This window comes from Antechinus flavipes, chromosome 2 (genome assembly GCF_016432865.1).
Source record: "Antechinus flavipes isolate AdamAnt ecotype Samford, QLD, Australia chromosome 2, AdamAnt_v2, whole genome shotgun sequence".
NCBI lineage: Eukaryota > Metazoa > Chordata > Mammalia > Dasyuromorphia > Dasyuridae > Antechinus > Antechinus flavipes.
Genome location: NC_067399.1, coordinates 121,729,572 through 122,017,929, shown reverse-complemented (window position 1 = coordinate 122,017,929; position 288,358 = coordinate 121,729,572). Strand labels below are relative to the sequence as shown.

General features: G+C 36.3%; 2 protein-coding genes across 3 annotated transcripts; both read right to left on the bottom strand.

Moving 5' to 3' along the window:
- Positions 1–19,594: 19,594 nt before the first annotated feature.
- Positions 19,595–94,529, bottom strand: RASSF2 (Ras association domain family member 2). The gene is made up of 11 exons (XM_051975459.1): positions 94,363–94,529; positions 58,616–58,708; positions 47,970–48,045; positions 43,544–43,695; positions 41,482–41,570; positions 36,397–36,557; positions 35,240–35,341; positions 33,970–34,021; positions 31,731–31,852; positions 28,436–28,533; positions 19,595–25,265 (listed from the first exon to the last, which is right to left on the bottom strand). The coding sequence occupies exons 2-11, from the start codon at positions 58,672–58,674 to the stop codon at positions 25,196–25,198; spliced, it is 981 nt and encodes a 326-aa protein (XP_051831419.1). The 5' UTR covers positions 58,675–58,708; positions 94,363–94,529; the 3' UTR covers positions 19,595–25,195.
- A 54,684-nt stretch (positions 94,530–149,213) lies between these two features.
- On the bottom strand, positions 149,214–257,759 carry SLC23A2 (solute carrier family 23 member 2). 2 transcript variants are annotated; one of them, XM_051975457.1, is made up of 17 exons: positions 257,653–257,755; positions 248,704–248,759; positions 205,743–206,010; positions 188,541–188,639; positions 186,057–186,173; positions 184,150–184,307; positions 181,585–181,673; positions 180,408–180,478; positions 179,172–179,353; positions 176,422–176,542; positions 175,704–175,860; positions 167,980–168,127; positions 166,809–166,914; positions 159,748–159,877; positions 158,288–158,425; positions 155,801–155,896; positions 149,214–154,484 (listed from the first exon to the last, which is right to left on the bottom strand). In XM_051975457.1, the coding sequence occupies exons 3-17, from the start codon at positions 205,845–205,847 to the stop codon at positions 154,252–154,254; spliced, it is 1,950 nt and encodes a 649-aa protein (XP_051831417.1). In that variant the 5' UTR covers positions 205,848–206,010; positions 248,704–248,759; positions 257,653–257,755; the 3' UTR covers positions 149,214–154,251. The 2 variants fall into 2 exon arrangements, with proteins under 2 accessions (XP_051831417.1, XP_051831418.1); XM_051975458.1 differs by lacking the exon at positions 248,704–248,759 and having other exon boundaries at positions 257,653–257,759.
- Between the last annotated feature and the right edge of the window lie 30,599 nt (positions 257,760–288,358).

Genomic DNA, 288,358 nt, shown 5'->3' with positions numbered 1-288,358 from the left:
TTTGTAACCATAATCATGCTGTTGCTTCATTCACAAATAATACTTTATTTATTTCCCCCAAATCTTTGAAAACCTCACAGTAGGCTTTAGAGAATAAGTGAGTTATTCTTTTCCAGAGTCTTTAAGGGAGTCAGTAGTAGAGCTCCACTGGATCCTTATTGCATTTAGAATAAAATATAAACTCCTTAGCCAGATATTCAATACTGCTCACAAACTGGCTCCTTCCAGCCTTATTTTGCCCCAGTTTTCCATTAGAGATATTTGACTTGTAATTGGAATTTCTGGTGATTTCCCAATCTCATCCCATCTTTTTCCAGTTTTATGCATTTATTCTGTTCTTTGATGTACCTCCTTTACATCTCCACCAGGCACTATCTTCTTCATGAAGCCTTTGCTGATCCTCCCCACCCCCCAGTTGACCTCTTCCTTCTTAAATAGATTTTGCATATTCTTTTTGTATCTTTGGATCTCATTTTTGCCTCATCACATACTACTTTGCCTCTTATTTGTATATTCATATCTTTGTAAAAATAAGCATAATGTGTTACTTGAAATGTTTTATTATTTTCTATATTTGTTAATGTGGATCTAAAAACCTATTGCATCTTATGCGGTTTATCTAGTAAGAAAAGTAATTATTTGTTCTATACTGGATACTCAGATTGTACCAGATTATACACTCTTTGATTGTACACTCATTTTACTATCCCCAATATAATGTTTAGCACACAGTGAGATGGTAAATAGATGTTTGTTGAGTTGGATTTCGGCTTTTTTAACAAGACAAAACAAAAAAAAAGAAAGTTCAGTTACTAATTGACACAGTAACCACTTAGGATTACGGAAAACTGACAAAGCAAGATATACATTTCTTGACAGAAAGGAGATGGACTAATTTGTTATTGAATCATTTCAATCATGTCCAACTCTTTATGACCCCATTGGGGTTTAATTATTTGGGAGGTTTTTTTTAAATAATATTTTATTTTTTCCAAATACATGCAAAGACAATGTATAACATTTTTTAAAATAAATTTTGAGTTCCAAATTTTCTCCCTTCTTTTCTTTCTCACTTCTTCCCTCCTGAAGATCATGAACAATTTGATATAAGTTATATATGTTCAATCATGTAAAAGATATTTCCAAATTATTCATATTGTGAAAGACAAAACAAATCAAAAGAAAAAAACATGAAAAAATAAAGTGAAAATAGTATCCTTTGATCTGCATTCAGATTCTTATCTGTGCTTTTTCTGAATGTGACCCTTTTGGAGTTTTCTTGACAAAGATACTGGAGTGATTTGCCAATTCCTACTCTGATTCATTTTATAGATGAGGAAAATGAGAGTTAGGTGACTTGTTCAGGATCACACAACTACTGAGTATCTAAAGACAGATTTGAACTAGTGAGTGTCTAAGGACAGATTTGAACCCATGAACTCATGACTTTGAACTTCATGGGTTCATGGTGCAGACAATTTTTTAATAAGTCTGATGAATCTGTTTTACGTGACTATTTATATTTGTTATAAGGGCTTCATTTTTCTTTAATGGGAAAAGGATACATGAAAGTAAAAATAAATTGTTGTTAGTTAAAAAAATTTAAACTAATTTTTTTAATAACTGAGAACTACATGTCTATATCAAGACAAAGTAATTCAATAATAATCCATAACAATAAGAGAAGAGTTGTTACAAGGCCATTTAAAAAAGGGGCAGGGAAAGTTTAATTAAAGCTGTGGTTTTCCCATCTCTGTTTTCCATTGAGTTGTGAAGAATTTAATGTCCTTTTTCAGGTAGTGTATTTTTTTTTTTTTAAGGATCCTGGGACTCTGTTGGAGCAGCATGGGTCTGGCAATGACGGGCAACTTGGCCATGAACTGGAGCATTACTGAATGGACTCCAATGCCAAGTACCACTGACCCAAGTATTGCAAGTTAATTTTCATATAAAAGGGGCTCTAGGTGAGTAGGCTTTTTTTTCTAAAAAGAAACATGAGGAAACCTGGAGTGGGAGTGGAGGGAACATAGTCTTCAAATAATTGCAGAGCTATCAAGTGAAAGAGTAGTAGAAACTCATTTTACTTTCCCTGAGGACAGAATTAGGAATGATGAGCAGTTAACTACTGACTCTGACCTAAGTCCAAGAGAATGACAGCTCTGAAAAAGGTTTGCTATAAAGCAGAGGGAAGCCTGGAACACAAAGTCCTACCCAAGGAAGGCAAGCCTGGGAAATGAAAGAGGGAGCAGGGTAAAGGAGCTATGGAGTGGGAGAATTCCAGGCATCCAGAGAGTGCTGAATGCCCTAGGGCTGAGGGAGAAAGATGTGGAGAGCCCTAAACATTCTTTTCCCCTCCTTTTGCAATTCTGAAAAAAAGAACATGCCAGGTATCAACCTAGAGAGATACCTGTGCTCCATCGGCACAGGCTAGATAGCTAGAAAACAAACCCTAAGGAAGCAGATCTGGTATAGGGTTTGAGTGAAAGACATGTAGAATCAGGAAATCTGTATTTGAATCCTCATTCTATTATTCTGACAAGTCACTTCATTTTTCTATATTTCAGTTTCCATGTATATAAAATAATAGCAAGGATTTACGTACATATTATTTCATTTAATCCTTACAACTATCCTGTGAGACAGATACTATAATTATCCCCATTTTTCAAATGAAAGAGCTGACGTTAAAAAGTTGACTTCCTCAGGATCCCATAACTAAAATGTTTCTGTGAGAGGATTTGACCTCAGGTCTTCTTGTCTACAACATGGCCAGTAAAACATAGAGATTTCACCATCTGGACTCTCTAGCTCACTGGTTTGTTGAAAGGAAAGAACTTGGTGTCCTCTCATACATTATAAAAATAGTTAGCATATATCATTGGTAGCAATATACCCCATTTCTCAGGGTACACTAATGAAGGCATCAAATTTCTATCTTTGATTCTGTCTTTATCCTATAATAAATCTCCAGGGAAATCTCTTAAGCAAAACTTAGATACTCATGCCTAAGGTCTCCTCAAAATGTGAGTATGAGGGTCCCCTCTGAAAAATGTTCTTGGTTTACAATATAGGCAATAGGGATAGGACAGCCACAGAAACTTCCTAAGATACAAAAGGCCCATGAGCAAGCATTAACAAATAGAGAAAACATAAAATATCTCAAGTAGCCCATTACACTCATTATACTTTTCCCAGAAAGGAAAGACAAGATTATTAATCCGATATTTCTCATTTACACCAATCCAAAGGAGAGAAAGTTCCAAATAAAGGGTGAAGGTTCAAAAGAGCGGGGCAAAGGCACTTCCACAGCTTTGATAAGCTGGGGAAAGGAATGGGTAACTCCTCTGAAGAAGAGCACATTTTCTTGACTCTCAGTCTCTCACTGAGACTTTACTTACCAGAGACCCATCAGGAGTTTCCTGTGTGACCTTAGCAAGGTGTGTATCTCTCAACTAGGAGTCGAAATATGTCCAGCTCCTACTCCATGAAAGTTTACCCAGTCTAGTATATCCAAGATTCCCCTATCACCTTTGCTAATATTGTATGTAAAGGCTCTAAAAAGAGAAATGCACATATATGGTGCAAGTTAGGTGCAAGACAGCTCTTAACTTAGGGATAAATAGAAGAGTGGAAGGAAGGAAGAAATGACCCTAAAGTTCTCATTCTTTTCCTCCTTTAGTGACCACTTTTCCTATACTCCCTCAGATACTCAGAGTCCTTAAGTTCTCTCCTTAAAATCTGTTCTCAAGAAAGTTTCTAATGCTGATTCAAAAAGACATTTAGAATCAGAAATGATAGATTTAGAGGCCTTAGAAGATATGTTTACAGATGAGGAAACCAAGTGACTTTCCCATGATCATAAATAGCAGAGCTGAGATTTGAACCTACAGCTTTTTGCCTCCAGATCAATATTAATGCCATTGCTCTGTCAGGAGACGTCTGGAGTCCTTGCTATTGAACTAAAGGATCTCTAATGTCCCAGTTAGGAGGTACAGTGGATGGAGTGAAGGGGCAGGAGTCAAGAATACTCATTTTCCTGAATTCAAATCCAATCTCAGACAATTACTAGTTGTGTTACCCTGGGCAAGTCACTTTACCCTATTTGCCTCAGTTTCTTCACCTGTAAAATGAAATGGTAAATCACTCCAATATCTTTGCCAAGAAAACCCCAAATGGAGCCACAAAAAATCAGACATGATTTAAATGACTGAATGCCAACAACAATGTCCCTTACAGGTCTTTCAACCCAAGTAATAGCTTTTTTCCCTTATAAATATAAGGACATTGCAGATTATCTACATTTCTACACCATCCAACCCATGATAAATGCTTTCTCTTTGAGAAACTACACTCTTAAGACTAGAACAGAGGTTGCTTCTTCTTAGAGAAATTTCCTCCCTTGTCCCCACTAGCCAGAGAGTGGGCATAGAGACTGGGCCCTTCCTAGCTGAGTCTGAGCAAATTTATCTTATTGTACTTGGGACAAGGTTAGACAGCAGACACTGTTCTCTTCAGTACATATGCACACACATACACAATCTAGATGAAGGCGGCAAAATTCTTGGAAAACAATGTCTAATCCCCCCATTAGAAAAAGGGGATTAGAATTTTTTATAATCACTTTAAGTCCCACATAATTGTATGATTCTGTATGGAACAAGATATATTAGAAGTCTTCTCAAGATCTGCTGGAATAGAAAGCTGCTAGAAATTTTCTGGTTAAGTGCTTTAAAAAAATAACACAAATTTCTTACTGAACCTATCAACACAGTGCACAAAAGCAAAATGGCAGGATGAGTCTTTTAAATAGCAAATTTCTTATATCCACACCTCTGCAGACAGTTTCCAAAAGGGGAAGTTAGTAATATTTACTTCTTTTTTTTATTAAAGTTTTTTTAATTTTAAAAGATATGCATGGATAACTTTTCAACATTAACCCTTGCAAAACCCTGTGTTCCAATTTTCCCCCCTTATCCCCACTCCTTCCCCTAGATAACAAGTAATCCAATATATATTAAACATGGTAAAAGTATATGTTAAGTCCAATACATGCATGCATATTTATTTATTTATTTATTTATTTATTTATTTTTTCTTGCCAGCAGTTTACATTCATTTCCCAGTGTTCTTTCTTTGAGTGTAGCTGCTTCTGTCCATCATTGATCAATTGAAACTGAGTTAGATCTTCCCTTTGTCAAAGAAATCCACTTCCATCAGAATTGATCCTCATATAGTATTGTTGTTGAAGTATATAATGATCTCTTGCTTCTGCTCATTTCACTCAGCATCAGGTCATGTAAGTCTCGCCAGTCCTCTCTGTATTCATCCTGCTGGTCATTCCTTACAGAAAAATAATATTCCATAACATTCACATACCACAATTTACCCAACCATTCTCCAATTGATGGGCATCCATTCATTTTCCAGTTTTTAGCCACTACAAACAGGGCTGCTACAAACATTTTGGCACATACAGGTCCCTTTCCCTTCTTTATTATTTCTTTGGGATATAAACCAGTAGTAGCACTGCTAGATCAAAGGGTATGCACAGTTTGATAACTTTTTGGGCATAATTCCAGATTGCTCTCCAGAATGGTTGGATCAGTTCACAGTTCCACCAACAATGCATCAGTGTCCCCGTTTTCCCGCATCCCCTCCAACATTCATCATTATTTTTTCCTGTCTCTGATCAATAGTGATTTCATATGACTACAAATGGTTTTAATTTCTTTATCTAAAAATTATCTGTTCATATCCTTTGACCATTTATCAACTGAGAGTGACTTGGTTACATTTACTTCTTATTGGTATCAGATGATAAGATATTTGGGTTTCTTTAGACAGTTAGGATGTAGCTGAAAGAATGCTGAATTTGAAGTCACAAAAGCTGAACACAGATCCCAGCTTTGTTACTGAACAGCCTGTGGATAAGTGATAATAAAGTAATAATTATTAATAGTAATTAGCATTTACATAGTACTCATAATGAAAGAGATACTGCTAAATACTTTGCAATTAGTGTTCTACTTGATCCTCACAATGACTTCCCTGGACCTCAATTTTCTCTCATCAATAAAATGAGGGTGACAGACCACAGGAATTCTAAGGCTCCTTGCAATACTAAAGCTGCGATCTGTTTTTATGCTGGTAATACTTCAGGCTAACTTGGATCTTCCATAGTATCTCTTTTTGAAATTGTCCCCATTTTATTCATTCAATTCATGTGAATTCAGTGAGAGACGGGACAATGTTGCTTCTCTGTTGCCAAGAACCTATGGATCCTAAAAGTCCCCAGCAACGACCAATGAAAGAGAAAATGGGACACTCCCTCCAAGTTCATAGAATCACTCACCAATTCTTCTTTAGAGGGTTTGCATGTTTGCCTGGTTGTCTTTTGGCTGAAACTGTGATTTCATTGGCACAGAGAATTCCTGAAGAGGAAACGGCTTCTACTTATGCAGTTCATTGGTTACTCACAGTCATAGAGAGTGGGTGGTGAATGGTTAAGCCCTTGCCCAGTGCCATCCAGTTTGCTCACTCTATCCATTACATCGCCAAATGCTCCAGGACATAAGGCACCTGACCTAGAGTCAGAATGACTTCTGTTTGGAGCAAGTCTTACCAGCTGGGTGACCTAGGCAAGTCCCTTAACCTTTGTTTCCTCTTCTTATGTAAAAAGGGGACAATAATAGCACCTACTTTCCAAAGTTGTTGTAAAAATAAATGATACCCATTTGGAAAGAACTTTGCAAACCTTAAATACTATGTGATTGGTAGCAATTGTTTGTTCTGTTACAGCAGCTTCTCATGTGTGAGGATTTTTTCCCTTTCCTTTGTTTCTTTTTCTTATTCCCTCCCTCCCTCCCTTTCTCCCTTCCTCCCTCCCTCCTTTCCTCCTTTCTTTTCTTCCTTCCTCTCTCCCTCTTTCCCTTCTTCCCTCTCTTCCTCCCTTCCTTCCTCCCTCCTTCCCTCCCTCCCTCCCTCCCTCCCTTCTTTCCTTTCTTCCTTCCTTCCTTCTTTCATTCCTCTCATTTTTTTACAAATTCAGAAGACTTTTAACCCCTTTAAAATATATGTTTTTTCTCTCTTTAAGCCAGATCTGATGTGAGTAGAATTCCATCTAAAAATCCCCCCCTTATCATCCCCCCTCTTTATCCACTCACCTTCTTATTTCTTTTTGAATTTAAAAACTTTCATATATACATACATAAATATACACATACACATATTTATGTATGTGTGTATATGTTGTTCTGTCTTTGAGCTATTCCTGGTGAGAATAAGGTTTCAGGATTACCAGCCCTCTTCCCCCATCTAATTCCTCTGATTCAGTTCTTCCTCTCACATTTCATTTGTATAAGATAATTACCTTTTATCATTTCCATACAGCTTTGCTTCTTAGAATTAGATTGTACTCAGTTCTACCCCAATCTTTTTTTTTTCAAACTGTCCAATTACTAATGGCAACCTTAGACTTATGATATACATTTCCATGTATAAAGCAGAAATAATTTATTTTTATTCAGTTCCTTATAATTAGACTTTGATATTTACCTTATATGTCAAATTTCCTATTAAGTCCAGATTTTTTTTTGCAACAAAATCCTGAAAGTCTGGCAATTCATTGAATGTCCATTTATTTTTTGTTCAGGATTATGATTTACTTTGCTAGGTGTGATATTTTTGACCACAACTCCAGTTCTTTTGTTCTTTGATTTACAGTGTTCCAACATCTATGGTCTTTTAATGTAGCCACTGATGGGTCTTATATGATTCTAGTTGTGGCTCCATGATTTTGAATTGTTTTTTCCTTGTTCCTTGTAATATTATGCGTGTATTCTTTCTCCTTAGCTTGCTCATTTTTGTTTGTTTGTTTGTTTTAATAGCAGCTTGTAAGTTTTAATAAGCAGTTTGTAATTATCTCTAGTCCAGGATTACAAGGTATGGTGTCTCTGACTGTAAGCCCTTTTTCTGTTATCCCCACTAACCTGGAACTGATACCCAAGAACTTCTACCTTTCTGTAAGTGCCCACAACCAGTAGTGTATATGGAGTATATTCTGGTTCCAACTCATCCATGGCCATGTCTCTGGCAACACAGCTAAGCTTGACATCCCTAATTAGCAGAGGTTCCCTCAATCCCTTCATCTTAGATCCATGGTTCTTCACACTGTCTGAAAACAGCAAAAATTTCTGTGCTGGGGCAACACAGCTAGTCCAGAGTTCACACTTGTTATTTCAGTGGAATTAGCCTGGAGATGTTTACACTTCACAGGGGCCAAATCTCCATCATGGTATCTTTCTTCAGCTTTTTTCTGGCTGTTCCAGGAAGACAAATAAGACAAAATAGCACCTCAAAAATTAGAGTTGAAGAGTGATCTTCCCGGGAACATACAATAGAGTAAAGATAATATTAACATGTGATTTCCTGAGTGAATATGTGGCCCACAGGCATTAAGAAAGTCACATCAAAGGTGAGATCTAAACTGAAATGAGGAAGGAGTGTATAGCAGGAAAAGGAGAAAGATTTCCAAATCTATGTATTCAATTCTTGTCTCTGTCCTGAACCATATCACCAATTGCCTACTGGATCTTTTGAACTGGGTAGTGCATTGTGCCTTGACACAGATCTCAGAAAATACCAGAAGCTGAGGCATGGGGCATTATTCCCCATACCTTGGGATTACAACTCAATTATACTACTAGCTGATTAAAAAAACAAAATAAAGCAAAAAATAAATAATCAAAAATGAGTAAGGAAAAGAAAAAAAAAAAAAAACAATGACAGGCAATCATTAAAAGGCTAGAGAAGATCTGGATTCAAATTCAGAAGAAGATAATGGAGCTTTAAAAAAAAGCCACTCGTTTTTCAGTGAGAAACATCAAATGGTCCCAAACACAAAAAGAGTTCTTGGAGGAACTTAAAAAGAGACTTTAAAAATCAAATAAGAGAAACCAAAGCAAAAAATAAGAGCAATCCAAGAAAATCAATAACATTGTGAAAAGAAAATCAATCAACTGAAAATAGAGAATCAAAAACTTGGAAGAAAATAATTCCTTGAAAACTAGAATTAATCAAGAAGAGCTAATGATTTTCTAACTCATTAAAAAATCACAAAAACAAAATCAAAAGAATTAAAAAATGGAATAGAAAGTGAAACATCTCATTAAAAACTGGAGAACTGATCAAGGAAAAATAATGTAAGAATAGTTAGACTACCTGAAAATTATTATTAAAACAAAGGAATCTTAATATATTATTACTTCAAATTATCAAGGGAAAATGCCCTTGAAGTTCTAGAATAAGAAGGGAAAATAGAAAGAGCAAAAATCCACTGCTCATCACTTGTAAGAGATCCCAGGAGGAGAAGTTATAGGAATATCATAGTCAAGAATCAAAGCTTCCAGGTTAAGGAGAAAATATTGGAAGCAACAAGAAAAAAGTAGTTTAAATACCATGAAGCCACAATGAGGATTACACAAGGCTATGTTGAAGGACCATAAGTCTAGGAATGCCACATTCCATAGAGCAAAAGAGTGGGGTTTACAATCAAGGATAACTTACCCAGAAAAGTTAAATATAATCCTGAATAGAAAAAAATGCATGTTTAACAAATTCAAAGACTTTCAGATTTTTGTAATAAAACCCCAAAACTTAAGGGAAAATTTGACATTTAATATATAGGAGAAATAAAAGGTAAACATTAAAGACCAATTATAAGGGACTCAATAAGGTTTAATTATTTACTTCATATATATGAAAATATTAGCAGTACTCTAAGGTTGTCATCATTATTTAGGTAGTTGGAAAGAAAGATATGAATTGAAGTGAGAACAATAGACTGTTTCTTAAAAAATAAAACTATATGGAGAAATAAAAAAGAAATTATCTCATACAAATCAGGCCTAAAAGGAAAAATTGATACAGAATAACCTAATGGGGGGAAGGTGGGTAGTGTAGAAACCTTGCCTCATCAGAAATAGATTAAAGAAGGAGCTAAATATAGGAATATGTCTTCTTCTAAATTCAGAAAGAAATAAGAAGGTAAGGGAATAGGGTTGGGGGGAAGAAGATAATGAAGAGATTATTAGAAGGATGGGTAAATTAAGGAATAAGAAGGCAAAGTAACAGGTAGAAATAAAGCAGAAGAATGAGAAGGGATAGGGTAAATAGGGTAAGAAGGATAGTAAGGAAAATTTGGAAGGAGCAAACTACACAACAAATAATTGTAGCTTAGAATGTGAAGGGGACGAATTTGCTCATAAAATGGAAATGGATAGAATAAAAATTTGAATTCAACAATAGGAAACATTATAAAAATGAAAGATACACACAAAAACTTAAATAAAGAGCAGGAATAGAATTTAGTATGTAAAAAAAAAGCAGGAATAATAATCATGATCTCTGAATAAGTTAAAATTAAAATAGATTTAACCAAAAGTGAAAAATAGAGAAACTATAAGCAATATTATTCAGTATTGTCTTAGACTATTTAAAATACCTAAACACTATAAAACACTTGAGTATATACTCATCAAAACCAACACAGGAACTATATGAACATAAACATGGAACACTTTTCATACAAATAAACTCAGATTTAAAGAATTGAAGTATTATTGTATATGGGTAGGTAAAGCCAATATAATTTTTAAATGAAAATTTTACTGTTATGCCACAGTTCTCTTTAACTGTCCTGACTCAGTTTCCCTGTATGAGTTTCCCTTGTCTCAGTTTCCTTAACTGTTCTGTCTCAATCTCTTTAGTTGTAAATCCCCCTCTGACCCAATAAGACTGGGGACTATTTGTTCTAAGGTTATAAATTAGCAAGATAAACAAGAGAGTAGGCCTCCTGACTCTTTTGGGTCCTCAAGGATTTACAATATCCCTCTAAAATATTCCAAGATACCTCACTGATATCTTTACTTCTTTGTATTCAGACATCCTGTCTCTGTTTCTAGGATTTATGGCCTCCCTATCCTGAGAAAGGTTTTCCCTCGCTTCTTATCCCTTCCTTTGTTTACAGAAAAGGTATTTAAGAAGTTGGGGTTCCTCCATTCATTGCTGGAGGATGGCAGCTGGCAGCTGTATTCTGGACGCTGGATTATTTAAGATGACAGTCTCCTCCAGCCCTGGGACCAACATGGATTCCTTGGTTCCAGTATACTTATCTCTGTCTAACTGGATAATTCCAAATGAGAGTCTTGTCCAGTCAATCTTACTCTCCCATTAATAAAATATTAAAACTCTCTAATCTCTCTCCTGCCTCAGTTTCTCTGGCATTACATTACCTAAATAACCCATTTATTCAATATCAGCACAATTAAGTTATTTTAAAAAATATTTTACTGAATTAGAAAAAACAATAAAGTTCATTTGGAAAAATAAAAGGTCAGGAACCTTGAAGAGATTAGGCGGGAAAGATGTAAGGGAAGTAGATTCAGCAGTTTCAAACTTTAAATTATATTATATAAGATGAGAGTATTGATGAAGTGTGAAAATAATATTTTTTGATTATTTTTTGAATTAAAATTTCCTCGTATAATAAAATCAATGTAGCCAAGAACAGAAAAAAGGCAGGAAAGAGATTAAAAGCTTTCAAAGACAATCTCTCACATAGGATGTAATTGGGTCGGAATATTGCTGTGGTGTAAAAATGATGAGAAACATGGAATAACTTGGCTTTATGAAGCCATATCTAGAGATATCTATGTATTTTGTATGTTTGTGTGTGTAAATGTATTGACAGTTAATTGCAGCTTTATTTTGGAGAGAGTTGGGGGAGAAAATAAAGAAAAATATGCGCAGTAGAAAACAAAAGAAGATCAAAAGGGAAGCAAAGAAAAGTTGAGCAGCTTTAAAAACAATGTGTAATATTTATGTGGGTTTTCTTGAAATGGAAATTTAAGATCTGCTGTGTACATTTTTTTTCTTTATCATTTTGCATTTGTCTAAAATTTTAAAAATTTAGCAAATAAAATTTTAAAAAGAATGCTTATCAGAAGCATCTGAATTTGTTTTGTCCTGAAAAAGAGAAAATGAATAATAGAGTGAGTAAAACTGTCAACAGAAGATTTACAAAATATTGCTAACTTGAAGAAAAGCAAATTCTGGCAGCATTTTCCCATATTTGAGATTAATGGATTAGCAGATGAAAGACAAGCTTAAAAAGCATCTTGTTCAAGCACCTCATTTTGCAGAGGAAGAAACTGAGGTCCAAAGATAAAGAAGTACCGTGTTCAGGGTCACACCTCAAATGAACTGCAGAGCCACGAGCTCAGATCTGACATTCATTGTGTTTTACGTTGAGTTATTGATAAGAATACCTACATTACAGATGTTCAATTTGTTGATTTTAATTAGAGATTTTCCTTGGAATTTAAAGTCGTCAAAGAGTTCTTGGCACTCAGTCTTTCCCATGAAGGGAAGAATGGGCACCCAGGACATTTTCTCCATGAGGGCATCACTCACCAATAAATACTGGCAGTCCCAGGACAAAATGGGGCCTGGACTGTTGATTGGCCATGTCACCACAGTGGTTGGCAAGAAAGATGCAATCACAGAAAGCTTTATAAAAAAAAAAACAAGTTAGAACAACTGATTCGCTGGAACCATTATTAATTTTCCACTACATATTATATAGAGGCAGGTGTGCCAAAAGCCTGCAGATGAATCACAGAACGGAAACTCATTAAAGTTGTCAGCTCCATTCATGAAAGGGGATTGAGCCATTCAGGTGAGGTCATTTGACTGTCAAAGGGAACTCAACACCAGTACAGAGAGTATGGGAGGAATGCCAGGTGGTAAGCTGTGGATTTGTCCTGAAGTCATGTTTGAACAGTAGAAGGAAATACAAAGTTTTAGTTTATTTATGATTTGGGAAAGCAACCAAAAAACATTAAGGAATTAAGTGACTGTCTATGGATAATTGAAAGAGTTTTTTTTCCCCCTTTTTCTGATGGCTATAACACAAGAAATGATCTTTTGGTATAATAGTGAATCTTGAGTTGGGTGTCTTGATTTCAAATCCCAACGCCTAAAAGCTGGGTAAACTCTAAGGAAGTCATTTTGGTTGCAATGGAAGATGTGTTGAATTTGAGTTTAGAGAACCTGGCTTCCTAAACTAAACGCTTTGAACTTCAGATTTCTACCTTTGGCTGGGGGCGGGGGGGAGATAGAGCAGATGAACTCTAAAGTCTTTTCCAGATTGAATCTTAGATTCTGTAACAAGACAGTACCTTTAGCACCATAAATAGCAATTTAGAATAGGAGGCGCACAGAACAAAAGCCATCTGGTAATAAGGAAGATATATAGATATAGATATAGATATAGATATAGATATAGATATAGATAGATAGATTTAACTAATTATTCTTATTACCTAGAGACTAAGCTGAATTTGTTGTTGTTGTTGTTATTTTTTTTTGGGGGGGGGTCATAGTAATTGGGGTTGTTACTTGACCAGCTAGTGAATAAGTATCTGAGGCCAAATTTGAACTCAGGTCCTCTTGATTCCAAGGCTGGTGCTCTGTCCACTGGGCCATCTAGCTGCCCCAACTGAATGTTTCTAGGTTGCTGGAGGACTGAAGGCACTATCAGTATACCCTTCAAATTCTGATATTCTAAGATAAACTATCCATTTTTTCCCACTCTGATCATTACTTTGGTTCCCCTCCCTGTAAAACCCACTTATTCTTCCCTTACTAAGAAAGCCCTTTGCAAAACTTAAAAACTAAAGAAATGAGAGTAGTCATTATTAACATTTGAATTGTCGAAATAAAAAAGCTAGAAGCAAAACAGTATATTCTGGGAAAGTTGCACCAAATTAAGGTTTAATGTTAAGTTTATATTAAAAATCTCATTATTTTGGTCTTTCTTGATACTTGGGAGAGGTTACTTGGCTTAATGGCTAGAGAGTTGGTCTTAGAACTCGGAAGACATGGTAGATTTAAGTTATACTTCTTAAACTCTGATTTTGGCTACGTGCAACTTAACCAAGTTACTTTACTTCTTAAAGCTTGAAGTTTCTCTTTAAGATGAAATCTTAGAAGAGGTGCTATTTTTATGGAAATGTTTTATATGACTGTGCCTTCTCAGTGGGAGGCAGGGGAAGATTGGAGGAGGAAAGGAGAAAATGTGAAATTCAAAGTTTTAAAAAGAACTGAAAAAAATAAAGAAGAGAAGATGATGAATGACAATGGTAGATAGCCTGGGAATTTCTTCCTCAAGTGAAATCACAGGTTTAGTGTCTTCCCTCAACATTTAATTCTTTCAACCCTTAAATTTCTAATTTGGCTAACTGGTTTGCTCAGGATCATACAGTTAGTAAGTGTATGAGGCCAAAGATGATAAGAAAATATTCTTGCTGTGTTATTTAATGAAAGATTTAAGAATTTGTACAGAGACAAGTCCTGGATTTTTGACATGCTTTCTTATGTTCTTTGAAATTTGATGTAGACCAAAGGACAGAACAATAGAGTGGTTAGCCAGCTTCAGAGTCAGGAGAAATGACCCATTTCTTATGTATACTGGCTATGTAATACTGAGCATGCACTCAATCTCGCTGTACCTCCTGGAAATTCTCTAAGACTGAAGTTACAGTTAAAGTACTGATTCCACAGAGAAAGATCCCCATAAAGATCTATAAAGTTCCAGTTTAATTTACAAAAATCTGATGTGAATTCAATCCTGAAAAGTATATAAATGGAGCTGATTACTTTTCAGTGTGATTTTATCCTCTAAAATATTCCAGAAAACCCAAATGCTAGATTTTGAGTCAGGTTTATCAAAGGATCAATATTTTGGGTCTTTGTCAATGAGAATGCTAGCCTTCTACCTGAGGCAATCCAAAGAAGTCTTCACAGATGACCTCATGCACCTAAAAAGAAAAGCATATTAAGGAATACTTAGAGGGGGCAAAGAAGAGAATGTTCACAAATTTCTCTCCAAGGATAATAAAACTTTCAGAATCCAAATGGTGTCACCTGCCTAGCCACCTATACTATTAAATGAGATTGATTTTTTAAAAAAATCTTTTTAGGACACTCATCCTTGTAAAAATTATGTACCATAATCATATTCTAATTAAATCTCTATTTTAAATCATTGATATGTTTTTCACACTTGAATCTATATAAAATATTTTCCAGTATCACTTAAGAAGAACTATTTAGAATTTTAAAATATGATTAGATATCATACCAAATGTTTTACAAATCCACCATTCATTCCCTCTCCTCCCACCCCCAATTTTATATGGTATCATAGGTCAAAGCAAATTGTACCAGATTTGGAGTCAGAAGAGTAAGCATCAAATCCAGACTCTAGTACGTACTACATATGAGACTTTGGGCAAGTTACAGTCTTCCTGGGCCTCAGTTTCCCCATTTGTAGCAAGAATGGGCTGGCCTCTATAGGAGACAGTTCTGATAATTGAAACTCTCCAGAAAGGCCTAATATAATCAGTGGGACTTGAATTATCCTTGAAAGAAAAATAGGAATTCTTCAAAGTAGACATGAAAAGGAAATGCATTTCAAACACAGGAAACCAACTATTCAAAGACATGGAGGTAGGAGATAAAATTGTATTTACAAGAAATAGTTCTTGGAAGTTTTTCCTCAGTTAACCATTTTCTTTCTTATTTGAGAAGCATTATCTTTGTGCAAAAGCTTCTCAATGTCATATACTTAAAATTATCTATTTTGTTTTATGTAATTTTCTCTATTTGGGGGTTAAGAATTCATCTCCAACTATGACTGTGAAAGCTATAATTTGCTTCTCTTCTAATTTCTTATGGTGTGAGCTTTAATATTTAGTTTATTTAAAATATGTTTTGAACTTATTGTGGAATATAATAGTCTAAGCTCTGTTTGTCTCGCCATTAGGAGTCCAATTTCATCTTATAAAGATACCCAAACAGGGACAAACCCAGGTTCTCCTTGCACCATTGGCAGCATCCCACTGGGCCTGGGGGGCTTGGGATGTCTTTTCTTATATCTTGCAAACAAGAAATGCCAGAGGTGGCTGGTGCATGTTGTGGCACATGGTGCTGAATGCCATCCTGCCTTGCTTTGTGGGCATGTCTGCCTGCTCCACCCATGCTCCCAACCCCATCATTGTAGCTGGTATTAATCACTGTCCACTCCTGCCCTCCCCTAATAATCCCCATGCAAAGGCTGGGTGAGAGTTCTGCAGGAGCTGATTTCACAATATGGCTGACAGCAACAACAAGAAAGCTTCACTCTCACACGCTACTCCCTCATTAGATATTTCCACATCCATGACCTGATTTGAACCTCATATTAACCCTCTGAAGTAGACAGAGGAGGACACAAATTTTGCAGTGAAAAAGCTGGAATCCAGTGATCTGTCAGTATCACACAGCTGGGCAATAGCATGGTTTCCCGCTCTTCATCCAGAACTCTCCCCCTTATTTTTATGTCTGCTGGGGATATTTAGGTGGAACATTGGACCTGGAGTCAGTGAGACCTGAGTTCTAATCCATCCTAAGATACTTATCAGCTTTAATAAGTCATTTTGTCTCTATTTGCCTCAGTTGCCTACTCTGTAAAATAGGAATAATAATAGCACAGATCTCTCAGGGTTCCTGTGAAGATCAAATAAGATAATAATGATATAGAGCTCAGCACAATGCCTGGAACACAGTAAATACAATAGATTATTGTTCAATTATTTCAGATGTGTCCTATTCCCCATGACCCCATTTGGGCTTTACATGGCAAAAGTACTGGAGTGGTTTGCCATTTCCTTCCTTAGGTCGTTTTACAGATGAGGAAACAGAGGCAAACAGGATTAAGTGATTTACTCAGGATCATATATATATTAAGTGTTTGAGGTTAGAATTTAACTCAGGGACATGAGTTTCCCGAGAGTATCCACCGTGCCCCGAAGCTGCCTGAAACACTATATAAATATTAGTTATTATTATTTTCATAGATCATTGAATGCTAATGGTCAAAAGAAGCTGAGGGATCTTTGGTCTAAGATGAGGAAACCCAGGGATGCTAAGGTACCTGTCTGAGGTCATATAGGTAGTAAGCATAGAAATAGGATTTGTTCAACATTTGGAAAGGCAGAAGTTGAACACAAAGGACAAAAAACATGACTGAATTCCAAGTCCTAAATTCAAATTCTAATCCCAATCTCTCCTGCTAATGAATCTCAGCCTCTGACCAAATCATTGCTTCTTTTTGGCCTCTGTTTCCTCAGCTAAACAATGAGATGGTAGGGCAAGATGGTCTCTAAGCTTCTTCAGGTTCTGGGATTCTCCTATTGTATAAGACCCTATGAATTGAGCCTTTTCCTTGTAAGACTCACCTGCCACTTCACAGGATGTTATGAAGAAGCTGCTATATAAAACACCAGAGAAATAATTCAATCCTTTCAAGAATCCACATATATGGCAGACTTGGCTAGTCCGTCCACTGATGCAGATCCCCACCCCTGTTCCCTAGCTGCCTATTGTTGAGGCCTTGGGGCTGAAAAAAAATCACCCAAATATCTGACAATATACCTCTTCACACTTTACCAGATAAGCCTTTGAAGGAGAGACATACAGCTTTTTCCCAGACCCATTCTTCCCCTCTCCTTTTTTGATTTGTCCAGGATTACACAGATAGTAAGTATCGAATGTTGGAGGTCAGATTAGAACTCAGATAGATCCTCCTGACTCCAGAACTGGAGCTTTATCCGCTAAGCCATCTACTGCCCCTTCCTAGGTTTATTCTTGAAGTTTTTCCAGGCAAGCTCTGTTGAGATTGCACTCACTAACACAAACTTTGAGAATACCAACTGAGAGTAACTGCTCGGGGTCATGATGCATAGAGCGGTGGTCCTGAAGTCAAGAAAATTTCCTAAATTCAAATCTAGCCTCAGACACTAACTGGCTGTGTGATCCTGAGCAAGTCATTTAACCCACTTTGCCTTAGTTTTCTAATCTACAAAATGAGCTGGAGAGGGAAATAGCAAACTACTCCAGTACTTTTTGCCAAGAAAATGCCAAATGGGGTCACAAAGAGTCAGACTCAACTGAAATACCAATATAATAAGAGCCAATGAAATAAGAGTTCTGGATAAAAATTGAGTTATGGGTTATTATCAATAATAACAGGCAGAATATAGCTAGAATTTCCACTGTGTTTTAAGGCTTAAAAAGTGACTTACATCTTCTCATTTATTCCTCAGGAATCCCTTGGGAAGTAGGCACAAGTATTATTACTATTTTGTTGTTGTTGTTTGTCCTTTGTTCTCTCAGAAGACCATGACATCAGGGAAGTGATGCTGTACCTTATGAATGAATTGGATTAAAGTGATGGAGAACTGGCAAAATCACCTGCCTTACTTTCCCCTCCAGAGCCATCTGGGTTCAGTGGTCAAATATAGATCAGGAGAGCTGGAGATGGTGCCGAAGACAATGGGATACTTTGGCCTTTTTAAGCTAAGGTCTTTAACAGGTCTCAATTTGACTGAGACTGCCCCATTCAGTGATTAAGGCTAAATAGAAATTGAGGCAAAAAATCTCCTTTCCCACCTTGTACAAAAAAAAAAAATCTAAATTAATGAATGAATGAATCTGGTAAGGTTTCTGGCCAAAGCAGAAATGACTGCTATTTACATTCAATCTGAATCAATCTGAATCAACCTGAATAGCGACCAAATTGGGCTTGGTCTAGGACCTATTGGTGACTAATTAGAATCAGATTGCTTTTGTTTAAGGTCTGATCGGTCCTTAAGAAAGAAATCTAGCCAGTAAACTCCAAGATATCTTGGAATTTAGAAGTTTAGAAGTGCAAAAGAGGAAAAAAAATACTTTTAAGAGCATCTTTAGGTAAATATATGATACCCTATGTGGAAAACTAAGGTATGGAGAGATTAGTTAAATGACTTGTCCAGATCACAGACTAAAGTGTCTCAGGATTTGAACTCAGGTTTATCAACTCCAAGTTCAGCACTGTATGCATTGTACCACATAGTGGCCCAAACGCAAAAGATATGGGGAACAGAGGGCTAGGCTCAGGGCCAAGAACACCTGCCTGAAATCCTTCAAATACTGCCTGAAAGATATATACTAGTTTGATTGTGAGCTCCTCAAAGGCAGGATCTGTCTTTAGTCTTTCTCTTTGTTTTGTATCTTTTGTGTTTGGCACAGAGCCTGGCATACAGTAGGGGGCTAATAAATACTTATTGACTGATCATGGGCAAATCACTTTAACTGGTCATTGTCTCCAATGACAATCTCAGTCTACATATAGCAGCTGAGTCACCTCTTTGCAGATCTGTATCAGTGAAGGGGTCCTCCATAGTGGGAAAACCTCCACAATAGTGACATCACAGATCCAGAACAACAACAAATCAAAGGCTTAATTAACTTCCTTAATTTGATTTAGTAACCATTGTTTGGATTTTAAAACCAGTTCCCACCAGTTTAATACCTCAGGGCCACAGGAAATCCATGGTTATGAACACACAAAAAAAATCATCCTTACTATTTTCTCCTGCCTAACCATCCACTCCCAAAGGTCCTATTCACCATCAAAGCAGGATCATGCTGGAGAACTAAGACGAGTGAACCATTCTCCACAAAGTGCTTTATTTAAAGAAGACTAAATCATGTGCTTCAGACTGTTTCAATGTGTTACATTAACATTCACTATTCATTTCCAACTGAGGCAGTGTCAAATCTTGTGCTTAAAATACAAAAAATGAAATAAAAGCAGTGTCACTTTATAAGTTCATGTACCATTTTTGAGGTGTAAATAACAGGTAAGTAAAAGATATTTTCAAAGCTAAAGCAGGGAAAGGAATGGAGAGAGACCAGGGAAAATATTATTAATGACATGAGAAACCACTTCTAAGTCAACTTTAGAAACAGAAATGCCTCCAGATTGGACAACTGTCCTATTGGAAATACTTTAAATTTGTGCTCATTTATCCTAATTTGCCATCTCTTCCTTGCTTGACTCTTCAGAGAAAGGAAGTCACTCTCAGTGTCCCCTCCACCATAGGGGGAACATCTGACCTAAAAATGCTGCATGGAAAACCTTATTTAAAATATTCACTTTCAATTAAGAGTCCAAAGCTCTTTTTTCTCCCTTAGAAACTTTAAAAAAGTGACAATCTCTCCCTTCCACTAACTATATCCACTTCCTATAATCAATATTTGGTCACCAGGAGTTCCTACTGTCCTCTGCCATCATTCCCAAATGGCCAAAGGCTTCAAGGCCCCAAGCTTTTTCCAGAAGGGGGTTTCTCTCCATCAACACCTACAACTCTCTAGACTGTCTTCACCCACCCCCTTCTACCCACTCCACTGAAACTAAGTCACAATCAGAAGATTAAGACAATCCTTAATCCTTTAGAAAATGATCACTGAGAACAGAATAGCATGTGTATGCCAAGGTTTTTGTTTGTACTTATAGGTCACAGTTTGAGTTACTAAAGCAAGAGTTTTGTTGTTGTTGTTGAGTTCTGGTTGAGGGGATAAAAGAGCTTACTCTTTGGCATCAATAGACCTTGAAGGAACAATTGCACTCTGGGGCTGATGGTCTTAAAATGGTTTAACAAAGTAGGGAGCAATCCCAACACCCAGCCAGGTAACCAAGCCACCAACCTCATCCTCTAATAGTGGTTAAAACTTCGTTGTCCAGTGTTATTAATGTGCAAAAAATCTCCCTACACAGTGTGCCCATGGACAATTAATTCTGTTTTGTGTTACCTGATCTTCTTAATACCAACCCTTCCACCACCCCATTAAAAACTTGGTCATTCAAGTCAAACCACAGGCCCTCCCCTGTGACGTGAGCACAGATTAACACCATCATGTGCTTCTTCCCTCAATACCTGTGGAAAGAGCCCCAGTCCCTTGTCTGCCACCTGAGCTCAAGACTTTTTCTTTTCATTAAACCAGCCTATAAGCAAGTTGAATCCTCTTTTAAGAAAGAAACATACAGGCACTGAGAAACAGAAAAAAAAGAGGGAGAAATGAAAGGAATGGATTTTTAAAAAAACAGGAGAAAAGAAAAAAAGGGGAGAAAAACCTTGCTTTTCATCTTAACCACATTTCAGGGCTCACAGCAAACAGCTGCAGAACCCTACAAATCAGTTTAGCATTTCAAAGCATCAAAATTCACATGATACTGGTGGGAAAAGCTTGGCTTTCTTTGCAGGACTCAAAACACCGCCCCCCTCACCTTGCCATCTGCCAACACTGATAGCCCAATTTCCTACAGCAAGAACAACATGGCTGAGACAGTTTCTAATTGGGCAATTTACAAATCAGGATGAGAGCAAATGGAGAAGTTTACTGTTCTGTGTTTATTCCTCTGCTCCTCCTTTCCATTTCTAAGAAAACATATTTTAGAACTTTGGGGAAGTGAAAATGGGAAAGTTATGGGACAAGGGGAGGTTTGGAATAATTTGTCAACCAAAGGTTTGTGATAATTAATGCTAATGGGATCCTAAGTTTAAATCACAAACAACTTTGGCATCCCAGATATGGTGTCCAAAAAAAAAAAAAAAAAAAGATAATGGTTAGTAATAGGTAAACCTAGGTTCTTCTGACTTCTATGGGAAAATTTACAGGGGCCAAGGAAGCCAGAGCACAGCTGATCTAAGAACACACAGTTATTAAATGGTAAGGTCAGGATTCAAAGTCCAACGTTAATGCTCTTTCCACCAGGCTAATTGTTCTTCCAAAAGATACTGGTTGCTCCTCAAAACAGAAAGATGCCAGATGGTCCTCAAACCAGTTCCAAAACCCAATAATAAGATCACAAGACTGAAATTTTTAAAAGGGAAAAGGAAAAAAGAAGAGTCTCATTAGACTTGGAAATTCTCATTCTGAACAATCATGCTGTACTGTAGGTACTTGGCTGGGAGTTAGGTAGTTCAATGATAGTATAGACTTGAGGTTATGGAAACTTGAGTTCAAAATCTGCCTCAGACTCTTATTAGCTGTCTAACCTTGAGAAATCACCTTACTTCTTTTTGACTTAGTTTCCTCATCTGTAAAACAAGACTAAAAACAGTACCTACCTCCTAAGATTGTTGTTGTGAGGATGAAATAAGAGACTTATATGTAAAACTTTTAGTAAACATGAAAGCATTACATAAATGCTGCTTATTAGGACTGCTTGCCATCTAGGGGAGGGGGTGGAGGGAGGGAGGGGAAAAAAAAATCGGAACAGAAATGAGTGTAAATATAATGTAATTATTAAATAAAAAAAATTTAAAAAAAAAAATAAATGCTGCTTATTATAATAATTCTCTTTCCTACAGTCAATTACAAATGAACTTTTGAAACACAGCCCATTTCTAAGCCTTCCTTATATTTTCTATTTTGCTTTAATTTGGATTATAGGTAAAAGTTTAAAATCTGGTAATTTTCTCTTTAGGAACGAAACACCACCAGTTTGTATATTCTAGGGATTTCTTAGCATTCCAATAATTCTGGTGGGAGCTGATTCTGTGAAGGGATCATGAAATGAGCTCCAAGTCCTTCCATCTTTTGAGTCAGTGATTCTTTGAGGAAGCGATGCTGTAGAATAAAGAATGGGAGATTTTTGGTACCCCCAAAGGATGGAATTGAAACCCCAGAAACTCCAGCTCTGTTACACTACTTGTCTGATCTTAGGCAATTAACCCTTTCTGAGCCCCATTTTCCTCCTGTATTAAATGAGAGGATTGGGCTCAATGCCCATTGGCAGACAAGGGACTGGGGCTCTTTCCACAGGTATTGATGGAAGAAGCACAGATGGCAAAGCTCCATGGCTTGATCCTATCCTAAGTCCCCACATAGCAACAAAAATTTTAAATACACAAGTGACATTTTAAAATGTTGTCTTAGCCACACACACATGATTTTATCTTTCTGTACAAAGGCTAGGGAAGGATTTCGTTTTTATCACTAGGGAAGGGGGGGTAAGTAAGTGCTGTCAATACTAATTAATGATTTTAAAAGAATGAAGCTTACACTTGAAACCTGTGGTTTCAGCTCAAAAACTCAAAGAGATCCCTGAGTGACAGGAGGCAAAGCCGTCTCCTGCTTCTTTCACCCAAAGCAAATAAGCACCTTCTATTTGGGGATCAAGGGGGAGGGCCCTGAAGGCCCTTCCTCATAGAAACACTCTGTCCATTTAGCACAGAGAAAGCCAAGGTCAAGAAACTGTGACATGGAGGATATTCTAAAAGGAAATAGGCTTTGCAAGGGTATCCACTCTTATCACTGAAGCCTAGTCTGTTCTCTAGCTTGCTAATGGAATAGAGAAGGGGAGGGGAGTCCCTGATTGGCTAAAAAGTGCCCCTTTTTCTTTCTTCTAAATTCCTGGAAGATTCAAGGTATCCCCTCATACTTCTTAGCATGATAAGTGGAAAGGGTTCTGAATCTGAGTTCAAATTCTAGTTTTGCCACTTACTACTCATGTGACTTTAAGCAAGTCCTAATCTCTTTGAATCTCAGTTTCCTCATCTATGAAATGAAGGAATTAGACTTGATGACCCTAATGAGCTTCTCACTCCAAGTCTATGATTTTATATTCAGCTGCAAGGACAGGCTCTCTAGGCTCAGTGACTTTGAGTCCTACCTTGGTGATGTAAGCACTGATAATGCTACCGCCGATTTCAAAGAAGGCTTCAGTTTAAGAAATCTCAAAGAGGAACAAGCAGGTCATATTTTGCTCCAAATTCTATTTGTTCACATGTACTCCTGAACTGTCTGCCCTATTTGTCTAGCTGTGAGATTCAAGGGCCTGCTAAAAAATGGGGGTTGGCATCTAAAAGTTACGAGTAAGGCCCTTCTTACTGAGGAGGCAGGAATCTTGCTAGTTCATTCCTTGATTTACACAAAGACCCAGTAAAAACTGTGGATTGATTGCAGGGAAAGAGAATTCCTTTCATATTTAGGATCACCACCATAATGCATTCCAGACATTTTTGTTTTCAGGAAAGACAAAATTGCCAAGCAACAAGCCCGAAGTGAAGGGCCACACCAGTGGTCAAATGGGCAGCCGCATTGTCCAGCTCTGTTAACCTCTGCCTGGTTCTTTCAGACATACCAGGAGTGTGGTCACTGACTCATTCTTTTCAAAAAGAATTTTGTAAAGAATGTTACAGGTGGTGAGTTCAGGGTACAAAATGAAATATTTTTCAGAACTTGTCAGTATGGGAATTGGTTTTCTTGATTATATATTTGTTACAAAGATTTTGTTTTTCTTTTCTTTTTAATGAAATGAGAGTAGGAGGTATAGGAAATATATTTTAATTGAAAACATTTAAATTTAAAGTTTTTTTTAAAAAAGGAAATCCTGCAAAGATTTGTCCATTAGCCAATTTTTGCATGTTTGTTAGATCTAGCTGGAGATCCCAACCTCAGCTACTCCTTTACTGGAGAGGCAATTGTGAAAAGTTATGAAAAGAACTATGGAGTTTTGAGCCATTCAACCTGGATTTGAATCCTGACACATGGCTACCTGTATGGCTTTCAACACTTCCTCCTGTTCTTTGTAAAGACACCAAAACATCTTTAAATGCTAAAATGTAATTCCCAAATGGTAGATCGTTTAAAAGGAGAGCAGTAGGAACCATGGCCTCTGAACAACTAGCCCCTCTAATCAAGAGCCCTAACTAATCCTGGGGCCCTGGCCCTTATTATCTATCAGAACACATCATCTTGGTCTGAAGCATTCATTTCTAACAGATTCATGGCCCAGTTGCTGGTTGTTTGGAATTTTTAAATTGCATGTGAAAATACTCTGAATATTCAAAAAGAGATCCTTTCCCACTTTCCCCACAAACATACACATACTTCTCTCTTCTTCCCTCTTCCTCCACCAATCCCAAGCACACACATACATGCCCTCTCATACAAGAGCACAAATGCACATATATACACACACCACAAACATACACATAATGAAGTCCTCTAGACACCATAAATCAAGATTCTCCCCCAGAGAAGGAAAAGAGGCAATGATTAAGAGTATCCAAGAGTTGTCTGCTGGTGTGTCTGCTTCCAGTTCCAAGATGAGGAGAGTAACTTGTATTCAAAAAGTTCCAAATTGGGGAAAGGAGTTTATAAGGTCCATCAGGAGGCCTCCATCCTTCTCCATCTTAGGATTTCTTCATATTAACAAAGGCTTAAGACTCATCTGTTTCCATAAGTGCCACAACCTGGCTGCTTAGATTGTTGCTGGGCTTTCCGCTATCTCTTCTAACCTCTGTTCAATCATTAATCTGAGCACTGTATATCTGTGAAAAGGAATAAAACATGAGGCATCAGTGATCTGCAAAATGCTAAATTCAATTAATCCCTAAATTTCCAAAGAGAGATGGTAGGTAACATGATTTGTGAATCTGTGCAGATGCCTTTATTAGAATTCAAACTAGGACGGGACCTTAAAGACAAATTAGAGTTTAATTTCTTTATGAAGTAGAAAGAGAATCAGATTTAAGGTCAAACGAGACCTGGTTCAAATCCCACCTTTGACAATGACTCTGGGAGACCACAAGCAAATAATTCCATCTTTCCTGAACCTTAGGGTTTTTAATCTGTAAAATAATAATAAGGAGCATTTCCATACCATTTAACAGTTTGAAAAACATTTTACAGATATTATCCCACTTTATCTTCAAAACACTGGGAAGTAGATGCAGTTATTACTGCCATTTTACAGGTGAGGAAACTGAGGCAAACAACAATTAAGTGATTTGCCCAGGATAAGGCAGTTAAGTAAGCCTCTTAGGTCATATTTGAATTCAGGTCCTTCTGATTCTAGGACTGCCCTATCCAAGATTTTGAAATAAATTAGATATTTTTAACTGTTTTTGTATCATGGATCCCTATGACCAATATGGGGAAGTCCACAGACTCAGGATCATATTATTAAATATATTAAACAAAACACACAGGGTCACCAAGGAAACCACTTATACTGGAATATACTTATTAACATATCCTTAAAAACAAGTTCACAAATGAACAGAACCAGGAGATTATTATACATGGCAACAACAAGATTATACGATGATCAATTCTGATAGACATGACTCTTCAACAATGAGATGATTCAAACCAGTTCCAACTGTTCAGTGATGAAGAGAGCCACCTACACCCAGAGATAGGACTGTGGGAATAGTGTGACTCACAACATAGCATTTTCATTCTTCTTCTTGTTTGGTTGCATTTTATTTTGCTTCTCTTTTTTTCTTGTGCAGCATGATAATTGTATAAATATGTATACATACATTGAATTTAACATATATTTCTACCATGTTTAACATATATTAAACTATTTGCCATCTAGGGGAGGGGATGGGGGAAGGAGGGCGGAATTGGAGCACAGGGTTTTGCAAGGACTAATGTTGAAGAATTGTCCATGCATATGTTTTGAAAATAAAAAGCTTTAATAAAAAATAAAATAAAGCTAACAAGCATTGGGGGGAAAAAGTTCACAGACCCCAGGTGAAGAATGCCTGAACCAGATGATTTCTAAGATTCCCTTCCATTCCTGATATTTCTGAAATATATTGTAATCAGCAGTTCACTATAAGAAGGTCTAGTTGAACAGTTCTCAAATTTTTGGGTCTCTGGACTCCTTTATATTAAAAAAAAATAGTCTCTTTGTTCCCTCGGCTTTTGTTCATGTGAGTTCTGTCTACTGATGTTGTTCATATTAAAAATTAAAATGTACTATTATATATTATTGTATGCAGTATTAATGTTGTATTATACTATGTACAATATTGTATATAGTATATAGTATTATAATATATTAGTATTATTATGAAAATAGTTATGACTCCCTATTAGAATCTTAAGGATGGCAGCCCACATTTTTGAGAACCATCAGTCTAGAGCAACCCTTTGACAAAGACAACATTGTAAGGCATCAAAGACATACCAGATTTCATCAGTGTGGGGTAGTATCCCCTCCACTAATATCATTATAATAAGTCAGTCAATCAATAGTGCTATATTAATACCCCTTTGTTCCACACACTGTGTTAGGCACTAGTAGACAAACAAAGATAAAATAATTCTTCCCTTAAGAAGCCTACATTTTATCATAATTTCACTAGACTTAGGCAGATGTTATTCAAGAGCTACTATGGCTGAAAAAAATATTGCCCTGTGACCCACAAGGTGATGAGTCCCTCAGTCCTTTGCTAGTCTGGCTTTTGAACAAACACATTACATTGAATGTATGACTGGGCACAAGATGAACCAGAAATAAACTAAGATGTTCCAGACAATCCGGTCTCACAAAGGTGACTCAGTTCTGGGAGGAATCAGCTTTGTTTGCTGCTATGATCTGCATCCCTGTTCCTACCTAACTGCTTATTAAAACAGCTTAACTCCTGGCATGTGGAATTCCTGACTCAGGGGATTTTCCTCCTCCCCCCAAGAGCTTCCCTTCATTACATTTCCACAATAACACACCCCCACTCTTGCTTGTTAATCATTCCAAGGAAAGAGACATTGCTGGGGGCTCACTTCTTTAATTAATGCAGTCATGGACAAGAATGGACAAGATTATTTTAGATGGGCACATGGAAGGCAAGCCTAGAAAATGAACATTAAGACTAGTCACTCATTCTTGACACAGATCTATGCTAAAACCTGCATCAAGATGAAGACGGCCCATTCTGGAAGATGGGGAATTTGATGCTGGGAGATAGGAGAAGGGGATAAGAGAGAGCCCTAACAAATTAAATGGAAGGGATAAACTGAGATGAAAAATAGAAATCCTTGCATTTCCGTCTCTCTTTTGTGTCTGGAGAGACCAGTCAGAGTTTGCAAAGGTCATTCCTCTAATAGTTAAAACCTAAGATACCCAGGTTAAAGTAAGCAAAGGGAATAAACTAAAACCAGAACATGATAAGGGAAAAAGGTATTTGTCTTAGAGTCAAAAGAGCAAAATTTGGGCTCAGATCCTTAATGGTGCTATATCCCTCCCAATTCTGAATCTTTTCTTTAGGATCCCAGGATATTATTGAGGAAGGCTTTCAGCATGTTGGGAAGAATCTCTGGGAAAGAAGCAATGACTGGCACAGGCTGAGAATGGCATAGGTATGGGTGGCTTGTGGAAGGAACATCTGCCTCAAACGGGGCATTGATCCATTCAGAGTGAGAAAAAACCTTAAAATGAGGATCATAACAAATGAACCACTTCCCAAGATTCTTGTGGGAAAAATGTCTGAAGAACTTCAACAAACACAATAATGTAAATTATTATATATTTATGGTGAATCATGGTACTGTTATAATAATAAATCTCAATGGATATACTTTTCCTGTCAAGGACTGTCTTCAGACAGCTCCAGGCCCTTGCCACCCCAAAAACTGTCCTGGAATGTGCACATGGCCACAGAGCCACTGAATCAAAGCACCTCTCATCCCAGGGGGGCCAAGCACTCACTTGCGCATTAGTTTCTTTACTTCTCGGTCTTCTTCCTCTTTGAGTTTTTGAATGAAGCTCTTCAGGACTGGCATTTCAAATTTTATGTACTGGGCCACCTGTGTGGAGGAGTCAAAAACAAAGGAAGAATATAAGAGTAGGAAGAGGAAGCAGCTAGATGGCTCTGTGGGTAGAACACTGGGCTTGAAGTCAGAAAGACTCATTTTGCTAAATTCAAATCTAGTTTCAGATAATCAGTAGCTCTTTGACTCTGGCCAAGTCACTTAATCTCAATTTACCTTAATCCACTAGAAAAGGAAATGGAAAACCATTCCAGTGTCTTTGTCAAGAAAATCCCATAGACAGAATGGTCAAATCAGACATGATTGAATGACCAAACAACAAGGGTAGGAAAGATGAGAGGGAAAGAAGGGGAGGAGGAGATAAATCTGACAAGGAAAATTTCTCAGTTAACACATTAGCTCTAAGTTCCCCTAGGCTGACTTCCTCCCAATGTTTAAACAAATTGCTTTAGTCTTCCTAATCTTCTTAGCATCTCTTAGACTTCAGATTCAAACTACTGCCCTTCTATTATGCTGTCACAGCCCCTGATCTTGTACCTTATTTCTCTTCTGTCTCATTGACTCTGAAATGAAAGCAAAGCATCTTCCTCCAAATTGCTGATGGCGAGACAGGAAAACACACAAAACACAGTATCCCTTAATCAGGCTGTCATCTCTCTGAAGGATGGAGCAAAAGTTCTCCCTCAGAGATGGGATGAGGGGCAAAAAGGACAACAGGAATCCAGGAATCCTTGTAAACGCTTATTACCTGTGCACAAGGCTGATTCCTCCCAAGACTGAGTCACCTTTGGGAGAATGGATTGTCTGGAACATCCTATTTTATTTTTGGTTCACCCTGTGCTCAGTGACATAGTTGGTATGTTTTCTCAAAGACCAGACTAGAAAAGAGTTAAGGGGTTCATTGTGGTTGGTCACAGGAAAATAAATTTTTTCAACTATGACAAATTTTGACTAACATCTGTTTAGCTCTCATGGGGTTATAATAGAATGTAGGATCCTAAAGGCAGGAATTGCTTGATCTTTGTGAAATATAAATTAAGAGCTGGTGTCGCTCTGAGGAAGGAATGATCACCTCCCATTCTATGACAACAAAGTATGGCCTGAGGGATGAGGGACAATTCGGCCCCATCCAAGTTCCCAGGTAGAATCCTAATACTTGAAAAATCTGGGATTTCATAGGTTCGTACGATTTAGAGCTAGAAAGGACTATAGAGACCATTCAATCCAATCCCCTCACTTTATACATGAGTGAAATGAAACTTGGAGCGGGGAAGAAATTTGCTTAAAGTCCTATTGTAAATCAGCATAGCAGAGCCTGGAAGCCAGCCCTTCCAAATCCGGTGCTCTTTCTACCACAACAGCTACTCAACTTCAAGAACATCCTCCCCACTAAAAACCGGGGTCCTTCTCTCTCCCTCTCTACCCCCACCCATTAAACAAACCATATCATGAGTTGATGTGGCCCTCATCCTGTGGCCTGCCTGAGTCAGGCTGGTCCTTCCACAACCAATACACAGTCCATCTGAGGCCCATAGTGGATATCTGTCCAGTGTGGAGGAGTTTATCAGAGCCCAGCTTTTGAGAGCCCCGGGCCACCTCCCCGCTACCATGAAGATTCAGAAAGGGATTTCAGGGGAATCCCCAACAGACAAAGGAAGGAAACATGTGAAGGTCAGCTCTAGCAAGTTTTCTGCTTCTATGTCTCAGGATGGACACCAGGGGGCAAAAGCCAGCCATTTTCCAAAAGCATCCCCACGAGCCAAACTCGTCACCCAGGCCCACGTCGCCTTGGGTTCTTTCATCAGCCAGACGATGAACATCCCCCCTGCACTGGCTGTGGATACTGCTGAGAAGATGGATCCCCAGGGCCCAGTCCCGCCCCTGACAGCCCGGCAGAGTGAAACCTCTCAGGAGGAAAAACGGCTCGCAAACTGGCTTCTGTTCTGCTCCTCATTCTCTGAGCGCTTGACAGCTTCACCGGAGCTGAGCCCTCGGGCCCTGGGCCCACCTGCCCCGTGGGATAGGCCGTGCTCCCGGGAGAATCGGCAGTTCCTCGACTCCAACAAGGGAGATCTGGAAGGACTGAGAGAGCACCTAGTGCCAAAGGGTCTGTCAGAGGGAAGCCAGTTACATGGAATTACGTGAGAAACACTCAGAGAGAGCCTGGTCCTAGAGCCCGAGGGCTGTTCTCCTCCGCAGGCCCCAACCCTGAACCCAAAGCACAGCTGGGCTTGGCTCCTTCTGCTCGGGGAGGGGGGCTGCTAACAGCGTCCGGGAGGGCTTGTTTACAAGCCCAAATGCAGCGGGTAAGAGGACTTTAGCAGTCTTTGGGAACAACCCTTCCTTAGAAAACTGGTATATGTGTGTGTGCACATAATATTGTACAATATGGAAATGGATTTGTGTGTGTGTATAAATAATACATATACAGTGCACCTATCTCTGTACACTGTGCATATTATATATATATGTATACCCACATATGGGTGTGTCTATATATACAGCACATGTAAATATTACACATACATATATATGGGAGTATGTTTGTGTATATAATAAAATTATATTATATATAATTATATTAAATTATATTATTACATATGTATATGTATACACATAAATAGATATGTACGCGCGCACACACACACACACACACACACAGAGTATTTTTCTTGGAAGTGGAGAAAAACTCCCTGACTCATCTTTTGCTGACTTTAAATCTATTCTCCCACTTTTAAGCAAGAGATGTTCTTTGAATGCCTCTCTACCCTTTCTTCTTCTTCTTCTCTCCATTTTTCTTTCATCAACCACAGTGGTAGATGGGAAGAATTGTTCTAATTTCTTTCATAAGGCAATATAATGTGCTAGGGAGACGGTTCTGAAATCAAAGGTCCTGTATTCAAATCCTGTCTTTACGATTTGTTGTCTAAGTGACACTGGGCAAATAACAACTTCTTTTGATCCCAGTTACAAGTAATTAGACTTGTGACCTCAAGGATCCCTTCCAGTTTTGAATTCTGGGATTCTTTCTAAGACAACTCTTCTATCCTATTTACTCACCTGCCCGGTTCCCCCTTTCCCTCTGATCTTCAGCCCTGTGAGCTACCTAACTTACAAATGTTACGAGAAGGGGAGGGAGGAGATAGTCAGGAACACATGGTTGCATAAACCTGGGCATGAAACACACACCCAGAACACTGCAGGGGCCGATGGTCTGGGCAAAGGTAACTCACATCGTAGGTGACCTCTTCCACTTGGTCCTTCTCCATGAGGAAGACTTTGGAGACCTGTTCGCACGGGCCTTGGAGGATCCTGGCAATCAGGGGGTAATCTGTGACCTTTAGTTTCTGTTTCTCTGGAACAGATAATCACAGGCCAGTCAGCCCTCTGAGCACAAAGGTTCTCAGTTCGGTACCACTTTCTCATACTCCCAGAGCTAACTTTGACTCTGAGTATTCGTGCCGACTTAGGACAATCTGGGCCTGGCCTGGGCAAGTCACTTACCCCGTTTGCCTCAGTTTCCTCATCTGTAAAATGAGCTGAAGAGGAAATAGTAAACATTCCAGTCTCTTTATGAAGAGCATCCCAAATGGGGTCATGAAAAGAAATGATGAACAACAACAAAATGGGGATTATAATAGCACCAACTTTGTTGTGTTGTTATGAGTATCAAATGAGATCATATGTATAAAGTGCCTTGTAAATCTTAAAGTAATATATAAACATTATCTATTATCATTATCATCATTATTAGCTAATGTAATAATCTGACTATGATGTAATGAAGCTTAATTTCTGAGATTCCTTCCATCTATTTGGTCTATATTTTCCATGTACTTAATGTCTTTTCCATTAGATTGAACATAAAGGATGTTTTTTAATTAATTTTTATATCTCTAGTATTTTGCATGGTGCCTGGTATACAGCAAGCACTTAATTAATGCTTGCTGACTTGAATTATAAAACAATGACATATAACCAAAGGTTCTTAGAAATGTAAGAAACTCACCATCCAACCTACAGTTGTACAGATGAAAAAACAGAAAGCAAAAAAAAAAAAAAAAAAGTGTAGAGTTGGGATTCCAACTCATGCCCTCCGATACTAAATCCAGAGTTCTTTCCCTAGAATCTCACTCTCCTATTTAAATATCCAAAGGGGATTCTGGCAGTCCCTGGGATAATCTGTGAAAAAAGGTAATCCTTTCTGATTCTGTGAAATTCTGTGATTAAAAAAAAAGCATACTCCATTGATGCTACCAGGGTTCAAAATGTTCCATCTCCTCCTTGGCCACTGTCCTCAAAGATTTTCTATGAGGCATACAAAAAAAATCAGTCTCAATACTTTATAATCATAATTTTACATCTGATCCCAAATGTTCTTCCCCAGCTTGATTACCAGATTTCATTCCTAGGAAGTTTGGGCTATTTTTCAAAATCAAACTCAATCCATTTCAATAAACATTTCTCAAGTGCTTGTATATGTTAAACGCTGGGGAAAATACAAAACCTTTGAGAAATTTACATAGGAGATAAAAATTCATACACAAGTAGCTAGAATATACAATGTTGGAGAGTCATACTCCAAAGATCAAATAAAATAACTTATGTAAAGTACTTTATAAATGCTAATTATATATGGACTGGATTACATGTCTTCTCATGTCTTTTCTGATTCTGTGAAAATCTGTGAGATTCTATGACCCTGTGATCCTGAGGGCTAGGATATAAGTTGGAGGAATTTAACGTGGAAAAACAGACAAAGAAAAAGATGGCATTCTATTTATAGGGTAGAGCCTGAGCAAAGGCACAGAGATGGGAAAACACCTGTTTGGAGGAAGGAGGGTAGAGAATTGCCCATTTGGGAGGCATTACAGACTGCACAGAATGGGGAAAATACAAGAAAAAGCTGAAAAGATAAGAGAGGACCAAAATGTAGAGGACCTTAAATTCTGAAGAACAGAGTAGGAACTTTACCTAGAAGCTAACAGGACAGCCTAGTTTTCTGACCAGGCTGATCAAGCCCACTATTGTTGTCATTCTCCTACATTTTCCTCCCCTTTTGGACAAGGTACAATTCTGTGGGTAACAGAAAAGTAGGGGGTGCAAGGTGGACGTCATGCAGAGAGCTTGTCCTCCCACATTACCTCTTCTCTAAACTTCTACTCTAGAATCCTGAGCCGTCCTAGATCCAGAGGCCTGGGGTCTGGAGCTTGGATGGCATCCCCAGCTGTCTTTCACTAGGGCCGCTTCTCTGGCTTAAAATCTTTGAGCTACTTTGAGTTACTTTGAAGTAACATGGCCAGATCTACAAATATAGAACAAAGACTTGTCCCTACCAAGGAGCTCAAAAAGACAAGTCCCTAAGTAAGGGCTTGGATATAATCTTATGTAAAAAGTCATCTATAAGTAATAATTAACAAAGTAAGAAATGCTACTTTTAAAAAGTTGAATTAGAAACATTTTCAAGCTTACCTCCACTAGTATGAACAATATATAAAGCAAATTCCTCAGCAGAATTCTCAATCTAGAAACAAAGCAAACGTTATCAAGAAGGATTGTTAATCAAACATCATGTACTTATTAAGAACATATCATATACTGTTAGTTTTTTTTTATGAAATCATTTGATTTGAATTCCCTCTTCTTCTATTCTCTTCATGTCAAAAACCCTTAACCTCATTTCCCTATTCTCTCCTTTTCCCCAGTCTGACAGTTATCTCATCTACATGTATACTTGATCTCATCTTCCCTCCTATATTCTCCAACTAAATACAACCTCAATCACCAACTTTTCCTTATCAACTGATATTTTTCCTACTGCCTTCAAATATTCAAATCTTTATTAGATTCTATCATCCTCTCAAGCTATTGTACTATAGTTTTTCTCCATTTCTACAGGTGTACTCCTTGAAAAAAGCTCTCTGTATACTACTTCCTCTTCTCTCACTCCTCAACTCCGCAATCTGGATTCCAATCTCATCATTCAACAGTGATCCTGCAATCTTCAAAATTTATGTTCTTTTCTCCACTTTCATCCTTCTTAACCTATCTGCTGGATTTGACACTATTACCCCTCCTCTTTTTCTAATAACTTTCTTTTCTGGGTTTTCAATCTCTCCTTCTATATGGACAATTGCTCCTCTGTCTCCTTTGCTGGATCATTACATTTATGAAGCAGCTAAATATGTCTCTCCCCTCCCTCACTTCACCTTTCCCCTTTCCCTTCTGGTGACTTGCCCAGGATCACACAGTGTCCCAAGGCCAGCTTTGAACTCAGTAAGGAACACTTGGGTTCAAATCTAACCTCGGTTTTGTGACCCTAGCAAGTCATTGAAACTGTTTGCCTCAGTTTCCTCAACAGCAAAGTAGGGCTCATAACAACATCTCCCTCATAAGGGTGTGAGATCAAATAAGATAATAATTGTAAAGCACTTAGCGTAGGGTTTGTCATAGGGTTTTAATAAATGCTCGCTTCCTTCTTTCTAGATTAGAATCTAGTGTCAAATCACAATGTTTTGACTCTCTAATCTCTCACACCAATGGATTCCACTCTCCCTGCCTTTAGAGAGGACCATTTGACTATTGCCCTGACTCTATCCATGAGTATCTTGCTCTTGGCAAGCCTACCACTGCCGTAATACATGCAAAAATCATCCCATGAACCTTATTCTGCACATCTACTATCAGCCATCGAGTATGGCCCAGAGGAAGCTGGTCAGGACAGTTCGTGAAGACCACTTACCTTAAATTTATTGAGTAGGAGCTTAAGAACCTGAGGCGTTGTCATGGTGCTGTTAATCCTGACATTGGTGATGGAACCATAGGCTGGGGTGAACACAGATGTCTACCAACAGAAGAACACATTATTGCAGCTCTCATTAGAGTCCCCTGATGGGAGAAGGAGGAGGAAGAGGAAAAGGAAGAGGAGGAGAAGGAAGAAGAAGAAGAGGAGGAGGAGGAAGAAAAATGCTCTAGAATCTTGAGGCAATGCTCTATTGACCAGGGCTTTCTGGGCAACCCCTTTGGCCTCCCACAGAGCCAGGGGAACCAGTCCAAGCCTAAGAGACATCAAGAGACCGCCTTGAAATTTAAATGTCTGTGATACAGACAAATGGCTGGGCAGACTGCTGCTTCTCCCTATTGTCACATCCTGGAGGGAGAAATCTATAGGCTGGTTAACAGAGAAACTCTAGCAGCTTCATTCATTCTGGAAACCCAGATTCCCTATGTGGCTTGCTTTTTATAGGAGCTCTAGAAAGCCCCAGAAACATTATCTTTAATATCCCTTCCTAGTGGTGAGTAGGGATTTGTTGACCATCCCAAAGGAAGAATAAACAGAGACCATCCTTCTCTTTTGACTATAAAACACACCATTCTGTGGCTCTTTACCATAAGGTGGGCTTCTTGAGTAGTATTTTTTTAATAGAGAGAATAAAAGGGGCTGGTTTTCAGGGGCTGACTCTCAATTCTGAATTATTTGCCCTTCATTGCCTTTTTCACTTTATTTCATGCAAACCAGTGCCATACGTGTCCCTCCATAAACCCTTATCTTGTAGAGGGATTGGCACAAGGGGATAACATATAAAGGTTTTACAGGCACTGGTAGTTTGGGAGGACGCCCTTCTAAATATGCCCAATTATTAGTAAACAGGAGACTTCTGCACGCATGGCTGCCAAAATGTTTCATTCCTGAGCCCTTGTGGAAGGCACCTGATCAGTAGTTACATCGGCTCCTAACCATCCCACCAGCCCAAAATTCAGAAGTCAGTATGTTACCTCCCTGCCATGTTCTATCCCACCCCATGCCCTTCTTCCTTTGAAGAGGACCTTCCATCCACAGCCCTGACTATAGCTAGAGAACACACGGCTCCCCTCTCCCTGTCCACCCTTCCACTCTACCTTATGGTTGTAGTAGTGGCCATTGATGGAGAAACGGTGCCGCTTGATGCGCCGCTGGTCACTTGGGGTGCGCACATTGCCACGGCGCCGAACCCCAACATCACTGTGAGTCCTCATCAGCTGAGGGGTGTCCTCTTGTAGAGGCCTCAGGTCTCTGGTCCCTGAAAGGAAAACAATAGATTATGAGCCTCACCTATGGATCCATTCTCAACTAGAGACCATCATCTTCACCCAATCACAACCTTGGTTGGTCACTGGCCACATTTTCAAAACGCCAAGCCTACAAACGTAAACCCTAATAAAAACTACACTGGCAACTCCCAGACATCTCTTTTTGTCCAAAAGTCTCAAGAAATTATGAAAGGGATCACTCCTGCTTTTCAAAAGTTTCTTTGTAGGCAGCTAGATAGTGGGACAACAGATCGAGTCCTGAACTTGGGACCAGAAAAACTTGAGCTCAAATCTGTTTGCCTCAGTCTCTTCATCTATAAAACGGAGATAACAATAATAACTACTTTGCAGAATTTTAAGAATCCTTGGAAAGCACTATGCTAGCTGTTATTTCCATGGTTCTCCTCCTGCCTCTGTCTATTCCTTATGTCCCCTGAGCTGGGATCTCTTCCTCCAAATCTTGAAACATGAGGTGTAAAGGGCTGAAAATCTGAGTTGATGCATTGAGGTGGGATAATTGAGCACTTAAGGCTAATTACCAATTGGACAATACTCTATTAGCATATACTTGGAAAATGGCCCTTCCCATTATTCTGTGCTGGTTCAATCTTTTGGTGTATACAGAGAATTGTGGGAAGGATTAGGGGCTGGAGTAAGACAAGCCAGAGTCACTTTGCTGGGAGAAGAGAATTTCTTCACCAGGAGGTCCTGGAGATCCTGCTTCCATCCAATTCACTTCTACCCCTAAAGACCAAGAATAAAGACCAAGGACTTTTGCTTATCCTGACTCCAGCTGTTTCTAAGATATCCTGGGTGCTAACTCGGTCTTCACAATGAGGGTCCCCTGCAATTCAGGAGCTTAAACTAATTCTGGCATCCATGCCCTGATTCTAATCTCTTTTCCAGTATCATTTCATATTATTTCCTTCCATAGAGAAATTAGACAACTTTCCATTCTCCTTGTGACCTACCCTTTTATATCCTTTGTCCTTATTTCTTCACTCCATTCTTTTTTTGTGAATGTTTTTCCATCACCATATGTTAAGGTACTCTTTCTTCAAAGCACAGTTCATTGCCCATCACCTCCATAAAGCCCTTGGGACCACACACAAAATCCTCTTTACACTGATCTTTCTTCTTGAAATTTGTCTTAAGAAGTAGCTTGACATAGTAGATAGAAGATTGGCTCCAAAGCCAAGAAGTGCTGGGTTCAAATCTTGCCTCTTAACATACATTGGATATTAATCTCACAGTGTCCCAAACATCTAAGACTATAAATTATCACGCTATCTTACAAGAGGTAACTTTCCCTTTGAATACTTGAGTCCTTGACCCATGAAATCACTAGTTTAAACCAAAACTAGAATTGAGGTCCAAAGATATCACAGGTCTGTCCTTTAAAGTGAAAAGTCTTATAATCAAGCTAGTAAAAAGAGATCTCTGAACTTAGATGGATTTGCTTCAATACTAGAGACAGAATCATGCACTTGAAAGACCTCTAGAATAAAAAGATCTAGATTCAAATTCTTTCTCAAGCACTTATTATCTCTGTGGCTACAAGTAAGTCAGGATTTGATGCCTGCCAGCATTTATTACAGCTTTAAACATTGAAACTTTATTAGAATTCATGTATCTGACTTAGCTCTAGGAGTAAATAGGATCCAATCTTTCATATCCTCCTTTTGGCCAATTAAACAGAATCAGTTCTTGTATTTCTTCTCTTACTAATAATAATAGCTAGTGTTTATAGTGTTTAAAGTTTGCACTTATTATTTCATTTAATCCTGATGCCTGTGAGGTAGGTGTGTTATTATTATTATAGCCATTTTTACAGATGAGGAAACCAAGGTAAATTGACCAGGATCATACAACTAGTGTCTGAGGCTGAATTTAAACTCATATCTTCTTAACTCCAAGCACAATGTTCTATCTACTGTGCTACTTAATTGCCTCAGGAAACTTTTCTGCCACTTTTCTGAGTTTACAGCTCCCAATGGCCCTGGGAAGAATATTTTCCTTTGTTATAACATTTATTTATTATCCACGAGAATAAACAGGTAGATAAATATTCTGAAGTTATACCTCCCAGCCTCTATTACCACAGAATAATCAAGAAGCTCCCCTAGAAAATGAGAGTTAAAGGATGCCCATCAATTGGGAAATGGCTGAATAAATTGGAATATGTGACTGTCATGGAATATTATTGTTCTGTGGGAAATGATGAGCAGGATGCTCTCAGAAAAAAAAAAAAACAAACTTGGAAATCCTCCATGAACTCAAACAAAGTGAGATGTCCTGTATACAAAGTAATAAAATGTTCCAGGATGACCAGCTGTAAATGATTTTGCTATTCTCAGTAGTACAATGATTCATCACTACTCTAAAAGACTTATGACGAAAAATCCTATCCATACCCAGAAAAGAAACTGATGTGTCTGAATACAGATTGAAGCATAATAAAAAAGAAAAAGAAAAAAGAAAAGAAAAGGCGAGTGAGAGGGGCTGGAATCAAACTACCAGAGCTCCGTTGGGATTTGAAACCACTGCGCCAGCATCTCCAGTCTGTTTTAGAGTCCACAGGAAGAATGCCATGTGGGACCAAAGTTGGCCCTGGGGTGTGATATGATGGGCAATCTTCCTCAGTGACACCTGAAGGAAGCAGGTGCCAAGGGCTGACTCAATAGATCCCATTCTTAGGAACTCTCTACTGACTTTTTAACATTACCCTAGGTGGACTCTAGCCATAAGTAATTTATTCTCATTAAGCAGACAAGGAATTAGTCATTCCTTTGGCTTAAGTAAGGCCTTTCTCTAGAGATCACTTTTTATTTATTGTCAAAGTAGTGCCAAGATAAAGAACATATTAACTGTGATCCCAAGTCCCTACCACTTCAGAATAGCCTCACTGATTCATCATTTTCTTCAACTACAGACAAGAGAAAATTAGGAACAAAGAGATCCCTATTGGTCTGGCCTGGAGGGAGAGGTTTTGGGAAGGGGAAGAAAAGGTGAGAAGGGAGGAGAGGATAGAAGGGAATGGAGGGAAGCCCCTTTCATTCATTTCATAGAGTTCTCTAGGGCTAATGGATCCCACATAGTCATAGCATCTGGGGAACTAGAAATCCAGACTCTTTTCTAGTCTAGAGAATTTCTCTAAATTGATCAGATCCTCGCTCCACAGGGAATACTCCTCATATATTATATAAGCTTTCTGGAGCCTATTAAAAACAGAGGATGTGTTTGCTACAAACTCATATATGTGGCTCAGCAGCACATAGTTCCTCCTGCACCCACCCTAAAAGTAAAATGAGGTTGTCTTTTATAACCTCTTCTTATCCCCTAGCCATGTCCCCACCCCTAAGCAGGAAAGATCTAAATTTGAATCCCAGTTATGCTACTTAATAGCATATGCATTATACCTAATTATAATTTAATTATATAGTTATAGTTAATATGCATTAACCTCTGCCAATCTTCATTTTCCTTACTGGATAGAGCCTCAGACACTTACTAGTTGTGTGATTTTAGGCAAGTCACTTTACTGTTTGCCTCAATTTCCTCATCTGTAAAATGATCTGGAGAAACAGCAAACTATTTCAATATCTCTGCCAAGAAAACTCTAAACGGGCCATAAAAAGTCAGACACAACTGAAATGTTTAAACAACCAAAAAATCCCTCATTAGGTTGTTATGAAAATTGGAGAGACAGCTTTGGGTAGACAAAAGAACAATGGATTTGGAGTTGGGAGCCTTGGGTTTGAATCCTAGTTCAACTTTCATTTACTACATGACTGGTAAATCTAACAGTAAAATGAAAGAACTGCTATACATGACATCTTGTGTTTTTGCTTGTAATCAAGTTATGATTCTGTGAGATCATGTGATCAACTGTGATGGACATGGCTCTTTTTAACAATGAGGTGATTCAGGCCCATTCCAATAGAATTGTGATGGAGAAAATCATCTGCACTCAGAGAAAGGACTTTGGGGGCTGATTATAGATCACAACACAGCATTTTCACCATTTTTGTTATTGCTCTTGTTGTTGTCTGCTTGCCTTTTTTTCCTTTCTCATTTTTTTCCTTTTTGATCTGACTTTCTTATGCAGTATGATAAATGTGGAAATATGTTTAGAAAAATTACTATATTTAACCTATATTGGATTACTTACTGTCTAGGAGATGGAGGTGGAAGAGAAGGAGAAAAATATGGAACACAAGGTTTTGCAAGGGTTAATATTAAAAACTATGTTGCATGTATTTTGAAAATAAAAAGCTATTATTTTAAAATAAATAAATGAAGTCACACAGCTGAACCTAGATTCAGGAAGACCTGAGTTCAAATGTGATCTGCAGGACGTCACTTAATCTTGGTTTACCTCAGTTTCCTCATCTATATACAGGGAATAATAACATCTCTTACTTCTCAGGGTTATTGAGAGGATCAAATGAGATAATAATTGAAAACACTTAGCACAGTGCATGGTACTTAGTATGCATTATAAGAATGTTACCTGTCATTATATATGTAGGTATTAACATCACTCAAGGATTCAAGCTGACTTCCTGAATAAAGCAAACCTATTTTTTCTCCCCATTCCCTCCAAAAAAGACCATTTCTTCATTTATTGGGGTCACAAAAGAGAGTAGGGATGGGAAGAGGTGGCGAGAAGAATTTGAGATAGAAGCTAGACACTCTGGCTCCCCGCATAATCCTGCCCCTTTCTGGGTAAGCTCATATACACTGGCCCCTTCAATTTTCCCCAAGCCTGAAACTACTCATTTCTCAAGTTAATCTGAGTCAAACTCAGAGGAAAAAAAAAATCAGGAAAACACACTGGCATTGAGATCTAGTATTACATCTCTTAATTGGCCAGCCCTGTGATCATCCCTCTGAATTTCCCCAAAGTTTTACCTGTTGGGCTAAGCCTCCTGTCACTTCCAGGGCTTGCATCTGTGTCTGTTATCTGAATATCTGGAATGGTAACGGGCTTCATTATAGACCTAAGAGACAAAATGGACAGAATATGAGCTCCTTGATGGAGTTATTTCGTTTTTGCCTTCATTTTTCTGGGGCCTTTGCACATAGCAGGTGCTTAATAAATGCTTGCCAAATGGAGTAGAGAGGCCAGTTGAGCCCACAGCAAGGCAGCTGTCGTGTGGCTTGCTTGGGTCTTTCAGAGGTGACAAAGCTCTGGCTCTCTCACCAGTTCTCAGAATGGTACTAGCGTGTGGCAGGGAGTGTAGGGAACCTTCCTACTGGGCTGGCCCAACTCCCAACACCTGAGGATGAAGGCCACCTACAGAAAAGACAAGGGATTCTGGCACTCAACATCTGCAGCAATACAATTGCCCGTTTCATCAAACTCTGGGCCAGAGAACAAAACCAATTTGTTGCTTGTGGTCGAGACTCTGAGTCCATTTGGGTTGTGTTGTTTATTTGGGAAAATGCTCACAGAGCTCCTTTGTTCAGAAGGATGACATCCTGGAGAGGTTTCATCTCTGAGGGATTAATAACTTGGGGGCTGCTTTTTTGGAATCTTAAAAAAAGAACACCTGGCAAAACCCAGGCCTTGTGGAAACAGAGTACGGACAAGCACCTAGTGGGTACAATCATGTCTCTTACATTTCTCCATCTTCTTTGAAACAAAACCCACCCACAGGGCTGGAAGAAAAAGAAGCTGGGTACCAAGCAGCTTCTTGGTGACCTATGACTTGATGATATCAGATCATACTGTGTCATCTTTCCCCAAAGCCATGGTGGGAGTGGGAGTGGAGAGAATGGGAGAAAACATAGCAATATACTTAAAATTATTAAGGAAGCTAAAAAAAAATAGGTCAGGAGGGAAAAAATATCATTTGAGAATATTTAAAGCGTGATCAAAAAGCACATATTTCATGTAGTCTAGGAGATGAAATTTTTAAAAAGGAAAATTAAGGATGAAGTTATGAATTCCTGAGCAGTCCATAAAAGCATTCTGAAGAACATCTCCCATAAGGGAAATTTCCTGACCTCATTTCCATCTCACTAGAGGTGAAGGACAAAGAGCAGACACTGTAGGAGCTGGGGGGCTCAACAGAGAAGGAATATCAAAGAAAGAAGCAGGCAGGGACAGAGCTGACATAGACCTAGGCTGGGCTCCTACCAGAGCCTTCTCATCCAGACTTAAGTTCTCCCACAATGAGCCATGTATGCAGGGCCTAGACTGGGTTATACCAAGGTTAGTGCTTGTGAATGGGCACAGTAGTGATGTGTTCCAACTCCCATGATAACTTCCTTTTCTTCTCTCCTTTCTCATATCCTCCTAACAAAGCCCAAAAGACAAAGGATCACAGATTTATATTTGAAAGGGATCATAGAAGTCATCAAACCTAACCTTCTTACTTTTACATAAAAGGAAACTGAGATCCACTGAAGTTATGACTTGTCCAAAGTCACCTAATTAATAAATATGAGGTGGAATTTGAATTCAGGACTTCCTGTTTTTAAGTCCAACTTTCTATCCACTATATCAGTGGTTCTCAAACTTTTGTTTTCAGTATCTTTATCTTATTAAAAATTATTGAGGAGCTCTCCAAAGAGTTTTTATTTATCTGGATTATACTTATAGACATTTACCATATTGGAAATAAAAACTATTTTTGAATTTGTAGACCCTCTAAAAGGGTTTCAGAGATTGCCAGGATTCTCTAGATCGTATGTGGAGAACCACTGCACTACATCATTCTGGGAACAAATTGCTAAAAAAAAGAGAAGAACAGATAAAGTCATAGTTAGGGAGAATCAATGGACTTTAGGACCCCAAATCCAACTTTCTATCCATAATCCCATGCCAGGAATGGACAGGGAGAAGAGAGAAGAATGCATAAATTTGGGGTTAATGAGAACCATTCAAGTCCCTTTCTTCCCCTCCCCAAGCCTTTATCACATACATACACAGAACTACCCCACGAGGGGAGGCTGCTACAGTACTGACCCATGGGCTCCCAGGTTGCAACCAGAGTGCCAGGAGGAAGAGGAGGGAGGAGGTCTGATCCGTTCATTGTCATCTTGCATCTGCAAACGGATAGGCCGGCGCAGGCCCCAGAAGATGTTCAATAATCCCTCCACGATGAATTCATCTTCTTCCTGCCCCAGAAAAGCAACGAGCTCATCAGAACCTAGAGGAGGTGACCCTGTGCCATCACCCTCTTGACCAAGTTGTTCATGCCCTAAAGCCGTAGCCAACCTCTGGATTTCATTCTCACTGAAGAGAGAATGGACGTTTCTGGTGAGCCGGGGCAGAAGGGACGTGGAAGAACTGGAAATATGTGGTAGATGAGGCTGCTATGACCACGGAAGGGAACAACAATTAGCCAGTTCGTGATTCTAGCCTCAGTTTTGTATTTATAGGATGGTCTTTTATTAATTTAAGTAAACCCCTGGGTCTGACTAATCAAAGGTAGCAGCCAAGAGGTCCCCACTCTTAAAGCCAATCATGCTTAGGGAAATCCAGAAACATTATCATAGACTCCTATGTATGAATATCTTTAAGGAAAGTAGACTCTCTTAAGTAAAAATATCCCTACACATGTATATGTGTATGTATGTAAAAATCTCACTGACCGTGGCTAAACATTAAATACAGATCCCAATTTTCCCAGCTCAAATCCTCCCTTCTTTAGGCCATCTTTTCCTGTTCTTTCCTGACTTAGAAGAAATCTCTCCCTTAAATGAATTCCCATGAATTTGTTGGCGTCTGTGTGATGGCCCCTATCTTGTGTTACAGCACAGTGCTAAAAGCTGTGGATTTGGAGTAATAGACCTCAGTTCAAATATTACAGCTGTCCCTTTGTATTATTATGATCTTAGCTAAATCTGTAAAATGTGGTGGTTCGTTCCTGTAGTAACTGTCTGGGTTCAGATCCCACCTTGGACACTTACTAGCCATGTGATATAAGCAGCCAGTGCCTTTGAATCTCAATTTCCTCACCTGTAAAATGGGAATAACAGCACCTACAATACTATACTCACCCAAAGGAGTTGTTTTTGTTTTGCCCAAATCTGTGATTTCATAGGATTATTATAAGGCCCAAGTGCACCAATATATGTAAAATGTGTTATAAATTTTAAAGTGCTACATAAATATCAGTTTTTAAAATTATTATTGTTGTTATAATAATAATAACTATTTATATGAGGCTTTTAAGGTTTGCAAAGCACTTTACAAATATTTTCTCATTTGTCCTCATAACCACCCTGGGAAGTAGATGCTACTATTATCCCCATTTTATAGGGGAGGAAACTGAGGCAAATAGAGGTTAAATGATTTGAATTCATCTTTCTGATTACGTATCACACTCTATTCACTGAGCTAGCTGATTCACTGTCCCCTGAAGAGGATGAATTAGACCATCTCTAAAGTCCCTTATATCTCTAGATCTTATAAACCTCAATGCTTCAAAGATCTGGGACCTCATTAAGCTAAATCTTTCTTCCCCTAATACAGCTCACAAGTCTTCAATGATTTAGAAGATGTTTAAAAAGAGTTTCTCTGGCCAAATGATTCATCACTCAGCAGCTAAATTGGTGCTGAAGCTTTCTGCATTTATCCTGCCTGGTCCACAGATGACAGGCAGACAGTCTATTCCGGGACCTGTCCTCAAAACCTTTCCAGCTTGGGAGCAGCTGCCAAAAGTTGACATCCAACTGGCACAGCCTCCAAGAACCCAGGGTCACCTCCACACCATGATGAGGCATTGAAGTAAGAACTTAACGGAAAATAAGTCTATGAAATAGTAGAAGCCAAAATTATAAATATATAAAGTGTCCAGGATTGGTCAAAAATTTTGTGACCAACAAAATGGGTAGTTAATTGTTTCCTAGAGAGACCCATGGAAGGTGCATCTCCATGCCCTGTGCCCAAACTTATCTTTCAAAAGCTGTCAGGGGAGGGGGTGGAGGAAGGGAGGGGAAAAATCGGAACAGAGATGAGTGCAAGGGATAATGTTGTTTAAAAAAATTACCCTGGCATGGATTCTGTCAATATAAAGTTATTATTAAATAAAATAAAATATTTTTTAAAAAGCTGTCATGATGACTGAAATTCTTTCATTAAAAATTTGTTTCTTTACATTAAAGGATTAGTTCATATCAATGAAAATGCCTTTGGAAATGTCAATATTCCTTGATCCTGTAATTTATTAACATCTTGTTAAGAATTAATTAATCAGATGGTTTTTTAGACTTGACAGCTCACATTACATAGGACTCAAGTCTCTAGATGGTTAAGTTTTTATTGGGGATCAGAGATAGGAGGGAAGAGGCCTAGTAAGATCTGTCCTAAGCAAAGATACTTTTCAGGTGAGAAGCCAGAAGTTCTGTCTCACAACTGAAAATCCCTACCAGAACAGACAAAAGATTTGCCGGACATCATAGTTCAGCAGTTACAAGAGAGAGAACTCATTCCCATACTTCTAAGATTCTAGAATCTTAGTCAGGACTCCCGGCTTGAATATGGAAGAACAGTCTATTACAAAAAACATAAATGTAATGCATAAATTTGAATAAAAACGAAGTATTTTCATCTTGTCTTTTCAGACTGGTAATAGAGGAAGAGGTTTCAGACTCACCCAAATATCACTTTCACAGCAGAGAAATAATATGCTATTTATATGCTACAAGGACCACCATCACTCACATTTCTATAGCACTTTAAGGTTTATAAAAACACTTTCCCACTATTCTGGGAAGTAGGTGATCTAAGTTTTATAATTCCCATTTAACAGAGCAGGAAACTAGCATTCATAGAGAGTAACTTGTCAAAGGTGGCACAACTAATTATAAATAAAGAATACAAGTTCTTAGTAGAATGTAAACCCTTTGAGGAAAGAAACTGTTCATGGTGATCTTTTTAGTTTCCATGAGTTTAATCGTCTCGATATAAATGATTCCCAGATCTATATATTTAGCCCTAAGCTTGCTCCTTAGCTATAGTCACACATCATCAACTGCTTTTTGGACATTTTAAATTGCATGTCATCTCAAATTTAATATGTCCAAAATAGAACTCATTTTCTTTCCCTAAAAACTTTCCCCTCTTTCAGATTCTGTGTTACTATCAAGGGCACCATTATTGTCCCTGTTATCCAGGCCTGCAATCTCAGTGTCATGATCAATTCCTCGATCAATGGCCAGATTTTATCATTTCTCCCTTCCCAATTCTGGTCGTATACTTCTCCTTCTGTCTACTCAAAGCTACCACCCTGGTACAGGTATCATGCTTGGACTATTTCAGTATCCCTGGGTCAAGTCTCTTCCAATTCCAATCAAGATTCAACTTGGTTGCCAAAGTGATTTTTCTCTAGGGCTCAGTGAAATCCAATGACTTCTTATTACTTCTAGGATCTAATATAAAGCTCTATATTTGGCACTGGAAGTTCTGTATAATTTGATTCCTTCCTACCTTTTCAGTCTTCTTATATCTTGTTCTTAACTCCACTCACCCCTTATACTCTACAGTCCAGTTAAAATGCCCTTTGTGTTCCTCACACATACCACTCCATCCTCCACTCTCCCTGTACTAGAATGCTCTTCCTTCTTACCTCCAGTCTTTTAGCTCAAGGTCTGAACTCTCAACTTTTCCATAACAAAATGAGCCCATGGTTTCCTTCAAACAGAATACTGGGATTCATATTAATATGTGAAGATAATATAGTCACTGCTATTGAAAGTGTACTACAAAATTCCTTGGCACTGTCAAATGGTTCAGTATCAGAAACTGATATAATTTTATCAGTATAATTTTATCAGCATGAAAGAAGTGTCACTATTTGCTATGCTTGTGAATAGGGATCTTCCCATCTGACTTGCAGTTAAGCCTTCCACGTCTATTGTCTCCTTCATGAGAGGGGGATTTGTCTGCCTTCTTTGTATTCCTGATGCTTTACACAGAATAAGTATTTAATAAATTCTTCATTCATACTTCATTCAGTGAAGGAGTAACTAAAGTGAGGGAGTGACTCTTCTGATCTATTTTGGGGTCACGAAATGAACAGCTGGAAGGGAATTTCTATCATCTAATCCAATTCCCACATTTTGCACATGAGGAAACTGAGTCTTAATGAGAGATTTGTCCATCGTCACAGAGGTACTAAATAGCAGAGCTAGTAGTTGAACCTTGAACTCTAAATCTAGCAGTCTTGACATTACATCCCCTTGTTCATCATTTAATCCCTTTTGATTCAAGCATTGTCATCTCTGGCTGGAGCCAGATAATGGCTGATCCTTGAAAAAAAAAGTCCAATTCATTGCGATTATCATAGATGAGGAACCTATTATTTGCAAGATATTGTTTGGTGGGTCCTGTTCTTCCTACCAAAGTAAATAAGGCCATGTGTCACTTACCATCTTGGATTTCTTACCTCTCGATGCCGTAGTTGCAAGTTCTGACCCTCATAATATAAATTATAGGTCTTCAGGTGTACCAGAAGTTCATTTCTTTAAAAGAGGAGAAAAGATACACATGAGAAGGCATGAGGTTTTCAGTGTAATGTAGGCACTCAGTCACTGATGAATTCTTTCCTCACCTCCAACCCAGTTTTGGTTCCAATACAAAATGTCAAAGTTGAAAGGGAATTCAGAGCATTTACTACAACCCAAACCTGGACAAGAGTCTTTCTGCAATGGCCTAGCAAAGGGGTTACCCTTCAAGCTTTTGCTTGAAGAGCTACAGCAAAAAGACAATTAGTACCATCTAAAGTTATCCATTCCACCTTTAGAAAGTGTTCATTTTTAGAAAGCTTGATCTTAAATCTTTCACTGATTCTCTTTTGGGGGAGAGGAAAAAAGAAGTAGATGGAAAAGGAGGAGAAGAAAGCAGCAGCTAGCATTTACATAGCACTTTAATGTTTACAAAGCACTTTTAAATATATTAACTCATTTAATCATCGCAACAACCTTGTGAGGTAAATATGATTATTATCCCCATTTCATCGATGGGAAAAGTAAGGCTGAAAGGGGGTGAAGGGTTTTACCTCGGGTCACATAGCTAGTGTTAGAAACAGGATTCAAATTCAGATCTTTCTGGCTTTGAGTCTAGCATTCTATCCCTTGTGTCATCAAGTAGCCTTATACTGATTATTATTAGCTGAAGGATTTGTCATGGAAATCCACCATCACCATCAACAATTTTATAGTTGTTTAAAAATGCAGTTTCATATGTTTCACAGCATCGAGAGCTAGAAGAGATCTCAGAGAAATCCAACCTTTTCACTTCACAGAGGAGGACACAGGCCCAAAGATGCTAAAAGATTGCCCAGGATTCCACAACTAGTAAATGTCAGAGGTGAGATTCAAATCCACTTCCTTACACTACCGTACACTCTTCAGGGTCTAACCACAAAGCAGTGGAGACCCAAGATTGTGGATTTTAGAATTTCATTCCTTTTCCTTTTATATTATTCCCCTCCCCATCCTGTAATCTTCTACCATTTCACTGTCCTGAAGGCCCTCTCCTTGACATATAGTTGGATCCATTATTTACAGCTGACCTTCCTAAATGAAGCAGGAGCTCTTAGATAAGAATAATGATCGACTTCTATTTATAGTGTTTTTAAGTTTGCAAAGCACTTTCCATACATCATCTCCTTTAATTCTGTGCACTCTAGTTTAAAAAAAAATACTAAGATGTTTTTATTGCTGTTATTTGCTAATATTTCCTGGACTAAAGCTAATGTAGCTTTTATTCTAGCATTTCCAAGCAATTTTTAAAAATCACTCTGCTTGTATTTCAATAATCTTTCGAAATTAATCTTTGTTTCTTCAAAGTCAGTGGAGCTAAAAAGAAATGAGGGCAAGTCTACCTTTAAGCATCATCAATCAAAAGCCACTCAATGATTCATAAACATTTATTAAACACCTATTATTTTCTAGGCACTGTACTAAATGTACCTGGCTGGTGTATTGCTTATTGCTTTACTCAACTGTAATTATTTGTTATAAGGGAAGGTTCTACTGGGCAAGAAAACATCACTGAGAAAATGACAGTGACATAGAGGACAAAAGCATCAAAACATTTTTTAATCAATCTAATTTTTTTTCAATTCCAAATTCTCCCCTTCTCATATCGTCTCTTCCACACGTGGAGAAACCAAAAAACAAGAGAAAATAAAACATGGCAAAGGAAATAAAATAAAATATGCCAACATGTATAGTCAAATAAAACAAATTTCCACATTAGCCAAGTCCAAAAAAAAGAAGGTAGATAGCATGTTTCATCATGGGTCCTCTGGATTAGTGGTTGGGACCACCTCAGTAAAGCACCTTTAAAAATTTAAAGTATGATCTTAAAAATGATGACTTTAATTCTGAGTGAGTGCAAAAACTTCCTTTCAGTGTGTTTCTTATATGTCAGTGGGAATCAGCACCATCCTCATAACTAACATTTGGATAGTACTTGAAAATTTATAAAGCACTTAATAAATATTAACTCATTTTATCTTCACACCCTAAGAGATGGATGAGATTATTTCCCTTATTTTGCAGATATGAAAATTGAGTCAGAGATTATGTGATTTATCCCAGTCACCCAGTTAAATGTCTAAGGCTTGATTTGAACTCAGATCTTTCTGCCTCCAGAGCTAGCATTCTATCCATTGCACAACATAGTTTCCTATGTTCATAACCTAATCCTTCCTCTCACTCCCCAAATCCAAGCAGTCATCGAGTCTTGTCCCAAGATCTCATATCTATCTGTTCCCACTCCTACCCCCTCTTCTCTTTTTCCACTGCCTAATCCCTAGTACAGGTTCATTACCAAAGACTCCTAAATATTTATCTTGATCCAATTTTCTCCCTTTCCCAAGCCATTCTTTTGTAATACAACCAGACTCAGTCCCCTGTGGAAAATTCTGCAATGTCTCCTTGGTGCCTTCTTGGCCAAACTCCTTGACCTACCTAGCCTAGCATTCAAGGTTCTCCACAATGTGGCACCCAGCCATCAAAATGCAAAATAAAAACTTCAAAGCTCTTCGCCAGTTAGCTACTTCTCCTTTCCCAATCTTCTTAGACTTTATTTCCTCCCATGCTATACTTGTCATTTCTACTTGTCATTTCTCATTGCTCTTCATCCCTCAGATTTGGGCCTCAGAATCAGTACTCTGGCTCCATGCCTTATCTCTGCCCCTGGCTTCCTGAAAAACTCAGCTCCCTCTCCCCCTCCGACTCCTACTCCCAGTGCCTAAATAGGAAAAGTAATTGGGGCAGAAATCCTTCTTTGCCATTCTTTGTATCCATCATTCATGGTACAGAGGAAGCCCTTCATAAATGCTCACCGACTAAGTCTCTTCCCAACCTCAAGTCGTATTATCCAATACTCCCTTCACAAACTCCCCTCAAGCCAAACCAGACTATTTCCTTGTTTTCGGCACATGCCTCGAACTCCTGTGCTCTCCAACCTTCATATTTTTGATGAGACTGCACTCTGAACCTGGAGAGCCTTCTACTCCCTTCTCTGTTGCCGGATTAAACTTTAAAGTCCAGGAAAATAAAAGCCATTTCCACAAAGCCTTTTCTCATCACCCCTCAGGCAGCTAGGTGGTGCAATGAATAAAGCTCCCAGCTGGATGCCTCATCTGCCTGAGTTCAAATCTGGCCTCAGTCACTTACTATGTGATCCTGTGAGTAACTGTATTTGCCTCAGTTTCCTCATCTGTAAAATAAGCTGGAGAAGGAAATGGCAAACCCTTGCAGCATCTTTGCTAAGAAAACCCCAAAGGGGGGGTTGACACAATTGAACAAGTCATTTGATCATCGATGAAGAGCTGGATAAGACTTGGACAATCTTGAATCGAACCCCCTTGATTTTATAGGTAAAAAAACTGAAATCCATAGAGGTTTAAGAATTTAACCCAGGGTCCCACGGCTAGACAGCATCTGAGACAAGTCTTACTATTCTAAATCCAGAGCACTGCCCACTACACCATGCTGCCTAATCCAATAGCACACGAAGAACAGAGATCCAGAAAGATTATTTCATTTCCCCCTACTTAATTGTGAATAGGACAACAGAGACCATGTATCATCAGGCTCTCTGAAGTTAAAGATTTAAGGGATGGAAGCAAGAGGAAAAACTCTCCCATTTTGTCCCTTAATTTCATCCTTCCAGTTTGAGAGCTGTTCTAAAATACTGTCTCCAGGTCCCTTTCTTCCTCTCCCTTCTCAAACTTCAAAAACATGTACAAAGGTGGGAGTGAAGGCGAGAGAGCAAGGAAGCAAAAGGAACATGATCAGGGTGGGAATTTGCTTTTCTTCCACTTTAAAATGCTGCTGGTGCTGCTGCTGCTGCTGACTGAGGGAAAACAGTCACCAGCTGAACAGTTTCACTGGGGTTTGGATTCCGTTAAGTGATCAGTCTGGCTACCTCAGGCAAATCAAAATTAAGACCTTATTGTCAAAAAACCTTCACGCTTGTTATTTTCTCATTGGCTCTCAACCAATATAGTGCATTTCAAAGACCACCTACATCTTCCAGGGAGATAAGATTCCAGGGTTATAGCCAATGGGCCAAGTCTTGCCCATAAAGGAAACAGGTTGGCTTTGACTCTGCTAAGGAAGGGGGGCTTCCCTCCCAAAAGAACTAAGCCAAATGGACAGCCAGCCAGGCAGTGTGTGTACCCACACTCAAGATAGTTTCTTCCTTTTCTCCTTGGAGTCCAACACAGATCGGCTACTTACTAACTTGGATAGGTCACAAGCTCTCAGGGCCCATTTTCCTCATTTATAAAACAAAAGAGGATGACCAGCAAGATTTCTGAGATCTCTGCTTATTCTAAATCCTCTGATCCCTTTCAAATGTTAGTCACAAGTTACTGAGAAATCACAGGGAATTCACGGGGCTCAGTAAGCTTTAATTTCTTTTAAAACAGCAAGATTAAATCTAGGTCTTTGAATTTCACTCTGTATGGGCTTGGCCTTAATACCCAATCCAGTCCAACAAGCATTTATTAATCTATATTTGTTCTTATGATTTGATCATATCCAAGTTTTTTCAAACATGGAATTTAAACTGGCCAACTCTTTCATTTCAGGGTAGCAGCTCCCTCTTCCTGATTTCCCCCCAGTTGTTAGTGTCTCTCCCCACTACTGTGTTGTTTCTGTGTGTGTGTGTGTGTGTGTGTGTGTGTGTGTGAGAATATTATCTCCTCTTAGAAAGATGAAAGCTCCTTTAAGGATAAACCTAAAAACTTATATATTCCTGACAAAGGGAAGGAGGGAGGAAGGAGGGAAGGAAGGAAGGAAAGAAAGAAAAAGAAAGAAATATAATAGTAGGCATCTAATAAACATTTGTACATTGATTTATTCAGTTCTTAGAATACTCTGATGTTTAGAGAGGTGTTTTTTAAAAAATTCTTCCTTCCTTCCATTCTTCCTTCCTTCCCTTCTTTCTCTCTCTCTCTCCTTCCTTCCTTCCTTCTCTTCCTTCTTTCTTTCCCTCCTTCCCTTCCTCCCTCTTTCCCTCCCTTCCTTCCTTCCTTCCTTCCTTCCTTCCTTCCTTCCTTCCTTCCTTCCTTCCTTCCTTCCTTCCTTCCTTCCTTCCTTCCTTCCTTCCTTCTTTCCCTCCTTTCTTTCCACAGTAATCTTTTAAGGTAGGTCCCCCAAATATTTTCATTGTCACTTTACAGAAGGAGAAACTGAAGCTCCAACACATTAAAGTGAATTGCCTAGACTTATACAGTGATAAGTAGGATTCTAACCCAAGCTTCCTAATCATTAAACCACACTGTCTTTTCAAATGGGGGAGGGTCTAACAAGTAGGGGCTTGGTCACTTGCTGGTTCTCCTGACTTTGGGGAGGTGGAGGAGGGCATCTTCAAATTTGTGGGAAAAAAAAATGAAGTTATAACTTAAACTAAAGTAAGCCTAAGCCTGATAAATTGGTAAATCCTCATTTCTAGAGACTTTGGAACTAAGAGCAGAGTGGTGACCCAGTAACTCTACAATTTAACCACTCCTTAAATTCCTAAACACGTGTCTATCCCTAGGAATGCAGTCTGCCAGATTCTAGAGAGCCAATAACATGGCAAAATGGAAAAACACTGATTGGGAATCAGAAAATTTGAGTTTGGATTCTAACTCTGATACTTACCTACCCATGTGATTGATCTTGGTGCAGCCATTTTTCCCTACCCCCACGCTTCAATTTCTCCACTTGTAAAATGAAGAAGTTCTAAAGACATTATGCTTCTCTACAAGTGAAACAGAGAAAAAGAGGGAATATAGCTCCTCTGTTCTCATGGCAATCATCTTAGGAGCAGAAAATTAAGTTACCTCCAGAAGTGGTACCATCAAATGGTTCAACATCAGAGAAAGAGATGATTTTCTCAGTTAAAATGATATTTTAAAAAGATGCAATTATCACTTGCTTTGCCATATTATCCTAAGGATTATGAGAGCTCTCCATCAGACTCACAGCTGAAACTAACATGGACTATTTTCCTCTTAGAATATGAGCTCCTTGACAACAAGGACTGTCCTCATTGACTATTTGCTTTGCACACAGTAAGCATTTAATAAATGCTTTTTCATTCATACATTCACTCATATTTAAGGTCCCTTCCAACTCAAAAATTTCATGATGATTAAACATTCCTCATTATGTTAGATGAGATAGGCAGGGGAAGAGGGCACCAGAATAAACTGATGAAGTCTGAACATGGACTAGTTTTAAACAATTTAGTACTTTTAAGCACATTTAGTAATTTTGTGAAAGTTGTCCTGAAGGACTTTAATGCAGAGATATGAGTTGTCTAGAGCAGAGTTTTTAAAACTTTTTCCCTCATAACCCCTTTTTACCCAAGAAATTTATATGCAATCTCGGATATTTAGGTACATAAAAGGGGTGTATATATATAAATCAAACATTTACTGATACTAAATCATAATTTCACAATCCCCCACATTCAGTTACATATGGGGTCACAAACCACAATTTAAGAAGCTAGGGTCTAGAGGCAGCTTGGTGGATAGAGAGTTGGACCCAGAGGCAGAAAGACCTGAATTCAAATCCAGCCTCAAACACTTAAGTAGCCATGTGACCTTGGACAAATCACTTAATCTTGTTTGCCTTGTCCACAGGACAAGGAAACAGAAAACCACTCCAGTATCTCTGCCAAAAAAAAAAAAAATAAAAAATAAAAAACTTGTACAGGGTCATGAAAAGTCAGCCAGAATTGAAGAACAACAATGAAGGCTGTGGTAAAAATAATTCACATATTTTCTAGTCTTCTGGTTTTTCTGGTTTTCTGGTCCATAAGTAATAAATGATACTACATGAAATAGGAGAGCAATATCCTTACAACAACCCTGAAAAAATTGCTTCTGTTTGTCCTTGGTTCTGGAAGACAACCAGGAATCAGGGAAGATGTCATGGCCCGTAAGTGAATTGGATTGAAGTGAGGGCTGTGCAAAGTCATCAGCCTCACTTTCTCCTCCAGAGCCATCTGGGTCTCCTGGACAGATCCACAACCATGAAAAGTAGACAAGACAGGTGAGTAGGGCAGTAGGAGGAAACAATAGATGAGAGAAGATAAAGAGTTTTCTTACTTTTCCAGCTGCTGATTATCCAAAGTGAGACTGCCCTTTTTACTCAGTATACCATGACCCACTTTTCACAATTGTCTCTCACAATTTACAATTGAGTGCTTCTAAAGAGCGTGTAATTACTTTGCTCTCTCAAGTAGCATTTCATAGCTCATCTTGCTTCCCTTACAATTTGCTTAGCAAATCAAATCCTCTGGCCACAAATTCTGAATTAATGAGGCTTTAGGATATAATCAAACAGAAGCCCCAAGCCCATTTATCAATATCTGTCTAAATCAGATTTTTCCAAACTAGAAATTCCCTCAGAAAATAAAACCTATGGAGAGGTTAGTCTTCTCAGAGCTTCCTTTCCCAAAGAACAACACAGGTCTAGGAGACTATACAAAAATCACAGACCAGACAGAAAGTAGTTTTTAACATCCTACTCTATATAGTGATACCGACACAAACTGCCTCGAAAAAGTCATGGTGTAAACCAGTTGCAATGGAGCAATAATGAACTGAACCAGCTACACTCAGCGAAAGGACTCTGGGAGATGACTAAGAACCATTACATTGAATTCCCAATCCCTATATTTTTGCCTGCCAGCATTTTGGATTTCCTTCACAGCCTAATTGTACATTATTTCAGAGTCCGATTCTTTTTGTACAGCAAAATAACGGTTTGATCATGTATATTTACTGTATATCTAATTTATACTTTAATATTTTAACATCTACTGGTCATCCTGCCATCTAGGGGAGGGGGTGGGGGGAAGGAGGGGAAAAATTGGAACAAAAGGTTTGGCAATTGTCAATGCTGTAAAATTACCCATACATATAACTTGTAAATAAAAGACTATTTTAAAAAAATAAAATATTAAAAAAAAAAGAAAAAGTCATGGTGTGAAATCTTATATAAATGTTAAAGCACTATAAAGGGGATTTATTTATTCTTCTCCCTCTTCTTCACCAATCCTCTAAACTCATAATTTTAAAATTAAAAACTTTGAATAATTCACAAGTCTATATCAAAATCCTAAGTCTGATTTAGGATCCTCCATGGTGTTTATATTTATGTCCATATGTGTGTATAAATATGTGTGAATATTTATCTCCTCCTAGGAAGATGTAAACTCCTTTAAGGATAAGACTTAATTTCTGTATGCCTGACACATAATAGATATCTAATAAACACTTGTGCAATTGATTTCTTTGATTCTAAGAATACTCTGATGTTTGCAAAGTGGGTTTTTTTTTTTTCCTTTCACACTAATCTTTTAAGGTAGGTTTCCCAGTCACTATCATTATCACTTTATACAGAAGGAGAAACTAAGGCTCCAAGGCATTTAAGTGACTTGTTTAGATTCTCACAATGACAGGTAGTATTCAAACCCAAGCTTCCTGACTAATACACCATACTGTCTTTCCAAATGGGGGAAGGTCTTGGTCACATCCTAGTTCTCCTGACTTTTGTGGGAGAAGCATCTAGATTAGATTAGACTAGACTAGACTAGATTAGGAATCAGGAGCCTTAGATGCTAGTCCCATTTCTAGAATGCATTTGTTGTGTTATGTTGGCAAATTATTCCCTCTCTCTAGACTTTGGTCTCCTCTGTGAAATGTGAAATTTGTATTAGATGAACTAGAAGTTCCTATAATACGTTCTGACAGTCTATACTCTAAGATTCCTTCTACCTCTAACATTCTGTATTCTAAGGTCTCTTCCTTCTAACTTTCTATATTCTATATTTTTCTAGCTTTGATATTCTGTGCTTTTTAAGGATCGTTCCAGAGTTCTAACATTTTTTGTTCTATCTTTCAATTTTCTATGATTAACTATGATTGTTTTCAAACTTCACAGTCAACTCGATAATTTCTCTTAATTAAGGGAAGAGATGAAAAAGCTGTGGGGTGTGAGTGTGTATGTGTGTGTGTTTATCTGTAGCCAAATTCATAAATATGTGCTCATATTGGTATCTTGAAAGCAATAAAAAATGTTAATAAAAGATTTTTCTCTCTAATTATAACTACCTCAGGCTGCTACTAAAACAAAACTACAGTTATTAAAAAGAAGGAAAATGACAAATATTGAAATGGCTGTGGGGAAGGAGCCCTCTGATGTATTGTTGGTCAAGCTGTGAATTGATACAGATATTACAGAAAGCAATTTGGAATTTTGCCCCCCAAAAGTTATTAAACCATGAATGCCCTTTGACTCAGTTATATCAGTATTAGGCTTTTATTCAAAAAGATCAGAAAAAGAATACAATATCCTATATATGTGTGTGTATGTGTATACATATATATACACACATACATGCACATCCATATAGATATATATACATATGTGTATATGTATGTATATGGGGGAGAGAAAGAGCAACTTTTTTGTAAAATCAAAGAATTGAAAACTAAAGGGTAATCATCAATTAGGGGATAAATTAACAAATTATGGTTTATTAATGGAATTTTTTTATTATAAGAAATTATGAAAGAGAAGGCATCAGAGAAGTCTGGGAAGACTTGTATGAATTGAGAGAGCATTGTGACAGAACCAGGAGAATATTTTTTGCTATAACAATATTGTAAAACAAGCAATATTGAAAGACTTAAATATTCTCATCAATGCATTGATCAGCCAGGATTCCAGAGGACCATTGAAAGAATGTTACCAGAGATCCATGTGTTGCCAGCACATCTCTAGGTATTCGTTTCAAATCCAATGTTCTTCTAAATGTATATACTATCTCTCATTCTTATCTTATCCTTCTTATCTTTCTACCAGATTGGAACTCCTGATTAATTGCCCTCTTTCTGTTCTCAATACTCTTTGCTCATCCTATACACAGATTATCTTAAGGGAATTACTGTATACTGATTCCATATAATATCTTGGCAGATTTATCCCATAATGTAACAGTATTTAATCACCCCCCAAAAACTAAGATTATAGAAGGGAGCTTGGAAGTCATGTAGGGTAGTTTCCTTGTTTACACGGTTTTAGTATAGGTCACTTATTACCAATAATATTTTGTCACAGCCCAAATGAAAAGTTCCCGTTTTAGTATTGAGAAACTACCATACATCCTTAAGATCATATAATTGGGAGAAATAGGAAATTGGTGTATAAATCTTATCTGAACCCTCATAGAGGAGTACCTATTAGTACATGTTACAGCTGAATCAGCTGTTCAATTACAAGAGACAGGACCTAAATATTGTCAGGGAGCTTCACTTATGATGCCCTTTCCTTGGTACCTAATAACATTCTAAAATCTCTATCATATAACACTTTGAGACAGGGTGAAGGAAGGGGGATAACCCCTGAATTAAGCAGTAACACCTTATAGAAATTTTAAAATTTTTAGGAATCATTGTTCCAGAAGCTGAGAGCTTCTCTACCCAAACCTATCATTTGATTCCCATAATAATGGGAATAATAATGTTAATGTAGTTTTCCATATGCATGTTATAAGTGGAAATCTTACTTGGAAATGTATTTATCTTGTCCACATGGGACTAAAGCTGTCTGGTTGCAGTAATCCATTCTCAGTGTCTTCTTTCATTAGTGCAGGAGAGATCTGCAGTTGGAAGAGGAAAAAGATTAATTTCATTAAGTCCTGGGGATATATATGCACATGTCTTTGTGATCTAAAAAGTTAAGTAGGGCTACCTAAAGGGTGCAGTGCATGTGACTCTAAAGTCTGGAGGACCCGAGTTAAAATCCAGCGTCAGACACTTAATACCTATCAGCTGTGTAACTCAACTATCTCACAAAAAAAAAAAAAAAAACATACCTAGAAAAGAAAATTAAGTAAAAATAGCAACCAGGACTATTGTATAAACCAGGACTTCTTAAACTTTTTTTCACTCACAACCCCTTTTCACCCATGTTTATGCAACCCTGGATATGTAAGCATATAAAATAGGTATACATTTACTGAAAATAAATCATAATTTCATGAATCCCACATTCAGTTACATGACTTCATACGGAGTTGTGACCCTAAATTTTAGAAGCTTTGATGTAAACCATTTTCCCCTGTAAGAATCATCTCGGTGACTCAGTAGATAGAGCCCTAGCCCTGAAGTCAGGAGGACCTGAGTTCAAATTTGATCTCAGACACTTAACACTTCCTAGCTGTGTGATGCTGGGTAAGTTACTTAATTCAAATTGCCTCAGACAAAAAAAAAAAAAAAAAGAGTCATCTCCAGAGTCCACTAATATGGGTCAACCATAGCTCCTCCAAAGGCACTGAAATTCAAAAAGGCTAGAAAAATGTCTAGCAGTTGGCTGATATTATAATATATTTCTGGCTTCAATGCAGACTTTCCAGAGGGCCCAAGACCTTTTGGGCACTGTTCACAAAAAACTTTTTAGAAGCTGCTGTTGGCAAAACAAAAAAAAGAAATCACCTAAAAGTTCACACATGTTTCCATACTTTGTGGGAATTTTAAAATAATAAGAATAACTATTAGCAAACACTGCTATAGTGCAGTATTATCTTATTTAATCTTCACAATAATGGAGATAAGGACTATTGTTAGCTTTATTTTATAAATGAGGAAACAAAGCAAATAGGGGTTACTTGCCCAGCGTCACACAGCTATTAAATATCTGAAACTAGATTTGAAGTCTGGTCTTCCTGTCTCCATGCCTAGTTCTCAACCTACTGTGCCATCTAGCTTCCCTAAATATGTTAAATATTCTCTTTTAGTGGGGACAGTTTAAATTTTTTCTATAACTTCATGAGTAAAAAATATGTTGAAACGAATAAATTGGATTGATGAGGCAAAAAAAGCATTCCCAAAGAAAAGCCCCTGTTGTCAGGATATACTCAATAACTTAATCTTATTTTAAACTAGGCTTGACTCTACTGCCTTCATTGCTACTAGTCTCCCAAAGGTATCATTATTCGAAGAGTCATTGAAGCACAGGATTTAGAACACTGAAGAACAGGATAGAGAACTTTAGAGACCATTCCCACCCATCACTGCTACTGGTCCCCCAGGATATTAGTCATAATTACTAAAGAATTGGGAGGGACCCAAGAGAACTCTAGGTCCAATCTTGTCATTGTAAAGAGAATGGAGGCTCCCAAAGGGGCGGTAACTTGCTTGCTTAAGGGTCCATGGAAAGTTAGTGGTAAATCTCTATATATCCATCTTCCACACGACAATTTGTGTAATCTGGGGCAAAGTCCTGTTGCTTTAGGTGGCAGTTTCCCAAGCTATAAAATGAAAGGAATAGATCTAATGATCCCTAAGCCCTTGACCCTTGAAATTCTTGGCTCCCAAGGTCTTCTCCTTCCTACCATACTAAGCTACTTAGCTTGCTTCTTGATTTTTTAAATTCAGTTTATGTTCTCTCATTATGGTTCCTTGGATTTTAAAGTGGGAAGGAATTTAGAAATTATCTTGTCCATCTTTACTTTGCAGATGAAAAAACTGCAAAGTATCAGAGATACTTTACACAATGTCACAGAGGTAGTAAGAAATCACTAGGACTCAGGTCCAATATAATATATAGGAACTGGATATTTAAAGGTGTATCAGTTGCTTTGGGACGGGATTTTTTTGGTTTGTTTCATTTTGTATTTGTTTTTTGTGGCTGAACTAGAAGTATATTTAAATAAAGACTTTTTCTTTGAGGGATAAAACAAAACCAAAAGCAACAAATTTATCTTAGAGCAGTTAGATTTTATATATCTTGTCCAGGGTCTCTTAGCTAGTTAAGTGATTTAACTTAAATCTTCCTGATTCTAGATCTAATACTTCCTCAGAGAGAAGTTATGTCAGAGGCATATATATATATGCCTATATATGAGTGAAGCAGAAGCTTCTTTTCTCACTTAGACTTGGAGCTATATTTTAGAAGCCGTCCAGTTTTTTAGTCACTTATCTTCATTTTACAGATGGAGAAATTGAGGTCCAGAAAATTAAGTGACTTATACAAGGTTCAAGTGACAGAACCAAGGTTTAAATCTAGATCCTCCGACTTAAAAAATCTGTCCCTCTTTCCACTGAAGAAGAATTAAAGTCAAGGGAGGAAAAACAATTACAAATTCATTATAATTCGGTTGGGGAAACTGAGTCACTAAGTGAAAACCACGTGGCTGCCAGTAGCCAAGCCAGTACATGTGCAAGGACCTGGTCACAAAGCAAATCTCCAATACAAGTTGACTTGGAAAACTGGCTTGTTTATTAGACAAATAACTTTTCCTTTCTACAGTTATAACAACTGTATATTAAAAACAGTACTATCAATCTACTATTTTTTAAGGTTTGTTGAGAGCAGGGGTTCTTGATTTAGGTGTGAAAACTTGCTTTTGATAAGTATATTTCAAGTGTTATTGATTTCCTTTATAAGATTATGCATTTTAATTTAGGAATTTAAAAATAGGATTCTGAGGAATCCAAACATCTCACCATACTGCCAAAGGGGTCCATAACAGAAAAAATTAAGAGCCACTGGTTTAGAAAATGAATACTGGAGGAAAGATAGGCTCATTGTTTGAGCACTCATGGCATAATGTCAAAAGATAAAGAGAGAATTCAGCTACTACAATAGGAGAAGAACTGGATTTAGAACCAAACTGAATGGTCTTCAAAAGGAATTAGAAGATAGTTGAAATAACCCCATCACGGGCAAAAAGCCAGTGAGACATAAACATTTCCAAAAGTCAGGGAGATATTTTTCAGTATACTTTGTTGCCAAGCATACCACACTGATTCCTCAGTCATGCTATGAAAATCAGGAATTAATAGTATAACAGCATCCTGATCTGGTCTTCAATCTTTCCTGAATGGAGACCCACTAGTGTCCTTTAAAAAAAAAACACAATTAAAATAAGGAGTGTCTTTAATTCCCTTTAAATTACAGAACCAATATTTCAAAATGATTAGAAGTTTATGGTAGCCAAAATATGAGTAGCTTTTTGTTGGCCAAATAAAAATTTTTTTAAAAAATTTTAAAACTAATTAAAATTAAATTTAAATATATAAATAACAAAAAATGAATTTAATTTTTAAAAAATACAAATTTAAAAATGGTTCTTTATTTTACCTTCATACAGACTTGAAAGAGGCAGTAAATAATTTGAAAAAGCTGTTTCTCCAAGAGTGTGTGTCCTTGATGTAGAAATTCTTAAAAACCCTAAATGAAACTAAATAAATGGGGAAAAAATCTTGTAATTTCATTTTGCCACTGTTGTATATTTCACCTTTTGCTTTTAAAGATTACTCTACAATACAAGCTGAACCTCTTAATAGGAGAAGCCTGTTCTGATCCAGCAGATTGAAAAAGAAAGCCAATGTGAGCCTTTCTCCAAGTAGGATGCTTGTACATTTAATAAATAATGTGTCTGGTAGAGCTGGCAAAAATGCAAGAGGAGATTTTTTTTCCTCCTGTACTAGATAGCAGTTGGGCAACTAGGTAGCACAGAGTGGATAGGGTACCTAGAATCAGGAAGACTCACCTTGGTGAGTTCAAATCTGGCCTCAAATACTTATTAGTTGTGTGATCTGGACAAGTCACTTAACCCTGAATTGCCTCATTTTCCTCATCTGCAAAATGAAGCTGGAGAAAGAAATAGCAAACCATTCCAGTATCTTTGCCAAGAAAATACCAGGGTAACAAAGAGTGAGACACTTCTGAACTACGAAAGAAAGCAATTGGGATCAAATGAGATATTTGTTAAGTGCTTAGCACAGTGTCTGGCATAGGGTAGGTGCTTAATAAAATAGTGTTCCCTTCCTTGTCATGGAATGTTATAAATAGCTAGAGAGAAGCAGTGAGATCCAGTAGAAAAAGCAGTGGACTTCATGTTAGAAAACAATCCTACTTTCATCCCATCCAAAAATAAACCAATAAATCAGAGCATAAATGTTGATATCCAAATTTGTAGTATAGATTCTTTTTAATTTTTATGTTTTGTTGTTTTTATTTTTTTTCCTAGTATGGATTCTTAAACACTTTGTAAGCATTCAGGATAGGGGGGAGAAGTGGTAGGTGTTAAGAAGCAACAAGAATTTATTAAAAATAAATTATGCCAAAAAAATCACAGTTCGTTTATGGGTAAGATTTTAGATCGGTAAAAAGCAGAGTGGTACTGTAGACTGGGACTGGAGTCAGCAGAGAAGATGAGAAGAGAGGAGAGGACAGGAAAAAGAAAACAGGACAAAGCAAGATAAGAAAGGACAAGAGAGGACAGGAGAGGGCAGGACAGGACAGGACAGGACAGAACAGGAGAAGACAGGACAGGACAAGAGAGGGCAGGATAGGAGAAGGCAGGACAGGAGAGGGTAGGACAGGACAGGACAGGACAGAACAGGAGAAGACAGGACAGGACAAGAGAGGCAGGACAGGAGAAGACAGGACAGGACAGGAGAGGGTAGGACAGGAGAGGGCAGGACAGGACAGGACAGGACAGAACAGGAGAAGACAGGACAGGACAAGAGAGGGCAGGACAGGAGAAGGCAGGACAGGAGAGGGTAGGACAGGAGAGGGTAGGACAGGAGAGGGTAGGACAGGACAGAACAGGACAGAACAGGAGAAGGCAGGACAGGAGAAGGCAGGACAGGAGAGGGTAGGACAGGAGAGGGTAGGACAGGACAGGACAGGACAGAACAGGAGAAGACAGGACAGGACAAGAGAGGGCAGGACAGGAGAAGGCAGGACAGGAGAGGGTAGGACAGGAGAGGGTAGGACAGGACAGGAGAGGGCAGGACAGGAGAAGATAGGACAGGACAAGAGAGGGCAGGACAGGACAAGAGAGGGCAAGACAGGACAAGATAGGACAGGACAAGAGAGGGCAGGACAGGAGAGGACAGGACAGGAGAGGACAGAACAGGACAGGAGAGGGCAGGAGAAGAGAGAACAGGACAAGGCAAGACAAGAAAGGACAGGAGAGGAGAAGACAGAACAGGAGAGGAGAGGAGAAAAGAGGAAAGGACAGGAGAGGGCAGGACAGGAGAAGAGAGGACAGAATAAGACAAGAGAGGGTAGGACAGAAGACGATGGGAGAGGGTAGGACAGGAGACAATAGGAGAAGAGAGGACAGGACAAGGCAGGACAGGACAGGACAGGAGAGGAGAGGGAGAGGGATAGAGGAGAGAAGAGGAGGGAAGAGGAAAGAAGAGGAGAAGAGAGGAGAGACAAGGACAAGATAGTACAGGAGAGGAGAAGACAGGAAGGTCACATTTATTAAGGTAGCAGATGACACAAACATGGGGAAGGGTAGTTACTTCTTTAAAAATAAAATAAGACTTAAAACTATTTGTTTATCTTACACATGGTAGTTATTCAGTAAACATTTTTCTGAATAAATGCGCACACACACACAGAGGTAGTGTTCAATAAATGTTTGCTGATGTCTTTCCTCAATGGGCTGGAATAGTGGCCCAATATTTACATAGGAATAAAAAGTAAAGTAATACACCACAAAAACAAAAACAAACCTGCTCAAAGACAGGTAACATAGAGCTTAAAAATAGATCACACTGGGGCAGCTAGGTGGCGCACCAGTCCTGAAGTCAGGAGGACCTGAGTTCAAATTCGGTCTCAGACACTTAACCCTGGGCAAGTCATTTAACTCCAAACACCTCAGGGAAAAAAAAGTCACACAAAGTTTTACACATGCTAGCGCTTCATTTACAGGTGCCATAGACACTATGCTTTGGCTAAAATAAAGCTGACACAGTCATGGGCTAAATTAAAGGAATGGTTAAGTTCCATAAAGATAATCAGAGTTCTATTGTATTCTATATCACATTGAGAGTATATTGCACTCAATTCTGGTTTCCACCTTTTAAAGGTGCCATTGACACATTGGCACGCAACCAGAGGAAGCCAACCACAATGATCTCAGAACCATGTCATCTAAGAGCTAACTGAAGGAGCTGGAGAAGAAAATATTTGAAGGAGACTGATATCTGTCTTCAGACATATGAAGTGCTACATTAAACAGAGATTAAATTTATTCTCTGTAGCTTCACAGGGTCAAGGTAGGACTATTGAGAGGCAGATTTAATCTGAATAAAATAAAACAAATAAAAAAAAAAAAAAAAGGAAAGGACTATCTGGTGAGGTAGTGAGCTCTCCGTTGCTGGATGTATTACTGTAGTGAGCACACAACCATCTATCAGATATGGTTTTTTTGTTTTGTTTTTTTGAGACAATGGGGGTTAAGTGACATGCCCAAGATTATACAGTTTATAAGTGTCCAGTGTCTGAGGCCATATTTAAACTCAAGTTCTTCTGACCCCAAGACCATTGCTCTATCTAGCTGCCCTATCTGTCAGGTATGTTAAAGAAAGGATGCCTAGAACCAGGTAGGAGAGTTGACTAGATGGCCTTTAAGTCCACTTCCAACTCTGTGTAATGCTTTGATTATACATCCCTGAAAAAACAGAATTTCTCTTTAGAAATCTTTAGCCTGCCATCATAATCACCTTTCTTTAGAGGCAACTGGTGATGCAATGGATAGAGTCCACTCTGACCTGGAGTCAGCAAGACCTGAAGTCAAATTTGGCCTCAGACACTTACTATTGGTGTGAACTTGAGCAAGTCATTTAACCTCTATCTGCCTTAGTTTCCTCAGCTGTGAAATGGAGATAATGTATAGCCTCCCAGGTAAAGATCAAATGAGAAAATATTTGTGGGGGGGAAACGTATTTAGCACAGTTCCTGGCACATAATAGACATTTAATAAATTCTTGTTTCCTCCCTTTCCTACAGGCCATGAAAAGAAAAACAAATTTTAATAACACCCTTGGATCAAACCAGGTAGAAAAGCTAACAATAACAAAAACAGGAAATTCTGTTGTATAATAACAATATCTCCCATTTCTGGTCTTAAGGTTGCTTTGCTTTCTTCACAACCACTTTGGAGTTAGCTTATACAAATATTATTCCCATTTTATAGACGAGGAAGCCAACACTCAGATAACTGAGTGGCCAGACCATGGTCAGAAAGCTAACAATGGAGGCAAAAGCTAGAATTCCCTCAAACCCAGATTTTCTGATCTCTCTTTCCAATATGTGGAAAATTCCGCCCACACTTCCCCCAAATCCAGTTATGGCAATTTTCCTTCCTCAGAGTCATTTCTCAAATCTCAAAGATACACAGTGAGGGAAAAGGAGAAAGAGGAGGAGGGAGGCTTATGAGGATGGAATGTAAATTGAGCTGGACACTTTGTCCTCGGGGTTACTTTTGTTTCAAGGCCTGCTGAGGCCCTGTTCTCAGTCTGAGATTTAAAACCTTGCTGGGCTGGGAGAGAATGAAGTACAACACCCAAGTTGCAATTAGCTAGCCTGCTCTATGATTAGTTAACATTTAGAGACCTTTTGCTTTATAGAACGTTTCCTAAAAATTGTTTACTGTCATTATTTGACACACACAAGGTGGCAGTAACTATTCTTTTGCCAGAGCAGGGACAGAGGGAGAGACTAGAGGGGTCAGGGTCAGAGTCATTCTATATCCAGGAAACTCAGTGACTGTAAGTATTAGGGGCCTAATATATACAAGACACTACATCTAATCCATGACTAAAATGGAAATTTATGAGAGCATTGATTGATAGAAGAACAAAAGAGAAGGAACAAGACCAAGGAGCAAAGAAAAGACATAATTCAAATTTGTTTTTCCTACAAACCTTTGGCTGAGAATGAACCTTGTCAAAAGCCTTTTGAAAGTCTAAATAAATTACATCCACTGACTCCCCTGCTGATTTACCCCCTTCCAAGAATCTCAGGCCTGATTTCCCCTTACAGAAATTATACTGTCTTTCACTAGATAAATTACATTTACTTCAGCCCTGGGTGATTCTTCCCTTAATTATAATTTCTGCCAACTTGCCAAGAATGGAAATGAGACTCATTGCTCTACAGTTCCCAGGGTCCCCCTCAGCAGTGCTTATGAATGGAAGTCACGCCAACAAACTGCTGACACTTGGGCACAGTAGCTGTTTGTAACAGGTTACACATTTTGGCCAAAAGTTCCCATTTTCCACAGTTCCCTTGGAGCTGTTGGGAGGATGCCATCTGGTTGCACTGATTTTATTCACATCTAGTTTTGGTCAGTTGAATCTAGAGCATCCTGTGTGTTTACCATGACTCGAATATGTCCCACCTGCCTAGTCAAGAGACATCTGGGCAGTGAGAATCTTTGTAACATCATCAAATACCTTAGGGAAAAATTAATTGCATTGTTACTATTTTCTTTGTCATATTAATTTGATCTTTTCCATATCCCTTATTTTGCAGATGGAGAACTTTACAGACTTCTCTCATCCCACCCAGAATGTATCTAGGCTCAGTATGAGGCTTTATCTTTACCCTCCAGATAAGGTACAATTCAAGTTAGGGTGGTAGAGAGTGAGCAAGAGTGGGTCAGCACCAAGGTTAAAGGAAAAGCTCACTGGCTGGTCAGCAACAGCTCCTGGGACTATCAACTCTGTATCGCACACTCTTGAACTGCAAGAGAACAACTTCACAGCTGGTACCGTCTGTCAGAGGAGAAAGGGGGCCAAGGACAATGGGAAGGAATAACAGCTAAAGGAGCCCCAATTATCAAGTCACTGACAAAATCCTTTCCTTGTTTCTCCTTCCAGTATCGCTCCTCTTCACAAGGCTTCCCAGAGAGGACACACTTCCCCACTGTGAAGATGCTCACCAGTGGTCCAGACACCCAGGTATGACCTCTGGTGCCTTTTACAGAGGCACACCCCAAGAAAACAAAGCAGGCCAATTCCCCTCCAGTCCTAATGTTCTGCTTTTGCCAACCCTGAGATGAAATGGAGACAGAGAGTCTAATGGAAATCCTCCAAGTTTGGCTGGAAAAACCCCATCCAAAAACAATTCTCTTCATAAGAAAAAAGCAGAACCCTCAACTCAGCTATTAACCCTTGGTTTTCATTAATACCCCAAATCACTATGGCTCTAGGACTGAATGGGGCAGAGAGAGGGAAGCTCCAAGCCAACACAAAGTATCTGCCATGAAGTACCCGTGTTCATCTGACTCCATCATAGCAGGGGAGAACACTGAAAACTCCTGTTTTAACTTCAGCTTCACTTTAGTAAATGTCATATAGTCCCCTTTGTAGTCAGCCAACTAAAATCTTAAATGTCACAGGAAAGATTTCTCAGCTACAAGGACTATAGGGAATAGGGAAGAGTAAATCCCAAAATCAGAGTTGGGTAATCTTGGGCAAGAACAAATAAAACCAAAAAAAATCCCCTTATATTATATCTCATGGATTCCTTGAGTGTGGCAGAAATAATACAGAACAATAATCTAAAAAGCAAAGAAACCTTTGGTGGATCTAACCAAAGATGACAAATGCTCCAATAGTGGAGTAAAAGACATGTTGAAGAAACCCAAAATCTAAGAAAAGGAGATGGGCTGGGCATGTGGTGAGAAGTAGACAATATGGCAGGCAAAGGGACAAATGTATACTGGAACTTACACTGCCACGTTTCAGTGCTCCATTGTTAGACTGAGTCAGTTCTTCCTCTATTAAAGCAGACAAATCTGGATCTTACCAAAGTCTCTCATGAATTGCTATGGCTAAAAAATACATCCCTGAGGGCTAATCAGTAAGAAGTCTTTCCTATAGCAACAGATAAGGCACTAAACTTGGAGACAAAGATGTGGATTCAAATGCTGCTTAAGATATTTCCAGCTGTGTGGTCTTGACTCTTGAATTTCCAGATATCTAACCCAGCCTCCCACAGCTTCAGTTTTCTCATAAGTATAATGAGAAGTTTAGACTTATTCTTCTCTAGGATTTTTTTCTATTTCTAAATCTATGATCTTATCAATCAACAAGCATTTCTTAGCAGCGCTCATGCTGTAACGGCACAGCCATTAATACCACAGCACCTCTTCCACACACAAAAAAGAAGAGAGCATCTTTAGCTAAGGGTTATGCATTGGTTATCCACAATATGGTAAAGTAATAGAAAGGATTCTACATTGCAATTTAAAGTTTCCAAAGCTTTTTACATATATTATCTCATTGGGTCTTCATATCATTGTGAGGTAGATCCTGTTATCTCTATTTTACAGATAAAGAAACTGAGGCTCAGAGAGAGTTAGTAAATATCTGAGGCAGGAATTGAGTATTAGGTAGTCATTTGAAAATTTAGGTTAGAAAATGGACAAGAATCTCCTCAGAAACATTAGTGAGGGCTTGGGATGTGTATTGGGAGTGAGAGCACCTACACAAATAAAATCACAGATTCATAGAAATAGCCCTTAACTACAGAGGAATCATTTCTGAATACAGAAGGCTCCTAACAAAATGTATTTCCCTTTTCTCAGTCCCACCTTAAAGTCCTATTTTTCCAGTTTATGTGGCAGGAACTGGAGCCGAGAATTACTTCTTTCCTACTTACAAAAATAGAACAAAGAGAAAATAGAGAATGAAGGAGAAGGTAATGTGCAACAGGTCAAACTCCCTAGAAAGAAGAGTAGAAGGGAAATTTTGCATGGTTGGGTGCCAAAATGTCTTTGGAGAAAAAAGCTAATGGAGTTTCCATTGTTTGGGCCTTTGTCCAAAAGACAGCCAACATTTATAAAATGCTTTAGTTTTCAAAGTGCTCTGCAGGCATAATTTTATTTAGTTCTCAAAGCAATCTTGTAAGATGGGTAATACAATTATCATCACCACCACTTTACAGAAGAGGAAACAGAGGCTGACAGAGGAAAAGTGACAGCAAATACAAGACTCAACTTCAAGTCTCCTGACTTCACTCTTTTCATATTTTGTAGCTGCCTCCAATCCATGAGGCCAATATAGAACCACTTACATAATTGAGAGAGAATGATGGATAAAGGGAAAAGGTAGAAGGCAGCTACAAGTGAAGTCCATTTAAAAAAGGTTCCCAAATTCTCCAAGGGATCAACACAGGCAAGAAAACAATAAGCCAGAACTCAACATGATATTTGTAAACCTAGGATTAGAGGAGGAACATAACAGTATTTTCCATCACATCTGTTGCGGCAACAGCTTAGGTTACATTAAAGAGAAGCAGGTGAAAAGAGAGGGGGGAGGAAAAATAGAGGAGGTAGAGAGAGAGAAGAGAGAGAGACACACAGAGAGAGACACAGAGAAAGACAAAGAGAGAAAGAGAGAGAGAGAGAAAGAGAGAGAGAGAGCGAGAGAGAGAGAGAGAGGAAGAGAAGGAAAGAGAGAAGAAGGGGAGAGAGGAAAAGGAAGGGAGAGGGAGAGAGGAAAGGAAGAGGAGAGAGAGAGAGAGAGAGAGAGAAAATATAAGAAAAAATAAGAAAAAAAATAGAGACCATCTCAAAAACAAGGCAGACACGATCCATGTCTCTGTCATATCTAGATCATATTTTTGGAAGGATATGGATCAGCTTAATCAAGTCTACAGAATGTCGGCCAGGATTCTGGGGAGCCTCAAACCTATTAATTGACCAAAGGAAGTGGGGATATTTAACATAAAGAAAAGAAGATTTAGGGTAGACATGGCAGCTGCCTTGAAATACAAGGTTTGTATTGTGGAAGAGGGTCCAGACTTGTTTAGAAAACAAGGCTAGGAACAGAAGAAGGTGGAAATTTCAGAGAGGCTGATTTAGATTCATTTAAAGGAAAAACTTCATAACATTTAGAACTGTCTAGAAACAGAAAGGGATGATCTGTTGGAGGGTATTGGGTGTCCCCTCACTAGGTTTTAAAACAGAGACTGGTAACCACTTAGTGGTATCGTTATGGAAGAGATCCTTTTGTGGGTTCAAATTAGATGATCTATCTCTACAGTAACTTCTAATTCTCTGATACCTAGGGTGACTGAACATTCCATATAGCTCTCCAAGAGACTGTCACAAGTGATTTCTCAGAAGGGAAATGGAACAATGGTAATACAGGAAGACCTATGTTAAGAACACGCAGACATCCAAGAAAACCAGAGACGACAAAGAATTTTCCCTCTGATTTGGGAAACAGTTTTCAAACTCTAAGAATAAGATTCAAAATAAAATTGTGAAGGTTTGAGGAAAACATCCTTCTTCCCCTCTTTCTTTCTATGCCCTTTTCTCCCTGAAAAATACTAATACTAATTACTAATTATTATCTGTGGAACAAAGAGTAACACTGCTTGACTGGATGCCCAGTCATCTGCCCCATGGCATTGATTTTGCTATGGAACTTCAATAAGTAAGTGACATTGCTATTGGACTAGAAGGGCTCCCTCTCTCTTATGGAACCTGCTTTCTACTCAAGTGATTCCCCACAAATGTCCTTCTATAACAGAAGCTCTAAACCCGAGACACTTAAAACTTACTGTTTTGTATTTTGTAATCCTATGTGTTATTTGATAGAATTAAAAAGAACACAATTCTGAGAAGAGGTCCAGGGATGTCATCAGACTGCCAAAGGATATTGGACACAAAAAGGTTAAGAATTCCTGTTGTAGAGGCAGCTGTGTGGCCCAGTAGTTTGTACACTGCCCTGGAATCAGGACCTGAATTCAAAACCAGACTCAGACACTAGCTGTGACCCTGGGCAAATCACTTTCATTATGCATATAATAGATCACATATAGATGATAGATATTTGTGCATACATAGTATAACTATTATATAACACATATATGTAACAGAGTTCCTGGTTTGCTGGGGGAGGGGCACATGCTGTGAGACACTAAATCTAAGGCCTTTCCTAGAGAAACATAAGGCTCTACTCTGAAGAGCTTGCCACTCAGCACTGAACAAATTTTAGGTAGTCTTTAGGTTTCCCTACCCCAGTATGCCTAGGGGAATTGGGTTGGGGGGTGAGAGAATGTAATTCTTGGTCCCATCTTAGTGGGATTGACCACTAAGTTGATTCAATGGATTTTAAAGGAAATATTCATGAATGGTCTCACTTTTGCTCCTGCCCTACTCAATTTCTTTCTCTCTCTCTCTCTCTCTCTCTCTCTCTCTCTCTCTCTTCATTATTCTCTTTCTTCTCTCTCTCTCCCTTTCTACTTCTCTTCCTCCTCCCCATTGTATATCTGTCTCTCTGTCTGTCTCTCTCCCTTTTCCTTTTTTCTTTCCTCTACCCCTCATGCTGTCTTCTCTCTCCTTTCTCTCTCTCTCCTTCCCTCCTATCTCTCCTCTTCTCTTTCTTTTTCCCCATTTCTTTCTCTTCCTCTTCTCCCTCCTCTCTACCTCCCCTTTTTCTTTGTCCCCTCCCTGCTTTTCTCTCTCTTCCTCGATGTCTCTCCCCTCCTCTTTTCTTCTCTCTCATCCTTTCTTCATTTTCTCTGCCCTTCACTCTCTCTCTCCTCTCCCCAACCCAGTCTGCCTGGCACATCAGAAGTCTTCTAGCCTCTTCCTTTGAGGGATTGGTAAACAATGGCATGTCCTTTCTCCATCCTGGAAGGGATGGAGCTAAAGCCAAGGCTCATCTCAATGGGCTGCACCAAAGCCTTGGGCTCCCAGCTGCCATTTCAGCTTTGTGTTTTCTTTGCTGAGCACAAGCCAAAAATTGATGCTGAGGAGGATGTGTCTGGCCTTGGGGCAGAGGCTCAAGTTCAAGAGATTGGAAGTAATGAGGTTTCTCAGTAGGAATTCAAAATGTGTGTGTGTGTATATGTATATACATATACACACACACACACATTTCCCATCTCCAATTGTCTTTCAAACATCTCCAATCGGATTTTCAATAGACACCTCAAACTCAGGATATCAAAAACTGAACTCATCTTACTCCCTAAACTCCCCTAAACTCCCCTCCAAACTCCCTATTACTGTTGATTACAGCCATATCCTTCTGGTCCTCCAGACTTATAACCCAGACATCATCGTCAACTCCTATCATTCCTCCTCCACACTCAAACTCTTGCCAAGGCCTCTTGATTTTACCTTTGCTACTTCTCTTAAATGTGTATATGTATGTATGTGTATACATATATATATCAGCCTCCTGGCTACTTTACAAATAAGATACTCTGTTTCTTGGCTCTAGGCATTTCTCTGGCTGTCCCTCATGCCTGGAATGTGCTTCCTCCTTATTTCTGCCAATTAGCTTCTTTCAAGTCCCAACTTTTTTTTAAACAGGAAAATCCCGAGTCCGTCTTAATTCTAGTGTCTTCACTCTGTTAATCATTTCCTATTTATTCAGTGTATAGTTTGCTTTGTATATATTTGTTCATTTGTTGTCTCTCCCATTAGATTGTGAGGGCAGAGACTGTTTTTTTATTCTTTTTGTATTCCCAGAGATTAGCACAATCCCTAACACAGAGAGAGTGCTTAATAAATGTTTATTGGAACATGTATGTGTTCTCATGAAATCATGTAGAGTGGAACAAATAATAAAAAGTGCTTTATAAACTTAAAGAGCTACATAAATTGAATTATTCTTATACAGCGAGTCAAATACTCGCTATATAAGTTACATGTAATATGCAATATTATGTATATGTCCACAGATCTGTTGTTTTCCCCCAGTATAACACAGTATCCTGTGTGTGTGTGTGTGTGTGTGTGTGTGTGTGTGTGTGTGTGTGTGTAAGACCTTAGACCCTCTCCTCTGGGTCATCCCAGAAAATATTTCTGGGCCTCTAAGTCTGAAATGTAGTCATCTATTCCATGATCAATCCCAGTGGGCTAACAGAAAGTTTTAACAGGACTTTAAAGGACTTACTGTATCCCTCAAACAAAGATGATAAACTCTTCAACTTTCAAGACTCTTGTAGAGAAGTCCCACAACACTCCAAAGGCTTTGGGCCCCTTAAAAAGAGGGGTGTTTGGAAAGCTTGCTTGTCTCTTCCTTGTCTGGGAGCACTAGGTGGGTGTTCTTAAAGAAGCCCAAACTTCTGTAACTGATTATGTGTTGGGCGAAGGCAAAGTTGGCAGAAGCATCTGGGTGTGTACAAGAGAATTTAGCCTCAGATTAGAAATGAACATGTGTGATAAAATAACCAAAATGATGGCCTGACCACCCATGAAATAAATACCAAAGACTACATCTTGCCAGTCATAGAAATTCCATGTCTTATAAAATTCCAACAAGTACATCAGATGCTGGTGCCTGAAATAATTAATCCCAGTTAACAGTACCTGGGCTCCTTCAATGTTACTGATTATTGACAAACCTAGATACTCTAAGGACTACAATAGAAGCATACAGCTAGACCTGGAAGAGATCTCAAGAATCCATCTCTTCCAATGACTTTGTTTTGCAAAAGAAGAAGCAGGATGTGCCCAAGGTCACATTGATAGTAAATGTCAGAAGTGGGATTTGAACTCAAGTCTCTGAATTCCAGAATCAGTACACACTGTTGCCATTTGTACTGATCCTCCACATTTAAGCAGTATTGCTACTTGGTTGTTATAAGGTCAGCTAGTGGCTCAGTGAATAAAACACTGATCCTGGAGGAAGGAAGACCTGAGTTCAAATTCAGGTTCAGACATTTACGAGCTATATGATCCTGGGCAAGTCACTTAATCGTGTGTGCCTTAGTTATCTCACATGTAAAATGACAAAATATTCTAGTATTTTTGCCAAGAAAATCCCAAATGAGGTCATGAAAAGTTTGACATAACTGAATATTACTAGTTTATTTGGTGATCTCATCTACTTCCAAGGATTCAATTATCATCTCTAGGCAGAGGATTCTAAGACCTATTTATCCAGTTCTAACCTCTTTCCCAAACTCTTGTCTTACATCTTAAGACAAATCTTGCATCTCAAATTGGATGTCTCTAGACCCTTTAAACTCAAAATGTCCAAAACTAACTTTATTTTTGTCTTTCTCCCACTATCAGCCTTTTCATCTTCCTAAATTCCCTATTACTATCAAGTGTACCCTTATCCTTACCCTAAACTCCTACCCCTCACTATCTCACCAGGTTCTATTGATTCTACTTTCCTAAAATTTCTTTTTAGTGCTTCCTTCTGTCTTCTGATACTTTCACCATCCTGGGATACCTCAGGACTTTTTTATTAATAAAAATGATTTCTCTGCCTCAAGTCTCTCCTTTTGCTAGTCCATCTTCCATAGTCCATCAGAATGATCTTCATAATAATAATTATCATTATTAATTATTATTATATAATCATATAATATTATGGTATATTTATGATATGAGTTATATATAATATTGTGATTACATGATACATTTATAACATATGTATATAGAATAGTAATATATAATGTATAACTAAAAGCAATATAGAATGATATATATAATTGTACATAGTACATTATATACAACCATGTCTTCTTATTATAGAATTTATATAGCACTCACTTAAAGGTTTACAGATATTATCTCATTTGATTTTTACAATACTGAAAATTAGATATTATTATTATCCCATTTTTATAAAGAAAGAAACTGAGGAAGACAGAGGTTCATTCAGTTGCCCAAGATCACAGAGTTACTTACTTGAACTCAGCTTTTCTTCACTTCAAGTACAGCACTAACCCACTTGCCAAAAATGCAGGTTTAGCCAGGTCATCCCACCTCCCTATTCAATAAACTGTATAATTTATTAACTATTAACTGCCAGGATCAAATGTGAACTCATTTACTAGGGTGTTAAACGCCTTCATAACCAGAGGCCTTTCTTAGCTTTCTAGTCTTTTTACACATGACCCCCTTTCACAGACTTGGTGACCCCCAACTCTGGTCTTCATATCTTTCATCTTCACATTTTCACTGATTGTCTCCCATGTCTGAAACCCCTGCTTCCCTGGTTTCCCTCGGGTCCAAGCTGAAATCCCACTTTCAGCAACAAATCTTTCTCAATCCCCTTAATGCTAGTACCTTTTCTCTATGATTTTCTCCAACTGATCCTGTATATGTATTTTTGGTACAAAACTGTTTGCAAGTTCTCTTCTCCATTAAACTGTGAGCTCTTAAAAGGAAAAACTCTTTTTGTCTTTTCTAGGACTTAGCATAGCACCCAGCACATAGTAGGTACTTACTAGAATGTTTGCTGACTTGATTAAATCAGATTACCAAAAGAATTCTATGACTTTTAAAAACTTAAGAAGCTCTGTAAGAGTTGACTAAGAGTTTCTGTGACCTGCCTCCAGTTTATGTCAAAGATGGAAAAATCAGAGGCCAATTCTATCCATTCCATAACACTGTCCCATCATACAGCAAGCATTTAATAAGTGTTTACTATGTGTCTGACACAGAATGTGGGCTGAATTGAAACAAATTAAAATCCTTTCCTGATCAAACTAGGAGAACATTGTACAGAATAACTGCATCATTGTGTCATGTTCAGTTCTTCTTAGCAATAGAACAATCCAAGACAATTCCAAGGCATTCGGCTTGGAAAATGCTTTCCACATAGAAAGAACTGTGGAGTCTGAATGAAGATCAAAGCATACTGTTTTCTTTTTTTTTTTCTTGTGGTTTTTCCATTTTGTTCCGAATCTTTCACAACATGACTAACATAGAAATATGTTTAAAATGATTGTACATGTACAACCTATAATAAATAGTTTGCTTGCTGTCTTGGGGAGGGGGAAGGAAGGAGAGAGGGAGACAAATTTGGAGCTCAAATCCTTACAAAGATGAATATAGAAAATTATCTTTACATGTAATTGGAAAAAAAATAATATACTATTAAGTAAACAATACATTCCTGGTCCAAATCTATAATTCTAGTACTGAAAGAAAAGGGGAGAAAAGACAAAGGATGTTTTTCTAGAGTCATTTTAAAAGTTGAGCTACCAGGATCCAAGGGACCAATGAGACAAATGCCCAGATTCTCTTTACTCCTAACAAGGCAATTTAAAACCGGCCTTCCAACCCTAAGATTAAAAAAAAAAAAAATGACCCATCATTCTTAATCCTATTCAAAGGATTTATTCATATAGTGTTAGAGAATTGACTTCTTATAGCAGGTGGTGTTTTTTATACTCTTCTAACCTCCACAACATCAGGGAGTTTCTGTTCCTCTTGTAGTTTTTTTTTCTCATTTCCTTAAACAGAACACTCTTTGATGGCCAGTACTTCCTGTTTATTGACTTGTTACCAAGCTGCTCCCCAACTCATTTCTGATATCACATCCTCTTCCTAAAAAGAACCTTACCCATTCTTCCTTTTTTGGTGCTGTGAGGATGACAGACCTACAGGTTTAGGTTGAACTCAAGCACTCCACCCTCTGCCCCATGGCATTTCTCAACACCCAAGTTAATTTCTAAGCCTAAATGATGGGACATGGAGGGACATGGAGGAGGAGTGAGGGCAGGGGGAAAGAGACTCTTTGAGGACATTATCAGTGCCTGTTAAGATTTCATTAATTCAAAACACATTCATTAAGTGTCTCATTAATATGCCAGACACTGGACTAAGCAACTGGGAATATAGACCCTTCCCTAAAAGAGTTTCAACTGAGGAGAAATAACATTTACAGAGATGAGTCGATACAAAATACATAGAAAGTATGCCCTATATGTTTTATGCATTATTATGGTAGTTAGAGAGGGCAATAACAACTAGGAAGGATAAGAAAAAAGGCTTCATTGGAACTGAATTTTGAAAGCAGTTAAAAGATTGAAGGTGAGGAAAGAGGGCATTGTAAGCATGAGGGATACAGCTTTTGCAAAAGTGAGGTTATGGAAATGTCTTATACCAGGAAAAGCAAGGAAGTTAGTTGGGCTGGAAAGTAGTATACCTGAGGAAGAGAAATAGGAGATCAGTCTGGAAAGTTAGGTGGGAGCCAGATTGTGAATAAGTTATCAATGTCTTTTGAGAAACAAGAGGCATGAGCACCATGGGTAATAAAAACTGTTGACATTTACAAAGCATTTTAAAATTTTGCAGAATGTGTAAAATTTTTATACATTATCTTATTTAGACAATCCTGTAAGATAGGAACTACAAGTGATTTTAGGGGGAGAAGAAAGAGAGCAGGACCTTTGTGTGTGTAAAATGCAGGTCTTAAACCTAAGTGTTCCTGACTGAGACTTCCTCTCATTCATTAAAGGCATTAATATTCCCATTTTACAGACGAGGGAACTGAGACTCTAAAAAGTAAAGTGATTTACCCATAGTCACATAGCTAATACTGTTAATATTAAAAAAGATAACTATTATTTATATAAAGCTTTAAGGTTTGCAAAGGGGTGTATATGTATTTCCTTATTTAATTATAAACGAAACCAACCTGTGAGGTAGGAGCTATTATTATCCCCACTTCACAGTTGTGGAAACTAAGAGAGGTTAAGTGACTAATAAGTGTCTGAAGTCTTTCTGACTCCAACTTTGGCCCACCAGTCACTGTGATACTCACTGTGATTCTTAACTCCAAATCTAACAGGTTTTCTACCACACATATAAAATGTGCCTCTCCTGGGACAATTCATTCTCAGTACTCTGTTGGGTAATTCATTCTCCCATCACAAATCTCATTCTCTTTAAAGAATAAACACTACAACAAAAAAAGCACAAGCCAGGATTTGGGACCCAGCTTCCTCCTTGCAGCTCCACTCACTGACTCTGGGATCTGGGATAAGCCAACTTTAAATCCTCAAATTAATCTGATAGCCAAAGAAAAGAGTAATTTAATCCCAGGGCTGCCACTCCCCACTCCACCCTGGAAATACTATTATCAAGTGGTACTCCAGGAGAAGAATACTTCACAACTCTACTAGTCATAAATATAGAGGAAGGGGGAAGTGCACAGCTGTTGGATATTTCCTCATTATGACAGCAGGATTTAAACACAGCCTTGAATTTCAAAAACTACTTGTACCTGTTCTCCAGGGTGATGAAGAACCACCTTGGAATTTAAAGAATGTTTTCTTCAAAGGAGTTCAAAGAGTTTGACCTTGCATTGCCCTAATTATACTCTCCAAGCAGAGGACAAACTGAGGCATGAAAGCAATACCTTGCTTCTCCCCAAGGTAGCTCCTAAGCTCCTCAGGTCTCAAAATCCAAGTCTGTCTCCCCATGTGGTCCCGGTCCACCAGCTTTTCAGGATGCTAATTTTAAAAAAAGCTCAAAACATTTGGGTAGGAAATAGGTTCCTCAGGTTATATATAAGATCACCGACTAAGAGCCAAATGGAAACAACGGTTATTGGGTCCAATACTTCATTTTACAAATGAGGAAATAGAAGTCCAGAGAACTAAAAGGACATACTCAAGATAAGTGAATCCAAGAAGCGCTCGCAGGGATCCTCAAACTTTTTAAATAGGGGTCCAGTTCACTGTTTCTCAGATTGTTGGAGGGCCTGACTATAGTAAAAACAAAAACTTTGTTTTGTGGGCCTTTAAATAAAGAAAATTCATAGCCCTGGGTGAGGGGGATAATCGTCCTCAACTACCGCATCTGGCCCACGGCCATAGTTTGAGGGCCCCTGACCTATTAGATCAAATTAACACAGGCCCTAAACTTAAAGTTAGGAAACAACACATACACATACAAGTATATACACAATATATACAAAACAATAGGGGGAGGAGGGCAGCTAGGGAGGAGTGCCAAGGCTGGAGACAGGAAAACTTGAGTTTCAAATACATCCTCAGACACTGTGTCACCTGGGCAAATCACTTCATCCTATTTGCCACCATTTCCTTATCTATACAATGAGCTGGGGAAGGAAATGGCAAACCACTCTAGTATCTTTGCCAAGAAAAAGCAAAAGGATTCATGAAGAAGAGTCAGACATGATTGAAAAAGTATTGAACAATAACAACAAATAGGGTGGGACAAGAAGGGACAGAGGAAGAGGTGGGAGGAAAGGCACTAGTATCTAGAGAAGATAGGCTCACAAAAGGCTAAATATAAAAAGTGGAATTAGAGCTGAATCTTGAGGGAAATATTCGAGGTAGAGATAGAGAGGGAGAGTATTCCTGGAATGGTGGAGACTGTAGAAAGACAAAGAGATGGAGTATCATATGTAAGAAACAACAAAAGCACACAGGTAATAGGAGACAAGGTAAAATTTGAACCCAAGTCTTCTGATCATTTCTATTGCCAAAAGGACATAGAGCATTTTACAAATGAAGAAACTGAGGCACAGAAAGATCAAGCCACAGTCCATCCAAGTTGACAACAGAATCCAGAATGACATAGTAGAACGGGCCCTGAACTTAGAGTCAAGTTGAAATCAAGATTCTGCCACTTCCTCATTGAATATTCATGGGCAAGTTGTTTCTTCTTTGGGGACCTCAGTTTCCAAAAAACAGAATAATAGACTGCAGGAGCCATCTCATCTAACTCATATTCAAGAAAGAGCCCACTCCTTAACTCTTCAAGTGATCTTCCATCCAGACTTTCCTGAATGGCTTCCACTGAAAAGGAACTTCCTTGCACCATTGGGTTCTCATTCCAACTCTGGATAATTCTATTAGGAAGTTCTTCCACAAATAAATTTAAGTTGGGCTCATTTATCTATGCTCCTTATTTTCTCCTCTAGAAGAAATTCTTCCACATGCAGCCTTCTTAGTTCTTAAAGACAGCAATTATATCTCTTCTGAATGTTTTCTTCTACAGAGAGTATCCTCAGTTCTTTCCAGTGATCCAGTGTTTCTGTGGACCCGTCACCCTCCTAGTTACCCTTGATCTCTAGGCTATGAGGCTCCTACCTAAAATGTGGTGCCCAGAACATGGTACTTCAGACATGGGATGATTATCACCATATTCTTGGAAATTACTATAGCCCACAACCACTTTGATGTTTTGTTTTGCCTGCCATATTACAGTTCTGTTGAACTGAGGTTGTTGTTGCTGCTGTTATTGTTGAATCATTTCAATCATGTCCAACTCTTCTTGATCCCATTTGTGGTTTTCTTGGAAAAAACCATTGGAATGGTTTGCTATTTCCTTCTCCAACTCATTTTATAGATCAGGAAACTAAAAACACAAAACCAAATTGGGTTAAATGACTTGTCTAAGGTTACACAGCTAGTAAGTATCTGAGACCATATTTGAACACAGGAAGAAGAGTCTTTCTGACTTTAGGCTAGATACTCCATCTTCTGTACCACTTAGCTGCTCCAGCATTGGACTTGCAATCCACTAACCCCCTAGGATCTTTTTCTGGCAAACTATTGTCTTACTATGTCTCCCCTATGTTGTGCTTGTGAGGTTGATTTTTTTTTTAACCCAGATCTAAAACTTAACATTTATTCCTATTAAATCCCAATGAAATAAGATGATTGGACTAGACACTCCCTTTCAACTTTCAATCTTATGATTCTCTGACTTTGCATGAGAAGTATATATGCTGACTCCTTCTCTTCTCACACATCATGGGATGGCCCCAATAATGCCATTTCAGCTTTGGTTGTATTTCATTTTCTTCAGGAGACCACAAATACTTCCCCTTCCAAGAAATCTTCATCACAAATATTGTCCCTCCTCTCAGTTCAACTAGAGTAGCAGGAAATCCCCACAAAAGATTGAAATGAGAGGTTTGAATCATGGTCCAAGGTACTGAAACATAATCAAGAGATGACTAGGGCAAAAATGAACCATTTCATCTACTACCCTATTTACAGCAGTCTATAAGCAAACTAGTAATTCTATCATCTTCTTCATCAGGCCCTCCCACAATAAACTTATCACCAAATATTTCTCCAGGAAAGTAATCACCTTGGAGATTGTCTCAGCAATACACTCAGTTGATTCTGTGGTTGTTCAGTCCTTTTCCAGCCTTGTCTCTTTCTGAGCCCATTCTTGGTAGAGATACTTAAGTGGTTTGCCATTTCCTTCTCCTGTCCATTTTACAGATGACGAACAGAGCTAAGTGATTTGCTCAAGATCACACAGCTAGTAAGCGACTGAGGCCAGATTTGAACTCAGTAATTCCTGACTCCAGGGACAATGTTCTATCTCTGGCACCACCTGGGTCCCATCGGTTGCTTCTATCTCCTCTGATCAGAGGGCTAGAGGGAGAAGCAAGAAAACTCCTCCCATATTCTCCCCTTTTTAGAGGGCTCAAAATGCCAGGCAGCTCATTTGCTACAAGATGCTCTGCTTAGTTTCAACTCCATCTTCATCTTCATCATGTTCTCCTTCCCCCAGCAGGTACCTCCTCCTTTTTGACTTCCTTCTGTATCATCCTTCTCCCTTATTAAGCTCCTTGAAGACAGGAACTGGCTTCTTTTTTGATTTGTGTCCCCACCACTCAGCACAGTGATTGACCAATAGTGAGCTCTCAATAAATGGATCATATGTAGCTATTTTAAAAACCCATAGTACTTGTTATCCTTTAGCACCATAGAACCAACATAATTTAGCACCTAATTAGAAAGAATAATCAATATGGACAATTGCCAACAGCTTGCTTTCTTTCCCTCCCTCTCCAACCAAGACTATGTCTGACCCATTTGCAGTTGCAAAAATTCCCAAATAAATCGTCCTTGATCTCTAAGGGCAGGTGTCAGATCCAATTCCTGACCTAGATCACTTGGTGCTAGCTTTATGTATATAGTAAGTCAATATGTTAACAAAAATTTAAGCCCCTACTATGTGTCTACTATTATGCTAAGCACTGGGAGTGAGGGAAGGATACAAATAGAAGTAAAAAAGAAAGCAGTTCCTGTCCTCAAGGAGCTTACATTCTAATGGGGGAAGCTGAAAAAGTTGGGGGAGAAAAAAAGGGGAGGAGAGAGGGTTCTTGAATGGGAACAGGTGGTAAAGTCTAGAGAGTCTGAAGAAAGGCTAGGAAAGGAACAAAGGTGTGACTTTGCCCTTCCTCAAAATGGCAGTTCTAGAATGGGAGATGTTCTAGAGTGAGAAGGCCTTGGGAGCTGAGAGATTTTATGTTTGCTTGCATGTATAAAGCAACCAAGGCACAATCCTGAGAATTAGAGCCAGGAGCAGAAATCTCCCATCCTCTGAGAGACAGCTCTAAATCCAAGGAGGAATAGGATCACATTCTGAAACAAACAACAGAGGCACTAACCAATACTAAGGATTCGGGGAGTCAACCAAACCTCAGAGACAAAAATAACAAAGAACCCACAGATAGCAAATCATAGCAGAATCTGGCATTGGTTCCAAGGGGGCATGAGAAATAAAATCATGCAGGAAACAACAACCCTGTCATTTAAAAGAGCTCCTTTCTCATTATGACCTAAATATATCTCCAAGCTGAGAAGGAGATTTAGCAGCATGGTGCAGTAGAAAGAGTGCTGGATTCTGAGCCCCAGGTCTCAGCTTGTAATCCCAGTTATGCACAGCCTAGGAGTGAGATCTTGGACAAGCTGGCTCTTCTGGGCACCAAATGAGGAGTCTGGAATGGACAGACTTTAAGGTCCCTTTTAGGAATCAGTCTAGACTCCCATGCCATTGCATGCTGCAAAGAGAGGAGCTATCTTCTCTGTAAAAACAGGGGTGGTTATTGCTATTGTACCATCATGTAAACCTCCTCATGTCTCCATTTGACATTTTCTTGGCAAAGCTGGAATGGTTTATTATTTCCTTCTCTAGTTCATTTTACAGTTGGGGAAACTGAGGCAAATTGGGTTAAGCGACTTGCCCAGGGTCACTTAGCTAGGCCAGATGTGAATTTAGGTCTCCCTAACTCCAGGCCTAGTGTGATATCTACTGCTCCATCCAGTTGTCCCTAGAAACAGGTGAGAGAAGCCTATAAAATCATGGTAGACAGAGGTCCTTTTGATACTGAAAAATCCCATTCTAATCTCTTAGACAGGGTTCAAAAGTAGAACCTTGGAATTTATAGTGGAACATACATTATAACTGAATGTTATATTATATAATGTTTCTAGTCTAAAAGAGTCCTATTTGATGCTTTGAAATGGTTTCCTTTTTTTTTCTAGAGTAGATGAAAGAGGTCAGAAAGAGGAAGCAAAAACAGTTCCTTTTTTGCCTTTCCTCAAGCAAAATTACTGAGAATTATACAATATTATAGACAGAAGTAAACTTTAAGACCATCTAGATCAGAGAATCCTATTATACATGACCCAGAACATTCCTGGGGATTGTTCAAACCAGCTTAAAAAATGTAATTAGGAAATACTTAACAAAATAAATAAAATTCGATAAAGCATAAATAATGTTAATGTGATTTTTCTAAGTTAATATGCAGCCATTAGGGATCCTTTGTAAATTTTAACAGCCCCTGTTTCTATTTAAGTGTGCTACCATTGGCCTAGTAGTGTCCCTTCTTTCATTTTATTGAGAAAAAACTGAGACACGGAGAAGAACCTCATGTGCCCAAAGTCACACAGTTAATTAGCAGTAGTGCCAGGACTAGAATTCATATTTCTTGACTCCCACATCAGGTGTTTTTTTTTTTCTTTTTCTGCCTAAATCTGGAAAGAGGGTTTTGCTTCAAATTGGAGGATTTAAACAATGGGAAACCACAGGGCCACCTTCTTTCCTGAAGTTTTTGTATGATTACTAAATGTTAGCTTATTATTTCCTAAACTAAATCAAAAGTCATGCCATGGACCTAAGTTTCTCCTGTGCCTTAGTTTCCTCATCTGTAAAATTAAAAAGTTGGTGTTGATGATCAAAAATGTCTCTTCCATTTCCAAATCCGATGATCTGGCATATTGTATTTTATTTTTATTTTTTTTTATTATTTATATTATTTATCTGGTTTTATTTTATTTATGTTTTTTTATTTTCAATTAATTTTTTTCAAGTAACAAGCATTTATTTGGCCTCTCTCTTTAAGATCATCTTGGTCTCTGTGCCAACTGATTGAGGATACTGTGAGCAAGGGTTCCACATTAGACTTTTGCCACCAGATCATGGCTCCCGACCCAAATAAACTTCACCAACCTTTCATCCCTGATGATTACAGACTGCAGGGCCCAGAATCCCTAGATGACAGAGGAACCATTGGAGTCAGATGATACCCGTGTTTACACAGGCCTGCCATTCCTGGGGTGCCCCATTTCCCTCCCAGGTCCACCCTCTGCATCCTTCCCAGGAACACAGAGGAAGATTTAGCGTAAACAAAACCAATGTCTACCCAGCTTGTGGTGGTGACCCATTTCCAAAGGACTTAATCTAAAACCATAAAAAAGGGAAACATGTTTTGTTGTTGCTGCTACTGTTATATTTTTCTAAGTGACAATGTCTTACCAGCTTCCTCTGGGTAGGATAACCGTCTGGCCTGCACATACAGGTGGCTGGGGAGAAGAATTCAGAAGATCAGCCCTGCAATTGTTTTAAAGACTCCCAGCCAGGCCTCCAAGGCTGGCGAGGATGCTAAGCAATGTCCTTTTTCACCAAAGCAGGAGGCTAAGTCCTTGTGGGAATAGACTCAAGAGAATCACAGAATGTAAGAGGGACGATACGGCCTCTTCATTAGACAATCTAACTATAACATTCAATTAATCAAGCACCTAATGTGCTGAGCTAGGCAAGGAGGTAAAAAACAAAAATTAAAACAATGATCCCTATGCTCAAGAGGTGTACATTCTTTGAGAAGAACCAGCTCTGTTATCTATCAGTATATTCAAAATGTATGGAAGGTAAATGTTAGGGTGGAGGAAAGTACTAACTGGGAGAGGAGAGGAGAGGATCAAGAACAGCATCAACAGGAAGCAGAGCTTGGGCTGAGCTTGAAGGAAGCCACGGATTTTGAAAGGCATTGACAAGAAAAAAATATAGTATACAGTCTGTGTGGCGGCTCAGAGATGGAAGATGGAAGGTGAAGTTTTGTTTTTGAAAAATAAACCCCCCCAAAAAAAGACATTTTGATTGGACCATAGACAGGTAATAAGGGAAGAAAAACGAGTAGAGGACCATGGCCTGGAACTGGGATTCAGGATTAATGATCCCAGCTCTACCACTAGCTAGTGTCCCAGAAGACCTAAAGCTGCAAGCTCCATTTTCTAAAATGCTCCATAATTTACAAAATACTATCCTGACAAAAACCCTATGAAGGAGACAATGCAACTTTTATTAGCTCCGCTATATAGTGAGATTTGGAAAAGAACCTTTATAGCTTGCCCAGGGTTCTATGCATAGTAAATATCAGAGCTGGGATTCAAGCCCAGGCCTCCTTATAGATGTAGAATAAGGTACCTCAGAGGTCACTGATTCAAAGCTAAAAGGGAACTTAAAAACCATCTGGCCTAACAACTTCATTTTACAGATGAGGAAACTGAGGTCCAGAAAGCACTTGTCCAAAGTCAAACAGCATGAATCAGAAATAGAATTCAAGAGAAAGTCCTCTGACCCCAGACTCAGTTAGGAATTCTTCAACTGTGCCATGAAGATGCCTTTCTGACTCCACGCCTGCCTCTCTTCCCACTGTACCTATGATTCTTCCGTCCAGAACCAACTAAGATGATGCTCCTTTTGGAAATGTCCCAGAGAGTTCTGGGGAAATGTTCTCTATGCAAAGAATTAGAACAGCAAACAAAACAAGGCTGCTGTGCTCTTGGGCTAACAAAGTCCTCACATACTAATTCCCATTCCTGCACCTTCTCCCTTGCAGAGGAAGCTTGGAAGCACCAGACGGTCCCAATTGCGAAGGCCCATGATCAGGGTCAGCATTCCTTAGTGTTTCATCCAAGCAATAGGGAAGGCAGGCAACAAACAGGATAAATAAATAGAAAAGCTGAAAGCCAACTAGTTCCCTCATTTCCCCAGGAACAGAAAGGAAGATCTGCCTAAGATCACACAGCCAGGGACCAACAAAGCTGGAATTGTAACCCAGAGTTCTTCCCACTTCATCATGCTGCCTGCCCCATGAGGACTCCTGATCTAGACTGTCTTCAATGTTTGACTTAAGCTGAATTCACTTGCATAAGGGGAAATCCCCTGGAACACCAACCTTTAAAGACAATCCTGCATTGTCCAGAATTTTAGATCAGATCCAAAAGCCCCAAGATTCATAAGTTTGATAAGTGCTGAGCCTCCAGTTGTCATGTCTACATGGACATGGGAAAGAGAAAGGGAGAGAGGGAAAGGGGGAAAAGGGGAGGAAGGAAGAGAGGGGAAGAGAAATGAAGGGAGAGAGGGAAGGAGAGAAGGAGGAAGGAAGGAAGAAATGACATTTTTACCTAGGAAGCACAGATGTCTATGTTTTTATACTGGATGAAGATATACTTATTATCCAGAAACCAATCCAGAGAGCCACTGCTGTTGTTGTTTTTGTCCTTCCTTCTCAAAGAGGGCCATGTCATCAGAGAGGTGATACCATGGTATGCAAGTGAATTGGATTTAAATGAGGGAGGCTGTGCAAGGTCACCTGCCTCAGTTCTTCCTCCAGAGCCATCTGGGTCTAGTAGGCAGATCTAGATCAGGACTGGAAATCAAGATTTTTTTCTTTTTTTGGCTTGGTATGAAAGGAAACTCTTTGCCTCAATTGCCACCCAGCCTTAATCACTGAATAGGTGCTGCCTCAGTCAAACTGAGACCTGTTGAAGACCCAAGTTGACAAAGACCAAGGTCCCATTGCATTCAGGGCCATCTCCAGTGGTCCTGATCTATATCTGGCCACTGGACCCAGATGGCTCTGGAGGGGAAAGTGAGGCAGCTGATCTTGCACAGCCCTCCCTCATTCAAATCCACTTCACTTGCATGTCATGATATCACCTTCCTATGTCATGGTTCTCTTGGAGAAGGAAGGACATATAACAACAACCATCAGCCAACTTTAACTTTGAATGGCCCCTCACCAAGAAGGTGACAGCAAAATGTATTTGTTTTCCATGGAAACCCTCAAAGACCAACTCTGCCCACCTGATTCCTTGCCAGTCTGAGAGCTTGTTCTCTTTTGGAGGCCTCTGGTTGAGTTTGCTAAAAGGAAGACAACAAAGTGCACTAAAAACCAAAATCTAGCTGAAAGCCTAAATGTGCAAAGGATCCTTCATGGGTTATGACACCTAAGGCCCTATAGTGAAGCTTGGGCCACATTACCCAGTACTAATACTCCAGTGAGAGCAACAAAAGGAAATCCCATAGCTAAGCCCTGGAGAGTGATACTTCCACCACCTCAGTTTTCATCTTCTGAAAGTGTTTATTTAAATATTTATGTTATGACTAGAGGCCATGGAAGGAAAAAAACAATTAGCAAATCCATTGTTAAAATCCAAATTTTACTTCTTTAGTGATGGTTGCTTGCTTAATAATATAATAACAACAGCTAACATTTATATAGGGCTTTAAAGGTTTGCCAAGTACTTTACATAAACTTCATTTGAGTCTGTCAACAACATTTGGGATCTAGGGGTTCTTATTTCCCCCATTTTACAGATGAGGAAACTGAGGCTGAGGGAAGACTCAGGGTCTGAGGCAGGATTTGCACTCATATCTCCTGAATTTAAGTTTCTCACTCTATCCTTGGCACTGCCAAGCTATCTTATTAAGATAAAAGAGAACTTTACTTTGTGATAGAGTACTCAGAATTCTGTCAACTCTAAAATCCAGCATTCATAAAATATCCTTAGGTAAGAATATTGACTGAATCTGTGTCCTCCTGCCAAATGCAAATTTTATCAAATTCAAACAAATTCAAAAAAGGCAAAAAACTTTGTATTCTGCCTCAGTAAGGCCACATGGAGTATTATGTTCTAATCCAGAGAAAACATTTTGCCAATAAATCCTGGCCATTTTAGAGTATCTAGAGAAGGAAAATCAACAGGATGAAAGAATTTGTACTTAGGCTACCCTGAAGGACCCGAAGATGTTTAATTTGTAGAAAATAAGACTTGGGAGGAGAGTAGGGAGAGATGACAGTGGTTTTCAAGTACTGAAAGGGCTGTCACAAAATGTGATTTTATTTGTCCTGCTTAGGCTCAGAGGGCCATGAAGCCCATAGACCATGAATGGATAGAAGCTTGCAGGATTTCAGTTTCATGGGAGGAAAAATTGTTTGTTTGTTTGTTTGTTTGTTTGGCATCAGAATTATCCACAGTGCAATGGACTGTCCAAGGAAGTTGTAGGTTCTACCAAAGGAGTGTTGGGTAGGGAGTGGTCTTCAAGCGGAAACGAGATGACCACTTGTTGGAAATGTTGTAGAGAAGACTGTTACTCAGTATGGGTTGAACTAGATAGTTTTTGAGGTTCCCTCTAATCCTGTCATTGCATCACTTTTTGGTTGACTTCAAACAGCAAATGATCAGAAGTGTGATAACAATGCTTAAGATGATTGGACATAATACCTTCCCTCTAAGATCATCTCCAGGTGATCTGCCTATATATTATTTTGGGGGCAGTAGTGGGCTTTCAGTCAAGAATATCTGAATTCAAATCTGATCTAAGACCCTTATTAGCTGTATGATCCTGGACAAGTCACTTAACCTTATTTGCCTCAATTTCATCATTTGTAAAATGAGCTAGAGAAGGAAATGGTAAATCAGTCCAGTGTCTCTGCCCCAAAAAATCCAAATGAGGTCACAAAGAATCAGACAAAATATGATTGAACAGCAACATAGATTGTTTTCACACAGTTGTATAGATTTTCTCCTGTACAGATGTTGTATAGATATCTCCCTTCCCATTAGACCGTGAGTTCCTTTAAGAACAAGAACAGTCTTTTGCCTTGGCACTTAACACAGTCCCTGGCACATAGTAGGCACTGATTGACATATACATATAAGACAAAAAGTCTTAATATAGTTTTAAGCTTTAATAACGCTTTAAAAATTAAATCTGCACTAAGACTTTTGAAATACCCTGTAAATCTAATTTGTACCTAATGGTTTTCATATTATCTCTCCCTCCCTCTCCCCCCAATTAGATTGTGTATTTTTTTTAACTGAGGCAATTGGAATTAAGTGACTTGCCCAGGGTCACACAGCTAGGACGTGTTAAGTACCTGAGACCAGATTTGAACTCAGGTTCTCCTGACTTCAGGGCTAGTGTTCTAGGGTCATTTAACTGCCCTAGATTGTGTATTTCTTGATGACAGAAACTGTTTTTGCCTTTTTTATATGATAGTGCCTAGTTCGGGCCAGTTATGTCCAACTTTTTATGACCCCATTTGGGGTTTTTTTTGACAAAGTTACTAGATGGTTTACCATTTTCTTCTCCAGTTCATTGTAGAGATGAGGAAACTGAGGCAAACAGGGCAAGTGACTTGCCTAGAATCACACAGCTAATAAATATTTGAGGCCATATTTGAGCTCAGGAAGATGAGACTTCCTAAATTCCAAGCCAGGTACTCTATGTACTGGGCAACCTCATTGCCCTGAAGTGCCTAACAGCAAACTTTTACTAAATAAATGTTCACTTGAGTTGTTTTGTCACTGTTGCTCTCTACTTAGTCAGTTAGCTGTTCAATTATTAGCATTAAAGTAGTCCATATCAGCAGCCTCAACAAATAATGAATAGCCATCAGATCTCTGTGATTTATTAAATTGTCTTGTGGAGGTTTCTCTTTCAGCCCATTGACTGAAATAATAAGTGATACTGAGTGCTTGAACATTTTAGTTTATAAATAAAGACTTTTGCATAGTGGATTTCCTTTCATTAGTGCAATCAATCAAAAAATTTCATTTCCCTTCATGTAATACCCTCCTGCCTCATCTTCACATCTCAGAATCATTAGTTTTCTTCAAAGATCAGTTCAAGTTTCATCTTTTTCATGAAGCTTTTTGAGATTTCCCCAGTTGCTAATGTCACTCCTCACCCAATTCTTTCTGAGTCTATCTCTTCCCATATATGTGTGTCTGTATATACATATGTGTAAAATTACTGCATATATAGTTATATAGTTATTTTTAGTATCTATGCCAACTTCTGTAAATAATGTCTTCCTTGATTGAATGTTAAGATATGTGAAGGCAAAGAGTTTCATTTTTGTCTTTGTAGTTCCAGAACTCAGCAGGTGCTTAAGAAATGTTTATTTAGTGATTGAATCAATTATATATCCCATTCTATTTCTAACCCAAAAGCATTTCTTCAATTTAGCACTACTTTCTAGTGAGCTCCACAGCTGTGTCTTTTGATGCCATAAAGCAGCATCGAGTTCTCTTCCCTTTTCCCTCTTGTTGCTCTGACTACCCTATTTTGTAGTACTTGTTGCCTAGCAAAATTGTTAATTACTTTTTTACAATTTACTTAGAAGACTGAGTATAAGAACTTTGGAAAAGCAGAGCTCAGCCTGGCACCCAAGAGAGTACATGGGCTTCCTCAGTAGAGTTGGAACCTGGAAACAGGAAAGAGAGGTGGAGAAGAGAGATTGGCTGATCCTTCTATAGCAACTACACTATCTCACAAAACCTTTCCATCTTGGTAGGAACACCAAGAGCTTGAATTCAACTAGCATAGCTTTTGAGAATCCAAGTTCATATTCAGCCTCAGGACAAAGCATCAGAAGGATTTCAGTGGAGTTGTGTAAATAATAATCATTCAGTAATATGCTGCCTAAATGGTAATATAAAAATTCCCCCTCCCACTTTCAAAGCAAATAAAATGAAGAAAGTTGTTTTATCCCTATCAATAGGGATGAAGATATTACTCCAAACTCCTTCTCACTTGAAGCTTTTTAGTGGACAAAACACCACTCATTTCAGAATTGATCTTCTTGGTTCCAAAATCAAAGAATTTGATCTAGAAGAGAAATCCTGAATTTCCCATTGCCCTTAATACTCACTATATATATATATATGTACACACATGAGTTTATATGTGTATATGTATGTATGTATGTGTACAGACACATATTACCTAACTTATAAGGGAAGTTAGGATACACATAATATACATGCATACTTATATATGTCTTTTTCTAAATTATTCTCAAAATACCATATGACATTCAAATTTTTTAATGCTGTAATTAAAATGGGAGGAATAAATTTCTTTTGGATTTTGACAATTTTTCTTCCCATCCCTACTAGTCTATTAAGAGTACAGGAAAAAAGGATTTAGAAATAGTGGTAAAGTGACTGATTCAAAATCATGAAGATAGTAATAGGAATTGAATTCAAACCACAGCCTTTAGACTAGATCCATTGCTTTTTTTGGTACTTCAAACTGTATCTTGCCAATAAACACCCGTCATATCATGAAACTGTGGAAGAATAGCATCACATGGTGGAAAGGGCAATAGAATAAAAATTATGAGGTCTGAATTCCAGCCCTGGTTCTGTCACAATGTGAGGTGAGCATGTGAGAACCTCTCTGAGCCTCAGTTTCTCCATCAGTAAAATGAAAGAATTAGATTAAATAATCTCAAAGATCCTTTCCATCACTAAAGTTCTTTGTTTTATAATCACAGTTCTTCCTCCCCAAAGAAACTCCATGATGTTGCCCAAGTGACTGAATTTAAAACAAAGAATTGTTTTTTTTTTTTTTACTTCTATCTGTTCACAAATTTTTGTAACAGCCCTTTTCTCTTCTCAAAATAAATGACTTTTATCCAAGAGTCTAGTAAAATAAATGCACCAGTCATCTAATCTTAAGAAAAACAACAACAAACTTGAAAGATCATCTAGTCTGAACCCCTCGTTTTATGGATGAAGAAATGATTGTAGAAGAATGTCAAGACAAAGTGGTGGTGCAGTGGTTAGAACACTGGGAGTGGAGTCAGAAAGACCTAAGTTCAAATCAGGCTGTACGACTCGGGGCAAGTCATTTAACTTGTTTGCCTTAATCCACTAAAAAAGGAAATGGCAAGTCATTATATATCTTTACCAAGAAAACTCCATGGACAGTATGATCCATAGGGTTAGAAAGAGTCAAATATGACTAAACAATAGTGCATGTGGCATTCTGCTAAGCACTGGGAAAGCTAGAACTAGAATCTTCATCTTCTGGCTTTCAGTCTTTCTACTCTTATCCAAAGCTCTTGTTCATTAGTAACTCACAATTGCAATTAAATATCTGTACATAAGAACTTATCTTCACATAAGAAGAGAGTTGTAACTCAAAAAAGATCTTAGAAGATCATTCAATCAATCCCCTTACTTTGCAGGTGAGGAACCTGAGGTCCAGAGAGATGTAAGTGATTTGTCAGTAAAAGTCAAAACTTGAACCCAGATTCCAGGACTTTAATTAGAAGGCTCATGTGATTCTGCAGGGCTTCCTAGGCTCCATCTACTCCTCAAAACTTGACTGGCTAGAGAACTGGAACCAGCACCACCTATTAAAGCCTTGGGCCTACTCTGGAAACCAAGAAGAGCAATAAGTTTCTGGAGATAAAATGACTTCTTCACCCCAGCAAAAGACAAACAAAACAAAACAAAAACCTTCATTTAATTAGATTTTTAAAAATAAATCAGGCACAAAACCTGAAAAGAGAAGAAACAAAGAGATAATCCCCTATCCTCCCTCCCTCCACTTCTGAAACAAGCCAAGTAACTGAATGTTCCTTCTCACCAGTGAGTGGACAGTGAAGTGGACAGTGAAGAGTTTTACTCCCCCATCCAGATATGGAGCTGCTTGGCCAAAAGACCTTGACAATAAACCTGGACTGGAGAGGGATAAGATTACTCCCTCTCTCCAAGAGCTGTTGAACGAAAAGGATTAAAGGAATGTAACTGATTCTAATTTTAAGTAAAATTAGAAAGGCTTAGTTTGCTGCCCCAAGATCTTTTATTCCATCTTGGATCATAAGGATTTAGCGCAGGAAAAAATACCGACTTAATATCACCCAGAGAGCCCAGCTCTCTCATTCTACACATTCAGAAAAGGGAAGTGATTAGTAAGGCCATACACCCAAAATGAAGAGCAGAGAAACAGAATTCAAAACCAAGGCCTCTAACTTCAAAACTTGGGCATTTTCCCACCCCAGAAACAGCTCACAGCACCTGTCACTCCCATCCAATTGGAAGATTGTCAGAGGAAAGAATCCAGACTACCATCAAAGGAAGTGTAGTTTTCGGGAGCTCAGAGGACCTCCAATGGGAGCAACTTAGATCCAATTGCATCTTCGTAGGATTAACGGATACTTCAAATTTCTCACTGTACAGATGAGGAAACTGAGGCCCAAACGAAGACGTGAAGTGCCTAGGGTCACACACTTAGCAGCGCTACAAGTAAATAATAGTACTCCCCTCCCTTGCATTTGGGGATGGGGAGAGAGAGAATTGGAAAGGAGATGTGCCTACAAAGATGGAGCTGGGATGCTAAACTTTGAGACTGAAAGAGACGTCGGTGCGGGCTGCGTGGGAGGACCCGGGACGGTTTCTGGGGCTGAGAGCAGGAGATCCACCGGGAAGGACCCGAGCCCAGCTCTACACGCGCACGGGAACACGGACAGACACACACTGAGACAGCCCGCACAGACACACACGGCACTAAGACAAGAGGAAGGGGAAGAGCAAGCCGGGGCTGCCAGGGCAGTCAAGGAGAAGGATCAAAGACCGCTTTACCGTGCACCCCCGGGCTAGCAGGGGAAACCTTTGGGGCGCCGAGCTACCCCTGCGGGACAGCTCCCGCGGACTGGAGTCCGGTCCACGCGGCAGCCGTCGCCTCCCCGGCAGGTCCAGCCCATCAGTCCCCGGGAGGGTTCGCGGGGCAGCTTCGGGGAGACAGAGGAGGGAGGACCGCACCAGCCGCCGGGCCACCGCCCTCCCCGCTTCCACCCCCACCCCCTCGATTGATGGAGCCCCCAGCTCCAATCCAGCCACGGCTGGCCTCTGGCTTCTGCATCCTCATTGGCTAGGCGGCCCCTCGCCTCCCCGCCCCCTTTTCTTTTCACTCCCCCCTCCCCAGGGGGAAACGGAGGCGGGGCTTCTCCCCTCCCTCTCAGACAATGCTGAGGGTTGGAGTGGCTGATCTGGCGGGCGCTCTCGAACATCCACCCCTTGGATTGTCATCTGAGGCATCTTTTCTTTGCTTTCCTTTTTATCCCGGGGCGCGGGAAAAAGGCTAGTGGTTTGTGAAGATGAGCTGAGCGGAGCTGGGCTGAATGCCAGTCGGGTGCAGCTGCCCAGTGCCGGGCTAGAACCCCCTTCTTGTGGGGATGGGGATAGCGAAGAACTGAGGGTCTGGAGAGGGGGGGAGACTTCATAATGTTAAAGCTGAAAGGGACCTTAATTTTAATTGAGCAATAAACATTAATTTAGTTCCTGCTAAGCATTAGGTACTGTACTTGGCGCTGGTGATACGAGGACAGAAATGAATAATAGTCTGCCCTCAAAGAGCAATACGGAGTGGGAGGGGGTGGGGACACCCCTACCAATTGCAATTTCCTATAAATACACACACACACAGATATATATTCACACATATGTATACCTGTATTTGTATGTAAAACAAGATCATAGGATCACGGAATTCAAGCTAGAACAGACTTCAAAAGTCATCCAGTTCCGCCTCCTCAAGATGAGGAAGCTGGGGCCCAGGGAAGTGACAAAACTTATGTCAGAGACAGGACATGAATCCAGACTCAATGAATGCTCTTTTTACTGTTACATTGATAGGTTCCCCCCACCCCCACCCCCATAACCAGTCATAGGATTTAGAGTTGTAAGTAAGGGACCTTACAGGTCACCAAATCTAACCCACACCATAGAGTCATTCTTCTCTCTCTCATCCCAACATTCAGTCTGTTGCTAATTTTTTTTTAACCTAAACAATATCTCTTAGAATTCTTCTCTCTTCTCTTCGTTCCTACTCATTGCCCTAATTGAAACCTTCAGACCTCTCTAATTATGAATCATCAGCAATTATTGTGTTTGATAGCTATCAAGAACTATGCTAAGTGCTGAAGTTTTTTTTTTTTTTTTTTTTTTTGTTGTTGTTGTTGTTTGGTTTGGTTTTTTTAAAAGGCAAAAGCAGCCCCCGGTTTTCAAGCAACTTACATTCTAATAAGGGAGAGACAACATATAAATAAATACATATTCCCAATGCAAAGAGATGAAATAGAAAATAAAGCAGAAGTTCATAGGATCATGAATTTAGACCATCATCAAGTCTAACCTCCTCACTCTCTAAAACTGAGGTTAAGTAACCTGTCCATGTCACTCCAAGTATAGAACTTTTCCCACCATATGGCAATGCCTTCAGTAATAGTTAGCATTTGTATAGTGCTTTGAGATTAACAGGGAAGCTAAATGGTACAGTACATAAAATGTCTGACTTGGTGTCAGGAATACCTGACCTCAGCTACTTACATACTCTGGATTTACTTTGGACAAGTCACTTAATCCTGTTTGCCTCAGTTTCCTCATTTGTAAAATGATCTGGGGAAGCAAATGGCAAATCACATCATTGCCAAGAAACCCTTCCCAAAGGTCATGAACAGTCAGACATGACTGAATAATTAAAGTTTGCAAAGTAAATTGCAATTATTTCATTCTATCCTCACAACAACCATGGAAAATAAGTACTATTATTATCCCTATTTTAAAGATAAGGAACCTAAGGCCCAGGGAAGGTAAATGACTTGCCTAGAGTTACTGAGACAAGTTTTGAGTTCAAGCCTTCTTGACTAACTACCCAAAGTACCACTTTTCTGTCTCTATCTCTAGGTACTTTTCACACTGTTTCCTAAGGTTAGAAAGGATCCCAGAGGCCACCTACACCAATTTTTGTAATTCACAGATGGACCACTCTGCTCCCAAATCTTGGCCAAAGTCACAGAGAGATGGGTCAATGGCAGTACTCTGCTAAAAGTACAATCTTCTAATTCCTACTCCATGAGCTTTCTATGACATCATTCTGTCAATCACAAAATATTGTCTTTGCTCTCATGAAAGTGAAAAAAATTAGGCAAGCAAAACATAAATCAAGCAGTTGGAGAATAATTTCTGTATGAGGATGACAAATCTTTTTCTACCCAACATGCAGCTGGTGCTGAGGTCTTTCCCTCCTCCCTTTTCTAGATGTGTAAGGAAGTAGCCTCAGGGAACTTGAATAATTTTGCTCAGCTGTTCATCCAAGAAAGAAGTCACCAGAGAGAGAAAAAGAAGATGTGTCCTCTCATTCTTCCCTCTCTTTTCCATCTCATCCTGCCTTCCTCCTCCCCCCCACCCCAATCCCTGGGATTTAGCAGACAGGATATGTCGCTGTTATCAGGAGAAAGACCACCCAGGCACTGGGAGAGATGAGATGCAAATACAAGTCACTGTGAGCCAACCAGAATTGGAAAAAAGGAGGATGTTCTTAAGATATAATTCCAAGCCCCCTGGAAATCACTTGTATGAAATAGCAGAAGTTGTAGAGCCAGTCTATGAAAGAAAGTTTTTGAAGAATAGAGGAGCTCAAATCATGATGGACAGCCTAAGGGAACTTAAAGTCCACCTAGCTTAACCCTTATTTTAAAGTCAAGGAAATTGTGGACTATAAAGTTTAATTGATTTGTCCAGGATCTCAAAGTCACTAAATGGCAAACCTAGAACTCAAATGCACATCATGGCTAGGATTATGATAATAATAATAACAACAACAACAGTTGTTACTATTTATCTGTTTATCTCATAAACCTCAAACCTATAAAGAACACTAGATATTAACTAAAGGACCAAGGTTTACATCCCAGGTATTCACTCCCTGTGTGACTTTGAGTCAGTTTCCAAATCTGTAGTAATGGGGATAATAGTATCCTATAGGAGATACTATGTAGCACTTTATCTGCATTTTCTTATTTAAGCTTTATAATGATCCTGTGAGATGAGTGCAGTTATAATCTCTGTTAGAATGTTCTAATTCTTCATGGGGTTGAGATAGGGAAGAAAGGAGAATGTGCAAATCTTAATGGTGGGGAAAAACTGAGGAGTTCCTGGAATGGAAGTAGCAATGAGGGAAAAAGATGACTTTGGGTTTTTAAGATCTATGGAAGGACACAATAATAAAAGAATATAAACAGATAAAGAAGTTTCTAAAATCACAAGATGGAATTGCTTATAACCAATGAGTACTTAGAGACTAGTTTTGGCTAGAACCAGTCACATGCTGATATATGAACTTCTGAAGTACTCCAAATGATGTTTCTATTTGAATTCTCAACCCTACATCCTGCATGTCCAGGTTTATGTTTATGTTGGTTTATGTTTAATGCATTAAGCAATGTTTAATCTATGACAAGTTTAAGGTTATGACCATATCTGTGGGCTATGGTGGAGTAGGAAAAAATAGGTCATATAAACTAAGTAAATTTGAGGAACTGGGAATTTAGAAAATTTGAACAAGCATCAATATATATGTTTAAGTTCCCTGGTGTTAATGCAGGTGTTGGGGTGGAGAGGAAACATTGAGCCAGGGGACTGAACTCATTAAGAAAGGAAAAAGAATGTTCTGCGAGGTCAATAAAAATTGGCTACAAGGATCTGGATTAAGTGATAAACTTGAATGGCATGTAGATAGATTAAACATTCCTTAATGCATTAAACATAAACCATATTTTCTGGACATGCAGGATGTAGGGTTGAGAATTCAAATAGAAACATCATTTGGAGTACTTCAGAAGTTCATATATCTCAGCATGTGGCTGGTTCTAGCCAAAACTAGTCTCTAAGTACTCATTGGTTTATAAGCACATGTACATTTTTAGTCTCTAAATCTCCCGATTTCATTAATTTAGAAATCTCCCATTATCCTATCCTAACTTCCAGAGTAGCTATAGAATCCACTCTAAAGCATGGAGGCAAAATAATTTTGTATAATGCAGCAGGCAGCAGAGTGCCTTTTAGATTGTTGAGCAAAATAAAATAGGATTTATGCATTGTTTTTAGAAAATTAACATGGTAGCTATAGGTAGGGGTTACCTTTTAATGGTTCTAGCCAACCATCTGGCATTCTAGTATTAAACCTATTTTATAAATGTATAATATATTTTTAATCCAGGTTAAGGGACTTTCATGAATTAGTAAATAGATTAGATTTTTTTGGGGGGAGGGGGGCGCAGGGGATCCTTCCACGCACACTTAGCATAGAAACTTACCATAGAAAACTTAGCATAGAAAGATACCATCAATGTCTTCAAGGAATTTACAATTTGACTAGGAAGGTGAGACATAAAATACATGAAAAAATAAATGATACAATGTGGCTCTGTTAGAGCTAACTTGAATAAGAACCTCAGAGACCCAGAAAAGATGAAGGTGGGTGGCAATTTCCTGATCAATGCCAGAAGAACCATCACCACCAGCAGTTGCCTCCGATAATGCTTCCCTCAGTTATCCTGTTTTATACCACCTCAGTTCCCAACTGGTAAGAAATTAATAAAATTAGCCTCAAACCTATAAAGAACACCAGATATCAACTAAAGGACAAGGTTTACATCCCAGGCATTCATTCCCTGTGTGACTTTGAGTCAGTTTCCAAATCTGTAGTAATGGGGATAATAGTATCCTATAGGAGATAGCCTATATGAAGTGCTTTGCAAATCTTAAAGCAATACATAAATGCTAGCTGTCATTATTGTTATTCTCATCATCATTAAGCCTCTCTGTATCACAGATTTCTCATTTACAAAATGAAAAGATTGTAATAGAATAGGGAGTTTTAATCTTTTTTATGAGATGAACAATTTTGGCAATCAGGTGAAGTCTATGGACTCTTCAGAAAAAATAAAATATGTAAATCATAAAATAAATTAATTATATTGAAACAAAGTTATTAATATTTTTCTTTTAAAAATTGCTTCATGGCTTCTTGATCTAGATGATTCCTAAGGTCCTTCCCAGACAAGGATGTGCTTTGTAAATGTTTAATAGTCAGCTTTTTATATTTGGGGTGTGGGGGGTTGTTGCATATAACACATTCTAAAGTGCACTATTAATCTTTTTCCCATCATTTTCTTAAATATAGACATCAACAAAACAATAAATGAAGCCCTGATTTGCAGTTTTTGTAAATTTCTGAGGTATAAATATTCACATTGAAAATTGTCTCTCCTGAATCACTTCAACTTAGCTTCAATATATCTCTGCTCTCTGGTTTAAATCCTAAAATGATGCTCTATCTAATCCTCCTGAAGCATATATCTGACTAAATGGGATCTCACTTTCTTTTACTCTCTCAACAAAGTGGTGCAATGGATAGAGCTTAGAGCCTGAAGTTAAGAAGATTCAAGTTATGTGACACTGGGCAAGTCACTTAATTTCTATCTTGGTTTCCTCAACATTAATATGAGCATAATAAAAACACCTGGCTCATAGGGTTACTGAGAGGACCAAATGAGATAATATTTATAAAGTATTTAGCACAGTGCTTGACATATAATAAATTCTTAATAAATGCTTATTTCCTTCCTTTTTTTCTTCCTTCTAAATTAATGTCAAATTAATTTTTACCAATGCATAGGACTACATTCATGAACAGGAAGTCTTGTAAGCACAGAAGAAACTCTAGTAGCTTCTACCATGTTAGAAATGTCTCCAGTGTGGTCCAGCAACAGATAGGTATTATTATATAAGCATCATCTTGGTTAATACAGAAAAGCTCATCATCAGGAAGCTGATCACAGGCTACAGGCTCTGGAGCTCAGAGGTCATCTAGTTCAAAATTTCTTAAACTTTGGGTTGCAACCCCATATGGGATCTTGTAACTGAATATGAAGTCATAAAATCATGATTTATTATCAGCAAATGTTTGCTTTGTAGACCTACTTTTTAGACCTATATACCTAAGCTTGTGTAAAAATTTCTTGGGCAAAAAGGGATTGAGAGTGAAAAAAATTTTAAGAAGCCCTGATCCAGTCTAACCCCTTTCATTTTAAATATAAAAAAAAGATTATTAGTAAAGTTAACTGACCAAGGTTATTTAATTAGTAATAAGTGATGAATTTATCAACTATGACAATTCATGAAATCCATGAAACATGAGTGATCTTCAGTCCTGGATGATCTTCTTTCAGTGAAAGTATAGAATGATAGAAAAGGCAAGAGGAGGTGCTAAGATTCACACAATTGGGTTGGAATATGTCTGTAAATATTAACTTAGCAATTAATATTTAAAAATGAGATTCTTATAACAAGCTGCCATACTTCTAGAGAAAGTGAATCTTAGTACTATTAACCCTCATTTCTTAGACTGCACAGGGGGCCTCATAACTGAATGTGGGGATCATGAAATTATGATTTATTATCAGTAACTGACTTATATGTCTATTATGTACTTATTAACTCTGGGTCACAAAAATTTGGGGGGTGAACAGAGGTCACCAGTGGAAAAAGTTTAAGATGCCCTGCTTTAAATAACACCAAAAGATATTTGAAAAGTTTCAGGTGAATGGAAGAATGACTCATAGGTTGCCCTTGAAGAGGCAAATAAAGGATTTGGAAAAGGTCATTTCTTGGGGCCATTGCTAGTGCTCAGAATGAACATGAGCAAAAAGACTACCATGATAATATCTGCACCTCAAACATCAGCAACTGTCACAGAGAATGAGAGGGTCGAGAAATATTCTCCACCTTTCAAACCAAGTCCATGTACTACATGATACTTGGTGACTTTCTTGCAAAGATGGATATAGGGTCGCACAGTAGATAGAGCACCAGCTCTGAAGTCAGGAGGACCTGAATTCAAATCTGGTGTCAGACACTTAATGCTTCCTGGCTGTGTGACCCTGGGCAAGTCACTTAACCCCACTTGCCTCAGCAAAAAAGAAACAAGAGAGAAAGAAAGAAAGATGGACATAGGGGAAATGTTAATATAGAATATATTTGCATTTATACATAAACATGTTATTTAAAAATATAAGCATATATTTCTAAATAAACATATACATAGTGTACATATTTACACATATGTATACATGCATATACATATAAATGTGTGTATATATATGTATTTGAAAATACGGTTCAGATGACAAAGCTTTATAGACTCAAAGAAGTTAAATAATTAAAACTGCCTGGGTCAACTTCAACTGAAAGGAAAGGATACTAGGGATAGTGAATTGGGGGTAGGTGATAAAAGACAGTCCCCTAACAGATTTAAACTATGAGCACTTTGAAAGAAAGAACTGTCTTTTGCCTTGTTTTGTATTCCAGCACTTAGCACACTCCCTGGCACAAAGTGTCAGTGCAGTTTTAATGATTAAGGCTTAAAAATGAAATTTGACTTTTGGGACACTCTTTATACATAATTGTTTCCATGTCATGTCCCCCCATTAGACTGTGTGCTCTTTGAAATCAGAGACTTTGCTTTTTTTTTTTTTTTTTGTATTCAGAGAACTTACTGGGGCTGCTAGTTGTTGGGAGTTCAAATGTTGGAGTTCTTGTTCTTCTCAAAACACAGCTGGTTTAGCTTAGAGCCCTCCGGATGTCTCCAAATCCAAAGGTTCTGTCCTTCAGCCTCTGCCTCTGCTTTCTTCAGCCTCCGACCAACACAGAGATGGAATGAATCTCTTGTCTCCTTCACTTGGGGCTCAGCTAGCTTTCTGGTGAGTCTTTCAGACCAGCTTGGTTTCAGTGGGGGAAGTGCAGGAGCCCAGCCACCAACTCCTCTCCAATGCAGCTGAACTCTCCTCTGCGACCAGCCAGCCAAGTGGAATATATATTCTCTCTTGCCTTGCCTCGGAGAGAGGGCTTCTGGCTGAGATCTGTCAAAGTGCTCTCTGTCTGCACCAGAGTCGCTCCTCTCCAGTCCAGCTGAACTCTGCTCTGCGACCAGCCAGCCAAGTGGAAAATGTATTCTGGAATAGCTCTCTCTCCTCATTGGTCTTATATGTGAATCTTTTGAGAGAATGGGATTATGGGTTTTCTCCCATAGTGCTCTCTGGCCCAAAGAGGTTTAAGGGAGGTGTGAACACAAAGGTGTAAACACAAGCATTGTACTAATTAGTTCTACTTAGTACCTTGTTTCAGGTTCTGGCCAAAATCTTCTTGTAAGATTAGATCAACTCTAATTAGTTAGCAGTTTGTAAGGATTCCAAAGTTAGTAAGTCCTGAATAAATAAATGCTTATTGACTTGAGTTGATTTGATATAATTGCTCCCTACTGACTGGAATGATGTTGGATTCCCCTGGCCTTGGACTTCTTCAAGCAGAACTCTGAGAGGCACAGCCAATTCTGTTTTCCCTGGAAGGTAGGTGTTATTATTATCCACATTCTATAGGTGAAGTACATCATGGTTGTTCACAGAGCAGACAACAGACTTGGAGAGTGGCAACCACATCTCTTCTTGGATCATGCTTGATGAGGTCAGAGGAGCAATTCTTATTTTAAAATATCAGGGGTAAGACATATGTGACAAATTCACAAGGGTTTTCTCCTTGCCAAAAGGCACCTTTTTTTTAAGAGAAGAGATTACAAAATGAAGAGATAAAATGTACCTTTTTTTAAGAGAAGAGGTTACAAAATGAAGAGATAAAAAAGGCACCAGGAATGGTAAATATGAAATAGATTTGAAAGAGCAATAGAGTTTGCAAGGAAAGAGATTTGCAAGGAAAAAAATATGTTATGAGGTGTGAGTATGTCATTAATTGACAAGCTAAATTCATAGAGGAGTTTAGCAGAATAATCAGAGTTACCTATAGTAAAAAGAAAGGACCCATAAAAGGGAAGACACTATGAGGATGGAAAGAGTATTTCATAGCAGTGTTAATCCTGAAAAAGACTTAGCAAAGACCTTCACCATAACTACATCTTTTATAGGGGAAATATAACCTTGAGGGTCTCTCAGAGGAGGAGGGGAAATGAAGTTGGGAACAAAGATGTATATTGAGATGTTGAGACTGCCTTGAAGATACTAACACAGGCAGTCTGGGAAAACCTGACTTCCCATCATAGATATCTTAAAAGATGCTAACTAAGGTACTCTGGGCACATCATGGTTGTCTTAAGTATGGTAATAAGACAATCTAGAAAACTAAGTTCCCAGGATGAGTGTTTTAGCATTTCCTGGAAAAGGAAGAGAATAAGCTGATTTCAGCATGCACATCAATGTTATCCTGGAAAAACTGAAGGCTTCTAGATCTCTAGAACTAACTGCATACCTGGCAGAAATAAAAGTCTTTTGGAAAACAGAGAAGATGAGGCTAGAGATATCTGTTCTGCTTTCCTTACAGACACACAATTTCAGCCCCTCACAATATGTGGTCTCTCTCTCTCTTTATTTTGTGCACTACATGCTTTCATGTAGGTGCTGTGGTCATAGGAATATAATTTTTGGTTTCTTATATTTTATAAGCTTTTGGAGGGTTTGGAACTATACTTTTTTTTTGGTAAAAACTGGCAAAATTTACTTTTTTTCTCTATGCAGTTTTTATTTATCATTTCTTGAAATATAGCTTTGGAAAAAGTCTTTAAAAAAAATAATGGCTTTAAAGAAATCCATTGATTTGTTTTAAATGGAACTTCTTGTGTCTTTAAACCAAAATCACTCAGGCTTTCACAGAATGGATAATAATAGCCCCAGCCCCCGACTCTAGGGTTCATTGTTTAGTTTTGATAGCTTAGAATCAATGTAAATAGTAATTGTTTTCTGTTCTGAGCAGAAACTCTGAAGGTCTTTTCCTCCCAGAAAATATTTTTGTGGTGACAAATTTTTTGACTCAATTCCTACCTAACACTCAGTCATTGAATGGGTGTTGCCTCAGATAACTGAGGCCCGGGAAAGACCTTAATTTAGAAAGGTTACCATCATCTTGTGTATCCCAGGCCATCCCCATTTTTTTTTTTTTTTACTTTTGTCTGGCCATTGGACTTTGATGACTCTGGATTTTTTTGGTTTTATTTTGTTGCAAGACTGACAACTTTGTGCAATTCTGCTTTACTTAAATCCAACTGACTAAAAAGTAGAGACATCACTCTCATGATATTGTTGAGGTTCAGAAGGAAAACCCAAAAGGTTGGGCTCACAAACCAGTGTCAAGAAGTGTCTCAAAAAGAATTTGCAGGCTTGAACCCAAATCCAAGGGAGAAAGTTTATTGCAACTGTAATGATTTTTAAAAAGCGGGCTAAGTTCCAAAAGAATTTAGTAAAGAACCAGGAGCAAGAAGACAAATTTCTCCAATTCTTCATGTCACTTATTTGCTAATTTTATGGCTTACAGGTGGGTTTGAGGGGTGGTCTATTCACTATTGTCTCAGGAACATCAACACTGATCAACAGATTATCTATTTGACAGTCAGTAATGCTTGTAGGACTATTCTAAGTCCAGAAGATTTTAGAATCATTCACAGATTGTTAGATCAATAACACTCTAAGGTCAGAGGGCCTCAGGATCACTAATGTATCTTCCCTAAAATCTAAGGGAAAAAATAAAACTATATTTCTAAGCCAGAAGACTTTTACAATCATTGATGGGCAAATTGTTAGAACAATAGCACTCTAAGGTTGGGACCTCAGGATCGTTGATTATAAAACCAGAAGATTTTAGAATCATAGATTGTTAGAAGAGAAGCACTCTAAGGTCAGGGAACCTTAAAATTATTGCTATATTTCCCCTAGAAGTTGTACCCCACCCTATCATTTTTCCCCTCTCAAGCAGTTTGAACACAAAATTCATTTGAGACAAAGAGATGGAGATCTCATCTTCTGGAACTGCTCCATGCTAATTAGGAATATAGAGCTGTCGCTGACTAATGGGGTCCAGATTGAGAAGGGGTGCTATGCGAGACTTAAAGATAGCAGCAGCAAGGGCAGCTCAATGGTGCAGTGGATAGAGCACCAGCCCTGAAGTCAGGAGGACCTGAGTTCCAATCTGGTCTCAGACGGTTAACACTTCCTGGCTATGTGACCCTGGGCAAGTCACTTAACCCCAATTGCCTCAGGGAAAAAAAGATGTTGGCAGCAGCATCCAGGGAGTATTGAGCATTAAAACCAGTTAGTCAGAATCAGATTGAATAAGTAGTTGAAAGTTCATAGCTTGGAGCCTGAAGGAAACAAATCTCACAAGTAGGTTAAATTATTCAAGGGCCAAATATGAGCAAAAAAAATAAATAAATAAAAATAAAAGTGGCGTTAGTATGGAGGTTACTAGGAACTGTAACCAGGAACCCTACCCAGAGGAAGAGTAGTGGGGTTAGACATGGCTATCATGAATGTCTCACATCCAGACAGCTTTTCCTAGCATAAATACCAAGGAACATTTCTCCCAAATCCCAGCTTTTGTTTCTTCAAAGGAGTAGAGGTAATGGGTAGAGGAGTGGCATTATACACAATGAAAGGAGTGCTCAGGTGGCCCAGGGTGCAAGCACCATAATGTTTAAAAGGCATTAAGTATGGGCTAGAGAGGATGACATGCAGAGTAGAGATAATAATTCATCTTAAATGGGTTTGATCTCCTTTAGCAAAAAGCTCTGAGCCTTTTCAGTCTTACAAGGGAAGGCTTTTATCCAAATAGTAAAGATGTCAACAAAAACCAAAAGCATTTTGAAACCCTGAGAGGGGAAATATGTGTAAAATCTATCTGCCAGTCCTCCCTTGTGTATGTAGTCCTCCTCTGGGTGGGCTTCAGGATGGGGGACTTAACAGCCCTTTTAGGATTTAATTGGGCACAAACTGGGCAGACTCTACAGATCCGTTGAATCATTTCTCCCAGTTTGTGAACAGTTAACATAAGTTTCACAAGGGATTGGAGAGCATTTTTTCCCAAGTGAGTAGCTTAGTGTGGGCCCAAGAGAAGTTTCCACTGACTGGACTCTAGGATTAGAAGTTGGCCTGAAGGTGTTGGAAACCACCCAGAAAGAGAAAGGGTGTACCCCCTTTCTCTAGCAAGGGCTTGTTCCTGGGAGCTTCATGAGAGTGTAGGAGCTGGGGTCTTAAAGGTGCCATGGTCAGGGGCAAAGAGGCAGCAGCACAGGCAGCTGGATCTGCAAGCCTGCTTCCCTTGGCCTGAAGGGAATCCCCGTTCTGGTGTCCTTTACAAAACATACAGAAACCTCTCTAGGTCCTTGGACAGCTTGCAATAATTGTAGAATTTCCCTAGCATACTTAATAGGGGAATTATTTGTTTATTTTTGCTTTCAAAAGTCCCTTTTTTTCCATATAGCCCCATGAGTATGCAAAACATGAAAGGCTTATTTGAAGTCAGTATAGATGTTCACTCTCATTCCTTTCCCCAACTCTAAATTCTGGTTCTGAACCTGGTAGGGGAGTTAGAATCGCCACTGGTTTGTCTAGTTTGGGCTTAGAGGCTTCCCCAATTAGAAGGACTATGGCAGTCGTTGCTCTAAGGCAGGAGGGTCACCCCAAAGACACCAAGTTTCTTTGAGAAGTAAGCAAGGAGTCTGGGATCAGGTCCCAGGGACTGAGTCAAGACCCCTAGGATCTGGCCCTGCCTTTCATTAAAGCGTAAAAGGCTTTAGGTAGGAGGCTAAGGCTGGAGCAAGAGATTTGTTTAGCTTTCAGGGTCTTAAAAGCCCCGATCAGGGACTCATTCGAGGAGAATTGTGTCAGAGCTTGGCAATAACCAAAGTTAGGTATCCAAATTCTACAAAAATCCAGCCATGCTCAGGAAAGTGTACAGCTGTTTCTTTGAGGAAGGTTCAGGGAGTGATAAGATTGCTTCCTCTCCACAGTGAGCAAAAGGGATGTGGGAGTTAATTTATCTCCCAAATACTTAACAGACTGATAGGCAATATGGGCCTTTAGACAAAGAAACTTCATAGCCTTGGGAAGGGGGGCAGGAAGTTAAGGGTTTTTTATGGTTGCAGCTTGAGCAGCCTCTGGGGTTGGGCTGCAGACCAAGCTCTCATCTACATACTGGATAGCCAGGGACTGTCCACATATGTAGGGGCTGTCCTGGAAGCCTTGAGCTACCTCCATGCTGTGGACATGACTGACTATGTTCATTGGTGGGGGTTACGTTCCCCTGGATTTGCTTCTTCAAAGCAAAAAGAAATTGTGAGTCTTTTTGCAATGCTATGCAAAAGGAAGCATCTTTAAGATCTAAGGCAGAAAACCATTTTGTCCCCTGGGATAATTGTATTGGGTTCATGGTTTCTACTGACTATTTGCTCTGATTATAGAAATTTGCTACAAGAGGAAAAGGCAAGGACATGATTATAATAGCATCAAAACTGGTCCTTCAGGCTTTAGCCCGGGAGCATGTACATGACAGTATAAAGCATCCTTAACTCTGTTTGACAACCAATCATGCCGTAACGATTCCACCTCATAAATGCCAGAATCAGGAATAATCAGGTAGGAAATAAAGAAACAGAACTGGGAAACTGAGTCAGAAGGATCCCACCTTAAGCAGAGGCTAAGGTTGTCCTCCCAGCTCTTGCCCAAATAAGATGTCCTCCTATGACAGTTCAGGAAGCCATTCCTCTAAGTAACTTATAATGTTTCCTTCTGATCATGGGTTATTGACTTAACGATGAGGCAATTAAATTCTAAACTCAAAAGATGATCAGTTACAGTCCCAAGAGATTTTATCTCTAATAACAAATTCTATTAATTACAGCTTACGGCTAGATCCATTATTCTAAGTTTACCAGGACTTACACGCATAAGAGCTTTTATTAAACATGTTTTATATGTTTAAACTTATCATGGTACAAAGGATCAACCATTAAACAAGCTTATAGATTCTTTTTAAACACATTCTTAGTAAACACGATCATAAACAAGCTTATTGATTCTTAGTAAACACAATCTTTAACAAGCTTATCGATCCTTAATAAACACATTACATTGAGTAAGCTCATTTCTCAGGGCTGATGACCTTGCTTACCCTGATGGTTTCAAGAAAACTGGCCCACTTACAAATTAAGGGAGGGTTGACAGAGACCCCAGGGAAGGAGCTGAATTTGTTGTTACCTACCCCAATTATTCTTAGTGTTTTTATGGGCTGTGTTGTTTATTACTTTTCCCCACTCTGTGAAGGGGGGAAAAAGTATGTAATACTCATACTTAGAAGTGAACTGATAAGGCTCTTATTCCACACACAGTAATTACCAATTTTTGGTTTAACATGATGACAATAACTCCAAATAACTTAGTTAACAATTTTAGAATTTTCCTAAGGAATAGCCAAATTAGGTGAAATTTCTATTCGCTTAAATAAGTTTCCTTTTGTTTTAGGGAGAAAACAAGATGATTTTTTTTAATGTGAAAATATTTATTTATTTATTTATTTATTTATTTTTTAATAACTTTTTATTAACAGAACCCATGCCTGGGTAATTTTTTACAACATTATCCCTTGCACTCACTTCTGTTCCGACTTTTCCCTTCCCTCCCTCCACCCCCTCCCCTAGATGGCAAGCAGTCCTATACATGTTAAATAAGTTATAGTATATCCTAGATATCATATATGTGTGCAGAACTGAACAGTTCTCTTGTTGCATAGGAAGAATTGGATTCAGAAGTAAAAATAATTTGGGAAGAAAAACAAAAATGCAAACAGTTTACATTCATTTCCCAGTGTTCTTTCTTTGGGTGTAGCTGCTTCTGTCCATCATTGATCAATTGAAACTAAGTTAGATCTCTTTGAAAACAAGACAATTCTTAAACCTGAGATAGAATATATTTTAAATTTGACTTAACTTTTAATGAGATTCCTATCAATAAAAAGTTATTTTAAAAAAAAAACTTTTAATGAGATTCCCTAAATTCTAATTAAATGTAATAGATAAAGTTAATTGCCATTTGATTATTTTCCAATTCACACAAGCCATTTCTTTTTTTGTGAGCCAGGAAAGGGTTAAAATGTCATTTTTTTAAATCGATAGGCCCCTCAGAAGTTTGAGTCTCAATAACTCAAAAGTAGGGTGTTTGTTGCCAGAGTCTTTAAAGTAGTAGCAAACTGCTTTTCTGTTTTCCTAAAGTTCCCAAACTCTTAAATCTTTTGTTAACACTATCAGTGTAAATAGATTATAATTTACATATCCTTTTAGTGGGCTTTAATTAGAACTCCTTTAAAATAGTGCTTTTACTATCACATCTCAAATAACAAATTTCACTGAACTGAGTATGTTTCTTTCTCTTCCTCTCACCCCTTCATCCATGTATTCCTGCTGCAGTCAGGGAAAGAAGGGAGGAAAGAAAGAGAAAGAGACTCTCTTTCCTCTATGCATTATTCTCTTAATCCTGGGGAGGCCTTGGTTTAGTTGAATTTGCTTCTAAATTACTTTACACACACACATAGAAATCATTTATCTCAACATTGGCACTTTATGTTGGTCACATTTAAAAACCCATAAAGTTATCAAATATAAAGCAATTATATTCAATAAAGCAGTTAATTCATATAGCATTTGTTTTATGCTAAGCACTTTTGCAATCATGCGAACTTCACAACTACTACCATTATTATTTTTCTTTACAAATCCGAAAACTAGACAGAGATAAAACAATTTCCCGTAAATTACATAGATAATATACCTCTGCAGTTGAAACAGAGAATGGTGGGCTTACCAAGTGCAGAGGTTGGCTGGCTTTCTCACCTCACACAGCCATGCTGGGTGCTGTCAGGGGCACCTGAATACTTCCCAGGCAGTTCCTGGACAGAACCCCCTGAAGGCTGGCCTGACTTGTGCCAGGATCTCCCTGTGATGGCAGTTTCAGGAGCCAGGGCTCAGGGAATGCTGACCAGGGAGCCTGACCCTCACTTCATCTCCATTTCCCCAACCTGGGTTGGAGAGATGTTTAGGCAAGATTGTGTGGGGTCCCTATGGCTGTTGCTACTGCCCCTATTTCCACAAGTGAGACGGGATTTGAATTTCCCTACAGTTCCTTAGCATGCTCTTTGCTTAATCTGATCTGAAATGAGAGGAGTTAGCAAACAGGGACTTGGGCTAGATTGATCTTGTTAGCAATCTCCACAACTGAGATACACTCAGGACTCTGCAGAAAGGAGTGGAGAGGGTCCCTTAATACTTTCTGGGGTATTTTCCCAAAGGAGCAGAAGGGGACTCTGGACAAGATAGGAGGCAAGGAAGAGTTAAAAAGTTGCTATTTACCTAGTTTGTTTTTTTCTTTTTCTTTTCTTTCAGAATGGGGTAAATTCCTGGAATTATCCCCAATGTTCCAATAATTTTTCTTGCAATCTTAAAATGACTAATTGCCAAACTTATTAATCATTGCTTTTAAAACTTTGAGAATCTACTAAGATATTATTTTAATTTTAATTAGCTAACTTTATTTCTTGGCCAGAGCTGAAGTCCACAGGAAAAAGTTAGGCTTTTTCCCTATTTAACGTGGGAGTCAAGGATGTTAAGAAATCTTTCCAGCATTCTAACTACAGCATAGAGCATTTTTCTTGCTAGTTGTGTTGTAAATCTTTAGGTAACAAAATCTAGCTCACAGAGCAAACATGACAGAGACATTCTGCACAGAGAAGCAGACACAGACAAAAATGACATAAAAGAGGATTGTCCCATCTTTGCCAAAAGCCATAAAATTTCTTTGCCAAAAGACATCCTATATAGTACTTTGTCTCCTCTGGCATCCCAGAGAAGATAGAAAGGTGGCAAAGGTTCCCTAAGAACTTTGCTGAAAATTGCAAGAATTTCCAAGTCCAGTCAAGGAAAATTTGCTGAGCATGGAGCTCATGACTATTTAGACAAGCCTTTTCCCAGTTGCTTGGGGTTACCCAGCTATAGGATTGAGAAAGAAAAAAAAAACTGGGGGCTTACCTTGACAAGGAGGATATCAAGCCAGGGGAAGTCAGACTCTCCCTGTATGGGTCACCCAATGCTGAGGTTCAGAAGGGACTCCAAAAGGTTGAGGTCACAGACTAGTGTCATGAGGTGTCTCAAAAATTATTTGCAGGCTTGAACCCACATCCAAGTCAAGGGACAAAGTTTATTGTAATTGAGGTGCCAATTGAAGTGGGCTAAATTCCAAAAGAATTTAGCAAAGAACCAGGAGCAAAGAGACAAATTTATTCAATTCTTCATGTCACTTATTTGCTAATTTTATGGATTACAGGTAGATTTGAGGAGTGGTTTATTCACTATTGTCTCAGGAACATGGTTATCACTGGTCAACAGATTATCTATCTGTCATTTATTTATTTATTATCTATCAATAATGTTTGCAGTACTGTTCTAAGGACAGAAGATTTTAGAATCATTGACAGATTGCTAGAACAATAGCACTCTAAGGTCAGAGGGCCTCAGGATCACTAATATATCTTCCCTAAAGCTTAAGAGAGAAAATATTATTATATTCCTAGGCCAGAAGACTTTTATAATCATTGACAAGGAGATTGTTAGAACAATAGCGGTCTAAGGTGGGGAGGGGGGGTGAGAAGAGGGAAAACCTCAGGATCACTGATTCTAAAGTGATTTAGAATCATTGACAGATTATTAGAACAGAAGCACTCTAAGGTCAGGAGATCTTAAAATTATTGCTATATTTCCCCTAGAAGCTTTATCTCTTGATATCATCAGTGCTCTTTCAAAACAAAGGACAAGCAATAAGAATTCCTTCTAAAAGGAAAATTCATGACACAGAGAATCCTGGAGCAAGATCATTTCAGGGAAGCATGAAAGTTTGCATTAAGGAATGATTTCAAGTCTTCTCACACATTGGGGTCAGTCTTCAGGTTTTTATTAAGGAATGTTCTTTCTAAAATGTGCTGCCCAGAACTATTTAGAGATTCCAGATGTTCTGTTCTGACCAGATGTTTATAAGGACAACTTTCCAAGGGACTATAGCCTTCCACTGGATCCAAACTAGAAAGGGACAGAAGACGAGAGGAGATTTTACAAGAATTTCTTCTATATCTATAACTGGTGATTATAAGATTTTAAAATTTAGAGCTATAAAGAACTTCAGCTTAAGAACATATTTTTATTTTCATTTCACTTTCAGAAGTCACTGAGCATGAGAGAAATGCCTTGCCAGAGATCACACATCCAGTAAGTAGCAGAGCCAGATATCAAACCTTAGAACCTCTGACTCAAAATTCAGTGCCATTTTCACTACCAATCATATCTTAAGTACTTACTATGTGCAAGATGCAGGAGATGTGGAAGTAAAAAAGAAATAGGCTCTCCCACTAGAGTCTTATGGTCCATGAATGGAAATATCATGTGTATATTTAAGTATATATGAAATAAATACACAAATACAAGATGAGGTAAATGCTAGGTAGCAGAATGAGGGCAGGCTTCATCTAAAAGAGGGAACTAAAGTTGAATTTAGAAGGAAACAAGAGATTACGAGAGGCTGAGATAGGAAGGAGGATATTTCCTGCATTTTTGGAGAGTGGAGAAAGAAGAAGAGTCTGAGCAAAGGCATGGAGGTTGGAGATAGAGAGGAACCATCAGAAGACCAATAAATCTCATGAAGGGGATTGATTAATAATATATAATAATAATAATAATTAACAAAGTCTAGAAATGTAATTTGAAATCAAGTTTCAAAATGCCTTAAAAGCCAAACAAAGAAGTTTTTATCTAATCCTAAAGGTGTTAAGGAACCAGTAGGGTATAAATAGAATAGTGAAATGGTTAAAAATGCATTTGTGCTTTTAAAAATTTGCATTGCAGCATAAGATTTCCCTCATATTCATTTTTCTGGTTGATATAGATCAAAGTTTCAGACTTTGGTGAGGAAAACTGAAGAAGGGAGGTTAAGGACCAGGTCTGGACATCCAGATCATTCAGACAGAAAGCTCACATGGCAACTTGGTTAATTCTTGTATAAGGATGCTTTAATCAATCAAGACTTTGGTTGGTAAGTGTAGAGTACAGACTAGCTCCCTGGAGGCCTCAAGATCAGCCAGAATCAGGATAAATTAAAGTCCTTGGTCTTTAGGGAGAGAAGTGAAGGAGGCAAACAAGCAAAATCCGGGATTCTGGAGTCCAGAGTCACCAGCCTCTCTCCTCCTCATTCTGCCTCTCTCCCTCTGCCCTCCAATCCCTGATTATCTAAACACCAAACATTCAGCAAGCACCAACGGTGAGAAGAGCCATTTATCCAAACATGTGCTAATGGAGTCATTATCTCACATCGAATAGGTAATTAGCCTTAAGTGCTTAGTTGTCTGATTCAAGCATTCCTTTTTGGAGTTTCAGCCCTCTACAAGTAAGCTTATCTCTTGATGATTCATTCAAGATTTTGAAATTAGTCTTTCGCTATCTCCAAGCTAAGAAAAGGAATCTGCTTTTCATCTTTCAACAAAATCACCCAAAAGATGCCGGCAGGGAGACATCCAAAATGCACTCTTGCTCCTGGCTTCTGTCTGTTTTTGTTTCAGGATGGTCTGCTCAGACATTCTCTAAACTGTGCTTTGTTTTCCCCCATCCTTCAGTGTTCTGGGGTCATATCTCTCCTCCCCAAGTATGATCTTTATGCAAATAAGAGGATTTAGGAAACGAACTAACGTCACCCCTTTCCCAAGGGAGAGAAAGCAAACTTCTAACAATGAAACAGAAGACTAGCAAGTGTCTAGGAGATTCAATCTAGACTGCTTTCTAAAAGAGAATACTCTCTAAGGGTCAAGCATGTTTTTAGAAAAAGGTAAGAGAATCAGAAGCAGCCTAACCAAAGGGACTTCATGACACTACACTCAACCATACTCAGGGGGAATGACTCCCATACACAATATGATATGAGAAAAGTGCTTAATCTGCCACTTACTAATAGCTCAATTTTGGGCAAGTCACTTCTCTGAAACTCAGTTGACTCCTTTGTAAAATGAGCAAATTGTGATAGGTTTTACAAGTCTCTAGCCACTCACTTTTGATGACAAACTCCTGGGATTATAAATCTACTCCAAAAGCTTCCCCACTTGCCCTCCAGAAATCTCACCACCTTCAAGAATTTACCAGCTTCCCCCTTAATTTCATCCCTTCCAACTCCCCTGTGTAGTTGAGACAAAAGTTCAGTATCTTCATTTCCACAACCTATCTAGTTGTTCTGCCAAATAGCCCCTCCTGCAGGTTAGCCAAACAGCCCCCACGCCTTCCTACTGGGTCCTTGATTAAGAACAGTCCTCAGCAGCCTGGGAACTCTAGTTCCTTTAACCACTTCCTGCTTAAAGCAAGGAGGGAAAGTATCTTAAGATCTAACAGGTTCACATCTCCATTAGAACACTATATTGCCATACTCAAGTGGAATGACCTTCATACACAATATGCTGTGATGAGGAAAAGCCCTTACTAAGGGAATTGTACTAGGATAGGGGTTCTTAATAATGTGTGTTTATTACAGATCCTTTGGGAAGTCTGGTGAAGCTTATGCAATTTTTCTAATATTGTACTTAATTTTTTAAAATGCTGAATTTCAGTTAGAGGTTCATGAAAATAAAAATTGTCATTTTTTTGCATCCAAGTTCACACACACCCCTTGAAATCTATCCATTGACATCTTGGATAAATGATCTCCAAGTTTCTTGAGAGAGAAAGAGAGAGTGACAAAGAGAGAGAGAGAAAGAGAGAGAGAGAGAGAGAGAGAGAGAGAGAGAGAGAGAGAGAGAGAGAGAGAGACAGAGAGACAGAGAGAGAGAGACAGAGAGAGAAAGAGAGAGAGGGGGGGGTGGGAGAAAGGAAAGAGAGACCTCACAAGAGTGTACTGACAAAAAAAACTAAAGTAAGCAACATCAGTAACTTATAATTACTATTATATTCTTCTAGTAGATTGAGATTTAAAACATTTAAAACTACTGAGTAAATGCCTAGAACACTTGTTATTGTTTTTCAATTATTCTTTAGGCATCTCTGACTCTCTATGACCCCGTTTGAAGTATTTTTTAGTAAAGCTACAGGAGTGGTTTGCCATTTCCTTCTCCAGTTCATTTTACAAATGAGGAAACTGAGGCAAATGGGGGAAGTGACTTGATTAGGGTCATATGGCTATTCTGTGTCTGAGGCTAGATTTGAAGATAAATCATTCTGATTCCAGCCCCAGCACTCTATCCATTGTATCATCACTACTTGGAATGTAGCAGATGCTTAATAAATGCTTGGTGACTGACCCACCTTGGGCTATTTCACTTCGTTAAGCTGCAAATTCTCTCTGAAACTACCTCTCCTATAGCCATTCCTTTAGCTGGGGGAGGTGGAGGTAGAGAAAGGAAAACAAAAGACCAAGAAACATAAGATTTATTATCATAAAGTTTCATCATAAAGTGCTTAAATCCTTCAGATAATTTTCAGCCTTTCTCTTTCTTGAAGGCCTCCATTACTGAGAACTAGGTTCAGCTTAAACTTTTCTTCTATAAAGTTAGGCTGAAGTTGATCACCTAGGATAACATAGCAGAAATCAATAAAGGTAGTTTGTCCTTCCAATATCAGGTTTTCACCTGAATAAATAAATTCTCTTGTGGGTCTATAACATATTTCCCCCTCGTTTCTCCTTTGTTTTCCTTCACGGCTCTTCCTCCATGAAGATCTTCTGGGATCTATCGTTCTGAAAGTGATCTCTCCCTGCTCTGTTTTTCCTAGGACACTTTGATCTCTTGTGTGCTCCTCTCACACACTATCTTAGGTTATGTGAATTTGTGTCTATATTGTATGAAGGCATATAACCTAAGCCCTTTATAGGCAGACCCTGGGTTGTTATTGTTTTTATTTTGCTTAGTTTTGTTTTGTTTTTTACTTTTGCATTTTCAAATCCAAGAACAGGGTCTTATGCCTAATTAATGTTTCTTGGAGTGAAATGAAGAATACCACATGGCCAACTGCACATGTTACTAGATTTCACACTCATTTCAATCTAATAAGTATCTTTTAAGATCTTCTGTGTGTTTAACTATGAATTATGCATGATGAGAGAGACAAAGGCATAAATAAGACATATTCATAAGAAATTTTTAACACAGGGAAGTAAGATACATTCACTGTTCACATAATGATAGAAATTGTTACAATGATAGAAAGGCCAAAATGAGAAATATTGATAAATGCCAGCTCCCAGTCAAGATGATGCTATTGATCTAGGAAAGAGATGAGAAGATGATGAGAAAGATAAGAAGTTGAAGAAAATGAGAAAATGAGAAAGCAAAAGTCTCCTGCCCCAACCAGTTTGCCATACTCTCTAATAAAGTCTATGCTTATAGTTATACTTTTAGAAACCCCAAATATGCCATAAGACATACTCCTCTAAAGGAATAATGAAACAAAAACCATTTTTTTGTGGGAAAGGGGAGTTTCAGGATGGTTCCCTAGATGTAATGGGACCTGAGCCTACTATAAAATGTTAGAGCCAAAAGAGCATTGGACCAGGACCAGAATACCAAAATATTAGCTCCAGCTACTAGTCATATGATTGAGGGCAAATCATTTAATCCCTTAGTCTCAGGGTTGACACATATGTAAAATAAGAGATTTGAAAGAAATGTTTTCAAATATATATTCTATTATATGCTAAAAGGGATCTTGGAATCATAGATGTAGAGGGACCTTTGAAATCAGTTTGTCCAAGCCCCTCATTTTACAAAGAAGGAAAATGAAATGGGAAAGGGTTAAATGACCTGGCCAAAGTCATACTAGTAAGTATCAGAAGCAGAATCTGAACCATAACATTGGGCTGCCCAATTAATGATCTCACCACTGTAGCACATTGCCAGCATGATGAAGAGTGCTAGAACTGGAATGAGCAAGAAAATGTGGTTTTGGATCTCATTGTTCCAACTTGAGCAAAACACTTTTCTTTAAAAAAAAAAATAAAGCTTTTTATTTATACAACATATGCATGGGTAATTTTTCAACATTGACCCTAGCAAAATCTTTTGTTCCAAATTTTCCCCTACTTTCCCCTAACCCCTCCCTAGATGGCAGGTAGTCCAATATATGTTAAATATGTTAAAATATATGTTAATTCCAATATATGTATACATATTTATACAGTTATTTTGATGCACAAGAAAAATCAGATCAAGAAGGAAGAAAAAATTGAGAAAGAAAACAAAATGCAAGCTAACAACAACAGAGAGAGTGAGAATGTCACACTCAGTTCCCATGGTCCTCTCTCTGGGTGTACATGGCTCTCTTAATCACTGAACAAGTGGCACTGGTTTGAATCATCTCTTTGTTGAAAAGAGCCACTTCCATCAGAATTGATCGTCGTATAATCTTGTTTGTTGCTGTGTACAATGATCTTCTGGTCTGCTCACTTCATTCAGCTTCAATTCATGTAAGTCTCTCCAGGCCTCTCTGAAATCATCCTGGTGATCATTTCTTACAGAACAATAATATTCTACAACATTCATATACCATAATTTATTCAGCCATTCTCCAATTGATGAGCTTCCACTCTATTTCCAGTTGGCAAGACGCTTTTCTTAGGCTCAGTTTCTTCATCTACAAAAGGAAGGTTTTAGATACATGGTCTCTATATTTCTTTTCAATTCTGAAATCTTCAAACTTCTTCCTTCTATGGATGATTCATAAAATAACCAAAAATTTTGTAAGCTTGATGTTCCTTCTTTCATATCAAAAAAGTTCCAAAGAAAGATTAGAATCAGGTGCTCTAAAGCACTGAGAAGGGCACACAGGAGCTATCCAGGGTGCTAGCCTTTGTCCAAAATATTTACTCTGTGATCCAGGGGTCTTCCATTTCTGTGTCTGATTTTCCTTCTTTGTAAAATGAGGGACTTGGACAAGCTGATCTCAAAGATTCCTTCTACACTTAAGATTATGAGATCACTTTTAGCATATAATTGGATATATTTGAATACATTTGGCATGGTGATAGAAAAGAACATTTAATTTGGAATAAAGGACATGTTTTTGATTTTCTGAGCCTCAAAATAAGCCAGAGTTTATGATACCTAATCTCCTTAGTTCTCTATCCTATTATTTTATGACCTTGCTGTAATGACTTGAGCTCTCCTTGATCCTAGCCTTGACATATATTCCATTTGACTTCAGTTCTATGTGAGTCATCTACCCTAATTTCTGTCTGTTCTGACCTTGGCCAACTACTTTGCCAGCCATGTGAGCTAACACAAAGTTAGCATGACTCTGAGTACTATCTTCTATTGGGAAAGACCATAAGACTTGACAAAGAATTAGAGATAGTAGATAGAGTGATAAATTTGGAATTAGGAAGAATTGAGTTAACTCTTACTTTGGAGACTTATTAACTGTACAACACTAGGCAAGTCATTTAACTTCTCCTGGTCTCAATTTCCTAATCTATAAAATGAAGGTGCTGGACTAGATGATTTCTAAGGCTCCTGAAGTGACTATTTTATGATGACTAGTAGGAGACAAAACTGCAGATTTGGGATTGAAAGGAATTAAATGACAAAATAAGGAGTTTGAACTTTATCTTTTAGGCTGTGGAGAGTTATGGAAGTAATAGAGCAAAATGTGAGTAATGGAGCAAAATTATGAGAGTTCTCTTTCAAGAAGGTAGGGGTTTGGGAATTTTTTTGGACTGATAAGAAGGGAGAATAAATGGGAAAAGTGATCAGAGGAGATAAAAGTCAATATGAGTTGGAGTCCAATAACCTGGATGTTGGATTAGGATTAATCCTAGTTCCATCCATTGGTACAGTTTTGCTAAAGGAGAATAGAAGTGCCTTCTAAGGGGCCCTGATAATGAATTAGACAGGATGCCAGATTCTCTCTGGGTTTACCTGACTCCCAGAGTGGATTCTTTAAAAGCTTCACTGAAACTCATCAAGGATACCAAGGGACCATTTAGTGAGTTATAACTTCAAGGCATTAAATAGTCCTCAGATGGCCTAGAAGAATTAACTGCTTTCAAAGTGGTAACTCAGAGGGGAAAAAAACCTGGCTCCATTAGTACAATATTGGACAAGTTCAATTAATTAACAAATATTCATTCCTCTAAGAATTACCATGTGCAGGGAAGGCACTGTGCCTAAAAATGGGATAAAAGAAGTATAAGAAGTGTCCTGTCTTTTATCAAGATTAGGAAACTATAGGCAATGGAGAATTACTGAAAATTTTTAAACAAGAGGGTCGCTGGAAGAAAGCAATATTTTAAGAATATTTGGCTCCTTAGCCAACGAAGGCTTCTCAGAAAGAAGGTTGTGATGTTATCACTTTTGTCTTAGGATCTTAATTTGGAAAGCACCAGAAAAAACTCCTAAGATGTGAATACTGCAAATGATTAAGAAAACAATCACTATCTCATAATATTTTATGATTTTGACGTTTATAGAACACATTCCTCACAACAACCCTGTAAGGGCAGTAGTGAAAACTTATTAGCCCATTTTACAAATGAAGCAACTATCGGAGAGAAGAAGTGACATAGAAAGAGAAGGTCACACAGCTGATAAATATCAGAGCTTCCCCAGACTTTGGAAATTAAGGGGATGCCCATCAAATGGGAAATGGCTAAACAAGTTGTGATATATAATTGTAATGTAATACTATTGTATAGTATGATTGTAATTGTAATACTATTAATTGTAAAACTATTGTGCTGTATGAAACAATTAGGTGGTTGATTTTAGAAAATTATGAATAGACTTGCATGAAATAATGAAGCATGAAATGAGCAGTCCCAAGAGAACATAGGATACAATAATAGCAATATTATTCTAACCATTGTAAATGACCAAATTATTCTGAGTATTATAAATACTCAAATCAACTACAAACAAGCTATGAAGGAAGACACTTCATCTCCAAAGAAAGAAATGAAAAATAGAAATATGAATAGTATGGTTTTACATATATACATATATATCCACATGTATGTGTGTATGTGTTAAATGGTGGCCTTCTCTAGTGCAAGGTGAGAGAGGGAATAAGAGAGCTAGTTTAGAATTTTAAAATGTAATAAAAATAATAAATTAAATTAAGTCAAATCAAATCCTGCCCTTCTGGGATTTTACCACTGTACACTGTAAATGTATTCCATGATTAAAAAATAATGATACAGAAATTGATGGGAAATATATTTCTCTCAGGTCTTATAGTCTAGTTTCTGAGCCATAATTCAATAAACAATGATTAAGTATCTACTAAGGGCAAGGGCTAGTGCTAGATTCTGAGGACCCAAATATACTATAATATACAACCCTGCATTTGCAGAGCTTATGAGATAGTATGTTGCCTTGTAATTGTCCTGTTATACTCTGCTCTGAGAACTGTGCTTGGTTGGCAGGTCTCTGTTTTAGGAAGGATATTAATAAGCAGAAAAATGTCTTAAGAAGGGCCAGAGAAGTGAAGTGAGTAGAAAACCAGGAGGACATTGTATACAGTAACAAGATTATGTAATGATCAACTATGATGGACTTGGTTCTTTTTTTTTTTAATTAGCTTTTATTTTCAAAATAAAAGCAAAGATAATTTTCAACACTCACCCTTGTAAAATCTTGTGTTCCAAATTTTTCTCCCTCCCTTCCACTACTTCCTTCTTTAGACAGCACGTAATCCTATATAGATTGAACATGTAAAGTTCTTCTAAACATTCTTCACAATTATCATGCTACACACAAAAAAAATCAGATTAAAAAGGGGGAAATGAGAAAGAAAAAAATAAGCAAGCAAACAACAACAAAAAGAGTGAAAATACTATATTGTGATACACATTCAGTCCCCATAGTCCTCTTTCTGGATGCAGATGATTTTCTCCATCACAAGAAATTGAAATTGCTTCGAATCACTTCATTATTGAAAAGAAACAAATCTCTTTTCTCCTCTGGCACTGTAACCAACCTCATTCAGTCCCTTATCACCAGAGGTCTGAATTATTACAATAGGGGACCGATTAGTCTGCCTATCACAAGTTTTCCTTTACTCTGATCCATCTTTCACTCAACTGTTTAAACTATAACCATATCAACCTTCTCTCCCATTCAATAAACTTCAATGGTTCCTTATTACTTCCAGGATTATACAGGAAATTTTTTTAAGTTCTTCATATGCTCCATTCCCCCTCCACTTCCACGTTTGCAATCTTCTTATACTTTACTCATCCCAACATACTTTTTGATCTAGTTCCATTGACCTCCTGCTGTTTCACATAATACATGGCAATCAATCTTCTGGCACCATGAATTTTATTTTTAATTTCAATTTTATTTTGTGAAGATCTATGTTATCTCCCTCTTGTCTCCCCACGTTTCATGGAAATAAGAAAAATGAAACCCTGTTACAAACATATCAGGCATGTATTTAGTCTTGAATGGGCTCCTTTGACTTTTTCAGAGAAGAAGAAAAGGAGGCAAAAGGTGCTAAGAATCAAACAATTGTTAGACTACTTAAAAAACTTATATTGTCTATTGATATCTTGAATATGAGATTCTTGTCCAATGACCAATGAGTAGTTATGTTTCTAGAAGAACTGAATTGTAACAGACTTAATATTTTACTACAAACAGAAACAAAATAGATAAGGAAACTGCCCCCCCACCATGAAAGAAAGGATTTGGTGGGGTTTTGTATATCCAAAGGCAACAAGAATTATAATTTTCAGGAAATTGAATCATCTTGAATTGCAATGTTTATGATAAATAGTTACAAACCATGAAAATAATTGTGGCTTTTACACTATCTTGTATAGATGGTGAAAAGACAAAGAATTTTTGAAGAATTCTAAAATTAATAAATACTTTGATGAAAGACAGCACATCATAGCTGGCTTCAGAGTCAGAAAGGATTGAGCTTAAGTCCTGCCTCAAATATACCAGCTAAAGAATAATATAAAATCAGCTTTCTAATCCTTTAGAGCTAGAAGGAAACAATGGTAGTATCGCCTGTAGTTGTTCAGTCACACTGTGGATCATAGTAAATCAATACTGTCCATCAAGTTTTCTTGGCAAAGATATTAGAGCGGCTTTCCATTTCCTTCTCCAGTCGATTAAGGCAAACAGAGATCAGGTGACTTGTCCAGAATCATAGAGCTAGTAAGCATCGAAGCCAGTTTTGAACTCAAGTCTTCCTGCCTCCAGGCCCAGAGCTCTATTCCCTAAACTAATGATATTAAAAATCCAGACCAAAAAAAAAAAAAAAAAAACCACTAAATTTTTACATTTTATGACTGCAATGTAAGGGTGAGAATAACTGTACAAATGAAAAATATGCTGAAAAATCTGAATGAAGAATGCATGAGTCCAAAAATTTGTAGTTTATATGGAATATTTATATTTATACTTCATAAAAAAAGCATTAGAAGGTGCTAGGCTTGATAAGCCCTAAATAACATCACCAATACACACACAAAAATGGGTGATATTTTAACAGATCAGAAATACTTCATTATTGACAAGTCATTGCTGAATCAGTTGTTTATTTATAGTCAGTCTATTGACCTTTTTTTAGAACAAAGATCAAAATTAATGCCAAATCTGAAGAAAGAATAAAAATTAGGGAAAAGTATGACATGCAATTAAAACAACTCTCACTTTACATGTTGAAATATTATTGACAGCAAAAAAAAAATGGGATATGCGTAGAAGGACAAAGATACTAATTGTAATAATTGAACTGTTACCTTCATAACTCCAGTTTGTTGTTGTTCAGTCTTTTCAGTTGTGTCCAACTCTTATTTGGGGTTTTCTTGGCAAAGATAGTGAAATGGTTTGCGATTTCCATCTCCAGCTCATTTTACAGATGATGAAACTGAGGCAAGCTACAGCTCCAGGCTCAGCACTCCAATGAACCCTATTAGCATCCAAAGAAGTTTAGAATTCAGCATATCAGAAGCCATGATGATGATATCAAAAGACCCCCAAAAGTCCTTTGATTGGCAAATACTTGCTTTAAGTTGCCACAGAAGAAAGATGTGACAGCCAAGGTCAATACTAGTTTAGAAAAAATAATTTGTGAAATCATCTGAAAGATGGCAGATGATTATGAGCAATATTGTCTCATTTTAAAACAGAGAGAAGTGGAGAGTAAAAAATGTTGGCAAAAGGCTAAGTTATACAAATTTATTGCAGTGGTACTTAAGGGTAAAAATCAAAGGAGGACAAGAAACATACAGAAAAGATCTACAAAGTTTTTTTTTTTTTTAAACAAAATTTTCATTATCAAGGAATATGGAACTACTGTATTTGAATTCTAACATTGCAATTCTACATATGTTTATAGAAATTTTAAAAATAGTACCAAGTAGAACAAAGAGGAGAAAAACAAATGGATTAAACCAAGATTCATAAAGGATATCTGTGTGCTGGAGGCCATATAGTGGTGAGAGTATTGAGGGAATCTAAATGAAAGTAAATGAAGGATGGGAAGATACTAAAAAATTTTTTTTTTACTTTGGATGCTATTAACACTAAATTAAGGCAACCAACCAAGTCCCAAGTCAATCTCCACTTGGCAGTAGCAATTGTTTGTGTTTTGGTCAAAAACCCTAAGGTTTCTTAGGGTATTTCCCTCCCAGATTAGTTTTTCCTTTATATAAAAGAGGCCATTCTCTGCCTCATTTCTTACCTCACCTGATTAAAGCACTGCCTCAGTCAAACTGAGACCTGTTAAAGATCTTAGCTAAAAATTTCCAAAGCCTCCCACTTTATCTTTTTTCATAAGATTTCCTAGTTGTGAGAGAGAATTGAGAGATCAATTCATGAGGTGAATGAAGGATGGGAAAATGCTAAAAGAAAATGTTGGATACTATTAATACTAAAATAAGGCAACCAATGGAACATCAACTTTCCAACCCATATGCTTTTTTTGATCAAAGTATAACTAAGGACAGCAGGCTTTGAAAAACTATATTCTATAGGAGGCTACATCTTTACTATCACCCAAATGACTGACAGATATCAAAAATGCAAGATCTCTCTGTGCTGATTACTTGTTGACTATTAAAAGACTCCTCATTAAGCGGATCAAAACATTACCTTATGGTCTATCTTTCAACAACATGTTTTTTAAGTATACATCAAGATCATGTAAGAATTGCAAAGATACATAACCCTACAAAAGAGTTCTGCCTGACCACTCAAACAGAAAAATTAAGTAGATAAAGAATGTGTATTATCCTGATTTTGCCTTGCAATTAGGACAACTTCTACTATTTATCTATCTATCTGTCTGTCTGTCTATCTATCTATCTACCTGTGTATCTATATTCAGATATATGCATATACATATATGTATCAATATACATATATGTGCATATGTATGAATATACACATACATATAGACATACTTTGAATAAACATTACAAATAGGAAGAAAAGAAGAGGGTAGATTACCTTTAAGAAATTGTAATATTTCATTAATGATATCAAGCTTCTTCTAGAAACAAAAGCCTATCTTTTAAAATATATATGTATATATTAATCTTCTTTGCTTTTATACAATCTTTATTTTTAAGTATATTTCTCCCATCCTTTATCCCTTATAAGCATTTTTAAAAGGATAGAAAAAGAAGTTCAGTAATATCAGCCAACAACACATTGACCAAGTGTGATGGTATAAACAAGGCTACACCACCATAGCCTCAACTAAGAAAAAAAAAAGGAGAGAAGTGAATTTTCTCAGTTCATTTTTGGAACCAAATTTCTTAGTCATTATGATTATGCAGCATCCTTTTTTGTTATTTCTATTTCTATTATTGTTGTTATTGATTTTTTTATTCTTACTTCACTCAGCATTCATATATATATATTCCCATGTTTCTCTGAATTTTTCTTATTTCATCATTTCTTATAGTATTTTGGTCAGGAAAGTCATAGGAATAGTGAGTGGAGTTATAGGGTAATTAATTGACATGTTCTTTCCAGAAACCATACTATTGATTTGATTACTGTTCTCAAAGGAAGAGGCAGACAGTGCAAAGAGTGACAAGTGAATCACGTCATGAAGATGGCTATAGCATTGTAGTGGCTGTGGTTAGGCTAATTTTGGTTCTAACTCACCAATCAAAAGCATAGAAGTTGGAGGTTGAAAAAAAAAGTCCTGGGAAGATAAGAATAATGATCATTCACAAAGAATATAGCATATTATGTATTATATAATGTAATATAATGATTATCTCCATTTTATAGATAATATTTAGAAGTTTAAATGATTTGCAAAAGGTTATAACAGCTGACAAAGACCAAAATTAGGACTCAAACCAATACCTTTTCATTCTAGAGTACAATGCTCTGTTCTTTCTATTATACTGCCTCTCAGAGAAAGCAAAGGGCAAGAATATGAATGAACAAATGTTTACTTAGCACCACCTGTGTGCCCAGAACTGTGCTAGTTCAGAAGGAAAGAAAAAAAAGAAAGGAAGAAAAAAAGAAAAGTAAGAGAAAGAAAGAAAGAAAGAAAGAAAGAAAGAAAGAAAGAAAGAAAGAAAGAAAGAAAGAAAGAAAGAAAGAAAGAAAGAAAGATAAGGAAAGGAAGGAGGGAGGGAGGGAAGAAGGAAGGAAGGAAAGAAAGAAGGAAGGAAGGAAAGAAAGAAGGAAGGGAGAGAGGGAGGGAGGGAGGGAAAAAAGAAGGAAAGAAAAAAGAAAGGAAGGAAGGAAAAAAGAAGAGAAAGAAAGGAAAGAGAGAGAATGAAAGAAAGAAGGAAGAAAGGGAGGGAGGGAGGAAGGAAGGAAAGAAGGAAGGAAGGAGGAAAGGAAAGAAGGAAGGAAGAGAGGAAAGGAGGGAAAGAGAGAGGGAAGGATGGAAGGAAATAAGGAAGGGAATGAGGGAGGAAGGAAGGAAGGAAGAGAGGGAGGGAAAGATGGAGGGAGGAAAGAATGAGGAAGAGACAGAGACAGAGAGAGGATGAAGCTTGTGTTTCATAACACAAGGCTGTGCACTGAGATCTGTACAATCCAGCATAATCATGGGAGGAAATGTGCTTTTGGCCATCTTCCAACCTCAGCAGGTCACTGCAACTTTAAGAACCCAAATCTTCCTGTCATTAGATGCCAAACACCATGAAAATCCTGGATTCTTGTGTCTTGGGACCATATGTTTGTGGTCATTTGCTATGTGTGGGCCAGATGGCAACAGCCTTCACTGTTTCAAAAGTCAAATGTTTGTATCCAACACAAACTCCTCAGGGCAGCTCTGGGGCTTTAATTTGGAGGTGAAAGAGTAGAGAGAGACAGGATGGGAAGGAGGAGCTGTTGAAATGCTTCATATTGTTTATCTAGGGACAGAGCTGGCCCTCGGCAAAAAGACAGATTTTGAAGTGGGCCAAGTTTGTGCCCAGTGGAATCTCCCCAGATTCCCCCCAGCTTCCACTTCCTTGTTTCTTTTATCTATCCCACCGCACAGCCCTACTTCAGGCAACTATGTCCTTGGGCTGTCAGGGAAGAAAACATACCAAAGCAGCTTTATGAAGTGGAAAGAGGACAGACATAATTGGAATTCAAATGACTAAGGTCTAGTACTATATCTATGATTTACTACTCTGTAATCTTGAGAGAATTAAACTGATTTCTCCAAGCCTAAATGTTCTTAATTTTAAAAGGGGGACACTACCACCTGTTCTACTTACTTCACAGGGTTCTAATTCTATATGTTCAAAACCACCCATTTTCTTTCCTCCAAAGTTCTCCCCTCTTTGAAATATTCTCTTTTTTCTATCCAAAGCACTACTTCCAATAATTCAATTGTGGGACGTAAGACACACTGATATAGGACCACCCAATGTGTCACACCCACATCAAAAAAGGCTGTGCTCTATGAGCAAAACAGAATTATAGGAGCTCAAAAAAATGTAAGATTCCCCAATTTAGAGACATCTTCACTCCAAATGTTCATATCGACTATTTGTGCCCAATCTGTGGTAACGCCTTCCAATCTTCTACTGGTTTGATCAGCCCACAGTCAGACACACTGTACCTTGATTCCCATATAGTGATATAATTCTGGTTCTCTTTGAGAACGAAAGAATCAACCGATTATCCCAGGTCTGAATCTTGGCTTTATTCCTCAAATCCTCACTTCTCCTCAGCCCACACAACCAATTAGTTGCTAAATCTGGTTTTTCAATCTTCACAAAATTCATCCTACTAAACTACATTATTTCAGAACTTCTTCATTATTCTAATAATTCCCTTACTGGTCTTTCTGCTTTGAATCTCTTCCCATTCTGTCCTTTCCTACATTCTGCGACCAAAGTATTTTTCCTTAAAAGGAGATCTCATCATGTGACTTTCTTATTCAATAAAATGCAGGGGCTCACTATTGCCTCCAGGATAAAATATAAACTTCTCTGGCTTTAAATCCTTTGGCTTTTAAAGCCCTGTGCAATTTCACTTGGGGCAGGTAAAGTGTCACAATGGATAGAGCACCTGGCCTGGAATGGGGAGTTCCTCAGTTCAAATACAGGCTCAAAACACATCCTAGCTATGGGACCTAGGCAAGTCACTTCCCCTTGTTTGCCTCAGTTTCCTTATTTGTAAAATGAGCTGGAGAAGGAAATGGCAAACCAAGTAACTTTACCAAGAAAACCCCAAATTGTGTCAAAAAAAAGCTAGAACTGACTGAGATAACTGAACACAAAACCACAATCCAGTCTCAACTATATTGCCAACTTCATTGGACTTTACTCTCTCTTCTTTAAGTTGGCGTTGTCTATGTTCTTCACATATAAGAATGGACTTCCTCTTCATATTTATCTCACAGAATTTTTCTTTCCTTCAGGATGCATTTGCTTCTACATGAAGCTTACCCCGATCCTCCCAACTACTACTGAACATCCTACCAATCTTCTTTGTATTTGGTGATTTTGTATTTATTTATATATCTGATTTATTTATAATATAAATATTTATTATAGTTGCATGTGTGTGTATATATATACATATATACATATGTATTTGTCTTATATATGTACTACTCTTACCCTTTTAGAATGTAATTTTCTTGAGAATAGAGTTTTTCCCACTTATTTTTTTCCTTGAAACCTTCATCTTCCTCCTCTTGGGGAGCTCTACCTTATTAAAGACATTTCTGAAGGAAGAAAAAAGAAGAAAAAAATCATCAAAATCATGATATTAATAGTTAGCATTTACATAGCACTTTCAGTGCTTTTCAAATTTTTTTTTTTGCTTTTTTTTGCTTTTCAAATATTAACATATTTTATTTTCACAACAACCCTGGGAAGTAGGTGCTATTATTCTCTTCATTCTAAAGATGAAGAAACTAAGGCAGATAGAGTTTGAATGACTCTTCCATAGTCGCAAAGTTACAGATAATTACAGATAGTAAGCATCTGAAGCCATATTTCAACTCAGATTTTCCTCACTCCAGTCTAGCCTTCTATCCACCATGACACCCATCAGCCTCTACATAAATCAGAATGAAAAAATCTGTTACATATATTTATTTTATATGTAATATTCCATATCAGTGGACCTTGACCTCTGCAAAGTAGGATAGGAAATATCTTCTTATATCTCTTTTCTGGTTCCAAATAGATTCTCTGCAATTTTACAATATGCTTTTTTTTCTTTCTTTTTTTTTTTTTTCATTGTGAGGCAATAGAGGGTAAGTGACTTGCCTAGGGTCATGCAGCTAGTAAGTTTCAGGTATCTGAGGTCAAGTTTGAACTCAGGTCCTCCTGATTCCAGAGCAGTACTTTATTCAGTGTACTACCTACCTACCCACAGCATGCATTGTCAAATTTTTGTTCTTTCTTTTTTTCCAAATACATTGCTGTATTCTTATGTATATCATTTTCCTGACTCTGCTTAAATCACTTTTTATCAGTTCATTTAAGTCCATACCTCTTTTTATTTATCATGTGCAAGTTTCTTACAGCACAATAATATTCCATTACATACATGTAACATGTAATATGTTACAATTTGTCCATTCATTCCCAATTGGTATCTATTTTGCCTCCAATTCTTTAATATCACAAATAAGTGCTGCTATAAATATTTCAATTCATATGGAGAGCACCATGTATAGAACTGTGACAAAATTTTTAGTATTTGTTACTCGACTATTACAGGGCATTCATAAAAGAATTTGTATTTGCTTAATATTTATATAATAGTAATTATATGTATATTATATATTATACATAATATATAATTACATATTAATATATAATATTAATATTAGAGCTGCTCTACAATGATTATTAAGACTAGTCAGGAGGAGGATTATTATATATTATATAGAATTATATATTAATATGTAACATAAATATTAGAGTTGTTCTACAATGATCATTAAGATTAGTCAGGAGGAGTCAAAGATCCAGAGAATCAAATGATGAGCTCAAGGTCATACAGGAAGTCCAAACAAAAAGGATAAAATTAATCTTATTTCCTCCTCCTCCCCAATATGCACCCACTTTCTGAAGAGTCTCTGCTCTTCTTCCTCCCTTATCTCCCATACTCAAGTCTGCTTACATTCTCTAACTCTTTAAGTCCCACTTGTTCCATGAAGCTTTCCTAGATTATGCAGACTCATCAATCTCTCTGTTCTTTGAATTCTTGAAAGTTCCTGTAGGATTTCACCAAAGATAGTCCTTGAGGTTTGATGTGTTTTTTTTTTTAATTTTTAATTTATGGAATAAAATAAATATTTCCACAACATAGTATATCATAATTTTTTGAAAAGATGATCTTAATGAAATTGCAACTTTAATTTATATAATTTACTATCCCTTTTAATATATAATAAAGTTTTTTTTCTTTGTTCCTCTCCATTTACCCTAGAGATGGCTAGCATTAAACACAAATATATATGTAAAATCTATACATTTTTCTATTTATCAGTTCTTTCTCTGATAGATAGTATCTTCCTTCATATATCCTTTATAGTCAATCTAAGTATTTATAATAGTCAAAATGACTTACTCATTCAAAGTTATTCTTAAAACAATATTGTTGTTACTACATAAAATGTTCTCTTGGTTGTGTTCACTTCACTCTTGATTATTCCTTGCAAATACATCCATGGTTTTGAAGATCATGCTGTCTTACATAGACAAAAATCTAAATCAGTGGGCAAGAGAGGATTCTGAGAAGATGGATGGAGTAGGTCAGAAAATTCCAAGATCTGCAGATTTCTCCCACAAATAAAATAAAATTGCACCTCAGTACAAATGTACATCAGTGAAAGACAAATTAGAGTTGAGTCAGAACATTGGTCATCCTGAGACATTCAGAGACGATCAGAAGAAAGATACTAGGATGAGGTTTGGTCCATATGAAATGTAGACATGTTAAACAGCTCCAGGCTACTTCTGATGAAACAGCAAGCAGGAAGCCCTGAGGCTAGCTGGGCTGAGAGATAGCCTCAGCCCCAACTGTAGGAACTTTGACCTTCAGGACAGAGGTGGGTCAGGAGTCTGAGTCTGGGAAGATTGAGGGAACCTCAGCTGATAAGGAATGCCAGGCCTAGACAAGCCTTGGGCTGGAAGGAACTAACACACCCTCAAAGAGTGCAAAAGCAGTGAAGCAGGAATGTTGCTAGTCAAAGGCACTTAGAGGATGCTGAAGTTTTGGTTTGGGATTACAGGCCAGAAGGGAAACCTGAAGGAAGACTTGAGGCAATCAGCATCATTCCCCCCAATATAGAACTGGAGTTAATTACATTAATAAACTCTTATTAAAAAAAAAATAAGCAAGCAAAGGGAAAAGAATCCAACCATACAAAGTACTATGGGAATAGAGAAGACCAGGCTTCATCTTCAGAAGAGGAAATTGAATTTAAAAAAAGCCTCTCCTACCTCAAAGAATAATGTCAAATGGTCACCTGCCCAAAAAGAATCCATAGAAGAACTTTTAAAAATATTTTACATTTAAATGAAAGAGAATGAGGAAAAGTTTTTTTAAAGACAATCCAAGAAAAAAGATTATATAAAGAAAGTCAAACAACAACTAGAAAAGGAGGCCCAGAATCTTAAGAAAGAAAATGATATCTTGGAAAACTAGAACTGGGCAAAGGGAGACCAGCAACCTATAAGAAACCAAGAAATAACAAAACAAAATAGAAAGAATGAAAAAAAAGTAGAAGAGAATGTGAGACATTTCATAAGAAAAACAACAGATCTAAAAAGCAAATCAGAAGAGAAAATATAAGAATAATTGGACTACCTGAAAGCTATGATCAAAAAAAGAATCTTGATGTAATATAAGAAGTAATTAAAGAAAATTGTCCCAAAGTGTTAGAACAATAGGGGAAAATAGAAATAGAAAAAATACACCAATCACCACCTGAAAGAGAACCTATGAGAAAAACCTATATCATAGCTAAATTCTGAAACTTCCAGATTAAGGAGAAAGTATCGTGATCAATAAAAAAATTCAAATATGACAGAGCCACAATTAAAATCAAACAAGACCTAGAAGCAGTTACATTAAAAGACCATAAGTCTTAGAACACTATAAATCAAAGAGCTTGAACAAGGGTTGTGGCCAAGAATATCATACTCAGCAAAATTAAACATAATCCTGAAAGTTGCCCAAAAAACCCCTAAACTTAATAGAAAATTTGATATATAAGACCTAAGACAAATATCAGGTAAACATCAAAGATTGGTTTTAAGGGATTCAATAAGGACAAACTGTTTATGCTTTATACATAGAAATGTAACAATACATTTAAGATTGCTATTAGTAAGTGGGTTCTTCAAAAGAAAGATTAGGGTAGAGCTGAGTATGATATAATTCAAAAAAGTAAAACCATGTAGGAAAAAGCAAAAAAGAGTAATTAAATTACATGAATGAGGTACAAGAGCAAGAACTGACACAGAGGAATTAAAAGAGGAAGGCTAGCAGTTCTGGACTCTCAATCAAATTAGGAATACATATATTTCTAGAACAAGACAAAAGTCTTCTAAGTTTACTTAAAAATAAGAGAAGGAGTGAATAAGAGGTATAAAAGAAAGTATAGATTAATGAGAATGACATAAGGTGTATAGATTAACAGAAATGGGATTAAAAAGGAAAGAGCAGGAGGAGAGAGTTGAGAGAGAGAATAAGGGAGGATTTATGGAGATTAACTATTAACAAGACAAAGTAGTGGATTGAAATAAAGAAAAGGAGTCAGCAGGGATAGGAAACAAGAGATATAAACAAACATAATAATAATGATGATCAGGAATAAAATTTATTAGAAAAAATAGGGGTAGTAATCATTGATCTCAGTTAAAGTTAAACAAGATTTAATCAAAAGAGAAAAATAGGGAAACTACACTCTATGTCAACCATATTAATTAATATTGTTTAGATTATTTAAAACAACTAGACAGTATAAAGTTGGAATATTGCTGTGGTATAGGAAATGATGAGTTGATGGATTTAGAAAAATATGGAAGAACTTAGACATAAGAAGGATGATGTTATCTACCTTCAGAAAAACAGAGAACAAATAAGCATAGTACAACCTTACATAGATGTATATGAATGTGTGTGTGTACAATTGTAGATATCTATATATGTATGTGTATATGTAAATAGAGATAGATGGATAAATAGATAGACAGATAGACAGATAGATATGGGTATGTGTATAAATATGTCTGTGCTTAATTATAGCCTTAATTATACTGGGGGAAATAGGAAGAAGGAAAGGGAAAAAAAGAATACGGTAAAAAATACATCGCAAAGAACAAAAGAAAATCTACAAAGAAGAAAAGAAAAAGTGAATAGTTCTGTATACAATATGGACTATTTATTAAATTTGCTTTCTTGAGATGGAAATTTACTGTTCCATATTTTGAATCCTCTCTATGTCCTCCTATGCATATGACAATTTTCTTCTTTTTCTGTTTCTTTGCTTTTCCTGTTTTCTTTCTTTCTTTCTTCTATTTTATATTTAAATTTTAACTAAATTAATTCTTTAAAATAAATAAATCAGTGGCTACCAACTCTGATCCTTTTTTTAAATTTATAACCCTCCTCTATTTGTACTATAACTATCTAAATATTTTTAAAAATCTTTCTTTGTACTTACAATGATTTGTGGATCCTTGATCACATAGTCTTGAAAAAAAGAAATAAATTATTGCTTTTATATTTATATATTTTCAAGGAACCTAAAGAAACTGGTATGTTTAAGATGCTTGCTTTATACTTTGGTGCACCAGTCCCATTTTCACAATCAGACTATGAAATACTGGAGAGCAAAGAACATGTATTCTACCTTCTTATTCCTTCCATACTCTTCTACCCTTAACACTCCAAGAACTTAGTCCAGTTCTGAGTCCACTGTAAAGATATTTTGGTGTAATAAAATGTTGAATATAGAATCAGAAAGTCCTGGGTTCAAAAATTATATCTAAGACTTGGTAGTTCTCTATTACCATCACCCACAACTCTTAGTCTTAGTTACATGTCTATAAAACGAATATTGTGTATACATTTCTTAGAGGCTTATGAGAGAATATCAAATGCTTTGCAAACTTTGCAGCATTATGTTAATGCCAGTTATTATTAATAGAGATTCAGAAAATCTCTTTGTCCTATTTGTCATTAAGAAAACATATTGAAAAGGCAATTAATCTGAGTCTAGATAAAGTTTGTGGCTACACCTGAGATCAGGCTAAGAAGGACAAGCTAAGGATGGATGTATCCTATGACCTTACCTTGATCCAAGCAAATGAGTCCCAGGGATAAAATGTGCTCTTAATTGTGGCTTAATTAATAAACTTGTACAGAAAAAAAAATTGAACTTCTCATACTTGAGCTAAACAAACTAAAGATGATGCAAGTTTTCTATCTTTCAATTTCCAAATTTTTTTTCACTTTTTACTTTGCAAAGTCACTATTCATTGGGTAACCCAAGGTAATTTGTCATTTTATTGCAGTAGTTTTATTTTTGACGTACAAATCAAAATAAGATAACCTTGCAAACAATTACTGGGATGAGAAAGAGGGATATTTATCATCAACAACCATTTGATGCCCAGGGTATTAGCAAAAAAAAACCATAACCTTTGTCCTTAAGGAGCATCATTCTAGTTAATGTCCATTTCCACTTCTAGTAATACAAACTCAAAAGTTAAAGGCTACACACAGTGGTCAAGAACAAGGTCTCCTACTCATGATAGTTTTCAGATTATTCAGCTAATGTACTAGAATCCAAACTCATATTTCTATCCCCATGACTTAGCAGTATCTGACATAACAATAAATAGTTATTGATTGATTGATTAATATATAATCAAATAACTGAAAACACCAATATCATAGTCATCAAAATCAGGTTGAAAGGGTTAAATATGGTAGATAGAGAGGCAGAGAGATGGGTCAAAGAATTAGAATGAGTTAGTGACAGGAGAGCAGAACAGATCTGGAAGAAGCTGGATAAGGCAGAAAAGTCAGGCAGGATGTTGCTTACAAGAGTGAATCTTTCTCTATAGCTTCCTTTTAATGACGATTTGCACATATTAACTATCTGCCTCTTTTCTTCTGTTGGGATTCTCCTTTGCCCCCAAGATGTCTTTTCAGGATCTGAGGCTTCAGTTTGGCAGGATAGCTATGGATAGCCCATGGTATTATTTAGTATTGCCTAGGGAGGTGAGAGAAGGGCAGAATCTCAGATTCATCTTCAACCAATCATTCAAATCTTTCGAATCATTCCTTCAGGAGACATTTCTATTAGGGATAAAACTCCACGTTAGCTTTGACCAGGTTCTTTCCATTCTTTAGAATCGTGAGTAATTAAGGAATTACAGAAAAGGAGTCAAAATTCAGTGATAGTCTGAACAAGAGGAATCAGTAAAAAAAAAATAATAATAATAACCGAGGGAGTTGGATTTCATGGCTTTGAAGGCCTCTTCCAGGTCTAAATTATAATCTTATGATCTAAATATTATCTAAACAGTTTCCTAGTAGAGAGTCAGACCTGGCTACTGATCAGCTGGTCACGTTGCTTGGATGGCAAACATACATTTGCCTAAAAGATAATTTTACTGAGAATTCATGCATGACAGATATGTACATGGAGGTCAGAAGAAGCGATACAAAGACATTCTCAAGATCACGCTGAAGAACTTTGGAATCACTTACGAGATATGGAAGATCTGGTACAAAACTGCCCAAGATGGTGTGCCCACATCAAAGAAGGTGGTATGTTCTGTGAGCAGAATTGCAGTAGCTCAAATAAGACAGACTGATTTAGAGACACCTCTGCTCCAAATGCTCATGGGGACCATTTGTGTCTGATTATGGTAGAAGCATTCTGAGCTCCTATTGGTCTGATCAGTCACAGTTGGACGCACCATACCTTGAATCCAACATAGTGATGCCATTTTGATCCTTTTCGAGAACAAAGGACAAACGCCTACCCAAAGCTTCCCCTTGTGTCTGGTGCCCATTGGAATATAGGGATATGGCTTCTGGAAATATACCTTAGAAATCTACCTGAACATATTACAGTTCTTTGGAAGAAGTTGTAGGATGGAAAAAGGGGAAGAAATGTGATTTGTAGCTTAAGGACCAACAAGATGCAATTGATAAAGAACAGGAATGGCACAGTATCATAGTTAAGGCTTAGTTATCATGATAGACTGGTCTATACCTTAGTAAAAATACTGTATAAGACACCTTGTCAGATTGGCTAAGAAGTCAGGAAAAAATAATGACAAATGTTGGAGGGGAGGGGAGAAAACTGGGACACTGATGCATTGTTGGTGGAATTGTGAACAGATCCAACCATTCTGGAGAGTGATTTGGCACTATGCTCAAAAAGTTATCAAACTGTGCATACTCTTTGATCCAGCAGTGTTTCTACTGGGCTTATACCCCAAAGAGATACTAAAGAAGGGAAAGGGACCTGTATGTGCAAGAATGTTTGTGTCCCCCCTCTTTGTAGTGGCTAGAAACTGGAAACTGAGTGGATGCCCATCAATTGGAGAATGGCTGAATAAATTGTGGTAAATGAATGTTATGGGATATTATTGTTCTGTAAAAAATGACCAGCAGGATAATTTCAGAAAGGCCTGAAGAGACTTACACGAACTGATGCTGAGTGAAATGAGCAGGACCAGGAGATCATTATACATGGCAACAAGACAATATTATGATCAATTCTCGGATTTGATTCTTCAACAATGAGATGATTCAAACCAATTTCAATTATGTAGTGATGAAGAGAACCATCTAAACCCAGAGAGAGAATTATGGGAAATGAGTGTGGAACACAACATAGCATTCTCACTCTCTCTGTTGTTGTTTGCTTGCATTTTGTTCTTCCTTTCAATTTCTTTTTTTTTCTTCCTTCTTGATCTAATTTTTCTTGTTCCTCAAGATAACTGTATAAATATGTATACATATATTGGATTTAACATATATTTTAACATATTTAACAAATATTGGACTACCTGCTCTCTAGGGGAGGGGGTGGGGGGAAGGAGGAGATAATTTGGAACAGAAGGTTCTGCAAGGGTCAATGTTGAAAAAGTATCCATCTATATGTTTTATAAATAAAAAGCTTTAATTTAAAAAAATGTTTTTTTACTGTCCACTTACTGGGGGGTGACTCTGAAGATCTTCACAGGGAATATTGTGAACAGCATGGTCAAAAAGTGATTAATCAGCTATAGGCTATGGTCATATGTGAAGCTCAAGGGTAAACTAGAACTGAAAGATTTCTGAGGAAGAGCATTGGATGAGATCTTAATTGCACGGAGACTCTATTTCAGTAAGGATTGGTTAAAAAGAATGAAGGAGATTTAGATGAGAGAAGGGAAGAAAAGATTGGGATGAGAGGGAATGCGTGATTATAGTCTTCAAATGTGTGAAGGACTGTCACATGAAAGAGAGACAATGTTTGGCATATTCTCCAGATAATACTAATAATAACTAGTATATATATGTCTATGTGTATGTAAATGGGTATAGTGCCTACAGTGTGCCAAAAATTAAATGGGTTACAAATATCTTCTCCTTAGATTCTCCCAATAGCCTTGGAGAAAGGCATTCTTGATAGCCCAATTTTACAGTTGAGGAAACTGAGGTAAACAGAAATTAGGTAATTTGCCCAGATTCATATAGCTAGTAAGTTATGTGAGGCTGGATTTCAATTCAAGTTTTCCTGTCTCCAGGCTCCACACTGTATCACCTGTACCATGTAGCTACCGCTAATAAATAATTTTTGACAAGATAATGCCCATGCATATAAAAATTTTTTAAAAAGAAAACATAAGGATAAATGTTTTCCTTAATCTGTGTGTATGTATATAGCTAGCTATATATCTATATCTATATCTATATACAGCATTATATATAATAGAGAATAATGAGAAGCCTTTCCAATAATAACTGGAGTATAAAGCAATGACGTCCAGTGTTATCATTACTATATAATGCTAGTAGTGCTAGAGATGCTAGCTAGAGCAATAAATCAAGAATAAGATGTCGAGTGTAAAACTAAGCAAAAAGGAAACAAAGTCACAGCTTTTTGTAGATGATATAACTTAGAGAATTTGAATCAATGAAAAATTAATTGAAACAATAACTTTTGTAAAGTTGTAGGATATATAATAAATCCATATAAATTGTCAGTATTTTTGTATTTTAACAATAATTTACAACAAGAAGAGATAGAGAAATTTTATTTCAGATAATCATAGAACACATAAAAATACTTAGGAGATTACTTACGAAGATAGATAGATAGATATAGATATAAATATAAAGATAGAGATATATGAATACTTGACAGTACTCTTCACAGAAATACAAATCTAAATAATTGTACTAATATTAATCACTCATGGATAAGTCAAGCCAATATAATAAAAATGGTAATGCTACTTAAATCAACTTACTTATTTAGTGGCATACCAATCACCAAAGGATTACTTTATAGAGTTAGAGAAAAATAATAAATAGATGCATCTGAAGAAACAAAAAGTCAAGAATATCAAGAGAAATCATGGGGGGAAATGATAAGGAAGGTGTCCTAGAAGTATCTGATCTCAAAGTATATTGTAAAGCAGCAATCATCAGAATAACTTGGTACTAGTTAAGAAACAGAAAGGTTAATCAGTGAAATAAATTACATAATGTTTTACTGAGGCAAACAAACACGACAGTCTAGTGTCTGATAAATCTAAGCATCCCAGCTACTGGGATAAGAATTCATAGACTTCTGGGAAAACCAGAAAGCATTCTGGAAATAGATAGGTATAGATCAACATCTCACAGCATGTGCCAAGATAATCTCTAAATGAACACATAACGTGGACATAAAGGATGACATCACAAATAAATATAGCTGTTACTGTGTACAATGATTTGCTCCATCCATCAGCTCATATACATTTAATCAAGTTTTTCTAACCATCTTGTTCATCATTTCCTATTGCACAATAGTTTTCCCTCACAATCATATACTACAACTTATTCAGCATTCCCCAATTGTTGAACATCCCTTCAATTTCCAATGCTTTGCACTGTAAAGGAAAAAAAAAAAAGCTCCTATATATTTTTATGCAAATAGGATCCTTTCCCTTCTTTGATTTCACTGGATACAGACTTAGTAATGATATTGAAAAGTAGCTCTCATTTTTATAAATTTTATAAATTTGATTCAGTTCTTTATATATTTGAGAAACAAGGCCTTTTTCAGAAAAACTTGCTGTATAATTTTTTATATTATTTCATTGTGTATGGTGCTTCTTAAAAAAATGTAGTTTCCCTGATTATCTCTTTTAATTCAGTCTATTTTTGTTTTTGTTTTGTCTGAGATTCTGACTGTTACACCTGCCTGGGAGAAATGTAGCTTTTTTTTCAGGGTTTTTTTTTATTATTATAACTTTTTATTTATAACATATATGCATGGATAATTTTTCAGCATTGACAATTGCAAAACCTTTTGTCCAACTTTTCCCCTCCTTCCCCACACCCCTTCCCCCAGATGGCAGGATGACCAATACATGTTAAATATGTTAAAGTATAAATTAAATAAATACATGTACACATGTCCATACAGTTATTTTGCAGTACAAAAAGAATTGGATTTTGAAATAGTGTACAATTAGCCTGTGAAGAAAATCAAAAAGGCAGGCAGACAAAAATAGAGGGATTGGGAATTCTATGTAGTGGCTCATAGTCATCTCCCAGAGTTCTTTCACTGGGTGTAGCTGGTTCAGTTCATTATTGCTCTATTGGGAACTGATTTGGTTCATCTCATTGTTGAAGAGGGCCGCATACATCAGAATTGATCATCATATACTGTTGTTGTTGAAGTATATAATGATCTCCTGGTCCAGCTCATTTCACTCAGCATCAGTTCATGTAAGTCTCTCCAAGCCTCTCTGTATTCATCTTGCTGGTCATTTCTTAAAGAACAATAATATTCCATAACGTTCATATATCACAATTTACTCAACCATTCTCCAATTTATGGGCTCCATTCATTTTCCAGCTTCTAGACACTACAAACAGGGCTGCTACAAACATTTTGGCACATACAGATCCCTTTCCCTTCTTTAGTATCTCTTTGGGGTATAAGCCCAGTAGAAACACTGCTGGATCAAAGGATATGCACAGTTTGATAACTTTTTGAGCATAGTTCCAAATTGCTCTCCAGAATGGCTGGATGTGTTCACAATTCCACCAGCCAATGTATTAGTGTCCCTGTTTTCCCACATCCCCTCCAATATTTGTCATTATCTTTCCCTGTCACTCTAGCCAATCTGACAGATGTGTAGTGGTATCTCAGAGTCGTCTTAATTTCTCTGATTAATAATGATTTGGAACATCTTTTCATATGGCTAGAAATAGTTTCAATTTCTTCATCTGAGAATTGTCTGTTCATATCCTTTGACCATTTATCAATTGGAGAATGACTTGAGAGAAATGTAGCTTTAATGGAATAGAGGACTTTCAAGCTCTTCTGATTAAAAGACTAATTAAATGCAAATACAAAAGTCCAAAGAAAACTAGAAAGGTAAATTCATTTGAGCAATTGGAAGGGACTATATAATAATGTTCTATAAGGAGAAAAAACAAGTTTTATTTCAGAAGTTTAATATCTCAAAGTATATTTAGGGAGTTAAATAAGAAAACAGACCTGAGGGTGGTCTGAGAGACTGATTCTGTAATGAGAATTTAAAGAGAAGAAAAAGGAAGGCAAAAAGAGGAATGTGAGTTTGTAATAGAATTTGCTGTTTCTCATCAATAGAGATATAGATAGATAGATAGATATGAAAGGGTAGGAGGAGAGAGCATCATGTCAACCTCACTCATATTTGAAAAAGACAAAACAAGGTTGAAGACATACACAAAAAGAGTTTAGTATAGAATATGCATCGACTCAATCTGAAAATAAGCAGAGATAGTAAAATTCAAAAGGAAGAGAATAGTTATGAACAAAACACATTTCCTAGTCCTGAAGGGGATATTACAAATAAGGGGAGGAGGAGGGAGAGTAAGAAATCAGAACCTAAGGAATGTCCATTACTTAGGCAATGACTAAACAACCTGTGAAAAATGAATATATCCTTTGAGGAAGGCACACTGAAAATTCATTTAATCATTTCCCAAACAGCTGCTCTCCTGGATTTAATAATTTCCAGAAACTTACCCTTCTGCAAAATGAAACTGACTTTGGAATTCACACGTCTTCAGATCATTTTCTACCCTACCTATAGAATTTTAAATGTTCCTGGTCTTTTACTACTCCATTCCCTGCTTTTCAGTTTCTTTTGTCTGCTATTTCTCCTTATTAGATTGTAAGCTCTTTGAGGATATGGACCATTTTATACTTTTTTTATATCCCTGATACTTAGCACAGCATCTCTGACAAAAAGGAAGGAAGCATGGAAGGAAAGAAGGGTAGAAAGAAGGAAGGATGGAAGGTAGAATGGAAGGAAGGATGGAAGGAAGGGAAGGGAAGGAGAGAGGAAGGAAGGAAAGGAGGAAGGGAGAGAGAAAGGGAGGGAGAAAGGGAGGGTGGGAGGAAGGTGTTAGTCTATATTCAAATGTCATCAATTCTTTCTCTGGAAAGAGGTGCATTTTTCATCATGATCCCTTCGGTATTGTGTTAAATCATTATATTGCTGAGAATAGCCAAGTCATTCATAGTTCTTCACCATACAATATTTTTGTTACTATGGATAATATTTTCTTGCTTCTGCTCTTTGCATCTTAATATATGATTTTTTTTAAAGGCAAATAGCATGATATAGGTATCCATAGTTTTATTTACCATCCTTTTTTTGCATTCAGCTTTGGATGTGGAAGTGATCTCTCTTTTTTTTTGGTGCTCGAGTTTAATATAAAAATATTATTTTAATGAGTGACAAGGGACAAAAGTATTGAGACAAGTTCATTATCTCAGGCTGGCTGTTTAATTTGCTCTGGAGTTCTTCAAAGTCTCAGAATGGCTCCCAAGGTGTAGAATTCTTTATTTCCATCTTCAATAATAAACATATCCTTATTTTTGTTCCTTAGGATCTGAATTCTGAATTTTAAGTCCGAATAAGGCACACGGTTGCAACCCTTCCCATCTCTTCCCTTCTACCTTTGTATAAAAATAAATAAAAAAATTTTAAAACCCAGCTTACATGATAAGTATTTGGGTGCATATCTTTCATTCAGTCAACAATTTATTAATTACCCACTGTATGCCAGTTATAGTGTTGGGGATACAAAGAAAAGCAAAATAATAATAATAATAATAATCCCTGCCCTCTAGGAGTGCTCACAATCTAATGGGAAAGACAGCATGCAGTCAATCGCATACAAATGAGTTAGATGTAGGATAAATGAAAGATAATCTCAGGAGGAAGAAACTAAATTAAACTAGGTTAAAACTAACTTATACACTAGAATAGTTTTCATTTTTAGAGGGGAAAACAGTTTTATTGAGGTGTAAAGTTGCACAAAGAATTTTGGGATAGTGGATTACCAAACATGCTCACAAAGATTTGATTCGGAATAAAAATTCTGAATGGACAAACTTGGCTCCCCTTGCAGGGAAAGACGGATTCTTTTTTGCACCAGTTTGGGAAACACAATTGGGTCCAACTGAGCCAAATGGACTAGATACTTAGATTTCATCTTAGACTAAGAGCAGCTCTGAGATGATACTTTACACTCCCCAGGCTTCCTATCTCTTGAACAAGGCTTTTCAACAATTCATTAAGCCTCACTCTGGAGAGGAGGAGGTATTATTTCCTCGATGAGTAGATTAAGACACAGAAAAGGTGAGTTTGTTATTTAAGAGCATAGACTTAGAGCTGAAAGCCATCTGCGAGGTCATTCAGTCCAACCTGCCTGAGCAGGAGGAAGCTCTGTGGAGAAGACCCTCTGGGCCTATGCCAGAAGCAACGGAATGGGGAAGGGATTTTCTCCTTCTCTTCACCATTGACCATGTAATTTTGCTTCAAAGACAATGTCGCTGCCAAGGGGCAGAGGAACACACTCTCCAGAGACACAGAGGCAGTGATTTGGCCCTAGATTCTTGGATCAGAATTGGCAGAATCAACTTTAAGGGGAAAAAAGCTAACATTTATATAGTGCTTATATATATGTATATATACATATACACACACACATACACATATCCTTATTTTTGTTCCTTAGGATCTGAATTCTGAATTTTAAGTCTGAATAAGGCACACGGTTGCAACCCCTCCCATCTCTTCCCTTCTACTTTTATATGTGCCATATTCAGACTTAAAATTCAGATGTATGTATTCATGTATATGTGTATTTATACATTTTATATGCTAATTAAATACTTTGTAATTATTATCTCACTAGATCCTCACAATATTCTTAGAAGGTAGTTATTATTTTCCCTATTTTACAAATGAGGAAAGTGAGGCAAATTTTCCCAGAATCATCCAGATCCTAAGTATTTCAGCCTGGTTTTGAATTCAGGTATTTCTGACTCCAACTCCAGTGCTCTACCGCATAATAGCTACTATTTGTGTGGTTTTTAGGGTTTCAAAGCATTTGTACATATTATATTATTTGATTCTCACAACAACCCTGTGAAGAAGCTATTTATTATTATCCAGAAACAGGATAAGTGACTTGCCCAAGTTCACGTAACTTTTAGGTATCTGAGATAGAATTTGAATTTAGGTCATTCCTGACTGTTATATCCAACATTCTATCTAATGTTCGACTTACCTTTCCTTCTTTAAGGGAGTTAATTGACTAGTCTTTGTCCAGTCAATGACCTTGCTCCTTTTATTTCAATTAAGGAAAGCCCTTTACATGTAATAGGGAATAGTCAATCAGCAAATTCCATGAAGGAGAAATTTTTTCATACTTGGGATATGAATATTAAGAGTTATGAAGTGGGGATAGGACTGGCTTGGCTTATGTAATTTTTATTTGAAAATTGACATTGCTTCTGGAAATATAGGATGAGATCTAATGAAAGGTCCTTGCTCCAGAATTTGGGGCACCCACAAGTATTTTGTAACTTGTTTTAGTTTGCTAAACCTATGGTAGAGAGATAGGTTCTATCACTTGGCTACTGAATTGGAATTGGAATATATTCAAAGGGATTTGTTATTCACTTGCATCTAACTTTTCATGACCTGTTTGGTGTTTTCTTGGCAGAGATGCTGAAGTGGTTTGCCATTTCCTTCTCCAGCTCATTTTACAGATAAGGGAACTGAGGCAAACAGATTTAAGGGACTTACTCAGAATCACACAGCTAATAAGTGTCCAAGGCTGGATTTGAACTCAAGAAGATAGTCTTCCTTACTCTTTATCCATTGTGCCATTTAACTAGTAACTTGATATTTATCTTTTCTATTAGCCAATAGAAAGCATGCTCTAATCCATTGAACAGGGAGAAGTCTTGGGCTTTCCCCCATTTGAGGTTACAAAATTATATTACAAAGATTAAACATTATGACCAAGCAGATTCATACCAGGGATACAGAGATGATTGGACATCAAAAAAACTACTAATGTAATTGACTATGTAAATTATAAAAATAACAAAAATCATGGTAGAATATCAATTGATGCAGAAAAAACATTTGATAAAGTTCAACACTCAATTCTATTTTTAAAAAAAACCACTTGAAAGTATAGGCATAAATGGGCTTTTCCTTAAAATGATAAGAAGTATTTATGTAAAAACATTACCAAGCATTATTTGTAATGGGAATAAACTAGAAATTTTCTCAGTAAGATCAAGTGTGAAACAAGAATGGCCACTGTCACCAAGATTATTCAGTATTGTATTGGAAACGTTAGCAATAGCAATTAAAGGCAAAAAATGAGGCAGAAGAATAAGAATAGGGAATGAAGTAATACAACTTTTTCTTTTTTGCAGATGATATGATGATATATATGGAAAATTCTAAAGACTCAACTAAAAATTAAAACAATATTTCAGAGAAGTAGCAGAATATAAAATGAATCCACATAAATCATTAGTATTCCTTATATATCACCAACAGAATCCTACAGGAAAAGATAGCTTAGAGATATCCCATTTAAAATAACTCTAGATAGTATAAAATAGCTGGGAATACACCTACCGAAACAAACTCAGAATTTATATGCAAAAACATAGAAATTTTGTATACAAATAAAATCAGGTTTAAATAAATGGAGAAATGTCATTTATTCAGGGGTAGGCAGAGCCAATATAATAAAAAAGAGAACAAATTAATCTATATGTTCAATACCATATCAATTAAATCACCAAAAATTATTTTATTAAGCTAGAAAAAAATAACACATTCATCTATAAGAACAAAAGGTCAAGAAAGTCAAAGGAGCTAATGGGGAAAAAATGTAAAAGAAGGAGATTTAGCAGCACCAGATCTTAAACTATATTTTAAGACAGTAATTATCAAAACTATCTGGTACTGACTAAGAAGCAGAAAGATAGATCATAATAGAATAGATATGTGATCTACAGCAGCAAATGAATACCTTTGCACAATGCTTAAAAATGTAGACAAATTCTGGGGACAAGATTTTATTATTTACTAAAAATGCTTAGGAAAGCTGGAAAGCAATCTATCAGAAACTGGGCATAAACCAATATCTTACCAAAATAAGATTAAATGGATACATGACCCAAATATAAAAAGAAACATTACAAGAAAATTTTAAAAATACGAAACCTATTACTTATCATTTGTGGATATGTGAACAATTTATGAACAAGAGAATATTGAGATGTAGTTTTCATACAAATAAAACAATTATTGCCAAGGTCAGAAGAAAAGCAAAAAACTGGGGGAAAATATTTATAAACAGTTCCTCAGATAATTATCTCAGATATCAAGACATTCCCCAATTGATTGTCAAAGGATAGGAATAGGCAGTTTTCCAATGAATTGTTCCAAAACAGTTTATAGTTATATGAAAAAAAAATGTTCTAAATCATTATTCATTAGGAAAATGCAAATTAAATTATCAAAGAAATGAAAATATCTATATATTTGATGCCATCACAATTAAATTACCAAAAAAATTGTCTTATGAAGCTAGAAAAAAACAATAAAATTCTTTCAGAAGAACAAAAGATCAAGAATATCAACAGAACTAATGGGGAAAATATAAAGGAAGGAAATTAGAGTTAGAGAAGGAATTAGTGAAATGCAAATTAAGATATTGACATCATTTTACACTAAATGTTAGAAGGGGAAAGTGACAAATGTTGGAAAGGATGTGGAAAAATTGGGACTTTAATTCATTGTTGGTGGATCTGTGAGCTAATCCATTCATCTTGGAGAGAGATTTGAAATTATGTCCATTAGGTCCATTTCCCAAGATGATTAGAGGAAATATTTATTATAGCAACTCTCATTATGGTGGCAAAAAAACAAAAATTGCAGGGATGCTTGTCAATTGGGGAATGGTTAAAAAAAAATGTGGTACATGTTCATGATTACTCTTGTATAAAAACATGAGCTCAATGGTTTTAGAAAAGCTTGGCAAGACTTCCATGAAATAATGAAGATAAAATGAGAACAATCAAGAGAATATTGTATATGATAACAGCAATATTGTTTTAAGATCAGGAATTCTTTCTTTTTTTTTTGAGGCAATTAGGATTAAATGACTTGCACAGGGTCACACAGCTAGTAAGAGAATGAGAATGAATTTAAACCCACATCTTTCTGATTCCAGGCCCAGCACTTTATCTACTGTGTTATTTCGCTAACCATGTTGCAGGTTAATTATTTCCAGTTGAAAGGTAAGGCAGAAGCCCCTTAATTATACTGTTAAATAGTTTTTGAAATATGAACATTTCTTTTGCACATGTATTAAAATTCAACAATAACTGCTAGAAGTGAAATTTGAGATCAGAAAATAACTTAATGCAAATGTGTTGGAGATGGACATTTTGCTTGTTGTTTTAACTTTTGACATGATGGGCAATGTATAAAACAACTAGACATTATTTGTGGTGTTAACAATGTTAGTTGTCATCAAGTTGACTTTACTGCATTTGAAATTTCACATATAAATATTGCTTAGCTGTGTAATTTTATGTTGCTTTAGTTAAGAAATAATATCAAATCTGAAGTAAAATTTGATTTGCAAAGTCCTGTGGGTTTGATAATGGTGCTCCTTATCAAGGAACTCCTAAAGGAGTTCTTGTTCAGAAAAACTTCAATCTTGGCCCTGAGCTCAAGAAAACCATGAGAAAACATTTTCCCCCTCTTTCCTTATTTTAACATGATGAGTATTCATTAATGATAAAAAAAAAAAAAAAAAAGTGTTGCAGCCCACAAAACACTGTTGAGTTTCAGCCATGTCACTGTGATTTGGAATATACCAAGCAGCATTCAGAATAAGTGAGAGCACCATAGAGTCTCTGTCACAATTACTAGCTTTGTCATTATGCGATAGAAACAGCCATAGATAAATACAAATTAATTAAATGGCTATGCTCCAATAAAACTTTATTTGTGGAAGCTGAAATTTGAATTTTATATAATTTTCTAAACTTCTAAGGAATAATAATAACACCTAAGAACTGACATTGTTTGAATACAGACTGAAGCATGCTATTTTTCATTTTCTTTCACTTTTTCTTCTTTCATTCATCTTCTTTCACAAAATGACTAAAATGGAAATGTTATATATAATTTAATATGTATAACCTATATCTGATTGCTTACCATCTCAGAAAGAGGAAAGGAGAGGGAGGGATAGAATTTGGAATTCAAAATTTTAAATAAAAGCATTAAATTTTTTTTTTTCTGTGTGATCCTGGACGTCACAAAAACAACAAAAATCCCTCAAAACATGTATATAATAATCAATCACCTATTATGTCCCAGGTACTGTGTGCTAAGTGATTTTACAAGTACTTTGATCCTTGGGATGAAACAACCACTTTAGGAAGCAGGTGTTATCATTATCCTTGTTTTACAATTGAGGAAAAAGATTAAATGACTTGTCCAGGATCACACATTTATTAAGGGTTTGAGGCTAGATTTGAACTCTGGTCTTTGACTCTATGCCCATCCCTCTAACCATTGTGCTACCCAGCTGCCTGATTTTAGGGAATCATTTAGTCAAAGATTTCAAAATCACAGAAGGAATCTCAGAAAATGTCTGTTCTAATTTCTTGTTTTACAGTTGAAGAAACCAAGACCTAGTAAGACTTGTGCCTGTGGTCACATAGCTAATTATTAATAGCACAATAAAGACCTGGAGCTATAAAGAAGTGTGACTTCGCTTGATCACTGAGTTCCCTTTAAGAATACTACTTAGGGGGAATTCAATGAAAATTTTAGCTTATGATTCCTAGAAGGCCACCTAAAAGTCAGGGAAGCATATCATGGTATCATGGGGGAGACAATTAACCCTGTGCTTCACCGTCAATGGCTATGCTATTTTTTGATTTCAGGGCTGTAATTTTGTTGATTTGTGTGAAAACAGATCTTTAGTAGCTAAGACTTAAGTGACTACCTTGGTGACACAGCCGTTATAGATAAGAGAAAGGAAGGACTCTTTAAACCAGATCACCTTGACTCACAAACAGCCATGTTCATGCTCACACTTTGGCTCTTTGTCAGTCTCATTTCTTCCCAGAATTTCAGCAAAGAGTTTAGGAAATGTGATGGGCACAGAAATTTTTTAAATTTGGAAAGGACTTCAGCCCCCTAGCTAGTTCAGACGAGACTACTCCTTTCCCCCAAAAAAATCTCCGCCCCCCCACCAATCAAGAATAGTGAACTGTTGGAGGATAAAGATATGGTTAGGTTGGAGACAAGTGCACAAATTAGCTATTTCAGCAAGAGTCGAGTGCAACCTGTTTTCCCATTCCAACCAGAGGATTAATCAATCCCTTGGGATCAAGGCTCAGATTACAATTAAATTAGGTCAGAGATTTCCAGTCCTGCCTTCTCCCCTCTTCCCTTCCCACCCCACCCCTTTTGCCCAGACATGGGACAAAAATGAGAGAGGCAAATACTATTGAAATTTCCTCATAAATTGAATAGGTTATTAAGACACTTTGGAGTCTTTGGGTTGTTTAAATGTCTACCACAAGAATACAGTGTCCTTGTTTTACCTGTCAATGAATGACACCTTCATCCTCTCATCAACCACAAGCTATCTGAACTTTTCAATATGATTTGTATTATCTCTAAAAATCTAGTTTACTGGTAAAAGATGACACAGAAACACAGGACTGCATCTAGGTCAGCTTTTATTTATACTGAACAGCTTTAAAAATACAGAATAAAATAGCTTTATCTCTACTATTTATTCACAACATCTGGTCCAAATATTACATATTTTTAAATATTTAAACGTTTAATGAAGCCATGTTAGAAAAACAATATGAAATCTTTTAAAAACTCCATAAAAGAATTACACATCTCAAACCCTTCCCCATCCCTCCCCCCCAAAAGAAAAACCAAACCCTTGGTATGTAAAATAATAAAAAGACAAACAAAAGAGAAAAATAAAAACAAACCCTCCCCCCAAAACACGAAAAAACTCCGAAAGGTTTACAGCCAAATTCAGCCACAAAACTCATGGAAAATATAGGCATCCCCACTGTTTTAAGAGCATCCAGTCTGTTAACATGTCAAAAGTTGTTCTGAACCAACAAAAAAATACAATAATTTGAATTATCAGCAAGATGGCCACACTGGTCAAGATGTCCTAAGTGCTTGAAAAATACAAACAGCAATCTAAGCACATTTGATAGTAATAATATATATAGTGATGACAATGCACAGTCACACTCAACAAGATGGGAATGTTTTTGGATGCTGCTAAAATGAATTCCTCAGTACAAAAAGTAGTTCAGCACAAAGCCGGATGGATGGATCCTTCGGCAAAAATAAACAAGTGTATGGCCTTCTTGCAATACTGCTAATAACTGGCAGACTGTGATGATGCAGGAGATGTCGTATTCTCTTAAAAGCCACAATAAGAAATACTAAGATATATACAGCATGTGGGAATTAAGTCATTGGTCACTATTTCAATTAGGTCTCTTTGACTAAGGGAGAGAGTTGCCTTTTTTTCATTTGTGGAGTTGAAAGTGGCCACCCCATTCGAGCATTGCATTTGTGTTAGGGAAATTACATACTGTACATTGATACAGGAATTATGTACTTTGTATAGCACAAAGAGATGCGAACTGTGTGTCCAACATCTAATGGTTAAGCTATTTTGAAACTAGCTAAGTCAGTCGTTGTTAACCTGCAGTCCCCTTTATGTCACAATTAAATTTAACCTACTGAATGTTCTCTCTCCCCATAATCCTGAAACTCTTGGTATAAAGATATTGCCACAGCTGATTGTTCTCTGACTGATGCATTTGGCTTAACCACTTTTGTGGCACATAAAAGCACTGAGGATTACATCTGCAAATGTTCACTCTAATTTCCTAGTACCAATATTTCAGCAGGGACATGAATAAAAGAAACAACTTCAGTTTTTTGTTATAAAACAGAAGCATGGGTAAACAAAGTATACACAACTAACTAGAGATTCATCAATGGAGAAATTCTATTATCACATGACATTGTCATGAAAATCATATCACTCCCTCCCTGGAAACCTGTGACCATTATCCTGGGTGGAAATGTTATTTTAATATATGGAAATACTGCAATATTCATGTACAAACCAAGCTGTTATATTTAAAGTCTGTATTCAAAGATATAAAGCAAATCCTGTGGATCTGTCACACATGGAGACATGACTGCTTCTCCTAGTTCACTGGTCATTCACCTGGTGTGACCTGGTGCATTTATTCTGGTCAATTACAGGTAGTTTGCAACAAAACTGAAATCTGTGGGTTCCTTTAAACAAGAACCTGAATTTCAGTGTATTAATTCTGAACGATTCTCAATTATACTGCTGGTAAATTAGAGAAATCCAGGGTGAGTTTCCAATTCTATGACTGTGGTAAAGAAAGTATTTCTGCCATGAATTGGGGGATGGGACACTCTTTTCTGTTTTTCATTCTGAACATATCAGGCTTTTTATATATTTTATACTATATATTCGATTTAGTGGACAAACAATTCAGCAAATTGCCCCATTCCACACAAAAAAATGCAGTGTGACAGACACACTCAATTCACCCTTATGTTATCCTCAGCTTCATACCTAGCTATTTTTATAAACAGAAACTAAAAACATAACAAATTAACCCCCTGCACCAAATCAGCATCTTTTGTTCCACAGCTTGCTTGCTGGCAATTGAGACTGCACTCTATTATGTGATTAACTTTAGGTGCTATGTTTATGCAAGAAATTTATTATTGTCCAATTCAAACACTGGATTCCTACACCACGTTCTGGTTACATTGTCAATTCCTGGCAAATGGCCCCATTGGGGACCTGGTATATTGTTCTCTTTACTACATTTCAGTCCCTGCTTCACATAATAGTTCAAAAAGGACCCCCTAATTTGGCAATTCCCAAAGTTCATCCCACACCAAACATCACATCAGGGTGGGAAATTCTCTCTAGAGAAAGTCCAGTTACATGGATGGTACAAAGCAAGACATTTTCCAAGGCTGAAAGAGTTGAAAACAACAGCTCCCGAATCTTTTGCAACAAGAGTTTCAGAAGCAGTTTGGCATCTGAACCTTAACACACACATTTTTTATACTGTTTAGTGGAAGAAAAATATCAAAAAGGCAAGTCATCCATATTAACCAGTATGTTATTACTGAATTACACTGGTAAGTGTTAAATCATTCTGGTGAAATATTTGACAGCTTTACTGCGCCGAACAGTTAGAAATAGTGTCAAGGCATACTTACCAAACACCATCAATTTAGCATAGTTTTCTCCATTTGTCAGGGAAAAGGAATCAGACAGGGCTAAACAAAGCACAGCTTAACACAGCATGGTATATTGCTTGTCTCACAACGAAAAAGACAAGATTGACTGAACCACTAGTTGATTTTCTTTTGAACAACACTACATCTAATATACACTAAAACAGCCAGAACTTTAACATATAAAACCACAAGCAATTCTGAATACATGTGCTTCATTTAATCTGTAATAAGATCTTGGCACGAAATGCAGACAAGCCAGGGTGTCTTAATGCAATGCTCACTTTAGCTCAAGCTTCCTGGAGTCAAAGGGTTAAAAACATATAGCTTATTTAGCCAACAATCTAAAAATACAACTAAGTTGATCTCAAAGTGCTTCTCTCCTATTTATAACAAACTAATCTTAACACTGACTTGAGTGCCAAGACTGGAGTTTCTTAAACTAGAAATGGAGGCAAAATGAACTATTGCAAAAAGAGTTGTATGTTATTTGAAATTATCCATTTTGGTTCCTTTTAGCTGCTCAAACAGAAGCTGATTAACCATCTTCAGGATCTGGTATAAATGTAGTCATCTCACTAAGTTTCTGACTTTTCTCCTTTTTTTACCTTTCCCTGAGCTGATAACTCCAAATCAAATAAACAGGCTATTTTTATTAATAGTTTAGTGTTCTCAATTAGAGTGCTCAGCAAGGGAGCAGGTGTTAAGGCAACATTCAACCAAATGCCTCTCACTTAGAGTGGATCAGTAAACAAAAAGAAAAAGAGAAGGCTTTATTCAGACAGGTAGTACAACCATGCAGACTACCTTGGTAATATCCAGCAGATATCAAAATGGCAAATTATTGAATGTTTCCATGAGCTAAAACAGCTTAAAAATCTCTTCTGTGAATAGCTGTGCAATAATAAAGATTTTTATGGAGACATTCCATAAACTGAAGTAAATGGATTTACTCAGATATTAGGTCATTCAATGCTGATTGATTCACTTATTCTTTCTCCTTGATCTTATATTAAAGCAAGACTCAGAGGAAAATTATGGCCTTCCCATGCTCTGGTCAAGTAGTCAGTTCAGATACATTTTTAAAAAAGAGTTATAGCATAAACCTTCATTTGATCAAGACATACAAAATGCAAGCACAGAAATATTATACTGGCCTTAAGAGCACATTATATTAAGCTTCCCTGATGATTTCCATGGCATTGCAAATGCGAGTTCTTTTTCCTGTTTTTCTTTGGGGAATGGAGTGGGTGGGTGAGGGGACAATGGTGGATCACATCAAAATTGGACGGATCACAATGAAAAACACTGATGTCAAATTAATTTGTAATAAGAGCATTAAACGTGAATATAGAATCACAATTATGAAGGCCTAATAACTAACAACATCCATATTACAGGAGAGCCAAGATGTTCAGCTAACAATGACTGATACTCTCAGATGATAGATACTCTGTACCTATTCAAAAATCCAGGGCATAAGGATATAGTAATAAATTATCTCCTAGCAGACTTTTAGGCAGGATAGTGTTGATAATTTGATCATGAAAGACAGCAGGTTAATAGTCAATAGATATTGATTAAAAGAACACATGACCCATATCCTCTTCTCCCAGATTCATTCAAAACAAGTATGTGTGATTTTCACAAATGCATGTCTACATAAACCATAGGGCAATCCATTCCATAATTCTAGCTCGAGAAATATTTCTGAAATACAAATGCAAGAGGAGAATTATGACTATATTGACTATTAAGTCAAAATGATGCAGGAAAAAATGTATTTTTGCTTTCCCCAAGACTTTTTTTAGGCACAGATGACATGAAGAATTATGAAAAAACTATCCAAGGAAGTAAGTTCGAGTGGCTTGAAGGACCAAAAGTCTTTCTAGGGCAGAGATAGGTCCTGTGAATTTGCCTGTGCAATGAGTACAGAAAATCTAGGTGAGGAAGAGAAAATGTTGACAGGCATCTTGGATGACTTGGCATGCAGTCAAACATTCAGAATGCTAGGATAAGACAGCACATATCCAAAACGATACTACACATTTACCAAGAAAGAGGAATGAATAAAACAAAAACAACCCCCCACCCCCCAAAAAAAGAACAAAAAAGCCACAACGAATTCCAAATATCTCTCTTCCACAGGAGGATCAGGAATTTTCAGGCGCAGCTATCATTGCCAGCAATGGATGCCCTGAAAAGAGCCAGGATCAAGGATTTAAATAATAAGATGGTCAAGACACTATATTAGACAATATCACCACCCACAACAGAAAAGCTATTTATAATCAGTCTCGGCTCTGGGTTTCAAAATTTAAATGCAGATATACAAAACATATATTTTAATGCTTATTAATCAGCAAAGAACTTCAAATACATCTTTTACTACAACTAGATTATATAATTTCAACTAAGGCTATACAGTAGCCTCTGAATCTTCATCTGAATTTCTGCAGTTAGTGCTTTTCCTGAAACCTTTCCATGTGTAACCCATGAAGGTTGGGCTGATGGGCAAATAACTGAAGCATCGGAATTTTTTGATAATGTTCATGCCAAATGGCAAATCATAGGATTCCATGCCATCAAGTGATTTACTTCCTTTTCCAACTCCTTTCTTCCATTTCCGTATTCCTCTTTCTTCTGGAGTACCTGTTAAAAACCAGGATGAAGCACAGAATGAGGAGAAGGACCCAAGGAGGGGAGGAGGAAGGGGGAAGAAAACAAACACATTAATTTAACAACCTTATTAAGAGGAACAAAGTTCTGCTTTAAAGAAAACTTTCATAGCAAGGTAATACTGGAATAAATATTGCCCTTGGAATAAAGAATGAATTTCTGCTCAAGTCCTGAGTTAAGAAGTAGATAGAATACTATGCTAAACAATACCTTGCCCACTTGCTATTGTGTTTGATGTGTGATAGAAAGTATAAAAAAGGATGTAGAGTCAAGAAAGACTTGGGTTTAAAGCACTGGTTATAACATTCCACAAGGTACACCTGAGGGCAAAATGTTTGTCCTTTCTGTAACCTGATTTCTTCTTATCTAAAATAAAGGATATTATGAGAAATACTATATTAATTGTAACTTGTCACTTAAGAGGATGGATTATGATGGAAAGAGCTCTGAATTCAGAGTAATGAAAGTGAGATTCTCACTGATTTGCCTTCCAGAAAGCTGTATAACTTTGGGAAAGTCACTTTCTATATCTGGACTTTTCTTACCTGTAACGTAAGAATTGTTTTGAAAAAAGACACTAAAGAAAAATCTGTGGTATTTATTTACATGATCCTTTCTAATCAGAACAGTTGGTTAGAATCTATGAGAAGGAATCAAAGACTTTCTAGTTTGAAAGAAACTTCAGCAGCAGTCTAATCCAGTCTCTCTGAAAAAAAAAGAATCTTTACTCCAGTTTATGCCACAAATGATAATCTAGGCCTGTAAGGCACCCATTCATGTAAAGTATGACTATAAAGTTTTTTCTGATATATCAAGCCTAAATTTGCTTCTGGGTAGGTTCTAACCATTGTTCCCAAAATGAGATCTAAGATTTCCACAAGGAAGTGGGGGAAAGAGAGGTAGGAAGAAAAAGAAATGTCTCAAAAACTTCATTAAAATGTTGACAAATTTACAATTGCTGAAGCTAGGCTTTGCTTACTATTAATAGTAACTGATTAGAAAAGGACAAAATAATAAACCTAGGAAAGGACCTGTGAAAGGTTATGACCCATGGCAAATGGCTGCCTTTGAACTGACTGGTACCTGATTTTACAGGGTCACAGATTTTCCAGCATGTTCATTGTTATGAATATTTCATTTATTATTTAAATTATGTATAATTATATTTAATTTGATAAAAAAATTATATTAAAGTTGTTTGTTTTGATAAATATAATAATATTTAATTTAATAATTGTCATTATTATTATAAAAAACAGATAAAATAAAAAGTAAACATTAGCATTTACCTGGGATGGTGTTATCCAAAACAAAAGCAACACATCCACCTACAAACATTGCTGTGGTGAGAAGGACATTTAATACTTGATCAATTCCTGTGATCCCTAAAAAAAAAAGAAACAACAGAGGGATTACTGTCTGCAGAGAGTAAACATGCCTAGTTTCAGGGTTTTATAACTTTATTTCATGATAAGAAAATTCATCAAGAACAAAAATTTAGGTATCTCAGCTAGACAAAGATTTGCTCAAATAGCTATTGCTTGGAATAATTTAGAAATACTATAAATGTATTAAAAATAGTTTTGGAAAGAAGTGGTTCTGAAAGTATGGTCCAGGAAATCCTGGGAGTCTCTGAAATCCTTCCAGAGAGTCTACAAATTCAAAATTAGTTTTTATTTCTATGTGGTAAATGAAGGAGCCAGATTAAATCGGTTCAGAATTCTATGATTCTCTATAATCCAACCAACAAAAGACTTACAAATTGTGTATTAACACACAATGGGAAATCGTTATTAAATGGGGTCTGCCATTCTAGTTGTACCCTAAATAATTTCTATTCAAACAGTGGTGTGGCTAGTAAAGAACAAAATACTTTATATCTTCAAAAGTGGCAAGATGATGGAGAATAGAGGAATAAATTACTATTTCTATATTGATTACATACTTTAATACTTATAACTGTTACATATATTACACAATAATTTAATACTTATAAATCAATTAGCATTTAAAAGTAGAAATCTCATTATAAAGAAAATTGGCACTTTTACAAATAAGACAAAAATAATTTTTGAAAGCACTTTAAAAAGTAAATAATGATAAAAGTAGAAACCTGGTACAGTCTTCAAGCTACAAGTACAATCATTCATTTTGTATGTTCCTTCTAAATATTTATTTATCATTTGTTTCTAATTGGAGAAATAAAGTTGAGTATCATTTAAAGGAATATGCAGTGAGTGTGAGAAGGTTCTAATACATTAAAAATTAGGAATTATGCAGGTGAAGCAATATAAATGATTTTGTCAGAGAAATTTATAAAAGGAAAATAAGATAGCCTGGCCACATTGCAAAAGCAAGGAACAATTAATCCATGGATAATCTGCATGCACCAATAGTATCTATGCAGTATCAAGAGAACATGAGGGAAATCCCAGCATATTGGATGGACAATTCTTCACCATGAAATATTTGTAGAAAGACATGAACAAGGATTACATAAATAATGGAGTTAAGCATTACGGGTTATAATTTGCCTCATTGGAGGGACTATCTGTTCCACTGTAGTATTAATGAATTATCAATGTAGCTACAATTTAAAAAAAGACCATAGGATCAAAGTATTAGAGCTAAAAAGAATGGAAAAACCATCTAGTTCAACCATCTTATTTTCAGATAAGGAAATTAAGGTACAGTAGTAGTAGCTGCCGTTCAGGCCGTTTTTCTTTTGGATTTTCCTTTATATAACTAAAGGATTTTTAAGGATAAAAAAAAACTGAATAGGCTTGATTGTAATCTAAATAATGTTTTCCTAATACAGCTGAAATGCCAAAATAGGAATTCACTAGAAAATATTTCAACTAATTTCAAAAATATAGCCTTACACTAGAAACTGGAAAATGAATGGATGCCCATCAATTGGAGAATGGTTGGGTAAATTGTGGTATATGAATGTTATGGAATATTATTGTTCTGTAAGGAATGACCAGCAGGATGAATACAGAGAGGACTGGCGAGACTTACATGAACTGATGCTAAGTGAAATGAGCAGAACCAGGAGATCATTATATACCTCAACAACCATACTGTATGAGGATGTATTCTGATGGAAATGGATTTCTTTGACAAAGAGGCCTAACTCAGTTTCAATTGATCAAGGATAGGCAGAAGCAGCTACACCCAAAGAAAGAACACTGGGAAATGAATATAAACTGCTTGCATTTTTGTTTTTCTTCCCGGGTTATTTTTACCTTCTGAATCCAATTCTCCCTGTGCAATAAGAGAACTGTTCAGTTCTGCACACATATATTGTATCTAGGATATACTGTAACCTACTTAACATGTAAAGGACTGCTTGCCACTTAGGGGAGGGAGTGGAGGGAGAGAAGAGAAAAATCGGAACAGAAAGTGAGTGCAAGGGATAATGTTGTAAAAATTACCCTGGCATGGGTTCTGTCAATAAAAAGTTATAATTAAAAAAAGAAGAAGAAGAAATACATATAGCTTTACATTTGAGAGAGGGAGGGAGGAAGGAAGAAAAGTAGGTTTCAGTCAGGGAGGGAAGGAAGGAGAGAGATATTCTTAATTTATATGATAATAATGGTGACACGCTGGATTACATTCCAAGTTACAAACTGTATGAGGTTTACTGCTGACAAATATGCATTCCAGAGGCAAATGTTACATAAAAAGGCAAAACATTTCCTATTAAAATCTAAAGGAGATTGACAACACAGTTACAACTCAAACCTCCATAGAAAATAAAAGTTTCTCAATACCTGTAACTAGTGGATTCTGCTTCAGGTAACTTGGAAGAACAAGTCCAAAGAAAATGGAAAATCCAAGGACAAAGAGATTACGGGAAGAATTTAAATCTATAAACTGAAGATTCGATAATCCAACAGCAGTGATCATTCCTGAGGAGAGAAATTAACATATCCAAGATTTACTATCTCTTTTGAACAGTCACTTGAAAGGCAAAGATTTGGGAGAGGAGAAGGGAATAAGCATTTCCATGGCACCTACTCTGTTGTCAGGCACTGTCCTCACTGCATTACAGATATAATTTTACTTGATCCTCACAAAAGCTCTGAGGGAGGCGCTATTATTATCCCCACTTAACAGCTGAGGAAAGGGAAGTAAACAAAAGGTTGGTTGACTTGGCCAGTTGAGTGTCCAAGGCTAGATTTGAACTCAGGTCTTCCTGACTCCAGACCCAATGCTCTTACTCACTATTGCCAAATTGTCAAGATTTTGGTTTCCCCCTATCATTATATTTGCTTTGAAAGAGACAACATGGACACATATTGCATAATAGATAAGAGACATAGCACTGAAATTGTAAACTATACATTGCTATGCAGATATATGCTATTAATATTACTATGTGGAACTCTAAACAACATCCTTGTCTGAATAGATCATCTGTGGTAATCTGATGTCTCCTCTTGCCTGCAATCCTACATTTCAATGCATTACTGTCGGGCTACTAAGCTTGGAAGAGAGTGGGATAAATGAAGTTTTCTCTTACTGCACTCATAGCCAGCTGTATAATCAAACATAAATGACTTTTGAACTAAGAACTTTTGGACTGATTATGTATTATATATTTTGTCACATCTGTTATGATGGAGAAATAAAATGTGACTGCAGTTGTTTTACAACCAAAATCCAGAGCCATCAAGTTTACATAGAAAATCTCGAAACTACAAAATATACTCAAATACGTACTATATAGCTACTTCTAATAATTAATGGTAATCTTTTTAAAATGAGACAAGTTCTATTGTGGAAAAAAGTCTTAAATGGGATATTTTCAGTTTCTGCATTTATCCTCTACAAAAGTATTACAGTTGTGAGTATGATCTAATCTAAGTTCTTCCCAGCTTTAAAAAGTTCTGATTTTAGGCAGTAGATAGAGTACCTGATATGAAGTTAGTATCTGAGTTCAATACCGGACTCAGGACTTGGGGTAAGTCACTTAAACTCAACTGCCATTAATTAGTCAATTAACTAAATAAAATAAATGAATGAATAATAAAAAATAATTGAATGAATGAATAAAGTGGTGATTTTACAAAGTTACTTGACTACACGTACTGAAGGTATAGTTCAGTGTCATCTTCAGGAAAGAAGTCAGCTAAAAATCAGTAAAGTTTTAAAAGAATTAAACTAATAAACATATAGGGGAAAAAAAGATGTGAGATGAAAAGAGAATATGACATAAATATGATTTTACCAAAGAGTGTGCAAAAGAGGGCTCCAAGCACAGGGTCTGGAAGGGACGCAAACAATGCACTGAATTTCCCGATCATTCCAAGCATAAGCATTAAAGCCGCACCATACTGAATAACTCGACGACTTCCAACCTATGAGGTAAAATAAAATAATGAGAATTAAAATATGGAATAATATGTCAACTAACCATATTTTTCCTTTGAAGATATCCTGTTGTAAAAAGCAACCAGGTAAATAGCTATTACACAGCAACTGATTCTGCTTCAGGATTAAGAACCTAAACAATTAAAATAAAATTGTATAGTTTTATAGATAGCATAAATTGTTTTGTTTTTTTTTTTTTTTAATTCTCAAATCTAAGTCACTAACTTCAAACTTAATAGGCAGAATGGTACAGGGACAAGGACTAGACCCATGATTTCACTGGTACTGAGAAATCCCAGGTAAGTAAACTCCTTTTACCAAAACAGAGAGAGCTGCCTTTAATACTAAAGAAATTGAAGTAACTGACTTGCCCATGGTCATGTAGCCAGTATGTGTTAGGGAGGTAACCCTGATTTTCCTGGCTCTGAGACTGTCTTTCTGTCACATGTTGCTATGTTTCAGACTATAGTGTACTGAAAACTGGATTGGAGAGTCAAAAACCTCAAGCTGCAAGCTTGATCTGTGAGTCGTTAGCTGCATAAACCTAACAAGATACTTCATAATCCTAGAAAATTCAGTTTCTTAGCTTGTAAAATGAAATGAAATTAGATTATATCCTATTTAACTCTAAAACTCAATTATCTTATAGAACCTGAAGCCCAGGCCTCTAAAAAATGTCAATCATCGTTTAAGATTTGAAGGACAAATGGCAAGAATATTTATTCCTAAAATCCACCTACCTAGTACCTTCACTGAATTCTTGGTTCAATCTTCAGTTATTTCAACTGTGAAAAGATGCTCTTTATGCAATGAGCCTGCCAAGCTTATTTTATCTAAATGCAAAATATCCTAATGTACCAACACTTACCTAACACATGTTAGGTATCTGACAAGCTGAATCAATTAATTAAAAAAAGACTACTAGGGACAGTTAGATGGTACAATAAATAGAGAGCTGGGCCTTGGAGTCAGGAGAACCTAAGTTCAAATTCAACCTCAGATACTTAACCCCAAATGCCTAAACAAAAAAAAAAAGAAAAAGAAAAAGACTTCTTTACCCACCAACTCTTGTCAAATAGGCAATACTTTCCTAAGTAATTTATTTTCAGTGACTGAGTTTGATTATTTTAGATTCTTCCTTAGTTAGTCTGTTCCACTTAGCTACTTTTCAATCAGTTCCAAATGATGATCATTTTTTATAACAGTTTGAAAGGCAGAAATGCTTGTTAGTCTTGTTCATTTTTACCATTTTTCACTATTCTTTGATATTAAATCTGCATATTACCATAGACAGGACTGTTTTTATTATACTGGCTTGCCCAACCATGAGCAATGAATACTCTTCCAATTTTATTTAAGTTCTTTGAACATTTGTAATTTTATTTATAGAGGTGCTTTAGTGGAATAATTTTCAGAAATCTATTTTGTAGTTATCTTAAAACAGGGCTATTTTTTTCTGTTATTGCATCCTGGATTTTGCTTTGCTATACTGAAATGTAGCTAAATTATGATTAGTGTGAATAGCTGATACCATAAAGTGGATGCATTATTTATATTTTAACAGTACATACTGAGTAGGCTGAAACCAATGACCACATCTTTAAAAACCATAATTTGATAGTGTTATTTTGACAATGTTAATTCAAATACATTTGACTATCTTACAGGAATCATTATTTGCACTAATTAGGACTGAGTTGTGCTACTAATTTTTCTGAGTTTATTCTGCAGCCTCAAGTTTACTGAAATTGTCTGAGTTGGTTTATTTGCTAATCAACTTAGAAATTTCTAAACAAATCAACATGTCATCAGCATATAAGAATCAGTTTTGTTTCCTCTTTGTCGATACCTTTAATATCCTTTTAGCTTTCCTGCTATTGCTAAGTAGGATTATGAATAGCTGGGTCTGCTGTTACATAGGAAAGATCACTGTATTTTCAATGATAAAATTTTAAGTAGTTGTGAGGCATAACAATAGAGATGTATTATTAGATTAAGGCTGAAGCTAAAAGTCATTCTGTTCTTATAAAAGGAATTTTAGTCTCCTAGAAGTGCTTCTAGAATCAACTAGAAGAGGATATATTGTAAGGTTTTTCCATTTCTTGATTAAACATGTAACAGAAATTTGAAATATTTAGAATCAATGAACAAACATGTATTTAGCGCCTTCTATGTTGTTAGGAATTACACTAAGTACTGAGGATATGGGGGAAAAAAATCAAACTGCTCCCATCTTCCTACAGCTTACATCCTTATTAAGAGAGTGATATGTGAATTTATAAGTATATGAAAAATATGCACTAAATAAAGCAAGTTAATTTTGGGCGGGAGGCACTCCAAGTTTGGAAAGGGCAGAGAAGAATGACCTCATATAGGAATAAGTTCCAAAGAGTGGTCTAAAGAGAAAAAAATAACATTTTTTAAAGACACATTAAGTCTGATATATATATGAAAGAGGCTGAGTGAAAAGTTCAATAAGCAACTAATGATGCTGTGCTAGAGAAAAATATGGGAATAATAATTGACCTTATGCGAGTTAATGAGGTCACCAAGAAAAGGTTAGAAGAGAAGCTGGCTGATAAGACAGCCTTGGGAAGCACCTACAATTAGAAGGTGATCTATGAGTGATAATTCAGTAGAGAAGATTTAGAAGATTCATCATATAGATAGGAGAACCAAGGTATAGAAATATCCCAAAGACAAACTAAAACAGATATGAGAGAAGATAGTCAACAGTGACAAATGTTGCAGATATAAAGAAGAATGAGGACTAAGAAAGGCCACTGAGTTTGGCAATAAAACTATCACTGGACCAAAACATTCATAGCATCTTTGTATTAACAAAGAAATGAGGAGGGGGGGGGAATAAAAATGTCCATCACCTGGGGAATGACTAAATATGATAAGGTATATAAATGTAATAGAATATTACTGCCCTATAGGAAAGTATGAATATGAAAAAGAGAAGCATGAGAAGACCTAATAAAGATGAGCAGTTTCAGATAAATGATGTGGTTGAAAGCCAGACAAAAGGGGCTAAAAAGTGAACGAGATTAGAATAGAAATTAGAAAAATGAGCTTATAAAAGCACAGGGACTACACAACAATATCTGACAATAATGTAGGACCATTAAGTTTTGCAAAGCATTTTATATATAGTATCTAATTGATCTTGATATCCTATGAAACAGGTGCTAGTGATAATCTGTAATTTTACAGATAAAAAAATTGAAGCCCAGAACGGAAGGCCTTTCCTGCTTCCCCTATTTGCTAGTCTTCCCCACCCCACTTCTATTCCCCTGATGAAATCATCTTTTAATTTTTATATACAGCAATCTTTAATTAACAAGCTTTCATTTTTATAGACAGAATTCTATATTTATTCATCTGTCAACATGTTCTAGTAGTTTGTTGAAAGCAGGCATTGTATTGAATTCCTCTTTGTATCTTCTGTTGTCCAGCACAGTGATTGGCACACATTAGGTGATTGGAGATGAATATTTCACAAGAATTCCATAATCCTACTGCCACCCTCCAAGTTTTCAATAACCTAAAAATGTTGCTGATTAATATGTACATTTAGGCCCAAGACATGTGAAAAAGTCTGTTTTTGAAGCATTCAGCAAAAATTCCAGCATCAAATTTGAGAGGCTTTTTTAGAGGATATTCTTCCTCCTTATGTATAATCAGTAATGTGAGTCTGGGAAATGCAACTGTTTCCTGAAACAATGCTACTGGTAAGAGTGGGCTAGTGTCCAAAGGTACTCGGAAGAGGTTATCAATTAGCTCATGAACGGGCATGATGCCTTTTCAGTAATAAACTAGCACGATTCATTTTGCAATTTCAAGCAATTCAAAATTTTAATGAAGATAATTATACCTATACTCCCTCAGTAATATTTAAGAATGAAATCTTTTGTAATATTAATGAATACTGATTATGCACTTCAACAGTCCTGATTAAGTTACAAGGCACAGTTTAAAAGAGGATGTTGGATGACTGCATTGGTAAAAGGTGAGGAAGGACCATGTTGTTAAAATGACTTTGTCCAAGACTCCCCTTCCCACTGATCAACAGTATTCCTAGATGCATAGCTTACCTTTAATTACCTATTGAAAGATTTCTTAGTAGATAAGAGTCTGAAATTTACATCATTCACAAGATAGTTTCCAATTACTGGGAATCTTCCTCTTTAGAGTCTATGTCACATCATATAAAAGTTTCTACTCTCTAATTTTCAAAGTTTTTGTTTCTAACATAAACTAAACACCAAAATGTTGACTGAGAACACCTCCAGCACCACTAAATGTTTCTCACAATTACTGTTGTAATAGAACATTGTTCAAAAAAAAGGAAAAAGTATCAACAAATGGTGCTGTCCAAATGGTTTTATAGGAATGATCCCCCCCCATTGGCTAGAAAAATAAAATTTTAAAAATCAGATGTGCAACACAATGTACTTCAGAATGCTATCTAACATCATCATCTATTCTTTGTTCTCTCAATTACCCTGAACTTCAAGAAGTATTATTCATGTTTATTATTATTATTATTATTTACTATTATTCTCTGCTTCAGTTCTCTCACGAAGGTAATGGGAATCTTTGTCTTTGAGGTCTTAATATATTAGAAAAGCTTAGAAAATGATCCTGGAAATGCTTTGCATGTCTCATACTACAGGACTAACTACTGGGTGAAATGAAGAGAAGCCCAAGATAATAAAGTTGGCAACAGAGTGATGAATAAGAGTCATTAAAATGGGATGCCTTGGAAGGGACTGAGTTGCCCATCACTAGAAGTTTTCAAGAAAAGGCTGTATGATCATTTGTTGCCTATTTGGTAAGAGAAATTCTAAAGATATAGGTTGTATACGCGATACCCTCTGAGCTCTCTCTTAACATACTCAACAATTCTATAATTATTTTGGCCACAGTCTCTCATAAATATTATCTACTAAAATAAAGATGAGAGAACTTTTAACTTTGGGGCAGTCTGGTAAAGACTCAAAATAATGTTTAAATGCATAAACTAAAATACATAGGAAAGAAGCTATTGAAAGACAGATATTAAAATAGCCCCAATTCTCCCCACCACTGGCAAAAAAAAAAAGTTCACAGACCTCAGATTATTAACCTCTGGTATAGATTATTAGATGTAATTTACTATGCTGGTGGAGAGAGACCTCATACAACACCATTTAATATTTGAGATACATTAAATGCTATCTAATGATCATGAAATCATAGAAGTTTAAAAGGGCCCTAAAGGATCATTAGCTTAATAAAGTGAGGACTAGAGAGGTGAAACAATTTATCCAGTGGCCAAGGATGTTTAATTTCAAACCACCTTTAAGTATACAATGCTCCAGTGAATCCAATCTTCAATTCACTTTTCTATCTACCCATTGCATGCTTCTGCAGGTCATAAAGAATGACACAATTAAACTTCTCCCAAGAAGAATCATTTGTAAAATGAGGTGGATTGGACTCTAGATGATCTCTGAGGTTTCTTCCATTTATGACAGTCTGAAAACGATGAATCTAGATGCTGACTCTGATGGAAAATTATTGTGAGTATCAATGATCACAATATCAACCCAAAGACCTTAAAAAAAAACTCTCAGCCATCTGCATCTAGAGAGAGCATTATAGGGACCTGAATGTAGATCACAACATAATATTCCTTTTTTTGTTGTTGCTTGTTTGCTTGGTTTTTTCCCCTCTCATTTTTTCCCCTTTTTAATCCTGATTTTTCTTGTGCAGCATGATAAATATGGAAATATGTTTAGAAGAAAAAATTATACAGCCTATATTGTATTACTTGCTGTCTAGAGGAAGGAGGAGGGAGAAAAAATATGGAACACAAGGTTTTGTTAAGGATGGATGTTAAACTATCTTTGCATGTATTTTAAAAAAATAACAAGTTTAAAAAATCATTTTAAAAAGCCTCTTTTAATAGATTAATTAGCTATTAGAGCTGAAAACTATTTATATCCTAACACCTACAACCTCTCCAAATGAACAGCAGACATGAGGAAGGTCATAGAATCACAGAGTTATTATAGCTGGAATGGTTCTTAGAGACCAGTGTTTAGGTCTGCATTCTCATTTTACAGATGTGTTAACTGAGGCCTTGAGAGATCACAGAGGAGGGACTGGAACTCTGTTTCTCAAGTGACTTGATCAATATTACAAAGCTAAGTCTGGCTCATACTACTTCCCTCATTAGAAACTGCCTTTTGAAAAACTAGCTATAAAAATCTCTTCTTATACAAGGTATAATGAGGCAAAATTAAATGGTTTAAAAAAAAAAAAAAAAAAGAAAAGGACTGGGCTTGGAACCAGAAGATAAGAGTTCAAGTCTGATCACAGAATCACAGAATTTTAGGCTCTTAAAGGCATGTTACTATATTTTCCTGCACTTCACTTCTCTAGGGTGTTAAGAAGACAACTCTGAACTAGAATTTAGATAACATTTAAGGTCAAGTCTTGCTCTAGATTCTATATAACATGAAAACTCAATTTGCAAAAGCAAAAAGTGCCATTGTGAATAACAGCTATTTAGTTTACTTCATTTAAGGTAAAATGCTCTTTTTCAAGGAATGAATTATAATAATATGAAAGATAGATTATTTCCAAGAGAGGTCTCTTATGGAAATGCTTTGGTAGTACATTACAGAAAAGGGCATATTATAAAGTATTCCCATGCCTCTACTAGTTCTTTAATAATATTTTTTAAAAGATTTAAGGATTTTTTCTCCTATAGGCAAGGGGAGGATAATTTTCTCAGTCCTACTTTAAAATCCATTGAAAAAACAAACAAAACAATGAGCTCAGACTTCCAGAATTCAAAACATTCAGGGAGATGACTATAACAAAATATACTTACTAGTTTGTTAACTAGAAAAAGATTTGTACCTTAGTTATTCCTAAAACTCCAATATTGGGACTTGATGAAGTGGAACCATTTCCAGTACCAAACACACCATCTAGAACACAGGATAGCCCCTCAATGAAAATGCCCCTATAAGGCAAAGAAGCAAGAGGAAAAAAAAAAAAGAAACTCATTTTAGAGGTAAAATATTCTGAAACCCTGGAACAAAAATCATTGTATACAAATGATTAAAATTTTATGTTAAATGCAAACTGACAATTTCTCTACATCCAAGGTACTTTAGCAAAGGTGGTAGTTAAAAAACAAATCCCACTTTCAGGGCATATGTTAAATTGAGAAGGGAGGGCAACAGAAAATGTTGCAGACAGAAAAAAACCTAAGCCTAATCACTTCAGGAAGAATCATACTAAATTTTAATCTCATAAAAACCAATGATTTGGTTTTTCTTTCTTAAGAATTTTTTAAGCATTAAAAATTACAAATAATAAAGTCCATATTAAGAAATACGGGAAAAAAACAAATATAAATTAACCTAACAAGGTATAAAGTAGCAGAGTCACAAAAACAAGGCTTATTTGAATATATATTTCATGTGGAAGTTCTTTTATCATTTTCGCTGTCACTCAAGTCTTCGTGATCCTCCCATATGAGGTTTAAGCTGCCCCACGAGACACTGGAACAAGCTATCAGAATAACCTGATGTCAAGTCCCGTCTTTAACTTATGATATTCTGGGTGACACTGAGCAATGCACTAACCTCTGTGTCTAAGTAGCAAAAAAAAAAAAAAAAAAAAAGTTACTGGTCTGTTTCAGGAGAAAGGAACTGCATATACCAAATGAAATAACAGCCTAGGGCACAAAAAAAAAGCTTATTTTTAGAGAGTTTACACTATTCAGCTGTGGGGCACCAATATGTTCATAAATAATATGTCACGCTAAAATGACATATATAGCCAAAGGACGTGAAACAGGCTTTCCCCCCCAGTCTTTCTTAAATTACCAAGAAATTAAGGCAAGATGCGATCATTTTGATGAATCACAGAATCAGTGATGTATAGGATCTAGGAAATCATCTAATCTAAGCCATACCTAAGCAAGAGTACCACTCTGCTATCTACTTGGCAATTAATCCCTTAAAAATGGGAATCCATGAAAAAAAAAAAAAAAAAAGACCTTTGATGATAAGACACTTACCTATTTATTGCATGAATGGGTGGTGGTGGAGCACAAGATAATCTTGCACAGGCGTAATAATCACCAATGGATTCAATAATGCTAGCAACCACTGCACTGAGCATTCCTATAACTCCAGCAGCTGAAACGGTTGGAAGTCCCCACTGAACTGCAAAAGAAAAAAGAAAAATGGAATTCTTAATGGCTATCTTAGGCAAACTGGAGTTAAATGCTTCATCCTATTAATAAAGTGATGTTAAAAAAGAGTTATTCAATCAGGAAGGACAATGAAATTGTTCTTCATTCCATTAAACGAGTTAATAGTTGCAGAACTATTTTGATTTTTTAGTCCAAGTCATTTGCTTTCTGTTACTTGGAAGGCTCTGAGATGTGTGCAAGGAGAAGAGTCATCCCAGGGCACTAAAGCATCTCCTCTGCCATGGCTCCCAACTGCAGCTGCCACAAAGCCCTGGATGATTGATGGCTTCTGCATTTCCATCTCAGTCTCTGTACTTACAGGGATGGAAACAGAAGGAGAACTGCAGATATCTCCCGAGGAGATCTAAGATTTCTACTTGTAGAGCGACTATGAAGAAGTTAACAAGGGAAGAACCAGGTGAAGATTGTTGGTATAGTTGAGCATCGAGGAGAAGTGGGGGGAGGGCCCACTTAGGTGTCTTCTAACTGCTCTTCCTCCCTCCCCTTCTTTCAAGAAGCTTAAAAGCTAGAAGGTAAGATAAGGCAAGACAGGAACAGATACAGAATAAAGAAAATTTAAGTGTATAGAAGAATGAAGGCAAGATTATTTCCATCCAGGGACTATTAGGAAAAGACGTCATGGGGAAGGCAACATTTGAATTTTCATTCTGGACGTGTTGTGTTTGAGTTTCCTAAGGGAAAACCAAGTGGAGATGTCAGGCAGGCAATTAGGTGATAATTAGACCCTGGCCCTCTGAAAAGAGGTAAGAACTGGGTATGCAGCAAAGTCTGACCACTGGAACTCGTGAGATTCACTGAGGTTGCTGAAAAAAATACAAGGATGGAATAGGCTTCTGCAATCATGGCTAGCCAGGAGTGGGAAAAATACAATGCTGTAGAGCAGAAGTTCTTAATTATAGTCCTCAGCTTAAGAATTTCAGCTCTACTCTCCAGAGAATCCTGGGACAGATTTTAAGGAGACTAAACTTGGAAAGAGAAAAACTATGTTTATTTCAATATATTGATTTCCCAACTAATTTTTGTTTTTGGCATTTAGAACTACAGAAAGTTGAAGACCACTCAAAGAGATCTATAACACAAGAAAAGTGTAAGAACTCCTCTTATAGTGCATTAAATTGAGATTTTTTTTCTTTATCACGTTAGGTTTAGCTACAGCAAAGCCCAGAGCTATGGTGTGGAGACATTGGACTGGAAGCAAAAAAAGGAAGTACCATGAAGTGGTGACCATGTCGGCCTGAATATTAGGAGACTGGGGTTCTATTCCTAGATATGCCAGTATGACTATGGGTCTCCGGTTAACTATATTTAAAATGAAAGGGAGTAAAATAGATCAAGCACTCAATAAGCATTTATATCAAGCACCTTCTCTGCTCCTCCAGTTGCTGCACAAGAAAATCACTATACATAATAGCTGATCTTTTGATCTTTTCCAGATATGAAATTCTATGTTATGGTATCATTCCAGCTGATTTCATACTTGACTCCTTATACGTACTCAGAGAGGTAACTGGTATAAAACATATGACTCTTTAAGCATAAGCTTCTCCAAATTTGGCATGGCAGAAGGGTATGTTTCCCTCCCATAGGAAAACAGTAAACTTTTTCACTTTTTCTTTTTCCATTAGTCTTCAAACTCAGGTAGATGCTGATAAATATTTAACTCAAAAAAATGTAAATGAACAACATGTTTTCAAGTTTAGTCTATACTACTGACATTTTTCTAGATAATCAACAAAACAATAAACCAAGCCTCATTGCCTCTTTAATTCACACTGCAAAATTTAGTAATTGGCTCTGGTTCAAGCTGGCTCTACTACACCCGTGGCCCAAGACCCTGAGCACTGCATTCACATATACTTCACTAGGCACAGAGAGGCCAGGGTATTCTGAACTAGCACAGGCTGGAAATCTATGTGTCCCACAGCTTAAGATGTGGCATGAATTCCAACTGTGAGACTAATTCCCAATTGGACTAGGAAGGTGTGAGCACCTATCATCCCCTTCCAGCTTTGCCTACCATTTAGAGAAGAGGATTCTTGAATAGAGAATTGGGATTCTCCAAGTAGACAAATCTTGATTTGTTTGGAAGATGTGAAGAACTGGGGATGACGAAGAGATGGGGGTCAGGAAGCACAGAATGAACCTTCCATTGGTGGCTAAAACCAGAATTTACACATACGCCTCCTCTCTCAGGGTCTGGCAAGGTAGGTTCCACCTCTGGCTATCTTCCTGTGCTGCTCATTCCTGAATTCTCCAGGCCTGCCATTTCCCATCCATCCTTTAACACAGGAAGCCCATAATGACCTTGCCCATTGCCCATTTAAAAGTCTGACATTAGGTACTGGGAAAAGGCACTGTCAAAGATCACAGGGATTGGCCTCCAATTAAAGCTAGTTTCTTGATACAAGGTACAATATTCCAGGAGGAAGGGTAACTAGCATGAGTTCAAGGAATAATTGGCTAGGCAAGCACAGAATAAAAGGAGAGGCATTGAAGTCAGTTTGTGATAGAGCCTTGAACTTTGTCTAGCAGGCAAAGAAACATTGAAGATTTTAAGAGACAAAACCCCAAACCATGATAAAATACAATGCCTAAAGATACCCAATGAGAGGCATTACTTATAAATTAAGCTGACTCCACTTGACAAGTAGAATTATTATCTTTATACAGAACAAAATATGGTACCCTATAATTGTTACCCAATTCTTGCCTTCAAAATGGAGCAGAACAAATCTAATACTTCCATAACAGAACTCAAAATATTTTGTGACATCAAAGATCTACTGTCTGAATATAGAGAAAATAAAATCAAAGGAAATATAATCTCAACCATAATAAGTGAAACATAATATAGAAAACTCTTAATATAATGCCAACATTCATCTTGCACATTTAATGCTATGAAAAAATTAGTAAACAGCACATAGGATGAAAGATTTAGAACTGAAAGGGACTTCAGAAGTGATCTAGTTAAATGTTCTCATTTTGTAGAGAAGAAAATTGAGGCCTGGGAAGGTTAAATTGCCAAAGTCAAACTCCCAAGAAAGTAGTGGAGCCAGTACTTGAACTTAATTCTGTGATCCCAAGCTTGGATCTCTTTCTTCACTGCTGAAGTCTTGATGGATTCAGCATGAGAAAATGAGTTATTACAGCACTTTGGTCCTAGTTTTGCCCCTTTAATATGGTTGGGTTTGGACATACTGCCTCAAGGTCCTTTTAAAAAATTATTTTTGATTTTTTTTCAATTTGTAATCCCACTTCACCACCCAACCTGAGAACGAATAATAATCATAATCATAATACAAGCCCAATTACAAACAGGTATAATCAATCAAAACAATTTCCACATGGGCTAATTTTTTTTTAAAAAAATTTTTCTCTGATTCTTCACTGTGACTCCTTTGCTTCTCTATAAGGAGGTGGTCCATCATTAGTTTTTTGGAATCACAGTTGCATTATGCTAATGAAAGTTCCTAATTCTTTCCAAGTTGTTTTCCCTTATGATATTTGTCATTGTATAAATTATTCTCCTGATTATTTCAATTCATTTGGCATAGGATCATACAAATATTCCCAAGTTTCTCTGAACATTCATCATTTCTTATAATATCATTTCATCATATTTATATACCAATATTCATCCATTCCCTAACTTATCAAACAAACCCCTGAGATTTTCATTCTTTATCAAAGCTCAAAAATGCTATAATTTTCTATTTCTTTAGAATTTGTTTTGCTTGGGAATAATCTTTCCCTTAATCTACTTTCCTTTTAATTTTCCCTGTTCTCCTTAATTCTCTGCTGAGTGAAATGTACTTCAATACCAACCATATTCCTCCCTTTAACCATTTCAGATAAGTGTGACTATAGTCCCAGCTGCTCCCTCCATTCTAACCTCCTCATTTGTGTAGATGGTTCTTTGTGCACCCCTTAATGATAAAATAATTTCCCATTACCCCCTAAGTGTATTTTTCTTCCCCTCTCTTTCTATTCTCTCAATATCAAGACACAACAGAACCAGTCATTTAATTAGACTCCCTCTATGAACCCTCAGGAAACAAATGTATAATTTTCCTATGTCATAAGCAATTTATCTTTTTATAACCAAATATCGTTATTCATTCATGTTTATCTTTTTGCATTTTTTACACCTATATTTGAACTTTTAAAGTTTTTAGACATAGTTCTATTTTTTCAAGAAGAGTGCATATTATTTCATTAGATCTTTATTCATTAAAAATCCTCTCCCCCCTCCCCCCACCTCCTTACCCCCCTACCCTCCGTAACATACTCAGTTTTGCTAAGGGTATTGTAAAATATCCTTTCTTTTCTGGGAGTTATTACTTTCAAAGTAATGTACTCGTTTTCAGTTGGGACTACTAAATTGAGAGTGATCCTAACTGTAGCTCCTTAGTACTTGAATTTTCTTTCTGGCTTCTAATATTATTTTCTTCTTTGACCTGGAAGCTCTATATTACGGCTATAATGTTCATGAGAATTTTCACTAGCAGGGTTATTTCAGTTGTTGAGTAGTGATTTCATTCAATTCCCACCTTTTTGTTGGTTCTAAAAGATTTGGGCAGTTTTAAAATTTCTTGAAATATCATTCAGTCAATAAACATTACAGTATGTCATTAGTCACATACTAGGTGCCAGGCACTGTGCTAAGTGCTAGGAATACAAAAAGAAAAAAAAAGATGATTGGATCCTTGCCCTCAAGGACTAAAGGAGAAGATAATTGGCAAACAAGCTATATACTGGATAAATAGGAAATAATTAAGAGAGAAGGCACTGGAATTAAGAGATTAGGGAGGGCTTCCTGTAGAAGAAGGGACTTCAATTGGGGCTTAAAGAAGGGGAGTAGTCAAGTGGAGAAGGGAGAGTATTCTGGAAATGAGGAACAGTCAGAAAAAATACCTGGAGGTGAGAGATGGAGGATCATTTTTACATTTCCATCTTTGGACTCATGGAAGAGCCAGGAGGCCAGTGTCACTAGATCAAAGAATACATGGTAGGTACAAAGGTGCCAGGTTATGAAAGGCTTTGAATGCCAAACTAAATATTTGTATTTGTTTCTGATAGCAAAACAAAGCCATTGGAATTTAATGGGTAGAAAGAATGACACTTGGACCAGCACTTTAGGAAAATCACTACAGTGGCTCCTAAGAGAATAGACTAAAAAGGGCAGAGACTTGAAACGTGATGCCTGGGCTATATTTTGTCACAACTTGCAGGCAGTCCAATGATTCAAGAAACTTTTTTCTCCTCAATCTATTTTCCAGGTCAGTTGTTTTTGCTCTGAAATATCTTATACTTTCTCTCCTTCCCATTCCCCTTACCACCCTCCCACCATTTTAATATTTCTTGTAATATCTTGGCGTCTATTTGGCTCACTTTTTTCCCCAGAGTTTTTGTTTTTTCAGAGATTTTGTTGCTTGGGCAAGACTTTGCACCTCCTCTACACCACATTATTAATTCCCTTTCCAATTCCCTCTTCTATCCTTTTCCAAATTTTTTTTCTCAAATACTCTTATTTTACTTAGAAAAACACTATTTAATTCTTTTGAAAACCCTTGCTTCATGTCTTTCAGGAATTCTAGTTCAATTTGCACCCAAGCCTTTTTTGTGATCTAAGGCATTACTTGTAGATATCATTCTCTTTCATGTTAAGAGTCTTGAGCATGTTTTTTTGTTTACCCTTTCTTTAATCCAAATCCTGATTTTGGATTTCTTTTTAGGGTTCTGCCCCACTTCTTGAGAGAAGGGCCGAGCTGATCCTGTTATTGCTTTCTTGGATTGTAGGATTATTCTAGTATCTCAAGGACTGACCAAGGATAAGCAAACTATCAGTGCTCCCACAGTAAACCAAACTAAGGTAAAATCTGTTTGCCCTTCCCCTAATCTAAGTTCTGCAAATTCCTAATCTGAGTTTTGGTCAAAGTAATAACATACTGCTATTGGACTCAGCCAGGTAGGAAGCTCTGTTGTTTTAGAGTACCCCTTTGGTCTAGGATGCTTTCTGGGATTATTCTGCTACAGAATGGTATTATAAATGCTGAAATCAAGATTCCATTCTGCTCCTGGGGTCTGAGTCAAACCACAGCAGGTTGCTTATTAATGGTCCCCTTTCTCTGAAGACTAGCATCCAGAATGCTACCTATATATGCAGGTCCTTCTTGATACATGGCTCAGAACAGCAATGTCACTGTGAACATTATATATGAGAAACATTTAACTATTTAATATGTCTGCTATGCACATATTAATATAGATTAGCATGTGAGTAAATAGCCATCAACAACAAAAATGGAAGAAATATTACAAAGGAATATATGACTTAATACTATACACAAATAACAAAAATTTTAAATTCAAAGGGAAAAAAAAATATGTTCTGAAATAGACAACAAAAAGGAGTAACAGAAATAACTGAAGGATGACCCCATGTAAATAAAAAGGTTTTGTGAGCAAACCCATCCAACTACAGAGGAAAGTCTGTGTAAGGGAGTAATAATAGACATAAAGTTAGAAAACTCTGGCAGGATCAATTCTGTAGGATCTTAAAAGGCTCTAAAAGGTAGACTGAGTTTAGATTTCAGAATGCAAGCAATGGGGATCTACTGAAAGCTTTTGAGTGGAAGGGTACTGTAATAATGAAAACCGAGTTTCTGACATATTAATCTTTCTAAAGAGTAGCAAAAAAAAAAAAAAAAATCAAAATCCAACCTATTTTGAGGAAAGAAGCATTCATTCCAAAATTTCCACCATCTATCTCAATTTTAAATTATTTTTTTCTAAGCAATATTGCCTTAAAGTATACAAAAACTATAGCTTCCTAAAGAGAAGAATAAATTGCCGATTTTGACCTAAATTAAAATTCTAGAGCTTATATTCTTCAAAACACTACACATAAATGCAAACAGTTTCTCTGCTGGGCCTTATGTTTCAACCAAAAATTAATCAACTCATCTATTATAATTTAAGAGCTACAATCCTCCCTCTTGTGCTTGTTAGCTTACATTTAATCATATCAACTATCCTTATGCTATAAATAAAATGTGGGCCCAATGATATTAATAATAGTTTATTGGTGGCCATAAGTGTTTGTTAATCAATTATTCCTATGCATCTCAATATTCTTTGGTACCCTCCACTTTATGTATCCCTTCTTTATTTGACCACACTAGTACATCTATAATTCAAAACTTGTTTCGTGCCACTTATCATCTGGAGATCAAAAATGTCATGATCTCTTCCACCAAAACAAATCAGTCCTTATCCTCTCCTCTCAAAGGTGTTGATAAGCTAATATGAAAAACTAATATTCTCTGGTCATAAGGAATTGCTAGAGAGAAGTTCCCATGAAACATGCATTTTAATTGTCTTTCTTTAGACAATATTCCATTTTGGTTGTCAAAATTTCAATATCTTCAATGGCCACGAAGATTACAAATAATGATTACTGCAATTCATTCCCCTTACAAGTAGCGCCTGCACTGCCTTTAAACTGCCTTAAGTATACTTACATGGATATGGAACTTTAAACCAAGGTGCCACAAAAAGCACGCCTTGTCTAGCATCTGTACGAGCATAGAACCCATACTTTGTGCTGTCAGGTGGAAAGACATCTGTCACAGTGAATATGAAGCACAGTAACCAGGATACCAAGATAGCCAGGATTATCTGAAATTGGAAAGGGAGAAGACTATTCCAGGCTAAGTATATTAGTGGTTATTGATGAAACAGAAGTTTACATGCTCTCTCTCTTTCCCTCTCCCTTCATCCTTGCCCATCTATAACTTAAATGCAGAAAAAACTTATAATGGCTTTTAATAGATTTTATTTTAATGAAATTGCATTTTAAATGCTTCATACACCTAACTGTAGTTTTGTTTAAATGACAAATACCTCCTAATAATGAACATCTATAAGAATGACTCAATTCGTATTTGTAAAAGACTGGTATAGAGATAATCCTCACTAAGTAAACTTTTGGGGAAATGGGAGAAGTCTAACAATATATTTTTTAATTGTCATTTTATCTTGAACACTACAAAAACATGCTTCTCAAAGTTTAGAAATGAATTTTTTATTTGGTTTATCATCACTATGGACAATGAACGTTGTGTGGCTTACTTATAGTTCCAAAACACAAAAATTTAAAAATCAAAATGATCTTTATAGGTTCTCAAAAGATATGCACTGACAGTAATTTTTAAAGTAAAATAGAAATTGATTACTTACAGGGAACATTTTGAAAAGCTGCAATTTGTAGGCAGTCCATCCTTTTTTGGATTTGTAAATTGGGAGAGGAAATTTAACATTTCTGGCATATTGAGAAAATAACAATACTAGAAAAATAGTTCTGGGGGAGAAAGAAAGATTAGTTAGGTTTACACACTGTCTACTGTAAATAATCCTTTATGGTTCAACAAACTTTCTTCAGACTAGAAAACTCCTGCACAGTTCTCATTTAATTGGTATCCGAGAGAGTATAACATCTTTCTGAAATAACCTCTTTAGGTAGATCTTAGAATTCTTATCTAATATCACTCAAAAATAGAATAAAATATTATAGCAGAAGAACTAACCAACAGACCATTAACTTGCATAAATGGAGAAGATGGCTCTCATTGATCTTTAGGAATAAAAATATGAAAAACACAGGAATCTATATGTTGGAATGTGGGAGTTGTAATATAAGGTATGCTTTAAGAAATGGCTTTTGTTTTAAGACTGATGTCAAATGAACCCAATACAAAACTGAGGAAAGATAATGACTCTGAAGGAGACAAGGAAAGTGCAGAAGCTGTCTAGAAAAAGATTTTTCTAAAGCAAATAGAAATGCTCCACCAAACTGAATGTTTTACTGTATGATAGGATGTAAAACACAATTTGTGATTCTGAAACCTAATGCTCTTATTATTCTACCCTTGTCCTGGCCCTATACCCCCACACCTCCCACTACTCCAACATGCCTCCCCTTACCCTAAGCCAAACAGCATCACTCACAACACAACATGCACTGATCTGTCTCCCAACAATTTTAGGCCTTGCCCATCTGAGCCTAACTCATTTCTTTGTTCTAAAATTCCAGGTTCATTCTCAAAATTCTCAAAAAAAAAATCTGACTGCAGATGAGTTTTTGGTATTGCTACCCTCACATTTTGCCTTAGTCATTATCTAAGAAATTGAGGATTTTGAGAAAAGATTTTGTAAGAAATATTTTTACAATTGTGTCCATGACAAAAATTGTGTCCCAGAAAAGAGTAACTCAATAATGACAGTATGTTCATCCTTAATGTTCCTATAGCTTTAATCATGGCCACAAAACTGATTAGCAGTAGAACTAAGACTTGAACTCAGATCTTCTGCCTCCCAATTAACACTACTAAAACCATGAGGCTTCAAGTTGGAATTCTGAGAAGATTTAAAAGAAATCTTCAAATGGGTTTTATGATCCTACACTAGCTCTTAAAGACAGAAAAACCATATCAGCAACCAAGATATTTTTATGTTAGCTTATTTAGATGGTACACAATTCCATGTTCTCACTGGAATCAATTTGTACAATTACATGACTGAGCCATCACTTTTACCAATCTATAAAGACTTTTGAAAAGAATCTTGCAGCAGTTTTCTTGTGAATCCCAAATAAAGGTCAATTCATTTAGCCTATACAACCCCCAGAACATAACACTTCAGAGTCTTTCCAGTTTTTTACTTACGTTATTGCTTTCTATAATTTTTACCCTCTAGCTGAACTGGAGGAATCTGTGCTAATCCATGTCCATGCCTTCTACTTAGATTGGTTCATTTACCATCTTTTACCCCTTTTACATCTATTTTATTACATTTATTACATCTACCCCTTACAGCTATTACCCCTATCTTTTTAAACCCTACTTATGCTTCAAGACCCAATTCAAATGGCACTTCTAAGAAGGTATTGATCTTTTAATCTTAAACATTCTTAGTAACAATCTTTCCTGCTTTAGGCTTCACATACAGCATTTGGATTAGATCTTTCCATCGCCTATATTGTGTCCTTTTGTTCCAGTTATTTATGTGTCATACTAGCCAGCAGATTATAAACAGGACAGGAGCCTTGTGTTATTGGCATTTTATTTTCCCCACTTCCTAGTTAAAGGCTCTGTGAAAAGCAGACTTCAGTTAAAATAAGAAAAGAGAAAAGAGAAAAGGAGGAGAGTTCTTGACTGAGGAACATTTAATTTATGACTAATCTACATAAGAAAGACCTCTTCTATACCTATTTTCATGATATTATTGCCAGAACATTTAGACTGAAACTGTTATGGTTCTGTCCTTCAAAAGCTAGCCTGAGGCTTGGTACTTAAGGTAATCAATATTAAAATAATATCTCTGGGGCTAGCATGAAAATTATTACATTATTCTTATGGGAAAAAATTCTGGGATCTATAAACAATAGATTGGAACAGAAACATAGAAGTCATTAACAATTTGAGACTGCCAAATGCTTGAACAAGAAATATTTCCCTTTTAATTTTGTGATTATTTATTTAATTCTGACAAAGAACTAGTTCGACAAACATCTAAATTTCTAACATGAACAAGCCACATTAACTCTCCTATCCTGAAGTTATTAAATTAGATGTATCAAGAGTCAATAAGAACACAGACTTAAAGCTAGAAGGAACCATAGAAATTATCTAATCCAATAGGAAACCAAAGATCCTAAAATCCTTTTCTCAAGGTCAAACAGGTAGATAAGTAGGAAACTAGATTCCTGACTCTAAATTTAGTGTCTTGGCTACTATTTAACTGTTCTGGATATATGTTTTGTTGGGATCAAGCAACTTCCTACTTATCATATAGAACTGCAAAAAAATTGTTTTCTACAACCAGAAAAAATTTTACTTTCCATATTCACTATTACTTTATTTAGAAGATGAAGTTGTATCAGCATAACAATATTCACATCAAAAAAAAAAAAAGAAGTTACATGAACTCACAGCATAGCTATGCCCCAGTGTTTCCCTGCTCTTTCTCCTGCCGCCTGGAAACCAGAGAGACCAATCAGGGCCACTGTTGGTGTAATAGTCAAAGGTCCGATATATTTTAGCAGAGCACCTGGCAGGCCAAGGAAGCCAATTACAACTTCTATCAATGAAGACATGATAATGGCACCTTGGATCTGAACAAAGAAATGAGAAAAGACATTATCCAACTAGTCCTATTTCCTCTCCCTTTTAAAATACTGTTTTCAATCATTACAAACAAATCCTGAAAATTATTCCCTGATTAAAGAAGAGCACAGAAACATAATTAAACAACATCAATGATCATTTCATAACTGTAGTTTCCCAGGCATATGCCACATGCTCTGGAAGGTATCTAAAGTGCTTTTCTCACCACCAGCCTATGAAATAGGCAGTCTACATTTTATAATCTCCATTTTTGCACATGCAGAATTTGAAACTCATATAGATGAAATGACTTTCCTATGGACACAAAACTATTAAACCATAGGGCCAGGATTTGAACCCAGGTCTTCTGACTAAAAAATCCTGCACTCTATATTCATTATATGAGGCTAGAAACGCTACAATTCTAGAAGTTTCCCAAGTATTTGGGGACACATCTGAGTGTATTAGAGCACAGCAGGGCATATGTTCGGGGCAAATTTAGAGGAGATAACCAGAAATATAAAGGAAGAGGCTTCTGACACAAAAGAGTTTCTATGTAGACTGTACAAGTTGCTTTTTTCAGTGTAGTCATCTGTTTTTCACATGACAATGTACAAACACCAATGACCTTACTAGTGGAGGAGTCTAACTATGTATAAGCATTCAGATAAGCTGATTATGAAATCTATTTGGAAATTTGACCAAAAGGCAGAAGAGTTTGATTTGCAAAATATAGATCTTCATTCTACAGTAAAACCTTTTGGAATAAAACAAGACAACTATTTCATTACTTGATTAAAATGATATTGATAAAAACTGGCAGTAAAGTTCAATTCACAAAGCATGATTTCACAGTTTTAAATATATTTTGATATAAATTTTCATGTGATATTTAAATTAGACATAACATTCAAAAGAACTGTAGCAACTGAAATTACTAATAAATCTATCAAAAATAACTGCCTGATGTTTATAGAGTACTGTTATCAAATTTGTTGCAAGATAATATAAGTTAAAATTGACAATGAGAATGATAAAAAGAAAATAATGCTTATTTTTTACCTCTCGTATTCTTGGATACCAGATATGCTCAGTATGCAATAATTCTGTTGTTTCATTGGTAACTGAAAGATCTTGAAAACAAAGAAAAATATTTTTTCTCTTAATATATAGAAAAATGCTGTTTTAATGTGATTCAATAATTTTTAGTATTTTTAAAGTCCTCTCTTCTTTACACATAAATCTAAATCCACTGTTATTGATAGCACAACACAACAGTATACTTGGCCATAAAGCAAGTTGAATTCATAGTATTAATATCAGGTTAGTTAACTTATAGGCAAAAATTGTAATTTTCAATAAAACTAATGGAATTATGGTAATTCACTGTTTTACATAAAAATTAACTAGTAGAAGTAACAAATTAAAGTATACTATAGTAAGCCATTACCTTACTTAAGAAATTGGGAAAACTAAATCAAATGAATGATCTCATCACAATTTCAAAATATCAAGTAGAGAAAAGCATTTTTAGGTACTTGAAGATAAATTAGGATAAAGAAGTCTCTGGCTTTGATATTTTTAAAATTTCCCTATCTTCTCCTTAACCTGATCAAAATATTTAAAGTTATTGCAGTTACAAAAACAATAAATGTCATTTGTAGGAAACTCACATCTACATATTTCAGAAGATTTCTGATGCATCAAATTAACAAGAGCACAACATATTCATAATTCCTTTGAAAGAAAACATTAGCAAAAAAAGTCTCAAATGCTTCTCTTGCATGCATACAGAGTGTACACTGTTCTAACTCTACCATTTCCTAAATCTGTTTGTACAGAAATCCTGAGTAATGTATAAATTGTACTCTTAATAAGACAATAAATGTGGAAATAAGAAAGACAAAAGAAAAGTGGCGATAAAATTAATAAAGCATTTTATTTGAATTTAAAGAGGTATTCACAGTAAATATTTCATATGTAATGATTCTATATAATTTTAAAGTTTAAATGCATATATATTTTTCCCCTTTCAAAACAGAGATCTCATTCTGTGTGTTATAGTCAATGTAGTATTTATTCATTTCATGAATAAATACATTTTTACCACCTAAGAATTGATAAGCTAGAAGAGAAAGGAAAAAATATTCTAAGAATAAAAGGAATGCAAGTCTATATTGCAATTTCTTATATTGTGTACAGGGTATAAATTATATATTTTGAAATAACAGTATGTTACCTGTAGTATTACATTTCCATTTATCTAGAGACAAAATAGCTCTAGCAGGGGCCAAAAATGCAAAAGCACTAGCTTGAAATAGAGGTAACCTGAAAGAAATGAGAACAAAGCCATAATCATAATACTAAAAAAATTATATAAATAATGACATGATTCAAAATTAATTTTCTAAAAATCCAAACTAAGTAAATATTATTTTGGACAGAACACATGAAACTAGAAGCACTCACACAGCTAAAAATACCCAATATACAAAGTTGTCATACTTGAATGAATGGTTATTTATAGGGGCCAATCCAATCACATTGTACTATCACCTTTCTGATAGTGCAGGTATATATTTGACCCAACATCACATCCTGATCACCTTCTTTCTTTTTCCTTCAGCAAAATTGTGTTATATACACTGCTTATTTCATTTTTTATAAGACTGAGAGCTAGAAAGGATCACAGAAATTCTCTCTTAGGATACAGAATTTAAGAGCTGGAAGAGTTCTCAGCAACCATCCAGCTGAATTCATATCCAAAAAAGAATCCTCACTATAATAAGACAAAGTAAGTGGTCATGAGAGGGAATCCACTATCTAAGGTAATCTATTTCACGTTTGGACAACAAATTCTTAGAAAGCCAATGTTTTAAGTTCCCTTGTAACGCTAAAATCTATTATTCTATACATATAAAACTAAAAAATATTACACATAATATTTGAAAAGAAAGTTTGCAAAATAGCACAGATGAGAATTAGAAGAACTGAATTCATTAATCCAGTATGATAAATCCAAGACCATAAAGTACTTAGAAAATAATTTCTATTTAATATAGCAAGTTTGGCAGAAATTAGATTTAGATATATTTTACATTATATGCCACAATAAATTAAAAACAGATACTATCTGAATGATCATACCCTTAAAAAATAGAAGAGAACCAGATCAGATAACTAAATCTTGGTTAGAGGTTATTGAAAATAAAGGTGTAAATGTTTTTCCTGTCCAAGTTCACAGACACAATAAAACTAATCTAGAAACCAATGGATCTCTACTAGGCAAATCAGATCATTTTAAAAATAAGAAAACTGATCCATAGAGAGGTTGGGTGGCTTGAATTCAGTCACAACAAATATTTATTATTAAAGAAGCAGGATATGAACCCAATTACTCTGACTTCCAAACCAATGTTCTTTCCACTAATGAATGAAAAGTGAATCATATGAAGTTTCTCATTATTAAAATTCACACAGTATATTTCTGCTGAGATATAATTAATGACCATATTTTACAAAATTATAATTTTGAATAATTGGAATTCAAATACTAATGAATCCTATAAAGTAGGATTCATTCACACTAAAAGAGATGCGTCTGTAAAACAAGGACAAAAAACAAATGGAGATATCAAGATGCTTTAGAAAAATTTGAGGGGAAAAGGATTGCTTAGCTTCCAAAAAACTTCATGGCTAAAGTAGCACCTGATCTGAGCTCCAAAGGAAAAAGTGGACTCCAAAAGATGCTTTTAAGTAAAAAGGACACTTGATTCTTGGTGGATGTCCTAGAATAAGGGGTACAGGGTGAGATCAGGGTATAGCTAATAAATCAAGATAAATAAAGCATGTAAAGGTATAAGCTTAGAAATACAGGATAGGGTTAGAATGGGCAAGAATGTCAAGCATAAAGATTTGTCAGGAATTTTCTCCATCTCAAAAACATGGTATCTCTCTTAACCACTAATCTAACCCATTTCATATACATACATACATATATATGTGTGTATATATATATATATATATATATATATATATATATATATATATATATATATATATATATATATATATATTCCCTTTATACAGTTATTGAGTAGCAAGAAAAGAATACACAGGTCTGACAGAGTTTGAGCTTTTCCTTCCTCATTTTTTAGGCCTTTGTCATCAATGGAACTCTGTTAAATGCTACACCAGACTGAGGCTTCAATCAGTGTCTAGTTGGATCCCTCAAGTCCCTGCTTGAAAAGCTGAAGTATAGTCTCTATAATGAAAACATCTAAAGAATTTCTACAACCCTGCAATTCTATCATAAAAATTCAAGGAATTAGAACACACATGTGTGCATACATACACAAACACATTTCTGATCCTATCTACATGTCCCTCAGTCTCTGGATAGAAATATGAAATGATTCTACCAAAGTTTTTAAGCTCAGTTGTTTCTTACAAAGTTAGTGGTAGAGCTGGCCGTATTTCCATACTGCCTTAAGCCAGCAGAGGCTCTTTCTGAGAGCACAGGTCACAGAAATGGGATAATGTTCTGGGGTCATATAACTATATCTTTATACCCTCTTTTCCGAGTGTCTAAGCCAACCAACCATGCTACCTTGCCACCTGCTTAGGCACTTAGGCTAATTTCTGATCAATATCTGGCAGCTTGATGTTTCATGACAGGCCCCTTGTATTTGATTATAAGCAGAGCTACAGTACATATTTCATAAAACTATACATACAAACATTATCATAAACATATTCCAATGACTAATTTTTAATTAGAGCAGCTTAACATTCCAATTTTTACCTGCATCCAAAAGTTGTCTGTAATAAAGTTGTGATTCCCACACAGAAGAATATGGTCCCAATAAGCTGACTTGTAGCCCACTGGTCATATCCAACACACATAGCATCAGCTAGCAAAAAGGGCACTGCTATAGTACCACTAAAACAGGTCAAATAGTGCTATAGACAACAGAAATACAAAGATTGTTTTAAAATAAATACAAGGTCACATGTACGTACACACACACACACACACACACACACACACACACACACTTCACAGATTGTTTAAATTAGGTTATAAGGTACATTTAATTATATTCTTATAAAACAAATGACATTTCAATAACCATCCAGGAGTTTCGCCCTCTAACATTTCCCAAAATAGGAAGTGGAAGAAAAGGGAAAGGAAAATTTGAAAACTATGTTCCTATTATAAGATTCACAAAGTTAACATTAATTATTTATGGAAAAATAAGCAAATTATTCTTTGTGCCTCAGTAACCCTTTCTGGTTTGGTATGTTTGGAGGAATTAAAGTGCATACACACAGGATTGGAAAAAAGAATTTGTGTTGTGGGTGAGAAGAGACACTGTCGTGTGACCCACCTATGTAATCTAAGGACCTCAGGGCCAAGTCATTCACCTCAATGAAATACCTCTAAGGCTTCTAAGATCTTTCCACTTGCCCTGCAGCTGTACTTTTCTTTTGTATCAGGACTTGTTTCCATTCATGACCTCTTTTTGCCTGAGAAATTTTTACATGACCCCAAACACTTAGTGATAATAAATCATAATGAAATTAACTTCAAAACAATTCTTTGGTACACATGTAATTTTACTATTAAAGAAAAAAGCAAATTTGCATGCTAATGAGATAGTTTATTTTTACATAAAGAATTAAATCTTGGTGCAATGTTTGTTTCCTTTTACTCTTGCTAAATTTTTGTGACCCACCCCCACATTCAATTATGTAACCCCTAAAGGGTCATGACCCATATTTTAAGAAACTTTGTTTTATATCTCATCTTCTCCAATTAGAGTATAGGTATAAACTCTATACCTATAAGAAGGAGGCGTAAACACTTAAATTGTTTTTCTTTTAATGAATTCATTCTTGAGAGAACCTGATTGGAAGGAAACTTTTCAAGTACTACTTTTTTTTTACTAAAATAAATGCTTTTTTTTTTTTTTTAATAACCCACACATAGTAGAATGTTATGTTCTCTAAATTCTTCCATCAATTGCAAAATTGAAAAATATGGTCCAATGTTGAATATCACTTCCAAAAACCTACTTATTCCCACTAATAAGTTCATCAAAGATTCACTGGTTTTATAAATAAATGACACAAATACTTTGCGTAGATGGGAAAATAGGAACTTAAGTCAGTAGTTCTTGGTTATTTTTTTCCTAATAATTGCTTGAGGTATAAGATTTTCCCCACACCTTCAAGATTTTAAAATGTCTTTCACAAGAATGTATATCACCAACACATACACTTGGTCCCCCACCAATTATTGGTCTCTTTGAAGCCTATTCTACTTCCTTTCTAAATATATTCAGGACAGTGATATCTGAGGGGAGGCTGGAAAGTCATTTTTCTTTTCTTCCTTTATTTTCTTTTCTATACTCTTCTTTTCTATCTTTCTTTTCTTTCCCTTTTTATTACTTGCCATGCCTTGTATCCCTATACCTTCTTTATATTCTCTTCCTTTCTTCTTCCAGCTTTTTCTACCTTCCCATCACAAATGTAAAAAATCCACAATTTTATAAAAAATTTTGGCATGTCTAATTAAATTATTTAAGCAAAAATTTAGAATACATTAATAAATTAAATAAATCAAAGTAGCATTTTATTACACTAGAAAAGTAAAAATTTAAGAAGTTAATAATTGTTCTAATGTCTAACCATATTTAAGAATCTTACCTGTAGCCCTAAGAATATACAGAGATACCAGGGAGGTACATCTTCTATTGTATAAATCATATCTGTTCTCTGGGGATCTAAACTTCCAGTGCTGTCCAATGTCTCTGCAAGAGAACTCTGTAGAATAAAAGAAGTGACTAATTAGCATTTTGGGTTAAAGTGGCAAAAGTTTCAAAGTTCCCCATTTAATTACTCCCAAAAATGTAGCAATAAAATAAAAACAAAACTGATGATTTTAAATGTTACTATCAAATATAATGAAGAAGTAGTAGAATCAATCCACAATTACCCATGGATAGATAATACATAAGAATCAACCTTTATCTTACCATCTGGTTGGTTCAGGACTACAATGTATTTATTATATCTGGAACTTTCTCTGGGAATTAGATAAACAATTTTAACCTACTTACAAGTGCCAAACCAATTCTCTTAGTTTGGGGTCAATGGTATAACAATTTGCAATGACAACAAAGAAGTTGAACCGTGTAGTGGCCACAGGGAAAATAGCAAATGCAATGAACAGTTTAAAATGGTGGAAAGAGCATAAGACTAAAAAGACAATTTAGAGAAATATTATTGTGGATAACAAAGCCACAAGTCAGTATAGTACATTGCAAAAAGCACTCGGGTTCAAATCCTGGCTCAGAAACTATCTGACTTTCCTCATTCATAAAATGATGAAATAATTATTTTTATTATTTACATTTTGAGGTTACTGGGGGGGGGGGGAGCACTTTGTAAGAATACTGAATACATGCACAATCAGAAAAGGAAAAGGATGATAGAAAATGGGACTGCCTAAATGATGATTATTCTCAAAGTCATAAAATATTTAAAAGTCCAGAGAAAGAGCACCCACATGCTTGGAATATCATCTATGAAAGATTTGGGCATGGAAGTGCATGCCTATAATCCCTGCTAACCAGGGAGATGCAGACTGGTGGATAGTTCCAGCTTTTATTATACTTATACTAAGTTTGACATCAATACAATGAGCCCAGATAAACAAGGGGGAAGAGGTATCAGGTTACCTATGTAGGACCAAATTGGCTCAGAAAAGAAACAAAACAAGTCAAAACTGCTTTGGGATTGGACCAATGATTAGCCACTGCCTGAGCAAAATAGAGAACCATTTTGAAAAAAATAAAAATAAAAACAAAAAGGAAAAACATGGACATGAACCACATTGGACAATAAGGAATAAATCATTTTCCAAATTGCCTGAGTGGATGGAGTATCCACAAAGATAAGACTATGGTTTCATCAATGTATCAAGTAGAACTACCCTGACATTCAGACATAGGATGTTGTAAAATAAAACAAATAAGACAACAAAAGGAGAAGAGAATACAAATTTAGCTGTGACACATTTTTATTTGCATAGCTTTTCAAAGTTTGCAGAGTATCTACTTCCCAGCCCAATCATGGAATTCATACAATTATTATGATTTTCATTTTACATATGATGATGCTCTCAGAGATAGTAAGTGGAATATGAGGATTCAAACTCCAAAACGGCATCCTCAATTACTCTGCCGTGTGCTTCTAAACTCAATGTATATATAAATATGTCTATTTATCCACATACAAATGAACAAGCAAGGAGTCTCTAAAGAGTAGCAAAAATAATTTTAGATGTATATTCAATATATGTTTGTATAAGATAATGTTAATGAACTGTTTTTGTTTAAAAAAAAAAAAAAAGTTTAATTTCAGGGGCAGGTAGGTGGTAAAATGGATAGAGCACCAGCCCTGAAGTTAGCAGGACCTGAATTCAAATCTGGTCTCGACACTTAACACTTCCTAGCTGTGTGACCCTGGGCAAGTCACTTAACCCCATAGCCTCAGCAAAAACAAACAAACAAAAAGTTTAATTTTATACTATGAATTTTATTGTAAACCCTGAGTAAAAATGAAAATCCTTAGCAAAAATTTAAATATAAGCAAGGGCAGCATCAGTACCCTTTTGAACTATTTCCTTACTAATAGCTTTAAGGGTTGCAAAATGATTTCCATGCATTAATTTATTTGCTTAACACTAACCATGTGAAGTAATATAGGCATCACTATAATAGGCATCTATTTTACATTTGAGGAAAATGAGATGTTAATTTAAATGACCTGCCCTATGTTTACACATCAATGAGGATTTAAACTCAGGTCTTTCTGACTCAAGTCTTCTGCTCCTTTTCAAAAGAAGAATTTGGATATACATGATATTCTTCTACAAGGAGATCAGCTAGCAAAAGTTAAACACAGTTAAGAGCCACCATCTCCAGAGAAAAATGACTTGGCATTTTTTATTCTATTTCTGGTCAGATTTGAAATACATAAAAACGTAAAATGTATGTATATGTTTATTCAGAGAGGTGAAAAGGAAGAGACAAAGAAAAAGGATGAAAAAATAATTATCACTCAAATTCAAGACATCTGCTTTGCTATAGAGGAAGAAAGGTTTGATGTACAAGAGAAAAACAATACCTTTTCAGCTATGCCATTTTCTGTAGTATAGATTGCCATTAGCTCAGTATCCTCATTGTCCTGTTCACCACTTGTTGTGGCACCTCCATTTATCACCACCTAAAGAGAAATATTGCATTAAATTGTTATTTCAACTTACTATGCTTTCTGTAAGTAAATCAATGTAAAGCTTTTAAGCAAATCCTATTAAAACCAAAAGGCTAGGGCAGGTTTTAAAGTTTGTCAAAGATCTTAAAATAACAGCTAATTTAGTCTAAAAATGCATTGTGAAAAAGTAACCAAACCACCACTGTAATTTCTTACTCCAAACATACATTTTTAAAAATATATTTAACAGTAAAATAAATATTCTATCATTTTAGCCAAAAGTAAAATTTTAAATCCTCTCATGGGTTCTTACAAAAGCACATTTGGCTCTTAACAACTGTTCACCCACAAAACAAAACATTCACAGAATATGTGTTCCCTGCTAAGCATCTCAGTTCTGTATCAACATTCATTAGCCAAAAGAACATTACTGCTTACTACACTAAATTTGCTAATTAACTTGACGCCAGTTTTATTATTGAGATTCTATTCCAAGTCATACTATGAACAGTACGTGACCTATTAAAAAGGTAAGAGGCATGAGCAGTACTCTTCTAAAACTAAAATAAAAATAAAACCCACTAACCGACCCACAGGGCTAAAACAGATTCAATTTTAAATCCCATTATTGGCTTAAGCTAGTCTTCATTTTTTTGTGATTAACCTTATGATGCTGCACAAAATGTAAAATATGAATTTTATAAATTTAGTGCCAATTAGGAATTGTTGGAACTGACCAGCAATTCAGACTGCTCCTTCACTTGTCATACACCCAAGGAAATGGACAAATACTACTAAAATAAGCAATCCCCAACTTAGGAAGTGAGTGAATTATACATGCCAGCAGCTAGAGTTTCTTCTCCCATTTCCCCAGATTCATCTTTTATAGGGACTTGCAATGGGGGAAAGAAGGAATTATTTTAAAAAGATGTAAAGATCAAGGTTAGGCAAAAGAGGATAAGGCACTTGCTTTGACAAATAGGACTAGCAGAGGAGAAAGCATGTTAAGAATTATGAAGGCAGAGGCACTTCTTAAAAGAAGAGAACCCTTGTGGTAGAGTGGTCCTCAGGGTAGGGGAGAGGAGCTCAAGTGGGCTCCCAGTGGGCCTCTTTCATTTTCATCTACCTATCCTATAATAGAAAGGAAGTGGGGTGAGCAATGAAGTATGTTAACCTTATAAAAATCCATCAACTTTAATAATATTTTTCAAATAGTTAAAAAAAAAACTTCTTAAAACATTATAATTTAATTTAAAAGTCAATTCACTGGGGAAAAGTTTTAAAATCTATAAGGTTTTGGAGGAAGTGCCATTAAAACTGCTGGGCAATACTAATTTAAAAGGTTAATTTAAAAATATTATTTCAACATTAACAAATTTTCTTAGAAAGTTAGTCTTTTGGGATGGAAAATGCCAACAGAATCCAGAGAAAGTACCATGGACTCTGAATGTGGATCAAAGCATAGTATTTTCATCCTTTTTTTTTCTTTTTCTTTTTCCTGACTATTTTCCTTTTGGCCAAACTTTTCTCATACAACATGACAAATATGAAAATATGTTTTAAAAAATTGTACATGTGTGACCTATATCATCAGATTACTTGCTATCTTGGGGAGGGGGGAATTAAGGGAGGGAAGGAGAAAAAATGTGCAACACAAAATCTTACAAAAACGAATGCTGAAAATTATCTTTAAAATGTATTTAGGAAGATAAAATACTATTGAGGGTGGGAAATTTTGTCTAAATATTAAAGTCTGTGGCCTTTATATTATTTATGGTATTACTTTAGATAATAAAAAAACTTCCATTGCCATTTTACTTCTTCAATGAGAATTTGTTCTTATGTAGCATTACCAAAGTATTACAATTTGGGAGGGTAAAGATGGTCAAGTGGGATAAGATGTACTTTCATCTCATCTTCCATTTCATTTTTCCTTCACTAAAGTACTCAAGGATTCAAACAGCTTGCTACTATGCCTAATTTTACTACCAATCAATATTTATTAGATACTCAATAAGGTGTATGATTTTTTGGACAATAGATATCATATATTAAGTTGGTTTTATTTGTGGGGGGTTTTCCCCATGAGAATACAATAATATCACTGGGTTTCATTAAGATGACCTATTAAAATAAGATTTATGGTTTTAAAACTTTAAATCCCTGGAGCACCCAGTAATCTATGTAAGTAATTTTATAAGAAAAGAAACTGCTGATAAATAGTAACTGAACACAGTTTATAAAAATATCAAGTAAATCAATTAAGTTTTCAGTATTCCAAGGCTGCCAATTAGCAGTTAAAGAAGTACCACTTTAGGGGTTCCTATAATAATTAAATCACAACTCTAGATCCTCCTCTCTTCTCACCATCCCATCTCTAAAGGCACTTTTTTTTTTTTTTTTTTTTTTTTTGCTGAGGCAACTGGGGTTAAGTGATTTGCTCAGGATCACCCAAACTAAAAATGCTCTCTTAAGTAACAACTAATAGATGAGTATTATAATAATAAGAACTAGGATTTATATAGTATTTTAGGGTAAACAAAGTTCTTTATAAACAGGATTTTACTTGATCCTCACAAAAACCCTGGGAAGTCTGTTCTGTTATATATATTTTAAACAAATACACATAATTTAATGTATATTTTACAAAGGATAATGAAGCAATGAGTTAAAATGATTGGTTCAAGGTCACAGCATTGGAGGACACATTGGAGTCAGGGCTTCCTGACCCCAAATTCCACCTGGCCCCTTCTCCTCCCGAGCCTTTACCAAGCACTACTATGTAATTGATAAAACATAAAACTTGAAATAAACAACTATCTCCATGATTACAGACCACTCAATGAAAGTGAAATAACAGGCTTCTAATCTCATTTTCCTCTGCTATAAAATGGGAATTCTATCTTTCCCTGTGTTCCTGACAGGGCCCTAAGGAGTAAGATGTCTTGCAAACTCTGAAAGGCTACAAAAAATGTGGCTTTTGTTCTATTTTCCTCAATAAACAAAAACTTCTTATTGTTTCTGTGAACTCAATTTTATTGAGGCTGGGCTATGCTTGGTCAGAATCCCCTGGGAAGGCCCAAGTACAGTGAGAGACCTCAGCCTTTGGGAGCTAAGGCCTTTGCAGACCTCAGCTCTTCTGGCAAACACCCCCCCCCCCCCCAGTGATTAAATGCTAGATAAGAGCACGTTATGGAATATTATTGTTCTGTAAGAAATGACCAGCAGGATGAATACAGAGAGGCTTGGAGAGACTTACATGAACTGATGCTAAGTGAAATGAGCAGAACCAGGAGATCATTATATACCTCAACAACAATACTGTATAAGGATGTATTCTGATGGAAGTGTGTTGGAATCTTTACAAACTGCTAACTCATTAGAGTTGATAGATTATTGATCTGATCTTACAAGAAGATGTTTTGGTCCAGAACCTGAAACAAGGTACTAAGTAGAACTAATTGATACAATGCTTGTGTTCACACCTTTACTCATTGGAGTTCACACGTTTGGGAAATTTCAGGGTTTAGTATGAGATATACGAATTCACACCTCCCTTGAAGCTCTTAGGGCCAGAGAGCATTATGGGAGAAAACCCATAATCCCTCTCTCTCATATCCTACAATTCCTCTCTCTAGTATAAAAGAAACAGACAGAGGCTCTTGGACAGAATTCAGCCAAATTACATGAAGAGAAGAGTGTCAAGTCAGAAGAAGCCAGGAATTGGAGCTGAACTGAAGATTGAGAATGCTCTCTCAGAGGCACAACCAGATTCATCTTCATCTCACACCACTGTGGTGGCTGGACTCCTACACTTCCCCCACTGAGACCAAGCTGGTCTGAAAGACTCGCCAGAAAGCTAGCCGAGCCCCAAGTGAAGGAGACAAGAGATCCATTCAATCTTTGTGCTGACTGGAGGCTGAAGAAAGCAGAGGCAGAGGCTGAAGGACAAAACCTTTGGATTTGGAGACATTCGGAGGGAGCTCTTGGAAACCAAACAGAGAGAGATAGGTCTCTAAGCTAACGGGGCTATATTAGAGACAATAAAAGATCTGAACTTTTATCACCTGGCTGCGATTTGGGTGATTACTTACTCTTAACTGAAACTAAAGCTGCCTCCAAGAAAAACCTTCCCCGAGCAACCTACCCTCTCCCCCAGAGAGAACTATTCTATTATTCTAAAAGAAGAAAATCACCACAGAAGTGGATCTCTTCGATAAAGAGAGCTAATTCAGTTTCAATTCAGTTTCAATTGATCAAGGATGGACAGAAGCAGCTACACCCAAAGAAAGAACACTGGGAAATGAATATAAACTGCTTGCATTTTTGTTTTTCTTCCTGGGTTATTTATACTTTCTGAATCCAATTCTCCCTGTACAACAAGAGAACTGTCCGGTTCTGCACACGTATATTGTATCTAAGATATACTGTAACCTATTCAACATATATAGGACTGCTTGCCATCTGGGGGAGGGGGTGGAGAGAGGGAGGGGAAAAATCGGAACAGAAGTGAGTGCAAGGGATAATGCTGTAAAAAATTACCCTGGCATGGGTTCTATCAATAAAAAGTTATTAAAAAAAAAAAAAAAAGAATTAAGGAGCAGCTTCAAGATACTGCCTTGTATTTCAAACTTTCGTTTCTAATTCCTTCTTTTATTATGCAGTCTATAAAAAATTGTGACACAGAGATGGCCTCAGAGTGAGGAAGATCTGGGATCCTCACTAGTTGTATGACCATGAACAAACCTTTCAGTTTCCCAGAGTACTCTTTTTAAAATTTTTTTTTTTTTTAAAATAATAACTTTGTATTGACAGAATCCATGCCAGGATAATTTTTACACAGCATTATCCCTTGCAATCACTTATGTTTCGTTTTTTCCCCTCCCTCCTTCCCCCCCCCCCAAGATGGCAAGCAGTCCTATATATGTTAAATATGTAGCAGTATATCCTAGATACAATACATATTTGCAGAACCGAACAGTTCTCCCACTGCACAGGGAGAGTTGAATTCAGAAGGTAAAAATAACTCGGGAAGAAAATCAAAAATCAAATAGTTCACATTCATTTCCCAGTATTCCTTCTTTGGGTGTAGCTGTTTCTGTCCATCATTTATCCATTGAAACTCAGTTAAGTCTCTTTGTCAGAGAAATCCACTTCCATCAGAATACATCCTCATACAATATCGTTGTCGAAGTGTATAATGATCTCCTGGTTCTGCTCATCTCACTTAGCATCAGTCCATGTAGGTCTCTCCAAGCCTCTCTGTATTCATCCTGCTGGTCATTCCTTACAGAGCAATAATATTCCATAACATTCATATACCACAATTTACCCAGCCATTCTCCAATTGATGGGCATCCATTCATTTTCCAGTTTCTAGCCACTACAAACAGGGCTGCTACAAACATTTTGGCACATACCGGTCCCTTTCCCTTTTTTAGTATCTCTTTGGGGTATAAGCCCAATAGAAACACTGCTGGATCAAAGGGTATGCACAGTTTGATAACTTTTTGGGCATAATTCCAAATTGCTCTCCAGAATGGCTGGATTCGTTCACAATTCCACCAACAATGCATCAGTGTCCCCGTTTTCCCGCATCCCCTCCAACATTCATCATTATTTTTTCCTGTCATCTTAGCCAATCTGACAGGTGTGTAGTGATATCTCAGAGTTGTCTTAATTTGCATTTCTCTGATCAATAGTGATTTGGAACACTCTTTCATGTGAGTGGTAATAGTTTCAATTTCTTCATCTGAAAATTGTCTGTTCATATCCTTTGACCATTTATCAATTGGAGAATGGCTTGATTTTTTATAAATTTGAGTCAGTTCTCTATATATTTTGGAAATGAGGCCTTTATCAGAACCTTTAATTGTAAAGATGTTTTCCCAGTTTGTTGCTTCCCTACTAATCTTGTTTGCATTCGTTCTGTTTGTACAAAGGCTTTTTAATTTGATATAATCAAAATTTTCTATTTTGTGATTGGTAATGGTCTCTAGTTCATCTTTGGTCACAAATTTCTTTCTCCTCCACAAGTCTGAGAGATAAACTATCCTATGTTCCTCTAATTTATTTATAATCTCGTTCTTTATGCCTAGGTCATGGACCCATTTTGATCTTATCTTGGTATGTGGTGTTAAGTGTGGGTCCTTGCCTAATTTCTGCCATACTAATTTCCAGTTATCCCAGCAGTTTTTATCAAATAATGAAATCTTATCCCAAAATTTAGAATCTTTGGGTTTGTCAAACACTAGATTGCTATAGTTGACTATTCTGTCTTGTGAACCTAACCTTTTCCACTGATCAACTAATCTATTTCTAAGCCAATACCAAATGGTTTTGGTGACTGCTGCTTTATAATATAATTTTAGATCAGGTACAGCTAGACCACCTTCATTTGATTTTTTTTCATTAATTCCCTTGATATTCTCGACTTTTTATTGTTCCATATGAATTTTGTTGTTATTTTTTTCTAAATCATTAAAATATTTTCTTGGAAGTCTGATTGGTATAGCACTAAATAAATAGATTAGTTTAGGGAGTATTGTCATCTTTATTATATTCGCTCGGCCTATCCAAGAGCACTTAATATTTTTCCAGTTATTTAAGTCTGACTTTATTTGTGTGAAAACTTTTTTGTAATTTTGCTCATATAATTCCTGACTTTCCTTTGGTAGGTAGATCCCAGAGTACTCTTGAAAGCTATAAATTGCAGAGGTTTTGATTTTTGTTGTTGAGGGTGTTCCTCCTAGGGAGAGTCCCATATTGATAAGCATACCAGTCTAATTAAAAGAAAAGTGCTCTCTATGTGGCAGGAAAGAAATATTTTTAGTCTCTTTAAGCTTTGTGTCCTATGTTAGCTTATATCTTTTTATCATTATTTAAAATTAAATTTTCTGCTTTCAATCTGTACCCTAAGTCAAGCACTTCTGTCAGGAAGTGAATAACATGCTTAATTCTCATTCTTCTCCAATCATGATTAGTCATTGAGTTGATCAGAATTTTCCAGATTTGCTTGTTTCTGTTGTATAAATTGTTGTTATTTTTATTTATTCTTTATATTGCTACAAAAATATTTGAAGATGTTATTATTATTATTAAAAAAAATTAAGGCAAAAGATAACCTATTTTTACCTTAACAAGAGAATCAACTTGCATTGGGAAGACTCTTAGAGTTCTTGGCCAAGGACAAACAAAAACTACCTCCCATTGACAAGAGGTACAATGAAAGAAAATACATTTTTTGACCTTGTTAAGATACATAATGAGATATTCAATAAATGCCTATCAACTGTCATTCTAGAAAACTATAATGCAATTTTTTTGTGGCTCCTATCAATTTTGAATGTACAGTGAACACTCTTAGAAGAGGAAGCAAATATAAAATCTTAGAAGCAAATAATTTCACACTGTAAAGAAACCAAATTTACAACCTATTTTTAAAATGTTCTACCACTAAGTAACTAGGCACCTTTCAACAAATCATGATGAAATCTGGAAGGTTTCATCTGGAAGACCTTTATTTATCTTTTCAGAATAAATTCAGAATAAATGAAATGAAAATATTTGAAAAAATTAAGAAATTACAACCTGATATTAAGAGATAATAAGTCACATTTTTGTTAATACTTCCTGAATTTAAAATTTTTTCCATTCATGACCCCTTTGTATGAGAAATTTACATGATCCCATGTGTATGTGTATGTGTGTATGGATACATGTATTTATCTGTTTTGCAGCCTCCACATTCAACTATTATGACCCTATATGGGGTCTTCAACTACAGTTTAAGAAGCCAGGCTTTATAACACCCCTGTCAGGTACACATAGAGAAATGAAAAAGACTCGATACCAAGGATACACAGCCAATTAGACACCAAAGCAAGCACAGAATTCAGGTCTCCTGAATCCAGTTCTGTGTTCTGTCCATTATATAGTTCTACCCATCTCTTTAATGTACTCCCAACTTTTTCCAAAATCTTTATCAAAGATTAACAGCTGGAAGGGCACTCAACACAATTAATCAACAAACCTTTAAGTGATTACTATGTGCAAAGATCTAGACTAAGTGTTGGGGACACTGAAGAAAAGCAAAAACAATTCCTGGCTCCAGGAAGTGACATTCTAGCATGGACCCAGGATACACATAAACATAAACACACAAAATACACATAAAACAAATACAAATTAACCTCACAAAGGAAAGTATTGATACATTGGGGGATCAGAAAACAGGAAAAGCTTGCACTCAGAGATACATCTTTCAGGGAACCAGATTCTCAAAGAGGCTAAGGTTTTGTGATCCTCACTAAAGTGAGTAAGGTGATGAAGGATAGAGCCAGTATGTAAAGAATTTTTAATCCCTAATTTATTTTTGATTTGATCCTAAATTTATATTTGATCCTAAAGGCAATAGGAAACTGCAGGAATTTATTGAATAGGGGTTAACATGGTCAAACTGGATTTGGAGATCCAAAAGAGGAATCCAAAAAAGAAAGGATAGTCAACAACTGCCAGTGTTGCAGAGCTTAAGGAAGAGAACTGAGGAAAATGTCACCTGATTTGAAAATTAAGGAATTACTAGTAGTTTTAGAAAGAGCAGTTTCAGTCAATTCATGGTTTTTTGGAAAAAGCTAGAAATCAATAAACAGCATCAATTTCAAGATACTTTTTAGAGGAAAAGAAAATTCAGTAGTCCCTGTCCCAAAGAAGCTTACATTTGTTTGAGAAAGAGGGAGATGACTAACAAGCATACATAGTAATTTGAGGGGAAAGGACATTAATAACTTGGAAGGAAGAGCCACAGAGTCTGATGGCAAGTTTTGATATCAAAATTGACATTTTAAGGAAGCTTAGGATTTTGAGGATTGAGGTAAGGAAGAAATACATTTGAGCCTGGGCGATCAGCCTGCACAAACATAGAGGAATGTAATATGAGTTCAGGGAAAAACTGACACATCAGTTTCTCTAGAAATAAGATATACAAAGGGAAGGATTTTTTTTTTTTACATATCCATAAAGAAGATCATATTAACTTCAAAATAAGAAAGAGTACACAGACAGAGATGGCAAGAGAGAAAGAATGAAAATAACAGTGAGGAATCATGAGGTGGCCAATTCTGCCTTCATGGCCCAGTGAGTTAGAAGGGATAAAAGGAGAAACCTCCACTGGAGTGGGACCCGACAATTCTTCTGGATAGACCCAAAGTTTCATGAATGTCAGAAGGTGAAGAGTTCTAGAATAGAGATTCAATGACAAAATTAAAGAGAAAAGTGAAGTTTTTATGGCATTGCTCTCTCCTAGCTCTCCTACTAGACTGTCTTGCTCCCCACTCTGCCCTGCAACCTTGAAGTCAGAGAAACAAGTTTTCATTCTGGATTCTAATTTTTTTTTCTCTCTGCACACACACACTTTTTTCTTGATAAATTCAATGGCTATCATTAATTTAATTATCATTTCTATGCAAATGACTTCCAAGTTCACATTTATAAACCTCTCATCCTGAGTTCCAGTCTTAAATTTCCAACTGGATATGTATATTAAACATTTCAACGGACTCAAAACAGAACTCATTCTCCTCACCACTCCCAATTTCCTAATATTCATGTATCTGTCAAGGATATCACCATCCTTCTAATTACTCAAGTTCATAACCACAGAATCATCTAGGACCCCTCTCATCTAATCAGTTGCCAAGTCTTCTGGATTCTACCTCTATTACATCTGACTTGTCTTAGTAATCTCACAAGCATCACTCTACTTGAGGTTCTCATTATCTCTTGACTAGATTATAGCCTTCCTATATTTGACCTCAACAATTCAATCTATTCTCAACTTCATGCTAGGTGCTACCAAGACAATAATGTATTGTAATATTTCCAAAGCATATGCCTGATCTCATGTGTCATATCTCCTGGCTTTTAAAGCCTCCTTGGCAATTTGACTCCCATTTATCTTCATAGAGTGATCTTCCCTAAGCATTCTAACACAACCTAGTAGGCCTGCTTGCTGCTCCTCATGCATAAGGAGCATCCCCTTTTTCCATTCCTTTACACAGGTTGTCTTCTTTGCCTGGAACATAATGTACTTACATTCCCTCACCTTCATTGCCCTTAGCTCCCTTTAGAGCTCTCCTTAAATGCCCTCCCTAATAAACTACACTTGATTTAGTAAAATGTACTCCCAGCTACTTTATGTGTATTTTGTTTAACTTAAGTGGGTATATATATTGCTTCTCCCAGTAGAAGCTATGTTCCTGAAGGGAAAAGTTTCATTATTGCCTTGTTAGCACCTAGCATCTAGTATCACTTATTGAAAATGAGTGCTTAAAAATAAAAAATGAGTACTTAGTAAATGCTTTCTGAACAAGTAACTGAAGGAGTGGGATGAGATAATAGAGATGATAGTACAAAGAAAAGTGGGGAGAATGTTTTAATTTGTTTTGTTTTAAATCATTATAATTTGAGTGTGTGCGTGCGTGTGTGTGTGTGTGTGTCTGTACTACCTTCAATAAGCCTTCCCTTTCTACCAAAGAGTTAAAAAAAAAAAAAAGAAAAGAAAAGACCAAGTTTGACAATATATGCAATGGTCTATTTCTATCTTAAAATGAAGAGAAGCAAGTATGTTACATTAATAATTACATAATATTCTATTCATTTGTTCTTTTTTCCAAGTATATTGTTATAGTCATTGTGAATGTTGTAAATCTCCCCCAATATTTCTTATTCTTCAAATATTCTTTTACAAGAAATTCAGGTGATCTATTTCAAGATATGTAATGTGGAAATATTTAAAAAACATTCATTAAACAGCCATTATATGCCAGGTACAGTGTATATTCAAATGTGAAACTAAAAGATGCTAACTTTCCTTAAACAACACTACAAGTAAAATTCTTTGTTTAAAAACATCAACAAATTAAACTTATTATTTTGGGTAACATAAAGGGCACTGAACTATTATGTAAAACAATGGGAAGCCAATTCTTACTAATAATAATAGTTACTAGGATTTATATAGCACCTGTACTCTGTGAAAAGCATTAGTCTAAGTGTTTTATATCCAGCATCCTTCAGGTACTTTTTAGATTCAAGTTTACCACCTTCAGAACTAATATGCTTGTTATCCTTCTAATTCATTCTCCACAGAGCTGTCAAAGTGATATTCCCAAAGCATACAGGTCTGACAGTATCACTCCCCTACAAATACTAACTGTTCTGGCAAGAAAGCCTTTCAGAATCTGCTTCCTGCCCGGTGTTCTGGTCTTGTTTCACATTACTACTTTTACAGAACTCTATGGTGTAGCCAAGCTCACTTTTCTCCTGTTTTTTTTTTTTTTTAATTGTGCACAACATTCTTACTCCTGCCCTGATACTTATAGCATGCTCATCTCAAAATTCCTAGCTTTCTCCAAAGATTAGCTCAAGCACCACCTTCTCCATAACACTTCCCAGGTTTCTCTAGCTAATCTGTTTTCCCTGTATGTACACAGTCACACACAGTACACATATATGTACACATAGACAATGTTTTCCTCTAACTATAAGAGGGCTGAGAAGAGAGGTTTCCTTTTCTTTTTCAGCTCCAGAACTTAGAACAAAGCTACTTAGCTGGTCCTTAATAAAAGCTTTTGGATGAATGCAAAATTCAATACTGATAAATACACTATTCTTATATAATATATAGTCAAAATTATTAATCTACTGTTATGCAGAAATTATAAAATCAGGAATGAATTTTAAGAGGAAAATATTTTGGAATTTTTTAATGCATTAAGGGCTTTGGTTGATGATCTAAGGCAGAGCATTTAATCATACAAAGAATTCAGCATTTCGTATTTCCTTTAAAAAGGAGACTGGTTTTTTTTGTTTTTGTTTTTGTTTTTGTTTTTTACCAATCCATGATTTAACTTCTTTCCTCTATAATTCAAAAGGAAAAAAATTGTTAAGTGATTTATCACAAATCCTGTCATTTCTCTGAAATTAAAAAAAAAAACCATACATATCCTTTCCTATATTCTATACCCTTTTAGGTTTTGATATTTGTCATTATTATCCACTATGATCTTCCCACTACTTACCTCACTCCCTTTCCATTTCTCCATCAGTCCTCAGGGTTCTACTTCTTGTAATCCTTAGCCTAGTTTCCTGAGGGCCGAATCACTGTGCTCTTTCAATAAGTACTCTGAGCTCCTCCTAAACCTCTCTCTTTTAAAGTTCTACAATCCGAAGTCCCACCTACAATTAGACTTTCTTTCCCACAGTTAATTATGTGGCTCCTCCCAAATCTGGAATATTGGGTTTTACTATTTTCTTTTAAGTCTCTTTATCGTGCTTATAATTAGTCTTTCTATATAGCAGATATTTCTTCATTTCTTTCTTAGTCTTGATTCTCCCATTGCAATCACCTAATCAAATAACTATTTCAAACCTAGCTGCTGCTATCTTAGTATTCCTGTTTTAGAATTTAAAAATTAGAACATTATTTTCACTCCTAAAAAACACCAAATTCTTTCCTCATATTCAAATCTATTTCATTTGTTTTCTAGATTATACAATCACCTTCAGTTTTAAGCATCAGTTTACAACAAAAGGAAAAGTCCAAATATAAATGAAGAAGGGAGAGGAAATTAAACCAAGTGTTCTTTGACGAACTCCAAATTTCTACCAGTTATGGTCTATATAAGATTTTAGAAAACTTATGGTTTCAAAATAAGAACAATAAACAAAGGTCAAAATTTTATAATTTTCTCCCTAAATACAGAGGAAAAAAATCTGAGCAGTCAAATTCTTTCATCTGAAGTTACAATAAACTGGCAACTAATAAAGAAAATATTTAGCTTCTTTTACTACTTTCAACAAAGTTAATTATTATGCCTGAACATGGAACCACTCTTTATCAAAAGATGAGATTTGGAAATTATTTCCATGCTCAAAGATGCCAAAGCAAATGGTCTAGATGCCTCATATCGCCCAGCTTGAAAACCCCCAGCCGCATTAAAATGTGAAATTTTCAGGTTCATTAAATGAGACTTTTGGAGGATGGAATTTTAAAAAAGGATTACTTACAACTATGGCTTTATCTTTAAGGAAAGATTCTTATGTTTTTCAATTCAACATCTTTAGTACTGTGGAATTCTTTTTTTAAATTGTAACTTCTTGTTTTTAAAATATATACATGGATTATTTTCAACATTTACCCCTACAAAACCCTGTCTTTTAATTTTTTTTCCTCCTTTCCCTCTCCCCCTCCACTAATTGGCAAATGATCAAAGTTAGACGTGTGCAATTCCTCTAAACATATTTCCACAAATATCATGCTGCACAAGAAAAATCAGATCAAAAAGAAAAAAAAAAGGAGAAAGAAAACAAAGTAATACTGCAGAATTCTTAACAAAGATATAAAATATATTAAGAAAACCTCAAACTAATAAGTTCAATGATATTAAAATTAGTGGCACTGCCTAACAGAAAGAGTTACCAGTAGATCAGAAGTTAGAACTAATTTTAAGTACTAGCTATATCACTCATTAGCTGTGAATGGACACCTTTTAATACAATGAATATAATATTGTTTCCAACTGTCATCTCAAAAAATTATTATGAATAATATGATTTATAAAATCCATAGTGCTATTATACAAATATGAATTTTACTTAATACCACTAGATATATTTTCTTCTGTAAACCATCCTTTTCACTGTTTTCATTTTTCATTTGATTAGGCTAAACCCTCCCAAATTCACTTTTTATACCACTCTAAGCATATGGTACATACCCCCCCCATACATACACATATTTTCTCTCTCTCTCTCTCTCTCTCTCTCTCTCTCTCTCTCTCTCTCTCACACACACACACACACACACACACACACACTCACACTCTCTCTCTCTCTCTCTCTTCTCCATTAAATAAGCTGTTTTCCTCCAAAGCAAAGGTATAAATAATCCTAGACAAACGGTTTTTAAAGGTGGGGGAAGTAAAAGCTTAAGCAATTTAAAAATATTTCCTCAAACCTGGAGTTCAATAAAATACTGACCTTGCTCAAACAAACAGTGGATTGTATTACATATCTGTGCCTATGCCAGTATTCATTTAGTTCAGGATATTAACTTGGTTTCTTTTGGAGGCCCAACAGGTTCAAACAGTCAATAAGATACTAATCCATACACTGGAACTGCACAGTTTACAGGTTATCTTTTCCTGGCGGTACTTTACTGAAAGCATTATAGCTCTTCAACAATTTCTACTATGTTATTTGTTCTAATTTATTGCTATCTTTCAGTCACATGAATTCCAAAATCTACCATTTACTTCCTTCAAAAATAGATGACAGGTTTATTTTAACATGATTTACCTGAAGGTTAAAGATTCTATTTTCCCTATTCTGCTATTATGACCATGGATTCTAATTTCTACAATTATATATAACAATGCTTTTTCAAAGACTACTTGCTTTCCTCTCATTATATTCTAACTTAGAGAGTTACTAGACAATGAACACTAGATTCAACCCCCATGTATTTCTAGAAGACACAACTTTTGACTATAAGAAATTACAGAAAATAACTACTGCTTATTTCAAAGGACCTGTGAGTTCATCCTGAAAAGTTCCACTTGAAGAAGTGGGATGGTGAAACATGCTTATTCCTTTGTTCTTCCTCCAGCTCAGTTCCTGAATATACCAGTTCTAACACTGACTACCCATGTTACTCTGAACAAGTCATTTAACTTCTCAGTGTTTGCAGCCAAAACTCTTTTTAATTTTTAACCTACTAAGCACTTACTATTGTTATTGTTATTCCTTCTTGAAAAGGATGATGGTATCAGGGAGATGATAACATGACATGCAAGTGAATTATGTGGGGAGAGCTGGGCAAGGTCACCTGCCTCATTTTCCCCTCCAGAGCCATCTGGGCCTAGTAGCCAGATCTAGATCTGATGGCCCTGGATGCAATGGTAGACCCTGGCCTTTTCAAATTAAGGACTTCAACAGGTCTCAGTTTGACTGAGACTGCACCCACTCCGTGATTAAGGTGAGGTGGTGTTTTCATTTTCAAAGAGAGGACCTGGTATCAGGATACTAAGGATCCAGGCACTCTTTAAGATGCTATAGATAAAGAACAAAAATATGAAGTAATCTTTTTTCTCAAGGTTACTGTATTCTACCAGAGAAACACAATATTTACGCAGATAGGTATATACATAATGTGAGAAGGAGAACATTTAAAACTAGAGGAATCAAGAAAAGCTCCCTTTAGGAAGCAGAAGCTTAAGGATTCTAAGAGGAAGGAGGTGAGAGAAAGAAAGGCATCAAGCTCCCATCTGAAAATTTTCAATGATGAAGAATTCACTATCTCCCCAAGCAATTTATCCTACCCTTGAATAGTGCTAATTGTTATGAAGTTTAATCTAATCTTGAGCTCAAATCTGTCTCTCTGGAACTTCAATTGCTCCTGGTTCTGTCTTCTGGGTTGGAGCTGAATGTTTAATTCCTTTTCTACAAGACAATCCTTCAGATACTTAAAGGCTAGTCACAAAGATACAGAACACAGGCTATCATCCATCCATCAAGGCTGTAACATGATGTTTTCATCTCTGCCTCTTTATGTCTTACTTCCTTCAAATCTCAAATCAAACATCAACATCTACACAAGGATTTTCATGATTCTCCCTTGTTCCAGCTACTAATGCTTCTCTCAACCCTTCAAAAATCAACTGCATTTATTTTACATATAGCTATATATTTACAGTTGTGTTCTTTCACTAAAACATAAGCCTTCTTTAGGGCAGGAACTATTTCAGTTTTGTCTTTATATCCCCAATACCCCTGCATACTGCCTGTCACACAACAGGTACTTAAATTCTTGTTGATAGTTTCCATTCTATTGTGGACATTCTTATCTTCAGACCGAAAATATATGCTTCATTCTAATTCCATTTCATTTTTTATCATGTTTTCACTAAAAAGGCTTTGAGGGTGACAATTCATTGGTCTTTAGTGATATTTCTGCTCTCTATTTTATAACTTTAATGTAATTGCAGAACTGTTGTTTCCTTCTTATATTCCACTCCCCCCCATCCCACCAGTTCTCAAGTTCTACATTAAGTCTGAGTATGACATTGTATGGTTAAAATATTAATAGGATCCATGATTTCATCAATGTGGGTATTCCCTCCAACAATTGTGCTCACATCTCCTCTTAATATAGTATTATTAGATTCTTCATGAGTATTTTTACTTCCTAGCCAACTTCTGGAGAAAATAACAAGATCACATTTTAAATCAATTAGTAATTAAAGGTATAATAAGGTAAAGGAAAAGCAAAAATACAAAAACAAGTTCAAGTACTAAAGGTTATTTCCAAGCATTTTTAAATACAGAGCTATGACCATATTACTAAAGCTAATGCCACATTATTTTATAAGGCACTCTAAAGTGTTGTTATGCTTGATATTAACCACATCAGATATAATAATGACTGACAATCTTGCACAGGAAAATCTTCACTGGTATAAAAGGCAATACCAGAGAAATCTTAAGGCAAACCACTAAAGCGATTTTAAGAACATAACCACTTAAAGGTAATTTTAAACCACCCAGATTATCCTGCATCTTGAAAATAATGTTGGTATTATGTATAATACATCAAGGTAATCTATCATATCTGGTTGATATCACTTATTCAGATAAAATTATTTCACCTTTAATTATGAACATTTGTATTCTGAACAATGATATCCATTCATTTCCTTACTTGTAGTTCAAGTACAAAAGTTGAGTAATATCCTATCAACATTTTTACTGATAAATTTAAGCCTCAATTTTTCCACACTGTAACCTAACTACCTCTAAGTTTTTAATGATAATACATTAATAATGCCTCCTTCCGGAATTTAATTCCCAAAAAGCATTTTTGTAGGTAAAATTCCCAATAAACACATTTTATAAGTAAAACAGGGCTAAAAAGGAAAAGTCCAAAATTAACCACCAATACCAAAGCAATTGTCATAATCAAAAACAGCACTCTCTTCTTTCAATGACTTATCCTTAGATGAAAATGCAATTATTCGAGATATTATATTGATTAAATACTGAAACTAGTACTGTTACCGGAAGAGTGAAGAAAGCAGGATGCTTTGTTTCATCTTCATATTTGCCCTCAGTAGAGCTTCCAGTTTCTACTGACTTTGATGTGGTGTTTTTGCCAATACCCATTATTAAGAAAAATAAATGTTTGCAGAGCAGCTTGGTTCCAGAAGATAGAGCTGTAGGGTAACTATATAAGGAGTATGATAGATTCAAACAGCAGCTCTTCCAAAGTCTGAATCACTAAGTCCTCAGAGAAGCATCCCGTTCCATTAGCACTACTTCTTAGGACCTAGAAGAGGAAGAAAAGAAGTCAAATATGCAGAAATATTCAGAAATATAAAGTTCAGTAGTTCAGAAAATAAAAATTGCATATTTATGTACTTAGAAGAGTATCTAATATTTGGAAATGTAATGGAAAAACTCTATGGGAAATATGGCATAGATAATTCAAAATAGCAAATAATGAACAAACATGTATTATACTTTGTCATAATCTCATATTGATAATTACATTTGATGTAGACTAATATTAAAATTAACCCTGTAATAAAACTACATGAACACAGCAATATTCAGTTTGGAAAGGGAAATGCTATTCTGCCTAAAATCTTGTTTTTCCCAACTTCCTAGGCATTGAATTAACATCAAAAATCATAGTAGGACTCTGTGGAAGATTTTAAATCCACTTATGATCTATCTTCAGGGTCTCCTTGTGAACCCATCAACACCTATTGATCCAATCTCTGATATCTCAATCCCTCCCCTCCCTTCCCCTTCTTCTCCCTCCCCCCCCCTTCTCCCTTCCTCCCTCCCCCGTCTGTCTTTTTCTCTCTCTCTCTCTCTCTCTCCCCCGTCTCTCTCTTTCTCTCTCTCCCTCCCCTCCCTGACTCTGTCTCTCTCTTTCCCTCTTTCCTCCCTGTCTCCATCTCTCTCCCTCCCCTCTGTCTCTCTCTCTCTTGGTGTGTGTCTGTCACTGTCTATCTTTTTCTCTCTGTGTCTCTGTCTCTCATTGCCTAATTTAATTTCCCACTACCACTGTACTCTTTCAACCTCTTTTATGGACTTACTGGGACAGCCTTCTCACTCGCCTCCCCTGGCTACTATACCTCAGTATTTTATTTCATCCCAATCCAGTCTACATATTCTGGAGAATCTGAGTTCAAATTTGGCCTCAGGCACTTAACACTTACTAGCTACGGTGACCCTGGGCAAGGCACTTAATCCCAATTGCCAGCAAAATAAACAAACAAAACCCCAAACCTTTTGCTTCCTCCAGAGTGTAGTGATTAAGGAGGAAGAGATTATTCTCCTCTCAACTTCTCTTAACAAAAGCATGTTTTAGTAGTGCCAACTAGCCCAGAAAGAGATGGTATACCCAAGAGAGAATAGACCCAAAGAGTTTGGCTAAACAAGTTGTCCAACAAAAATCATGACCAGAGAGTACATGACAAGAATACAGAACAAAAAAGACACCAAGAACACCAGAATACAACCCTGAAGGCGTGCGTTGCCTTGAGCTTTTGTGTTTTTTTACTGTACTATTGTTGTGTATACTCATCTCTGCACGCTGAGTGGTGGCAATACTTGCTATTACTGTTCAACCTATGATTTTCATCAAAACAATGTTCTACCAAAAAAATGAAATAAGTGGTTATGTGGCAACAAGAACAGAAAACTCAAGATAGTCTATTTATTGTTCCAAAAGGGCAAAAAAGGTTTCCAACACATTAGATTTATAATTTGAGGTGATTCTCTGAGAAGGAATGGAAAGGAAAAACACAGGTTAAAGAGGCATAGACAAAGAAGCATCTATATCTTTGGAGGGAATGCCACATTGATGAAATCAATTTTCAATCTAATATTTTGAGTAAAGAAAAAGCTTCATGACAATTAGCTATGTACAAAAATAAAATAGGTTGACTCAGAAGGAATAGTACACACACACACACACACACACACACACACACACACACACACACACACACTTCAAGTAAAAGCTCAATACTAGTTGGTTATTTCTTTGTAGGGGAGATTTTTGCTCCAGTAGAGGTTGAAGCAAAGGGCCTATAAAAGGTCCTTTCAAATTCTGAAATCCTGTCATTTTGGGATTTAATGTAGTATTTACAATTTACAAGAACCTGAATTAGAATGGTGTCAGTGTCAGAGGAGAGAAGGGAAAATAGTTTAGAAATGTAGAGATAAAATGGACAGGCCTTGGTCGAAGTTCCTCACAACCATCCTATAACAATGTAATACCAGGCTTCACCTTGGCCAACGTCATTTAATTAATTCAATTAAGTAAATGTTTCAGTTTCTACACAATAGACATCATACTAAGTTATTAGGGATTCAAAGACAAATCTACAATGTCTACCTTCATAGAGTATAATACTCTATTCGGATTGGGGTAGGGAATGATAAATAGAGAAAAATATATGTTCTATCTACAGATTTATTTAATAATGCAAGGTAGGAGGTAAAGGAGAGATCAAAATAAAGTGCTCTAGGAAAATTTCAAAGCATTTTCTGTCTTTAAATATCTGAAAGGTTGTTATATAGAAGTTAAGATAACATATGCATTGAGCATAGCTGCAGAATGTAGAACAAGACCAATGGAAAGAAATTAAAGGGAAGGCAAGAATATCACTTCTCTGTTTAAGAATTATGAAATTCCCTTATCTGATAATAAGCTTTTGGTGTTTACCTCTCCCCTCCAACTTCCTTTAACCCTGTTCTTCATCTACACTATGACCTCTAATTCCTTGACCCTTTAATTCTCTCCCAAGTCTCCCCTGCACTAGCCATTCTCTCATCTTCTCTCCATTTTAACTTACTTCTTGGTGAACCAATTCAATTCTAAGTCCCCTTTATGCACCAATTACTCCCAGTTAAGCTTCAGTCTTGTATTACTCACACCATTCATTGATTTCACTCTTATACACGATTCTAAATGAAAATGAAGAAAAGTATGCCACTATTCTGACTGGGTCCCCTACAAATTTATGTTACACAACCTCAACTGGGCCCTTAGGCAATTCTACTTTGCATTAAATTTGACAAAACTCACTGTCCCATTCTGCAGTGTTTCTTCCAAAACTTTGCAGACCTCTTCAAATCTTCCATGACCTTCCCCCCCTCCTTTCTGCTTAGAACTTTGCCTTATATTTTACAGAAAGAAAAAAATTGAGATCACACACTGTAAACTCCCTCTTCTCTCCCATTATCTCCTATCATCATGTGCCTTCTGCTTTATTCTTTACCAAAACACTTTATTCTTTACCAAAGTTAATCCTCTATTTGTTCAAGGGGTCCCATCTCCCCCCCCCCCAACTCCCCCTCTGGAACACCAACAATAGGCTGTCCCCTCTCTGTCATCCTCACTGTTTCACTGACTTTCAATCTCTCCCTCTCTACTGGCTCAGTTCCTCCTGCCTACAAACATGCCCATGTCAGCCCTATCCTGAAAAAACTTCCCTCCCGATATCCTACATCTCTTCTGCCCTTTGTAACTAACCTCAAAAAATGCCATCTATAATAGGTCCCTACAAAAGTTGTTCTCTCTCTCATCTTAATACCTTATTACTCTGGCTAGTGAAATAAATATTCATATTTACCATTTCACCAAAACTCCTACCTCCAAAGTTGCTAATGATGATCTCTTAGTCACCAAATCCAAAGGCTTTTTCTCAACCTTCTTTTTGACCTTTCAGTAGTCTTGACCCCACACTATGGGCTATCACTTGGATGTAAATTGTGTCCCCTTTAACCTTTGGGGGGCCCCTGAAATTGTGTCCCCTTTAATCTATGGGGGAAGATTTCAAACTCTCCTCTAAAAGGGGCCACACTCTTCTGTCCATAAGAGCAACATCCAGATAAATAATCTCATTCAGTTTTGAATTGAGTTGAATTGAAAATCAATCTCTTAGATTCATCCAGAGATTAGCCGCCCCCCCCCCCCACTGGGGGCCAAGAATCAAATCAGCCCCAATATATCTAGCGCTGTATGCCCAGACTTCTTTGCAGAAGTCCTAACAGGATTTCACCCACTGATGAAAATATTTTCTTCTCAGTGTTAACCCACCTTTGCTAATTCCTAATCAGGAGCTATTTGCCCTTTTGGAATTAGCCCATTGATAAAGATATTTTCTTCTCAGTATAAGTCCACTTTGGCAAAACTATCCTGCCAGGATTCTTTGCCCACTAAGAAAGCTGTCTCCTTAGTATAAATAAATCCCCTTTTACCACACAGACTTTGGGTTTCACAAGGGATCTGCTTCATCAACCAGAGGGGATCTCTTATCCTCAATTCTCAAACTTCTCTCTCTCTCTCTCTCTCTCTCTCTCTCTCTCTCTTTCACACACACACACACACACACACACACAATTTTACATACCCTGCCCTTCTCAGGCACATCATGTCCAATCTTTGGCCAAGGCCTGTCAATTTTACCTCTGCATCTCTCAAATATACTCCTCTTTCTCCTGCACTGACATCATTCTAATGTAAGCTTTCAACACCTCCTATATGGATTATTATAATAGTCTCCTAGTGAGTCAGCCTGCCTCAAGTCTCCACATCAATCTATCCTCCATCCAGACATTATAAAGTGATTTTCCTAAAATACAGGTTTTATTGTGTTATTCCTACTACTTAATAAACTGCAGTGTTCCTTATTGCGTCTTGGAGCAAATGAAAACCGCTGTTTGACATTCAAAGCCTTTTACAATTTAACTTCTGCCTTTCTGATTTTCTTTTTTTCCAGTTCCAGATGTCTGAGAAGTTTTAGAAAGTCAGATGTGCTGCTTCACTCTTACTCTTAGCAGGCTTGTTCACTGGGGCTCATCCAGAGCATCATAATTTAGAGCTGGAAGGGATTTCAGAAGTCACCTATTCCAACTCCCTTCACTTTACAAGAGGAAAATGAGCTTCAAGCATGCTAAGTCATTGGTGCCATTGGTGCCTGTTACACAGGTAGCATCAGAAGTAAGAAGTGAAGGCCAGGCCCTGACTCCAGGGCCAGCATTCTTTCCACTATCACACTATAACATACTGCCAAAACATGGTGGAATCATACAAGAAAACTTCTGGAACTGTTTTCCCCTTTTGATAGATTCCCCTCTTAGGCACATATGGAAAGAAAGTTAAAAGACAGAGACAAAAACTTTATATACATCACAATAACAATTACAAAATAGATACCTACCAATTAAGGAAGAGTTGAGAAAAACAAGAGATGAATAGATTATGTAGAACCATGAAAACAAATGTTTATGACTATTTTGTGACAATATTTTATTTTATAATCCCTAGGCTCAGCACAGAATAGGTGCTTTTAAAAAAATCCTTATTTGACAATATTTAATACTACAAATGCAACACAATTCAGATCAAATGAAATTTCCAATATTTTTTTCTAGAAGACTGATGTTAGAACATGTTTCCTTACTCTCAGTATGACAGACTAAGAATGTAAGTAGGATGAAGCAGATCACAAATAGCTGAGATTCAAGGATCAGAGAGGTGAGGAAAATACACAGCAGGGTTGAGGGTGCGGCAAGACTCCATTATCACACATGAAGTGTTCCACAAAATAGGAGCTTCATTTCTCCAGAATTAAGATTAATTAAGAATTAACTAGGCCTGGTTCTCTTTTTATCTTATACATAATTTAAAATTCAACCAAAAATAGCTTTTTAGAACTACATGATACCTAAAAGCCATGGCTGAAGGATTAGTCCCTGGTCACTAAAGATATAATTTTTATCCCTTTCACCAGAAAAATCACAAAATAAATTCCCAGGTGCTCTCTACTGGATTCTAGCTGCCAACACTTTCTGTTTAGTGGGTTCTTCAAATTCCAGGTCATCAATGAAGAGGATCCAAGCTCCTCTCCTTCCCTTTTGTCTGCCCCCCCCCAACCTTCTCCCCCCCAAAAAAAACAACATCCTAACCTATCAAATTCTCAAAAGAATATTTTATAAAGGCGGAATTTTAAAAAATCATATGAAAGAATAAAGGTCAAAAATCTCAAGGGTAAAGAGGGGGAAAAAAAGTGGGAAAGAAAGGGATTTTTTAAAAGTACTAAATCTCAAAGTAGTGCTACAAAACATTAACCATTAAAATGATTTGGTCCTGGTAAAAAGGGAGAAAGAAATCAGTGCTAAGTGCAACTCGAAGAAATGGCACAATATCTGACAAATACAAAGACTCTAGTTATTGGCAATAGGACTCACATGTAAAAACTTCTGGAAAAACTGAAAATCTGTGATAAAATTACGATTAAGACAAACTTCGCAGCATAACCAAAATACATTCCAAAAGAATACATGACATAGATATGAACGGTTATATTATAAACAAATCAGAGGAACATGGAAAAAATTACCTATAAGATTTGATGGATGGGAGAAAAGTTCATGACTAAAGAAGAAATAAAGATTTAAAGGGGATCACATAATTTGAAATGGATAATTTTAGTAATACAAAATTTAAGTTTTTGCACAAATCTAATGTAGTAAATATTAGAAAGAAAACAATTTAACAGGGGATAAAAATCTTTGCAACAAGTTTCCTGTATAAAGCGTTCATATCCAAGATACAAAAGAAAATTATCCAAATTTATAAGAGTAGGCACCATCAAAGTCAAAGGAGAAGCAATTTTTAAAACTGCTTAAAAGAAATGCAAACCATCAACAACTATATGAAAAAGTGCTCTAAATCACTAATAATTAAAGAAAGTAACTTTGAGGTTACACATAATACCCATCAGAATAACAAGGATTACAAAAAAGAAAAATGACAGATGTTGGTGGGACTGTACAAAGTACAATAATGCACTGTTGATAGAACTGTGAACTGATCTAGCCCTTCTGAAAAACAATTTGGAACTGTGCCCAGAAAGTTACCAAATTGAGCATTTGACTCAGCGATGTCATTACCCTGGGAGAAAAAAATCAGAAAAAAAAGAAAAGGATCCTTACGAACAAAACATTAACAATATCAGTTTTTTGGGGGTAGACAAAATTTTGTCACCAAAATAGTATTCTATTGGGGAGTAACCAACTAAGTTCTAATATATGAATTTAATGGAATTCAATCATTTAATGAAATATAATTATTGTTCCCCAGAAATTATGAAATTAGTAGTTTCAGAAGAAAGTAGGAAGACCATTATGAACCTGATAGGAAGTGAAATGAACAGAACTATGATAACAATTTATACAATAACATCATCATAAAGATAAACTCTAAAACACTTTAAAACTCTGATCAGCATAATGATAAACACTAAGTTCAAAAGAATGAAGATGAAACATACCATTTAACCCACCTCCTGACAGAAAAGTGATAAAACTTAAAATGCAAAAAATATCATGCATTTTGGGGACCACAGTTAATGTGGGAATTTGTTCTGCTGGACTATGGAGAATATCTATGTGCTCTAAGGCTTTCATTTTTCAAGTTTTGTTTTGTTTTGTTTTGTTTTTTTGGTCCAATTTGAGTGAAAGGAGAGACATGGACAACGGAAAGATATTTTTTTTGAATCTCTTTTTCATCGAAAATAAATATTTAGTATAACCTATATCCAATTGCTTGTTCTCTTGGGGATGGGGAAGGTAAGGGAGGGAGAAAAATTTGGAATTCAAAATCTTATAAAAATGAAAAACAAAATACTATCAAGAAAAAAAGGAAAAAATGTTTAAATAAAAACCACAAAAGATATCAATAAAATTTATTTTTAAAAGCCAAAAAAGATGCAGAAGACTTCTGTGAATGAATGGTTTTAAAGTACACTGAAATAAAAATCTCTTTCCTAAAACACAATAAAAACTATTGATTGCTAAACACAATTAAGAGTCAGAAGAGAGCAGCAGGGTTCCTAATTCAATTACTTCCAGCAAGTACTTACTAAAACACTTACTGTTTGACAGATACTATTGGCTAAAACCCACTATATATAAACAAGAATGCTCACTTTGACTACTTCATTTTGATAGTTTTTAGATATCTAGCAATCTTTCAGATACACCAAAATATTTACACCAACAGTTTTTAAGAAAAATAAAATCCAGAAACAAAGTGGGTACAAATCAATCTAATAGCTAAACAAAGATACATAAACATAATGCAATATTAAACAATAACTATAAAAATCATAGAGAAACAAAAGTGCAGAAGATATAAGATGAGAAAGAACCAGCAAAAATTAAACCTAAATGCCGTAAAGTTACAATAACAAAGTTTGGCCCTAAAGAAGAGTTACAAAAATGGCCTTTCCTCCCTGGTGAGGAGCTTGGCTGAACTTTTTTTAATCCTCTTTTTAAATTCTTTGTTAAGTCAAGGGAAGCCAAAGAAAGGATATCCTAGGAAATTAAGATGTCAAAATATACCCTTTGACCCAGCAATGCCACTACTGGTTCTGTATCCCAAGGAAATCATGAAGAAAGGAAAAGGACATGTGCAAAAATGTTTGCAGCAGCTCTTTTTGTGGTAACAAAGAATTGGAAAATGAGTAGATGCCCATCAATTGGGGAACAGCTGAATAAGCTGTGGTATATGAAGTAATGGAATATTATTGTTCCATAAAAATGATGAACAAACTGATTTTAGAAAGGCCTGGAAAGATTTACACAAATTGATGCCCAGTGAAACAAGCAGAACCAGGAATACATTGTACACAATAACATCAAAAATGTGATGATCAACTATGAAAGACTTGGTTTTTCTGAATGGTTCAGTGATCCAAAGCAATCTCAATTGACTTTAGCTGGAAAATGCCATCTACATCCAGAAAAAGAACTAAGGAGAATGAATGTAAATCAACACATGCTATGTTCACTTCTTTCTTTTGTTTGTTTTTTTCTCTCCCATGGTTTTTCCTTTTTGTTCTGATTTTTTCTCTCTCAACATAATTCATTAAACAATATATATATATATATATATACACATAAATATATATGTTTTTACAAGCAAATAAAAAGTCAAAACAAAAATTAAATGAACTTTAAAAAAAATAGTAGCATATCATGAAGATAAAAAAGGAACTAAAATAAATGCCACAAATTAACCTTTCGAAATATTAATAGATGTCACAATTATCTAGAAAATCACACTCATCCAAAAAAAATTAAAGTGTATAAAAATAAGTGTAATAAGGTTTCAAATATATAAAGGTTAAGCCAACTAAATAATTTCTAATCTTCTATGAAAACAAAAACCAAGAAAATACTGTTTTTTATAAAGAAACATCACTCACAATGAAACACATTATATAGCTGGGAATTAACTCCAGACTTGAATATTATTTTATAAAGGTAACTATACTTGGCAAGAAACTGGAAACTGAGTGGACGCCCATTGGTTGGAGAATGGCTGAATAAATTGTGGTATATGAATGTTATGGAATATTATTGTTCTATAAGAAATGATTAGCAAAATGATTCAGAGAAGCCTGGAGAGACTTACAAGAACTGATGCTAAGTGAAATGAGCAGAACCAGGAGATCATTATACATGGCAACAACAAGATCATAGGATGCTCAATTCTGATGGATGAGGCTCTTTTTAACAATGAGATGATTGAAGCCAGTTTCAATGATCTTGTGATGAAGAAAGCCATCTACCCCCACAGAGAAGACTGTGGGAACTGAGTGGGGATCACAGCACAACATTCTCACTCTTTTTGTTGTTGTCTGCTTGCATTTTGTTTTCTTTCTCATTTTTTTTTCCTTTTTGATCTAATTTTTCTTGTGTAGTAAGATAATTGTATAAATATGTATACAAATATTGGATTTAACATATATTTTAACATGTTTAACATATATTGGATTACTTGCCATCTAGGGGAGGGAGGTGAGGGGAAGGAGGGAAAAATCTAAAATACAAGGCTATGCAAGGGTGAATGTTGAAAAATTATCCATGCATATGTTTTGAAAATGAAAGGCTTTAATAAAAAAATTTCAAAAATAAATAAAGATAATTATACAATAGTATAAAATAATTGATGAGGCAGTGAATACTAAAGGATTTATGGATCCAAAAAAATGATAATGTTCCATAAATTAATTCACTAGTTTAATACAACATCTAATGCAAAAAGTGATTTTTAAAAATAAAATTGTAACAAATTCTGCATGAATAAGAGTAGAAGAATTCATGGCAAAAGTATTTCATAGCAGGAAATACAATGAGCTCCTGTCTTCCCAAAATCCTGATGGAGAAACCTAAAAATCACAGTGAATCATTTTTCTAACCTTTATTTTCCTACGGAGATAGAGAGGGTCTGTGAATGCTGAGTTATACAGCACAAAGCATTCCAATGCAGGGAAAGGTTGAGCCCCTAGAGCGGGAAGAGGTCATGGACTCATTTCAAGTATCTTGTATATAGTGAGTGACTAAGTATCAACTGACACCTTTGTTGTCCTCTTACCAGGTCCAGGTCTCATATTCAGGCAAAATGAGGAAAAAACCTGTTCAGAGGTGAGAAATGGCTACCCAGGAGTAAGAAGAAGTAATGGGGCCAGAACCTATGTAACAAGCAAAGACATTCAGAAGCAAGCAATACAGGTGAAGCTCAGATTCCAGGAGCAGAGTCTTGTCTGAAGCCTGTAATGGTATCACCTAAGCAAGAGACCAAAGGCAAGGTTACATTTCTGCCATACACAACTCACAGAAATTTCCAGCTGGCTAATAATGCCTGAGTACAGCAGCAGTTTACTCTTGCTCAAATATAAACTCAGGTCAAGAAGTTACAGACTTAGGACATGAAAGTGAGGGATGAGGAGTAGCAAGGCAGGGTTCAGGCTTTGGCTTGGAAAAGACTACTTTGGAAGAAGGCACACTGCAAGCTTGCAGGTTTAGATCTGTCCCTGAAAACCTGGGATAAAAACAATACTTCTTATCCCCAAGAAAGCAACAACAGGATCAGTCCAGATTTTCCTTCCAGAACTGTACAGAGCCTGGTCCTAATATAAATAGGAGGCTAGAAGAATAAGGCAAGCCAAAAAAAAAAAACAAACAAACAAAAAAAAAAAAAACACAACAACAATCCACTATAAAAAGTTAACATGGTAACAGAGATACTCAAGCATGAACCCAGAAAAAGAGAATGACTCAAAACTCTATAAGCAAAACATTGAAGAAATACACAGCTTGGGAATAAATTCATCTAGAACTATTGTAAAAGATGAAGAAAGAGTTTTCTAAAAGAGTTTTAAAATTATTTTTATAAGTGAGATGATAGTACTAGAGGAAAAAAAAAACTGGAAAAGCAGCAAGAGCTATGGAAGAAAGCACCAGAAAGAGAATTTAGCTTTACATGAGAGGTAAATAACCTTGCCCAAGCAATGAACTCCCTGAAAACTAGATTCAAAGTAAAGGAGGAAAGGAATAAACATTTAATTCCTACTATGCACTAGGCACATAAATGCTGAATCTCACAATAAGGCTGGAAGATAGATGGGCTTATTATTATCATCCCCATTTTACAGTGGATATTTTATAGAAAGGACCAAAAAGTAACCAAAGATTCCATAACAGTAATAACAATAGCTATCATTTATATGATGCAACAAGGTTTACAAAGTGCTTTATAAATTTATCTCATTTTATAAACTTGACCACAGACCTGGGAGGTAGGTACTACTAAAAGATGAGGCTAGAAACTTGCCCAGGCCTAATTTAAATTCGGGTCTTCCTGACTCCAAATCTAGTCTTCTCTCCACAGTATTATCTAACTGCTCTGAGAAAAGAAATAATACAAATAAAATCAAAAGACTGAAAAAAGATTTTTTAAAATGTAAGGAATTCATCATAACCAAAACAGACCTGGAAAACAGGGAGAGAAATAACTTAAGAATCAAAGGACTAGTCCTCAAAACCCTAATCCCCTAAAAAAGGTCATACACACAATATTTCAAGAAATCTTAAAAGAAAACAGCCCATTTATCTCTTAGAACCAGTAGACAAAGTAGAAATAGATTTACTCGTCATTTCCTGAAAGAAACTCCAACATGAAAACTCCCTGGCATATTACAGACAAAATTCAGGTCTGTAGGTCAAAGAGGAAAAAATACTAAAAGGAGTCATTAACAAAGAATTCAAGTATTGAGGAGTCATAGTAAGGATCACACATGACTTAGTAGTCATCACTATAAAAGAATGAAGAGTTTGGAATGATAGTCTAGAAGGCAAATACATAGGCTTTCACCTAAAAGTTACTTACCCAGACAAACTGCATATAATCCTACAGGAGAATATATTGACTTTTAATGAAATATAAAACTTTCAAGCATTCTCAATGAAAGCAGCAAAGTTGAATAGAAAATTTCAAGTCTAAGCTCAGGAATTACAAGAAACACAGAAAGGTAAGTATAAATGAACAATGATAAAGAACTAAATAAGAATATGTTATAATATGTGGAGCTGAAGAAAAAATGAATAATATACTGCATCATTTGATAATTAATACTACTCTATAATCCATCTTTCCCCCATTTTGTCAAAATCTTATCTCTGAGTCTAGCGCTTTTGATAACCTCTCCCAATTGGAATTAAGGAATGCTTATAAAAACATGATCACTTATAGCCCCTTATCCCCTCCCCCCATCTGATTAAAGTGAGATACCAACACCTCCCTTCTGTTTACCCAGTAAATAGTGTGGTCTAGGCCTTCCCAAGGGAATACTCGCTATGATGGTCTCATCAAGCAATTGCATTCCCTAATTGCCAAGAGACAGGAGTGATGGGCCTCACCTGAAGCCCCATTATTCCAAGCTAAAGAGTAATTCTATCATTTGGGTATTACTCCAGTCTCCCAAAGAGGAAATAATAATGAGGAGCCAAGGTAACTCTGAACCCATCTCCTCATTTACAAAGTCTACCTATCACTTTTACCAAAAGCAGTCTAAAGGATGTACTGTTAGACCAAGCAGAAAACACACTTGTCTGTCCTTACTCAGGGTCTCTGATCACTGACAGGGACCACGTGAACCATTGATAGCCTAACTAATTAATCAAGCTCAGGTCCTTGGCTTTTTGGCTGAAATGACCAGCATGACCATTTTATTAAGAGTTTGCATGTTGCTATTAATAATATATTATCTTGCCCTGGAGAAAATTGTCTCAGTCTACCTTTATAGAAATTTTACTCACCACAAAACCCAATCACCATCATTGGTCAGAGATGATATACTTCTATTATGTCTTAATGATCTTAAAAGAAGGAAGGAAAGAAGGGAGAAAAGGAATACTTTGCGGAGGTTAAAGAAAATCACCTCACATACATAATCAGTGACAGCTGACACCAGAACTTCAGTCTCATTGAAATAATCTAAGGCAGGAACACTGCACACACACAAATGAATATAGAAACACATTTCATTTAACAAGGAAATAGGAAAGGGGAGAAGGGAAAATTAAGAGGGAAGGTAATATATTGAGGTAGGAATTAGTTTTAAGGAAAATAAAGCATAGCTAAGGATGTACAAACATTTATAATTTCTTGTGATGGCAAAGAATTGGAACCTGGGGAGATACCCAACAAATGGGGAAGGGCTGAATGGGTTGTAGTCTAAAGATTTGATAGTGCTGCTATGCTATTTAAAAAATGATCAAGGTTGATTTAAAAAATATTTAGCAAGATTTGCTTGAATTAATATGGACTGAATTTAAGATACTCAGGACAATTTTTAGAGTGACAACTATACCACAGGGAAATACAGCTTTGAAGGTCTTAGAAACTGATTCATGTAATAACCAACCATGATTTCTGAGAAGTTAATGCTAAAACATGTAATCTATTTCCTGATAGAGATGAGACTCAGAATGCAGAAATATTATATATATATATATGAATGAGGTTTAAAGTCTTTCTTTCCCTCAGAATGTCCTTAACTCACCTGAATATATAATATATAATAAATATATATGGTTTAAAGTCTTTCCCTCAGGATGTCCTTAACTCACCTGGATATATAAAATTTTATATATATATATGAATGAGTATAAACACACATACTTAAACTTATTTCCCTTTTAGACATAGCTAATGTGTATATTTGTTTTGTTTATTATCTGTCTAGTATACAAACACATATTTGCACAGGATTTTTTTCTTTTATTCTTAAATAGGGACAGGGAGGGGAGAGATAGAAAGCATTCATTTTTGCTGACTGGAAAAAAATAATAAAATAAAAATAAGCAAAGAATAAAAATTAGACCATTAAAACTAAGTAAAAATGACAGTTATAGAATCAAATACATCCAAAAGATTAGTTTTATAAAATTATGGAAAATAAGAACTAAAAAAAATCTTTAGGAAATTATCTTTAGGAAAATTCGATAGCAGTGTGGCCAAAAATAGTAAGAAACATTTTTACTAGGCTTGCTTGTACTACACAAAAAGATTTTTTTTTAATTGAGGGAGGAGGGAAGGAACAATTTGTACCTAAAGATTTATTGTCACTCTTTTTGTAGTACCAAAGAATTGGAAACCAAGGGAAACCATCAACTGAGAAATGGCAGATCAAATTAAAGTAAATGAATATAACAGAAGAGATGGTTTCAGAAAAAAAAACCACCTAAGAAGATTTTCATGAACTGATACAGAGCGAAATAAATAGAACCAAGAAAACAACTTATGCAACAGCAACATTGTAAAGATCTCTGAACAACCACAATCTTAAAGGACTTATGAAGCATGCTATTCAAGTTCTGATATAGAGATGTTAAGACTCAAGAGGCAGAACAAGGAATACATTTTTGTATATGGCTGAAGTGGAAATTAATTTTATTTAATTATATATTCATTATGAGATTTTTTTCCACAATGAGTGAGGAAATAAAAGCTTGTTAAATTAAAAAACCCAATGGCAAAAAGAAAATTATGGTGAACTTAAAATAGTAAGAAAGAAACATACATATGGTTTCTGTGGAAAGAGAAATGAAGATTATTTCTGGGAATGTTTTCTACTTTTGCTTTTTGATCACTGAATCGGTTCATTCATGATCAAAAAGTAAATAAGGTTTTTTTCCCCCCTTAACAGCAAAGTCTCAAAGCATCTTTGTTAAGCTTTGGAGAATCATTTTAGAATTAGAAAGGAGTTCATCTAGTCCAACCTCTTCATTTTAGAGATTAAGGTAACTGAGGCTCAGAGGTGAACTAACTTGCCCCAAGTCACAAAGCAAATTGCCAGAATTGAGAAGAAAACTCAGGTCTCTTTACTCTTAAACTAGGGATATTCCATTCTGTCTCATTTTTGAAGGTTAAAAAAATGAAAAGGAAAGTATTTGGTTGAATGTCAACAAGAAGGATAAAACAAATTCCCCTTCCAAATCCTAATTATTCAAATGATCCATAAGGTTTAAAGTCTTTCCTTCCCTTAGTATGTCTTTATCTCACCTGGATCCATTATAATGTACACTGCTCTTTACTTACCACTTTAACCTTTAATGAACTACCTTTTCTCCCACACTTATAGACTTATATTCCTTGTTCAAAAGCATATCGTCACTCTTCTCTCCCATACTGACTTATAATAATGGAAGCATTTCTCAGCTACTCTCCTGGCTAAACTAACTCTTGACGTTCCTAAACTCTAATAATTTCGCTCATTAGAATGATATACCCTTCACTTAAAACTCTCACCAACATACTAGTTCTTTCTTGCCTAGATTTCAACACACTAATTGGAAGTGATATTGAGAAATAAACTGGACGCCATTTTAAACATTAAAATCTTTTTCACTTTCAGCAATCCATTAAATTTTCTCATTCTCAATTCTTTTATGAACTCCCATATAATCTCTCTCAAACATAATATATTAATTAACATTTTGTTTTTGAACCCACAGTACTTAATATAATGTTTGGCATCATACTAGGTGGTTAATTAGAGTCTGCTAACATCTGTAACCTTTAATTCATTGTTTTTTCTTCCACTTCTACCTTCTGCATTCTTCCCTATATGAAATTCCTACCTTTTCTTCATTTGTCAGGTGATTTTTAATTTTCTTCTGAAATGTATTTTCTACTATATCTTTTAAGTAATAGTTCCTTTACCTTCTTCCTATTTTTCTCCTATTGATAAAAAAGTGAGAATGGGCAGAACAACAACATTCAAATCACTAAAAATTCTGAAATTCATGCTCCTTTATTGGAATACTCATTAAGTTATTTGTTGATCTGCCTAAATTAGGGTGTAACTGCCTAGAGCAAAGAATATGTCATCTCATATACCTATCAGGTTAAAAAACAAACAGTCAACATGGTAATAAAAATAAAATTTCTTGCCCTTTCATGAAAACATGATTTATGAATATGCTAAATTTTTAGTATTCTGAATCCATAGTTATTCAATGAAACTCTGCAAAGGGACTCACATAAATTTAAGATAAAAAAAAAAATCCACTAAGGACTATAATCTTTTTAAAAGTCTAAATCTCAATTGTCTTCTACTTTAAACAAACCATAGAATTGACTTTGTGAATAGCTTTTTCATTATTTGAAGTAATAGCTTTAAAAATCTTAATATATATGCATTATTTTTTTAAATTAAAACACTAAATCTATGAGAGCCTTTTAAAAAAAAATCTACTTAGTTTATGATATAAAATTGTACATAATGGAAATGTCCACAAAAATTTTACTACAATGCTTCATGATACTATAGAGGTAATTTTAAGTAATCAAATACTATACCAGAAAAGCCCGAACTCTGGTAGGTTTTAGTATACCACAAAGGCTTTAAGTTAGCCAAGAGATGATTTAAGGGTTCATCATTCAAGGATCAGCCTAGCTCAGAGAATCATTATCTCTTTGTTGACTACCATATGTGAATGATTATTCTGGCAATAGCTATTCATGAAGAGTGGTCTATTAAGGAATGGAAGAATTGCTTTCTTCTAGTTAACTTTGAAGCATATTCTATCCATTTCTCCCATCCTCCTAGTTTTCTCAAGATTTCAATTTCATATTTTTATAACCCCTTAAACAACTGCCCTTGATAATTTACATAAAAGGAAAGCCTCAATCAAATTATATATTGCTCTGATATGTACGTACATTTCTCATTTTGGTACAGTGAATAAAAAAGATCTGAAATAATACTAAATTCAAAATGCTGAAAAAGATTTTTGCCAACTGAACTTTTAAAATCTGTCAAGTATTTGGATCATTCCTAACTTTCACTTTAAATTATAGGGTAGGTAGCTGCATCACTGGCCTATTTTTTTAAAACTGTATTTAAATAATTTAAGATCTAATAAAGTTACTTACCATCAAATTTGAAGATTTTTATTACTGAAGTGGAATTCTTCTCAATCTTGGCTTGCCCACCAAGTTACTGTGTTGGAGACTTCAAAGTATGGTAACCTATGGCTTTCATTCTTTAAACACCTAGACCTACTGAAGGAATTTCGTTTTTTATAAGCTGTATGGGCTTGCCAAATTATATAACTATTCTACCCAATCAGCAGCTCTATTTATATTACACAACAGCCACCACATGGATACAAACTGTTACTGCATGTCTCTGTGATACTATGTGACAAAGTAAATATACAGTAAGTTTCTACATAACTGATTGACGTTCTGGAAACGGAATTAAGAGTTTTTGGTTTACATTTCTCAAGTCTTCACAGATAAGCAGAGTTATAAAAACCAATCCCTCTCTAAAAATCAAAAACTCAAGTGTTTATATTACTGAATAATTTCAATAAAGTATTGAAAAAGATATTACAGTTAGTCATAGGATCAGAGGATTTTAGAATTGGACAGAATTGTACAATATACCTCCATCTAGCCCAATCTCATTCATAGATAGAAATACTGAGAATTCAAGGGGAACAAGTGGCTTGCTCAAGGTTACACAGCAAGTTAAGTTGTCTTCAGATAAAGCATCCAGATCATTATAGGATGATCTAGTATTACAAACAGAATATCCCCAATAAGAAGGAAGTAGCACAGTGGAATAGAGAGGCAGGAAGACCTGAGTTCAAATCCAGCCACAAACACTAAGCTATATGACTCTAGGTAAGTAATTTAACTTCTGTTTGCTATACTTTCTTAGCTTCTGGAACAGAAATAATAATAGCACATACCCCTCAGAAGTAAGGATTAAATGAGATAACATTTGTAAAAGATTTAGCACAGTGCCTGACACATAGTAGGCACTTACGCTTATTTTCTTCCCTTTATCTTTTACCCCTTCCTTCCTTTCCTGTGTTCAAATAATTAAAAATTAAGATTTAATACTTACGTTGGACTCAAGATTCAACTTGTTAAAATAGTCACCAAAATGGGGCACTCTCACAAAAATAAATTTTATTTCAGTAAATTTAGTGGTAAAATTTCCCCCAATATACACATGTACATGCACACACGCACACACACGATTAGATATTTAAATTGGCTAGATTAAAAACCAGATTATTCAAAAATTGCCATTGCAGTACTTTTGCAAATATGTAAAAACAGATGTTGGTATCTCTGGACATATGAAATGAAGCTACTAGAAATTTCTGGAATAAACACATCCTGAATATAGAACCTATGCCTAAACACTTTAGCAAAATTCTTTAGCAAAATTCTTTAAATATACTCAATGTCTTACAAGATAAGTGGAGCTACAGCCCACTTACTATGAAATTCTAATCAAATAAGTGTTAAGTGATGACAATTTGGTGTCCTTGCCATTTTAATACAAGTAGTGCTGTATATCATATATATTTATAGTAACTGGCCAAAATGAACAATGACTTTTAAAAAGAAAATGAATGCAAAATTACAGAAATAGCCAAAATAAATGCTTTAACTAATAGCACCACCTAGTGCCCTAATGTTTGGGTGACACCTAGGCAAGACAGAAATCTACAGAAGGGATCATTGTACTAGATTAGACTGGTGTCAGCCAGCTGAAGTTTTCATTTCCCAAATGAGGGAATCGAAGCTCTAAGAGATTAAGTAACTTGCTCAAGGACAAACGGGTATTAAAAATGGGTTCTAATCTAAGAACTTGAACCTAATTTCAAATGCAATATTTTTTCTATTGTTCTACACTCTTTTTTTTTTTTAATGATTTTCTTATAGGGAAGTTTAACATATGATAAAATTTTTTACACTTAAAGATCTAAATTTGCTATTTAAAATTTCGGCTCGATGTTAAATATAAGGGAGGAGGCGCACAGAGAGAGAGAGAGAGAGAGAAATCTCCAGTAATAGTTTTAAGATCTTCAAAAACTGTGGAATGGAAATCAGAACATTATCTCCTCTTTTTTGATAGTACTAGGGGAATTACTTCAACAAAATAAGTCACAATGTAATAAATAATCCAGTAGATATAAGAAATAATTCTTACCTTGGTTCTTTTGTATGACTTTCATTAATCATCAAACCTTAGACATCTCAATGTGGATGCCCAGATTGACTTAATCTAATCCAAACTAACTCAAATTCTGAAACGGAACTCATTTTACATATTTACCCCCAAATCCCTCCCCTCTTTCTAATGTTCATATTACATATAAACCACAACTATACTCCAAGTAACTCAAGGGCCATCCTCAATTCCTCACTCTCTCTCATTCTCAGTGTCCTATTAGTTTCCCAAGCCCTATCATTTCAACCAAAAAAACTCTAAAATAAGCATCCTTCTCTACTCTTATATTGCTACCACTCTAGTACAGACTTTTCCCTCACACCTGCCTAGTCTCTTCAAACTCCAATCCATTCTCCACTCAGCTGTCAAATTTATCTGTAGATAAATGTAGATCTGACCTCCTCCTAAGTCAATAATTTCTAGTAGCTCTCTATCTCCTCTAAGATCAAATATAAAATCCTTGTTTGGCTTTGAAAGCCCTTCATAACCTGACTCCTTCCTACCTTTCCAGACTTTTTATGACCTCCCTTCTGCATACTACTACGCTAAGATCCAGTGATAAATAATTCACCATCTCATGACTCCAAATGTTTTCAGTCACTGTCCACCATGCCTAAAATGCCCTCTTCTTCTCTTCCTCCCTCTTTCCTAGAGGCTTCTCTTCCTCCCCCTTTCCCTGAGGCTTCCTTCAAGTCTCAGCTAAAGTTCTACTTTCTCCACCAATACTCTCCCAGGACTTAATCTTAATCTTAGTGGCCTAATTCCAGGACAAGAATGAACACTAAATGCCCAAAGGTAAACTCTTGAAGAAAAAAGAAAAGAGGTAGGCAGGCAAGCAGGAATCCATAGGTGAGCTGGGATCTCCATCGTGAAGGAATACCATCCAGTACCTCTTAAAGCACAGATTCACAAATATTGATCTGAATGTATTGGTCTATTAAAATTAGTAACATGTAAAATGTTTTCCCTTTTCTAAATGTTCTTAGTATCTAATAAAATAAACCCAGTAGCAACCAAGAATCAATTACACCTATTTAAAAGAAGCATAAAACCTTAAGGGCCCCAAAGTCTCTTAATGTGAAATTCAAAAAATAGAAACAAAAGTCTTCAATTACCTAGTTTAGCCATAAAACCAGTCTACCTACCTAAGATAGACCAATGTGGCTCTGCAGACAAGAGGACCTGGACTCAATCCTACTTTTGTCACTGACTCTCAACCCGCAGGTGAACTGCTTAATCTCAATTATTTTTTTAACTAATAAATGACTGTTAATGACTGTCACTATTGTACTTTGCATACAATTGAGAGCTAATATAAGATCTGAAAATAAGATTCAACAAATTAAAAACAGAAATAACATATCAACAATATATCGGAAAGCCTTTATTAATACTATTCAAAAATATTTCAAAAGAAAATGGGTTATCCTTAAGATTTTATACACCACTTTAAAATTACACAAGGCCTATCACCATGATTAAAATTTCAATCAATATTTGACCACTGCTTTAAAAACATGTTTTGAATGAATTTTTTAATATTCTAAGAGCATCTTTCTCAACCTAAAAGAGCTTTATAATTGCTTCTAATATTTACAATGCATGTTCTTCATGCCAAATTTGTATTTTCATAATATTAAATACCACATATCAATTCTTCTACTCTATTAAGTAGGGAAAAGAGTGAAATCAAAATAAAAGAAATTTTAAGTTAAATATATCGATCTAGATTTATAGGTTTGTTTGAGAAGCAACATGATGTAGGTAGAACCTTGGATTTTGAAGTCTGGCCATCTGGATTCAAACCTAGTTCTGATACTAGTTAATTGACTATAAGCAAGTAATAAATCTTGAATCTCACTTTCCTCAACTGTATAACAGGAATAAAAGACTTGATTTATTAATTTCTCTCAATGTTTTGAAGAAAATATTTTGTAAACCTCAAAATGCTATAAATACTAATAGATAATCAAAAGCTAATCACTAGGCAAATAGCTTTAAAAAACAATTATTTTAAACATAATACTTGATTTTTAAACCCTCAACCCTAAATTTAGACAAAAAGAAGTGGAAAGAAAATGACTACAGATAGGCCAAATAAGCAGTACTAGGTGGGTATTCAATTCTATTCAACAAGCATTCATTAAATGTCTACTGTATGAACTGAGCTAACTGCTAGGGAAGAGGAGTAAGAGAACTCTGTGGTTAGGAGAAATGAAGATACAAAGATCGGATAAATTTATATGCCCATACTTTTTCCATAAGAAGCCTAAAGGATGTAATTACCACCCATCTCCAAATATCTCAAAGCCTGTATTACGAACTAATTCTGTGTAGCTGCACATAGCAGAACTAGATCCAACGAGGTAAATATTATAAAGATATTGATTTTAGTCAACAGGTATTAAGTGTCTTACTGCGTTACCAGGCATTGTGCTAAATGCTAAAGTTAAATATAAGAACAAACTTTCTGATAAGAAGAGCTATCAAAAAAATGTAATGGACTACTTCAAAAGGTCATGAACTCCCTTTTATTGGAAGAATTCAAGCAGCAAGCTTATTGAGGATATTAAGGAAGGCATTCAGCTAGAGGTTCATTCAGCTAGATGTATAATTAAGCTCATTTATCCCTAGTGGGGCTTTTCAAAAACACCAAAATCAAAGAAGCTTTATATACCCAATTCTTAATATAAAAAACAATTATGTTGGTAAAATAGAAAAAAAAATCATTAAATGGAAAAAAGCAATTATTCTGAATTAACGAGCTCTAAAAAGGTCTAATTCAAGATGTCAGAAATTGACAAAAACTCAAGAACACAAGGTATTTCCCAATAATTGTATTCCAAAAATATGAACGGCTTTCTACAAAATGCAAAATATTAACAATTAGGTAAGCTGGTTGAAAGATAGCTTAAAAAAAAAATTACTGTGATAAATACAAATTAGAACTGTAATTTCACCCTACACCTAGCAACTTAAAGATATAAATCAAATGTTAATGTTAGAAGAGCTGTGGGAAAACTACTCCACTAAGAGAGTTACAAATTTAGAATTATACAAGAATATTCATTAAAAAGTTTACATACCCTTGATATATAGCAATCACACCATTAGGCATATATATATATATATATATATATATATATCTTCAAGGAGTTGAAGATAGACAAGCTTCAAATATTTTGGTAGCAAAAAAATAAAAACAAAAATAAAGTGGTAATGAATTAAATTAATGTCAAGTATGGAATGACTGAATAAACACCAAAACATTAATATGAGACATAATTCCTATAGTTATAAGAAAACAAGAAATTTGAGGAATTTCAATAAAAATGAGATAATATCCATGAACTGATTAAAATATGGAGCCAGGGAAATAATATAAAGAATAGCTACAATAATATAAATAGATTTAAAAAAAGATTCTGCCTCTTTGTAACTAAAATGACAGGCAGTATTGTGTCTGCAAACATATACCTCCTCTTGGAAGCATTCTATTACGACATGTATTTATGAAGTTAGTTTTGCTCAACTGTTTTCCTTTATTTTAAGGAAGCAGTAAAGACTCAAAGGCAATGGTGTTGTACTCAAGAATAACCATTATTTAAAAAGAAAATAATTCCATATATTTCATTAAGAAAACTAAAACCAGTAAGAAGAACTTATTGTTGTTAAGAAAAAAAGAAAGAAAAACAAACTGCTTTTTATTTGGCAAATACATGGTCCATGGAGCAACTTAAGATGCACAGTATTTAGAGTTCTAGGCCTGGACTCTAAGATTTATCTTTCTAAATTCAAATCTGGATTCAAATACTTATTAGCTGTGTGATCCTGAGGAAGTCACTTAATCTTGTTTGCTTCAGATTCTTCATCTCTAAAATGATGTGGAGAACATGGCAAATTACCCCAAATATGGTCATAGAGTCGGACACAAATAAAACACTGAACACCCATGGTTTGTGACTGACTATAAAGAGTCCTTGATGGTAGAAAAAGTACCTTCTATTTGTCCAATAAATTTTCTTCTCTACTAGCCACAGAAATATCTCATAGCCAATGATGATTATTATTTTCAAGTACTCAGGAAGAAGGGAAACAATCCCAATTACCCCTTACTTTGCACATAACAATAACTCTAGAATCCGGTGTGTCCTCTTTCCAAGGACTAAGTTGAAAGTTATCATAAGATATACTATGGAGGTCATACCACCCACCCAGATCTTAAGATTGTGACAAAGATAAGTTTTTTCAAGTTCAAGGTTTATGCCCACTAGGAAATGGAAATGACCCAGCATCAAAGCATAGGGTGGTTACAATGTCATTCATATTCAATATGATGCAATTTCATCAATCATAGTTCTGACTTTAGTGAAATAAATTATTTTAAACTAGCTTTAAAAGGTTTAAGCCAGATTTTTAGTGTTTTGTTTATTTGTTTTGTTTAAAATGCAACATGGTCTAAAGCAGAAAGTCCAGGAACCTGGATAACTGTATTTCAGTCTAACTGATTTCTTTTATAGTCCTATGTATTTTATTTTATGTATTTAAAAACATTATGGGAAGGGATAGACAGGTTTAAACAGATTTCTAAAGGGAATCTAAATAGTTTGTTAGTTAAGATGTGAGAAATGAATTAGATCTCTTCAAATGAGGAAATCTGGGTTTGAATTTTGGTTCAACCTCTAACTAAAAAATGATCCCTAGGAAATTTATTTATCTAGGCCTCAGTTTACAAAAGAAGGGAACTGGATTAAATGACATCTAAAGTAACTTTACATCTCTAAATGCTGGGTTTATAATTCTAAAAACACTCAAAAATGAGAAAGATTAAATGAGGCACATTTAAAATTCATCTTTTTTTAGATTTAGGATTATGCAGGTCAATCTATCACTGCTTAAATTGCTTCAAAGCAATCAGCTGCATTATATTAACTAAAATAAATGTCAAATCTCAGAGGAGAGAGACACTAAAAAAATGTGCTTGCTATATTACTGTTGTTCAGATGCGTTACAACAATTCACAACCCCGCTGGAGGTTTTCTTGGCAGATACCAGAGTGTTTTACCATTTTCTCCTCCAGATCATTTGAAAGATGAGGAAATTGAGTCAAAAAGGTGATTCGCCCAGGGTCACATAACTAGAAGCTAGATTTGAACTCGGAAAAATGATTCTTCTGGACTTCAGGCCCAGTACCTAGCTGCCCTATGTTTGATTTTAGGGGTGTATAATTTAATGAAGTTATATTAATGAACTGAACTGGTTTTTAAAAATCTCTTTAGCATCTGAATTCTAAATAAAACATAATAATCCAATGGATATTAGTTATGCTGATTAAACTAATAAAGATTTCAGGAATATTTTCTTTTTAGTTTTTCTATTGCTAATTTTGTTTTAAAAAATTAAATTCAGTCTTCCTAACCAGTAATTAAAATAAAAGCCATTCTGGGCAAGTCTATAAATATCTGTAAATATTTATAAATATACTCCTGAAATATCTCTAGAATATATAACCTTTGTTTCCTATTACACTGATATGCCAGGAGCAACAGATAGAGTGCTGGTCATGGAAACAATCTGAGTTTAAATCTTTTCTCAGACACTTTAAGTAACTGTGACCCCAGGCAAATCACTTAATCTCTTTTAGCCTCAATTATCTAAATCTATAAAATGGAGATCTAAAACAGCACTCACCTCAAGGGGTAGGGTAGCCAGGAGAATCAAATGTGATAACATATCAAGCACTTTGCAAGTCTTAAAGGGATATATAAATTCTAATTATTACTACTAATCATTATTACTAATTATTAATCATTAATAAATTCTATTACTATTCAATCCTTTGCTTCTAGATCTCCCTTTGTCAATCTATTCTTTACTCAGCGTAATTTTTCTAAAGAAAGCTCCAGTCTCTCTGTATGGAGGTTATGAACATATTATATTCTCTCATTCAATTTACATTTATCAATCACCTACTAATTGCCTAGCATTATACAAAGCACAAATAATACAAAGAAAGATATAAGAGAAATTCCTGCCCTCAAGAAGCTCACAATGAAGACATAAGCAAACAAATCTGTACTAAGTATAAATAGGAAATAAGTAAGAGGGTTTGGGAAATTAAAGTTGGGACTAACAAGAAGCCAGGAAAATCAATAAATTGATGATGGAGATAAGGAGAGAGCATTCCAGGAATGGAAAATAAACAGATAAAATGACTTGGCAACAAAAACATGTGTTCTCCAAATTACTCTCAAGGAAAAAAAAAAGAAACTAACAACAATCTGAAAAGTCCTCCATGAATTTAAGCAAAGTGAAACGTACTATATTCAAAGTAATAGCAATGTTCTGGGATGGTGCTATAAATGACTTTGCTATTCTCAGTAGTACAATCATCCATGACTGCTCTGAAGGACTTATAAAAAATCCTATCCATACTCAGTGAAGGAACTGATTGTATCTGATTACAGATGAAAGCATTCTTTTCCTTCTCTCTCTCTCTCTGTATGTGTGTGTGTGTGTGTGTGTGTATGCATGTGTATTATATATATAATTTAATTTTTCTTCAGGGTTTTTATTTTCACTAGGATGGAAGGATCTATGTTTTGTTTCACAAAATGACTTTTATGGGAATGTTTTGCATAACTTCACATGTGATTTCTTGATTGTGAATGGGGATAAAAGAGAGAACTTAAAACTCAAATTTTTTTTTAAATGTAAAAAATTTTGTTTTGTATTTAACTGGGGGAAAATAGTAAATAAATAAAATTAAAATTAAAAAAACAAAAACATCTGCTATGTTCTCAAAGTATGAACCCAGGAAGTTAATAGCACAACATGTTGGGAGAATATCCCAAGATGTATCAAATTTAATGGCTATTGATACCACTTATCAGCTTTATTCCCTAAAGAAATCAAAGAAAGAAGATACACACACACACACACACACACACACACACACACACGTGCGCGCGCGAGCACCCAAGCCAGCTCTTTCTATGTTGGCAAATGAAGCCTAAGGGGTAAGTAACCAAAAACTGGAAAAGGACTAAACAAATTATAGCATATGAATATTATGGAGTAACATCATGCCATAAGAAATAACAACAAGAAGAGATATTAAAAATTAGAAGAGAAATAAAAATGAAATCTATAAAACTAAAAAATATAAAAGCTAGCTCTTTGAAAATCCTAATGCAATTGATAAACCTTTAACCAATCTGATTAAAAAGGAAGAAAAGTCAAATCAACTAAATAGCAAACAAAACAAAACTAGTAAAAATTATCAGAATTATGCAGTTATATTCTGCCAAAAGAAAGAGAAATAGAGGAATATCTTCAAAATGTAAAATATTCAAAGTAATGGAAGAACAAGTAGAAAACTTAAGATACCTAATCTTTCAAAAGGAAATAGAATTAGCTGTAAAAAGGAACTATCAAAGGAAAAAATGTTTGATGGAGTCACAGAATTCAATTAAATGCTTAATGAACAATGAATACCAATACTATGCAAAATAGTAGTAGCAGCAGCAGTATTAATGGTGATGGTGGTAGTGGTGGTGATTACATAGCACTTTATAAAAATATTTTCTTTTTTTATTGAAGCTTTTTATTTTCAAAAAATATGCAAGAATAATTTTTCAACACTGGCCCTTGCAAAACTTTGTGTTCCAATTTCTCCCCGTTCCTTCCACTCTTTCCCCTAGATGGCAAGTAATCCAATATATATTAAACATGGTAAAAATATATATAAATCCACAAAAAAAAAAAAATCAGATCAAAAAAGAAAAAAAGAATTCAAGCAAACAACAAAAGAAGTGAAAATGCTATGTTGCGATCACATTCAGTCCCCACAGTCTTCTCTCTGGCTGCAGATGGCTCTCATCATCACAAGATCATTGTAAGTGGCCTGAATCATCTTACTGTTGAGAAAAGCCAGGTCCATAAGAATTGATCATCATATAATCTTGCTGTTGCCGTGTACAAACATCTTCTAGTTCTGCTCATTTCACTGGGCGTCAGTTCATGTAGGTCTCTTCAGGCCTCTATCCTGCTGATCATTTCTCATAGAATAATAATATTCCATAACATTCATATACCATAATTTAATCAGCCATTACCCAACCGATGGGTATTCACTCAGTTTCCAGTTTCTTGCCACTACAAAAAGAGCTGCCACAAACATAAAAATATTCTTATTTGACTCAACAACTCTAGGAATTAGATGCTACTATTATCTCCATTTAACAGATGAGAGAACTGGGACAAAGAAAGGTTAAGTGTTTGTTCAAGACTCACACAACTGCTACATGTCTGAGGATAGTTTTAGACTCAGGTCTTTGTGCTATAGAGCTCTGTTCTGTGTGAGAAAGTATGCTGCTAGAAATTAGGCATGGACCCACACTTAACACCATATACCAAGATAAGATCAAAATGGGTCTATGACCTAGGCATAAAGAACGAGATTATAAATAAATTAGAGGAACATAGAATAGTTTATCTCTCAGACTTGTGGAGGAAAAAGAAATTTGTGACCAAAGATGAACTAGAGACCATCACTGATCACAGAATAGAAAATTTTGATTACATCAAATTAAAAAGCCTCTGTACAAATAAAACTAATGCAAACAAGATTAGAAGGGAAGCAACAAACTGGGAAAACATTTTCACAGTTAAAGGTTCTGATAAAGGCCTCATTTCCAAAATATATAGAGAACTGACTCAAATTTATAAGAAATCAAGCCATTCTCCAATTGATAAATGGTCAAAGGATATGAACAGACAATTTTCAGAGGATGAGATTGAAACTATTACCACTCATATGAAAGAGTGTTCCAAATCATTATTGATCAGAGAAATGCAAATTAAGACAACTCTGAGATACCACTACACACCTGTCAGATTGGCTAAGATGACAGGAAAAAATAATGATGAATGTTGGAGGGGATGCGGGAAAACTGGGACACTAATGCATTGTTGGTGGAGTTGTGAACGAATCCAACCATTCTGGAGAGCAATCTGGAATTATGCCCAAAAAATTATCAAATTGTGCATACCCTTTGATCCAGCAGTGTTTCTATTGGTCTTATATCCCAAAGAAATACTAAAGAAGGGAAAGGGACCTGTATGTGCCAAAATGTTTGTAGCAGCCCTGTTTGTAGTGGCTAGAAACTGGAAAATGAATGGATGCCCATCAATTGGAGAATGGCTGGGTAAATTGTGGTATATGAATGTTATGGAATATTATTGTTCTGTAAGAAATGACCAGCAGGATGAATACAGAGAGGACTGGCGAGACTTACATGAACTGATGCTAAGTGAAATGAGCAGAACCAGGAGATCATTATACACTTCGACAACGATGTTGTATGAGGACATATTTTGATGGAAGTGGATTTCTTTGACAAAGAGACCTGAGTTTCAATTGATAAATGACGGACAAAAGCAGCTACACCCAAAGAAAGAACACTGGGAAACGAATGTAAACTATCTGCATTTTTGTTTTTCTTCCCGGGTTATTTATACCTTCTGAATCCAATTCTCCCTAAGCAACAAGAGAACTGTTCGGTTCTGCAAACATATATTGTATCTAGGATATACTGCAACATATCCAACATATAAAGGACTGCTTGCCATCTAGGGGAGGGGGTGGAGGGAGGGAGGGGGAAAAAAAAAATCGGAACAGAAACGAGTGTCAATATAAAGTAATTATTAAATAAAAAATTAAAAAAAAAAAAGAGAAAGTATGCTGCTAGAATCCTTTATAAATATAATAATCAAACCAGGGAAAGATAAAAGTATGGAAGAAGAACTAATTTCATTAATGAATATCAGTTTAAAAAACTCAAAATTCTATCAAATCAAACAGCAGTTCATTCAAGAAATCATAATGACTAAGTTAAACTAATATGCAAAGACTGTTCAACACTGGAAAAACAGTCAATATAATCTTATAACTATTTTATATGTAAGAACATTCCAAACCACGTAATTGTAAATATAGAAAGCACTTTTGACAAAGTACAACACCCATTTAATGGAAAAAATCATACAAAATGTAAGAACAAAGAAATTTTTAAAATATCAATATTATCTTATCTAAAACCAAAGCCAAACATCATATGTAATAATGACATATTAAAAGCAATTAGTAAAGGATAAAAAGCAAAAATGCTTATTTTTCCTCCTATTTAAAGTACTACAAAAAGTTAGCAACAGCAATAAGACAAGAAACAGAAATTAAAGGCAAAAGAAGAAGTTAAGAGAAGACAAAATAATCTCTTATTTGCTGATGGCATTATGCTTTCCTTAGAAATCTTTTGTCAGATGCCTAGATGAGGATAAAAAAGCAACTTCACAAATACAAGATGAAGAAGTCATAGTTAGACAACAACTTATCTAACAAAAGTTTTGTGCGCTGAAAGATTGAGTTTAGCAATAATATAGCAGGGGGAAAAAAACTAATAAAATCATGAGCTGCCTTTAGAAGCATAGCTTCCAGGAACAGACAGAACTGTTCCCACATCTGGAGTATCATGTTCAGATCTGGGAGCCACAGTTTAAGATGGACAGTGCTAAGCTACAGAAGTTTCAGAGGAAGGCTCCAGGACAGAATCTGGATTCTATTTCTCATGGCAGTAGTTCTCAAACTTTTGTTCTCAGTATCTTCATGTTGTTAAAAAACTATTGAGGATCTATTCAAAGAGTTTTTGTTCACATGGGTTATATTTATAGCTATTTACTATATTAGAAATAAAAAATAATTCAGAGACCCCAACAATTCTTTGGACTACACTTTGAGGACCACTTACAGGAATCAGTTGAAGGAATGAACCAGATTTACTCTGGGGAAGAGAAGAATGGACTGAGAAAGAAAGAGAAGGGAAAGGGGGAAGGGTCCAGATAGCTGCATTTAAGCTGTCTCCAAATTTCTAAAATGGCATTATGTGGAGGAAGGATAAAAGTTGTTCTGTTAAGACTCCAGATGGTAGAACCTGAAGTACGAGTTGAAACTTGCAAGTAAGTAAATTCTAGTTTGAGTTAAGCAAAATGATGCCTAACAATTAGCTCTATCCAGAAGTAGAATGGACACTTTAGGAGACATCAAGTTTCCTCTAATTAAAAGAGAAGACCAACAACAGTCAATAATCAAATTTTAATTGTTAAAAGTACCTACTTCCTAGGTGCTAAGCACTGGAGAAAGGCAGCAATAAGTACAATCCCTGTGCTCATGTTGCTCACAGGGAAAACTGGAAAGATAATCCCCAAATAATAACTACACAGGATAAATTGGGGATGATCTCAGAAGGCAGACTCTAAAATTAAGGAGAATTGAGGAAAGCTTTTTGTAGAAGATGGGACTTTAACTGAGACCTGTGGGAAACCATGGAATAAAGGTGAGAGTTTCCAGGAAAACACCTGGAAGGAGGAGCCAGAGTGTTACTGGACCAAAGAGGGGGCATAAAGGGTAAGAACAGAAAAGGTAGGAAGGCCCTAGTTTATGAGGCAACTGAGTGTCACAGGGGATGGAATGCTAGGCTTAAGAGTCAAAGCTGATTTCAAATCCAGCCTCAGTCCCCAGCTAGACGGACCTTGGGGCATGTTACTTACTTGTCAAATAAGGATCACAAGATTAATATGAGGATGCAATGAGATGTCTGAAAAGCCAGAGAGGATCCATGTTTAATCCTGGAAAAGGATCCCATAGGATTGAACAGAGAAAGATGAAATGATCAGACTTGCACTTTAGATCCTCAGTTAAGCAGGTGGACCAAAATGGGAACGTCTTGAGGCAAGAACACCAAGCACAGAGCTCAGAGATGACATGAGCCCACCAGGATGATGGCAGGTAGGTTCTAATGAGGGTTCTTTCCAGATATTGGCCAGACTAAATGATTTTTGTGGTCTCTTCTAACTTTAAAATTTCTGTTTTCTGTTCCTGACACTGTCAACATAATTTTTTAGAAATGCATTTACTGAAAGAGATTTGGAGAAATTTGAAACATTAATGCACTGCTGGAAGGATTCAAATATTCAGCCATTCTAGAGAACACTATGGAACTAAGCCAAAAGGCCTATAGAATCAATCACCCTTTGATCCAGTCATACCACTCCTATGTTTGTATCTAAAAGAGATAAAAAACAAAAAAGAAAAGTACACACACACACATATATATATGTACAAAAAATTTATAGCAGCTGTTTTAATGGGACAAAGAATAGAAAATTGGGAGGATATTCATCAAGTGATGGGTGATTGTTTAATGAAATAAGAAATGAAGGAATATGTTCTCAGAAAAACCTTTAAAGACTTACATGAACTGATACAAAGTAAAGTGAACAGAGAACCAGAAGAATACTGTACAGAACAATATCATATAATAATCAGCAGTAAATAACTTAGCTATTTTCAACAATACAATAATCCAAGACAATTCCAAAGAACTTCTAATGAAAAAGGCTATCCACACCTCCAGAGAAACAACTGGAAGAACCTGAATGTAGATCCTTTGATGATTTTTAAAAACAACTTTTGTTTTCTGGTCTATTTTCTTTTCAATATGGAAACATGTTTTACATGACTACACATGGATAACTATGTTAAATTACTTGCTTTCTCAATAAGGAGGAAGGGAAAGGAAGAAAGGAGAGAATTCAGAACAGTTTTAAGAAGCAAATGTTAATTGTTTTTACATAAAAGAGGATATTTTTTAAAATAAAAAATCTATTTATCATCAATCTTAATGATAATTTCCAATGCTAAAATACCCAATTGTTTAAACTCATAGCTTATACACCGCTTTTACAATACAACTCTTTATTCACAACACTGAATGGAAAAATATGAAATATACTTTTCCCCAAAAAGTAGCTTCTGAACATTTTAATGAAATATTCAGCATTAAGATTTCAGAATGGGAAAGAGATTTTTCAAGTCATTAAGGAACATAAATTATTGCCAAATTTAACATTTTCTTCTTTTCGTGTGTGTATGTGAATATATATATATATAGTAAAGCCCATCCTAACAGTATTAGCAGACAATAAAACATCAATCTTTGTATTCCAAATTATCTGAATAAATGAATATCTCACCCTTAATTGGATGGGTTATAATAAATTTAAGAAAAACCTGAATCATCTTATCAAAATCTACAGTGCACTAATGTTCTAAAGCAGTCCATTAACTTCTTTTGCAATTAAGAAGCCCCCTTTCTCCAAGACATCTTTAAATGTCATATCCCAGATCTTTCAACTTTACCCCCATGTTTCGTGTCTTCAAATACTGTAATATTTATCTCCACAGGTTTCAGTTGTTTTAAATATTTGCAAATCCTTTAATATCTCTTATATACTATGCTTTCAGCAATCCAAATTTTATAAGAAAATCTTCCTTCTTAAATAACAAGGAAAATATTATTTCACAAAAACCTAAACAAAACAACTAGATTTTAGTTTTTAAATCTTACAAAAATTTTAAAAGAAATCAATTAAAATTTTAGGGTTTTTTTTCTTTTCAAAAGTACAGAATAAAGTAAATAAGTATGTAGATACCCTATTTATCTATACAAGTTAATTATTCCACCTATAATAAAGACACCTTATTAAATAAGTTTTCAGAAATAAATGCCAGGCAACAACCAAGTAAGAGATTAGAATCAATGAATAAACAGTGAAGTAGCTATTCTGTGGCACATATGTGCTAAGTAATGGAAAAGAGACTACTTTTTAAAATCCAACAAACTAGAATACACTGTGTTGCATAAATTGTAATGTTAAATTCCTGTTATGGAATACCCCCCCCAAAAAAAAAATCTTAAGTAATGAAGTTGACTGACCTCAAATCTTCCAATTTAGGAGTAAAGATAATAGTCTATAACAAAATTCAGGAAATAGAAACAGAAAAGATTAATTAGAGCTTCCTGAAATAATTATCAGTTCATTTCTCCAAGTACTTGATTTTGTAAACACACACACTGGCTTAAATCCCTCAATTTAAGAGTCAAACCAAAGTCTGCATAAGTATTATACATATTCATCTCTATTGTGCTATAATACATGTGTTGCCTTAATGCTAACTCCATTTTGTATAAGTCACCATTCTGTGGTGGTATATAGGTCACCATTCTGTGAAGAGGTGTGTTTTTCATAATTTGCTTTTTAAATATTAAGATGGGTATAATGTCTATTCATAAACAATTAATAAAAACATATGAGACTCTGAGAAAAGACAGACCCCCCAGTGAAAAAATTGGGAAAACAACCTCTGTTAAGAGCCTGTTGACATCCTATCAGGTTCGAATTAAATTAACTAGTAAACAAATTAGGTCACCTGCCACCAATCAGAACCTGGATATATAATCAGCTAATGTCCATAGCCAGAATTGTGAGGAACCCTGTAGGAGTCTAAAATTTCCACTTACTCCCTTGCCAGATGAAGACTTTCTCCTGTGTGCTGGCACCTGGTAGTGTTCACTTGAAGGCAACACTGACTTAGTGTCTTGACTTATGAGACAGACCACATTGGCAAACACATGGCCTCCAGCTCCACTGAAGGGAACCTTGACCTTGAGTAAGAAATGCTGGTAAAGAGATCCAATAAATGGGAAGTTCCTAGAATCCTAGAAATCAGATTATTTGTTGTTCCTAGTGGAATCGATATTTACATTGTCCAATAGATATTAAAAATTAATGTGTGCACAATTTTTAATTAATCAAGTTTGATAATTAAGTCCTTTTAGTGATTCCACTGCACTAGTTAGCACAGGGAATGGTAATTTGTTAGCATACATGCATTGTGCATAACATCTGCCCACAAAAAAGGGGAATAATGATGCAGGCATATAAATTCACCTATCATATGCTCCTTTTCCTATATAACATCAAGGATCACATTAAAAAGATGAAGCTCTCTATATAGTCAATCAAAAAGTCTTTATTGAATGAAAGGCAGGGACCCAGAACTTGGACAAAGATGAATCAAAGTAAGACAAAATAAACAGACCCTCTTCAATGCTGTAATTTTTTTAAATGGAGAGTTCTAGAACTTCAATTTATCCTGTAGGATTAATAAGCATAGAGAAAAAGTGTTTAAAAATACTATAAGAATGAAACAGACATTATCAAAAAGAATTTTTCTGTTCCAACTGATCAAACAATTTTAAGCAGTTTACATTTATTTTAATTTCTCTACTGGAGTATCGATAAATGAAAAAATTAAATAAATCTATTTGGAAAATCTTTTTCATGGTAACAAACAAAACTATTTCATTTTCCTCACCTTTAAAAGTCAATTTTATAACCAATGTCAATGTTTATATAAATCATATAGAACTAAGAGGTATCTGCTCAGTAAATATTTAATTCTTTTAATACTACTAATCAAAATGAACATCTAAATATTTTATCAATTCATTTGGTTTAAAAAAAAGTGAATTTGAATTCAAATAGTATGTGCAAGTGTGTATAACTAGAATAAACAAAGAAAACATTCCAAAATTGTAAGATACAGCTAAGGTCTATTCAAAAACAGTTAACCATAATAAGAAACTAAAGCAATTTGTTTGGCACTGGTCACAACTTCGTATTTAAATATAAGTCCTACATTTTCTGTGGCTGTTAATCAACTCAAAACAGGCTGTTCATATGATGCTGAGGTGAAGTTGCTAATCTTGCCACTATTAAATAAATTTCTCAGCATGAAAATAAAATGCTATCACAAGTTTTTAGTCATCATGGATCATACGTACTCATTTTTTAAAATAATGATGCAAACCAACAATTCCAGCATTTTCTTACCTCAACAGAATATTTATATTTTTAATTTCCTAAATTTAACCCAAAATAAAGTAAAACTTATCAAATCAAGGCATATTTGTTAAGCTACACTATGTGATTAAAACTGTAGTTTACAATCCACTTGGTTGAGAAAAACCTAGTGAATATGAGTCAATTTCAAAACAGTTCAGAGATTTATGTTTTAGTCCTCTACAAAATACTTCAAACATCCACAGAAGCACCATCCCTGAGGGTTGGAGCAGGCACAGGAAGTTTCACTGAACAGAACTTGCTTTGGGAAGGATGAAACTCATTTGCCTTGGAAAAAGAAAAAAGTAAAGTGCATTCCATGAGAGGAGAAGACTCAGAGGTATGGCTAAGAATAGTGTTGCTGCAATAATGACTACTACAACAAATGTGCCCTGGGAGATAAGACTACAGTAAGGGAAGGGTTAAGATAATTGAGAATACAGAAAAAGCAAAGGTTACACAAAAGTTACACAGTGAATAGAGTATTAAATTTGAAGTGAAGATCTAAGAGTTCAAATATTATCTCAGACCTCAGAAAGTTACCAGTTCTGCAATCTTGGGCAAGTCATTTCACTGCAGGCCCTCAACTTCTCCATCTGTAAAATGGGGCTAACTAGACCATCTTCAAAGTGGTTATGAATACCAAATACAATAATACGTTCATCACTCTATATGTTAGCTCTTGGGCAATTAAAGTAGCTTACTGGTACTTTCACCACTGACTGGCTTGTGTAAATCTGAGTCTACACTATAATGAGTACTGCCTGCCTACAAATGTATTTTTTCCTGTAAAAGAGACTTCATTTTAGGGGTTCAGCCTTAAATTCTAGGACCATCCATATTCAACATCCATATCAATCCAAAAATTCATACTCCCTAATCTACTCTCTAGCCTCATCTACATTTCAGACTACTTTCTAAATGTATTAATCTGACAGTGAAGTGGTACAATTTGAAACTCTGGTCCAAAGGTTACTTGACTATACATATCCTTTGACCCAGTAACCAGCTCTAAGCCTATATCCCAGAGAAAGAGGAAAAAGGTCACATATGTACAAAAGCATGTATAGCAACTTCTTTTGTTGTGGCAAAGACCTAAAAAATTGAGAGAATGACTGAACAAAATATATTATACAAATATAATGGAATGTTGCTATGCTATAAGACAGAGGCATCAAACTTGGGAAGTACAATCTCAAACAGATTAAAATGTAATTGGAAAATGTTTAAGGAAATAAATAAAAATACAACATAGATTGTTAATTTGTGGCTTTTTAAATCAATATGTGGCCTGCAGGGATCCTGTTTCTATTTGAGTTTGATATCACTACTTCTAAGAAATGAAGAGACAGTTTCAGAGAAAACTGGGAAGACTTGTATGAGCTGATAAAGAATAAAATTATCAGAACCAGGAGATAATTTTAAAAACAATGTAAAGAAATAATTTTGAAAGACATAAGAATTTATTTTGTTTGATTATGGAAAAAACTAAAGATTAAAATCAAAATCCTGATGACAGACTATTATTAGTAGTGTCATTTCTCAGGATATTGCATACAATTTTTTGTGCTGTGAAAAGATAACTGGACAGGAGGGTAACAAATAGAATAATAATTACAATTATCACTGATAAACCAAATGGTATAAGCAAAGAATTAGAAATTAGGGGACCTCAGTTGTGATCTTGGTGACTATGGGCAAGTCACCATTACTATTATGACTAATAAAGCACCATTTGTTTGTCTCATTCATCACTTGGTAATGATGCTTTCTTCATGTATACATGTTCCACACACTCCAACATTAAAGCATCTCAAAAGTGTCTTTTTTGTATCCTCCATGACAGATATGCTCTCCAGTATGTCCTATAATGTTTGCTGACTGAATAGCACAGTGTCTTTGCACAAAGATGCTTAATATATGTCTGAATGGAAGTAAAGGAAGACGAATAAAAGAAACAGGAAAAAAAGCCATTTAATGCCTAACTTATAATCAATAATTAAGCAAATTATTCTGCATAATAACACTATGTCTATTATTTGATGTTGTATAAGTAACAGACCATTATGACCCTATCACCAGTATTATCTAAGCATTTCATAATTTATGTAATTCTTAATTTATGTCAAGTTCAAAGCAAAAACCAAAAGTACCAAGGATTGTCAGAATAATGTGGTCACCATATATGACCATATATAATATTTCTAGGAAAATATTAAAGCCTCATTTATAGTCTGAATAATACACAGATTACAACTGTACAATGATTTCTATGGACCAGGATTTCCTAGTATTGCTACTTTCTTTTGCTCAGTTTCTAGTCCTTAGACAAGGATAGAGGAAGTAAATCATAAAGACCTTCTGTATGAAAGGTGGAAAAAAAACCTTCCATTTTTTTGGTATGCTTACTCAATTCTATGATCTGCCTCTATGTGTTTCATTTCTTAATTCTGCCTTTCATCTTCAGATTTCTGAACTAACTACCACATATCCAAGTATACTATGTTATTCAGTTCCTTGGTTTTAGAGCTAGATGAGACCTTAGTCTACACTACTCACTTTACAGAAGATGAAATTGAAGCCAGAGAAATTAAAATAGTTCTCCCCAGGTATTCTATCTTGACAACTACAGAATAAAATGTATTCATTCATCAAACTTTTCAGTAACTTCATACTTCCTTACCCAAGTAAAGTAGGTATTTGTCCTTTTACATTTGAGAATATTAAGCAAAAGTTTTGAGATATTTTCTACAATTTAATCTAAAGATATATGAAATAATTAACATCTAACACTAAGATCCACCTGGAATAAACATAATTCTTTACCTACAAAAAGAGGGTAATAATAGTCCACTTATTTCCCCAAATGAAACCCAAAATTATTAAATGTAAAACATTTTTCAGCCTTAATAATAATGAAACAGAGGAAGAAAAAAAATTTTTTATACTACTAAGTCACAAGTCAGATAAAAAGGAAAACATCTCATGATTAAAGTAAGAACAACATAGCAGGGGAAAAAAATGAACCATACCACAAAATATGATAAGGGAAATTCTAAATGGATGATAGAAAGCATTTTAAAAGGAAAAGATTATTATTAATCAAGTTTCATTTTATCCATAAATCAACAAATATAAATTTCGAGTCCAAATCTAATCTAGATGAAAATTAGCTTTGTGGCTTAAGCTTTTCAGTTTTACAAGATTAGTCTCTGGGAGTGAAGGGGGACAACAGAGGACAGACTAGACTTTCTAACTATGCACTAACAATTAAATTCTGGAACAATATAAAAATTCAGCAGAAAGTTATTTTAACAGAATTATGTAGCACATTATCTTTAAAAGTGAAGAGTAACAAAAAGAAAAAAATAAACTTATTAGCTAATGAGCTGAGTATCTTTGGGCTTCTGTCCCATGATGAGTCTCTCCTGTTAAGTTGGGAAACTCAACTTGTGTTCCTTTGGAAATATGAAAAATTACCATATTGGAAGCAAGCCAATGACCTTGATCAAAGCCAGATTATGCTTGAATTGTTAAAGGGAAATACAGCACATGAGTAACATGAGTATTGAATAATTTTCCACTCAACTTTCTCCTTTGTAATACATACACATAAATTCACATCACTACACAATAATTCACAAATTCACAAATATCCCAAATTTATTTGAAAATGTGGAATAAAAACTAACACATTAAAAATGTTTACAACACAAATAAAAAAGCACTTTAACATAAAAGGTGTATTTTTCCTCAGTTCTTTATATTACCAATGCTCAACCAATGTCCAGAAATATTAAAAATCCTCCATTTAAATATTTTTCCATGATAAATGATTAAAAGAAAATTCTAATAAAAAGTATGGAAATCACCTATTCATATAAATATCCTGAAACTCCCAGGTCTTTTTCAGAAGTGCTGTCTAGATATACCTCCCCTACCTTATACTTGAAATTGATTTTTCATACCTAAGTGCTTAAGATTTCACATTCATCCCATATTAACTTCACCTAATGATTTGTCCTTTCTACAAACAGAATGCAGGAAAAAAAATTTATTGAGTATTCTAGTTAGGTTCTAATTAATTAAGTTTTTGTCAGTTTAGCGGGAAGGCAACATAAAATTAAAGATTAAGTTGTGCGAAACATAAGCGAGTGCAAGGGATAATGTTGTAAAAAAAATTATCCTGGCATGGATTCTGTCAATACAAAGTTATTATTAAATAAAATAAAATTTAAATTTAAAAAATAAAAAAATAAAAAAAAAAGATTAAGTTGTGTAGGCTGCCTTCATACATAGGCAGAAAGAAGACCTCTGGATATAGGGAATTAAATTTGAGTTACTAATAACAGTTAGAGAAACAATAGAGAAACAAAACCACTGAGTCAGAAGTCCTATCCCAGATTCAAATCCTACTACATATATGAATGCAGACAAATACTTTAAACTTTCAGTACCTCAGAGATTCTGTGCTTTGTGCAATAAGAATAAAAAAAAAAATCTAAGAAAAATTTTAGCTATTCTTTTCTTAGTCTATGATAGTACGTGTTAAGAAAATTTAAACTAGCACATTTTAATTTGAAAGAATAATATAAACATACTATAAACAAAAAAAAATACCTTAACAAACACAAAAGAGCTTCTGAAAAAAGGTCACTAGGAAGAAAATTACTAAAGGAAAAAAAAATACAGTCTAACAAATAAGTCAAGACATGCTTTTTCTATATCAGGTTGTCTTTATATAAATACGCTACATTTGTTGCACAGGTTCCCCTCCCTACCCGCTTAAGGAAGATGGGTGGGAAATAAAATTAACACATTGAAAATATATAAATTAATTTTTAAAATAAATCTAATTTCCAAATTAGATGAGGGCTTACAAATTATAGTTTTTATTTGAAAGGATCCTTAAGAAATTTAATTATTCCTCTTTGTAATTTTAAATTTGATATTAATAAGATTTTGTAATGTGTACATCTATGAACTAAAACGAAAAGCTCCTCTGTTAAAAAAAATTTTTTTTAATTCAAATATAATCGATTTTCACAATGGGAAACATCTTTTAACGACAGGCTAAGGATGGAGTAAAAACTCCATGCCCAAAAATCTATTCTTTCCTCAATAGTCAACATAAGAACCAAGTATGAAGATGCCAATAGCTACTTAAAGGAAAAAGTGCTAATGATATGATTACTGATGTTGCTCCTATTGTTGGACAAAGGGTTTGCCTTCAAGTCAGTTTTTGTTCCAGATTAAGTTCCTACCTACCTAAAAAGCCACCCATCTTTCATCCTTTTTTTGGCCAAAAAGTTAGGGAACAGAGATTTTTCAAGAATCATGCCATAGATTCTCGGCACTTCTAAACTGGACTTTCAAGAATGGGAAATAATAACCTCCATGATGCTTACATTTACATACTGGAAAATCATGAACCAAAAAAGCTATAGAAAGAAGGAAGCAAGCATTTGTTAAGTGTCTATTATGTGCCAAGAGCTTTAAAAAACATTATCTCTTTTGATTCTCATAATAATTCTTATCATTTGAAAGTCCTCTATGAAGGGCTATGAAGGATACAGTTATTTCCTTTTACAATTATATATTACAAGGTGCATTATTCTTGCTCATAACCATAAGATTTTTTTTTACTTTTTTACTTTTTATGTTTGTAGCTTAATCTTATATAATAATTGACTGTATATTTAGTATTTGAAAATTTTCTGGCCATTTGCAATCTTTTTTTCTTGGATTTAGAAGTTAACATTCCTGGATATTTTCAATTATGGTTTCTTTTAGCCTGTTTTTACTTTTCCTTCTGGTTCTCTTAGAGCTGCCTGGTTTTTATGATTTCTCAGACTATGATATTCAGATTATTGTTATGTAGGAAAAGACCAGCAGGATGATTTCAGAGAGGCCTGACTTAAAGGAGCTGATGCTGAGTGAAATGATCAGAACGAGATCATTGCATACGGCAACAACAAGACTACAAGACGATCAATTCTAATGAACCTGGCTGACTTCAACAATGAGTTGATTCAAACCAGTTCCAATTGGTCAGTGATGAAGAAAGCCATCTACACCCAGAGAGAGAGAAATGGGGGAACTGAATGTGGTTCACAATATACCATTTTCACTATTTGTTGTTGTTTACTTGCATTTTATTCTGCTTCTCTTTTTTTCTTGTGCGGCACATTAATTGTATAAATATGTATACATATTTTGGATTTAACATATATTTCTACCATGTTTAACATATATTGGACTACTTGCCATCTAGGGGAGAGTGTGGAGGAAGAGGGAGAAAATTGGAACATAAAGTTCTGGGAGGGCTAATGCTGAAGAATTGTCTACGCATATATTTTGAAAAATAAAAAGCTTTAATAAAAAATTAAAATAAAATAAAAAACCATTACAAAAAAATAATAAAAGAATATGATATTCAGGCTTTAAAATTAAAATTGTTAATTAAAATAAACTAAAAACTATTACAATAATAATAATAAAAGAATATGATATTCAGACTTTTTTGTTTGATCATGGTTTTTAGGGAGCTTGATAATTGAGAAAAAGAGGACTTTCAAACATTCCTGATAAAAACGCATTGTGCCATAAATTGAAATTCATTGAAATTGAAACAAAAACACCGGAGGGATTAAGAGAAACCTAAAAAGATATACATTTGAACAACTAGAAAGGACTCAATGAAGAACTTCCTATATTCTAGCATAGGGAAAAAAGACAAATGCCCCATCAGAATCTTACTGTCCTCAAAGGTCATAGGAATTTAAAACGATAACTCCAAAGTCTGGAGGTAGTTTTTGTTGTTTTGAAAGTTTTAAGAGAATTTTTTTAAAAAAATGTAGGGGGGAGGGGAAGGAAAAGTAGAAGGAAGAACTTATTGTTTCTTATAAATGAGGTGTATGAGAATAAAACTCACCAGTAGAAGGAGGGGACAGCTTATAAATTTTCTTTTAATCTCAACTGGATAAAAGAGAGTTAAAAACACCCAAAGAATATAGCATAGAGTTGCATTAGATTTTAAGATTGAAGGGGAAAAAAAGGTAAAACATCTTTCACAGATAATGAAACTGCTATTATTTAGAATTGTGCAGAAGTTTATTTTTTCCAAGTTAAAAATTAGTTCATAGTGTCCATTAACAGTTGTTTTAGTTCAAAAACAACAATCAGAATCTCTGAGTTATATTCTCAATATATGTGTTCCTGACTGTGGTGACTGTGTTAAATGTTAAAAGCCCAGAAAAAAGAAAAGCTTTGAATATGAACATTTACAAAATTCAATTTGTTACTATCTGTTCATAGTTTTCTGGGAAGAGGTGGGAAAATAATACAGTAGGAAATGTAAAAGGTAAGTGATGCTAAAACAAAAGATGCCAATAATTATTAAAAATAATCTTTCCTAATTTATAAAATTTATAAAAATCTAATTTATAAGATGTAAATATATTTATATAAACTTCATAAAATATATAATTCCTTCAAAAAATGAACAATTGTGAAAAATGACAAAATCCACTTTTTCAAAAATAAAAAATAACAACAGTTGGCTTATTTTTTAATCTCTTAAAATTAGAGACATTTCCTTTAATACTCTCAAGTCTAAGTAATAAAAGTTACAGCCTTATATCCAAACCTTTGAGAAAAGATTCACATGGAACAGATGTACTATTAAATATTTGCATGTAATTTTTGCATGTAAATAAAGCTTCATGAATAAATTATATTAATAAAACTGCATTTTGGACAAACAATTTTTTTTTGATTCAGAGAATTAATTTGCATCCTACCTTCTACTACATCATGAAGTACAGCTCTTTGTTCTGTTTTCCACTTCTTGCAGTATCTAAGAAAAACAAAACATTTATTTTTTGGTACTTCTTTCAAGTTCCTTATTTCTTAATAAATATTATATAAAATATTTACATATAGGTTTTCAATGAAATGAAAATATACCCTTGTCAATTCAATTCCTTCTAATTTCTATAATGGAAGAGGCCTAAATAAATCACTTTTCCATCAAAAAGCTTTTGAAAGCTGATTTTTATCCAGTATCTTAAATTCCCCAAATGACTAGTAACTAGAAGAGCCATAAGCTTCCTACATAATCTGCTCAACTATTCCTCATACTACTGGGGGAAAAAAAAGTCATGAACAAATAATTCAAAAGGAGCAATATCATAAAATGGTTCTCAAATCATACAATCTCTATCTTCCAAAAGCTTTTATATTTTTCAAATGTGTCCTGAGCAGAGAAAAGTGCCAAAGTTACTTTCTAATGAAACCAAGAGTAAAGATAATAAATTTCTTTGGTGAGACCATAAAAATATAGTCTACTACTATTGTGCCAGCAAGTGAAAAAAGTAAAGAGAAAACTCCAAATAGATTACTCTAAACAAAGAATATGAAAAATATATCTTCTTATTCCAAAACCTTTAACTTCCCAACAATCTTATGAGATAAGGTACTATTATCTGTTTTAGAGATGAGAAAACTGAGACTGAGAGAGAATAAGCTACTTGCTCAGTGACACACAGCTAGTAATGCAAGCCTGAATTAGTCTAGGCAGAATTAGAACTTAACTAAACTTTCCTGATTCCAAGTTTAATGTCATCCAGCTGCTTCAAAAACATGTAGAGTAGCAATATTACTATTAGGTCTGTTCCCCAAGAGTGATCAGGAAAGCCTCTTGTGTTGGCAAAGAACTGGAAATTGAGGAAAGATCATCATTTGGGTAATGGCTAAACAAATTGTGGTGTAAGTTTGGAATGGTATACTACCATACTGTTAAGAAATGATGAACAAGTTGATTTTAGAAAAACATGGAAAGACTTGCATGAAATAATGAAGAGGGAAATGAGCAGAACCAAGAGAATGTGTGATACAGTATCAGAAATATTGTTCAAAGAATAAATGAACAATTAAACTATTCTAAGGATTATAAATATTTAAATTAATTACAAAGGACCTATGAAGGAAGATGTTATCCACCCTTTAGGAAGAAGTGATAAATAGAAGCATGTATAATTATGGTCACACACACACACACACACACACACACACACACACACCCTTGTGAAATGATAGCCTCTAGGTCAAATAGTACTCTCTAATGTGGGAGGAAGGGAAAGAGAGATAGTTTGTTATTTCAAGTCTAGGCCCCAAAATAATTATTTTAAAAGATAAGATAGGTAAGAAGTGAATCATATATATAAGAAATAGAAATGATATTTCACAATAAAATTATTCCTTCTGTTAGCTTAAAATTACACAACAGGCACATCTTTTCCATCCCCAAGTAGAACATAAGCTCCTTAAAACCAGACACTGCTTTTTATACTAACATAGTGATAGATGTTTGATGTTTGTTGAAATGAACTGAATTTTTAGTAAGGTAATATTATTTACTTTATTAATTTTACAAGGTATGGCTCTCTGGGTGGAGGCAAAGTATATTTAGAAATGAAGATATATTCAGAACTATCCCTGAAACTATAGAAATAGATATAATAAGGGAGAGATATGTAGAAGAAAACAAAAGTCAAAAACAGCATAAAATATTGAACATTTGCCCTTCCTTAATATGGCCAGGATTGGTGATGGATCAGATACATCTGTTATTTGTGGACCAAATAGCTAAGTTAGATACTGTTGATCATGAGCAGGCAGGCACAAGGTGATGAAATTTCTGACCATGGTATCTCTGGGAAGCTTACTATCAACGATCCTTGAATTAATTAAAGTATTAGTTATTAACAATATTATTAAATTTTCATTTGCCTGCAAATTGCATCTTAATTACATAAGTTTCTACAGATAAGAATTACAAGGTTATTTTTTTTCTACACTACCAAACCCAAAACTCAATGGCTAACATAATAATTCAAATAATTCAATGATGTAAAAACACTCAGTTAAACAAAAGCAGTGAATTTTTTAAAGAGAACAGGGTTCCTGGAGGATTGAATTCCTCTCAAAAAACTGACATCATAAAACTGTATGTTGTAGTAAAGAGAACTGAAACCTGAACTGGAATTAATTCTGCCATCCATTAATGATTCACTTAGCTTTTCTGTGCTCTAGTTTAGTATCTATTCTTTACAATAGAGGAAGTGAGTTTTGCTAATATTTGCCATATCTACCCTATTTCATAGAGCTGGAAAAAAAAAAGCTTATTAAGTACCTCAACTACATACAAGCATACATATATATTGGTCCCTACTTTCAAATAGCTTACAGTCTAGCAGGAATAATTGCTTCTTGCACTCTATTATCATTTTTAATTGCCACCACTATTATCACTGCTGACTTCTACTACTCTTTTATTTCAGAAGGATCACATGATACAAACATGAAAAAACTTTGAAGTTCCTCTATAAAAAATGAGCAAATACTATTTGTTGTGTACCCTAGTTGTGTAATTTTAAGCAAATCATTTTGATTCTCTGGGTCTCAATTTTCTTATCTGTATAGGAGATAATTTTTGCCCTTATAACATCATAAGTTTTAAGAATAAATGAGAAAGTAAAGCGAGATGGACAGATCTGGAATCATAGGCTTGGAGGTGGAAGGAAACTTAAAAGTTATCTTGCATAAAAGAGAAAACTGAATCCCAGAGAAGGGAAACCAAGTTGCCCAAAGTCACACTACAATGACAGCATGGAGACTCAAATTTGGGTCCTTTGAACTCTAAACTAGAAACATTTTCTACAGCACTGAAAATCAGAAGATGCTCCACTAAGCAGAAGAAGAAGAAACCTCTTCAATTGGGGAAAACCACAACATGTAGCTCCAAATAAAACTTTGTCATGTAGATTCTCTTCAAGAACCAATGGCATAGCAGTCAGACTTCTGGAAATCCTAGAAAAAGTTGGAGACCAACTTGGAATTAGAAGAATGAGACAAAATTGCTTGGACAGGACTCCCAACAGGGCGGGCACTTTTTTCATTTAGGGATGGGAAGTTGTTGTTTTACAATGAACAGTCACAAGCAAGCCAAACAGACAATGTCCAAGAAGCCAAGAAAACAGGGTTTCAGGTGTAGAGGACAAGGACCCAGTACTGAATCCTGCCTAGGAAAAGACACAGCATCCAGCTTCTCAAGAGTATGGTACAAAAGAGGAAAGGCAGTCATAGCCCAGCCAGTTTCTAGAATCCAAAATGAAGGATAAAATAAAAACAGGCTTATAACATATACCTCAAATACAGGAAAGCCAACTGGGGGCTTTAAAAAGAGAAGATAATAAATAAGAATACCAAAAAGGGTTGTGGAGAAAGCAAGAAAAATGACAGATTACAAATGAACGAGTAATTAGGAAACCAAAATAACCATGGATGAAGGGTGAAGTCTAAGGACTAGACCTGTGATTTCAGTAATATGGGGAATTCTCAAGTTAAGAGATCTCTACCAATCTCAGTATTGGGGCACATGGGGTGTTTGGGAGGACTAGCAACTCTGGTGTGAGCTTGCCAAGCCCCTTTCAGGGCTTCTCATGCACCTTTGGTATCCACCTTTCACCCAACTCTCAACTGAGGCTTCAAGAAGCTGTAGCACAGGCAGCAGCTATGCCTGAGTAAAACCTCCCTTCATAGCTCATGGGCTTCACCATGAGCCTCAAAGCTTTGGGTGAGTTAGGAGGGTCTACCTCAAGCCAAAGACTTTCCCCAGTGGAATAGGCAGCCCTGGAGGCCATTGAACCAGGAGCTGGCCCCTTAGAGGTTAGTCAAATATCAAAAACACCAAGGCCATCCATTGCCTGGGCCACAGCCGTAAGTCTTGACTTATTGTGCCACTGGATCTCAAAGTCTCTGGAAGAGTGAGACTGAAGACTTCTTGCAACTTTTCTCTCATTTAAATCCCATTCATAAGCAAGTTCAAGACATCCAAATCCAATCACTGTGCTATCCCTTTGAAAAAGGACAGAGAACAGCACACCTCAAAAACTCCATTCTTGAAGAGCTGCCTAGAAAGACCTCTCCTAAGTGACTTGCCCAAAGTCTCAGAGTCATTATGAAGCTAATGTAGCATTTGAACCCAGGTCTTACTGACTGCAAGGTCAGCTCTCTTACAATAATGAATCTGACAAGCATCTTAATGATAAGCAGGCATGTAAGTGAATATAAATTTAAGAGAATACAGCCAGATAAGAAAAGAAAACAAAGTAGATCTGCATTATAGGAAGTGGCTGTGCCCAAGGTCCAAGAAAAAACATCTAGAGAAATAAAGGAAAGGAAAAAACAAGTTCATGGTATGAACAGTTCTAAGAAGCTTTTTAAGATATGGATATATAAGAGGGAAGAGTACCATCAGAGTCTAAACATGTGGAAATGGCTGAGGGAAAATGCTAAAGGGGAAAAAAGCAAAGGGGGAGTGTTAAAAGGAAACAAAGAATTAAATGTACAGAGATAATGTAAATTATAATCAAAATATAAATAGCTTATTTTGTAATAGCATGAGAATGTTCAATACCAAAGACCTGACTTCTAGAAGTAAGAGCACTAAAGAAACAAGAAAAAAGAATGAAAATAAACTTTAGTGTTCATGTATGAAAAAAGTATGAAAATTTTTTTCCTTCTTTTGGAGGCAGGAGGAAAAAGGAGTTTGATAACAAACTTTAGAAAAATTAGGAACTACCTGATATGTATACATATGTAGAGGAAGTAGGATAGGGTCTACAATTGTGATTTAGATGGGATGGGAAACTTCCAGTTTGGCTACTTGGAGGTATGCAGAAAAGCTGAGGTATCAAAAGGTGAAGTGTCTTGTCCAAACTAGTAAAAAGAAAGAAGTTAATCAAATCCTTCTGACTCCTTTATCACATCATGTTGCCACTCTAAAACATCATTTGTAAAACCTCTGAGGCTAAAATGAGAAATTATATGAAAGGACTTTGAAAAGTACCATACAAACTTAAGGTATTATTGTACTGTTGTTGACTTTCAACTCATTCAATAGCAAGATCCTTCATTAAATCATTTTGTAAAGAAAGACTCCTGGCCTGATCTTTCAAGAAAATGAGAACAGGATTCGGGTGCCATTTAGGATTTCAGCTTTTGCATAAAACACTGAATACAAACATTGCCAGACAGACATAAAGCCTGACAGTACTGAGTGAGTATAGCAAAGCAAAATCCCTCAGAACTTTTAAGTACAGCAGATTAGAACTTTCAATTTTCAAAAGAATTTCTTGAAACAATTCTAATATAATTAAATTCAACTTAAATGAATCAGGCAATCAGAAAGCATTAAACTGCTTAGACTCTATTTGAAGAAAGCACAAGATGAAAAGCTCTCTAATATAGTTATTTTAAAAATCCCCACATGCACCAAGCAGAGAAACTTGAACTGCAATCTCAAGATACCAGAAGAAATCCGTACCAGTTTTGACAAAGAAAACTGTTTGGAACAATGACTCCAATAGTCAGTTGTCAAGTTAATAAGATCCTAAGTTATTTTAATAGAGGTTCACTGTCCACAATAAAAAAGCGGCATCTGGTCAAACCACACCTAGAATACTATATTTATTCTAGGGATCACTTCTTAAGACATGTTTGGAAATCACAGTTTATGAGAAATACTAAAGTAACTAATATGTTTTAGTCCAGAGGACATTTAGAGGTAAAATGAATGTTATTCTCAAATAGTCAAAAAGTTAGTCTATGTAGTTCCAAGGAGAATAATTTGCTGGAAATAGATGGTAATTACAGGGTGGTAGATATCAGCTCAATCTAAAGAATTCACAGTTTAAGATAACCAAAAATTAAAATGAGCAATATTGAATTCCTCCATGATTGGAAATGTTTAAGAAAAACGAGTTAGATGACCACCTGTCAGGAATGTTAAAGAGCAATTCCTTTCATTTCTTGGGATCTATTCTATAATTAAGTTGATAAAACTTTTTTGACATGCTTTTATTCTAAACAAATAACTCCACTAAGAGACTATACAGATGCTACAGGTGCTTTGTGCCTGCCTACTGGCATCTAAAAAAGTATCAATGATTTAATAAGATGGGGGGTAGGAGGGGTAAGGCATTTATTTCTAGAAGCAACTAGATAAAGGAGCTTGGGTCAATTTACTAAGTTTCTTTAGGGCAGGTACTGTGGTCTATTTTTGTCTTTTTATCCCCAGCACATAAAAATGTGCTTAATTTGTTTGTTAAATTGAATTGTACAGTAATAGTATCTGTCCCCTTCCATTACAATAAATACAATGAGAATAAAAAAATCTCTACTGCAAATGCACCAAGCTCTTGGTATCTACTAGAAATACGCTGGCTCAAAAATTTCTTAATGATTATTTTCCTCTATATTAATTTAACACTATTTTTGACTTCACCACATAGTCTAGATTTCCCATTAGTTATATATGGTACACTCAGCTAAGTACCTCCCCTAAAATTTATTATGTGAGACTAAGAAACAAGGGGACAGAGCTTTTAGTCCTATGGGTTAATTAATGTAAAGAACAAAAGACACATTTCAAGAGATCAATCTTAATGAAACATAAGCTTTACAAAGTACTTTACATGCTTCTTATTTGATTTTCCCAACAACCTCTATGAATGAATTAGTACTAGTCAATTGTCAACATTTCACCAATGAGGAAACTAAGGCTCACTGGGACTTGCACAAGGTCACAGCACAGGTCAAAAACACAATCTGAAGCCCAAACTTCCTTAACATCTCTTTGCCTACATTGCCTCCCCTTGAGTATACATTGCAGCTGGAAGGGGATTTTTGAGATTCGTAGTTCAATCCACAAGATGAGCCTCCTGTGCTCAGTGCAAGTCTCCTAACAAGGAAGTAAATGGCTCTTCCCTATACATCAATTACCTACAACATTTAAATCCTCACTCAACATTTCATGAAGGTCTAGTCTTTGGATCTGAAAAATTAAAACATGAAGCCACCCTCCTTCACCATAAACTTGAATGTTTTGACCCACAAAATGCTGTGACAAGCAAATATCACCTACACAAGCTCAGTGTCCCTCTCTTCGAGATAAACTGGATTAGATAAATGTTTGAGAATGAAAAACAGTAAGTGAATAAGAAACCCTTTGATAATTTTTGCAAATGGAAAAGGGATAGTGGAACCTGAGGAATACAAAAAGGGACCTAATTTTCCCTTCCCCATAGAGAGCCACGCTGGTTCTGCCAGCACTAGTAGCTGCTGAGGTTTTCCCGTTATCAGACAAACCCAAGGGCTGTGAAAGTAGATAGCACACCCAGTGAAAGGGAAAGAACCTTTAAAAAAAAAAAAAAAAAAAAGACCAGAAATTGGGTGGTAAGAGGTATGAATGAGCAAGTTGCCAGACGTCACCATGAGTGAGTGGCTTTTAAAAAATCAGACAGCTAAGATGGGGAAGCATGAAGAGAGCAGTCCTCATAGGAGAAATGAGAGCTGACAGGGGGGAAGGTAGGAACAGTGTGGATAACAGTGGGGAAAGAGGGAAAGGGAACAGGGTTAAACACTTCAGAGGAGAGATTGGAAGGGCTGCCTGGCAAGCCAGCGATGGAGACCAGGCAGCAACCCAGGGGGAGGAGGTGAGGGAGCAGGGGAGGCAGCAGGACTCAAGACAGGGGCTGGGCTGGGAGGACAGTTCGGTGGTGGCAGCTGGGGAATGCGACATCCTCCTCGGATCCCATCCCTCACCCCTCCGGGGGAGGGGGCCGGAGGGATGAGCAGGGACGGGGACGAGGTGGGGGTGACGGCATAATGCAGCAGCACGGGGAGGCCGGCTCAGGAGGGCAGAGGAGACGGAAGCAAGCGCTGGGCAGGATGACAAGACACCGAGACATCAGTGAGGGGAGGGGAAAGGGGTGCGGGGCCCAGAGCCCGGGAGGGCTGCGGGGGAAGACGGCCGGGTGATCCGAGGACAGAAGCAAGAGGGGAGGGCCTCGGCCTCCCGCAGCCCTAGTTCCAAAGCAGGGCGCACGGATGTCTCCGGGGATGAGGGGGGAGGGAAGCCCGGAGCCCCGAAGGATGAAAACAGACAGGAAGGGGGCTTGGGTGCACGTGAAGGAGGGAGGGACCTGCCGAGTCCCAAGTGCACCTGACCTCAAGTCGGACAAGCGGACCGAGGCAAACCCCGGAGTGGGGGGCCTTGGCACGCAGTTGAGGGCAGGAGAAAAGAGCCTTGGAATATACTCGGGGGCAGGAAAGGGGACTTTCGGTGTCCCAAGTGCACCGAGTGCATCAGAGCCCCGAGCCGGGGGGAGGAGGGTCGAAGACCTGAGGATAAGCATTGGAAGGGGGGGAGGGGGGCTCGGGATGCACTTGAAGCCCGGAGCGGGGTCCTCTGCGCCCGGAAGGGACCTGCCCCCGGAGCCCCGGCATCCAAGGATGTGGATGAGGGATGAAGGGACTGAGAGCCAGAGGATGCACAGGAGGAGAATCTACAATCCCGGAAGACCAAGGCTCTAGAGGGTCCTGATCTCCGGCGGATGGAGCGTGGGGCGGGGGCTAAGCTGCTTGCGGGCAGGCATTGTTCCACTTCAGCTTTTGTACCCTCGGCGCCTAACAGCGCGTGCACTTAGTAGGCGCTTTCTAAATGCCGCCCCAGGGACGAGCTGCCGAACCGGCGATGAGGAAGGAGATTCTCTACACAGGGTCCCGACTGCCAAGATTGGGGCAGGCCTCGCGCGGGGAGGGGGTCTCGGGTCGGAGGCGGGGGCGGGGTGGCCGGGCTCGCGGTCCTGTCCCGCCCCGCCCGGGGTCGCCGCGCTCGCTCTCACCTGGGCCGGGCTGCCCGAGGCCGCGCCGCTGCCTATCCCGGAGCCGGAGCCGGAGCCGGAGCCGCGTCGCCTACTCAACCTGCTCCTGCTCTCGCTCCACCTCCACCGCCTCCAGTTGCCGCCGCTGCTGCTGCTGCTGCTGCCGCTGCTGCTGCTGCCGCCGCTGCCGTGCCGCTGCCGCCTGCAAAATGGCGCCGCCGAGGGGAGGGCAGGAGGCGGGGGAGGCCGCGGGGAAGCCAAACCCCCCAGCCCTCCCCCTGCCGCCGCCGCCGCCGCCGCCGCGGCCTCCTACTCCCCTCCGCCCCCCTCCGTCCTACGCCCCCCCCGCGACACACCCCCCTTCCAAGCTCCCCGCCCCCCCCGCGCGCCGGCACGCGCGGCGCCCTCTCACCGCCCCAATTTCGTCAGCACCCTCCCCCAGCCCCGCCGCAGCCCCGCCCCGCCCCTCCCCTCGCGCCTACCTTCACCCCCCCCCCACTTTCCTCACTGCCCTTCCTGCCCCCCAGTGCCCTCGCGCTGGTCTTCCTGCGGTCCAGCCCTTTCCTAACCTTCCTACCCGAACGAACCGAACCCTGCACTTAAAAAAAAGAAAAATAGCTAGGGGGCCTAGATTCCAGACTCCCCTTCTCCATCCCCCTACCCCCCAACATGTCCCAACCCTGGCTTTCAACCCCAAAACATTTAAAGCAGGAGCTTAGGGACGAGTCTATCTCCCATTCTTTGAACGGATTCTAATTAAATCTCCCCAATCATATCCCATCTTCCCCAAATTCTTCTTTTGAATTCCCCTTCTGAGGAGGGTTGCCACTTCTAAATTTAAATTTGCTTTGCCTTTACACCTGCCAGGCTTTGGACTGAAGGAATTCCTAAAAATAATACAACCACCTGGGGTGCCCACAGATCCCTAAGAGTCACTGGTCTATATGCAGAAGGGATGCCCACAGACCCCTAATAGTCACTGGTCTATATGCAGAAGGGATGTCCACAGACCCCTAATAGTCACTGGTCTATATGCAGAAGGGATGCCCACAGACCCCTAATAGTCACTAGTCTATATGAAAAAATGCTGCCCAAACTCCTCTAATAGTCACTGGTCTATATGCAGAAGGGATGCCCACAGACCCCTAATAGTCACTGGTCTATATGCAGAAGGGGTGCCCACAGACCCCTAATAGTCACTGGTCTATATGCAGAAGGGATGTCCACAGACCCCTAATAGTCACTGGTCTATATGCAGAAGGGATGCCCACAGACCCCTAATAGTCACTGGTCTATATGCAGAAGGGATGCCCACCCTCCTCTAATAGTCACTGGTCTATATGCAGAAAGGGTGCCCACAGACCCCTAATAGTCACTGGTCTATATGCAGAAAGGATGTCCACAGACCCCTAATAGTCACTAGTCTATATGAAAAAATGCTGCCCAAACTCCTCTAATAGTCACTGGTCTATATGCAGAAGGGATGCCCACAGACCCCTAATAGTCACTGGTCTATATGCAGAAGGGATGCCCACCCTCCTCTAATAGTCACTGGTCTATATGCAGAAGGGATGCCCACAGACCCCTAATAGTCACTGGTCTATATGCAGAAGGGATGCCCACAGACCCCTAATAGTCACTGGTCTATATGCAGAAAGGATGTCCACAGACCCCTAATAGTCACTAGTCTATATGAAAAAATGCTGCCCAAACTCCTCTAATAGTCACTGGTCTATATGCAGAAGGGATGTCCACAGACCCCTAATAGTCACTGGTCTATATGCAGAAGGGATGCCCACCCTCCTCTAATAGTCACTGGTCTATATGCAGAAGGGATGCCCACAGACCCCTAATAGTCACTGGTCTATATGCAGAAGGGATGTCCACAGACCCCTAATAGTCACTGGTCTATATGCAGAAAGGATGTCCACAGACCCCTAATAGTCACTAGTCTATATGAAAAAATGCTGCCCAAACTCCTCTAATAGTCACTGGTCTATATGAGAAGGGGTGCCTACAGACCCCTAATAGTCACTGGTCTATATGCAGAAGGGGTGCCCACAGACCCCTAATAGTCACTGGTCTATATGCAGAAGGGATGCCCACCCTCCTCTAATAGTCACTGGTCTATATGCAAAAGGGATGCCCACCCTCCTCTAATAGTCACTGGTCTATATGCAGAAGGGATGCCCACCCTCCTCTAATAGTCACTGGTCTATATGCAGAAGGGGTGCCCACAGACCCCTAATAGTCACTGGTCTATATGCAGAAGGGATGCCCACAGACCCCTAATAGTCACTGGTCTATATGCAGAAGGGATGTCCACAGACCCCTAATAGTCACTGGTCTATATGCAGAAGGGATGTCCACAGACCCCTAATAGTCACTGGTCTATATGCAGAAGGGGTGCCCACAGATCCCTAATAGTCACTGGTCTATATGCAGAAGGATGCCCACCCTCCTCTAATAGTCACTGGTCTATATGCAGAAAGGATGTCCACAGACCCCTAATAGTCACTGGTCTATATGCAGAAGGGGTGCCCACAGACCCCTAATAGTCACTGGTCTATATGCAGAAGGGATGCCCACCCTCCTCTAATAGTCACTGGTCTATATGCAGAAAGGATGTCCACAGACCCCTAATAGTCACTGGTCTATATGCAGAAGGGATGCCCACCCTCCTCTAATAGTCACTGGTCTATATGCAGAAGGATGTCCACAGACCCCTAATAGTCACTGGTCTATATGCAGAAGGGATGCCCACCCTCCTCTAATAGTCATTGGTCTATATGCAGAAAGGATGTCCACAGACCCCTAATAGTCACTGGTCTATATGCAGAAGGGGTGCCCACAGACCCCTAATAGTCACTGGTCTATATGCAGAAGGGATGCCCACAGACCCCTAATAGTCACTAGTCTATATGAAAAAATACTGCCCAAACTCCTCTAATAGTCACTGGTCTATATGCAGAAAGGATGCCCACAGACCCCTAATAGTCACTGGTCTATATGCAGAAGGGATGCCCACCCTCTAATAGTCACTGGTCTATATGCAGAAGGGATGCCCACAGACCCCTAATAGTCAATAGTCTATATGCAGAAGGGATGCCCACAGACCCCTAATAGTCAATAGTCTATATGCAGAAGGGATGCCCACAGACCCCTAATAGTCACTGGTCTATATGCAGAAGGGATGTCCACAGACCCCTAAGAGTCACTGGTCTATATGCAGAAGGGATGCCCACCCTCCTCTAATAGTCACTGGTCTATATGCAGAAGGGATGCCCACCCTCCTCTAATAGTCACTGGTCTATATGCAGAAGGGATGCCCACCCTCCTCTAATAGTCACTGGTCTATATGCAGAAGGGATGCCCACCCTCCTCTAATAGTCACTGGTCTATATGCAGAAGGGATGCCCACAGACCCCTAATAGTCAATAGTCTATATGCAGAAGGGATGCCCACAGACCCCTAATAGTCACTGGTCTATATGCAGAAGGGGTGCCCACCCTCCTCTAATAGTCACTGGTCTATATGCACAAGGGATGCCCACCCTCCTCTAATAGTCACTGGTCTATATGCAGAAGAGATGCCCACAGACCCTAATAGTTACTATCTGTATACAGAACTCTCTTTCAAATACAATATATATAATTTTCAATATAATATTAATATTTGACAATGATATGAGCCATGAATAATTTGAGCCAAAATATCACCCAAACACAGATTTAAATCTGGAATGGACACAGGTATAGGTCATCTAGTCCAGGGCTGCTTAAAATTTTTTCCACTCATGACCCTTCTTCACCCAAGAAATTTTTATGTGACTTAGGACTAGGAATATAAAAGTTATACAAATCAAATATTTACTGATAATAAATCAAATTTTACATCCCCACACACATTCAATTTCAAGACCCCATTCAATTGAATTCAGTTCAAGACCCCATAGGGTCTCCTGTAGGAAGTTTTAGAAATTAGGATCGAATCCAATCCTTTTCTAAGGAAACAGTTTTTATTTTCCTAAAATTTTCTTTCTAATGGAGGTTCATTATGATTGATAATAAAATGATATGTTGAAGGCATAGGGATTCCTCTGGGTTTTTAATCAATTTAATAAACAGTGCTTACTACTTATTGAATTTGGGAATTTACTGGGTAGGGAGAGAACAAAACAGTTAATTCTTAAAGCTATCTATTATAAGGTTTAAGATGGTCCAGACAGGTGGGCCTCTCTACACAGCTATAGAGACAAATGTACTGTTGTACAGACTATTGGAATGTACCAGAGTATGGAACATAAAAAAAAAAAAAAAAAAAAAAAACACCTTAATGATTGACACTTACATAGTGTTTTTTCATCTTGAAAGTGAGTCTGTCTTGGTCAATATTAACTAATTCTCACAACAGGCCTATTAGAGAGGTAAGGAATTGTCTGTGATCAGATTCCACATTTGAAAGAAACAGTTTTCATGATCAGAATTATAAACTTTTATTAAGCACTTCCATACACATTGAATTATTCAGGACACACCTCATCAGTTCACTTTTGATGAGTGCCTGGAAAGGGTGTGGTACAAATTTAAAATTATAGGAATCTTAAAAAAATTAAAAAAGAGATAGTGTAATGCACAAATTGTTATCTATAATTTTCTTTTCCCAAATAACTTTTTAAAAATGAATCACACAGGAAATGAAATGGTTTCTTTTGGGGGATGTCACTTTTTAAATTTATGAAGCATTGGAAATCTCCTTCCATGGCTTATACTAAATCTGATGTGTCCTTGGGTTCCCAAAAGATTGTTATCAGCAGAGAGCAAGGTCTGGCAGGTCTACTACGCCAGAGAAAAAGCTTGGAGTACAGGCCCAATCTGTCATCCCAAGACCAACCTAGCTAAATTTGTAGTGACTCATCAAAAGACTGGCCACTAGTTGGCAATTTTTTTTAGCCATAGCAACTAATAAAGACCTTTTAATGAGAGGAGTACAACTAAGTGATGGGATAGAATGCCAGGCCTAGAGTCAGGAAGACTCTCATCTTGCCGAGTTCTATCTGATCTCAGACACTAATACATACATACATATATATATATATATATATCTTTTTATTTTCAAAACATATGCACAGATAATTTGACAACACTGACCCTTGCATAGCCTTGTGTTTGATTTTCTCCTTTTTCCCCATCCCCTCCCCTAAATGGCAAGCAATTCAATATATGTTAAACATGTTAAAAATACATGTTAAATCCAATATGTATGAGCATTTATACAATTCTCTTACTGCACAAGAGAAATCAGATCAAAAAAAGAAAGCAAATAAGTAAGAAAACAATGCAAATGAACAGCAACAGAATGAAAATATTATGTTGTGATCCCCATTCAATTCCCACAGTCCTCTCTCTGAGTGTAGATGGCTCTCTTCATCACAAGATCATTGGAAGTGGGCAATTGGAACTGCTGGAAAGAATCACGTTCATTAGAATTGATTGTTGTATAATATTGATGCTGTTGTGTACAATGATCTCCTGGTTCTGCTCATTTCACTCAGCACCAGTTCATGTAAGTCTCTCCAAGCCTCTCTGTATTCATCCTGCTGGTCATTTCTTATAGACAATAATATCCCATAATATTCATATGCCACAATTTATTCAGCCATTCTCCAATTGATGGGCATCCACTCAGTTTCCAGTTTCTAGCCACTACAAACAGGGCTGCCACAAACATTTTGGCACATACAGGTCCCTTTCCCTTCTTTAAGATCTCTCTGGGATATAGCAACAGTAGCAACATTGCTGGGTCAAAGAGTATGCAGTTTGATAACTTTTTGAGCATAGTTCCAAATTGCTCTCCAGAATGGCTGGATCTGTTCACAACTCCACCAACAATGTATTAGAGATACTATTTACGTGGCCTCAGTTTCTTCATCTGCAAAATTAGCTGATAAAGGAAATGGCAAATCACAGCAAGATCTTTACCAAGAAAATCCAAATGGGATCACGGAAAGTAGAACATGAAGAGCAGCTGCTATCTGCTTTAATAGAGAAAGTATGGAAAGGGATCTAAATCTCAGGTACTTGAAAGACTGAAATAAATGTTGAAAACATCAAAGAAGAAATTTGGATATATATTGTGAAAATATTTCTTATGAAAGGAAAATGAAGCTAATTTTTATATATAGTAGATAGCAATTTCTGCGTAGAGTACACAGCAAACCATCTATTTTCTTATATATGTACATCATTAGAATATTTTATTTTTACAATATAATACAATGCAAAAAATAGTTTCACTTGCTTTCTTCTTGCCTTTACTAAAGGAGTACTGGCTTTTTGTTGCTTCTATACAGAATGTCCCAAAAGTCTTTGCTCCTTACAACTGAACAGACTTTTGGGTCACCCTTTGTAAGAAAATTTTAGGTGTGTTTATTCCTATTAAAGATGGAAAACTAATTCTAGGGAGAAGTTTACATAATAGCTTGTATTTATGTACTGCATTTTAAGCTTAGCAAAGCAATTTGTTGCTTTAAAAATATTACCTCATCTTATCATCACAAAGGTCCAGGAAGGTTGCTACAGGATCACAAAGTATATAAGTACATAAGTATATAAGGCAATATTTGAACTTGGGTCTTCTAGAGTCTAGGTCTGGAGCGCTAATGAATATGATAGATCAATGAATAGCATCTCTAAGCATTCAATTCAGATGATCAAATGAGATAGTATTTGTAACAAAACAACAAAAAACTACTCACTTAGCAACAGTGTCCAATACTTAGTAGATGCTATAAAAATACTTATTTTCTCTTCCCAATTCAGCAAAGATCAAGCATTTGCTCTGTGCAGCTGCTATGCTAGGTCCTGAGAGGACATGCAAAGTTTAGATAAAATATAAAATATACATAAATTTAGTCCAGATCTTTTTTTTTTTTTTTAGGAAGATGACTCCAAGTACTATCCTTGTAAACTTCCAAATCAAAATATCCCTTTCTAGCCACCATTCCACTATGCCAGTCAATAATTTATTAAACACTTATAATGTGCCAGGTACTGTGCTAAAATCTGGAAATGCAAAAAGAGACAAAAGAGAGTGTCTGCCCTCAGAATTCAGAATTAGTGCTTCTTAAAATCGGGGTGAGGAAAGGAGAAGGTATGCAGTGGTACCAGGACATGATGTCTTGCCAGCCAAGTAGGAAATTATGAGATAGTTGCCCTATCCATCCTTAAGTAGAGGAACTGAAGGAGGTCTCCAATGTCCACCTTTCATCCTCTCCAGTCAGAGGGAGAGCAGGGCCCTAGGGAAAAGGATTACTGAAGAGGTGTGAGTTTGGGAGCTCCATCTGACTATGATCTTTTTATTTTTTTTCTGCCCTTTGTGCCACATTCCTTAAAAAGGTCATCTATGTCTGAAGCAATTCCAATAGTCTTTGGACAGAAATTGCCATCTGCATCCAGAAAAAGGAGACAAATATTCACTTCTTTTTTCTGTTTTTCCTTTTTGCTCTGATTTTTCTCTCCCAACATGATTCATAAAGCAATACTTATTAACAAATTAAACTTATTTAAAACAGATTAACAAGCTAAAACAAATACATTTACTACAATAAAAAAAAAAGAAAAGATCATTTGTGATAGGTGCCTCTTCTTTCTTCTCTCCTGACTTCTTACAATCTTTCAGCCTTATCATTCCACCAAAACTGCTCTCCCCAAAGTCACCAATGGTTGCCAAATCCAAGGGTCTTTTCTCAGTCCCTTTTGCAGCCTGTGACACTGTAATGGTCCAGAACTCTGGAGAAGTGTATTTACAACAAGGTGCTAACTCAGTGCAAATGATAAGACAATGGTTATCTAGTTTAGCATGGTGATTAATAGTTTGCTAGTTTAATATGATTGAATTAATCTTACAATAAATAATGGTTCCCTAGTGATATGATTGGCTTATATTCAATATGAGAATGGATTTAATTGTAATAGAGTACTTAAGAAGATCAGAGTCAGACCTAGAAAGGGGATCAAATAGACTTGGAGACAGACTCGGAGAAGACAGAGGACTGGAGACTGGAACTGGCTGACTGACCTGTCCTCTTGCTTCCTCCACTGAGACTGAAGGGACCTCCAGAAAGCTAACCAGAACATTACAAGTGTTCATCCTCCTCTCCTCCTGGATACTCTTTTCTCTCTAGGTGTTCAGTGCACTACTTCTGTCTCACTTCCTACCTATCTAAACACTCCTGCCTCATCCTTCTCCAAATTGTCCCCTCTTGTCAAAGATGTCGGCAGGGTTCATTCAGGGTTGGGCCCTCCTCTTCTTCCTCTATATGATGGTTGAGACAGAAGGATCAAGCGAGGTTTTTTCCAGGGCAGGAGATTTGGGCATGTTTGTAGACAAGAACCAATAGAGAGGACTAGATTCTAGACAAGAAGGGACTGCAGAGAGCACAATCTTTTAGAGGAGACAGGATGGAATGGGACCCCTTACACAAGGGAAGGGCTTGGAGCAAGGAGCAAGGCTGTAATGAGATGGATGAAAGGAGAAAGTGACAAAGGGATGAGAGATGAGGAAGAATATGAGCAAGCTTCCCAGCTGAGAGAGCAACGGAAGTTTACGGAGGGAAAAGGGAAGAAAAGCTTCACCAGAGTCACTGGGGAGAGGGTTAGTGAGCTGAAACAGGAGGAGAATTGCATAGCAGCAGTGAGGGCTTGGCTGCGGTTATATAATATAAATTTGTAATAGACCTAGTCAACCTGGACAATCGTTCAGTTGGGTGATTTTCTCCACATTTGTTCAATAGGGTGTGTGTGGAAACAAAAGTGACAAATAGGGGCAAATGATCCAAGATTGAGGCTTGATTGGTTATAATTGGCAATAAAATAAAGGGGGAAATTCAAGAGAGAACATTGTAAAGTTGAATTGGTTCCCCAAGGAATCAAGTTGCAGAGTGGCTAGTGCAGGGAAGATGGTCTGAGAGAACTGAAAGGTTAAGGGACTCGAGGTCCAAGTGTAATTAAAGGGTAGAATTGTGCAAGGGAGGGCAATGAGAGAAGTGAAAAGTCAAAACACTATTGTTGGATAAGGGGATTTCAAAATTCTTGAACATAGAGATGGTACATATTAGGGCAATGGCAAAATCAAGGATATGATCATCTTTTTGCATGGCTAAAGTTGGGTAGAAGGGTGGCTCCTGGGAGTAGGTCTCTAGTAGAATACTCTCAGAAATCTATACTTGTCCCTGTGCTATTTAACATTTTAATCAATGATTTACATACAACATATTTATCAAATTTTCCTAATAGGTTAGAGATTAAGTTCAGTAGGAATAAATGTCTTAAATTAGTCTTAAATTTGGGTATAAAAATCACCTTCACAAATACAAGATGGAAGTATATTTAAATGGCAAAAAACTTTTTTTTAATTTTTCATTCATAAAGAAATTAAATGTTTTCAATTTTTGAATAATTGATTAGGGTGTGATCCTTTGTTTTTTTTTTTTTTTTTTCTTCACATTTTCAACATTTCTTTCTTTCTTCCATTCTTTTGTCTGAAAAAAGACCTGGGGATTTATCAGACTGCAAATTCACTGTGAATCAGCAATGTCATGTGGCAGCCAAAAATTTTAATGTGCTATCCAGCTTCCTTAAAAATGGCACAGCTTCCAGGAAAGCAAAAGAAGTGGCAGTCCTTCTGTACTTTGCCCTCATCAGACCTCATCTGGGAGTAATCAGGACAGTGAAGGGCTCTGAGTTCATGTCATAAAAGGATCAGGTGAAGGAATTGGGGTTATGTATCAAAAAAGGGAGATGATGGGAGAGAGAGGAAAGGGAAGCAAGATAGCTTTTTCAAGTATCTGGAGCACTGCCACGGATAAAGGTTTAAAGTCTTGTTTTTTTATGTTAGGTTTCAGAAGGCAGAACCAGGAGCAATGGGTAGGAATTGCAAATAAGCAAATTTAGATTTGATAGAAGGAAAACTTCCTGATTATTAAAAAAAAACACATAAGATGCTTTTAGAGTTGTATTTCACCTCCTTTACTTTCTTCTGATACTGTCACCACCAGATACAAGCTGTCATCCCCTCAGACTTGGATTACAGAAATATTCTGTTGGTTAATCTACCAGCTCAAGACGCTCTCCAATCCATCTTCCATTCAACTGCTAAAGAGATTTTCCTAAAATGCACATTGACTAGGTCAATTCCTTTTCCCCTGTTTTACGAACTTCAGTGATTCCCAGTACCCTTCAGGAACAAATACAAAATCCTGCTTTTGGTATCCAAAGCCTTTCATAACTTATTCATCATGTTCTCCCAAGCCCCTACCTTTTCAAGTCTTCTTATACCTTGTTGTTTCTTTTCATCCAGTGATAATGATTTCCTTGCTGTTCTACAATCAAAACCCTCCATTTCCAAGTCTGGGCTTTTTCTCTGGTAGTTACCCATTCCTTTAATGCTCTCCCTCCTCCTCTCCACTTCCTGGTTTCTCGGCCTTCTTTTCAATCCCAGCTAAAATCCTACATTCTACAGGAATTCTTTCTCAACTCCTCTTAATTCTAGTGCCTTCCTTCTGCTACTTATTTCCTGTTTATAGCTTTTTTGTACATATTTGTTTGTTTTTCACTTCCCTCATTAAAACTTCAAGCTTTTTGACATCAGAAAGTGACTTTTAACCCTTTTGTATTCCCAATGCTTAGGAGCATAATAAGTATTTAATAAAATTTATTTAATGAACCCCTTAGAAATCTTTAAGATAAAACCTAGATGACTCATTTGTTGGGTGTGTTTTAGGAAGCTTTTCCCTTCATACACTAAGTTAGATTACATGGCCGCTGAGATCCCTTGTAAATCTTAAATTCTGTGATTTTGTGACTTTCCCATTTATGTGAATTCACCGTATTTGATTCAAATAATAGTTGGACCTTTTCCCATATGGTTTCCCTTGGGATTGTGGCTGGTACAAGCAGATATTTTTAAACATCTTTAAACTGGATTAGTGGTTGACATCAAGAACAGTTTGTGACATAGTTAATTTGATTGAACTTGTAGTCATTTCCTGGCCACCTCACTTTAATATTTTGAGAGATAATTTATAGCATGGAACAAGCCTAAAGTACATATGAGACATCATCTGGTGCTCCATAACTTTCATCCTTAGTACTTACCTCCTTCTATTCTTTGCTTTTTAATTCCTTTCAGCATCCAAGAGTGACCTAAGGCCTTTGTGATGTTTACGGAAAAGTAGTAAATATTAGAATCAAGGTAGATGATGTGGAGGAAGAGGATATACTTGAGTACAGGAAACATCTTCTCAGATCAGGAAACCTCTGAGACCAAACAAACAGAGCTATGGGGTTGTGTCAATAAGAACTCTCAGGCTTTATTTTATCCCCCTCCTTATAATAATTATGGGTTGAGTCAGACAGAATCTATCTGGAAGGCAGCCTCCATAACCTTAGCTATTACTAACAGAGAAATTCATTTTCCCAAAGCAGATCCTACCTGCTTTTTATCATCTCTTGTAATTCTAAAATTTAAACACTTGACTCTCCTTTTACTTTTCTACTAGAGTGCAGAGGACCACTAATGGGCTATATGCTAGAAGAAAGTCTTATAAGCTATAAAAACCCAATCTTGCCCTAAGAAGCTAGAGGTATTACTAGTTGGATCAGACTTCCTTAGTAAGGAAATAAATCTTTTCAGATTTATTATTCAAATTATTTGACCCCTCCCCCCCCCCCCCCCAATTAGCAAGATGGGTGATTGGTGAGATTCTCCTCCAGACTCTCCAGGAACACTCCAAGTTGAGAAAATTCCCACAACAATGATCTCTTAAATTGTCTTCTTTCACCCTTAAGATGTATTTGGAAAAAATAGTAGACAATGAATTTCTTAGGACTGCCACAAAATCAATTTCTAAACAGACAACATTCTCTATACTTTCTGCCAGCACAAAGCATATCAGTTAAAAAACAAAATTCATTTTTATGCTCCAGTAGTCTGGCAGAATCCCACTGCTGTGTGCTCTAATTGACTCATATTAGAAATGCTAGATCTAGATATTAAAGATTTTTAAAAGGAATGTTTTAAAGTAGCACCACAGGTACAATCCCATGCTTTAAGAAAATTAATTGGCATAAATCCATAGATCTAGAAAAAAACTAGAGGTTCATCTGCTAATTTAGTGTTATAGTCCCAAAGCTTGGGGGAAGGGATTCTCTGCTTGTAATAGTCAAAGGGAACTTAGTTCTCTTCTTTCTCCTTCACATCATCCTTCAAGATTCAACTCTGATCCATCTCATTCACTCATTCATTCATTCATGTGCTGAATCAATCAGTCAACAAATATATAATGGAGCACCTAATATGCTCTCTATGAATAAGTTGTGCTTGATCAATTAGTACAATTCATGGGGATTTATCCCTCTTGAGAGCTTCTATTGTACTCCTGGTCAGACTGTTATGCCACAGTTTTCTTTAACTGTCCTGACTAAGTTTCCCTTGTCTCAGTTTCCTTAACTGTTCTGTCTCTGACCCAGTAAAACTAAGGATTATTCGCTCTCTGGTTATAAATTAACAAGATAAAAGAGTAGATCTCCTGATTCTTTTAGGGATTTACAATATTCCTTTAGAATATTCCAAGATCAACCCATGATATCTTTACTTCTTTGTCTCTGGAATTTTTAGGTTTTATGGCTTCCCCTCCCTGATAAAAAACTTTCCCTCCCTTTCTCTTCTTTGTCTCCAAAAAGGTATTTAAGAAGTTGGGGTTTCTCCATTCATTGCTGGAGAATGGCGGCTGGCAGCTGTATGCTGGACGCTGGATTCTTTGGGTCCTCCAGCCCTGGGACCAATATGGATTCCTTGGTCCCAGTATACTTATCTCTGTCTGACTGGATAATCTGAGACGAGAGTCCTGTCCAGTCAATCTTACTCTCCCATTAATAAAATATTAAAACTCTCTAATCTCTCTCCTGCCTCAGTTTCTCCGGCATTACAAGACCCACACTGCTCAACACTTAATTGTTCTTTATTTCATATAGTTTTGCCTCATTGACTCAGAAATGTAAAGATGGAAACAATCTCAAGAGATTATCTAACCCCCTTCATTTATTAAATTGTAACCTCGGGCTCCCGCTATAAGTAGCCCTATTTTCCTTTTTTTAATAGAATTTTATTTTTCAAAATACATATAATGATAGTTTTCAACATTCATTTCTGTGAGATTTTGAGTTCCAAATTTTTTTCTCCCTCTCTTTCCCTATCTTTTCTTTTCAAGACAGCAAGCAATCTGATATAAAGATATATAATCCTTCTAAACATATATCCATATTTGTCATATGGTGCAAGAAAAATCAGACCAAAAGGGAAGAAACCATGACGGAAAAAAAGCAAACAAACAAAAAAGTGAAACTATTATGTAGCCCTATTTTCTTGAGGGTTGAAATGGTTGTGCTGGGTTGGAGACAGAAGGCACTCCTATCAATGGGCAAGGCTTGGGACAGCTGCTATTGAAGGGAATGGGGCGTGCTGTGGAATTGTTGCTAGATCCTAGAGCTCTGGAAAGGAGTAAGGTTTTCTTATACTATACTGGAAAGGTTGGCAGGATCCAGCTTGTGAAGGACTTAAAATGCCAAAGAGAAGATTTTATATTTGATGTTGGAAGTAGCAAAAAGTAACAAGAGTTGGTTGGATGTGGCAGGGGGATTACATGGTCAAACTTGGGCTTTAGGAAGGTCTCTTTAGCAGCTGACGGGAGGATAGCCTGAAGCAGGTAGACCAACTAGAAGGCTTTTGCAATAGCCCAGATGTGGTGTGATAAAGCCTGGCTGGCAGCTATGTAAGTGGAGATAAGAGTGCTGCGGGATCAAAACCCGCATCAAGAGGACATATATGGGAGATGTCTTGAAGGTAGAAAAGATTAAGATTAAGTATGTGGAGTGAACTCAAGTGAGGAATGGAGGATGTCAATAAATTTTCAAGCTTCAGGGAATAGTCATAGAAAATTTAGGAAAAGTGGAAGATTGAGGTTGTGTATTGGACCACAAATTCTGTATTGGACAGGATGGGTTTGAGATGCTGATGGAATATTCAGTTCAGAATGTCAAGTGGTGATAGATAATTCAAAACGCAGAAAAACTAAGGATAACTTGGAAAGTTGTCAAAATAACTGGAGTTCAGGAAAGAGATTAGGACTGAAAACAGAGATCTGTGACTCATCTGTGCAGAGATGATACAGGGGCATAAGACATACACAGGAGCTATGATGTGGAGGAAGCGACAGCAAAGTAGGCTGGGAAGGAAGGACCAGCCTGATGGCAAGGGTACTATGAAAGAACAATGTCAAAAAAAAAAAACCCAAGGAGGAAAGAGTACCTAGAAAAGGAAGATGTGGAGACTGTAGTAATAGAAATGATGATAAGGTCATCATCCACACCGGTATTTAGTATCCGAAATATTTACTAAATGTAAAGTGCTACAGAATAGATAAATGGAGGCATATATGAATGTGTATATGTTTATTTACATGTATGTATAAGTATATATACACACATAAACACATGCATATAAATATATATTAGTGGAACAACTTGGGAAGTGAAACTTTAGGCACTTGGGTCACGGGAGAACTGTGAAGAATGCTGGTGGGTAGGGAGCATTAAAAACCCTAGTATGCAGATTTAGCTATAACTAAGGGACATGGGTCAATAGATTGCTTGCCAGACTTTATCTCTAGAATGTTGAGTATTTCTACTCAGTTACATCCCCTGTTTTGAGTTCCTTTATCCCAGAGGACCTTCAAACACTTTATCTCTTTTTTATTGTACCTGCCTCAGTTTCTCAGGAAGTCACTTTAGTGGGAAGTGGATAAGGTCTCCAAATAAGCTACCTCCCTGCAGTCACACTGACCTTTAGTCATGGAAGGGAAAGGGATTTTACCATTAAAAGGAGTCTGGAGTCAGGAGGTGACTCCCTGGTGATACCTTTGTCCCACATTCTGGTCAATTAACACATACCTATCCTTATGCCCAAAACACACCCAGCAAAATCTCTTTGCTCACTGAATTGCACTAAGGCAGCAATTATACAAAGTTTGAATTGGGGAAGTAACCTAGATGTCACTCAATTCTGTATGACTGGGGAATGATGTCAGCTCAGACCATAAGAAGGTCCCTTTTCCTCTCTTCTCCTTTCCCCAACACATAACTATGTGACTTTGCTTCTGAAACATGAGAAGTTTAGGTTAGATTATCTGTAAGATTCTATCCAGCTGAAATAATTTAGCTCTTATAGTGGTCATGATAGCTGGTAAATGTTTTAACAACTACTTTTCCAAGAGTAAATCCTACAGTCTGACACATTTTAAAAGTAATCTGTATTATTAACATTTTTTCCAATTAGTTTTTCAAATGTAGACACCAGCAAAACAATAGATCAAGCCAATTTCTGAAATTCTCATACTGAAAATGTCAAAGATCCAGAACCAGTTGGAGCTGGCTCCTGTGCCTCCTAAAGGGCCAAGACTCAAGGTCTCTTGTCTCATGTAAGTCCCCCAGAAGTGAGTGGTATGGAGAGGTCCTGGCTATTGATTCTAGAGAGACTAGATCAGATTTAGTGAAGAGTAAAATTGCATTAAGAGGTCCATTTATATTTTAATTTATGTGAAGGCAATATTTGAAAGAGTATTGGGGTTGGAATAAGGAAACATGGGTTCACCTCCTGACTCTGATATCTAATTAATAGTTTTGTGACCTGAGACAAGTAATTTTTTTTTTTCTCTGAACTACAGTTACTTCATCTGTTAAAAAAAAGTGGGGGAGGAAGAAATTAAAATTCTACCTAGCCCAAGGGACAAAAAGGAAGCACCATACAAACCTTATAGTTACTTCCTGATAAAGTTCATGGGCTCATGTTGATATAGTTTTTGGATATGGCTAGTGGAAGAATTTATTTTGCTTGACTATACATATTTGTTTTTCTCTCTCTTTCATTGGGAAGTAGGCAGAAGAGGTGTACTTTTATTCATTGAAAATAATTTTTTAATTATCTAAGGAAAAAATAAACCTTACTTCTCCCTACAATTTGCTGCTGCAAATATTTTAGAGGTATATTTTTATTTGCTTAGAAGTTTGAAAGTTTGTACACTGGGAGTCAGAAAAACCAGAGTTCAAATTTGTCTTTACGCACTTGCTAGCAGTGGACAAGTTACTTAATCTGTTTGCCTTAGATTTCTCAACTGTAAAATGGATGTGAAAATAGCACTTACATAAAAGGAGATGATTTTCATAAAGCTCTTTGAAACTCTTAAAGCTTTCTATAATCTAGCTATACTATTAACATATTATAATAATAAAAAACATAACAATTACATAATCTTAGAAATGGCTGTAATGGTCATGGAAGGAACATCGGACTTGGTTGGAAGATCTGGGCTAAATTCCCAATTCTGCTACTTACAAATTGTGTGACTTGGGAAGTTGCTGAATCTTTCTACTTCAGTTTTCTCTTCTATCATAGGGATTAACAATATTCAAAACTCTCATCTCCTAGAATTGTGGGCTGGTATGCTTACCTTTAGGCTAAAACTAAGGGCCAAGTTAGGCTCACAGGATAAATGTCTGCAGAATTAAATCCCAATGACTTGTGTGACCTTAAATAAAGTCTTTTTACCTCCTTAGGTCCAAATATAATTTGTGAAATTATATGCCTGCCATATTTGGCTGACAGAATTATAGAAAAGATTAAATGAAATAAAACATGGGTGTGAAAGTACTTGGGGGGAAAAATCTTTTAAAAGTGCTATACAAGCACAAGGTATACATTAAAAAAAGTGTCATTTCTCTAGCTTGAGGGCCTAAAGCTATTGAATGACACTCCTATCTTGCTGACTCATGTTCCCCCAACACCTCCAGATAATTAATCTTGCACAACCAGTCCTTCCCTATCTACAGTTTTTGACCATTTGTTTTTCCTCTACAGATTTCCTCTCTCCATTCATGCCTTTATTATTACTACAATTGCCATAAACTTATTACATAGTATATACTGTATGCTGCAAGGTTTACAAATACTTAGCTTATCTCATTTACTACACCTTAATTACTAATTGAAGTATTTCCAAGCATTATTTTAAAAATAAAGAAGTTGAAACTGAAAGCAATTCAGGTAATAATAGTCCATATTCATTTAGTGCTTCTAAGGTTTACAAAGTATTCTTACAACTATTAGATAAGGTAGATAATGAAGATATTGCTAACTCCTTTAGTGAGATGAGGAAATAAGACTCAGAGAGATTTAGTCAGCCAACTTTTATTAAGCATTTGCTATGTGTTAAGCTCTTTGGATACACAGAAAGGCAAAGATGTGGCCCCTGTTCTTACTTAAAGAGTTTATGTTCAAATGGGGGAGAAAACATGCAAACAAGTACCTACCAATGAGACATATATAGAATGGTTTTCTGAGAGGGAAGGCACTAGTATTAAGAAGGACCAGGAAAAGTTTCTTGCAGATGGTGGAATTTCAGCTGAGATCTGAAAGAAGGCCAGGAAAGCAGCAAATGAAATGAGGAGGGAGAGTGTGTTGATCCAATGTGAGGAGGTCCGGATGCCCCAGGAGCAAGACTTCTAGGTCCATGGTGGGCCCTTAATAAAAGTGTTGGCTTGTTTCTGTCCACTTCTAGATCATTTTCCAAGATAAAGCACTGCTCTAGCACTGAGAACTTAAGGTTTTCTAGGCCATGGGTAGCCAGGGCTGAATGAATGTGAGATAAAGGTCAGGAAGGAGGGAAACAGAGAGAGACAGGGATAGATGCAGAGAGTTTGCACTAACTTACTGGGATATTCACCAAAGCTAATGCTCAATCACAGCTAGTTCTTAGGGAACACTTAATAGTTTTCAAAATGACGTGGTCCTGGGTAGGTAGAAGGGAGTTGGCAGAAAAAGCCTGAAGAACATTATACTCCTCCCAGGGGCAATCTGGGAAGGGCACAGGGAGGATCTGCTCTGTCTTTGGCTAAGAAAAGGTCTTCTGTTCAAGTGGACTTTTCCTCACAGTCCCACCCCAGGTGGGGGGGTCTTTAGAATCCCCAATTTTGCTTAACCAATCAGAAAGCCAAGATATGATGTCAAACCTTCCAGGTTATTTCTCCCCTATGTAAAATCTTCTCTTGGTGTAGATATTCCCTAAATCCTTCTTAGAGTTTTCACAACCAGTAAATGGTGTATTTCCCATTCCTTACTAAGCGCCTTTTGGAATTGGTCTGCCAAATTCCTATATGTGTATGTATACACACACACACACACACACACACACACACACACACACACAAATATCTTTTTTCTTCTTACCTCACAGGTATTATTAACACCCCCATTTTACAGATGAAACAACTAAAACAATGTTTGAGTGGTCTATGGTTGGTCCTACAGTTAATAAGGGAAATAACTGCCAACTATGTGCCAGATACCATTCTAAGAGTTTTACAAATATTATAGTAATTTCTCTCACATTCACCTCGAGCACCCTACCCTTTGGCATGTCTCTACCTTAACTCCCCAGCAGAATGAGTTAAGAGCAACAACTGATAGTATAGATAGGAGGGATACCTATGGAAGCTAATTCTATCTTTCCTTTGAATAAAAAAAAAAAAAAAAATTCTCATGAAAGGAAAATCAGGAAAAAAAAGAAAAACACTTTTGTATATTTGCTTTAAAGGGGATTAGGGACTGGAACTAAGATTTTACTAAGGAATTCCTAAGTGAAGAAAATTTTCCTACCAAAGAAAGCTACCATCTTTGAAACTCAGCAGCAAGTGCCCTAGTGCAGTGGTTCTCAAAGTGTGGTGCAGTGAATCCTGGAAGATCTCTGAAATTCTTTCAGAGGGTCTACAAATTCAAAATTAGGGTTTTTTTCTATTTATGATAAATATCTATTATGTAACCCATATAAACAAAAACTCTTTGGACATATTCTCAATAGTTGTTAATACCGTAAAGATACTGAGAAAAAGAGTTTGAGAACCACTGAATCAGACACTGCACCTGGAGGGAGGATCCAAATTTAACCTCAAATACTAGCTGTGTGACCCTGGGCAAGTCATTTAATTTCAGTTTCCCCTCTCTGAAAAATTAGGATAAAATGAGATGTTTACATAATACTTCACAAAGCTTTCCTCCTTTGAAGCCAGCTATTTCTTCAAGGTCTTCTATTCTTTAACATTTGTGGTTGAGCAATCTCTTCCTCTTTTGACTCTAGTTTGCCTTCCATTACATCTGCTGGTTCCACAATCACAGTCTTCCAGTCTGACCACTATAGAAACAAGCTGTGTGCATTTCCCTTTCCATTCTCATTCCCATTCAGATCTGCCCTTTTCCTCCCCAGGTACCCAGCAACCCTGTAAGACTTTCTCACAGCCTATTGTAAAGTGCCCCTGCCTCCTTTTCTATTCTTAGCAAATTTCCTTTGATCTCAAACACTGCCTTTGTTTAATTGAGATCTGACTTGTCCCTCTCCTCCCAGACACCATAACCCTTCTCCATTGAATACTTCGCTTCCAAAATCTCTCCTTGTTCCCCACTAATACTAGACTCTTTTTCTAACAGACTAGATGATCAAGTTCCCAGTTGACCTTGATCCAGTCACTTAATTTCTTCCCCAAATAGTCCTTTGAAAAATATGCAGTACTAGTTACTCTCCATTCTTATAGCTGTCATCTACAGATCTCCAGGACACTCTTTACTTTCTCAACAGCCACAGCTTCTGGTCCACAATCTTGCCTACCTCCATCTCCATCATCTCTTTGTAGACTTCTTTATTCATGATAATGACCTCCTTAAACATTCTAAACACAAAATTCCTGCCTCCTCAATTCCAATAATTCCTTTCCCTATCTCACTAAATCCTCAATGGAGTGCAATACTATCATAATCTTCACAATCTCAGGACATTGGACCACTTCCAATATCCTGAGATTTAAAATTTGTTAAAATATTTTAATCAAAAATCTTCTTTCCTTCAGCTATGGGTAGCTAGATGGCACAGGGAATAGAATCCTAAATTGGGAGTTAGGAAGACTCACCTTCCTGAGTTCAAATCTGGCCTCAGACACTTACCAGCTGTGTGACTGGGCAAGTCACTTAATTCGGTTTGTCTTCGTTTCCTCATCTGTAAAGTGAGCTAGAAAAGGAAATGGCAAACCATCCCAGTATATTTGTCAAGAAAAATCTAACTAGGGTCAGACATGAAGAGTTGGATGGAATTGAAAATGAGAAAACAAAAGCACTTCCTCAATAATCCTGAGGTCCTCTGAGATCCCTTCCAATTTAAAATTTATGATCCTGTGACTTTCAGCTCCCTTAATCCCTCCCTATTCTTCCATTTATCTTCCTCATTCTGGTTTCACTTTCTCCCCAGTTGATTCATCTAGCTTTAACACAGTTTTGCATCTTTAATGATTCACTAGTCACCACCCTGGAATTCCTCATTTCTTGGACCTCATGATGTTCCTCACTTTGATCAAACAATACTTTTGTGAATATCTTCTTTGTCCTGAGATAATACAGTGCTTTGTAAACTATAAAGTATTTTTTTTTAATGTTAGCTATGTAAAGGAGTTGATCTTTAACTGATCTTCCCAATTGAAAAAGCCCAGGATCTAATCATAGAAAGTAAAAGGCAGATTATGGGATGTTAAACTAACTGAAAAAGTATAGCCTGGCTGGTGATCTCTTCATGAAAGTAAAAATTCTTGATTCAATTAGAAAAGAAACCTCCATATCAGTTGAACAAAAGCTTGTCCTTGGGTAGCTCCTAAAAGACAATCATTCAGTTTAAGATGAATCAATTCTGAAATCAATCCAGAAACCACTTTGTACAATGTGACCTCTGCACCTATAATGGAGCACAGCAGGACTGGGGATGTGGCAATGTTTACATGCCCAACTACATTAGCCATGCCAGCTTGAAGAGAACTTAGTCACTCCCTGGGGGGAGATAACTCTATACAGTAGTTTTAGAATTTTATCACTTTAAGAGAGTTCAAGGTACAGTTGAGAGAGGAGAAAGATATAATCCAGTCAGAAAGGGATGTTTCTGAAGAGGGAGATGACCTACAAAAAAAGGAACAGACCCAGGGAAGTCAGCAAGAAGAGGCATCCACCTAGCATCATGAGGAGAAAAAGGACATTCAAGCCCTGTAGTACCACAGGAGTGGACTGCCTTGGCCACTTATCTCTTTACGTGTGTCCCTTGCAATTATTGCAGTACAGGTTTGTGACCACACTTCCCAGCCTTCAAAACCTTTATTAGGTATTATTAGGTATAAAGGTATTCTTACCTTTTCTCCATGATTTCCTTCTTCCTATTTCATAGAAAGAATTATCCCTATTTTTAAGGATAATTTTTCTACCAATGTCCTTGGTCCCATTGTCTCCTGTCTCCTCCAGGACTTTACTTCAGAAAGCATTCCTCTTCTCTCATGTATGTATACTCAGTCTTCACATTAATTCCTTATTTTGCTAAAAATATACCCAGGTCTCACCTATTAAAAAAAAAAATTCTTCCCATTGTAATCATAATTACAATGTCTGTAGAGAAGTATTGAGACAATACATCTCTGTGTAGAAGTCCCATGGTCATGGAATATTATGTAACCTGTTTATATATCACTGACCACTGCTATGTTGATTGATTTTGCTGAACTACTTTTTTCCTTTTTTTTTCCTAAAAGTTTTGTCCTTGTGACAAAGACTCTTAAGATAGGGAAAGGTGAAGGATATATGTGGAAATGAAGGTGATGTGAAACCATATAAAAATAAAAACATTGTAAAGCTTTTTTCTTGACATAATGTAAAATACTTTTGGAAACATAGATTACAAGCCAGATACTGAATGTTATAAGCACAAGAGTAGCAGAAGGTCCCACAGGCAGCTTCTGATTTCTCTGCCCGCCCTTTAAAGCCAAAATTCTTGAAAAACTTATCTACCCCCAATGCTTCTATTCTCTCCTCACGCTATCTTCAGCCTTGGAAAAATGACTTTTGTTTATACCATTAAACTGAAACTGCTCTCTCAGAGGTCATAGATAGCCTTCTGATTGCCAACATGCAAAGATGTTTGTTTTACTTCTCCTCTTCCTTGACATCTGTACAGCAATGAACATTGTGGGAAATTCCCTCAGATTCGTTCTCTATTATATCTCTAGCTTCATTTCTGTCTATTTCAATTCTTAACTCCTTTAAGTGTATGTTCCTCCAGGTTTTTGTCCTTTCCTTTTTTATTTTCTCTCTACATTTTCTTTTCTGGTAAGGTAATTCACTCCCCTTTATCAAAGATTATTACTCTTCATTTGGTCTAAATATATAAAAAATATCTACAAATAAAATATAAAATATATCTAAAGTATGAGTAGACTACTCCATTTTTAGGACATGAAACAGTTATAACAATGTAATAAAGATAGGACTTAGGTATCATTGAAAAGTCATTAACACCCTTACTTACCAGCACTAGACATGGACAGCTCATATAGCATCATATTGTGAATTTTAGTCTTTACTAACTGTTGTTCTCCAAGATGATCCTCAGCTGGGATTGGATGGAACTGCTCTGGATTCCATTTCAAATCAAGTCAATAAACATATTAAGCACCTACCATGTACCAGGCTAACCATTAGGGACAAACAGAAAGACAAAACTAGAGTCCCTCCTCTCAAGGAGCTTACTGTTTATTGGGAGATACAGCCTGCAAACAACTATGTACAATCAAGATGTAGACAGGATAAATTAGGGATAACTTCAAAGAAAATATGCTTCCATTTAGGAAATCTTTACCAAAGACTTTCTTTAGCTGAGATTTGAAGGAAGCCAGGGAAAGCAGGAGGCAGGAATGGCAAGCATATTAGTTCCTAGGTTTTGGTGGTGGTGTTTTAAAAAATCTTCTTTTGAATTCTGGGTGTCCTAGACCATAGAGAAGCTGAAGTTTGGTTCATAATTATCTTTGGTGCATACTTTCTGTTTTAGAGAAATTTAAGAATATCTAGTCTACCATCTTGTTGCTCATATGACCTGGCAATGAACATCAAGTTTAATTTAAGTCTTTGCAGATTTACACTATTTTACTTTTTGGAAATTGGCATATTTGCCCATCTCTAATTATATAGAACTTCTATTCTCCATGATTCCTCAAAGATAATTGATATAGTTCAGCAAGCATATCTGTAAATTCTTTCAATATCCCAGGATATAATTCTTTTGGGCCAGATGACTTGAACTCATTTAAGGCAATTATATTCTTTCTTTTCATCTCCTTCTTTATATGGAATTTAAATTACCTCTTAACCATTTTAGTTCTACCTTTTCAGCTTAAAGATAATTCTCATTGTAAGATGTAAGAAATGAATGGGCATTTATTTGGTTTCCACAGTTATGAAAATTAAATTGAAGAAATGAAACTTAAATTAGAAAATTGAAACCCACGAGGACATCAAGGAATAATCAAGGGTGGAGGTTAAGGTTATCTCCCCCAAAAGAATGTAAGAATGTAAGAATGTGAGCTCTTTGGTGGTGGTCCAAGATTTGAAAAGAATCTTTTATTTTTTGCCTTTTTGCTGATATCTTCCCATCCTTAGGGGTTGGGACTGGCTATGTAAGGAGGGGTGAAGATTCATGTCCTGTAACTTCTATAACATCCAATTAATGGGGAATGAAGGGAGGGGCTTGTGCTTCAGGATAGAAAATAAAATATTGCCTTTAGAGTTTCAAAGGTGTGCCTAATCACAAAGGACCCATTCTTGCAAGAATGTAAAATAAATTTTTCCTGCATTTATCAGTGAATCAATATCAACAATCAAGTTCTTATAAGACATTTCGTTTCTTACATGAGAGAAAATAAAAATAATCTAATATTTCTGATTCATTTTTATTAATATTGTGTAAATTTAAAATTAATTTGATTTTTTCAATTTATATGAATTTATTTTGTCTCCTTAAAAGGCAGTTGGGTGATACAAAGGATAGACCATCCAGACTAGCTTTAGAAAGTTAATCTGGCCTCAGATATTTACTAGCTGTTTGACACTGGGCAAGTCACTTTACCTCTGTTTGTCTCAGTTTTCTCATCTGTAAAAACAGGGATAGCAATAGCATCTTTCAGGGTTGTTGTGAAGATTATAGATAATAATTGTGAAGTACATAGCACAGTGTCTGAAACAGAGTAAACACTATATAAAGTGTTAGTTGTTTTATTGTTATTAGATAGGAGTGAGGAAAATATTTAAAGATATGAGATCTCTAATAAGCCCAGTTTGTTTTTTATTTTTTTATTTTCAAAATACATGCATAGTTTTCAACATTCAACATTCAACCCTTGCAAAACCTTGTATTCTAAATTTTTCTGTCTCTCCTTTCCTCCTTATGTGTCCCTTAGACATATAATCCAATATATGTTAAACATGTGCAATTCTATATATATATTTCCACAATTTTCATGTTGCACAAGAAAAATCAGATCATAAAGGAGAAAAAATGAGAAAGAAACCCCCCAAAAAAAAAAAACCCAAGCAAATAGCAACAAAAAGGTGAAAATACTATGTTGTGATCCACACTCAGTCCTCATAGTCCTCTCTCTGGATAAAAATGATTCTTTCCATCATAAGTCCATCAAAAATTCAGTTTTCAATACAGCTATAAATTTGTTACATAATACTTAAACAACAGAACCAATTAAATATACTCTATCCCACCTAACTAGATATCATTTAACTATTGACATAATATTATTCTTAGAAAATTCTCATTCTTCTTGAACTGTCTCCTCTTTTAGACTCTCAGGCTGTGAAGGATTGGGACTTGATCCACAATTTCAGTGGTAATGCACGAGGCAATTCTCTTTCTAACACTACAGACCTGTGTTGATAGAGGGGGAGGTGTCTGACCTCTTCTCTGAACTTTATGGATGTCCTTTTCCTAATGACTAAACTATACATCACAGTATGACTAGGATTCCTTTAAATGAATCTCAAAAGTCCAGGATGATGTCATTTTCTTCCAAAATTTCCATCACTTTCATTTATCAGCCAGTTCTGGTTTTTTGATCAAAATCAGACTCAGAAAATTAGTTACTACTTTCTTTTTCTCAATCTTCTGAAAGATGAAACTTAACAATAAGACGAGTTGGTTTTTTTTAAAAGATATTCTGTTTTTGGTGAAAGGGACTTCTATAAGGTATAGTGACAGCTATTTTCTCCTTTCTTTCCCTGGATTGTGAATACTCTGAAGGTAAGAACCGTGTCTTTTTCATATCCCATAGTACTGAGCTTTGACTGATAATTCACAGGATAGTAATTCAACTCAATAAATAATTATTAAGTGACTATCACATACCAGGCATTGTGCTAAACAGGAGATACAAAAAGAGGCAAAAGATAATTCCTGTCCTCAAGGAATTTACAATTTAACTGGGGAGACAATGTGCAAACAAAAAATACAAAGCAAGTTAGGTACAGGATAAACAGGAAATAATTAAAAGTTATGAGTCAAAACAGAAACTTCAGGATCCTAGGGGCTCAGTTAATCTTGAAATCTTCTAAATAATGATTTTTCTATAAAATTTGTTTGCCATTACCTAAAGCTCAGCACCTAGGACATCTGGCTTTGGCTTGATTTTAACTCTCTCTCCTAAGGACCTTCAGTTCCCTTGCCAGCATCAGTCTAATAAGTCAAGGCAAAACCAAGTTTGTTTGTTTTTTTATATATATATAATTAAGACTTTGAAAAAGACTCATATCTGAGCCCAAAGACAGTCAAGTTTTGAAATTTATGTTGCCACCCCCAATGTTTTTAGTCTGACTCATCTTCTGGGTAGCATTGAAAGTCTTTTGGGAAAGCATCAGCCAGTCTGCTGCATGACTGCTGGTCTTACCCCCCTACTTATTAGTCAGTATGGAGTTACTCCATAGTCATCTGAGTTTTAATTCCATCAATATATGGAAGATGGGACAGCAATTACCATGAATGTTCACCAACATATCTGCCAATTGCTCTTTTGGCACCATGCACCTATCAGAATTGTTACAAAAAATTGTCTTTAAAATCAGTGTGGTTCCAATACCCAAGACTGGTTCTCATGGCTAGTACTGCATTTCTGCCTTGAAGTTGTTGCTTTTGTTTTTAAATAAGCTCATTGCAATTTCCTCATCTTGAGTTTTGTCTCTTTAATCAAAATGAGAGGTCAGAACACAGAACTTTCCCCTTAACAATCTTGGCAAGCCAGCTAGGAGATTTTTTTTTTAAAGCCCTTCACTATCACTTCTCATTTGTGAAGAAATGAAAGGGCCCATCACATGGTCAGTCTGTAAGTACATATGGATACTTATCAAAAAATAGGAGGTACTTGAATCAATACGAAGGTATTGTGCCTCCTATTGACTCCCCATTAGGCAAGATGCTTAAAAACAAACAAATAAACAAACAAACATGGAAAAAGGAAAAGACTGCTACAGGATAGGTAATGTCCAGAAACAAATTTGACCAAATAAATACAAGACTTTTTCATTATTATTGACCACATACCTTAAAATCAAATAAAGAACTAGAGCCTGGGAGGAGTGTGTGTATGTGTATTATGAGGTTTCCACAGATATTGTCAAAACAGAATGAAAGATGGTGAAATATTTTGTTAAGATATTTCCAACCAATTACTGTGATAAAATGAACCAACTTGGGGCTCAGTCCTTGCAGAGGATCTAACATGCCAAGGAACCTCCCTGGCATAGCAGCAACTTCTGCCCACTGAAATGAAATTCTCTTTCACTATTACCCTCTCTTTATCTCCCTCACCTATTTCCCTAACAAGACTTCTACTCATGCATAGCAAAGGCTGATTTCCCAACGCCAATAATAAACTTCTTTTTATCAGTCTAGCTTTTTGGGTTCGTAAATTCCTTTACAAAGGACCTCTGTACCATCAGAAGGGGGTTCCCATACCTCCCTGCCATGTGCTGAATCCTAGGGGGATTTAGGGGAGCTAAACCTCTTCATTTGGTTCCCTGAACCCTGATCTCATCATTTAAATCTCTGACCACTAGGAACCTTAACTTCATCATTTGGTTCCCTAACTGGGAACCCTGAAATCTAGACCTCATCAGAACTAGCTAAACTACAAAGCTCCTGACAAAGGGGCCCAGACTACAACTGGCCCAAACCAGCTAGGATCAAAGACCCGGCACAAACCTTTTGACATATAGAATGGGTGAATAAAGAGATTACAAATCTGACCAATTGTAAGTAAATTGTAATTGTAAATTGTAAGTAAACTGATAGTAAATCTGACCAATCTGAACCTTGAAGGGAGGGTAAGGACTCACACTAATAGTATAAAACTTAACCTGCTTCTGCATTCAGGGTATGTCTCTCCAGGGAGCATGTCCACTTCTCATGAGAATCATTGAATTAACATTCCTGCACTGACTTGCAACTGGAGAAGCAGTGGGTAGTGGCAGCTTGTCCCGGACTTACTCCCCAACCCTACTAAGTTTTATGGAGTCTTTTGATAATATGTATATTTTTATGACCATATATTCTTTTTAATAGCATTTATATTTATATATATTTATAATTATCAAAACACTTCTACATATTATGTGATTCTGGACAAATCATCTCTACTCTCTTTGAACCTTGTTTTCCAATTTTCTTTCTTTCTTTCCTTCTTTCTTTCTTTCTTTCTTTCTTTCTTTCTTTCTTTCTTTCTTTCTTTCTTCTTTCTTTCTTTCTTTCTTTCTTTCTTTCTTCTTCTTTCTTTCTTTCTTTCTTCTTTCTTTCTTTCTTTCTTTCTTCTTTCTTTCTTTCTTCTTCTTCCTTCCTTCCTTTCTTTCTTTCTTTCTTTCTTTCTTTCTTTCTTTCTTTCTTTCTTTCTTTCTTTCTTTCTTTCTTTCTTTCTTTCTTTCTTTCTTTCTTTCTTTCTTCTTTCTTTCTTCTTCCTTCCTTCCTTCCTTCTTTCCTTCTTTCCTTCTTTCTTTCTTTTTTAATTGAAGCTTTTTATTTTCAAAACATTTGCAAGGATAATTTTTCACCACTGACCCTTATAAAACCTTGTGTTCCAATTCCCCCCCATCCCTTACCCTAGATGGCAAGTAATCCAATATATGCTAAACATGGTAAATATATATGTAAATCCAATATAGGCATATATATTTATACAACTATCTTGCTTAACCATGGTATTCTTAAGAAACCACTTTTGTAGGAATAATCAGAGGGAAAAAAAAGCAAAGATTTTTAGTAGGCTCCAGGAAAGGGGAGACATACGCAATAAGAAGCTTAAGTGAGATTCCTCTTCAGAAGTTCTTTTGTGCACACAAGAACTTTAATATTACCTTGGAGAATTTCATAAGAGAATATTTTGGCACCCATAAAATGAAAAACTGAGTTTTTTTTCTTCCTCTGCTTTTTCAACCCTGGGCAGTTGGAATCTCTGGAGTTTAAAAAAAAAAATGAGTAAATTAAGGGATTACCCCCCCAAAAAAATTTATGGAAATTTATTGTATTATAAACTAGAGACTAAAATTTATAACTGAAATACGTCTTTACTATAAATTTCCAAATTATGGCAACTGCTAATAAACTTAGTGGATAGTAGAAGTTAGAGGGTAAGCAGAACTGAAGCTAATTTGAAATTATTTGACAGAATTTAATTGTTAAATGAAGTCATAGCTAAGATATGTATAAGGAAATCTGCACAGGAGAGATTTGGTAGAATGTTAAACTAGAATATGACGGAGAACAATAAGATGAGATGGACATAAGAAGGAAGTGAAAGTAACAGAAGAGAGCAATCAAGAGCATAAAATGAAAGGTGAATTTCAAAAGAGAAAGTTTAAGTAGAGAAAGGAAGAAATAAAAAGTAAACTAAAAAAAGGTAATCCTTTTGCACTGATCATGTGAATAGAGAAAGAAGAAAAGGATTTGGATTTAGAAAAGAGGTCTGATAAGGTTTGATTTCCCTGAGATTAGAAATATGAATATGGCCTTGACCTATATCTTAGTTGTGACTTGAGACTTTGCAATAACAAGTTGAGCTATAGCTAAAAAACTGCAGGTGTTCGATTGTCTTGGATAAACATTTCCCCTCTAGTTTTCCCCCACCTCTTAATTAGCATTTAAGTACTTCTTTTAAAGGCAATGATGGCTTTGGGAATTCAGGTAAGAGAATTCTCTCATCCAAGAATATCTGCTTTTACAGCAGTTCTCTAATTTGAAATGAGAGTTTGTTATTTACTGGCATCTTTTGTTTCTGGGATAGATTTACAACTAAAACTCTAGAGTGGGGGTGGTGGTGGAGGTAATATGAAATGTGCTCTTTCTCTGTCCTTAGGAGGACTTAAGAGGGGAGGGTTAGGTGAACACAAGATTTGGCTCATTAGGTGGTTTTAAAGTAAAAGGAAGAAAAATGATGGGAAGGTAGAAATACCTTCAAAAATCTTTTCTCTCTCTGAACATGAGCTAACTAAAAATAGTGGGCCCTGAAATTTGAAATGCCAGCTGCTGTTTGGCCCTAGGGGCAATTGAGGTAATTCTGTTTGTAAATATGAATCCAGATGTAATTGAATTTATTTTTGTTTCATTTAACTAACTGTTAAGAGAAAAATAGTACAGACCTCTTTAAATTAACTTTTTCCTGTGATGTTCCTTTGGACTTTCTACTAAAATGTAGAAATCATATAGATTGTAGAAATTTGGATGAGTGATAAGGTCTTATCAGTCTTACTGACCATGTATTAAATAAAGTATGAGAATCTAGGACTACTACCAGTCAGAGTAGAAAAACTTAAAAATTTTCTCACAGTAAAAAGTATTTAATCCAAGATTATTTGACTATAATTTACAACAATTATAAGATTGTATCTATTGATAAATATTGATAAATAAATTGTATAGAAATTACATCTTGGAACTAAGTTAATAACAATAGACTTTAGATTCAAAGGTTTTATTTTACCCTAGAGCAACATGGTTATTGTAAAGCTTAGAGCTTGGTCTAAGAAAGACAAAACAGCATTGGATTGTATGAGCACTTTATTTTTCTCAAGCATTTGGAACTAAGCTCAACTTGTCTGAAGTTAAGGCCACAAGGATTATAAAAATTAAAAACACAAAGTAAGGAGAGAAGAGTAAGATCGTGATCCAATCAGGCATTTTCATAGTCCCCCAAGTTCAGTTTCCATTACTCAAGGAGGTGCCATTTTACAGAGATCCTGAGACACCTACACAAAACAAGAAAGAAGATCAGAATAAGAAGTCTCCAAGGTCCTGGAACTAGGACAAGTTCTGTCCCTTAGAGTTGGTATGAACTGGCTTTAGTCAATTCTGTGATCATCAACACAGCAAAAGAAGATCTGGCCTCAGTAAACAGAACATTGCAAAGGATTTTTTATATGTCAAATTCAAGGGATGCTCAATCTGTTTCCTGATTGGGTGATTTTGATTCCCCATCGCTCCAGCCTCCTCTGGATAGTAAAGGAGCTCAAGGAAATCAGGGTGATTAGTAAAGTCATTAACTATTCCATTTTCAATTTATTCAGTATCTGTTAGTTTGGAGAATTACAATAGCCAGAAATTTTCTGGGGGTTTTGAGCCGACTATCATGTATTCACTGTATATGTGAAATTTCAGAAATGTGATTATTCTTAATTTATAAATATAATATAAATGAAATGTCCATATATGTTTTCACTGTTA

Coding starts and splice junctions, on each gene's coding strand:
- SLC23A2 (XM_051975458.1), bottom strand. CDS start 205,847: ATGGGTATTGGCAAAAACACCACATCAAAGTCAGTAGAAACTGGAAGC. Junction 184,308..186,056: donor GTATATTCTTAGGGCTACAG/GTAAGATTCTTA, acceptor TGTTGTCTATAG/CACTATTTGACCTGTTTTAG. Junction 158,426..159,747: donor CCTCTTTTGCACACTCTTTG/GTAAAATCATAT, acceptor TTCTCTCCTCAG/GAATGATCACTGCTGTTGGA.
- RASSF2 (XM_051975459.1), bottom strand. CDS start 58,674: ATGGATTACTGCAACCAGACAGCTTTAGTCCCATGTGGACAAGATAAA. Junction 41,571..43,543: donor TGCAACCTGGGAGCCCATGG/GTCAGTACTGTA, acceptor TTTGTCTCTTAG/GTCTATAATGAAGCCCGTTA. Junction 36,558..41,481: donor CAGGAGGCTTAGCCCAACAG/GTAAAACTTTGG, acceptor TTTTCCTTTCAG/GGACCAGAGACCTGAGGCCT.